We start from the raw sequence: 288,358 nt of genomic DNA, 5'->3' as shown, positions 1-288,358 counted from the left end.
CACGTGCCCAACCGGCCTTGAGTGAGTGAGAGAGAGAGAAAAAATGGATATTATAGCAGCTCTATGATACACAAGAGAGGTGAAATATTTTTTATATGTCCAGTAATCAGTGGACATTGTCCTTACTGACATATATGCCACGCGCGTTACCTAGAGGAGGTTAAAGTTAGACGTTAATGACATGTTGTCATTGTTACGATATATTTCTAGCCACAGCACACAAAACAGCTCTGAGCTCTTCTTTTTTTTCTCAGTACAAACTTTTAATTCGTCATCTCTTGACCGATTCGAAATCTAATTACAGTTTTGGAATTAGGGGGTCAAACCCTTTAGATTGACATATTTGAACCCGCCCAAGGCAAGGTATCATAGATTAACTTACCCTAATTCTACCAAAAATTGGGTACGGAAGAGAAGATATAATATTCTATATTTGTTTCAGGTTTTTGTTTGTCTGTTTTGAATTTTTCTAAAGCTAGACTTGAGCTATCTGGAAGACAGCTAGCTAGTCATCACCTCTCACCGCCAGTTCCTGGGCTACTCTTTTAACAACGAATAGTAGGATTTACAGTCAAATTATAACGCTCCATGATTGAAATGGCGAGCATGTTTCGTGTGATGGAGATTCGAACCCGTGACGCTTAGATTACGAGTTGAGTGCCCTAACCACCTATATTTGAAGCAAAATATAAAGAAATTCAGTTTTGACTTGTCTCACTTGCTTCATAGTATGGCTAAAAAGATATTTTATATTTTTATGCTGAAAGATTGTTAATGCTTCGTTTTTTCGACAGTTACCTAACACATAATTCTGAGAATTTTATTAGTTTCATTTTTTACAAAAGTTTAATTTTAGAATAATTAAAATTTATTATATTTTCTATATAGATACCTGGTGGTTCAGAAGTATCTATAAACGTAGGCCAGGAATGTGTTCTCTTAGAATACACATTTGATACACTTGCCAGACTTAATATTGAATAATACACTTTGAATAGCACAGGACAGTAACCTAGAAACGATGGTCAGGCATAGGTGAGTCAGGATCCAGAGGAAATGTATAATATAGATAAAACGTTCATCAGAAATGTTACGTATAGCTAAGAAAAGGTTCAGAAAATATTTTAATCGTTTACAGACTAAAGACACAGTTTAGACTACATGAAAGAAGAGGAATAATTGTAAACACCACAATACCTTACATTAATGAATATCGTTCATAGTGAACACTTGTAGTACTTTTGTAGTATTATGAACTATACATCTCTATAGTGTTTCTTGTAATTCCTGTGAAAATTCAAAAGTTTTTTTGGTTTTGATTGTATTCAGATATTAAGCTATTGCCCGTCTAGAAACATCATCTTAAGTATGCCTTCCCTCTTCCTAGTTGATGCTCTTATAATATATCTCTTTCTTGTTATTGCCAGTTAAACTGACCTTGTGAGATTGCCAAGCTGACTTTTACATGTTTGGATTTGCTTGCCAAAGTGTAATATTTGCTGAGACGGCAGAAGTGATATATGTTTGTTATATATATAGATATTATCTTACTTGATATTAATTTTTACTGATAATGATGGAGTTGTTTTATATCTGTTTGGACATGTACATTTACTAAAAATGAGTTTTGTGCCAGTTTATTAAGCTTGAAGCATCTTTGAGTCATTTTTCTTCCACAACTTTCACATTGAATGACAAAATCTTGCGAATCATCTTCTATTATTTTGGATTTAATCTTGATCAGGGTTACCACACATTATTCGACGCAGATTGTAAATAGTAAATAGGCAAACGTTTACGAAAATCCGTCATTTACAACATTTCAAATAATGACTAATCCCACTAGTAGCCGGTAAAAAGAATAGGGGTTGACAAACTGCCTTTCCTCTGGTCTCCCACTGCTAAATTAGGAACTGCTAGAGCAAATAGTCCTGTAGTTTTATGCGAAATTCAAAAACAAACTGACCATTAAAAGGTTGCTCAACATATATATATATATATATGGGCGATTTGCAAAAAGCCACCATGCCATCTTTCTATAGAATTGTCAGTTTTTGGTAAGCCTTGCTGTATGTCTTCGTATTAGTTCCATCAGTATCCTTAAAATAAACAACCACGGTTTGAGCTTCGGTAAAAAATACTTTTATCTCAATGCAAAAGCTAAACATCTCTGATATGTGGTCTGTAGGAATGAACTTTAGTGAGCGCATGCAAATCTTTAAAACGGATTCTGCATCTGTGTCGTTCCTTTATCTTTGCATTTTCACTAATTTTTACTATAAATAGATTGACAAAAATGGAGAGAAGCACCCACGATTAACTAGACTAAGAAATTCAATATTAATTACAGTTATCATTTCAAGTTCAAAATCTGTTAGTACAGACATGGGATTTACAGCAGGTACTAACACTTTGATCTCTCTAAAAGGTCTTATATATGTATATTTATTCTCATTCGACAACGATGCTTAAATTGTAGCCCGTGCATCGTATATAATTGTTCAAAAATATTCATAACAGCCATACACACAAATGATCAGAACTTGACAGGAAAGCTGCAGGATCCTTTTTGTACAGAAAAACAATATTCGATCATCTTTTGCTCTACAATCAAACATTTTCAGTTTTAGTACATTCTTTAGTGCATTTGGAATTGACATTGGTTTTAAACACCACGCTATTCTTATGTAAGAAGATATGATGTATAAGTGAAAAATTATTATCTTTATTCAGATCTTAAAATTTCAAATAACAACCTTAAGTTGAGTTGTTTCTCGGGACTAAAGACGTTTTATAATATAAAATATCTTAGAACAAAATAACTTAAGCCATCTTTTTTCCAAACACCTTATTCTCTTTAATGTTCCAATAATTTCATTTTAATGACTTCTGGTAAAGTAATAAAATTATATTACTCATTTCTTTGTACATATGAGTTGGGTTTGTACTATTAAAGCACCCAAGTGGGTCAGCGTTAATTTTAGGACTTACAATATTAAAATCCGGGTCTCGATCACCCATTGCCCATTGTGCAACTTTGCACTAAAACATGGATGAACAAATTCTGCAATGTAAAACAGTAATTACTAGGTTTACATCAAAAATTAATTATTTTTCTTAAGAATACCTTTCGACCTGTTTTTAAAATGAAAATTCTTTTTTTAAAACTTTCGCCTCTTTAGGCCTACTCTCTCGTGTTTTTGCTTTTCTTTAAATGAGCTCAATGTAATGTCTAATGGAATTTCTTACAGAGAGCATTCCATTAATTTCTACATTAGAAAATATCTTTTAAAAGTTTACAGAGTCGTCAAAGAATCTTAGTAAATTACCAAAAATAAAAACGTGAAATGTGTGGATATGCACAATATATTAACCAATTTATAAAAAAAAATAACTTCAAATAGTGGTAACATTACATTTAAATTAAACCATATGCAAAATATTTTTACAAGTATATATTTTCAGTTTAAAAGCCTCTAAGCTAATTTTTAAAAAGAAAAAACAAAAACATCATTATGATTGTTTTATTACCGTTTGTATGTCTCATTTTTCTATTTATTATTTTATTTATTTTCTATTTTTACATATGTGAAAAAGTATGTCAACAAATTAAATAGGGTATGATTAGCTCTGCATGTATATTATATTTTAATATTATTGTTCGATTTAGTCCGCTGTTAAGAAAGTACACCGTGTTCTGTCTGCTGTGCACTATCGAAATCCAATGCTTTATATTATGAGCTCTAAGATTTGTCTTTAAGCCAGTGAATGGAGTTTACAAAACCTATATTCAAGCATGGAAATATAAGTTCACAAATTAATAAGTGATATGTGAGGATTCCATAAAAAGCGAGTCACTCATACTACGTAATCTATGCACACAAGGCTGATCAGCTTATTAATTAGTATAATACTAATATTACATTAGAAATTACAGTGAACGACTAAACATTTTTCCTTCAACTTATAATTCCTCCTATAACACTGGTTCATTGCAGATCGGTCTCTGAAAGTTGTGGGTAGGTTGTAAGAGAATTGTATTTTCAAGATGTGTTCTGATTATTGTTACATTCTAGCACAAAACTATTTTAAACTATTTCCTCTGCAAGTACAACCCATTATTTAAGTTTTTTTAGCATTTAAAGGTACAAATACATTGAAGTCCTGCTTTTCTACAGTTGTATCTGCGGCTTCTTCTTATACAACCACAAGATATTAATTCCAAGCAATCTTAAGATATTTGCAGGAAGTTTCAAACTCTTGAAATCAACTTGTCATCCTCATAATGTACAAACAGCTTCCTTATACACCATTGTTTGAAATTCCGAGGCATCGTTTGTTGATTGAAGTGATGCAGTTGTAACCCCATTCATTTTGTTGCACCAAAAACAATTCTGAATACAGCTTTAAAGATATAAATTACGATGCTAATTTCATAGAAAAATATGAAAACGTGAAATTTGTATTTGTAGATATGTAGGATAAACCAGTATATTCTTTAAGTAACCTCAAAAAGCATTTCTTGATAAGTATTGGTAACATGACATTTTAAACATAATTCAAGTTTGCCAAATCCAAAATATATTTTACTACGAGTTTGTACTTTGAGTTTTAACAAATGGGATAGATTTATTATTATATATCTATTTTAATATCAACGTTTGTTTAATTTAACTTTGTATGTAGCAATGTACATAACTTATACTGTTAAATATGCATTGCAAAATTCCCGTCTATTCGTTAAAGTTGTAGAAGATTCTTGAGTTTAAGAATCAATAATGCACTATGTGTGTGTGTAAATGATAGTGTATCAGCAGTATTGTTGTGGAAGTTGAAATTTCTTGAAACTCTCCTAACATTTATAAAAGGTACCTAGGAGACAGTATATATGACTGGATTACCACAGTTGATATATAATAAATCTCGGAATCTAAAACTGTAATTAACACTTATTAACTAGGAACTTCAGTTATTGACCACGAATGTTTACAGATTTTGGACATTACTAACCATGTAAATTCAGTGGATTAAAATTGGACATTAATATTTTTACTAAGACGTTATATCATTTCAGCGGTGAAACACTCATGTGTGATAAGCGAATAGCTAGCTAGGTACCCGTAAAGTGAATTGTACCGATCGATATCAATTGCAGATGAATTCACTCATCGTGAACTCTCAATAAGATATCAAGGATGTTCCAGATCAGATATGAGACTCAGTATCGTTTGTAAATTTGTAAACCTTTTGTATATAAACTATTATTTGTGATAACAATATTATAAATTGTATTGTTGTTTGCATGTCAAATATATTTGTATTAAGAAATAAAACTGTGTACCTCAATTTTGTTGACAAACATCATAAATGGAATACATATCAACATTTATTTAACTTCTAAATTCAAACTCAGTTTTAAGCTGTTCGAAATCGTAATAGGTAACACAATCTATCAAAGAATAATTTAAGACGTTTTTCTACGTATAATATTACAGTTTATATATTCTCGAAGGGAAATATGTTGTGTTCTACGAATAGTACCACAGAAACTGTTGATGGAATTTTGTTTTTTGGCTTGATACACCAAATTATATTCTTATCTGAGAATGAGCAAGACAATAAAAACTAGAAACAAACTAGACACAAACTGTAAAACAAAGGTGTAGACAAAACTTTATTATTTATAAAAACTGTTAACAGTGGGGGAAGCTAAAGTAAGAACTATACTATTTCCCGATATATCTTTTCTATCCTCGTGTGTACATAAAGAACAAAATAAAAACTGAATCAACTGGATTCATTTGAAGCATACAATTATTTTTGTAATTTGAAAGAATGAAATAAAAATATAAACTTAAAATGTGTATTTCTTGTAGCGAATCCATAGTAATGCAGTGATACCCGGAGTTACAGCTTACTGTGTTATTTTAACATAAACAGTATGTTAAACTACAGCAACTTAAAATTCTCATGTATTTGAAAAAAATTGTACATTTAAACAATGCTAATTTTAAACATACAGCTATTTTTACACTCAAGCTTAGGCTTGTGGTTTTGAAATCAGCAGGTGCAAACTATGCGAGAAAAGCTTTTTATCGCCTTTTAAATGGAAATTCCCCGGGCTACTTCAGAAAGCATCTCAATTTTTATAGATATATGTAGTTAAGGAACTCAATTAACACAGAAAATCTTCACTAAACTTTATGTTAGAAAGCAGTGAAAAACATAGTGTCATTTATGTTATCATGTAGATATTTCACGATCATTGAGTAGAGTAATTTGATTTTTCTTAACACTCTATAGTACAAACAGCAATGAAAATAATTCATTTGGAAGTTCTAATGCTGGTGAATTAAGCGTAAAGAGGTATAAATCGTGATAAGAGGAAATTTCTTTCTGGCCTGATTTATTATAATATGAAATCTAATTATACTGTTAAACAACGAAGCTATTTCTTATAAATAGTACATGTCTGTGGATTTCCTCTCATAATATGAATATTGTTCTCTGGATATTTTTGCATGATTAAAAAAATCGTTTTGTTAAAACTCCTTCTCAAGTTACAGATTTTACACATTTAGGTTATGTTGACATTGAAATTTGAAATCACAGAGGCCTATTGCATAGGATTAATATTTTAAAGACGAGCTACGTGGACAAATATAAGCCTTAAGCATCTTAAAACTAAAACTAACAAAAATAAATAAATAAAAAGATTCCAGAGGTAAAGTTTATATAAAATATGACTTTTCTATTCATAATGTGTTTAGCAGTATCGTGGAAGAAGAGTCAATTAAATATAACTTGATGAATTACATTGTCAAAGTAAAGTAATTTACCATATTCGAGGCCCTCGAAGACGACTTATCTGAGAAATATTCTCATAGAAACAACTTTCTTGAAACGGCTCCACACACTTGGATGCATAATACCATACCTCTATTTTGCATCACTCTCATGACGAATCTAAATGCGTTATGCAATGTTGAAATATAATACATGTTTGTTTGTTATAAACGTATGTAAAAATAATATATCGTCTCTTACGAAAAGCCTCTCACATCTTTAAAAAATGACAGAGACAACTTTCTTATATAATTACTCGAGACATTATGCTTGTTTAAGAAATTTGTAATAAGAAATTACTCTAATTCGTATATATACTCTTCAAAACAAGAAACGCAAAAGGCAAAATATGAGACAAATTGTTAACAAGTCTATTCCGGGTAGTTCTGTATGACATGTGTGAAACTTTGCACATTCACTGCTGAACATCCAAAGTCTGCAAAGGCGAAGTCCACGCTCACTAGATGAAGTTTAACGTCACTCAACGTCAATAACGAGTATGCCCCCGTAAGCATCAATAACTGCTTGGCATCTCCTGCTCATGGAAGCGATGAGATGACGAATCACATCCTGTGGAATGGCTGTCCACTCAGCCTGCAAAGCTGCTGCAAGCTGAGGTAGAGTCTGCGGTTGAGGTTGTCGCCGTGTTGTCGCCGTCGCAGACGTCGGTCCAACTCGTCCCAAAGATGTTCGATGAGGTTTAAATCTCGTGATCTGGAGGGCCAGGGAAGAACGTTGATGTTGTGGTGCCTCAAGAAGACAGTGGTGAGTCGGGCTGTGTGAAGACGGGCATTGTCATGTTGAAAAAACGTCGTTGACGTTCACCATGATGGGTTGCACATGGGGACTAAGAATCTCGTAGACGGTTGCGTACGGTCTGATCGGAAATCTTACGCAGCCCTGGTATGGTTGAGGCAGTAGACGTCGCAGTGGTGGTCCTATCCCGAAGGTGACATAACCGGATGTTACGATCTTGTGCGGGCGTGGTCTGCCAGATCGTGGACGGTCACGAGTTGATCCATGTTGTTGGTGACGATTCCATAGCCTTGTGATGGTGCTTGGGTGGACATTCACAGCTCTGGCAACATCTGATCGAGATTCGCCTGCTTCCAAGCGACCAATGGCGTTGTTGCGTTGTGCTTCAGTCAGTCTTGGCTTAACTGTATTGCGTGTCGGTGGCTTAACACTGAGCTATGGAAACCGAGAACCCGTCACTTTTATAGGGATTTTGCACATGTTGCACTTGCAGAACATGCAGATCTCTTAAACAAATTTGTTGGACACGCATGCGTTTTGGCGAAAAATCCGATGTTTTCCTCCGTTTTCAAAGTGCACAACTTTTATTGTCATTTTGGTCTGACAATCAGTGCCTTAACACGTGTAACATTACATACATATGTAACGTTATTACACATATTTCTCTTTAAAATAACAAAAATATCCCTTTTGCGTTTCTTGTTTTGAAGAGTATATATATATATATTACTTAAAATAAATTGAGATTAATAAATGTATATTACTATACTATTCTCAAACAATTAAACGCTTGATATGTAAGAACATGCACATTATTCTTCGTGTTTGTCAATACTTCAACTAACGAAAGTATATTTGTTCAACAGCACAGTCATTAACTACATCGGTGAAAATGTTATACAGGTAAGTCTCCATGTCTCGTTTTGTACTTTTAAAGTTAAATATGATTTAAGATCGATATTTAACAAATTATCTTTTTATCACATTTTAGATAGCAAAATAAACAATCCTTTTGTTGAATTTAAAATGACTGTTTTTCTCTAGCCCGCTCGACCCTCAACATAAGAGTTACGATTTCGAACCCCCGTCCCATCACTCATGCTCGCCCTTTTAGCCGTGAGTGCGATGCTATGTACGACCAATTCCACTATTCGTAAGTGAAAGGTTAGCCCAAAAATTAGTGGTGGATGGTGATGACTAGTTGCCTTCTTTCTAGTCTTTCAGTGCTAAATTAGGAACGGATAGCGCACATATCTCTCGTATTCTTTGCGCGAAATTCAAATCAAACCAAACCGTCTACAAGATAAAGTCCTAAATGAAAGACAACTAGTAAATACCTCCTACCGCCAACTCTTAGCGTGATTCTTTTTACCAAAAAAGTGAGGTTAATCGTAACATTATAACACAGGGCTGAAAGGGCGAGCATTTTTGGTGAGAGGATTCGAACTCGTGACTCCAATTTGCGTGTGCTAACTGACAGGCCATGCTAGGCTAACATAAACAAGATAAACATATAACAAAACACTCCATTTTACTGAAGTAGTCTTAAGTTTGACTTTTAGAAAGGTAAAGCAAAGTCTCTCTGGAGAAATAAAATGAAATTACGTTTGAACAGATATTGAACATTCATTCTGAAAGATGGAATTTGTTTAATTGTTTAAGCGCAAATGTACATAATCTAAAATCTGCAAGGATAAAACCCCGAATTTTATTACTATACGCTCTGAATCGAGAGTTATTCAGAGGGTTGAAAGAAAAAGTTCAATTATTGTTTTCTTATGCGAACGTATTAAGTTTTTTAAATTTATTGTTGCAACTTATAGTTATGAAGAACAAACACTATTCTGAGATCTGAAAAGGAAACACGTCCTCTTAATGAAATTGTGACTCGAGTAAAGTAGTTAATTTATCTTATTATAAGGTTACCTTTATCAATGACGTCGCTTTTCTCAGGTTACAGAATGATCAATTTCTTAACAGAGAGCTATTTGTCATAGAAATCGAAATGTGTCATCCCCAAACCTGTAGAAACAAGCCTTTTACCTTAGTATTGACGTGCTCATATAATTCATATATGCAGTGTTTTAACATCATATTGCTGGTAATTTGCAAGAAATATTATAAATAAATATACGATAGAAATCACTATAAATTTCTAAAGACAATCTTGTCCTTTGCTTTCTAAAGCCTATATTATATTCTAGTTCTGTCCATGAAGTATCCTGTATGAAATAGTTTTCTTTGTTACACTTTCACAACAGCAGCAGTAGCAAACTATATACTACTGTGTTAGTACCCATAGTATTGGTTTATATGCAGGAATCTTTCAAGCCTGCCCTGACATGACTGGATGATTTGGACCAATGACTAGCAACTTGAAAGATCAAAACCAGTCGTATAATATTATAAAACTTTCAGCGTCGGGAATGATATAAAATGATGGCAAATCTTTTTATTCGTTGTTAAACAGGAGTACAAGTATTAGGATTGGTTGTGTTGACTCTAGTCTATCACTTAAAAATCAGGTACAGCGAGCAAAGGTAGCCTTCGATTAGATTAATGTGAGATTTAACGAAAAAATCTGTATTAATTTTTCCAAGTCTAAAACAAAACTGCTCTATTGTGTCGTGTATCGAATGTTATATTCACATTTAGCCAGATTTAAAAGAAATAGTGTAAAAATGTGCTATGAATAAATTTACTTTAGAATTTCCAAGCAATAATAGAAAGCTAAATTTTGATTACGAAGTGTTTCATTATATTATTGATACTCAATTATTTTTACGTTCATTCCTTTCTACGAAATGTATTAATTGTTTGTTAAGCACAAGGTCACACAATGGATAGTATATGTTTTGCCCACCGAGGAGATCATTCTTATTGTTGTTTTTTTTTCATCATAACAGTTATACAATGGGTTTGTTTTAATTCAATGAGGGGAAACAGACGACGTGTTGTAGCGTTGTAAATAAGTAAGTTTGCTGTTGTCTAACTGGATATCAAATTGGGATTTTTAGTGTTTCAAGCTTTCAAACTCATTGTTGAGCCATTGAGATGCTAGACTGGAATATGTCTGCTGATTTAGTTTAAGAGTGTGAGTTTCTTAGTAGTTTTGATTTGAACTACTTTTTTACGAACATTCCTTTAGGTGGAGCGATTAATAAATTAATTGGTATACCCTGTATGTATGAATGATTAAAGCCTAATATAAATATGTACACTAAGGTATCAACATTGGTTGCAAGTTTTACTTTAAAAAGTGACTTCCAATCTCTTTCATTTGTTTCTCTACCCAATAAGCCCCAAAACAAGGTAACTAAGATATCATTCCTAAAAACGAAACGTGATGAATGATTTATATTAATTGTATGAACCTTTATTTGACAGTAATAGATTGCAAGTCAACATTAGGTTTTTAGCCCATTTGCTTGTAATGGATTTTATATAATTAGGCGCACGATTCATAATCTGAGGGTCAAGGGCTCGAATATCCGTTACACCAAACATGTTCGTCCTTTCAACTGTGGTGGCGTTATATGTACAGTGAATCCCACTATTCGTTGGTAAAAAAGTAGCCCAAGAGTTGGTGGTGGGTGGGTATAACTATCTGTCTTCTCTTTGGTCTTACACTGCTAAATTAGAGACGGCTAGCGCAGATAACCATCGTGTAGCTTTGAGCGAAATTCAAAACAAACAAACAAAGCATCTTGTTTACATATACAGAGGTTCTGTGTTGATGTATCACTAAATACGTTAAATTTACTTTTTTATATTTTTGTTTAATAAAAATTTCAAATCTAATTTATGTATTCGAGTGTTTATTAAATACATAAATAAAGTAAACGTATTTCGTAACTTGAACGTGGCGCCATTTTCGATAATTTCACTTTTATTCCACAACTCTCTAACTTACTAAGAACTTTCTAGTATGAAGGATATGGGTTGTATCTGCTGGTTATCTATCTCCTCAACTGTTTATGGTATAGGTTTGGTGTCTGATGTGACATGAAGCTCTTCCAGAGAAAGAGATGAAGAAAATCCGTGAGCTAAGTTTTGCAGGAACGCTGGACAGGAAATGAAATCCTGAATTTCAACCTAAATAACTTCTTATGAGCATAGACTTTCACGTTATAAACCTGTAGGGTTCAAGCATAGCTACACATTAGAAGGATGCCAGAACCGAGCAGCACTTGCCGCCACAAGGTTTCGTTGGTATCTTTTAACCATGTAATGGAAGTTAACTATCACATTAATCCGAGCTCACAACCAAAAGCGCCTTCCAGTGTTCAATGGTATCACTGTGAACTGGAGACCCATGGATTCGAAGTTCGATATACTAAGCTCTATTCATAAAAGTGAATGAAATCAATTTTTCAACACTGAAAAAAATGAAGTAAATATGTAAATCAGAGAAAGTGTATAAATTAAAGCACTACGAAACTGATAAAAAGTATTTATATATTTTATTTTTTTGTGTATATTGGTCTGAAACAGGCCGGGTTGAGATAATAATTATAAGATAGAATATTATACTGTGTACTAATTTATAATATTGAATTATTTGGAAGAAATAAATACAATTTGTCTTAACACCTAACTTGTAAAAATTTCATTTTCTGTAGATGGATAACCGTCATCATTGAAACAATCACTTCAGAAATATTTGGTTTTATAACTCTGAAGAGGCGTAACCTCAACAAAATAACCGTTAATAATCTAAATATTTTTGAATAGGTGGAGTGAACGAAGGAGGCCTGATTTCGTGGCGAAGAATGTGGACAATAAAATGAACGTTTGCTAACGGCTTTAATCGTAAAATACGCAAATATTTTTTTTATTTGAACCGTCATATGTATTCTCTCTCGTTGTTTTCAACGAACAAAATACTTATTTTTTGTTCTCACCATAAATGGACACTTTGTTCGATGAGACCAGAAGTTTATTTTAACAGATGTAGAAGTTGCACAGTATTTTTCTTCTTTAGAAATTACTCAACAGAAGTCGTATGCTCAAGACTTAATGGGTTTACCACTAGCCCTACTGAAGGAATATAGCTCCGAGTGCTAATTTACCTCTGAACCAACGAAAAACCGCTCGAATAAAAAACGTGATATTTAAAGCTGCAGAGATGGACTGAGAGAAAACGTTGATAAAAATCAGAGATATATTCAAATACTTAGGAAAAGGCGTGAAAGTTAAAACTATAGAGTTGGAATAAAATTCTTTCAGAATGAATAATTAAGTTATAAACGTTATATAGATAAAAACGTAATAAATACCTAAAAAAGAAAGACATTTAAGTTTACCCATTAATGAAACTGACCTACAACAAAAGGAAGATGGTTGTTGGATGGAGAAAAGTATAAACACCCAAATATAAAAAAAAAAACAAAACGAACGAGAAATATAAAGAGATTAATATTGAGAAACTGGAGTTGGTTGATATTGAGAAACTGGAGTTGGTTAATATTGAGAAACTGGAGTTGGTTAATATTGAGAAACTGGAGTTGGTTGGCTCAAACTTTCACTGAAATATCAAGATTTCCCAAGCTTAAACTGGACATTTAAAATAGTACTTTTCTTTCTTAACAGTTAAGGGTTTGTGTTGTTTAAATTTCGCGCAAAGCTACACGAGGTTTTGTTTTATGTTTTGTTTTTAATTTCGCGCAAAGCTACTCAAGGTTTATCTGAGCTAGCCATCCCTAATTTAGCAGTGTAAGATGAGAGAGGGCAGTTAGTGATCACCATCCACCGCCAACTCTTGGGCTACTCTTTTTCCAACGAATAGTGGGATTGACAATCACTTTATAACGCTCTCAACGCTGAAAAGTCGAACATATGTGAAGTGATGGGGCTTCGAACCCGCGACCTTCAGATAACGAATCGAGCACCTAAACCATCTGCTCATGCCAGGTTAAGGACTTATGAAGAACAAGCGTAATATTGTTTTAATTGCAGACTTCTGTCACTTTATCGTAAAGGGATTGGAAAGGTTTATTGCGGTTAGCATACCGAAATGTGAATGTAAGGGTCCAGGATTCGAAAGCAATTGCTACTAAGTCACTCCTCTTACTTTTTGGTCGTGAGTCCGTTACAAAAGCAATTATCAAATTTCACTATTCGACCAGAGTTGGTAGTGTGTACTGTTAAATCTTGCCTTTCTTGTTACGATTAGGGGTGGCTCGCGGAAACGACCATTTTGTAATTTGGCGCGAACATACTAAACAAAGAAAAACAACAACAACATAGCAAACCTTTATCGTAAAAGAACTGTATAATTCATCATACCTATAATAATCACAACTTACTACCGACATTATGAGTAATCGTCTCCTTCGAGGCCTATTTTATCAGTATTAGTCAAACACGTTATTTAACAGTCATTCATATGCAGATTGTGTTTGTTGTTGATATGTTCCTTTCCAAGAGATATGTAAAAAGTCTTAAACATATGGCATCCATGTATGCTGGACTATAATGTATAAGCAGTTGGCTGAGAAGTCAGATAAAATTCCTTGTAAACAAGTTACATCTTGTAAACTATATGTGTGTTACTGCAACGTTGTTTAAATTCCTTGATATAAGATATATAATATAAACTTAAGATATTTATTGCTGGAATGTTTCTTCATGATCATGTGTAAAAACGTAAAATACAGTTTCTTAATGAACTATTGTTTTCGCGCTCAACAAGTAAATTGCGATCGTATACCTTAAGAGTTATGTTTTGTGAATGATTATGTAACCAAGTATCTTTAATACATTGTCATTAATCTGAAGTTTGACTACAGGATTAATGGTGTAAAGTATAGATGTTTTACAGTAAGGTATTTCAGTTACCTGAATAAGTTTGTAAAATTTCGATATTTTCTAGTGAGGTTTACCGATTACAGGATTAATGGTGTAAAATATAGATGTTTTCTAGTGATATAAACCAACTACAAAGTTTGTTTGATTGATTGTAGTTACGTTTGTTTGTTTGTTTGTTTTGAATTTCGCGCAAAGTTACACGAGGGCTATCTGCGCTAGCCGTCCCTAATTTAGCATTGTAAGACTAGAGGGAAGGCAGCTAGTCATCACCACCCACCACCAACTCTTGGGGTTCTCTTTTACCGATGAGTAGTGGGATTGACCAAATATTATAACACCCCCACGGCTGAAAGTACAAGCATGTTTGGTGTGACAGGAATTCGTACCCGCGATCCTCTGATTACGAGTCGTGTGCTTTATCCACCTGGCCATGCCGGGCTTGTAGTTAAGTACAAAGCCAGTTGATAAGAAATTCACCTTGAACGAAGTATATTTATGGCATTCGAAGTAGCGCCTGTTACGTCTTATAAGTTAACTCTGACAAGTTTCTAATTTATTATGTAACATGGTACGATTTCAAATAGGTGGAAATGTTAATTTGAACTTAGACGTTAATTGAGTGTCGATATGTATCAAATTTACAATATTTATCAATACGATTGATACTCACAAGTTTGTTTTTTTAACAAAAATATATTTTAATATACAAATAAGAATACAATTTATAATAATAGTTATTGCAAATAAACGATTTATATAAATATAAGTTTTACAAACAATAATGAGTCTTTTATCTAGTCTGAAATTAAATATTATATCGACGGCTTACGATGAGCGAATTAATTTCAAGTTGATTTCAGTATAGTTCACTTAACGTGTAAGCTATCTCTCGCTGCTTATGTGTGAGTTTTTCACAGACGAATATACGTAATGCCATGGTAGAAATACTGTTTTTTTTTTCGAATTTCTCATAAAGCTACACGAGGGCTGCCTGCGCTCGCCGTCCTTAATTTAGTAGTGAAAGACTAGAGGGAAGGCAACTAGTCATAACCCCGCACTCCCAACTCTTAAGCTACTATTTTACTAATGAATAGTGGGACTAACAATCAAATTATAACAACCTCTTGGATAAATGAATATTGGATGTGAATAGAATTCGAACCCGCAATCCTCAAATTACTAGTTGAGCACCCTAACTACCTGGATACGCTTGGCCTCATAGAAATACTAACATCCAAAGTTAATTCTCTGAAGTTAAATTGTTTATAATGTTCGAAGTATATAATCGTTCCTAGTCCAGTATCTGTAGCTTTCCAATTAATAAGCATTTATCACAGTTACAGCTTCCAAGGTTTATAGTATATTAGCTGTAGCAAACCAACAATGCAAAACTGTCTCTCCGCGTTGCGTTGGTTATTTTTTATAAGCTTTAGAGAACATTTTTTAGAAATTTCAGTAAAGGCAACAATACTAACAATTTCTAGTGCTTTACATACACACATCGTGCATTGTTGATTCTTACACTCGAGAATCTTCTACAAAAAATGCAATAGGTGAGAATTTTGCAGTTTCATTTAAAATAAATTTAACTTTTACAATCATCAACATTATAATAAGTATATAACAGTAAATACGTTACAAAGGATATATTAATAAGAAAATAATTTATAAATTAATTTAAGGAACATCAAGGAGATCATAGCTACTAACCGCCCTCAACATGCAAAAAATTAATCGCTTAGTGCAGTTTTGATCTTCTAAGTATTCATCAAAGCTTTCCTTGAATTATTTTAATGCAGAATGTATCATTTTAGACTGTACTTTCCTCCTGAGATTTGCCACAGTATTGGAGGAATAAAACTGCCTCAATTTGAAAAGTACCTGAAGTTTTCAAATTTTAATTTTATGTGACTTCTGTCGTACTGTCCTCAGAATACAAAATAGAAGATATTCTGTTTCAGTTTATTTAATTACTTTGAATGCTTTTATGCAATACTTACTCAAAAGCTTTCTGAAACTCAACTAAGCCAAATACGTGTATTTACTCTCATCCAGGTAAAATAATTCCTCAAGAAAGTTAGTAGGTTAATAAAGTGTTGGCTGTTTAACAGTTTTGATATCGATCTAAAAATGTCATATTGCCTGTTTAGTGGTTGAACCGTTACAATGACGTTATAGTTAGTGTTAATCCAAGAAAAACAAATAAATAGTAATTAATTATTTGATTTGATAAAATGGATAAATACCCCAAGACTGAATAAAAGTTCTGGAGTTGCTCAACACATATACTTACTTAGTGTAAATCGACTGTTTGGATTTCGTTAGGTCATCATGGGTAATTTATTAAGAAACAGTTGCAAAATATACCCTAATCAATGTAATATGTGCTGACCCTAAGTTCAACATTACGTACAGTGACCAATAACTAGATAATCTATTTTCAGTACACTCTAACCCTTTTTCTTATATCGAAATTGTATCTTCTATAAGTTTAAAACCTCAAAGTTTTGAGAGTATAAGATATTATTGTGGAGATAATACAATAATCCTCCAATAATTAGTCTCCGTTATTCAATGATAACTATATAAATGTATTCTGAACGCATGATTTAACACATCACTGTGGAGCAGATACAATAATTCTTTAATGATTAGTCCCAGTTGTTTAAGTGTATTATTACAATAATAGTTATGTAATTTTTTTCCTGATAATCACTTCATTAACTGTTAGGTTAATAGACATGAGTTTTTCTTAAATATGTTAATTTAACATATTAACATAGTTTAAAAGAATTGGAGAAGTGGTTGGTTTTTCTAAAACTGTACATTATATCCTGCTCACCGACCTCAGATTATAAACAATGTTTTAAGCGTTTAATTTCGTACGTGTCCGAAATATGGAAAATTCAGTGAGATTATCATAAAATTAGTTAAGTAGCATGTAGTGTAATGTTAGCATATATAAATGAGATATGTTTGGTTACGGGACTGCAAATAATTCCCACTGCGATAATAAAATATATTTATTGCACAAATGTTTGTTGAAATAATAGCTTTATCTGCTTTTATACTTTTTACCTTTTATTAAGAACAGAAATAAGTTATAGTCAGGGGCGTAGCCAGAAATGGCCAATGAGGGGGGTAGTTTCGGTGCTTGATGCAAGCGCGCAGGCACGAAGCCATGCTAGGGGGTTCAGGGGACATGCCCTCCGGGAAATTTTTTAATAAAAACATAAAAGAAAAACCTGAATTATGCATTCTGAGACCACCTTTTTGGCAAATTTCAGAATGGTACAATTAGGTGTTTGTCTTATTTTTTTAATCATAAATAAATATATAGGCCTATATATATAATATACAACTTAAAGTTATCAGGCCCAGAAAAGTAGACTTACAGTCCTGTCATCAACATATAAAATATAGACTCACTCAGGAGAGTGCAAAATATATGTATAGTGGCTATAATCTGTATTCAAATATCATGGACAGTGTATGTTCAGATTCCCTGAATTTCAAGAATTAACTTTACAAATAAACAGTGGGTGGCACCATGGCAGGCTGGCAGCACCATGGCACTAACCTAGTACCATTGGCGCCATCTATAGTGAAGTATTCACTATAGATGGCGCCAATGGTACTGTGAATGTGACGTTGACAAACAGAAGTTGCGATAAACAATCATTCACTATGTCAAGCCTGAAAAAGCAAAAGACACTGCATGGGTTCTTTAAACCCATTCATGAGGCTAAACCTAATCAGTCTGCTGCAGCCAATCAAGTTGAATCAGAATTGTCAACTGAATTGTCAGAGTCATCACTGTGGCCTTCTACCAGTGCTGTCATTACCACTTCAGGTACAGTCTGGGACATTGGAAATTACATTTCTGATGATGTCAGCATTGGTAAACAGGTAAGTCGACTCCTCATTGTATTAATTTTGTATTAAAAATCATGCAAACACTCTGATGAGTTTTAAACTGAATATTCATTGCTGCTAGTGATTGTAGGCCTACAGCCACAGGATGTTAGCACCAAAATTAGACACAACTTTGCTTAGCTTTGCGCGAGTGTTCTGAGACTGAAACAAAGAGATCACGTGACTAAATTATTTCACACATTGATTCATTTCTGAATCATCATCAATATTATCATCTTATTATTTAGCTACCAATGATGACGTTTATGTCTGGATGTTTGATTTGCTTTTAAATTTGTAATCGGGATGGTTGTTTTACCTTTTAATTATTAATTAAAAAGTGTACTTATTTTGACAAATATTAATAGAGGTTCAACAAATTTCCAACAGTGTTATATTCAGAATTATAGAATTGTTATATATTTGAAACTGATATGTTGAAATGTATTCATAAACTAGTAATATGAAATTAAAAACCAATTTTAGAATATGCAACTATAATAGTTGTTTGAATACCTAAGGCAATCAACAATGGGAATTTTGGTTCATTAAAAGATTATTGATCCATTTTAAGTTCATGGAAAGGTTGGTTCATTAAGATATTATTGTACAATGCAAGTGTAGTACGTTACAAGAAATAATTAGATTGAACCACTTTTACTTCTTTCTAGCCACAATAACCTATTTGCCTATAAATATCTGCCTTCTTTCTGAAATTAAACATATAATCTCATTTTAATTTAAAACAAAATCAAGATTTATGTATATCTTTCTAATTTCAACTGAAGTTTCACAGAAATACCACGATTGTATTAATATACACAGGTCTGACATTGCCTACTGGTTAGAAAACTCGAATAGAAATTTTCGAAAAAATGCTTGCTCTTTCAGGCGTGAGAGCGTTTTAATGTGACACTTGGTTCTGCTACTCACAAGTAAAAAGAGTAGTTCAAGAGTTGGCTAGCTGCTTTCCTTCTAGTCTTTCTCTGGTAAATTAAGGACGGCTGCCTTGAGAGCAGATAGGCGGCAACAGATGTAACAGATTTACTGTTGCACATTTATTTTAGTGCCTGCGCTTGTTTCTCTATAGTGTCTTTTTTTTTTTTGCATTTTATCAATATTCTTGACTCTGTGTTGCGCAAGTCCCGCGTGTTTTCGAAATTTGTAGAAGGTTCTTGAAAGTAAAAATTAACAATATTTGTTTTACGAAAACGCGCTAGAACATTGTTGAAATGTTTATAAACTCGCGTGATTCCTGCAAAAAGCAGCTAGCAAGAGACAAAAAAGACTATTACTGGTCAGCTGCAGTCATTGTACTATAAGTCTAGGAAGCTATAATTGTGATTAACGTCTATTAATCGGAAAACTACAGAGTTTGACTAGGAACGTTTATAGGTTTCGAACATTGCAAACTGTTCAATTTTATTGAATTAATCTGGATGTTACTTTTTCCACGATGACATTAAATATCTTCCACGGTAAGAAGTCAACTTTTAAGCGGTGTGAGGCCAATCACAAAAACGATAGCTAGCTAGTTTAAGCAAGTTGTGATAATATCAATTCAGAATTAATTTGCTCGTCGTGGACCTGGATCATCGATAAAATATTCAGTTTTAGACCAGATATAAGACTTATTATTGTCTGTAACTTTGTAGAACTCTTGTATATAAACCATCATTTGTAATAAAACTATCAGTAATAGCCGTTTAGCCGTTATTATAAATCATATTTTTTTGTATGTTACAATATATTTGTGTTAACTTCTAAATTCATATTTTTGGTTATTTGAAATTATAATACGTAACGTACGTAACATAAATAGGAGAATCGTCCCAAATAAAGTATAATACTTAACACAGGTAGAATCTGCACGAATATCTTCAACGGCTATAAGCTGTTACGGAACTAAAAAAAATTAACCTGTAATTTAAGATCTTTCTCTTAACTGAATCTTACATTTAACTTAATAGTTAGGAAATGATCTAATAACTAGAAGTAGCGCTTAAAGTTAATCATTTGAGCATTGCAATTATGTCTTGCTTATTATAGTTGAGCTGTGTGTGCCACGATCTTTATTGAATATATAATTTGGATGTAATTATTTTCAAAGTTTGTTGGTCCAAGTTGCTTTAAAGTGCTACAAGTCCAATAAATAAATCATAATTGAACATTATATTCGACAATATATGTAATTATAAATGCTCACTTTTCACAATTATCTATTATAGAAATCTTCATTATTTAACTGGTACTCACTTTATTTTCTCTACTTTTCAGGTTAGTTGACGATTATTAGTAAATCAGCTGAGTTAGCTTTTATACTGTTACGTTTAGAAATATAACAAAATTTATCATACAATAATACATTAGGTCTACATTCAAAGGAAGGTTGGTTTGTTTGAAGTTAAGCACAAAGCAACATAATGGGCTGTCTGTGATTCGACCACCATGGGTTTTGAAAACCGGAAGCTAGCGTTGTGTGGTTTGGTTTGGTGTTTTATGGCGCAGAGCAACTAGGCCATCTGCGTGTATATCTGTTCAAAACATATTTTGTTCACACACAACAAAACTTTTTTTTTTCTTTCTTTCCAGTTTCTTTGTGGAGTTTATCTTGTGCGTATATACATATATGTGAAACCTGATTCATAACCTTTAGACATAATCTGATAGAAATGAACTTGGTAGGACGAGAAAATCTACGCCAGCAACTCGAAACGTAGTTCCAAAACTTCTAAGACAGATAGAGTTTACAAAAGTCTCCAGTCAATTATATTAGTTCGATTGAAACATGCTTTTTGATTACTACTAAAAGCGGGTCTTCCTTAACCCTTTCATAAAGAGCTAGTAGCAACACGTGGTTTTGATTAATTATTATAGATTACGTCTTCTCATTTATTACAATGGCCTTTTTTTTGTTTTAGAAATAATTATCTGAAATATTTCACAGTTAATTGTGTTCTCAAAGTGTAAAAATGTATTTATAATAAAATAACTACTCGTAAATGTACTTCCAATATTTGTGAATTAATATGCAACATTTGTATTTAATGTTTGTTTTTAAACACGTAGCTATACAAAGGGATATCTGCGCTCTCGCTACAACGGGTATTGAAACCCGATTTCTCGCAATATAAGTCCTCAGATATACCACTGTGCCACTGAAGAGCACAGTTATGTTTCTTAACTAATTATATCATTATTTTTATTGATTTTATCCTATACATATTTCTCAAAATATTCACTTAATTTTTATGTGCAACAGTCAAATCAAATTATGCAGGGTGTCAGATATATGTGTCTGGCCTACCAGTAGCACAACAGTATGTCTGTTGACTTAGAATTCTAGCAACCGAGTTTCGATACACGTGGTGACAAAGCAGAGATAGCCCAGTGTGTAGCTTTATGCTTAACTATAAACAAACAAAATGTGTCTGTTGTAGTTAGTGTTCAATAATACTTATACTTATAAAGAATTCACAGTTAGGCTAAATAATTCATGAGATTACTAAAACGTGATGTTCTTGTTTTAGATAATATCAACGTCTAAGAAAACAAACAAACAAACATTTATGTTACCTTCACAAAACTGACGTTATTATTACATATATGCTATGTATCACGCAATTTGTGAGATCCCATTTGTTGACGCCACAAAATGTAGCATGCAACGCTTTAAAAGTAATTGTAAGTATTCGCATGGCTGTCTCCCTTATAAAGGTTGAACATAAATGAAAAATATCAATCGATTCAATTTACAAACATTTTTTCAATATTGAAATATATGTGATATTACATATCAATGTCAAAATAAACGGATTAAACATGATTTATCTTGCCCAATGAAACTAACAATAGCGTGATAACATTTTATTGGCCTAAATAATATTTTGGTAGAATGTTTACGTTCCCGTGGATACACTTAATTTTTTTAAGTTGTCATTTATTTTCTTTTACCCACACGTCATTTATATTTACAATATAAACTATTGTTCAGTAATTCAGCTTTCAAATTGATTCTTCTAAATCGAAAATATTACTATACAATAGAAATTGTAAATTAAGATCGAAATCTACACATTTTATTGAGTCGAATAAATTTGTTTTAGGCAGAGAAGTTAACAAATGGCAAACACAATTTTATTATGTAGAGAAAAACAAAAATAACTATTACTAAAAACACATGAATTTGTAACTTACTGTCTGACAAAATAAACAAACACACAATTAGTTCATACCAGCGTATGAAAAAATCTATTTTATCTTTGCAAAAATAAGCCAAAATCTTAGTCTCCGGCATATTAAATTAAAAACAACCTCTGTCATTGAGATATAAAACAATAGCTTAACTTTTAGAACAATGAGCTATAATTTTAACTTATTAAAAACATAATCAAAACATTTTCCACGATGAAATGATAATTAGAACTTAATTCCTATCGAAATAGACTAAAAACATAATTCACAACTTCGTCTCTGTCAAATTATATTAAAGTAAAAATAATTCAACCCTTAATTATAACTTCTCCGAAACAGAGCTGAAATTATAGTTTTTCAATTTTGGGTGAATTCTGTTCGATTATTTGGTAAAAAGAATAGTAAAAGATCCAGTCAAATTAATGATAATGAAAGCTTTTTAATTTTGCGACCAAGTTATGCAAATTTGGTGGTTTTACTTTTGAGTAAATAGCCTGAATTTCAATGACCGGGATAGGCCTAACATCACCTTTCTATTTCCGTTGAGGCATAAACTCAATGTTCTTTAAGTTGAACTGTATGAGTAACTACGTGACCCTATCAGACAAAGGCACAAGCGCAATAAAATAACATTATAGTTTACTAAGAGATAAAAATCAATTACCATGTTTTCTTGCCTAACTCGTATATTATCATATATTGTTTGTAAAAGTTTTTAAACTCTAGGTAAGGTTATATTTTTAAGGACATGCTTATGATGCTACTGAAGATTATCTTACTAATAACAATACAAACGTTTAAATTGGAAGTTAACTCCTACAACAATATCCTATTTTTCATGAGATTAAAATACCGAAAGAAAACAGCTTACAACTTTTAGATCGCACGCTCTTCGTCAGGTAGTTTCGTATTGTCCTAAATGTGGTATTTGGTCATTTTTGTCATGTAGTTGCACTGTTTCGAAAGATACAACGTTCAAAAAAGACAGATGGTTAACACAGAGGCGTATATCAACAGTACCTAGGCCTCTAAGGTAACAATGAAAGTAAAACTTATGGACATAAATATCGATGGAAAAGTTAAAAAAAGAATGAGCTTAAATGTGAATAGTAGTCAACTATGTAAATTTGCAAAATGTTTACAAAATAACAGTAAATTAAACTATGTAATACGCATATATATATATCTTACGTGTGAATAATACGAAAAAATAAACGTATGATATAAAGAAAAAGTTACTATAGAATAATGAGTTTTTGGCACAGATGTGTAGTAGTATATCATGCAAATTCTAATGAGGTTTAAATTCAGAATACTTGCAATGTCAACGGTGGATATAAGTGTATAAATGTAACAGAAACACAGATCATTGGTTGTAAAAAGGATTGGATTAATAAGGTATACTACAGAAAGCTGAGGATATTACCGTTTGTACTAGGACGTGGTTTTTGGTTTCTAGGGATGTGTCAAATATTGATTGCCAAGAAACTACTTTGTTTTAATAAACTCTTAATGTTAGTGCCATATTTGTACGAAATTAACAGTGTGTGGGAAAGAATATTTGAATGTTCAATCACTTAGACGAATGACGAATGTTATAACTTTAGAATTCTGTTATGACAAGAGGTGTTCTAAAAAGGTTTTCTTTGTATGTTTAGATATTGAGATGTACTGGTAACAAACGAGCTTTTCGACTTTGATATCGAAGGATTGAAAGGGTGTGAGCATGATTAGAGAAATATGTTACAGTTCTAATACAATTAGAATTGTAATTAATTTTCAATCTGGATTAGCCTTGAAACTGCGATTTAGAAATGTTTTGATAGCATTGTATTTGGAAAACAAAATTGTGGTTATTTGTATGCTATTAACTGGAATATTTACGCGAAGGAAATTCAAACCAACCTAAAGATAAGCATTTACAAGTGACAAGGAAGAAAACTGTTTACAAAATGAAGTAAATGAAAGTGTTCCCATGATTGCGTGTGGTAACGCTAATTAAAGTACCGACATAGATTTACGAAAAAATTAGTCACTTTAAGGCCATTTTGTGTTTACAAAGAAACAATCTTTTAACAATAGAACTACGCAAATTCTGTCTTAAAACAAAATCCTAGTTCAGAAATAAAAAACAATGTTTCTCTGGGTGGCTGAAATTCAGCCAGGTTACGTAACAGCTCAAGCTCAGCCAGCATAAGTAGTGTTTCAATGGAAAGATCAAGCTAAGCTGGAGTAAGTAGTGTTTGAGTAGAATGCTCAATCTCATTTAGAGTAGTTAGAGCTCCAGTAGACTGTTCAATCTCACCTAGAGTAATTAGTGTTTCAGTAGATTGTTTAATTTCAGCTAGAGTAATTAGTGTTTAAGTTGAATGTTCAATCTCATGTAGAATAATTAGTGTTTGAGTGTAATGTTCAATCACATCTGAAGTGAGCAGTGTTTCAGGAGAAGGTTCATCTCCATCCAGAGTACACTTTGAGTGGACAGCTCAAGCTAATCGAGAATCAGTTATGTTTCAGTGGAGGGCTGAACCTCAGCTAGAGTAAATAGAATTTTAGTAGACGACTCAAGTGTTCATCGTGAGACAATGAAAGGTTTGTGAGGTATGTTTGATGATTCAGATGCAAGTTGGAAGTGTTTTAAGAGGAGCTTTGATGTCACGATGATGTTTAAGTGTATGACTAAATTTTAGTGCAAGTATAATAGGACAAAATAATACAGTGCCTAATATGTTACTGGGTGTGACGTAACATAACAACATTACTTTAATAATTTAAATCTCGTTATGCTTTATTATCCTGATACAGGTTTCCAATAAGAAGAGTATATAATACATTTTAATTCCATACTTTTGATTTATCGTACTTAGGCTTACCTAGGGTTGGTTGTTTTTTTTTTTCCTTTGATTGGAATATTAGGTAACTGCTTTCCCATAACTGGTTGCAGTAATTGAATGTATAATATGGTTAAAAGGGTTATGGCTTCAAGCAACGGAACCAGGTCCCCAAATAATTTCAAATGCATTCATATTGGATTAAAATGAAAGAGACAGACTATCTTTAATAATACTTGAAAGCTAATGAGCAGTTATACACAATTCATGACTAACATGCTGATTTATGCAAAAAGTGTGTTTTGTACAACAAGTGCTTATCTTTTAGATAGTCTTGTTCTAAGAGATAAATGTACTATTTACTGAGAAACGGTACTAGTTTGAAAAGCTAACGTTAACTTCACACTTGAAAAATTGTTGTAATCCTAAATTAAAGTTTAAAGTCATATACTGAAACCTAACAACAAATTCGACTGAAACAATTCATTCTTGCGGAAGATGAAGTTAAATTATGTATACACTACATTTTTGACTGGTGGTGTACTCTACTAGCTTTGATCTGTTTGATAAACAAGCTGAAATCCTGTATGATAAAAGGAATTGTGCTATAAGTTGGTTCAGCTAAACAGATTAAAGTGGTTGTTCTTGCTTTACCAGTCTTACAGTTAGGCTTGAGTGGAAAGGAATATAAACTCGACGTGTAGTGGAGTACTGCAAGAAACCCGATAACAAAAATAAAACTGTTTGTTCTCTGTCAATAAATCTTCTCTTACTGTGGGTACGTTGATATGTGAGGATCACCTACGATATCAAAATTGTCTAGAGTAAATAATGACAAGACACATTCAGTGCCAGATTGTTTTAAGGCAGTTCACAATATAAATACACCTAAAACTGACTTCTTGTTCAATTCAGAATGGTTGTAAAATATCCAAAAAGAAAAAAAAACATTCTTCGTATCGTTCATCTTGTGTACCTATAGACGAAGAAGGCCATGTTTCGTATCGTTTATTAACCGTATTTTATATAAGTGCAGATGTAATAGACAAACTGAGTGTATTTAATGTGCACAATTCTCAATCACTAATCAATAACATTCTCAGATAACACTGCACAACAAAGTTTTTGCTTCTTGAACACTGTTGGGTGTTCCTTGAAACTCCTCCAGATGTAACCAAGATACATAAAGGCTACAAAACTTTTGAGACTGCTATAGAAACTGAAAAATCCAGCAACACTCAACATAAACCTTTATTAAAAAGCTTAACCCTAAAGCACTCAACAAAATCCTTCGTATAATCATGCAACAGTATTATCCTCGTAATAGCGAATCATTCCAAAGTTCCGGACATCTAATTTATTCTAAAATAATTTATCCACTTTTAATGTATGAACTTGTAAAACAGTTAAACATTAAGTTCTAACTTTTTCGTTTTATTTCATACTCATCTAACTGCCTTTTCTACTTTACACTTTTTACATTCAGTAACATATTTTTAATATTTTTTACATTTCTTATTTTCGACAATTGTTTTATTTCTTTTATACACTTAATTTAACTTTCAATGTAATTTCCATTTGTCCTACATTTTACACTTGTGTCTATTTCGTACAGAGGAAAAATCAATAAGATATTATTAATAATGATTAATAATAAATAATATATTAATAATAATAATTAATATTAAATAATATATTATTATGTTGAACTTAATAGCGTATTAGAAACATAAACGTAATTAAATACGGTATTGCCGGTAAACAGTTAATTGTCTATTTCTCAGAGTTCCTACGTGATGAAACAAAACCGAAACTATATTTGTGCATACCCACCAGGTACCTGTCACAATCAGCAAAAACTTTTCAGGAAGTAAAACTTTTCAAAAAAATTGTTATGCACTGTAATATAAATTGGCATTCTACCTCTGAACGAATAAAACCGTTTGATAACGAACATAAATACCAACTTGCAAATCTCATACTAACGAACACCCAGATTGACTTGCAAATATAATAATATAAAGATAGTAACTGGTCTATTCTGAAACATGAGTGAAAACTATGTTACAATAGTACACTAACTAACATGCGTAACAAAGTGACAGAATCGCGTAAAATCTTTAAGAAAGCTTTAAAATAACATAAAATGTAGTAAAGTAATACAGTGATATAAATACTTTGTAAAGTGTTAGAATAATTCACAGACACTATAAATATTACAGTAATGAAGAAACACTGAAGTATTAGAATAATATAGAAATACGATAAAATATTATAGTAGTATAGAAACACTGTGAAAGGTTAGAAATAAGGAAAATATTGCAGTTATATAGCAACACTACAAAGTGTCAAAACAACATGAAAACATGGGAAAATATTGCAGTAATATATCAATATTACATAACAGCACGGTGAAACTATCAATGTAATACAGAAACACTAGAAACTACTACAGCAAAATAGCATTACAATGTTTACAGTTGATACAACTTTTATAGTGCTTACCACTAATACAGTTTATGTGGTGTATACCATAATGCATCTTATGTGTTTTGTATCATTATACAGCTTCTTTAGTGTGTAGTATGAAGCAGCTTTCGTAGTGTGTGATATGATGTAACTTCTGTGTTATAATTGATACTACTTCTGTGCTGTATGTTATACCATGATACAACTTCTTTATTGTTTATAACTGATACAACCTCTAACCCGTGATGACGATGAAACCCACTTTTAGAGAAAAATATATATGTGTTGAAACGGCTGGTATGGATAGAGAAAGCTCTATGTAGAGGAGCGAGCGTGCATAGACTTTTCTCTACCAATACCAACCGTTTTTACATATATATGATACAGCTTCTGTGTTGTACACCATGATACAGCTTCTTTATCGTTTATAACAGATATAGCTTCTGTGGTATATACCATGACACAGCTTATTTATTGTTTATAATAAATACAACTTCTGTGGTATATACCATGATACAGTTTCTTTACCGTTTATAACAGATACACCCTCTGTGGTATGTACCATGATACAACTTCTGTATTGTTTATAACAGATACAGCTTTTATTGTGTGTGCTACCAATACAGCTTTTGTGGTGTGTACAGTGAGACATCTTTTATAGTATGTGTATGACACAGCTTCTGTGGTGTGTACCATCGATTCAACTAAAATAGAATATTACGTACTCTGAATACTTTATACTAACATAAAGTTTTACAGGTTTGTACACTAAACTGCCTTTTGGTACAGAGTCATCTCTAGGCTATGTATTTTAACAAATTAAAACATTTTGCTAACGTTACAAGTTTGATGTTAGAGAGAGCACACATGACGACGTTTCTAGTTATGAGTTTCCACAAGTCTTTCTGAACACTTGATTTTAAAATCCTTCTATCCACCTGGACGTTGATTTTCTGATTATTAATACGGATTATGTAAGTCATGTGACGTCTTGCAAAATGACTTTGGTAAACGGTTGTTAACGTTTAACTCTCTAGGTTGGTAAACTGACTTAGGAAAATCATTTATCCACTCACCAAATGCAGTTTTTTCTCTTTGGTTTTTGTGAAACTCTACTGTTATTACTAAAGAGAAATGATGTACTGGCTTAGTGGAAACCGTGTTGTTGAAAGCTGTTCGTCTTATGTAAACAACTCTAAAAGTTGTTGAGAGATTTGGGCAGAGAAGAGTATGCTTCATAAGTCAACCAATTTCATCTATATTTAAATACTGGCATACATAATTGCTGAACGTGACATGGAAAGTACTGTTGAAACTGAAAGCATAGAACAAAAGTATTATAATGCTTAAAACACAAAATATTAGCCTGAAAAAAAACCCAACAAAAACTCATTGAAAATTTGGAGACTAAAGTTTACAAGAAAAATGCAAATAATTTACTTGTGCCAATTATATTTACTTCAGTATTTTTATTGACTATTGAAAATATCAAAATTGAAAAGCCATTTCAGAAACATGAAAAATGTGTTCCATGAACAAGAAATGATAGTATGATATTCATGTCAATAAATAAGTTATGTTAATAACAGACTCAGATGGAAATATCTGTAACGTATGATTTTTTAGTTGCGTAGTTTAAGCGAATCAGAAGGGTTTATAGAAAATAAAGTCAAAACACAAAAAGGAATAAATAAACAGACGGTTGAATATAATATCTATCATAACTACATATAGATTTTGTTTGGTATGACGCATTTAGTGTGACACCATTTAAAACTGATTAATTTTGAGAATGGTATATAACGTCTCATTCCGATAAAAGATATTCATGCATTTAGTTTATACTGATGTGTTGAAAATCAGTGCCAGAGAATTTTCAAGACAGGGATATTCATTTATACTTTATGTCATTGTAAAACAAAGAATTAATTTGGGACACCAGGACCAACAAGAAGGTAAGTGTCTTGTGGTCTTGGTATCAGTACCCAACATGATCAAGAATAATCTCTGTTTGAGAAAGTGACACAAGTTGTTTTCAATAGATATCTGGAAAAGGATGATTAATTGTGAAGACACCCGACGACGAAGGTGTGTGAAATTAAGTGTAAAATGTTTCGAACCTTGTTATATCTGTAAAAGGGTGAAAAAGTCTACACGTATTGCACGGCGTATAAAGAAATATTTTCGAAGAAATTCAAAACCGTCACTGGCTACTACCTGAGAGAGCTATTGAGTTGACAGAAGTTTCTAGGTGAACTCTATTTATTAGAAGAATGTTTTAAGACTCTTTCAACAATACATAAATATAGGAATTTTACAGAATCGAGGCCATTATTGTACGGGTTCAGCAAGATAAGCTTTCAGACACATTTTTCGTTCAACTGTTGCACACCTCAAGCAAATTTAAAATGAAATATATATAAATATTATTCCATACAAAGACACACTGAATAGCTCAACGGACGCAGCGAATATGATTTTTGTATTCTTGAATGATTTATCGTGAACTTTGTAGATTATAGAAATTACATGGTGAGGAGAGTGTTACCACAGATTATTTTTGCAATAGAAATTACACTGCAGGGCTATTGTCAAGATGTACGGCTGTCAGGTAGAGCACGCTAGGACGTGTTTTTATGTAGTGTAACAACGCAGTGACGTTTCAAAATAACGTGCTCAGGTTCTGTACACCCAATAATTTATTTCATTTTCTATTAAGCAATAATGTTGAGGTAACTGGAAAACTAGGAAATGTTTAGTTTTGTGTTCATGCGTCATCTATCAAGTATGGAAGTGTATTGGCATTTAGTAACAGTAGATCGATGGAATAGCTGTAAGTCTACGGAATTACAATTCTAAAATTTGGGATTCAATTTCTCCGAGGGGTACCCAGTAGCTAGTCTACTGTGACTGCTCTAGAAACAAACAAGTAATTAGTAATAAAGTTTGTAATGTGCTAAAATAGACAAAAAATAACATAACTGAATAAAAAAAGAGTAATAATAATATTAAATAAAAATAATTACTGTTGACTTTACTATTTTAATTAGGAATTTACTTAACAGCGTTGTTTATTATTAAACACAACGCTAAACAAAAGGCTATCTGTGCTTTACTCACCACGAGTGTCGAAACTCGGTTTCTACCGATACAAGTCTTAGTGAAACTGGTCATTGCGAGCTTTGGGATGAGTAAGATATGATTTCGATACGCTGTGCAAGAGACGTGGTGAAACAAAACTCTTTGCGTGCTCAGAACTGACAGCATATACAGTTGCTACTGACTTTTAGATTAAAAGTTATATCAAGTTTCTTTTCTTTCTTTGGAATTTCGCACAAAGCTACTCGAGGGCTATCTGTGCTAGCCGTCCCTAATTTAGCAGTGTAAGACTAGAGGAAAGGCAGTTAGTCATCACTACCCACCGCAAACTCTTAGGCTACTCTTTTACCAACGAATAGTGGGATTGATCGTCACTTATAACGTCCCCACGGCTGAAAGGGCGAGCATGTTTGGCGCGACGGGGATGCGAACCCGCGACCCTCAGATTACGAAGCGCATGCCTTAACGCGCTAGGCCATGCCAGGCCCATATCAAGTTTCAACACTTTTGTGTTTTTAAGAATATTATAAAGTAATCAAATACGATGCATAGGCACTTCTATTGCTTTTTAAAAAAACTAATAGTAAGTTACTTACAAAGAATTAAAAGACCAATAGAGATGAATAGAACATAAAAATCTTTTTGTCGTTTAAGATCTTAAAGTTGTTTAAGACGAAAACGTATGTGCACTCTACTGTTAAATTAGACTATTTTCCTTCTGTACTTAAGTTGGTTATTGTTCCTTAACGGCCGTTAATTAACCTCGTCTGGTGTTTACCAAGTGCTGAGTGATGAAGCCCTCTTACGTTTGTTTTCGTGTTTAGTTTTCCTAACAAATTTTCTGCATCAGATCGTTTGGTATAAAGCCGAGTTTCATAGAACCACGCAGTTGGCTTAACTATAACATGAGGCTGAGCCAACGTTTGGCATTAAGCAATTCAGGTGTGATCGAACACAAGATTAACCTTATATTTTTACCTGTATAAGAAGCAATTAATAGCCAAAAAGTTAAAAATAACTTATAAAGATAAATCTCAGTGACATTTTGGGAGCATCGTTTGGTTTTCTGTAATTTCAGAACTTGACTCTTTCTGATACTCTTATATATTTAAGGTCTTTTTTTTTTGTCTTTGGGTTTTCCATTATTCAACTTTTGATAAGTTTAGTTTTCTATTTTTCACTCAAGAATTTTTACGTGTATCTTTTCCTTAAATCCATAGCCATCCACGTTTGACTTTTGTTATTCTAGTTGCCTTTTCATAATTCAAGAGATTGCCTCATATAGTTATCCATAACTCAACAGTTTTGCCAAACTCTACAGCTTTAGTTTTTCTAACATTTCCGCAGTCTACATACAGACGTTTTGGTAATTGTGGCAACACTTCCACTGACTACATACATCTTTATCAGGAAAACGTTAAGTTTGGTCGTAGATTATTGCAGAGTTTGTGACTGCGCGTGCACTTGAGAGGTCGATTTGTCTTCTTGTAAGTTTTCTGCCTATTCTTAATAAATGTTTTATTTCTGAATTTAGAAGATTCTTTGTCTGGTGGTAAGATAGAAGGGGAGAATAGAATCAGGTTTGCCTATATATAGGTATCGTATTTACAGCACTTTTAATTATAAATACCACTGTATGAACGCATACACAATGAAACTCGTTGATATTTTGTCTAGTTCCAACGCTTCTGACTACAAATAACGCCTAACTAAGCTCTCATACCAAAAACATTGAAAAGTCACTAAAGTACAATTCTGGTATTATTATGAATATTTTCACACGTTTTTATAGTAAATCATAAGCTACAAACTTTTGCTATGCTTTTCCAGCCCTAGAAATAACTATTCTAAAATCTTAACCGTTCTTCAAATGTTTCTAAATTAAATTTTAGTTCAAGCACTGATTTTGTTACATTCTCCGTGTCTTAACATCATGAGCTTCCTAGGGCTAATTCTATCCAACTATCTATGGGATATCGTTTGAATATCTGGACATATCACTGAGTTTATAATACCTGCTGATCCAAGTGTTTTTACGAGAGTGACATTTTAGTAATATCATTCAATTAGGACAGATAGTTTTCACTACGGGTGGTCTTTTAATTCAAATTGCTGTTGTAACGTCTTGGAGCGGAGGAAAGTGATTTTAGCTCAATGACAAATAATTTTTGATCTTTTAATTAAATTAACATTTAATTTACCCTTTGTAAAACTTTTATATTATGTTCATTTATATTATGTTCAGTATCCGTTTTACTATAACAATTCACATGTGACATGAATCCAACGTTAAAAACGTTCAGTAAATTTATTCTAACATTAACGGCCTACATTGTGTGGTTAATCACATTTTAAAAAAAGATTTGTTTTTGTTTTTGAATTTCGCGCAAAGCTACTCGAGGGCTATCTGCGCTAGCCGTCCCTAATTTAGCAGTGTAAGACTAGAGGAAAGGCAGCTAGTCATCACCACCTACCGCAAACTCTTGGGCTACTCTTTTACCAGCGAATAGTGGGATTGACCGTCATATTATAACACCCCCACGGCTGGGAGGGCTAGCATGTTCATCTTTTATGATAATGTTCGAAATTAAATTAGAAAAGGCTTTCTGTCAAATACATTCATTGATTAAAAAATTAAAAGTTAATCACTCTAGTGAGATTTGAGTCTGAAATTTGAGAAGAAACATGAGTGTAAAAATATCAGTTTTGACATCATTAGCCAGTGTCATGATATCTGGCAAGTAAGTCTGTAAGTGTAAGTTTTATGTATCAACGATCTATAAATTGAATAAATGAGCAGAATCTGGATTCGTTTAATCTTTATTCCATATTATTCATTGTGACTGATGTGCACATACTTGTTGTGGATCTGAAATATGAATACGTCTCTAACACTTACAATATTACAGAGACAAGTCGAATTTCTTATATTCCTTACGCCATGTAATTCATCGTGGCTGATTATGTGCACCTATTTCCTGTAAGTCCAGAATATGACAACATTTATTAGAGTTCAATATTACAGAGAAAGATGGATTTGTCTAATACTTACTTCATCTAAGTAATTGTGGTTGATGATGTATATCTATTTTCCGTAAGTCTAGAATGTGACTGTGTCTATATACAGTTCAATATTACAGAGAATTCTGGATTCGTCTAACCCTTATCCAATGTAAGTTACTGTGGATGGCTATTTGCACCTACTTCCTGTAACTATAGTATATGACTACGTCATTACAGTTATAATATTACAGAAAAATCTGGGTTCATTTTAATCCTTAAACTGTGGCTGATTATTGTGGCTGATTGTGTGAAACTATTTCCTATGAGTATAGAATATGATTATGTGTATTACAACTAGAATACCTGGGATCGACTGGCATCCAGTCCATGAGGATATGTCAAAATCCACATCAACTTGTACTAGTTAAGCAAGAGTTCAAACCCGGATCCTGTGTGCTATTTCGGCATGGGATGAATTTGACCTAACCTACTACTGTGAGAATATTATAGAGAAGTCTGATTTCGTAATCTTTACCCCACGTAAACCATCTCACATAAAACTATGTCTATTACACTTAAGCCATTGTAGGAATTTTTTTTAAAAAATGATGTTAAGATATCCTAAAAATATTTCACGACACCATTAAAACCTTTAAAATCCAAGATTCCTATTGTTCTTCCCTTGATTCAGTTTCAAAGATTCCTATTGTTCTTCCCTTGTTTCAGTTTCAAAAGCTCAAGGTAAAAAATAAATTTGGTACAAGTAGCTTTCCACTTCATTGATATATCAATAGTATATTAAAATATGAATATTTTAATGGAACGTCAGAATACTCATTCCCTTATAAAGACAGTTTATCTATTAGAGCGCCTATCTTATAGAGTGAAGAAGTAGAAACAAACAGACGAAAGTTCGGCTGAAACTTCATACTTGTATTTTAATTTAATGTATGGGCGAAACTTTCATAATGAAAGGAGACTTAATTTCAAATTTTGAGGAAAAATTTAGATAGTTTTGCTTATGGAAAAGCAGAGTTTGTTAATGGATTTTAATGATACGATTATTTTTATCTAGGACATCTAATGACGCCAAAGAGCAGGCGAATAAAAGAAATTGTTACATAATTGTATTATTCGAGCACAGGTTTATACATTTTTCAATCTGCTAATGAAGGTAGGCATAGAGAATTCTACTTAATGAAAAACATTACTCATACAACTTTATGTATAATGCAATTTACGATATACGCACATTTAATTCTAATTTTTAATATTTAAATCAAGCGGTCGAACTGTCATAATCATTTTTTTCTTTCATTTAGATAATTTGATGTAGATAGTTCTAAGTGTGACTGGCTGTTCTTCAAAATGAAGGGAGCATTAAAATTCGCTTAGGAATTCCTTTCTCTTGTTCTATGTTAGAAATTGATTACTGAGAAATTCATCGATCGCTGGAAAAACGTTTACCATATGGACATGGACACGTCGATGACGTTGGTCGATACATTCCATAATGTAGAAAGGACACAAAAGCATGTGTTTATGGAATATTCAAAGTCACTGAAATCGCTACATTTCCAATTATATAGTTAAGAAATGTTTTTTGGTATGTGCATTAGATTCTGATTGACTAAACAGGCGATGTGAAGTTTTGTTAAAAGATTAGGTACAATGGACGTTTAACAATAATAAATAGAACTACATTGAAGGTGTATACAATGTTATCAAACAACAGAATAATCCACTGGCATTTCAGGAAAAGCTCTACGAATAATTCGCTGGAGCATGTTTATACATTAGAAAGTCACCCGCAAGAACAGCGATAAGTCTACGGATTTACAGCTCTAAAATGAGCGGTTCGATTCCCCTCGGTGGAATCAGCAGATAGCCCAATGTGGCTTTGCTATAAGAAAACTCACAAACACACACACATACAAGCATACACACATTAGAATAATTCACTGATATCTCAGGAAATACCCGTATATATATACATATACTTATTGTGAGACCCTAGAAAAATTTACTGATATGTTAGGAAATAGTTATATAAAAACCTTACAAAAGTATTATGAAACGTTAAAATAGTCCACTGATATCTTATGGAACAATAGAATATTTAACCAATGAACTTTGAGACACCAGAATAATTCATCACTGTCTGATAAAAGAACAGAATAGTTTACTGATGATCTTTAAAACACCAGAATAATGCATCACTCACTTATGTGTAATTAATAAACCACTGTAACCTTTAACCAAATATGCAAAGGTAGTTAAGAACAAAATATGTAACAAAAATAACTCACACGTAGTTGAAACGTCGGTGAAAAAATAACGTATGCTCAATGAAGTAAGCAGCTAGCTAACTAGTTGTTGAGTAAACTGCACCGATATCAGCTCGAAATTCATCCACTTATCGTGAATTGTCGATGAAATATTCAGTTCCAGGCCAGAGAGAAGACTCGGTACATTTTGTAAGTTTGTAAAACTTTTATATATAAATCATTATTTCTAATAACTAATTTTAATAACCATTATAATAAATTGTAATATTGTTTGTGTATTAAAATATATTTGTGTTAAGAAAGATAATTGTGTGTTTCAATATTAATGGCAGTTATCATAAATTTAATACATATCGACGTTTAATTAACTTCTAAATCCAAATTATAATTGAACTCGGTTTCAGGCTGTTTGAAATTGTTATACGTAATATAATAAATTGGAGAGTTGTCCGAAATAAATGATAATACATAACACCCATCAAATATGGAAGTCCGTAAACTTAAGAATGAGATGCATGGTTGTGTAGAACGTGATCCAGGGATTATTTTCTTCAAGTTTTCTTTGTTTCCGTGTACTCTTTAAAATGTTACAATTATTTTGTTTTGCAGTTATTTTAGCACTAATTTCTCTTCTTATTATTGTAATATACTTTCACTTTAATCAGAAATAGCCTTCGTATTCTTCTTTTCTCATTTGATCTTGAATCATTCTCTTATTTCTGTTTTTATCTACAATTGAGTACAAGTCGTCGGATACATTCTCCAGTTTACAGCTTTTGTAAGCAAACTTTGGGTGTTTGATAGCGCCCCATCCACTGAAGCTTCCCTAACCTCTCTTACATCTAACTTTATGAGAAGCTGTTGTATTATCACGATCGCATCTATACCTACTACATTCTTAACATTTGACTATCTTGTATGTACAGGTTAGCATTGGATCAGAATTCATGTCCATCTTTGCAAGAATAAACATTCAGAGACTCTCGTTGTTTCAGCAGTTATTTATACTTCAGAAGCGACTATTTAATACGTAATGTTCTATAAAAAAGAAACTGTATGAATTGGGTGTAAAAACAACAACTTTGCAGACAAAAATCATGTTATCCTGTTATGTTTAATGTGGTTCTTAAGTGCCATATTATTTCTGCTGCCGTTAATACATCTTTTGTGATAGCTTGTAATATATTAAAACTTGTATGAGCAGTAAAATATTGACATTGTTGACGTTTTATATTAATCAGGTCGGTGTGACCTTGTAATTATTGTGCTCGGAGTATGAATTCGAGAATTCACAGTTCTGTCTTGAAGATGAAAAAAACAACCGATCTGCTTTTTCACGTCATGAGTATGGTATAAAAGAGACGGTGAACTACCACTGTTCGATTAAAAGAGAGTAAGTAGCCCAATAGTTGGCGGTGTCTACTGTTAATTAATTTCTTATTCTCCAATCTATCAGTTAAAAATTAGGGATAGTTATGCTTTTGTTTAGCTATATCAAATTATTGTAACATACAAACAATTGTACATGTATTAAAGAATAAAAATTTACGGATACAGGAGGATTTCCAATTACTTAGATTAACATCGTACACTATTCATACACCATCGAATTAACAAACAATGATTGTGTTCAGCTTTGACGTAATTTCACAGTATCCAGTGTCGAAAATAATAATGATTTTTTGTCCAATTACATCCAACGAAATGCCATTAAAGTACTCAGATTTCCTATTTTTAAAACTTTAATGTTTTTTTTAGTGATGAATCCCGAATCTTTGTTAGAAGAGGGTAAGAAATTAACAAATGACAGAGAACATGTAATTAAAGAACTGAAGAATATTAATCTTTTGTTGCATATTGTTCATTAAGTAATTTGGTATTGATGGTTTTTTTTCTCTTATTATTTTATTATTATTGCTATCATCTCTTGATCGAAATAATTCTTGTCTGTTTGTGACAAAGCAAAGCTGTACAACAGGCTGGCTGACCGGTGAAAGCCAACTTAAGGGCACCGAATGTGTAGCTTTAGAGGAACCTATTAGATATTGCTACAACACATCTTGTTGTTTCGTTCTAGAGTCGAGTTGCAGGACAGTATAATGTTTAAATCTGAAAAATTATAAATAATTAATAAATGAAATCAGTACCTCAATTGTGAAATGACTGAAATCGCCACGTGTTTGGTTCCTGTGTGAACCATGTGCTTGTCAAAGTGGCAGAATAAAGAGTTTGAGAGATTAGTTTTGCTGAGTAGTTTATTTCATACTTGTTCCTATAAAGTCCAGTGGTGTCCAAAAGTTTGTTATAATCACCAAAATTGTGGATAATGTGTTAACATTTTCATCACATGACAAAAAAGTAATTGTATTTTTATAGATAAACAGGTATAGAAAAATACACAATATTTTCAATTATTTAATGATAGAGTCAATTATATTTAAAAAATAAAGTGGTAAAAATAAAGCATCGATTTGGTCAACAGCCGTACAATTCTTCCCTCTTTTCCTGGGCTGAATTATGTCTTGTTCACATGGACAAACAATGAACTCATTGCAAGCTTTCTAGTTTTCGTCATTATTAGTGTTATATTGATATTCTGAGCTTAATTATAGAATTAAAACGACCCTATAACATCGAATTTAGTTTCTCTATTTAACTGGATCTTCACCCAAATAGGGCTTGGTACTCTTAGTTACGGTCTGTGTTTTGGTGGAAGTCTTCTGAAGAAATTGTAAAGAGAAGCGTTGATTGTTCAATTAAATGAAAAACAGCGACATTTAGTATAATAAGGTCGTTCATTTCTGTGGTATTTTTGTATCTTTTATATTCCAATATGCATTACAAAAATTAAGTTATGAGTATCTATAACTTGTTAGAAACCTGTAACAATAAACTTCTGGGATTAATCTCTGAGGTTGGAATGGCATAATAGTTCTTTTTTTTAACTTTGAGCTTAAAATAAAACATTTTTGTATTATATTCCATGTTGGATATCTAATTCCTCTTTACTGCTACTTCAGGATATTTGTTGTGTTTACTGAGGGGATTGACGTCTGACTTTTACTTGTTTTTTTTAAATTCATAGATTTATTGCTATCTGCCGCGTGACATGCTTGTTACAAAAATAATAATTATTTAGTCTATGCTACCGCTGTTCTGTATATCTTTTAAACTATATTTTACTTGCTAGTGTTACAGAAAATAATGCTTTAATTTTCTGTTTCTCAAAGTTCTGCTAATGACTCTGTAAATTAAAATTAAGTATACAAAGTCAACAATAGAAGCCAAAATTCAGTCATGTTATGGAACATTTATCGTCTATGTCATTTTATACAAGTGAAAAAATATTTAAAAAATCAAAGTGTGGGTATAAGTGTACCAAAACTGAGAAATCGAAGTAAGAACAGGGCCCGGCATGGCCAAGCGTGTTAAGGCGTGCAACTCGTAATCTGAGGGTCGCGGGTTCGCATCTCCGTCGCCCTAAACATGCTCGCCATTTCAGCCGTAGGGGTGTTATAAAGTTACGGTCAATCCCACTATTCGTTGGTAAAAGGGTAGCTCGAGAGTTGGCGGTGGGTGGTGATGACTAGCTGCCTTCCCTCTAGTCTTACACTGCTAAATTAGGGACGGTTAGCACAGATATCCCTCGAGTAGCTTTGTGTAAAATTCAAAACAACCAAACAAACAAACAAACGAGGTAAGAACAGGCATGATGTGATAAAACTTTCTCTGTATAATCGTGAAGGGGGCGTGTCCAACATTCTGTCCATACTTACTTCGCATATTTTATCTATCCTGTATACAATAAGTCAAGTGCACTAAACTTAGTTATGCCCATCAAACAATGACTAGAAGTTTCTGTGAATCGAATTATTGGAGGCAATACATGTACTGTAAAGTCTGTTTATACGACACTAGAAAAATCATATATTCCTCTGAATCCACAATTTTTTTCTTTACAGCTTGTCTCTCCTTTTGCAAATGCGTAAGAGGGCAACATGATTTTATACATTAGCTATAGCAGTTTTATTAATTTGAATTTATGCAACAAAATAATTTACACATTACTTTATCTTATGCTTTCCAAAGGCGAAGTTCTAAAAACAGACATTACATTTTTTATCATTAATTAGTCGTGCGAGAATAATTTGATAGTTAAAACTTATTCAGTCAAGTGAGGAAAGATTTTAGTATTAAATTATTACACTTCCTCTTCTAAATGGACTATATCTTACTTAATCTGACGCGTACAACACGTGACTACATATTTAAATCGCCCCCAAAAAATATAACATAATTATCCATCACGATAAACTTAATATGTTCGTTGTATGTTTAGATTGAATATAATTATTTTGTAGGTACATACGATGGGAACTCCGTTTATCCCAGTATTTGTGTGTTACTTTAAGCTGGCTTGAGATTTCGAGAACTTTATGAAACACCCAGACCCTAACCTTTTCCTTTTCACCAACAGAAATAACACTGTAGCGATAATATGTAAACCAGTCTACTGTAAAAAACCATCAATGATCACAAAACTAATCTAAAATAATCTCCATTCTCTATTAGACACGTTTTATTTTTTTAATATAAAAATGTATTTAAATTGTGTTATTCGTAAATATTAAAGATTATTATGTTGTCAAAGGATTTTCACCCTCAGATAAATAATGCTCATATCCTAAGATACTAATATTTCTAAACATGGCTAAATCATCACACCTTCAAGAAGTTAGACTGTCTATATAACTTTTTGTTATATTTAAACGAAAAATATGAGTTCTAGATACAAACAAGACAAAAGAGAAAGTAGTAGCCTAGAAGTAGAAAATAATTTCCTATTGAACTGTCAAGTAGGATCAATGTACATTTAGTTTTTATAATGTTACATAAAGTGTAAGAATATATAAGTTTGTTTCATACAAAATCATGGTCAGAGTTAATGTATAATGGATATACAGTTTGTTTTGGTTTCAAAGCTTATTCTGTAGTGATAGACAGTTAACTTATATATATGTGTGATACTTTACAAAACTTTACCTTCATCTGTTTTAAGCTGTATGGTAGTGGTATGTGTAAGGTAACACGACGGGGGGACAGACAGTTTGGTTTTCAAATGTTTTGTATAGTTTATAGATTAAAGAAACTTTTGCTGCTTGCCTCTTATGTTTCACTAATGGTAATCTACTTGAACACGTATATATGGCAGGAAATAGTACATTAAGATGTATGTTAGTATTTTATAAAATAAGGAGTTTTCTCAAATAATATATTACAATATCCTTAAGTTCTGGTTTCGTTCGGTTTGCTTTGAATTTCACGCAAAGCTACAGAGAGCTATCTGCGCTAGCCGTCCCTAATTTAGCAGTATAAGACTAGAGGGAAGGCAGCTAGTCATCACCACCCACCGCCAACTCTTGGGCTACTCTTTTACCAACGAATAGTGGGATTGATCGTCACTTTATAACGTCCCCACGGCTGAAAGGGCGAGCATGTTTGGCGAGACGGGGATGCGAACCCGCGACTCTCAGATTACGAGTCACACGCCTTAACACGCTTGGCCATGCCGGGCCAACATTTACGAATAAACCAAGACATTTTTCGAAAATAGCATCATAGTGTATTTTGAGGTTTTGTTAAGAAATGTTTCAATATGTTTAATAATTTAAGTCCGAAATTTTACTTACATATACTAAAGATAGTATATTACTCTGTGATGAGAAGTGAGTTTCATATAAGAGAATCACTAAACTCTGATGATTTTTATATATTTGATAAAGTGTAAGTGAAAGATAATTCATGTAAATGTTGTCGACCTACCCAATTCGGATGTATATTGCGAAATAGACTTTGTCAACTTAGAAGTGATAGTTGTCATGTATTCCAGATATTGTTAAGTTTGCATTCACTTTTTCAAAAACATTATATTTGCTATGACGATTATGTAGGAATAGAGCAATGTCGAAGTTTGATTGAAATGTTGCTGAACTCAAACATAATTTTGAATTTTATCTTTATTTGGTAGTTTTAAATGACATGGAATTATGCAGCAAAGTTTATGTGTTTCATTTGTATGACTTAAAGAATATATAGAATATATATCTATAGAAAATGTAGAACTTTGATTTTATTCTAAGTGGACTTAAACACTAATTGTTTTTCTGGATATGACGTGAGTTTTATATACAGATACAGGATACTGTTTTATAATTTATCTATAAGGTGAAATAATCAAAGAATATTAGTGATGTTAGTGTATTTAAAAAATAGCTAAGTTTAAATGTACATAAAGTTTTGAAAGATGTAAAAAGGAACACTTAATGTTTTTTTTAATGTGACTAATGAACAAAAGTCATTGACTAAAATATATCACAGCCCTGCACTGTATGTGTGACCACCTAACACTCTCCAAAAATCTTATCTTGATGTCAGTGCCCACACTGATCGTGTCTGACTTTTATAATTCTTAAACGTCTGTTTCAAGATTGTATGCATGCAATTTACTGTCAGTGTCTTAATTTTAGACAAACTAAAAGTCCTGGTGTTTAAAATAATAGCCTTAATAATCTGTGTCTGTGTGTCTCTTGATGATGTTAATATTTCCAATAACTCAAGAAGATAGCTATACATTTGTTTATGTGTTGCTAGAAATAACTCTCTATATTGTAAATATCAGATACAGTTTCGTTAGTTTTATAAATTTTGGAATGACCTGTAGAAATTCGTATGTGTGTTCTATGATAGGCAGTCTGAAAGTTGTGGCATTTTAAACATTAGTAATCTGTAACTAATTCATTTATTATATTTAGCTGTAGGATGATTACTGTTTATGTATGATTTATGAAAATGTGTCCCACAGGACATTGTCTGAGACAAGCTATGAACAGTTTCGAAATGTTTTCCATACTTTCACAAGTTTTATGTACGTTTACCAGTAGAAAATGGCTATATAGAAAATGGACGTATACAATAAGTCAATCGTTTATTACTTTTATTAGAGATAATGAATTTTAACATAATGGGATCAAGACGTTAGTGACTTGTACTATCATAGTGTATTTGTTAAAATCCTTCGGTAATAATAGTGATTAACTATATGTGAAAATACATCTTGTAAATCACGTGTACATTACTTTGTCAAAAATTAGTTAAAGTGTTATCCATAATACACGTTTTATTGACAATTTGAATTTTGTTTAATTCACATTAGTGAAAATATAAGTTTTAATTATTATATAATATTGCTTCTTTATGGTGATCTAAACCTATATTTATGTATCATACACGTGGTAAAGTGTCCTATTTAGAACCATTTAATTAAGTAATTAATGATTAATTTTTGACATGGTGAGACATGTATTGTATGAGTCTTAGCCACCCGTCACGGCAGCTTAAAAACACGTTTTCTACTTAGTGATGTAATCATCCATCATGGCCGCCTGTTATGGCGGCTTTGCAATGCGTTCTTAATGACATGATTACTTATAAACAACTTTTGGCATCATGGCCATCTGTCATGGCGGCTTGACAATTTGTTCCTTATGACATTTCATCTGGTGACAACCTTTGGTATCATGGCCGCCTGTCATGGTGGCCTATTTACGCCAACTTGTTGATCCATCCTCTTTTGGCCAAATTTATACTTTGTCCTTGTTATATTTGATGACACGAGCTTCCTTCCATACATCCGTCTTCACGTGTTATGGCGTGATGTCACTTAGACCTGTTAAGTGCCGGACTTGCTAATCGGGTATTTTAATTAAATATTTGAGTAGAAATACTTCGATATTTTTTTTGATAAATTACAACACATTTAAAAGGTAAGTGCATAAGGATTTTTAACAATTTAAACATAATAACTTAATTTAAGATTTCCTTAGTTCAAGGCTACTATTATTAAATATAGGCACTAGCGGAAAACGTTTCTTCACTCAGAAATAAAAGAGAATAGTAATTCAAGTACATTCTTACACAGATAACAACAGTAGTGACATCTACGAGTAGGTTACTAGGCCAGGTGATATATAGTTAACAACGATAGTGTTAACGCGTATGAGTAAGTTACTAGTTTAGAAAAAGCATAGCTAACAACCACCACGCCAACATAAATAAATATATTACTAATCTAGATGTAAGATGTCTAAGGACAGAATTATCACGTATGCATAGGTTACAAGTCTACATGGAGCATAAGTAAGAAAGCCAGTATTAACACATATTATAGGTCACTAGACCAAATGGAACATACCTGTTTATTATGATAATGGGAAACGATAATTATTGTGTGGGAGGAATATTAATTAAACATTTATATAAGCAAATATTAAAAAAAAAATAATCCAGTACTTTAAATTCATTGGTTATATTCTATCAATTAATTACAAATCTGTTTACTGAAATAATAGAATATACATTGTCATTAACTAAGCCTCCCAATAATTACTATAATTTAGATTCTTGGAATCTCCTACAGCCTACATAACAGCGTAATATCTTTAGACCTTATGACTGCACGTGACTAATGTCACGTGACATCTACTTCTATGTAGAATGAAAATGAATAGCCTAATTATGTCGATAATAGCCTGAAGTGTACCACTTTAATAAAGAATGTTAGACACGCTACTTCTTGGAAAGTTGAGATGGATTACCCATATTTCATTCCTAGATCAATATTCAATGAGTTAAAATACGTTAAAGTTCGCTCGACTATGACGCTAGGCTTCTTGTATCAATACATTTAGAGTTGTTTAATAACTTCGACATCGGCTTAAACATGAAAGACTTCGAAGGTCTATAAATGGATAGATGCTTGTAAGCACTTCATAATTAGTTTTGTCAGTTATATGAATTTGACACACTATGAAAACAGCGAGTACAATCAAGGCAAAGCTCGCTAGGGTTAACTTTATTTTTAACCAGGATCTTTGCTAATCTACAGATACTGATATTAATACTCCACTACTGTGTGCTATTACGCTATGGTTAACTTTTATGCAATATACTTTAATATCTTCACGAGCAATTATATTAGTTCAAAATGAACCATTATACGCTAGCAGTATTCGTAGTGCTGCAGTGCTAGAAAACAGAATTAGTTCAAAATTATGGTCACGTGACATTCTGAAATATTCTCCATAAAATATTGCTATTGTGAAAGTATACGTTTCAAAGTTGTCTGACAATAAATATATATTGTCTGTGAACATCACCTTATTCAAAGGAAAGCAACTAATGAAAGTTTTGTGATGTTCGATATTAATGCTACACGATACTGTTATGAAACTGGTTACCTTTCATATTATACTCTTTCAGTTTAAAATTCCGAAATGCTTTTCACATAAACTTTCTGTAACTATGATACACATGTATAATAACTTGTGTAGTTCGAATCTTACCGTCGATATTGTGAAATTAATTTGTCCTTTATTTGAAAATGTTACTTCTGACGTGCGTGCTGCACGAAGAATTAAATTTCTGATAAATGTATATTGTTTTTTACATTTTGTGCATGTAACATTAAACTTGATAAGTTTAGAATTAATACATAATGACATTTTGTCTAAGAAGAAAAAACATATTCTACATTCGTCATAAATTTTATTTTATTATTAAGTATGATGAAGTAAGCTTACATTTTGAGGAAGAGCATCATTATACTTTCTCCATTCATTATACTTCTTCATAACATGAAAGGCATTAAATACAATAAATTGATTGTCATTTTGACAAATGACTATTTAGTTGTAATTAAATGAGTGAAAAGTACAATTAAAAATGAAACATCACATAATAATGAACAAATTCTAACAATCATTTTGATATCCAGCTGTGATCCATTTATCGCGTTTAACTTGGTCAACTAGGACTGCAGATGTTCCATAAAACGACACCCCTCGTGAATCATCGTCAATATTATGGCAGTTAACTGCTAAAGAGGAATTTACTGTCTTTTTTCTCGCGAAAAACCTGATAATTATCAGTATACTTCCTATGTGTCAAACCTGTATCTCCATCCAATATAGCGTCTCATTCCTCTCACTGGAAATGTTTGACATGTATAAATTTTATACCAAACCTAACGATGTCTACAAAGAAGTCACTACACAAATTCCAGGGTTTGCTTTATCCATTCCACAAGTAACTTGTCAGAATAAATCACGAGGGGAGAATATAGACCCTGGAAACAAATAAAACAAATCGATAGAGATAAAACTGTATTATTTTCAATCAAGGAGATATTAGAGATAAATTTCTGATCTTTCAACAATTCCAAATTGTTGCACGAAAGTTTGCTTTTAAATTTCGCGCAAAGCTATACAAGGTCTATCTGCGCTAGCCGTCCCTAATTTAGCACTATAAGACTAAAGAGTAGGCAGCTAGCCGTCACTACCCACCGCCTGCTCTTGGGCTACTCTTTTACCAACGAATAGTGGGATTCACTGCACATTATAACGCCCCCACGGCTGAAAGAGCGAGGAGATTTAGTGTGACGAGTATTCAAATCCGCGACCCTCGGATTACAAGTCAAGTGCCATAACCACCTAGCCATTCTGGGCCTTAATGTATGAAGCGTAATGAACGCTTTTTGGGGGGTTCTGAATTTAACCGTTGAACTAAAGTCCCCCGCTAGTACAGCGGTAAGCATACGGACGTACAACGCTAAAATCAGGGGTTTGATACCCCTCGGTTGACTCAGCAGATAGCCCGATGTGGCTTTGCAATAAGAGAAACACACACCGTTAAACTAAATAAACTTAGTAAGATCAACTATTTTAAAAATGAGATTTATATTTATAAAGTATGTATAGGTAATTGCATGTAGTTTATTACCTGCTCAAGTATATAAAAAAGAAACAAGTATTTTTTCTTACATATAAAGTGCCAACTATTGAATATGAAAAATCGAAAACTTATTATATTGTTGTTAATATACTGATTTTTAAATGTTCGCTTAGCTAAACCTGATTCTGGGAACAATTAATTACACATGTTGGACTTGTTATTATTAATAATACAAAGTTACACCGTTAAGTTGAAATAAGGTCTAGTCAAAGTTATTTCTTGCGGATTTTTCGTGTTCCGAGTTCTCTCATTGCACGCCCCTATTGGTTCTCTCATTGCACCCCCTATTGGTTTTGTATTTATTTACAATACGTATAACTTACTCAGATGATAGACAGTTGGAACCACAGCGTGATTGAGTTTTAAGAAGCTTCCACCGATAAAACACTTTTTCTGAAGGACAAAAGAAAAGTGAAAGGATTTTCACATTAGTAACATAGTCTGGTAACGACATTTGTCTCATCGTTAGGGTTATTCATAGCGGAGAGAAAACAGACCGCACTCATTTTTTTTTTTCTATTATTAACGTAAAAGCTAAAATAACGTAGCTGTAACGAAACACATTTGTCAGTGGACGTGACTTATAAAACTTCTCGAAAGGTTTTGTTTTTATATCTTAAACTGTCGGTTTATTAGTTTTTAAAACAGTTGTGTATGTTGTATCCTGAAACTCTATCTGGGCTTATCATAATATTAGTTTGTGGTTGGTATATTTGTATTAGACGCACATATACAGTAACATTTTGAAATTTTTTAGTTTAGACAAATTATGGAATTGATTAGAATTACTTTACAAATCACTTAAGATCTCTTTTGATTTTTGTGTACTGATTATTGATTTGTTCACGTCCACTCTTGCTATTTCTCTACCAGCTTTCCATAGTAACGTAAACATAATCGCAACATTGTGATTGAATCTCTTAAAATTTACTCTTTAATATCTCTACATTGAATGTATTGTTAAGCAAAAGTATATTGATCCCATTAACCTTTCAAACACAATTTTTTCTGAATTATTTATTATTTATACAATCATATCGGTTAAAAGGTTCTTGATAACATGAATCACTTATATAGATATGTAAGTAAAACTGCTGTTAATATTGCAATTAATATTATTAAATACCACTGATATCCCCGATATATTATTGAGAAAAATAATCGATTTCATCTGTTTGTTTGGTCAGTTATTCACACTGAGTATTTTCACAGCTGTGAAAAGTTTGTGAAGAAACTGATAATATAAGAGTATGTTCAACACATTATTAAATGATTATTATTTAAGATAAACAAACCGAGTTTAATGACAAATCCGCTAACTTTAGTTTAAAGAAAACGTGTTCACAGAGGGCGTTCAAAAATTGTACAGTCTCCCAGATACTGCTGCTACAAGTGTGAAATAACACTCTGAGAAAATACAAGTATATTAAATGGCTGAAACAATAAATAGTAGTTGGTTATTGTAGAGTAAAAGTGAAACCATCAGAGTAGCGTGGGAAATGGAATGCTGATACTAACTAGTTAACGCTATGTTGTCAACACCATACTCATCGACTCGTGAGTTTATAATAATGTGTGTGAAACGTATTTCATTAAATTTTAAAATATATTATATTCCAAAGTTCCATATTTATTCTTAAGGAAGCGGAAGAATTTTATCTTTTTAGACTATCTTCCGAGAAACCCTGGAACCATAAAAAATAGCGCACGAATAACATTTGTAAATATTTCTATCATACACTTGACTTTAGTCTTTGAATCGTATAAATATATAAAAATAGAAAAAAAGAATTAAATCGTTATAAAAAAACATTAACAAGAATCAGCTTCATGATACGGTTTGGACTACCTCAACGTTCAAGTGTTATAGAAACATAGTACTTTCGAAAACCTTTAACCTTAATAAAACATTGTCTAGAATACTTTACCCGAAAAGTTGAATTTTAAACCATTTCACTAAATCAGGGTCTTTAATTTGTCATTTAACAATAATTTTTAAACACATAAAGTATATTGTAAGACGAGTAACAGTGTTAGTGCAAAAAAGAAATAAGAGGAACAACAATAGTCATAAAAGATATTTATTCAAACTTTCAACAGGTGTCGTAATGGTACTAACAATGATAATGATATTTTAATAGAAATAACTATTATAGTTATACAATAGTTATAGGAATAACAGTGATAATTATACAAGGCATAAACAGACATTGTAATAACAAAAACAATTATAATTATACAGGGTATAAAAAAGGTTATTTTAATAGCATTAACCATTGTAATTATACAAGGTACACACATAGAGTGCAACAGTAGTGACTTTGATAGTTATGTAAAATAGCAACAGGTATTTTATCAGAAGCAACAATAACAGTTGTACATGTTGTGAACTGATATAATAACGTGAACATAAAATGTATTGAAACTTTTTGAAAAACTTTTCCTAATTGCATAATCTAAATTCAATACTTTTCTTTTAATTAACAAAGTATTAATTACATCAAGATAAAAATTATCGTCTACTACTATCGAAAATTTGTTACTAATCTAAATTAATTCTGTAGCACATCAAGTAGAAATCTAAGCTTTTGTGTCCTGCTTCTTGTTATTTGGAACATTATGAGGAAACTGAATTACCTGAAATAAGAGGTTTTAGACTAAAAACTCTCCTATAAGCTTTAAAAAGTTCCTTTCTGTACGTTTATACTTTAAAGCTTTGAAAACTGGAACATGTTGAATAATTGGGTTTCAGCACTTTTTTTTTATGAAATAGTTCCCATTTAAGAAATTGTTAATGAATTTAAAGCGTCGAACGAAGACAAAATTCAATATCTAAAGTGTAATTTTTACGTAACGGTTAAACATCAGTTTGTTCAACTGAGACAGAAATATATAATAAATTATATTTGAAACGTCTGAGTACACATAAAATATTTCTATATACGTATGTGTACATTATATACAGCAGAGCAAAGATTGTCTATTCTGTAGCTTTGTGTTTAGCTTCAAACAAGCAAGCAAACAATGTATTACATACACGCTTTCATATTCACTATTTAATATAAGTTAATTATTATTTCAATTAATAAATCAAATACAAAACTCTAAGAGTGCTCAGAGCTGCGAACTGTATGACCTAACAAAGTCTCATATGACGATTTTTTATCAATCAATTTGTATTTTGCTGGTTCTTTTTTTTAAATTTCGTCTCGTATAGGTAAATAGCGTAGACAAGAATGTCTGAACATCATTGTTTTTCTGTTGGTTAATAGTTACTATTTGGAGCTATTTTTTAGAAGTAATAGTTACAAACTATCATCAATTCCAGAAAAGATAAATATAAATCGAAACAAAATCGAATCTTACTGCGTAAGAGATAGTTTAAAATTTTGATGACTTTATTGTATTTTTTGAGCATTAATAGGGGAGTGGAAATAAAAATATATCTGCGGTTAATTTGTTTTTATAACAACTTTTAGGTTTATTGGTTTTCCAATATCTCGCCAGTTTTCGACGTTTAAACCGAAACTGATGCCTATTAGAGCGGTGTTTACGGAGATCAAAATTTCAAGAGATATAACTGCACATAAATTCGTCTTCAATCTCTAAAAGCATTTAATATTATGTTAAATATTTTACTTATACTAAGAATGCTGTTAAAGAAATGTTGTAATTATTCTTTCTTAACACTAATGTTTAGATTTCTACTGCATTTGAATAATAGCAGCTATTCTTATGTTGTAAAACAATTACGGAAAATAATGAATTCCTAAAATATAGGCTTAAAGGATGCATCCAATTAAATGTAATGCTATATTCTAAATCAAAATCGCTTATTTAAACCATCAAAATGTAAATTACCCTTAAGTACTTGTTTAATATCACGATATATGTATATATGTTTGTAATAATTACAAATTTCCGAAATTTGAAATAAAGCATTAGTATAATTAGACAAGGATAATATATCTAAGTCTCAGATGAACATTAAAATTTAAACAAAGTCTACACTGGGAAAACAAGTATTTTACTGGAAAATATTAATGTAGTTTACTTATAGCTGTCATGATAGATATCACTTTTGTTATTTTGTTAGATAGATTTATTATAAATCTTTTTCTAAATAGAGGAGATACTGCATGAATACATTATATGATCAGGTTTAATCTCAGTCTTTTACTAAACACGAGAAATAATGCATGACTGCAGCGTATTATCAGACAAGTTTAATACCCTCTTTTTTCTTAACCGTAGAAATACTGCATGGCGAAAGAGTATTATCAAACAATGTTAATATTAGTCTTTTCTAACCAATAAAAAAACTGAACGACTACAGTGTATTGTCAAATATATTAAGCACCAGTCTTTCTCTGAATAATAGAAATACTGCACGAATACGGACTAGTTTAATATAATTCTTTCCTAATACTAGAAATATTGCATAACTACAGTATATTTTTCTCTAAATGGAATATTATAAATTCAATTTAGACTCGATGTTTACGTTAATCCTCAACACTTTAAACAACTCTATCGTCTTGCAGTGCTACATAAACATATTCGTTTATTTCAAATCTTGTTAAAACATGCTGTTCCTTTTATTTCAAATCTTGTTAAAACATGCTGTTCCTTTTATTTCAAAAAAGTAAATTAGCGACGATTCAAAAGAAATATTCAATACAACATATTTTTTTTTTATTCTAAATTTTATGAATGATATACGTTTCAACCTTAGGAAGTTTAGTAACATTGCTATTATTACTAAATAAACAATTGCTATTATTACTAAATTATTACTCGATGCCATTTGCTATAGTACATGTAGCTAATAGGAAATAATGTAAAAGTGCACAGATAACAATACGAAACACATACTTCCTAAATACATAGAAAATATTGCATTAAACAAACTGATAAACATTAAAATATTTATAAATATCACAGGAATTACGAAACTATTATATAAATATCTTAATAAATATCTAGTTTACAATAGGTCTAAAGTCTGTGATAAAAGTCACGTAAACTGCAGATTTTCTTTTGTTCACATTCCTGTTGATTTGTTTATTTCAGATTTTAAATCAGAAGGCGTGTAAGACAGTCTATTAGATTTAAAAAGTATTGTCTTAGATATATAAATAGCATAAATTAATTCGTAGGAACTTTTGTCTCTCGTCAACTAGCCTAACTGGTGTTGAAAAAGAGCCTATTTGGTAGCGTCTTGTGGGAGAGAAAAATTGAAATGCCAAATACTAATTTAAACGCCTCTGATTTTAAAATTGCAATGGGTAAGTTGAGAGAAAAGACGCAAATTAATCATTTGCACATTACATGATTTTCGTTACAAGATCTAAGTTTATTTGAATTTAGTGTTTCGCCTCCTTTCGTAACTAATAACTAGCATATTATTTAACCCTTCTTCTGCCAGCTCGTCTGCCTGACTATCCTTCTCTCTCACTACGAGATTGTTTGTTTTACCTGCAAGCCTCTTCCTTCTCTATCTTTCTGCTTGCTTATCAGTTTATCCGTCTTTCTCTCATTTCTCACGCTTGGCAAACTAATTTATTCCTTTCTTTATCTGTCTGCATACTTTTGGGTTCCTGGATACCTCTTTACCAGCTTATTGTTTATGCCTATCTATTGTTTAACTGATCATAAGTTTTAATGAAGTGTATTGAAAGTATTATTTGTACTCTGAGTTGAAATACCTGAAAAAAATTCGTTAGCTCAAGAAGGTTTCATCCTAAATGTGCTACTTTTTTTTTACGTGTTACACAACATCACATTGTACAGACCGTGGCTGAGAAATTCAATTACTGAATTCCGGCGGCTGAAAAATCCTTACTGCTTCAGTTGTTTCCTTCTACGTGCAAGGCGTTCAAAGAAAACTCACACAAGTAAAGGAAAACGACTCGATAAACAGGAAAGCCATCTTCATGTCTCTCCTCCCTTTTCAACCACTGTGAAAAGGAACAGCTCGGTGTATAACTGTCTGCCAGAATACCCAGCCTTCATCAATAGCCTCAAAAATATCAGTTAACTTACTTCTCATTTAAACAAGGATAATACATGAGTGTAATAATTTATACAGTAATGCTCTAAAGTAATATCCTGGTAAGAATATACAGGAAAGCAATGAATTACCAAAGCAAAACATTTTAGTTAGTTACGCGTAACAATGAAAAGAATTTTCCATATATATATATATATATACATATTTACTTGAGCATCAAATACATATGAAAACTTTATGATGAGGAACCGAGTTACAAGGCATATAAAACTCGATAACTGTATTTACATTCTGTATATTGTTAATAGTAATAACACTTTCTTCTCTAGTTTGAAAACTTCTAGGTATGATGGATATTACATTTATAATCCCCTAATCTGATGCTTTTTACTTTAATTAAAATTAGTACACATTTCAAGACGACAAAATAAACTCTTAATATTAGTATTCACAAATGTTTCAGAAGAAAACGTAGTTTTTCGTGAACCACATCATTCCACGACTTTTCGATCTTCTAGCAGCAAATCGTAGGGCAACTTAGGAGCTAAAATTACTTATCTTATTAATCTTGGTTGTTCAACTGATGATTCACGAAGCAGTTCCAACTAGATTGCCAACAACCAGGTAAAAGTTAAAGTAAATACAAATAAAGCTAAATATGAGGCTTACTTTTAAACGCTTTAGTTTTATAGCTCAATTTTTTAATGTTTTTTTTCCTATTATAATCAATACTTTGTCACTGTATACCAATAAACTTGCAATCAGCACAAACTTGGCAAAAATAAATGTTTACGTTGATTCAACAAAAAATAACCTTTAAACATATTACTGTAGATAGTTCATTTTACCGATAAACCGAATGTCAAATTTAAACTTGAGCTTATTTTTTAGTCTAAAACTTTCACAAAACTTAGAAGCTAAGTAAAATATTTCATGACAATATGAGATCAAATAGTGTTGAGTACACTATATTAAAACACGGTATTGTATACGAAAGTCAACATGTCACGGTGATATAACGCTGCGGTAGAACGGATGTATCAAAACTATATTTTTATATTGTTGGTATAGCGTAGGTAGCGGGATACCAACGAAACCCAAAATTTATTACTTATAGAAAACTGTATGTAACAGCCTTGAGAGATACAGAATGTCACAAGGAAGTCCTCTTGTGCTTTGGATATTATGTCATTATGGCAGAGTTTTGTCTAATAGAAACTACGCTGCAGGGCTTTTATAAATATCGTCTTGGTTAGATATAACATGAACAGTGGCGAGGATCCAAATTTGTTTTAGTATAACATAGCATAAAGAACGAGTAGTAGCAAAAAAAACACCAAACAAACAAAAGAAGCCAGAAGAAGAAAGCAAATATTGCCTTGAAATACGTTAATAAATTTTATATTCAGTCCTGGGAAATATGAAGCTTATTTCGCATTAATGTGCGTGTTATTATTAAGTTCAAGTAAGCAGTGACTATTTAAATGAAGAAGATATGTATACGTACACACTCTCAGACATACATAGATAAATAGATCTAAACAAGATTTCATGACGAGAAGCAGGTTTTTGTTTCCACATATTCTTTTCTCAAGACCCAACACGAACTTTGGTAAATGAACTGAAATAAGAAACTTTCATCTGGTCGAGCAGTAGAAAATATGAGATCGTTGTTGTACATGAGTTGAAATATGAACTGAGAAACGTGAATTAATTGAATAATAAACAAAAATATTTTATATTTTACTGCGATTTACTGTTACATGATTTTTGATGATATAAACATGATTCAATTATTATTACATATTAAAACTGTATTTTTTGTTCAACAGCCAAAATATATTTGACAAAAAGCAAATTCTTTACATCTGAAATTAAATATAAAGGAATGCCTAACTGCAGTTCAGAAACGTATGCACAACCAAAGTTTATTAAATCATGATCAACCAAATAAAAGCGAATAATGAACAACAATAATCCGTTTATTAAATCATGATCAAATAAACAATAACGAATAATATATAACGGTAATCTGAATACTAAGTTATGATCAAATATACAAAAAACGAATAATTTACAACGGTAATCTGAATATTAAGTTATGATCAAATAAACAAAAACGAATAATATACAACGGTAATCTGAATATTAAGTTATGATTAAATGAACAAAAACGAATAACCTACAACGATAATCCAATTATTAAAATCTGATAGAATAAAAACAATACCTGTTATAATGTGAAGTAATTCTCTTTATAAACGTACTTTTTTTTACCTTATCCCTTGTTAGTCGTGTTTCTGACTCTTTGTTAACGAGATCATTATTAACATTTAAAGTTAAGAGTAAGAGCGAAATAGAAGAAACAGGTCAAGACTGACATTAAGTATCATGGAAAACAATCTGAAATACATGTTAGAAAGGAAGAAAAAGCAAAAAGTATGGAGACAGCATAGTTAAGTCAATAGCTTTGTTTGTTCTATTTTTCATTTTTCTTCTCGAGTGCACTGTTATTAGTGATTGTGTAACTAGAGGATAAACCTGGGTCATTCGTTGTTATGCCAGCACGAAAAAGACAAATCTCTATAATTAAGCACATTAATCATATGAAATTGCTTTACTGAATCAAACCATTTGTCAGCTAAAAACAAAACATTCTTGCTAGGTGTAATAGGCTTAAGAATACTAAAAATAGCGTAGTTATGCTATGCGCTCAGTATCGTTAACAAAACCGACAGCAAGTTATTTGCCTTACTTTCACTCATATATTAGTTATTCTATAGAGACATGATTATCAATGTTATCCACACCAAGATTTGCCCTACTTTCACTCATATATTAGTTATTCTATAGAGACATGATTATCAATGTTATCCACACCAAGATTTGCCTTACTTTTACTTATAGTTTAGTTATTCTATTGGCATATGGTTTATCAACACCAAGTTTCACTTATTGTTTTTAGTATACCAAAGCCTCTTGCTTTTCATTTTATGTTTCCAAGTTTCACTAATAGTTTAAATATGCTACAAATCCAGGATTATCAAGTTGTTTATCAGTGTTTAATTGATCTTTTAGATATACTACAGGCTTAAGTTATTATTACCAATACCAACTTGTTCGTCATAACTTCATAATAAATTACTTATGTTACTATCTCACAGTTATCAACATTATTAAGAGCAAGCACCCTAACCATCTGGAGGTCTGGCATGGCCTGGTGGTTAGGGCGCTCGATTCACAATCTGAAGGTCGCGATCGAATCTCTGTCGCACCAAACATGCTCGCGCTTTCACCCATGGGGGCGTTATAATATTACGGTTAATCCCACTATTCGTTGGTAAAAGAGTAGCTCAAGAGTTGGCGGTGGGTGGTGATGACTAGCTACCTTTCCTCTAGTCTTACACTGCTAAATTAGGGACGACTAACGCAGATAGACTTCGTGTAGTTTTGCGCGAAATTCAAAAACAGTAAAGTTAGTTGTTTTAGTTTCACTGTTATTTTAATTATACTATAGTCTTAAGTGTTATCAGTGGCAAGTTACTTGTTCTAATTACACTGGTAATTATATTTTAGTAAACCCGCAGAGTATCCAACGTTACTGACAACAATCTGTTTGTCCAAGTTTCATTTTACTTCTAAGCAAGACCGACGTCCCTGTTTTATTATTTTTCAGTAGTTTTATAAATGTATAACATAAACCACTTACTGTAGTGTATGATACTTGCGTACTATCAGTAACAAAGTATACTAAGCCTAACATAACGTACTAAAATCAAGCTTTGCTTCAGAATGTTTTCCTTGATATTCCTCTTTATTGTTCTTCTATGGATTTCGAAAGAAAGACCTGAAAAATAATATTTCAGAGTTGAACTAGCTATTATGATCATTTTCTTAAAACAGTTCAGATGGCTTACACCACGGCATTAAAGTTATTGTACTATACACAAACAACATTTCATATATAAAATTAATTGTCATAATCCAGTGCTGCTACCATGTTTTTGGTATTCCGTGAAAAGCCCTTTAATCAGTAACTTCAAGTAGATAAAATTAATATTAACTTTTTATCGAAGGAAGATAACTCTGAAAAGCTTTCTTTTCACATCCCTAACTTTAAGTGTGCAATAATTTATTCAAAGATAATGTGACGAAAAAACATTTGTTGTAAAATATAGTTTGCACCTATATTTATTTAGGACTAAAATTATATTCATCAAATTTTTATGGGAAAAGCATAATCAAGATGGTTAATAGTATTTATTATTGATTAGTTTTATGTTACATGTTTAGTAAAATCTAATTTTTTTTAGTACCACACGGTTATGAAGATAGCAATCATAAAGTTGGATTAATTTATTTAGAGGCTTTGGTATTTTAATAAAATATTCAATACATGTGTTTTGTTCTATGTTAGATGTTTTAAATTAATAACAAATCTACATTTAGATGTGCTGCTTTATATAGTTTTATTCAAGTGCAACGTGTATGTTTTCTTATAGCAAAGCCACATCGGGCTATCTGCTGAGTCTAGTGAGGGGAATAGAACCGCTAACTTTAGCGTTGTAAATGCGTAGACTTACCACTGTACCATCGTGGGACTCGTGTAATATACAAAAATCTTTTTCTAAGTATCTTAGTAGTACCGACACATTTTTGGTATTTTCATTTTTATGTAACTAAAAATAAGTACAATGAATTCAATGTGTGTGTGTATTTTCATTAAAACCATCTCACGTCCGTTATGTAGCAATTGTGATAGGAGTTGATACGTCTAGCTTAACAGTATTCTTAGCCAAACTGAATAGCACATTATGTTATTCACTAGGGGTTATTTTTCTCTATTCTTCGTAGGAAATTGAAACCCGAATTTTAGAAGTGTTAGTTCTGAAAAATACCCCTGACCCACAGAAGGACACTCCACTTTATTGGTCCGTTACTTTATTGCTTCACGTACGATTTCACAATTCTCATTTGGTTAGTATACTTTATTAATAGCAATTTGTTGATAGTTTGCACTAATATTTGGTTTGAACATATTAAATGATGTTAAATTGTTTTGCCAAATATTAAATTTTATTTATAACTGACACTAATATTCGTGTAATATTATAATTTTAATATAAGAAATTGATCCAAAATCTATGGATTTAGTGTTTATAATAACAGAATTGTTTGTTTGTTATCAAACAAAACAGCAACACAATAGGTTATCTGCATTTTGTCTACGCGCAAATAGGAAACCCAATTTTTAGTGTTATAAGCCCTTAGACTTACCGCCGAGCCAACGAAAGACGACAGTTTTAGTAGCTATAAATATATTAATTTTCAAAAATTTGCTTATTTTATTGTATTTACTTATAGCTAAATCAAAAATATTTAAGTTTAAATAGACTTCAGAAATCATGAGAACGATTACTGTTTGAAAGATTATTCTGTTTATCATACTTTGGAAATATTATTTTCCGTATTACAGTACGTAAAAATTATCATCTTTATTACAATTTTGTGATATTACTCTCCTTATTACAATTTGGAAATATTACTTCCGTATTATAGTTTGGAAATGTTACTTATTACAATCAATATTACAGTTTGAAAACACTACTCTGCTTGGTACATTAGTGACATTACTCTTAGTATCACAGTTTCGTGGCATTACTTTCCTTGTTACAGGTGGATGAAACTAGTTTCCATCTTTTAGGTTAGCTGCTATAATAGAAGTTATTGAAATTATTCTAGATTTCTGTTTCGTATCTTGATGTTTTATCACTCTATTATTTAATGATTAAAGTATCAGATTAAATTAATATTTACTGAAAGTTGGAGCACGATTAGATTATCAAAATGTTTCAATTAAAGTACAAATTTATCTACCAAAACCTCTGCATGTAAAATGTTTACTCGACATAGATTTAACCGTAGAGCTTTCGTTTTCTTACCACACTAAACACGAAATAATCAAAGGGTTAGTAAAACCAGTACATTAACGTTACAGATGTGGTCTTGCCACGAACAAACTATTCATTAGGTGAAAAACACCAGACACATATGGCTCATTAGCAGTCTCGGTGGATCATGTGGAAGTGAGATCTGTGAGGCAGAATTTCTCTACATTCTTCCCATGAGACACTCAACGATAGACCAATACAGCAAATATAAACTTGAAGCTTACAAACTGCTCGTCCCTAAAAATAGGCTTGATGAATAATGTACAACATGCTGTGTTATTATCATATAAAGTACAATATACCGAACAACGTATTTATTGTAGAATCTGCTGCATTTATATATGTACACAATAGATAATATAGCATATTTTACATTACACATACATCTATATAGAGAGAAACACCTTTTTACTTTGTACTTTATATATATATCTAATATACAACATATTCTTCTGTCCGTATTTCATACATAAAGACCCAGTGCTACACAGTCTATCAATAAGTAAGTAGATACCTCTAAGAATACACATAAACCATTTCGTTGGCGTGCAATGTTAATAAGTTCAACTTATAAATAAAGGCATAGTTCCGTAATGACAAATAACTTGTTATTATATCTGTAGATGCATCATAAACTCTAGTATTGGATCGATCTATCAATTCCAGTTTTTTTTTTTCTTTTGTAAGGATATGTTCTTATATGCATTACGTCACGAGAGGGAAGAAGGACAATTTCTTTATTTCTGAACTCTCTGGGTCTTCAATCTCGTACTCGTAGTATATCAACAACAAAGACCACAGAATGGAAAAAGCAATGCCAAGGATTCAAGAATCCCGAAAGTTAAGTGTCTTTCACTCACACAGTTGGATAATAGTGGAACAGTCAAAACACTGAATAGATTGACGATGTAATTCATTCACGTTGGAAAACAAGGTTTTCACGCACGCCAAAACCAATAGAATGTACTCATCATGCTATTAGGATGAGAGTGAAAAATAACCTACGTGACGTGCCCCCTACTGTTGCAGATCAGGTGCAAATGTACCCCTATCGTAAGAGAAGCTAGTTTCATAGCAAGAAATAAAAATACACAGTAGTAAAATGGAAGGCATGGATCACTCCAAGCAACATTGCTCGACGACATTAATGTGCATTACTTTTGGGACACTACAAGTTTTTCTACAAGTAATTATATAATTCTGGGACAATGGGTTGGTTGTTATTCTTTCAGGAATTTTGCTTAAATTACCTGCAAGCTTTGATAAAGCGTAGCAGTTTTTTTTTCTTTTACAGTATGTGGAGCTCAACAAATAGAGCTGGTGGTCTAGAAAAGAATGTATAGTCCTGTTCGATACATCATAGTTCTCGAGAAAATACCTTTACGTCTCAACATCAATGATTAGCTTATCGCACAAGGCAATGTTTTCATCCACGATTTGACTCCAGCTCTCTCAACCAGAGAGTCACAAAGCTCTAAACGTCACAAGTCAATATTTTTCAAACTCGTAAAATTTTTTGCTGTTATTAATTTTTGGTAGGTCATAAAATTTAAGAATTTAAAATACTTACGCCAGCACTAGGTAAGGGAGATTAGTTAATTGGAAAAGAAAACCAGCATTAGATAGGCAAAACATATCGATTATTTTGTTTTCAAAACTTTGAAATTATTGGTTTCTGAAGCTTTTCGTTTTCCAGTTATGCTTTTGATGATACATTCAGGACATTACCACTCTCCTACGGAAAGGATAATCACCAGTTATGACCTTATCGAGCATTTGTGGTCATTTCTTGATCATTTCTTGCAAAAGACAAACATTAAACTTCTAGGAAAATCCTCGTCCGAGTTCTTTACCAAGAGTTGATTAGAATTTCACACACCTAGGTTATAGGCCTTTTAAATTCCATTTGTAACCGTGTTCTTACCTTAAATATTGCAAAGGGTAGATCTTGTAAATTTTAACGATAACCTTGTACCTCTTTTACTTACAGTTATTTAATTTTTTAAAAAATGACATCTTTAGTTTTGAAAGATTGTATATGTATCTATTTATTCATAATTGTCTAATTTGTTAAAAGAACATATTCTTTTTGACAATTATAAAAGGTATAAATCGGTTCACTGACACTGTAACAAATACTTCACAGAAAGAAACTACACAGTTAAAAGTAGTTTAAATGACATCAAAGTGTAGATACAAGTATAGAAAAATGTTGAGAAGCGAATAACTTTGTCAGAAAAGTTACATACAAATTGGATTAAATAATATTTAATCAATCATTCTGGATATTTAGTGGTACAAACACGTTAGTTCTACTCTACTACATTGTTTCTTTGTCAAGAAATTTTGTTTCATGCATGATGTCGTGAAGTGTCATGTCTTATTTCCTAAACCTTCATGAAGTTGATAAATTTGGGAACTTAAAACAAAACAAATAAATTATATGCGTATTAAAAAAGACTGGACTACGTCAAATATAAAAAATGTAGAATGCTCTTCGATATCAAAGTCGTGCATTAATAATTCCAGTTTTTTTTTTTTAATTTCGCACAAAGCTACTCGAGGACTATCTGTGCTAGCCGTCCCTAATTTAGCAGTGTAAGACTAGAAGGAAGGAAGCTAGTCATCACCACCCATCGCCAACTTTTGGGCTACTCTTTTACCAACGAATAGTGGGATTGACCGTCACATTATAACGCCCCCACGGCTGAAAGGGCGAGCATGTTTGGCGCGATGGGGATACGAAACCGCGACCCTCAGATTACGAGTCGCACGCCTTAACATGCCGGGCCAATTCTAGTTCTACGTGATAGGATTGGTGAAGTGCTTATAGGACTGTGAACACTGCTTACATTATGTTGTAAGTTTTGTTTAAACACAATATCCCTTAAAATTTGTATAACTATACAGCTTTATAAGACAATCTTTTGAATCCAAGATATTGTGTTTGAAAAAATAACGTTATTTGTCGCTGTCTTTTTGTGCAAGCTTAATAATTATAGTTTTAAAAAGTTTCTAAACGTTTGATTTTATTATTTTACTACTAGAAAGAATTGTCTGTTATTGTTTCAAATTGATTAAAGAAAAAGTTAAACTTTTTGGGAAAAACGTTTGGTTCTATAAGTGTTGGGAATAAGACTACGCTTGCTTACCACAGTAAATTTACCTGTTAGTGAAAGGATCTTAATAAGACACAAGTAAATTCACGTTTTTTAATGACATGTACTAAATTTCTAACTTTATTATACTGTAAGATATCACGTTAATACAAAGTAACACATTCCGAATTATAGTTATTGTGTTTTATCAGTACAACGCAAAAGGCATCAACTCTACTAAAAATAATTAACTGTATCACACTATCATACTTACTACCACTCTCCTTTAGTTTTTATGCTATTACAGTAATTGATATAAAGTAAAATATTATTATTTGTTGAATATGTTATACTCGCAAGACGAATTAAGAATCAATTTTAAAATCAGTTGGAATAGAAACACTTGCTTATTGTTATGTATAAGATTTCTCCATTTAAGCATCGCAATGTGATACATCAACCTTACTTCCCTTATTATAAATGTGGCTATGTTCAACACCTTATAGGATCTGTTAGAATATGACCACGATACAAACTTCTCGTTTTGTAATAACTGGCAGAGCAAGTGATAAACACACATATTACAGGAAAACTTACTATCCACCTGAAACAAGACTTATTCTTCTACTTTGCTGATTGATGAAAGTCTTTGTTGAATTTTATTCATTTAATCTATGAAAGGTATTTTTTAAGTAGTAAATAACTGCCATGACATCGGTTAATTTAAGAAAGACATTTTATAAGTAGTAAATAAGTGTCGTGACATGTGTAAGTGATCAATGTTAAGCCTCTCCCAGCCACATGGGCCCTTGGTCTTAACTCGCCCCAAGAGAATCCTTGAGAAGAGAAGGATTAGGCTTTCTCAACTTGTGAAGTTCTTAATGGATTCAACTTGCCAAACATAAAACGATTTTGTTCGTCATAGAAGAACCCTTGGAAAGAGAAAAGTTATGCTTTTACAGTCATCTGAATGCTAGTGGATTCTAATTGCTAATCTTGAAATGATTCTACTCATCCCATTAGAACGCTTGGAAGGAGGATAGTTAAGCTTTCACGATCATTGGAATCCTTAGTGGATTCTTCTTGTCAATCTTTAGAAAGTTGTTCCTGTTCTGGTCAGAGGAATTTACTGTGAGCAACAGATTTGAGTCTTTGTTGATGTTGTTCGATGCCATCAAACAATTTTATTCATCAAAAGGAAGACTTTCTTAACAAGGGTGTACCTTCTAATCAGGGACCGGATCCCTACTTAATTTCTTCTTATCCATCAGATTTTACATTTACGTAAAATGTTCCATGTGCTAACATAGTTTTGAAGCTAAAACCAACAATCATGGTGATCTAGATTTTAAAATGCAAGTTTTGAAGTAACGAAAAAAAGCAAAAAAGAGAGGAAATTACTATATTTTGTTACAAAACTCCTTGTTGCTAAGTAAGTATTTGAGGGCGACTTTTCGAAAACGTTTTGTTGGACCTCACAAATGTCACATTTTTGAAACGTTGTTTGGATTTATTTTATTTGTGTACTTGTGTAATTTGTTTTGTTTGTGTTTGGTATTTCATAGCATTTACGATTTTAAGTGTTTTACAAAACATTTAAGAATTTTCTTACACCATAATTGGTCGATATCCGATAAAGGATTTGTTCGTTTGTTTGTTTTGAAATTTCGCATAAAGCAACTCGAGGGCTATCTGTGCTAGCCGTCCCTAATTTAGCAGTGTAAGACTAGAGGGAAGGCAGCTAGTCATCACCACCCACCGCCAACTCTTGGGCTACTCTTTTACCAACGAATAATGGGATTGACCGTCACATTATAACGCCCCCACGGCTGGGAGGGCAAGCATGTTTTGGCGCGACTCGGGCGCGAACCCGCGACCCTCAGATTACAAAGCGCACGCCTTAACGCGCTAGGCCATGCCAGGCCCCCGATAAAGGAACAATGTGAAAGATAGCAATCTAAATAAAATCAAAATGAATTCAGTTAAAACAAAATAATTTATTTTTTCAGTAAATCAATATTTTACGATTAAAATGAATGGTTAGGATCTCACACTCAGGTTTGATATCTGAATTTGAATTTTTTTCAAGCTCACAATTATGAAATCCTTTCAAACCTTCCAAACTAATTTATTTACTCAAGCCTTTTCCAATTCGTTTCAAGAAGAGTGATTATCGAATTATAAAAATATTTTGCAGAACAATTGCTAAAAATAATATGTAATTTCCATTTCTTAGTTCACGCTTTTTAACTATTGCATATGAATTCCAATCATTAGGTATCATTTACCGACAAATGTTCCTGTTATAAGTAAACTTTAATAGGGTTAAATTTTCAATCAATATGATCAAATTGTAGTTTCATGTTATACTTACAGAATGATTACATAAACCTCAATAACGTTTTGATAAGCACTTGAATGTAAATATCATTTTATTTCCAATTATATAACTTGTCATTATAAAGTTTATAAATTCTTCTATCTCATCAAATCTAAAGTAACCTAGAATATATCTAATGTTGGTAAGCTAAGAGTCCTTTGGCTCTGTAAAACGAGACAAAATTGTTGAAGATTGGTTATAATTAAGATAATTTGTTTTGATTTTGTAAACAAGTAGGAAATGCCACACAAAAACACGCATGTATATTGCAGCTTATAATGAAAATACGTGTTACAAGTGAAATAAACAAAAATAATACAGTTAGAGTACGGACACCCACTGAAATTGAACCTGCTTAATAAACACAAAGTTAGAGACGTAGTGAAATTGCTTTCTCCATCATCAATCGATTTCGTATTGCAGGCCAACATTATGCACTGTTGTACCAGTCAATTCAGTTTACGTTGTATGGAGCTTCTTTAAAGGAGATGGAGATCAGTTTTACACCACACCTGTTGAGTGGTTTACGTCAGTCCTTCTACTGCACTTGAAAGTGAAATTCTGAAATTACGTTTAAGGAAGACAAAAAGCAACAGCGATGAATTAGGGATTTATAAGAATATTAGCCAGGAATGTGGTTGAATGGGATATCCGTGATTCTAGTTTATTCAACGTTTTCTTTAAATGAACAATAAACAACAAAAACCCTAATTCAGATTATGAGCTTTTGTGTTGTGGAACGTCGTTATTCTAAAATCCTTATTTAATAAGTTTCTTAACATCACCGAGAGTAGTCTCAGCTTCATTACAACGGCTTATTAGGTTGGATAATTCTTATTTCTAAATAAGCAACGGTTTAATTTTGGGTGTAACTTAAAGCAAATTGATATTTTAAACGTTCTAATATGCGAAATGTTTTTGTTTAGACGGAAAATATTTAATATTTGTCCTTTACCACACAGTTCATTTATCACACTATACGGAAGTCCCTTTGAAAGAGCAGTCACATACTATTCAATCCGAGTCTAGGCTTAATGGTGTAAAGTATAGATGTTTCATAGAGAGGTTTCACCAATTACCTGAATAAATTTGTAAAATGTCGATATTTTCTACTGAGGTTTACCGACAACAAAGTTTGTTTGGTTGATCATAGTTAAGAATAAAACCTGGTTGTTTTGTCCTATCTGATACAAAATTCACCTTGAATGAGTTATGTTGATGCTATCCATAGCGTTTGGGGTATTTTACAATTTATCTCTGACGAGTTTCCAATTTATCACGTTACTATTACGATTTCAAATAGTTGGAAAAGGTAATTTGCATGTAGGCTTTATCTAAATGCGGATATATATCAAATTTATGATATTTGCTAAAAATATTGATACACACAATTGTCTTTCTTAACACAAATATATTTTAATACACAAATAACAATACAATTTATAATAATATTTATTACAAATAAACAATTTATATATATGGGGTTTATAAAATTACAAACAATACTGAGTCTTCTTTTTGGTCTAAAACTGAATATTTTATCGACGGTTTACAATGAGAGAATTAATTTCAAATTGATTTCGGTACAGCTCACCTAACGTGTAAGCTATCTCTCGCTGCTTACATGTGAATCTTTCACGGACGAAAATACGTAATATCATTTCAGAAATACTGTTTTTTTTTCCTAATTTCGCGCAAAGCTACACGAGGGCTATCTGCCCTAGCTGTTCCGAATTTAGCAGTGAAAGACTAGAGGGAAGGTATCTAGTTACAACCATCCACTGTCAACCCTTGGGCTACTATTTTACTAACGAATAATGGGACTGACTGTAACATTATAACGACCCCACGGATAGAAGGGTATTTGATATCACTGGAATTCGAACCCACGATCCTCAAATTACTAGTCCAGCACCCAAACCACTTGGATAATCTGGGTCTTATTGAGATATTAACGTCCCCAAGTTAATTCATTGAAGTTAAACAGTTTTATAATGTTGGTTAGGCATGGCCAGGTGGTTAAGGCACTTGACTCATAATCCGAGGGTCGCATGTTCGAATCCGCATTAAACTAAACATTCTCGCCCTTTCAGCCGTGAGGGCTTTATGATGTGATGGTCAATCTCACTATTCGTTGGTAAAAGAGTAGCCCAAGAGTTGTCGGTTAGTGGTGACGACTAGCTGCCTTCCCTCTAATCTTACACTGCAAAATTAGAGACGGCTAGCGCAGATAGTCCTCATGTAGCTTTGCGCGAAATTCAAAAACAAACAAACAAAAAGTTTTATAATGTTCGAAATCAATAAAAGTTCCTGGTGAAGTGCCCTTACTTTCCCGATTAATAAGCATTAATTACAATCATAGCTTTTGAGGTTTATAGTATAATAACTGTAGCAAATCAAGCTGTACGCACGTTGGTGTATTAACGTTAAAGCGAGGTTCTAGAAATTTCAGTTGGCAACAATGTGAAACATATTGTTGATTCTTCAGCTCGTGAATCTTCTATAAATTTAAAGAATAGTCAGAAATTTCGCAACACATATTCAACACATTATGCTACTTGCATTTCTTAATATATATTAACCTGAAACAAACATAAATATCAAAATAGATATATAATATTAAGTCTGTTACACGCCCCATTATTTTCATAAATTGGAAAATCCTTCTGTAATTTATGTTAAAAGGACTATCAAAAACATTACTGACTTACTAAGCAAGGATATCAACAGTGCTGAATAGACTATGCAATAATAAAAACACATTTTATAATAACCGGCAACAAATGCAGAACAAAAGTGAAAATATATTTGATAATTACCTTGTTTAAGAACTCTTGCAGTTGACGAAAACTAATTATGATTTATCAAGTTTTACCTTTATCACAAAACATCTTAATATTCTTATTATGATTACGTACAAGTATTTTACAGTGAGGTTTGCTGACTCTAGAAGTGACGGTGTAAATTCAAAATGTTTTCCAGTGAAGTATACTAACAACCGAAATAATGGTGTAAAAACTAAAATTTTTCCAGAGAGGTTTACAGATTACAACAATAATGATGTAAATCTAAATGTTTTTAATGAGTTTTACTGACTACAGGATTAATAATGTAAAGTACTGATGTTTTCAAGTATGGTTAACCAAGTACCGGAATAATGTCGTAAAGTATAAACGTTTTCCGTTGATATTTACCGATTACAGGAATAACCGTGTAAAATATAAACGTTTTCCATTGAGACTTACCGACTACACGAATGACGGTGTAAAGTGTAAATTTTGAATACTAACCTATAAATGCCTAATTTATTCGAGTTTCAGATTATCTGATTTAGATTGTAGCAATTGGTCGACCACACATCGTGTAACTTTGCACTTTACAATAAACACACAAGCTAGGAAAATACAATTGCTTATTCAGTTAGCTAAACAGACTAACTGAAAACACATAACACAATAAATTTATCCCACAGATCTCTTAGCTCATTTAGAAATTTTTATTAGATTCTTTGAAAAGAAATAATGAATAGTATTCAAAAGTTTAAAATCTATAGCTGCAGCATGTATTATTAAGTTTATTTTTATTTCCCTGCTTGAATATACGTGTACGAATTACTATTTCACAAACTTAAACAGTACTTTGAATGCAGTTTTGAAATTATGATCGAAAATACACTTAATTTGCTTTATGTTACGGATCTGTAAAATACGTATGATAATATATTAGGATAATAATACAATTGATGTTTATTTTGTTTCTTATTCCCCGCCTCGTTCTGTTTTGCTGTGTTACAAACATATTAAAAGCACTACATTAAACATACTTAATATTAAGAAACCTACAGATCACTACAAAAAAACTGATACGGTCGTAAAACTGGTTTCTTCGTTTTTGCATGCTAGCAATTGAATAAAGTTGCAAACAGTAACTTTATTTTCCTTCAAGTGCTCTACCTTAATCAAGTGAACACACATCAGTCTTCATTGTCACGTCCATAGTCATAATATTCAAGGAATTTCTTAGGGTGTGGTTCTGAAAGGACTTTCACTAATCAAAAAACAATAGCATACACGTATTAATATGTGCATACAATGAAAATCACTTTATTTGATATTTAAAAAAGAACGCGTCACCTGCTCTTCGTCAAAATTATTGGAAGATAAACACTAAGAGTTTGGCTGGTAGGTTCACGACACCTTGAAAAAACTAAAGATAATAGTCACGTGAGTCATCTGTTCCAAAATATATATCACTGTTTTATTAATGCGACTGCGGCTAAATGATGCAGAAGGCCGATAGAAATGTGTGAAAGTTTTACGCTTCATTTAGCGACATCGAAGTGTTTCCTTTGAAAATGCAGGCCGAGTGTATAACTTTAGGTTCTATCTTCATCTTTCTCTCATAAGAGCCATACTGATCAGCTTTTGACACAGGGCTAGGGAGTTCACAACAAAGCCAAGATCGCTGCATTAATGAACAAAACCGACTCTTTCCAGTCGTGAGATACACGTCGAATGATGCAGCCTCAAAAAAGTATATGTCCTTCAAATTTACTTTGCTGTTTTATCTTGCTACAAAGATTCGGAGTATTTTAACGTCTACGGAATCCAAACAAACTGGGGATCCAAAAGGAAAGGGAGGGGTTACAGTGTAGGGCACCCTGCTGCAGGATTTTCCGGATTACGAAATGCCATGATTACTTTGGGGACTCAGGGCCTTGAAGATGTGAAGCGTTTGTTCTCCTGTGGACCAGATCTCCTGGCACTCTTAGCACAGAACGCCTACTGCTTGCACTTAGCTTGTTAGGAGCAAGTGAATTGAATAACGACTCGGAACTATGTCAAACAAATAGAAATAAAAACAGCATACCTGCGATAAACAGAGATTGAGATAATCGTGTTGACGATAAACCCACTAAAAGTAAAAATGTATTTTTAAGACGAATGATATGGCTATTAAAACTTTAAATTAAAGAAACAGAACAACGTTTCGACCTTCTTTGGTCATCATCTTCAGGTTAACAAAGAGAGTTTGCAACTGCCCGTTACCGGGCACATGTCTTAGCGACGAGAGTGTAATCGGGTATGGAATTGTAGGGAGCGTTGCAGTTAGATGTCAAGTTATTAATTAATATAGGTATAAACACTTTATATTGGCTTAATTTTTATTTGAGTTGTATAAATATGGCTTCTTTGATTTTAGGTTTATTTGTATATTTTTCCCTACTTAGTATGTTGGCATTTTCCATAGTTATGTTTTGCTTATTTGATTTGCAGTTTTCAAAAATACGTGAAGGTGTTTTTGTGTTCGTTGAATCTAGTTTCTATTTTTTTTTTGTTTCTTTAATATAGAAGTCGTGGCAGCTGTTGTATTGTGTTTTGTAAATAATATTGTGTTGTTTTTACATAGTATGCTAAAAATAATAATTGGAGTTTATTTGCACTATGTTAAAAATTAAAACAATTTTTATGTAATAGACACGATCTACAGAATGGATCTCGAAAATTGTATTTTTATTTCATTACGGTGTTTATAACATAAAACAAACACATTTCAAGGAAACGAAGTATATATATTTGTAAGAAAATACCGTATCTATCGGAGTTTACCTTACTGTATCACATACACACTCACAAATTAGTAGAAAACATGGAACTAGATATAGATCAAATCCGCGTGTATGTGTTTGGCAGAGTTGCCTCTACTGTAATTGACCCGTGATGACTGGTTTCTCACGAAGGAAACTAACAGAAGTGTGAAAGTTCTATGGACCGTAATGGGAAGCTTTCCACTGCTGCCATGTTATTGATGATATATAGGTTTTCATTGAGAAAGTTAGAGTTGGTCTATCCCATCATGCCTTAGATCACTCGACTGTTTCGTAGAAGTCCAGCAGTTTCGTACTTGTGGAGGGTAACATTAAGGCAGTAGATTCTATGAGTGATTATTTGCTGTCATAAAATAATTTCAGCCTTGCCTGTCCACTTCTCGCTTGGTGTACTCATGAATCACCTGACCAACATTCCATCATACAAGGTCATGGAACACAAGTAGTCAACGAAAACATATTAATTATTTTCTGTTTAACTGATATAAATTATTATTTCGTCAGATGCACAGTAGTGTATCGTGCTGCCAAAACAACCTACTCTAGGACACACTGTTTACTGTTAACAGGAGTGACAGTTTAGTGATTTTTATCTTCACTATCTCGGACTATGTTACTTCTAACTATCGCATGTTCTCAGTGAATATGCTCTGCTGGACTCTTATCTCACATATCAAATTTCAAAGAAATCCATGGGATATAGAAAAATGGATATAAAATATCCAGATTCAATTGAGTTTTTTCCACTTTTTTCCTTCTTCTCACCAAATGTTCAAAAACTTTATGCGATAAAAAACATACTTAATTTTAGAATTTTTTTGTTCAATTGATACACCGATATATCATTTTAACCTACAATAGAAATTTATTCGATCTAAATATAAGGCACCCGTAAAGTGTTATTCAATAAAAAAACCTTACATTTGACAAAAATGTCTTGTGAACGCCTGCGCTAAAAGTCACGTGAATATCAAACCCATAGAATGAAAAAACTAGCAGATATATAACTAAGTATTAGTTAGGCCAAACAAATTATATTAGCATCTTTTTGCTTAATTTTTGAAAATAATCATATATGGGTGAACGGTTTTTATATATTGCGATTTTCGGCACAAATTTGTTAAATTTTATGAAATTCTTCTAATTAAAGAGCGTTTAGATTCGCTCAACATTAGTTTAAGCAATTAGCATAAAATAATAATGCTTGATGCAGTTGTCCGGATTTGATGTGGGGGCAGGAGTGATGATAAAAACTGTTGATCTAAATTCCACAGTGTTACTATAAAGAAAGCTTTTAATACCTTTTTAGAAAACCAAACTACCACAATATATTTTAAAGAATTTGATAAAGTATAGTTCTGTTCCGAATAATAGGGCTGTGATTATTGTGGGTATTACTGAGTGCCACTTACTTACTTGCTATGGTTTATTGGTAGGTATCGACAAAAAAATCATGATATCTAATCAAAGAGACCTTAAGTGCGAAAAAAAAGCTTCAGTTAGAATATGATCGAGTGTGCGAATTACAGGAATTAAATTAAAATCGACTGTCAAACTGGTAGTTTTACTTTTAGCGTGGATAATAATTGTATATGAAATATCCATTTGTTATTTAGCCAGGCCTCACATTTTGTTTTACCCTCCGTCATGTCCTATGTTGAACAATAAAAAGTGACCTGGTTAAATATTTGCAGTAAAATTCTTATCAATACGATAATTGTAACTAATAGTTTAGCTTCACCTTTTTCCCCATATTTAAGGTGTTTTTGATCAAATATTAAATTGCATAAACACTCATTGTTTTATTCCAGCAAACTTTTAGCTAACATTCACATTATCAATGAATCAAATCCCACACACTGATGGTTTAAAGATAATAATTGATGACCATGTATAATAACAACACATGCGGTAAATACAGTAATAAAGTGTAATAAAATACAGTAATTACAAGGAAGAAAAGCTTTGCTGTTATGATAATCAAGTTGTACATACATATATTTTGGCACATCTGATCTTACAAAGAAACGCATTGTTAAGGTACACGTTTAAACTTCCGTATTGTACGGCATGCACAGTTATATAAATCAAGACTCCTAAAATAGTGCACTTCTTATCATCTTCTAAAGGCATTGAAACAAAAGCAAACAGAAAATTACTGAAAACACATTTGGTATAGATCGATAAACTTAAATTATTCCAACATTGAAATCTTTCTGCTTTCAGAAAAACAAAACAGATGTTTTATCTCTTTCGTTACAAAGAGGTGTGTAAACGAGGTTGAAGCGTTTCATTTTTCCAGAATGAAAATTTTTTATTGAGACAGTATAATATATGTGAAAGAAATAGGCAACGTTCACATCTGTTCTACAAATACTTTATTCTTCCTCGTTACGCCTTCATTCAAACAGGACAGTACAAGTGAAGTGGACAACGTTCACATCTGTTTTACAAGTACTTTATTCTTTCTCGTTGCGTCTTCATTCAAACAGGACAGTACATGTGATGTGGACAACGTTCACATCTGTTTCACGAGCAATTTTTATTCTTTCATGTTACGTATTCACCCAGACAAGACTGCAATTGAAATATGCAATTCCGTATCTGTTCTACATGTTACGTTTTAATTGAAATAGATCTTCTTATGTGAAGTAAGCAATGTGCACACACACACCTGTTTTACAAGTAATTTATTCTTCTGCCTTATATCTCGCTCTAACATCATCCATGGTGGCGTTATAATATGACATTAAATCTCACTATTTGTTGGTAAAAGATAGCTCAAAAGAAGTAGTGAGTTGTATTTTCTAGTCTGTCGCTGCTAAATTATGGACAGATAGTGCAGGTGGCCATAAAGGAGATTTACACGAACTTCAAGACAAGATGATGGCCATTTTATATTTCGATACAGATCCTACCAATGTTTTTATGGCAAAAAACATGATAAATTACCTTAAGACACTTACACATGAACTGCCATACAAATATTGTTAGGTGCTTGTGATATATCACTTCCTTCTGGAGTAAGCTGACTTTTTTCTTGAAGTTTATAACACCTTTTCTGAACTTTAATTACGGATTTCCTTATGTGAAAATAGATGATTTCGTTATACTAAAATACAACATTATCTTGGGATATTCAAGTCATATTTGTATCTGTAATGTGTTCTTTGATTACAGACGTATGATAAATTGTTCGACTTTGTTGCTACTGACAATACTTTCAGATATGAACGTGTCATGAAAGTGACAGTCAGTTCCATTTTTCGTTATTCAATTCAAATACAAAGACGAAATTTTTGTGATGGCGGGCTATTCTGGGTGATCCAAGTCCTCTGCTATACCTGATTTACAGGATGTAGTTGAGGTTAAATATAATTGTTCTTCTCTCCCTACAGTCTTCAACAGTAATTTTGAGCTCTGTCATAATTCAAGTACTTGGTTACACATTTATCAACTGACTCGTTGTGACACCTTCTAAAAATTATAAAGTTAATAACACAATATATGAATTATAAACTATATATAACTGTAAAGTAGTGCATTATTTACCTGTTAGCTAACCAAATAATTTGTCTTTTCTGTCAATAAGACTAAAGAAAGTGAAATATTTTCAAACAAGTAGCTTTTTCATGAAGTTAATATTATACTGTTAACAATGAGACTAGCAAATGAACTTACGCATAGCTTATAAACGGTTTACATAGTCGATTCTTTTGTTGTAAACAGGGTAAAACATATATCAACCATGAAACAAGCTCCAGTGAAGTCTATCGCATGTAAACTGGGTTCGAACCTCCGTCGCACCAAACATGCCCCCCCTTCAGCCGTTTGGGCGTTAAAAATGACGGTCAATCGCGTTATTCATTAATAAAAGAGTAGCCCAAAAGTTGGTGGTGGGTGGTGATGACTAGCTGCTTTCCTTTTAGTCTTACACTTCTAACTTAGAGACGGTTAGTGCAGATAGCCCTCGTGTAGCTTTGCGCGAAATTCAAAAACAAACAAACAGACGTAAATATAGTAGTGAAGAGTATAGAAGAGTAAGTAAAATTTATGTCCAGTCGTCAAGATTACTTGGAAATCTTATTGTGAAAAAGACATTTAGCCAATGTGCATCAGTGCTGTCATCTGTTGGACATACATCATTGGAAAAACTTTGAGACGCACAGGCGACACATGTATAACACTCACAAACAGATATTGAAATTAAACAGTCATTTGATTGTTGATACAGAAGATTACTACAGAAAATTTTAGACTTATGTTGCACAATGCACTAACATTTTGTACTTACTGTACATGGAGCAGTATCATTGTTTTTATGTTATCATATGCTTAGAATATATATATATATAAATCTCCTAAACTGCTCCACATAAAGTAGCTATTAACCACACTGCTTCATGCTTTGATTGCTGACGTGCATTATTGCTCAAAATATGTTTATGAAGAAATAACAAGATAGATAATAATAATCTGAGCGTACTGTTAACTGTTAGGATGCTATCAGTTTTGTGTAATTGTCCAACACCATAGTCCACACTGACTGGTCTATCAACAAACTTTATTATAGATATTACATTGTTTGGAATACCGATTTTTCAGACATCGAAAAGTCTATCCTTGATTACTGCCCAACATTTCTTATGTGGATTCGTCTGTAAAAAGCACCTTCCTTCAGGTTTGTTTATTACATAAATATTAACATCTATCTAGAATGTAATTTTAATAGTGGACTGGCGTAGCTAAATAATTAGCTAACCAGACCATGAATCCTAGAATTCGTGTTTCGCATCCTGTTCCCCTCAGTACGCGCTTTAGAAACCGTGAGTTCATTATGAGAGTAACGGTCAAATCCCAATACTTAATTAGAGTATCCCAAGAGGTATGGATGGTATTCACTAGCTAGTTTCGCTTCCTCTATTCTATCAGGTCAAAATTAGAGACAGCTAGTGTGAATTGTGTTTTTCTAGCCTTGCGTGAAGCTTTTAAACAAACAAATAATCAAGCAAAGCTATTTCATGGTATCGGCGCTGTGCTCACCGCAGAGATAGAACTCCCAAGTTTCATCCTATAGATGTTAAACTAACAGAATGATAAAAATAATAACATAAGCACGTGCTATTATTCCATCATAAATAATACGGGATTATCGACCAAACAATCTTCTAATATCATGTGGGTTAATTTGTTTATAGTTTATAATTACAACGTTCTAAATAAATTTCTCTTTCCGGTTTACACTTGTGATAGTTGCTATGTCTTAAGAAATGTATTTTTTACACCGCATCTAAATACTGTTGGTAGAATACTGTATTTTTTTCTGAAAAATTAAATTTACCATAAAAGGTGTGTCAAATGTTTGTGTGTGTGTCTAAAGTTGAGTTTGAAAACTAGAAAGAAACAGTACATCACATGGACTGTTTTGAATACTTTCATACAAAAGTTGCTTGAATCGAAACAGTGGAGAATTTAGTCAAACTCGTTGCAAGGAAAACTAAGTGGATTTACCAAACGTATAAGGACTGGTGTCAAGCTCTGAGTAAAAAAAGATTTTAAGAATATGATGCAAGGAATTAAAGATATAAAAGTAATAATAGCAAACACAGACACAAAGGTTTGTGAATTTGAAACTCATTATAGGTATTTTTTGGACTAACTGATGATTTAGACCAGTTGAAAATATCAAATGTGAACTTATAGCGAAAAGTATGGAAAATAGAAGCAGAAAATAGTGTATAAAAGAAAAAGATATTGAGTTGAGACGAGAAAATGCAACCAAAGAGTTGGAATTAAAAATGGTAAAATTGTATGTGTGGCCCCTGGCATGGCCAGGTGGGTTAACGCATGCGACTTATAACCTAAGGGTCGCGGATTCGCATCCCCGTTGCACCAAACATGCTCGCCTTTTCAGCCATGGGGGCGTTATAATGTTACGATAAATCCCACTATTCGTTGGTAAAAGAGTAGCTTAAGAGTTGGCGGTGAGTGGTGATGACTAGCTGCCTTCCCTCTAGTCTTATACTGCTAAATTAGGGACAACTAGCGCAGATAGCCCTTGAGTAGCTTTGCGCGAAATTCAAAATAAAACAAAACAAAACAAACAAAATTGTATGTAATCCTGTCACTGCGAAAGTACGCTTTGTAAAGATCGTCAGGCAAGCTGTGCTATAGCATCATTTCAGAAACGATACTTAAGATATACATGAGTTACCATACTGTCTGTGTGTTTGTGATATATCAGTTCCTGTAATATAAGTCTATGCCTCAGCAAAATGAAAAAAATAATGCTATTACTGTAAAGAGGGGATAATTCCAAGATTTTTAAAACACAACAGTAAGTCCTCATTACTACTGACTGGTAGATTTTTTTTAAGCAGAAAGTAATCCATATAAGAGCACAAAATAACCCACATGAACACCAAAGATAATCCATATAAACCACGCAAATAACTCTTACAAACACTACAGTGTTCACTGTCTCACACAACATCTACCTTCTATTCACTATATCAGAAGTCCGCTGTCATTTTATCCCTTATGACCGAGAAATCCCATTTACTATTTGTGTTTCTAAACCTTTCAGTATTTCGAGTTTGCGTTTTTCTTTTCCCAGGAGAGTTACATTTTCTTTTATATATTATAAAATGAAACATTTTAATAACTATATTTTCAGAATATTCTATTATTTTAACTGTATTTTTTAAAAAAATTGTCAGAGTTGAAGGTCACAGATGTAAATACAAGAACACCAGTTACACGAATCTAATCTATGAGATTGAATTACATTTACTTCTGATTCTTGTTCTGATGAATTTATTGTTCTTTATTTTTCATTCAACATAGATACATGAACATATAAAAGTATTCTGCTGTGAGAGTTTTGAAAAAGGTTAAGCTTATTCAAAAAGTGTAAAAATTACAAGATATTTCTACCTGAAAGCAACTGCTGCTGTTCCTAGTATAACATTCATCTCTTTGAAAGTGTAAAGTGCATTCCTTGGTACCAGGAGGACAGACACATTTTAAAAGAAACTTGATGCTTTAAAGGAGCGGGTTTTTTCCATGTTTTTTTTGTGGTACATTTGGAAGTGAACACAACATTGCATTCTCTGTTTTTTTCCCCGATTTGAATGAAATTGTGCTCGTAGGTATTCTGTGAATTACGGGTAAGAGGTTTTATGGTTAAAAAAACCCTACATTATATCAACTAGCACAAATTAAACATGTCATCAGTTAAGCTTATTTTTTATGTTATTATATGCTAAATAGACTAGAAAGTAGGCATATCATATGTTAAGTTACTTTTTATTCGTTATAAAAACAGTACACTACATCATGAAGCAAAAGGTAGGGATATAGACAGTTACGTTAATTGAAATTTTGTTTTGTTGAAGAAATGAACCAATAAATACATAAATAACCATTTAGCTCAATGATAATAATGAAAAATTAATTGTGACGTTTATCAAAACATAAAATTTTTGAGATAAATGGTGAGTAGTGGACTATATATGCAAACCAACTAAGTGGTATATAATAAATTGATAAAATGATATAAATGTATTTAAGTAAAAAATACGCGAAGATGATTTAAAAATAAGGGAAAGAAAATACAACATACATTTTTTTTTACAGGTACTAAACTATTGGTTAAAGATGAAAAAAAAGCGTAGGCGGGTAAAATTTAGGTTGGGGTAAAAGTGTATATGTTTTCTAATAGCAAAATCACATCGGGATATCTGCTTAGTCCACCGAGAGGAATCGAACTCCTGATTTTAACGTTGTAAGTCCGTAGAATTACCGCTGTACCAGCGGTGGACCGGAGCAAACAACTGAAAATAACATTTTCAGAAGAAAATATAAACTGAAAGAAATTTTTTGTATAAATCCGAAGTGAAATAAGGATAGAAATAAGACGCTCTTCACGTGCGGAACGTTCAACTGGAACAGAACTTAAGATAACTATTTTGAGGTATGATAGGTCGTATTTGTTATCACTAAAATTTCGGTGGACTGGCTCATTGATTTCATTATAAATAAAATGCCCTGCGTGTTTACGAAATTTCCCACTAGTTTTGCGACTATCTCACTAACATATAAAAGGTTGCTAATGTTAAACATTATGCAAACTCAGTTATATACGTGAAATACTTTTCCACCCGAAAGGGGCGTTTATCGAGTTATAGACCGTGATCATTGGAAAATAAACATTACTGAAGATGCTACTGTTGTAGTCGAAACTGAAGCGAACCAATAAATCACACAAACCATGACGTATCTTTGAGTAAAAAAATGTTTTTAATGGGTGAATTCGTTTTCGTAATACGAAAGTTGGCCACTATTATTTTTTCCACGGTGGCTTAATATAGAAGTATTAGGGAAGTTTAAATTTTACATTTCATTTCGATCGAGTAAACGTTTCGTTTCAGAGTAAACTGCTAACTTTGTGAACAGCTTTATTTATTGGATAAAAGCTTAAAGAGAAGAAAATGGCCCTTTCTTCAGATTTGGAATTAAAATTATTTATTTTACTACAGAAACGCCGTAAATGTAAACACTGAATAGGGTTTGAATAGATTTTTTTTTCGTTTTTTGAATTTTGCGCAAAGCTGCACGAGGGTTATCTGCTCTAGCCCTCCCAAATTTAGCAGTGTAAGACAAGAGGGAAGGCAGTTAGTCATCAATACCAATCATCTACTCTTAGGCTACTCTTTTATCAACGAATAGCAGAATTAACCGTCACATTATAACGCCCCCACAGCATGTTTGGTGTGACGGAGATTCGAACTCGCGTCCCTCAGATTGCAACGGATTGAATGTAATGTATGATGAAGAGACATTGATAAGAATTAAAAATGAAATAAGAACGAGAATCTGTAGTTTCCTAATTTACCGAAGTTTTGGGTCTGTTACTGTCAAATAATGAAGATGTACGCTAGAAATCTGCTAGCTGAAAGTCAAAGAGGTTTGAAATTGAGAAAGAAAGTTAGTAAACATGTCAAGTTCAGTTCGATCGTCACAAAACAATACCGTTGATGTTTCTATCATAAAAAGTAGAGATATTTTAAAGAAAATGTAAAGCGGTATGAAAAAAACCTTTAATATAAAATGGATGGGTTTTCATTAAATGATGATGAAAATTATCAATAAAATTTGTTCAATACAAAGGTTACCACCGGATGATATACAGTAGGTCTTCCATATCTGTTTGGTTTATGAATTTTAGGACGAACATAAAAAACCAAACCAGCATAAGTAATATTAGGTACGCCAGGAGGTATTTCTTCTCATCGATAATATTAAAAACGAGTTTGTAAAAGGATGAGTGAATACTCATTCTAAACCAGTTTTTCAGCATCGAACAGGTATACACCAGAGTGTCATATCACAGTGGCATTGTATTTGTTCGAAGGTTTGATAACAACATCAAATGTTGATTTGAAACGACAGAAGACTTTTTTGTTATTAATAGCAAAGTTGTTAGAAATAGTGAGAGCTGATAAGTTAATATTATATTATTACTTACACCATGTCGTAGTAAACCAATGAGTTTAAAGATACGTTCCGTATTTTGTAGTCCATATGCTAGTCTCTCTTTTATAATTTTATTTAATGGCGAAACTGAATCAGGTGTGATATATGTCAAAGAAGGTGTCGGAGAACATGGTTGGGTATTGTCGTCAATGACGGAAGGGGATTGATTGGATGAGCCGATATCATGGTCATGCGAGTTGAAGTGAACATTTACTATGAATGTGAACTCATCAACCGTCTCTTTTGTGGGAACTAAATCTCGACCTATCGAAAGTATCGATCTTTCATAAAAAAAAGTTAAAAGGAAGATCAAAAGAGATGCAAATTACTTTAATACAAGTTCTGAGTAGAACATTAAAAGCAGGGCAGGAACTTGGTTGAGGCGAAAACTGGTTGTAGCTAACTCAGGCACAGTTTATTTTCTTCTTTGCGTCAAAGTTCTGAAAGTGTGAAAAAATATCCTGTTTTGAAAATATGAACATTTTGATGAATTTCGTTGGCTACTTCATATAAACAAAATTCATACAGTTTATGCCTATTGTAAGTTAGTTCTGGAGTAATAGCATTGGAGAATTACGATGAACTCTCACTGAATGTTTTATTTTAACATTATGTTTTTCGGTTATATAGATTTATATCAATGTTTAAACTCTCTCTTTCTTTAACTAATAGTTTAATAACTGTAAAAACGAAATTATGTTATATTTTCTATTCCTTCTGTTTGAATTAGTTTCATGTACTTTTGTAAGCCGGTCGTATTAGTTTTGTTATTCTGTTAGTTTATTAGGTGTCGATTTTAATGTATTTTTCACATTAAAATAGTTTTACTATGGAGTAATGTACAATCGAAACATCATTAATTATATTTGTCGTAAGACATTTTTATGCCTACTGTATTTTAAACACTACGTTCTCTATTCAGTTCATTAGGGTTTTTAGACTTAGAAGAGGCATAGAATATTTTAATCACACTATGATAGCGATATCTGTTGCTATCTATACGTTTCGCTGTAAACAAGAGCTCATAAGACTGATGGGACACAAAACATACACTAGTGATCGGAATACTATTTACACAATTGCTACTGTTTGAAAGCGTTTCCTACGTTCCTACAGCATGATTGTGATTCATTATATTTGTAGCGGAGCATCAGTTTTAGGTCAATTATGATATTTTTAATAATACATTTTTCAGACAGTCCCTTGGGGTGTATAAGAATTTGAAGCATGTAACTTGACATTATTTTCCATCAATATGGGGTGCACACTAGTCCTGTGGTATGGCAAAACTTTGGATTTTGAAGTTGGAAACTTGGGTTTGGATTCGCCCGATATTACAAAATACTCCCCACCACTTTAAGGTATGAAAGCCTTAAGAGTTACAGTCAATCTGTCGTAGTGAATGGTGTATTTTTGGGGGCTTTCAACTGGCTGCCTTCCTTCTTATCAGTAGTTCAAAATTAGAGACAGCGTCAAATAGCTTCATTAGATTTTTTACATAAATACACAATAAAAATACAAGCCATCACTAATTTATCATTTAAATTATTTATTAGTTCCTGTTAATATTGCTCCAGTTTATAAACTGAAATGTTTTACTTATTAAACTAATTCCACTTCGTGCTCTGTAATGTGCAGCTAAATTTTATCTTCTATCATGCAGAAGTACATTATTAGTGTTATGTAGATAAAATTGATATCAATGTTAATTTTTCATTTCATGTGATAAAACAACTTATAACATCAGAAAAAAAATATTATTCTCTGGCTTATTTATTCACTCATAGACATGTGTATAAACATCAATAAAATGTTTTTTCTTGTCTTTGAAACTTTACTACCGCTTAGAGATTCACAGTAATCCGAAATACATGTGCATTTTAGAATGTCCCATTTTTTGTACATTCCCCCCAGTGGTACAATAGTATGTCTATAGACTCCCAACAATAGAAATCGGGTTTTGATTCCAGTGGTGAAAAGAGCATAGATACTCCTTTGTGTAGCTTTGTGCTTAACTACACACAAACAAGTATTCACGTATATATTCACAAAGCAACAGTTTAATAAGTGCTGACACTTTTTAAGTTAACACAGAAAACTACTTCCGCCTAGCAGTGATTCAAATTTAGCCTCCTGTGTTAGGTATGTATATTCACTAAGGGTATGTGAATTATCATGGTTCACATTATAAAATATTTATTGAAATATAACCTAGTTTAAAACGTTAAGCTTTTTATTTCCAGGAGTACAGAATTAACATGAACCAGCTTTTAACAGTTTCTAATAACTAGATTTGTAGTTAAAACATTCACACACACCTAGTTCAAAATCGTTAATGAAGAGAATTAACTAGTTTTTGTTTATTCAATTAAAGTTAATAAAGATAAGTTAAATTTAAATTAGATTAAGTGAACTAGCATGATCACTGGTAAGGAAAAGAAAGATACACGATAAACGAGTCATAGAAGTTTAGCATTACCTATAAGATAGGTAACTGACTGCAATTACAGAAACGTGTATTATGGTTATAACTATGCCTGAAAATTTCCATGCTAAATTAGGATATCCTAATCGAACGATAACATTACCTAACGGATTTAAAAATTGAGATGGTTTGAATATTTGTGCCCAAACTAAATATTTTGATTAGTTAAATCGAGAGAGAAATTTATTGATTAATCAAAGCACTTTATCTCTTAAAGGGAACAAGTCGGTTGTGTTTCATCTTCTGACATGTGACTTCCATGTGGGAGGTAACAACTGACAGATGCTCTGTTGTTGCTGTAGATAAAGAGCTTAAGATTATCTGAAGTATCACCATTAACTACTTAGGAATGCTCCAAATGTTATTTCGACAACTATAAATAATTCAGAAATTCCAATTATCCTTAGCTCTCACAAAGTTTTATTGAATTCTAAACCTTACTTAGTCATAGAACTAAACTTAGTCATTATATTTTATCGGCTAGCCAATATTTATCATGATGATGTATTCATTTCATGCCACAAGGGAGGCAGACTAGATAAATACATTTAGTTTGTCATATCACCAAGGATGTATTTGAAATGGTAGTAGATCAGTCCAACGCAATAAGTTAGAATAGCTACTAGAATTGATTATCGTAAGGCTGAAGTATTAATACAAAAACACTACGTGGCAATGTAATATAATTAAATCGGAAGCATGGCAGAAAACCATTGTTAATTTAAATGTCTTATTTATCATAACATCGAGTGTCGAAGAATTTTGATTTTTTACGGTTTAGATAAGCTACACAATAAACGATTGATCTTAATGATTCTTCAAGCATTTCAATAAAACAATTAGAAACGAAAATAAGTTTCATGAAAAACAACTTATGCTGTTATAAAAGAGTAAAGTTACACATAAATAAGCTCCACTTTTATCATCAGTATCAACCATTGTGCATGCATGACTAACTCTTCAATCATCTTCGTGAATAAACGAATACCAAAAAAGAAATTAATGACGTCTCGAGTGACGCTCATTTAAAAAAAAAAGCTCTTGCAATTTATTCACATACCGATATTCCTGTAAAAAGTAAAGTAACAAAATAAACATGGCCTGTTTAATTCGCATCACAAGGTAAATTTTTAGTACTGCTCTAAGTAGCTCGCTTGATCTGATTTGAAACTGATACCAATTGAACGAATAAAATATGATTATAAAAATCACAGAAAGTATCTTGAAAATTACTGTGATAAAATGACATCTTGTGTCATTTCCTAGGGATCACAGAAGAGCATGTACTAATTACATAAAATGAAATAATTATCTAACTGGACAATTGTTTTAAGGAAAAATGTAAGGTTATAGAAGTAAAGAACATGGAATTACGGGAATTTTTTAAATAAACTATTTACTAAAAGACTTAGCTTCTCTAGCAGCAGGTAGTCATGGAAAATATATACAAACTTCATTAGTATACCGGTTCTGGTTGTGTCATCTGTAGCAGGTAGTTACAAATAGTAGGTAGTTCATTGGTATACCAATTCTGGTTGTGGCATATGTAGCAGGTACTTATCAACAGAAGGTACTTCATTAGTATACCAGTTCGGAGTTCTGATCACTTTGTTGTATTATGTAACTCTTTATGATTTAGTTATGTCTATTATTTAATGACACAATCTTACTTTCGGAAAGTAATTAACATCTATTTTTCATCCAAAACAAAACTCTTTTGAAGGAAAAACTGTATTTTTGAGTATATATATATATTTATTTTTCATTTTTGTAAAGTTTTCTTGGAAACGTTTTTTTCTGCGAGATAAACCTCTTATGATATAATATGGTAGTAATGGTACCATTTTAAACGAACTCATTGTTTGAAGCTACAACCTATGTAGCAGAAGTGAATTATGTGATCTATTAAAAACGTTTTTCCGGCTTAGCTTATTTTAATAAAATAATTTTATGTAAACTAAACGCCGAAAGTTTTTGTTGCTTATCTTTTTCTCGGTAAAATTTCATGTGGACTAACTGTTTAAAGCTAGAATCTTTCTTTGTTTTAACTTCTTATCGAAAGTATTTCGCATGAACTAACTTTTTAAAGCTAAAACCTTTTTCTGGTTTAATTTTGTATTTGATGTGAATTATTTATTTGTTTTTTCAATTTCGCGCAAAGTTGCACAAGAACTATCTGCACTAGCTGTTCCAAATTTAGTAGTGAAGATTACTGTGTGTGTGTTTTTCTTACAGCAAAGCCAGATTGGGCTATCTGCTGAGTTCACCGAGGGAAATCGAGCCCCTGATTTTAACGTTACAAATCCCTAGACTTGCCGCTGTACCAGCGGAGAACTTGTGTAAGACTAAAGAGAAGGCAGTTTGACATCAGCAGCTGTTGACAACTCTTGGGATACTCTTTTACCTACAAAAGAATAATGAGATTCAATGTCACATTATAACTTCCTCACAGTTGAAACAGCAAACATGTATAGTGTAACAGGGACTCGAACCTTTTAAATACCGAACATTTGTTGGACATTGCTTTGGAATGGTACTTAACATTTAATATCTTTCGCGTAAATATGTTATGGTGGATATTTTATTAGGTTTGGTGTGTTAGCGGAGTTTATGATCAGGACTTAAAAAGTGTTTTTGAAATTTGGTGAAAAAACATAAAAATTCAGCTAACGACAAGACTTAACAAACTAAGTTCGAATTTGTTTTTATCCAGCCTGTTGTCAAATGAAACTCCTTTTATTGTCCCCTTGGGATTATCGAATAAAATGGTGTGGATGTTTGGATGTCTGAAGAAAGCCATTTAAGTCTAGGTACATGGTCGCAATTGGTACAATCAATTTTTTTCCCATCTTTACTGACTTAGTTGTGTAAACATAAGGTTTGGCTGCCTTCTTTTTTCTCAAATAAGTAAAAGCCGTAAAAGTAGTGTTTTTATGTTTATTTAGAAATACAGTTTTTACTTTTACCAATCCGTTCACGGACAAACGTTATAAAACTTACGACACAATTTATAATGTCGGTGATATTACGATTCTTAGCTTTAAACACGTATCATAAATGGATTGGCTCAGAGGTATATTACGGACTATTTTGAAATGTACATATATCCAAACATTGTTATAAATCAGACTGATGCGTAAGTTATAAATTCGTACAAAGGAAATGATCATCAAGAGATTTTTACTTTTGTTTGAGGAAATACTTATGCTTTGTCAAACTCATTTAGATATACAATGTTCTATGGAAGTTTTTACTTCACATTATTATTTCTTTTACGACTGTAATATTCTTCGGAAAATCTCGCAACACTCACCTCGTAATTTTAGGTATAGATTTGGAATACAAACGTGTTTATTTTAGACGACAAATAGCTCCCAAAAGGAACTCTTGCTAGTTTTTGTGGCATTGTTCCAAGTATGTATTTCAGTTTTTCACTTGCCCCATTTACCTTTCTGTAATTTGAAGTAATATGTATTCATTTATGTTTGTTCTGGAGTATTTTATAAAAGAAAACTTTGTTCAAGATGCACAGCGTTTAGTTAACCTTTCTGTATATGTAGTAATATATTTGGTTTAACCATTGCTTTGGTTTGTGCTAGTGTTATTTACCACAGTGGCCATTTCACAGGAACTTATACTCGTTTTTCTCTATTGATGGACTTTGATTACACCTAGATGAAAGGATAGTGCAGAATTTTGTACAATTTACTATGAACATGAAGTTAATCTCTCTTTGAATATGCACAATGTCGAAGGTCACTAACGTAAGACATCTGATATAATGTTATATATGTGGGCTGAGGGAAAGACATACTCCGGCAATTCCCTATATGATTAAATCACAAGCTAGAAGCTGGCCATTTAAAGTGTAACCAATCCCAGTACGTATCGGTGGTTCAAGCACGTATGAAATAAAAATGGATTTCCTTTGTTTTACTTCTGTGTCTGATCCCTTCCTTTCTACATTTCCGTTTTCAGTTATTTCTCTCGCAAATAAGTATTTCTGAACATTCCGCACTAAGACTTTAATACTTAACTTTTGGCTTCAGTTTTTCTAGCGATACCACACATAAAGTACTCTTGAATATTGAAGTAAAGATCTTATTGGAGGTTTGCAGGTTAATATGATTAGTTACTATATTTGTTTGTACCTAACACGTATATCATAAATATTAATGAAAAACATTATTGATAAAAAAATATGAGAAATAACTTTAGTAAACTTATCGAAGTGAGTGAAACAAACAAGTTAGTTTAGAGTTAAAATCAAAAAGAAGGATAAAATTAGAGATACAATTATATCTAGGTTAAGAAGAAAGAGTAAATTAATGTTGCATTTGTAAAAGGGTTAGTTTAGTTTGTTTTGAATTCCGCGCAAAGCTACACGAGGGCTATCTGCACTAGCCGTCCCTAATTTAGCAGTAAAACTAGCAATGGCTCTGCAAGAGTTCAAGGGATACTACCCTAACTACAGTTTTCTGTGTTAAGGAAAAGCTAGAAATGACCACTGTCATGTGGAATTAAAGGAAAAAGGAAAAAAATAAGGTTATATTAAAATTAAAGAGGAAGGTAAGTGATTAAGATTACAATAGAAGAAAAGAAAATCTGGTTATATTCTTGTTAGAGGTAAAGAACAAGTGAAATTCGTTGCTATTGTACCAGAATTAAAGTAAACTGAAATTGGCTATATAGATATGAAAATTGGAAAACTGAGTAAGTTTGTGCTAAAGTTAAAGGTAATGTTTCAATACAGGTAAAGGGAGGGAACTGATCAGTATTAGCCAAGAGTTAAAGGAAGAGAGAGGGAAAGACTTAATTACGCTTGTGTAGAATGTAAGAGAAAAAATGAGAACTGGCTATTATTGTGCTAGTGTTACAGCGAAAGGTAAATTACTATTTTTCTTCTAGAGTTAAACAGGAATTGGAGTTGACTAAAGTTATGCTGAAGTTAAGGAAATTTAAAATTGACAGTTTTTGTCCTAGTGTTCAAGAAAAGGGGACATGACTATAGCTATCTATGATTTAGAAGTAAAGAATAATTAACTAGTGTTGTTCTAGAGTTATAGGGTAATGGTAAGGTTGTGTTAGATTTAGAGAGGAGAAGAAACTACAGCTGTGCTAGGGTTAAAAAGAAAGAGAACTGACAATGTTGATACAACAGTTAAAGGGAAAGAGAAACTTAAAAATGAGGAAACTGTCGATGGTTATGATAAAGCTAAAGACAAATGGTAACTAGAGACGGTTAGGGTTAAAACAAGGGAGAAAGAACTAATTACGGTTGTGCTATAGTTAAAGAGAAAGGGAACTGGCTGTGTTTGTGCTGAAGGTAAAGAAAAATTGATTAATTTTGTGCTAGAGTTAATTGGATATATTGTAAAATCAGTTTTGATTGGAATTAGATGAAAGGAAGAAAGAGCTAACCACTGTTTTGCTACAGTTAACAGAAGAGTAAACTGTCCACTTTTGTGCTAGCGTTATAGTGAAGGAGAACTGATTAGAGTTAAAGGTGATTATGCTACGATTCCATGGAAAGATAGAAACATAAGTTTATTCCTTTAATTTTGTCAAAATCCTTAAAACAAAACTTGCAAGGATTTATCTTAACTGAAACCACGCTATCAACTTTATTTTGTGCTGGTTTGCTTCAATGTTATAGTATGCACACATTTTATATCCCGCTAGTTGAATATAACATGAGGAAGATAGAATAGACAGAATAGATAAGATATAATTAAAAACGTCACAGACAAACTCAGTATTCTATTAAATATTAGTTCTGTTACTCGGAGATTTGTGATATGTTTGTATGTATATTTATATTCTGTAATGGATCATTTAAACAAATAATACATTACGTTTTGCCTTTCATTGGTGCAAAACCTACACATCTGTATCATAAAGTTTGGATACCTTTCTCAGTTGTTAAATAGTCTGGTGATGATGCTATTAAGGAACAAGCGTACACAAGTCGAACATCACCACCAATCTGGCTGTCGAGTTCTCTAAAATTCACGAGCAAAACAGCCTATCAGCAGTCTCTATGCTGCTACTATTGATCAGAAGAAGCTGGAATAGAGCGGCGTGCAGCGCTACGGCTGTGGCAGATGTTGGGGTAATTTCTGATGAGAAAGTGTGTCTATTCGGTTAATGTATGTGAAATGTTTCAAATTTGTCCGTCGTGAACTTTCTCAGATCAACAGCAGAAAAAGAGATTTTGTTTTTTGCGCTTAAATAGCAGGTTAAAATCCGAGTAACTATTACACTCGTCACACCTGGAGATTAGGAACATTCAACTTCTTCAATGATGTACGAGGTTCTGGTTTTGTTAATGCACTTGTTTCCTTTTACAACAGGTAAGTTCCCTCTTTTCTAAGTTTGATATTCATTCGCTCAGTTATGTGCATACTAATAAATAAGACTTTTGTGACATAGCCGTGTTGTCTTCGCCGTTTTGATAACCAATCACCAATCTATCAAGGTCATATTCATAATTGTCTCTGTTTACATTAAGATGTGCAACTGTTATACTAATTACGGTTGTGCTACAGTTTAAGGGAAGGGGAACTGACTATGTCTTAAACACTTGAAGTATGTTGCTATAACTCTTTGAAAATTAAATTATACTTGTGTCATTAATAAACTATCTCATTCACGTGAAGTTGAGAGTGTAGCTTAACTTACACAACAGTGGAATGTAAGTGATAGAACATGTTTGTTTAGTATATATAAAGATTCCACTTATCCTTCATTAAGTTGGCTCAAAATCTATTAGTTATGTCCACCTGACACAGTGTTAAATTTGAGCACATTAAGTTGGAAACTTTAAAAGTGTGTATAAGTGTATCACTAACACTGTCGAAACCACCAAATGAGTTCTGTAAAAAGAACCTATTGTACTAATTCTTCTTAAATTTGTCGTTGGTCAACATAAAATTGTCTTCATCGAAATTTTGCAGAATAGCCTTACATAACAATTTTGCTTGATTAAAATATCTTATATTATTAAAACATAATTTTTAACTTGAGCTGATGTAAAAAACTGAAGTGATATGTTGTGATTTTAGAATCTGAGTTTCTTTTGGAAGGAAAAAATTATAGTCAGAACAGAAGCTGAAAAAGTCAAACCTATACTTACAGATGTGTTGCTGTTACACCATACAAAGTATACTACATTATAATATGGTAATCACAGTCAGGAATATATTGTTATTTAGATTTATGACTTTTATTTATTATAAACACTGTGCTGAAATTATTTGTATTTGTTATCACACAGTCTAAAGTGTATTGTCATAGGCTTATGAATTTCATGTATTATTACAATCGCTCTACTAACATAACTGTATCTGATAATCACATTATTTAAAGTGTATTATTGTTATAGGTTTAGACTTTAATGTATTATTATAAATGCTGTACTGACTTTAATTGCATCTGATTATCACATTGTTTGATGTATTGTTGTTATAGGTTTGGCCCGGCATGGCCAGGCGGGTTAAGGCATTCGACTCGTAATCTAAGGGTCGCGGGTTCGAATCCCCGTCGCACCAAACATGCTCGCCCTTTCAGCCGTGGGTGCGTTATAATGTGACGGTCAATTCTACTATTCGTTGGTAAAAGAGTAGCCCAAGAGTTGGCGGTGGGTGGTGTTGACTAGCTGCCTTCCCTCTTGTCTTACACTGCTAAATTAGAGACGGCTAGCGCAGATAGTCCTTGAGTAGCTTTGCGCAAAATTCAAACATAATTTGTTATAGAAATATGACTTTCATGTATTATTATAATCACTGTACTAACATAATTGTATCTGATTATCACATATATAAAGTGTATTGTTGTTACGGGCCTGGCATGGCCAAGCGCGTAAGGCGTGCGACTCGTAATCCGAGGGTCGCGGGTTCGAGCCCACGTCGCGCCAAACATGCTCGCCCTCCCAGCCGTGGTGGCGTTATAATGTGACGGTCAATCCCACTATTCGTTGGTAAAAGAGTAGCCCAAGAGTTGGTGGTGGATGGTGATGACTAGCTGCCTTCCCTCTAGTCTTACACTGCTAAATTAGGGACGGCTCGGTGCAGTGGGCTAACAACCTACTCACTCAAATACCTGTTGAAGAATCCGCAAGCGATTGCGGCCCTGTGTTCCTAGATGGAATCTAATGGTGATAACTAACTAACTAATTGTTGTTATAGGTATAAGACGTTTATTTATTATTATAAATACTATACTAACTGTAATTGTATCTAGTTGAAAATATATTGCTGTTATAGGTTTATAATTTTCGTGTGTTATTATAATCACTGTACTAACATAATTGTATCTGATTATCACATAGTTTAAAATGATTTGCTGTTTTAGATGTGTGGTATTTATATTTTCTGAATTTCTGTCAAAGTTTCGTTCACTAAAATGTAAGAAAAAATTACTAGTGCTCTCGTAATGCATAAAAAAATGTTTTGTTTTGTTTTTAGAAAATCAATAAAATCATGGCTATAAAGCCTGACTTTCTCTCATAATTATTATGTTTCATTTAATGAGATTTATCATAATCGCTCGGGTTACAAATTTTTACTTATACAGTCTTTAACCTTTCCTTGTTGCACAAAATGCTATTTTAAAAATTCGGTTAAATTTAACTCTTACAAAACCTAGAAGTAGAAGAATCGTAGTTTAATTACTGAACATTAAAAGCTTTTTAAATCAAGATACAGCATATTACTTTTGTTTCAAATAAACAAGCATTTGTCTGATTAAACGTTTTTAACAGACAGTTCTGTGTTTTGTTTTTTAGTATAAACACAACCTCATTAGCTTTAAGTATTACACAAATTGTATACATGCAGACGGTCTCAGTAAATATTAGAACTGGGGTGACTCTGTGGGTAAAATTCTGTGGCAGCGTTATTAGATTGATAGTCAATCGGTTTTTCTTTATAAGCCATACAAAGCTATTGCCTTCCCTCTGATTACTAGTTCAAATTATGGACGATTATATCTGTGTTCTGGAGGTCTCAAGTCTAGTCGTTGCGCATGAACTACAGGATTACTTGAAAACACAAATATCAGATAAATTATTATATTAGACGTTTGGACAAGCAAAGTAGCATCTCCGTTTATTTTTCAATTATTTATTAAATATAATTGTTAAGATATATTTGTACATTTACTTAGTGATCTATCTAACTATCTCGCCATTTCAGCCGTGGGAGCGTTATAATGTGACGATCAATCCCACTAGTCGTTGGTAAAAGAGTAGCTCAAGATTTGGCGTTGGTTGGTGATGACTAGCTGTCTTCCCTATAGTCTTACACTGATAAATTAAAGACGGATAGCGCAGATAGCTTTCGAGTAGCTTTGCGCGAAATTCAAAAACAGAAAACAAACTATCTATCTTTATATTTACGAGAGTACATAAGGCTAGCAACTGATGTTTAGGTGCTTCCTAATTAAGGTATACTGTTTTCGTTCACATTGTTAGCTTAGTATATAGATTAAAACTAACCTATACGCCCTAAACTTGTCGAACCTAGTCATCGGATAGTACTATAGAGTTCATTGCCGAAATTTTTGCTAATAGCGAGAGTTAGCAATTAATGAAGTGCTAAGTTTGGATGTTTATAAGTAACAATGTAAGAACAGTATATGTAATTAACACTGCTGTTGGTTTTTAGTTTGGATCAAAGTATACATCTTGCTGTTATCGGAGGCTAATATAAATAACTATTATCTTCTTGTCATTTGTTTGTAAAATATATATATTGTTTGTTTAATAGTGGCATTTGTACGTAAAACAATGCTTGTAAGTAATAAAATTTACAAAGGTGGAATCGTCAAGGCTAACTCTAACAGTGTTTCTGTTAAACAACTCTTCCAATGAATGCAGTGTTTGGAACCACTTTCCAGGGCAGTCTCATTTCTGTCAAAGAAGACGGTTAAACTATTATAGTTGTCGTGGTTGATCGATGCGTTGCTTCCTTGGCTAAAGTAAGTGAAGAAGGATTGAGAACGTGTACCCAACTGTGAATCATGTTCATTACACTTGCTTTAACTCCTCTACTATTTACTTGAAGAACGGAATTATCGTTATTAAAAGACCAATAATATTATTAGTGTATGTTAGTCTACAGAAATGGTAATAATAATAACAATAAATACTAGTAAAAAAGCAGTAAAATTAATAAGCAACTTTTTGACTTGTCATCGAAATGTATTAATGGTTTTCAGGATGTAAGTGTTGTATCAAAAAACATTCAATAACTTTGTTGCATAGATTAAAATTCTGAACACAAACAAACAAACAGTTTTACATTTTCTAAGCTCCTTATTCTAGTAGAGTGTTTGCTTCAACGGGTGGAGATTTGTATGTACGTATGTTTCTAGGAATCACTATTTTCATGTGAAGTGAAATTCTTATTTATAGTTAGAGTATCTTAAGAAATAAATAAGAAAAGAATATTATTGTGCATTCCATAATTTGATTGTCTTCAAGAAAGTCTCTAGATGTACTATAAGTGGTAACAGAAACCAGAATTAGATCATTGGTCTTCTCATTAAAAACAAGTTTGTAATCCTGTCATCCTGGTTCTCATACCTTTGGCACTTTAATGAAGGTAGTGGAAAACTGTCATATGTCTGGAATTTCTTCCTTCTTGTTCTTATTGCTCATATTCTTTATTATATCCTTTAGAGAACTTCAGGGTATCCGTTAGAAGGATAGGTTGTCGTGATCTGTTTTCTTCATTCTTCTTTGCATCTTCGGTATTACAATTATTGTTGTTTCTTGATATTGGACAGCTCTATGAAGCATATCGTTGAACTGTATGGGTGGTTTGATTTATAGTCGAGTTACTTGTATCTATGAGTTTCGTGTAAATTCCTGTGGTATATGAGTTATTTGCTTTGATGGTCATAAGTTTTGAAAATGGAAGCTTGTTATCTTTTTTCTTTTCCATTTCTCTCTGGATACTATCCGCTAGATAGTGTCTGTTTAAGTATTTTATGAATTTTATAATCTTGTGAACAGAATGTGCTATATTACGCATGTGTATCAGAGCCAAATCCCGGATCATGGAGTGGCTGTTTGGAGAGCTTTATCTCTGAAGTGTGCCATATATAGGTTACTTACGATAATGATAAGCCCATGGCTAGGCCTACTTATGCTGGTAGTATTTTTATTCATGCTGTAAGGAAGTAAGCTGTGTTGAGACAGAACGTTGTGAGTTCTGTTATCGTGGTGATTCTCAGTTAGCTACGTTATAATTTTCAAGCTGGGTACTTGTAATGTTTCAAGAATTAATACGTTAATAAAAAGGCTGGATAAACTAAAACTGATTGTTGTGTTCTGTAAGATTGTCACAGTTGTTTCTATAATCTCTTTGTAAACTGAGTCCATAACGGAAGAAGAGGTTTTATCTGTTTCTATTGGTAAAGTATCTAGCTGAAAGATGGCAAGGTAAACTTTTGCAGTTATCTATGGATAGCTTGTTTGTGAATTATAAGTAAACTACAGATGTGAGTGATAGTACTGCGGTATTTTGTTAGTTTATTGTCTATTTCTGTTCCAAATAATTTTAATGCTTTAAGAAATCGATCAATCGTTTGTTTGTGAAATCAGTTGCAGGGTTAGACTTAATCTTCAAGTAGTGTCCATCTTAAAGTTTAAAGTTTAATGTCTGTTCCTATTTGTGTAATTACCTGTGTCTGCTGGTAGAGATGTTGCGTTATTGGGTTTTCTTTAAACTCTCGAGAAGAAATTCGTAATGAAGAATTACTTGAATTAAATTAAATTACTTGAAGTAAAAATGTATCTCAAGACGGCTGGTACGGGTGTTAAAACTTTTATTAAAATCAAGTAGAGAACAACGTTTTGACCTACTTAGTTTATTTTCAGGTTAACAAACGTTGTTCTTTACTTTATTCTTATAAAAAATTTAATACCCGTACCAGCCGTCTTGAGATACATTTTCAACTTCCTGAGAGTTCTTTTTTACCTTCTAGGTTGGTTTTACAGTGGGGTTTACACTTATTGAAGTTCTGGATTAATATATTTTTAATTTTGATTCTGAATTATTATTTTTCTTCTTCTTGCACACTGTAAATTGGACTTTTTGTAGTTGTACATGTATCTAAGATAGGTATTTTAATAAACGTTAGGATGGAATTTAGTTCTATACTTACGTTGTTTTGTTAATAATGTTTTAATTAAACGCTTCTCTCTACGTTTGTGTGTCTCTAGTGTTAGTAGGTTTCTTGTTTCGAAAATCAATAAGTGAATTTAATTTAATTGTAGATTTATTTAGTAGGTGCGTTTGTGTATTAATATGAAGTGTAAATAGCAGAACTTGTCTTGGTATAGCCTATGTTAGTTTTGTTGTGTTATACATCGTTGATATAAACTGTTAACGATATTATATATCTTGTTCTTATTCAATATTTGATTCTAACTTCGAGCATGTCTTCATTAAGCCCCTTAGTTAGATTTTGGTATCATGAGGTATAGACATGCACTTTGATCTTAAGACTTGTAGGAATTAACTTATGGTATTTGTGTATATAGAGGAAGATGATATGGTCGTCTGTTTCAGCTAATTTCCAGTTAAATATTTCTGAATCGCTAAACTTCCTAGATAGATTGTACCGTGTCATTCAGTACTTGACGATACAACTGTAACGATCAGCTGTAGCAGTCGTTATCACAGTGAATAAGCTATGAGAATTAGACTTAAGTTACTGTGTAAGGTACTAGCCATGATAAATACGAACATTCGACAGCCAGTAAGGAGGGTGACACCTCGAACGAGTAGATAATTCACTTTTTTTTGTTTTTAGTGAAAAAGCTCCATTTGTTGTTCAGGTTAGTAACCTATATGATCACTTAAGTATAATTTTTAAATATACACTAATTACAAGCTAGTTTCATCTTGGGAAGATCTACTTCTGTGTTTGTACTCGCCAGGATTCGATTCAAGGCCTGCTTGACAGAAAGGCTGATGTGTTATCCATCCTTCATTCTAAGGATTTTCATATAAACCATAGAAGATGAGAAGTTGGGACACATGATATAAAGTAATTTATAATTAGAGTTAGATGATATTTTAAGCGTTTAACCATGATAAAAGATATAAAGGCTAATTAATTCAACAAAATGAATTGTTTAATATCATTGATGGTATAGAATAGGCGATTCAGTATTCCTGATTTTATAAATTTGTTATTAATACTATGGAACGGACAGTTCAATATCCTGTAGATTAACCTGAAGCTGTATTATGTTACAACTTCTAGCTTTTTTATAACTAATCAGCTGTTAAAGGGTAAAGTGTGGCTCATGTTAGTGTTACTACAAGCCTTTAGATTTGAATGTTAACTAGTAGTTAAAAGGTAAAGTGTTATCATCCCAATATTATTATAGTGGGCGCTAGCTTCAGATTTGGAGGTTAACTAACTAGCTGTTTGTCCCTCTTAGCATTATCATAGTGAATGTTAGTCACAAGTTTGAACCTGAACTCTCTGTCAAGAGAATAGTTTTTATATGGTATGATATTGAAGATAATTTCTTCTTCCAATGCAAGACATCTTTCTTTTTTACACAACTGGATGTAGGTAGGGTTCAGCATTGTCAACCTGAAGAGATACCAATGTTACTAGTATTCAACCACCTAGCATTTAATTCAGTATAACTTTGATGCAAGCCTGGCATAGCCAGGTGGTTAAGGTTTTTGATTTGTAATCTGATGGTCGAGGGCTCGAATCCCCGTCACACCAAACATGATCGCCCTTTCGGCCGTGGGGGCATTATAATGTGACGATCAATCCCACAATTCGTTTGTAAAAGAGAAGTCCAAGAGTTGACGGTGAGTGGTGATGACTACGTGCCTTCCTTCTAGTCTTACACTGCTAAATTAGGGACGGCTAGCGCAGATAGCCCTCGTGTAACTTTGCGCGAAATTCAAAACAAACAAATATCCGCAAAAATCATACTTTTGCTCTCAAAATACAATACATTAAATATATATATATTTTTTAACAGATGTCTGATGCGTAATTTAATTATAAGCTCGCATGTTTGCTGTGCCCATTAAAATGCACTCTTCCATGTATATGGGTTTCTGCTCCTGTAATCATGTACGCTTACATATCTACGGGTTGTCTACACACGTGACACGTCCACTTCTTTGTCCGAGGGGTTTTCTGCGCCTGTGATCAATCACGTTTCTATATTTGCGTGTTTTCTGTTTGTTATTACATCAGATTATTGACATCGCTATAAAAATCAACTAAGCAGTAATTAATCAACGAATATAATGTTTATCTTTTATTTGGAATAAATCATCATAGTATATAAGTGTGGTATAAGGAAAATAGGACAACATGAAGGTCAGAAAATAAGAGAAGCAAAGTGTAGATAACTAAAATATCATAAGAAATAGCGAAGTGGTTTGTACCGTATGATCATAGATTTTAAATACTATAACAAGTACTTTTGAAATATGAACCAGAAATGACAGATTTTAGAAAAAAATTGAAGGTAATTAAACCAAATGTTGTCGCTACTGATTAGCATATATACTGAAAACTTCATATCAAACTTTCTACCAGTTTCAAAACGTGCTCTTATTTAATGAAAGTATGTATCCAGTCTTAAATGCACTGTAAAAATACCAATGTTTCGTATTGTTTTCAGAATAAATACCACGTCTATACCATAATATAGCACAGTCACTACCAGTCAGTCATAATATAGCACAGTCATTATCATTCAGTCATAATATAACAGTCTGTCATGATATGGCACAGCCACTGTCAGTCAATCATTCATACTTATCAACAAGCAGAAACAATATATATTGTTGTTAATATTATTGTTGTTAGTTGTCCTTTTACCATGAAAATGAAATAATTCGTACCGTCAACTCTTGTTAATAATTCACTTAAAATTACAGGGGGAACGACTCTTACCGGTTATTGTTATTAATTGTTCACGACGACAGTAGTTTAATAGAAATAAAACACAAATGGTGACTTCACACTTCATTTTAATTTTAATAAATAAACACATATAATAAGTGCTGAATATAGCTTACCACAATTAACACTTATAAATGAACAAAAATAAAACGTATAAGGTATTGATGTCAATCATTTGTACTAGCAAATAAACTGAAACAATACCAGTTCGATATTGTTGCCCAACATATCTATATTTAGCTATCAACAAACAGAATAAGTATAAGGTAAGCACTTTTATCATCATTAAAACCTCCAAATAAATATAATAAAACTACCGGAAATTGTTGGCACTCAGGCATGCAAACAGGAACTATTTGTTTTGGAATTTCGCACAAAGCTACTCGAGGGCTATCTGTGCTAGCCGTCCCTAATTTAGCAGTGTAAGACTAGAGGGAAGGCAGCTAGTCATCACCACCCACCGCCAACTCTTGGGCTACATTAATAACGTGTTTAATGTTTGATTAACAACGAATAGTGGGATTGACCGTCACATTATACGCCCCCACGGCTGGGAGGGCGAGCATGTTTAGCGCGACGCGGGCACGAACCCGCGACCCTCGGATTACGAGTCGCACGCCTTACGCGCTTGGCCATGCCAGGCCAAACAGGAACTATCACCACAGTTGTTACTGTTAGTTAAAGACAGATTTTATATGAGGTTAATGTCATGCTTGGAATATATTGAAAGTTTTCTTTTTTTTCTTTAGCAGTCACCCAAACAATCTAGTCAGTCTCTCGCATAGACAGTATAATAGTTGAGTAATTTTTATTTCTTGTGAATCATGCCAAGTTAAGTCAATATATGGCTTGCTAAAAAAACAAACACGATGTCTGTGTAATGGACCTTAATAATAGCTATTACTGTCTTTTTCTCTGTGTATTGGACGAAGTTAAATGAAACGTTATTTTTGTGAACATTTATTTCTAGCTTTTGCTTTGGTATGGATTATTTAAGTTTGTTTCGTTTTTACGGTTCGAGTCGTTCAAAATCATCAATCCTTGTAAGTAATATGGTTGTTATTAATGTTTTTGGAGTTCTTAGTGAAGTTATTGTTGTAAGTAATATGGTTATTATTAATGTTTTTGAAGTTCTTAGTGAAGTTATTGTTGACTTATAGGTTGGATTGTCCAAAAATTCAGAGGAGTAAACGAAACGTCTTTAAATATATGAAACCGTTTCTTGAGTGGGCAAAACCTATGAACCCACTTTTTTACTTACAGTTAGATAGACCGATAATGAAAAAATTGGCAAATAAATTAAAAGATAGAGCCATATGGTTATTAACAAAAATTACATAGTATAAATGCAAATTTAAAAAAGTATATTGAAACGTCTTACATTTGAAGTTTGAATCCACTTTATTTAGAGATTATTTTCCGTTTACCTGAGATCACATCAATCTGGAAGATATAACTCATTATTTCACAGAACAGATATTTTTGTAACTCTGTAACGAATCACTAGACCTTGAAGCTAGTTTGGTTTTTTAAAGACATTTCTTTTTACCACAAAATACAAACCAAATTAAAGTCAAAAGAAAGCAAACTTCTCCATTGACTCCAGTGAGCACCAACTTCTGTCCTGATCGTGCTATTTCGTTTTATTGGTATCTTCTCTGTCCGTTAGGCTTAGGTCGATAAGACAAACGACAGTTGATGAAGTCACACTGAAAGCAGATAAGATCTAGACGACCAATAAATCTTTTCCAACCTAGATTGTAAACGACTGTGAGAGTTGTCTGTCGGGAAAAGAGCAACCTTATTATACCAACCGTTGGTCAACCAGAATATTAGTAGATAGAATGTCCGGGAAACTTAACGACCTACAGAGGGTCCTGAAACTACGATCACATAGCTATTTTCACACACAGGAAGAGGGATTGAAGTTAGAAACAGTTTTAAAAAAAGAAATCTCTCGAATAATGTTAAGAATACAGAATGTTCTGTACGGAATATTAGTATATCCATATATCATTTTGTCCTGTTATTCGAAATTTCAAAACTGCTATTCTGTCCATAGATGAGGGTTATTTAGTTAGTGACAAGACAATGGAAATGAACAGTAAGAGGAATAATTAAAAGCACATTATGAGCTAGGTGACTCTCTTTGGTTCAACAATTATTGAGTCACACGGATTGAACAGCATATTCCTAAAGGTCTTACATTAAATACCCGTAACAAAATAATTCAGTTACGCCCGCTTGCCAAAGCATTATAAAAAAACACAAGGAAAGTGGTATAATAGACCATTATTTCTACAGAACCTCAAGATAAGTAGTATAATAGATCCTAGTTTCAAAAGAACCACGAGGAAAGTAATACGGTAAACTCTCGTTTCTACAGATTTACAAGGAAAGTATTGTCACAGAATATTCCTTGTACATAACCACTATTTGGTTTTCGGCACAATGTATGGAAAGTACCTTTCTTATTTATATTTGTTCAGTACCCTCCAGACTTTATCTATATTGTTAACATCGATCAGTTATGTTCTGGTTTAATTATAACGTGTAGAAAGTAACTTTTTTATTGATATTTGTTCAGTACCCTCCAGACTTTATGTATATTGTTAATATCAATCGATTATATGCTTTGTACAGCTAACCATGACCAAATTGGCAAAATAAAAATGACTCTTTGAAGGGTTTCTCCAATAAGTTATTTATTTAAATTCTTCATGTAGGCTTAAATTACATCTATAAAGCGGTGATAGTACTGAAGTGCATTAGCAACTGATATAGTAATTAAATGAAAATATAAACAATACTCGCGATAAGCCTAATTTCTATGTTAATTCAATGTGGTCCTCATCTCGTTTATAATACATAGAGATTCGAAATGATGAAAAACAATAGAAGAATTTTTCAAATCTGTGTTTACTTTATTCTTAAATCACACCGGAACATATTTTGATAGAACGTATTTCGAACATTAAATACTGTTTATTTTATACTTACTACAAATATTTTAGTAATGGACTTACTGGGATTTTTATCTCTTTTTATTGAAAATATTCAAATATGTATTTGTTTGTTTTGAATTACGCGCAACGCTAGTCGAGGGCTATCTGGACTAATTTAACAGTGTTAGACTATTTAAAGGTCTTCGTATGTCGCCAGGTTTGAAGACATACATCATCGTCAAATTTGACGTATAAAAGTTGATCGATTAATAACTAATGCCTTTTGTAAGCAAACGTAAAAAAACAAAAAGTGTAGATGGATAGATGAATGAATATATGGCTAGATAGAAAGGTGGATATTCAACCAGTTCTTTTGTTTTTAGTATACACAAAATGTCTTTATACTGTTTAAACCTAGGAATTGAATACTTACCTATAAATTGTATAAAATGTAAGTAGAAGTGCACAGTTACCATTACAATACTTGTTTTTATTTTTCATGACTACTATCTGTACCGTTCTTCCTCGATAGAGTAATACAGCTTGCGATCGAAAACAAATGGAAATAATTATTACACTCGCCTTGCGATGAAGTTGTGTTATTACAGAGGTAGAAATGTTATTGGATTAAAAGTGGATGTGATAAAAACAAAAAACATTGTGTGCATCTTTGACAGTTTTTAGTTGTCTTTGAGTTTTTAAACTGTTTTTTTCTCTTTATCTATTAGTGCTTGGGGTGAGATGAGACGGTTTGATGACTCGAATTATTTAGATTTGTTTGTTTGTTTTGAATTTTTGCGCAAAGCTACACGAGGGCTATCAGAGCTAGCCGTTCCTTATTTAACAGTGTAAAACTAGAGGACTGGCAGCTTGTTATCACCACCCACCGCCAACTCTCGGGCTACTCTTTTACCAGCGAATGGTGGGATTGACCGCGACATTATAATGCCCTCAGGGCTTAAAGGGCGAGCATGTTTGGTGTGATGGGAATTCGAACCTACGACCCTGTGAGTACGAATCGAGCACCCTAATCACCTGGCCATGCCGGGCTCGAATTATTTAGAGAAAGTTTAACAAGATTTGTAGTCACTCCATTCTATGCATTTTAGCTGGTGAGTTTGTCGTTTAGAAAAACTACAGCGCAGTACATGGAAGTAAAAGGAAAAGAAATAAAAAACGATTTTTACCACAATATTGTTCAGTGCTTTAAAACATATAATTTTATTTAATCAAAGTTTGTTAAATTAAAAAGTTGATATCTAAACATTATCTGGTCATTGTTCAGTTGTATAAAATTTATAAAAAATGTAGTTAACATTCAGAAATTATGTTCAAAGGGATAACTGTTCGCGTCCCATTGCCGCAAAATCACCCTCGACGCTTTGAAGGCACAGATGCGTTGTAAGAGTAACAGTGAAATGCCATTATTTCATTGCGGCGGGATGTGTTTACTAACTTTCGTTTCTCTAGTTCAACAGTTCACAAATATTAATGGCTTACACAGAACGGCAGCACAAACACAGAAATCTAACTGTAAATTTTTCATTGGTCATTTCATTTGAATTTTTTTTTAAATGAGACTACGTTTCTGAGCTCAAAATATCATATATACACGATAAAACACGTTCATTAAGTGTATGATTTGGAATTAGTGGCGAATGCACGTTAAATTTTATATGAAGAGTGCTCACATTGATTGGTTTCTGACGGTCAAAGAATAAAACAGTATTCACTACTGTATTTTACTAAAACATTTCGTGGAAAACGAGTACTGTAAACTGTTGCTTTGTCGTTTCGGAAGAGCTCTTGCCACATTAAACATCATTACACCAATTTTAACTTGTGGAAAAAATAAACAAAATGAAATGTCTTGTGTGAGTGTTTTTTTGCCATATTTTAACTTTTCTCTCGTTACTATCATTATATAGGTTTAGACTATTAATGTGATAATTTGTGTCCTTTGCTTCGCTGGAGATGTGTTTTCCTGTTTTTTATTTAGTTGTCATTCAACATTTTTGAAATATTTTTTACATTTTAAAATAGTACTTGTTTTGATCAGTTGAAACTTCTCCTTCTCTTACATTAAGTTATCATATTTCTTCAGATTCATTAAAGTACACAACATAATCAAAAATATTACACTGATACAAACTAGACATCTAAATGCACAAAGAAACTAGTTTGTAATAAAACTTATAAAAATGAGATACACAAATGTACAGTAAAGCTAGCTCTTTCCTTAGTGCAGGCACAAATAAACAAGTGTATAATTAAGATAAACACATGCAAGTATAGCGGCCAAAGAATTTCGTTATGATAGACATAGTATCTTTACTTGTCACTGATCATATATTGTTAAGATAGATGTCTCTGAAAAGTCGGTCAAAGACATGGTATAGGTTAACGACACATCTGCAAAACACATAAGTGTTATCATGCATGCTCCTATGAAAGTCACAGAGATCCTTTTTATTCTGCAGTTATTTGCGGGCTCACCATAATACAACTACATTTATACATGTACAGATATTAAGCACTTAGCTAAGTTGTCATATCATCAGTCTATTTTACATACATAAATAAATGGAGGATCTTAGAAAAATGTTTGTAGCGGATCATAGTTTCCATTCGTAACATACAAAATACATTACAAGCACTGTCATATAGTGAATGATAGTTGAAAAGTGCTTATTTCAGATGCACTTAGAAAAGCCCGACTTCACTGGTTCTTAGAGCTCAGACTATGAATGTTGATGATTGTGGTTATGTGGTTAGAAACGATGGTTCTTATTTCATTCGATTTTGTACTGCTTGTATCATTCTTACATGTGAAACTGATGGACGTGGTGTAATGATGTGGGGATCTTACTCGTGTTAAAGCTTGAGTCGTTTGAGACCTTTAGAAGAAGAAATGTTATCCATAGTGTATTTGAAAGTTGTTGCGTATTATGTTCATTTCAAAATACTGTAGTTGTGTCCTGATTAATAAGAACCCTTGCAAAACGATATATAGTTGAATATTTCATTGATTTTACTTATTCGCTGGTGTTAGTTATCTTTTTTGTATAACATTATTACCGGAACTTAATCTTATTGAGCTTTTGGAAATACATTTGAAATATCATTTGTCACCTTAATCCTCTGTCAAGATTTTTGAATCATTATAGTTATCTTTAAGGTGAGGGCTAAACGCTAATAAGACTTTTTCCTGTATCTTGTAATGTTAAAGTGAGCCCATTTTAAAATTTGGATTTATTGAAATTTTTATTATTTTTGGTTGTGAACATACTAGATGATTTCACTGAAATAATTATATTTTTTATTCAGTCATAACATTTAGTTCATTGTTTTGTGATGGTAACTAACCCGTGATTCTCTCATAATAAAACTTCGTTAGTGTGTTTAATCACATATTTATTAAAGTACCTAAGCAGTGGCTAAGCCATAAGTGAACTTCACTATTGTATTTAGTCTCATGTTTATGATAGTAACTAGCTAAAGTCTAAGACATGATTAAAATTTACGAATGGTTTGTTTAGTGTTGTTTTATTGTATTAATTAATTATTAACTCAGCCACACACGATAGTAACATACGTGATTAGTTACTTTATGGATCTTATATAGAAATAAAACTTTGAAAGATAACGAATTTTGAGTATATAAGAAATCATTGGACTGTAATATATAAAGGATAGCCAATAGATCTGTAAAATGTACTGCGATTTTAATGTTATAGCTGAACAGACTAATTTAGGAAATATTTCCTATATTATTCAAAATCTAAGTTACTTTTATACTTTACATTTCATGTAAACACAATGAATTTTTGTTCTTGTTCTAGTACTCTTGTGTGCGGTTAGTGATTTGGTTCAAAGTTCAAAACAAGAACATATAGCAGTTTGGAATTTAACTCTTTACATTTTGTTAATCGTATGAACTTTAATCTTTAAAAGAATATCATAATATTTTATTGAAATTTGTTATTTATATTTTTTATAATTATGAAGATAAACCGTATATTCACCTGTTTTATAGGAAAATACATAATCTATACTTTACCAATGTTTACAAAAACACCGCTACATAATTTCTTTTCGGTATTTTTGATGACGTTTTCTGTAGTATTTTTACTCTTGTGTTTGAAAGTCATGTTGTTATCTCGTGTTCATTGTAGTTGGCTCAGTGGCAATGCCAAGTGATAAGATTTCGATACCTGGCACGACACAAATAGTTCTTTGTGTGGCTTTTTACTTAACATAAAAACAAAAAAGTAATCGTAAATGAACATATATATTGTGCTTCATGTTAATTAAGTACGTTACGCCCTCTATGTGTTCTTCTAACAATAAGATATGAATCATCTTAAAGCTATGTAAGTGTCTCAGGTGAAATATAAATTTATCTACATTCTTTAAAAGTGATTTTGCACTGTGTCTGTAATTGATTAATACGAAAAACGTACACTATTATTTTTAATAAACTAACAGATATAACTGTCATAAATATAACACTCGTCACAGCTGAAAATGCAAAGCAGGTTGAGAAGCATATCGAAGCTCAAACCTTGTACTCTCAGTATACATGCTTGTCACTAAGCCATGTCTCCGGCAGTATAAGTAATATAAAAACAAGATTATTCCATATTTAACATGCAGACATCTTGTCATTTAAACGATTGTTTGACAAACGTTTGTTTGTGTGGGGGTCTACTTATAAAAGCAAACCACTGGATCACTTGTCACCAAATCTGGTGTATACCTTTAGTGCTCCCGAGGAGTAGTGACATGTAAAGGGGTCTAATCCAAACGCTTACTCTCATATATCACTTTTTAGGGGCCTGTATGTTTTTGCCGTGAGCTGTATATGTTTATAACTGGTAAGCTGCTTGACCGAGTGATACCTGCAGTTAATTCTGGTTAATATCGTTTTGCAGGAAGCCCTTCTCGCAAAATAACCTTCTTTAGTTAGTCTCCTATTCACTGTTCTGGATATCTTGAAGTGAATCAGTTGTAACGCTATTGATCTATAATTATTACTAGACAATAACTGTTTTCTTTTACTAATTGAATGTTACCGAAACTTCAATAGTAACTTATGAATAATATATTTTTTTCAGAAATGTTTTATTCGGACCACATTTTACTTGATACCAAACCTTTCTTTATTTGCGATTTATTCATATTAAAAGTTTTCTCGCTGCTTCCATAAAATCATTATAACACTGTACTGCTCTTTTGAGCTTTACATTGACATAATAAATTTTTTTCACTAAATTATGAAATTTTATTCAGTTAGTTAAAGAGTACGCTATATTGTGCATTAAGCAGCAAGCTTCAGAGGATGTTAAGTCCAGTACTAGTAGAAGTCTCTCAAGAGACCACTATCTTCACTGCACTGTCAAGGTACTGAAGATAAGAATATGGATATTAGCTCTAATAAAATATACATGTTTCGGTGTTCTTACGAGCTACTCCCTGTTTTTAATAAATTATTTATTATGTAATTATTTTAGCATTCTACTCCTTTTAATTTTATAAAACAAACGATAGTTTTTTACCTTAAAAACACTTCTACCCTTCGGGAAACATATACTAAAGGATACTTTCTGACCTAATGAAGACCAGAACCTTTCTGGTAACATATACTAAGGGATACTTTCTGACCTAATGAAGACTAGAACCTTTCTGGTAACATACACTAAGGGATATTTTCTGATTTGATCTTTTATATGCGAAAAGCTTACTATTAATCTGCTGATTTATTATATATTTCAGAATTTGATATGATTTGTAATGATTTTTGTTGAAAATGCTTTTTTCTGTATCCTCCAACTAAATAATTTTATATGTGGTTTCGACGTGTTTGATTAACGTTTCAAGGTACACTTTGCACAGTTCAGTACCGTTTAAGATTTTCCTATAAATGAGTTTGTTTGTGTGTGCGAATAGTGTTTTCTTCTTACAGAGTAAAGCGTAATATTCATGATGCACCTTTTTCCAGACCAAACAAACTTTTCTTTATTTCTAACAGTTAAAAGTGCGATATATGGTGCTATATGCATATCTGCCATCAATGATTTTTATCCAATGTATATCATTCGTATTCATATTACGCAGCTCCTCAGCTTAAAAATAATATACTTTGTTCTGTGCTATCTGTATTTTTACATATTATTTAATAGATCTTAAACATGGATGTAACAGTGTATTGCTGCAAACATATATACTGCTTAAATATTTGAAACTAAAACTAACCCCAGTTTATAGTGAACATACACACAGATGTTGATCGTTGCAGTCTGTAAAAACTAACCTAGTATCATTTTCCTGTGACGTTAAGCCTTATTTATGAACTCAATGGTGAAAAGTGTGGAAGTAATATACATAAACGATGAGAGTTTATGAATGCCGACCAACAAGCTTAGACACAAGCAGTGCTACACTGAGGCCTTGTCAATATTACCTGACTGCTTTACAGGAACGATTAAAATACACTATAGTAAACTAGGTTTAAGAGAGTTTAATGCATCAAAAATATTAAACTGTTAACACCAGTCACTGTATGCAAATGAACTACAGATGGATTATTAGGATTTTAATATCGTCTGTTTGATAAGAAATATGTTTTTGGATCTTACGTTTCCTTGGAGAGTACACAGGAACTCATAGTCTCCTTGTCAAAATAACACCACATTAATTAATAAGTCTCTATTGAAGAAACAGGTTTAAGCTAAATTTTCTGAATTAATTAAATGCATATAGTGTGTAAAACTTAATTGTGTTTTTTTTTTTAGGGGCTTCAGGAATAAAACTAAGAACAGCTGTAAATTTTGATGAATCACAAGGTACGTAACTTTGTTCATTTAATGTTTTTTTTTTATATTTCATATACTAAAGCTTTTATCCATTGAAACACATCCTTAACTCCAATTCTGTTTCTACTATCAGAGTTACAATAGGAACTAAAGTCTGTTTCTTATATCTAAGTCCCACTGTTAACCCGTAACCTATTTCTTATCTCAAAAACATGCTATTAACTCAAGCATATTCCTTTTATTAATGTAATTTTAACAATTCGAAATCCATTTCTTTTCTGAAAATCTCGCTAGTAACCCAAAGTCCTTTGAAGGACAGTAAATAACTCTTTCAAATTTGCCTTATAACTCAAACTCGCTTTATTCTGAAAGCCCCACTATTAATCAAAAGTACGTGTCTTTTCTTAAGGACACACATTTAACCTAAAGTCACACTAAAACTTCGAACTTCGTGATTTTATTATAATGTCATATTAATCCACTGTTCTTTTTTCTCTCCGCTCAGATTATTAACACGGCCCTGCATGGCCAGGTGGTTAAGGCGCTCGACTCGTAATCTGAGGGTCGCGGTTTCGAATCCTCGTTACATGAAACATGCTTGCTCTTTCAGCCGTAGGGGCGTTATAATGTGACGGTCAATTCCATGTTCGTTAGTAAAAGAGTAGCCCAAGAGCTGGCTGGGGGATGATGACTAGCTGCCTTCCATCTAGTCTCACTGATAGCCTTTGCGTAGCTTTGCTCGAAGTTTAAAAAACAAACAAACAAAAAACTATTATCAACACAGAGCTCTTTTTTCTTTCTAATTTTTATACTATTAACCAAAAATTTATTTATTTTTTCAAAATCCCACTATTATCACGAATTTCATTTCATTTCTCAAACTTACACTTATAACCTAAAGCCTCTTTCTTCTCTTAAAGTCATACCATCAACCCGAAGTCAATTTTTTTCTCTGAAAGCTGTAATATTAACCTGGAATCCGTTTCATTTTTAAAAATTACAAATTAAACCAAATTCTGCTTTTTCTCACAATATTCCACTATTATACGGAAGTCGTTTCTTCTCTCAAAATCACACTATTATCCGAAGACCATTTCTTCTCTCAAACTATTATGACAAATTCAGTTTCTTCTCATAAAGTTATATAACTAACCCGAATTCCCTATTTTTCTCTAAAATCGAAATAGTAACTCAAATCTTTTTCTTCTCTCAATTTTGTATTATTAACAGTCTTGTTCTTCATTGAAAACCACACTACAATGTAAAGCCTGTTTCTTTTCTCAATATCCTACTATCAACCCAAAATCCGTGTTTTCTCTCAGTCATACTATTAACCTAAATCCTGCCTTCCCTCAACCATTAACTCGACGACCGTTTACTCTCTCAGAATCACACTACTACCATAATTTAATTTTTCAAAGTCATATTCTTAACTAGAAGTCCAATTTTTCCTACCGTGTCATTTATTATTTTTTTTTCATTTTTCAAATTCTCAGTATTAACACAAAATTAATTTGTTTTCTTAAAGTCACAGTGCTAATACTCTGTTTCTAATACGAAAATCAAGTTATTAACTCCAAATCCTAATTATTTCTAAAGGCCACACTAGTAACTCAGAGACCATTCCATTTTCCGAACTCATATTAACAGTAATTCTACTTCTTCTCTTAATGGCATATTATATTATTAATCTGAATCTCTTTATTTTTCCTCTAATTAACCGGCTGCTATTTCGAAGTCTATTTTCTCTCAAATTCCCATACTTAACTCAAAGTTTGTTTCTTTTATCAAAGTTACGTTATTAACTTGAAGTCAGTTTTCTCTAAAAGTCACTCTATTATTCAGAGGTCCGTTTCATCGTTCAAGATCCCCATTGTTACGGTGGTATGTCTGCAAACTCACGCTGCTAGAAACCAGGTTTCGATATCTGTGGTGGGCAGAGCACAGATAGCCTGTTGCGTAGCTTTGTGCTTAATTCCAAATAATGAATAAATTCATATCTCAAATTCATTTTATTAATATGAAGCATTTCTTTTTCTTCTCGGTGTCATACTACTAGCTCAAAGTCTGTTTCTTCTTCGAAAATGAATCCATTAACCTCTTTTGCCAAAAGTTACATTATTTACCCAAAACGCTTTATTTTCTTAGTGTCGTCCTATAACCCAAAAAATTGATTTTCCTGTCAAAATCACACTGTTAACCCGAAGAGCATTTCTTTTCTCAAATGCGCATTATTAACTAAATATGTGTTTGCATTTTCAAAGTTCGACTATTAACCTAAAGCTCGTTTCTTTTTTCTGAATCACACCATTAACTGTAAGTCTATTTTTCTTTCAAAGTCATACTATTTACTCCAAGCCCTCTTGTACACCAATGTATAAAGACTTGTTTTTCATATTTCTTGCATGATAAGATATACATTGATTATTCAGTGAATGGGTTATCCTGATGGTGTTGCAGTTTTAATGTCATTTTTTGGACAAATTTCCGTATTATTATCAGCTTTCCAATCTGAAACTGAATCGAACAGTAGTGGTCACAGGTTGGAAACTGTGACTAGGTTTTGCTAGGATGAACTGTTCAAAAATTAACTTCCCCAGTAGCACAGCGATATGTCTGCAGACTCACATCGATAGAAACCGCGCTTCAGAAGATTATAAAAAAAAATGCTACTTCGCAAAAATCGTAAATGTATCTGTTCATAAGTAATATTAAAATATATTACTGAGTAAAAGAGTGGAATCTCTTTAACAAATACTTATATTGGTGATGAGGATGTTTAAAAACCAGAGCAGTTTGATTAAATGTTATGAAGGAACTTAAAGTTCTGTAATTCTTATAAAAAATTGAACGAACTAAGTTAGCGAGAAGCTAAAGAGACGAGAACAGTGAAGAAAATCTAGCATCGTACAAGTTCTTAGACGGAGAAAGTTAATTAACAGTAAAATGTGGTATCCTGATTGCTCAGTAAAACATGTCTTACCAGAATGTCTGTGCTAAGTACTGTAATTTGATTCTGTGACAGTCGATTTTAGTAGCTATTTGATCTAGTGCTGAAATTTACTGACGTGTAGAACTTGTATTTTCTTTCCAATTTGTTTTTGTTTTCTTCGTGTTACTATCCGCCACATTTAGTACGCACGAGTTTTCCATAGCGTAGGTTAAAGAGTACTTCGAATGCTAGTCAAATCCTTACATAATTAAGGAAAGAAAGTTTGGAATCACAATTTGTTACCTTCAGATTTCATGTTGCAATATATATATATATATATATATATATATATAGTGATGTTTCCATATATACCTTTACGTTCTTAAAAGTCTAAAATACCACGTGCTTTACTTTCTCAATATATATTTAAAAAAAAAAACAGCAACGAGGGTTAATATATTTTACAGGAGTAATGTTACTACATTCAAGTATAAAAGCTTCCATTGTCAACATTTCTACTGGTTTAAAATAAATAATTAAAATGAATTTCAACTAAGGTTCGATTACCATTATCGTTTAGGACTCCGTTGTTTGTAGTTATCAAATCAGATAAAAACATAGCGATGTTCATTCCGCTAGGAGGTCTATTACATTTTCTACTCAATTTGATCAAATTGTAATAAGACAGAGCATCATGGAACTTTCTATTACCCAATGATTCACCATGGACAAATGTCTGTTGTAAACAGTCAATATATTTTCCTTGTTAAACAGACTGTGGGTTTTCTATGGTATTAAATGTCAAGAGAAACTTATCTTTGTTAGGGGCAATCAACCAGTAAATGTAATACATAGAGCAAGGTTGTGGAGATTAGACATCAATCGGTTTCATGGCTAATAGTCTACAAAATCACTTAACTATAAGTGTTAAATGATAGTTATATACACGCACACATAGATATTAACTACTTTTATCCAACGTTTCACCTGTTATTCTATTGCCATCACCAAGGAAGTCCTAAAAAGGAGTATTTTTGTGTTGATAATATCCAGAATTCGATACTGAATCTTTTTGGTGAAAGTCTTGTTCGTTAATAATTTGATTAAAAATATTTGGGGGTTAACTTCTGTGGCAAGTAAACATTGTGTTCACAATTTAGTATCACATTATCAATAAACTACGTTTCAGTGACGTAGCAGCACTTGGGGTTTAAATTCTTTGTTAAACAAATATTTGTGCCCAAAATTTTCGATTATATATCTAATACACTATTTTTCAGTAAGTTAAGAATATTTAAGTACAAATTCCTGTGTTTAAATAATACTTGAAAGAATTTCTCATCATGCGAACCATAAAATTAATCACAGTGACATCACCGTTGAGGAAGTATTTGCAATGCTACTTCTTGGTTATATTCTTACATTATAGGTTAATTAGAACCCTTGAACAAGCAGTAGTTAGCATTCACTTAGTAGTTTCCTAACTTTAATTAATATCGCAACATTTAATGAATATCTTCTTGCTTAGAAAAAATATATAGGTGGTGTTGCACGGCTGTATATAATGCTATATCAAGTAACAGTGATTTCTCCAAGCCCGTTCCCTTGGCTGTGGTTTCGCTAGATAGTAGATAGGGACAGTGAGAATCTATTGGTTAGTTAACTGAACTCTGGGTGAAATTTCTAAAATTAATTTTCCTCTGCAGTTTTTTTCATCACCACGATTATGGAAGCTTAATTAACAATAGGGTGTTGTCTTTGCCACACAAATACCTAGAGAAAATATAGACAAGGTAGTCCCTTGCACGGTTTCTACAACACTAATTGCGTTACTGGAGAAAAAATACAATTACATAATTGTACGGAAGGAAGTATTATTGGTAATCTGTTTATATGTAACCATTTGAATACGTAAAATAGGCAATGTGTGGCCAGAAAAAAATACTGACGTGAGAAAAAAGCTAAAACGTTTTTCGATAAAATAAAGGATATATATTTTGGTTATGTACTTTAACTATAAATATTTTTCTTTGACTTTTTGTTTGTTTTTTGAATTTCGCACAAAGCTACTCGAGAGCTATCTATGCTAGCCGTCCGTAATTTAGCAATGTAAGACTAGAGGGAAGGCAGTTAGTCATCATCACCCACCGCCAACTCTTGGGCTACTCTTTTACCAACGAATAGTGGGATTGACCATCACATTATAACGTCTCAACGGCTGAAAGGGTGAGCATGTTTTGTGTGATCGGGATTCGTATTTTTTGTAAAGTAGAAATAATGTAAGAAATTATTCCTACCCATTTGCCAGCTCACTCACATTTGCGGTAAAAAATCCATTCTGATTAAATGTTTAAATAATTAGAGTAAAAATATAAAAACACCACAATATTTTATTTATTACATTTCATCACTTCTTATGGTAAGATTGGATTCATTAATCTAAAATAGTAACTAACAGTAACAGCTTTTATTTTGTATATCACTACTATTGTATGACTGCGAACAGAAGACAGTTTCTTGAATATATCTATAGAAAAGAAGCAGTTCCTAAGAGAGAACTCAGAAAATATCTGTTTCCTGAGATTTACGAAAGGTTTCAAACTGAAGAACCTTCTTTTAATTTATTTCCTAACTTTGGGACAAGAAAATAAGTGTTTAAAAATAGAATTAAATATGGTCAGTGTCTAAAATTCCACATAATTATTTTCGGTTAGCATAAATTACATTGACACATGAAAACTATTTTAATTAATAAATAAGAAACTTTTATGACAGGAAAAAAAAGAAAGGGGAAAAAAGACCACTATTAGATAAGACTCTTGTAGCTTTAAAAATATTCTATGACTTGTGTAAGGAAGATGTTACATTTTACAAGTTTTTTTTTTAAAAGTAACTATCTCATATTTAAATGATACATATACTTCTAATACACTGTGCTTTTAAGATACTTCTCAATCTGTCCTTTTCAAGACAATCCTTAGTAGGATTTACGAAATAACTTAGGAAATGCCTTACGAAATACTTAAGTTTTATTTTTGTACTGACGTAAGAAAGGCTTCCAAACGTTTTTGTGAAACTGTGTCAACATCAATACGTTGCTCTCTTTCGTATTAATAGCTTGCTTTCTCAGTTACAAAACTAAAGATAATTCCGTTTTCTGGAATATCGTAACCGTATAGCAATTCAAAACCACTTTAAACTTTCTCTCTGTATAGAATTATTTTGATCTCAGAACTAACGTGTATCTATAGCATGCAAAATTAATTTTACGGCAAAATTGTTATTCTGGTTTAACAATTTAATTAGTTGTTTCTTTAAATACAAAACTGTTTAATGGACTTCCTGTGTTGTGCACTTCTTAGGGAAACAGCTTAGAATTTTAGCGCTGTAAGCCCTCAAGTTCACTGTTGCGTCGCCGAAGAGTGATCAAAAATGAGAGAAGATTTAGATATATATATGTGTGTGTGTTATATGAATTATTAATTTAACTGTAAGTCAACTTTCTGGAGGTTGATTTGAAGTTTAAGACCGGAATCAGCTTTCTTTAAGTTTGGATATATTACCCAAATTAGTATCATTCCGATTATGTTTCATTTCTTATTTCTTTTACAAACAGGCTCGTTAAAATGTATATATAACGTTAATTAATGCTACTAAACTAACATTGACTAGTATGGCTGAACGGTTATGTTACGTGAAATAATGCTAGTTTGTTAACACTTCTTCGCCTCCCAGTGGCTCAGTGGTATGTCTGCGGACTTAAAACGCTAAAAATCCGGGTTTAGATACCCGTGGTGGGCAGAGCACAGATAGCCCATTGTGTAGCTTTATGCTTAATTCAAAACAACAACAACACTTCTTCAATATTTAATTTCTAAATAATAATATTACAAACTTTTCATAATGTAAGTTTATAAGTGTTTTATCCAACACTTATATGGTTGAATTATACAATTTTAAAACAGAGGATAATTCAATTACAGGTATTAATCACCAAATAAGTAAGTCTTCAGTGATATTCTTCATTCAATATTTATCATTTTGAAATATTTTATCTTGTTTTTTTACGCTTCAATAACTTAAAGAAGTTCTTTTGTAATGACATATTTTGAAGGATTGGTTGCGTACAGTTTAAAAATCACCTGAATGTAGGTTTATCATATTTTATAATATTTTACTAAATATAATAATAAAAATTAAAAAATAAACGGAAAGAAAGTAACTGCATAAACAATATTACAGTAAAGATATTCCAAAATTTATATCCGAGATCTTAAAATGGTTGTGATTTGTAAACACCAGAATGGTTGATATACAACAAATAATATATTTTTCCAGACAAATTGATATCATCACAGACAAGAAACAAGAATATTGGCAATAAGAGGGATATAAATTGTTTTATTATTTTATGAAACTTTACGATTCGATATGTTTTAAGACTCAACTTAAACAAAAATTATTTCTTCCACTTGAAATCACAATACATGGTGAGTGCGTATCCACTTTCAACAGAAATATACCCAATCTGTTCGTAACATTATTTTCCTCCGTTAAAGCTAGATTACATCGATAGCAATATCTGTCTGTATATTAAGGATTAATTTATCATAATAGCTTAATTATATGACTATATTTTTTTATAAATAAAGAATTGTTTTTATGTAACTAAATATGTTTGTACAAGTTAAAAGGTTATCAATATCAATCGACAGATAGGTAAACTCAATACTCAGACGGAATTAATAGCTTAGGTAAAAGAAAAGACTGAAATGAAAGCAACATTCATATAGACTGATTATATATACATATAATAGGTGGAATTAATAAGCAGGTAATTAGACAAATGGACTGAAAGATAAATATATTCCTGTTTATTTGCAAATAGCTGTTGAAGATCGTTACTGTTTTTTCCTTTCCTAGAAACAATCTATAATTCAGTAAAAATCCTTTCATCAATATCTTCTACGGTGTTATTCTTTCGTGTTAAAATTATATTTGTCTTCACAATACCAAAGTCATCTCGCATCACAAGTAAATAAGAAGAAGGACTAATGTAATCATGTGTACGTTAATTGTAATTTATGACTGATATTAAAGCAAAAACAAAATGAGATAAAGTTTGAAATTTTCATAATTAAAAGCAGTATTTCGCACCACCCGTTTATTTAACACAAACTAAGTTAGTATATTTACGATGCATCCTACTGCACTAGCACATGTGTTGCCAAGTCTTCTCGGATGTATGTTTTCTAACCGACCTAATATATCTCGACTTCTCAGAAAATTTGCATCTCATAAAAGGCAGTAAAATTAAAATATCCAAAGATAACACTTGTAAACAATTTCTGTGAATTACACAAAAAAAAAATCAATTAAAGCACTTTCCATTGTAAATGTAATTCAGATTATTAGCATATAAACCTTTAAAACCATTCTGACAATTTTTAGTATAATTATTAAAAGCAGACTTACTAATAAGTTCTTACATTACGCTGGTAAAATGTAACAAGAAATTATTTTTAGCTATTGTATAATAATCACTTTTAACAATACATTTGGAATAAGACTGTGCTGTGGGAGTAGGTAAGCCAGGGATAAGAAAATTAAATTTCATTTTTTTATCAAAAAGGATGAACTGAACTATGCCTTCTAGAAAATAAATGTCTATATTTTGATAATTAACGCAATAATAATTGCTGTTACTTTTTGTCCTTAAGATATATTGTATTTGTTGCGAAGTTTAAGTTACTTACAGAATTAACTCATCAATATATCGACGTCTATATTGTTAAATGAATTAGGATTTAAACTTTAAAAATATTGAAAGAAGAACAGATAAAAATTGGCCATATTTGAAGAGAAATTAACACCCATTGCAATCCCTACCGTGTCTTTATATATCTGTTGATTAACGTTTATATGAATATTATAAATTCAAAAGTATAGCATATTTTTTTATTGGATCTTAATGAAGTCATATTTTGTAATACCAAATTCTGCATCCATAAAGTTATCAAACAGGTTATTATATATCCTAAAATGGTCTTTCTTTTAAATATATTGTTCTATATAATGTATTAAAATTATAGGTGGCGACATAATTGGTTTTTTAAAGAATATAGATTATTTAGACATTTTATAATTAAAGTATTATTTTTATACTTCATTTTTTTCAACATTTTGATCACATTATTTTTATATTTTTAAAAAATATCTAATATGTTATTAAGTACAATGGAAACAGGCTTAGCAACAGCAAGTAAAGAATTTATAATAATTCTAAATTTCACAGGATTCTTAATCAGCCTAGAGACAATATATAAAAATGGTAAATTATAAGAGTTTGTATATATATATATTCCATTTGTTTTAACGGCTTTCTTTACGTTAGTAATAATAGTATCTTTCTTTAAAGCAGTTTTTGTAAAAGTACATGACGTCTTGAGCTCATTAATTAAAATATGGGTACATAATTTTTTACACATAAAGCCAAACTTATGTCTATCTTTATGAATAAGTGTAATAATAAATTTATTTTCAGCTTTTTAATTTGTTTTTAAAGACATTAAAGGATGAGTCTATCTTGTACCTAGGTAAAGTTAAGGTTCTTTATTGAGTTTTAATGAATTTAATAATATATAGTTTCCATTCAAAAAGAAACACTGTGGGAAGTATGCTGTTTTGCTTATTTTAATAATATATTTATTTGTTTTAAAGTTTAGATTTTTTTAAAATCTCAGAATTATTTGTCGTTTTAGAATTGGAAATTTAGTACCATTTTTGAAAATTAATTTTAATTCATTATTTTCTATTATTTCCAAATTACTTTACTATATGATTATAAAAGCGTTCTTAAGTTCATTATTCCTACAAATACAATGTGAATTATCGATTTCTAAAGGTTTAAATATTTCAAAGAATAATGTATAATTAAAAAGAAGAGGTCAAAACAAAACACTTCTTGAATAGGAGAGACAAGCTCAAAAACCGATAAAAAGGTAGAAAGGCTATTAGTCGGTATACAGCAAAGAAGAAATCATAATTAGAAAAAGAAAAAAAATGCTATAAAATCAGTACCTACAAATCATTTCTATTATTGCTATCAGGCGATTTAGATCAGAACTATTAAACAATAAAGAATTTATAACCATTTATTGCATTTACCTCCGATCCTGGTTAGTCATTTATAGCCATGACGGATTAAATATTGTGATAGTAGCTCCCAAAAAGCGTTGGAGATATCCCATTTATCAAGCAAATTCCAAAACAGCCAAGTTAAACAAGCTGACCGTCATGGAAGATCAAAACAGCGGTCAGAGGTGAGTGCTTAAACTTACAACGTCTCACCTCCTACTGCCTTTCACTGCTTGCAGCCAAATTGATCATTTGTTTGGAATTTCACGCAAAACTACATGAGGGCTATCTGCGTAGCCGTCCCTAATTTAGCAGTGAAAGACTAGAAGGAAGGCAGCTAGTCATGAACACCCGCCTCCAACTCTTCGACTACTCTTTTACCAATAAATAGTGGGATTGACCGTCACTTTATAATGTCCCCACAGATGAAAGGGTGAAATTATTTGATGTGACAAGGATTGTCACCCGCGACCCTCAGATTACGAGTCAAGCACCCTGAACACCTGACGGTACCATGCCCCTGCAGCAGATGCGGGAATACACAAATGTGGGATTAAAAATGATTCACGAATTTGTCACTAAATATCATTACTACTTGTTTTGTGAGAAAAATGATTTAAAATTTATGAAACTGTAATAAAACATTAAAAACACAGTTTACTTGTGTGTACTTGAAATTTAATTTCAGAGAAAATTGAAATACAGAACGTTTTTTGTTATATTTTGCTTATAAAATTTATTAGTATACATTTTTATTAGTGGATTTATTAGATATTTTTATTAGTAATTAGATGGTCACAGAGATATTTTCATACACGTATACATATATATTAGCTGAAAATATATAAAATTAATTTACTTACTTTAAGTTAAAATGTGTAAAAACCAAAAAACTATTTTATCATTAAATGCCGTGATAAAAACTATTATGATATAAATAGTTACAAGTGTCAATTAACTTAAGAGTCAAGTAGTTATGAGTATTTATAACTTTATACTGATAAAAACTTAACCTCATAATTAAAATTAAAAGAATGAAATTGAAAATTAAGATATATGTAATATTGATTTATATCATTAAAAATGGGATGATTTGAGAATTATGTATTTTACTTTGGGTTCGTTCAGTGTTGCAATAAGGATTACTAACTTGGAAGACATTTTATATATAATATTATGCATTCCGCAATTGTTATGCCAAATGTTCTAGAATTTAATTACAGAAATTAAAAATACTTTTATAAACTATATTGGTAAGTATAGATTATCGAATATTATGTAAATAAGACGTCTATATATGTTTAAAATTTTAAATCTTGTAGTAAAAAAAAACAGATTTTATATCGAAATTATGGATTGGATTGCATTTTTTTCTGTAAACTTCCCTGGTGGGACAATGATAAATCCACGGAATTACAACGCAAGAATAAGGTGGTTGATTCTCGTTGGTGGATACGCCAGATAGTGTGATGTGTTTTTGCTCTACAACTCATGCACAGGCACACATATTTCTATAACATGAAAAAGTGTATATAAACATGTATGTGACTACAAAGTAATTAACATGTTACAGTACAAGTAAGAGATGGAGCAACTTGAAATAAATTTAAAAATATTTTATAACTAGTTATTTCATACAAAGAATATATGGAAACTATATGTTTTGAAATAACACTTTTTATAAGGATCTATAATAATTAATATCTTAACATACTAGTTAAGAGCACTTTTAAGATATGAAAAGAAAATATGCAAATTTTTGTGTGTATTAATAATAATAAATAAATAAATGAAAGAAATGACTAATTTTCTTTCCAACTGAGAAAAAAAATACAGAAGGTGCTTAAAACCTTAAGCCTAAACGTAATGGTCATGCAAGTGACAAATATACATGTAAAAGACCTGGATGCGAATTTTACAGTTATTGGTAACTGATCTTAGGATTAAGTATAACAAACTTTCAATAATGTACAAGTACCCAAAGTTAATCATTTTGATAGGCTCAATAAGTTAAATGTAAAAACAAATATTTGCATAAAATCTATATCCTATGTTGAATAATGTTATATGTTATTTTATTTTAGTAATCAAAATGTTAAAAAGACAAAAGTAAAACGCACTTAAGTTTATGTAAAATCAGACACTGTTGCTCTAATTTCAAGACCTAGTCCGACAAGGTGTAAAGGTTCTTCCACTAGAAACCAAAGTATGTGTTTTAAATGTATTTATGTATTATAAATAAATAATGGGAATAGTTGATTCGGTACAAATTTGTTTATAAATCTATTTTACTACTCTTATTCTAATTGGATGTCATTTCTAATTGTACAGTTTAAATAAGTCCTTCAGTGGTTAGCAGTAAACAAACAGTGTAATTCTAAAAAGCTGCAGAAACCCAGTCGAGCTCTTTTAAAGCATGATAAACAGTTCTCAACTTATTGATAGTAATCTCGATCCATTATGTTCTCGGCAGGTTTGGATAGTTCTCCTCTTCATATGTTACGTTTACATTATCCACTAATAAAATTACTTTTGTGTTTTATATTGTTTTAAAATATGGTTGGGCAAATATACTAGGCATGAAAACATCGAATAACATAATTACAATACTGGTCTTATTGAGTATAAATACAAGTACATATGTTTGTTTGTGTGTGTTTTCTTATAGCAAAGCCACATAGGATTATTTGCTCTGTCCGCCGCGTGAATCAAACACCTGATTCTAGAATTGTAAATCCTATGATTACCGCTGTCCCACCAGAGATTTGTTTTTTAGTGTCATTAATAAAGATTTGATGTGATAGAATAATACACATTTTCCATTTTAAAAATCATAATGAGAATAATAAACTACTTAAAAATGGAAACCTTTGTATACTGATAACATGGAAATGAGAATAAAATAATAAACTACCTAGCAATAGGTTCAGCAAAGCAAGTATTGAATTGTAATTTGAACTTTTAACGACACTAACTCTGACAAAAAGAGACTGAACACAATGTGAATATTGTGTCAGGCGGACACTGCATTTATTTGTAGAAAAAAACAAATAAACAACTGTGTATAAAGTTAAGACAAATAAACAGAACAAAATCACAGCACTGCTCTCAAGCTTGCAAGAGTTCTATGACTGAGTAAGATATATATAAAACTAAGAGAAGTAATAATAATATTCGAATTAAAATGACGTTATTTATTCCAATGTGTATTTTTCTCCAACAATTAGGGTCTTCAAACCTTTATACGAACAATATTATTAGAAAACACAATGGTGCAACATCAAAGCACCCTACAGCGACATCTTTGTGGAATATTTTAATAACAATATCTAAATAACCCAAGAATAATATCGCTACATTTCATAACTTGTAACACGTTGAAAAACTTGTACCGAACGCATATACCTTCATATATATATATATAATAGTTTTGTTTGTTTTGAATTTCGCACAAAGCTACTCGAGGGCTATCTGTGCTAGCCGTCCCTAATTTAACAGTGTAAGACTAGAGGGAAGGCAACTAGTCATCACCACCCACCGCCAACTCTTGGGCTACTGTTTTACCAACGAATAGTGGGATTGACCGTCACATTATAATGCCCCCACGGCTGAAAGGGCGAGCATGTTTGGCGCGATGGGGATGTGAACCCGCAACCCTCAGATTACTAGTCGCACGCCTTAACACGCTTGGCCATGCCGGGCCGATATAATATTTAGGTAACCCGAAGTAAACTCTTTAAGCAATTCACAAGAATCTAATTGGGGCAATACGAGTATGAACTGCCTCAGTTTGTTTGTTTGTTTGCTTTTTTGAATTTCGCACAAAGCTACTCGAGGGCTATCCGCGTTAGCCGTCCCTAATTTAGCAGTGTAAGACTAGAGAAAAAGCAACTAGTCATCACCACCCACCGCCAACTCTTGGGCTACTCTTTTACTAACGAAAAGTGGGATTAACCGTCACATTATAACACCCCCACGGCTGGGAGGGCGAGCATATTTGGCGCGACGCGGGCACGAACCCGCGACCCTCGGATTACGAGTCGCGTGCCTTACGCGCTTGGCCATGCCGGGCCGATATAATAGTTAGGTAACCCGAAGTAAACTTTTTTAAGCAATGCACAACAATCTAATTGGAGCAATACGAGTATGAACTGCCTCAAAGCCAGTTGTGTTAGAGATTTTCTCAAAAGTGATAACGCTCTGACTGCTATAAGGTATACTTAAATGGTTCTTATCCATTGTAATATTTCTTCAGAAATAGGACCTGCTAGTCAAGAATTTTTCATTCAATACCTAAGTGATCCAAATCATGTAATAATTGTAGTGAAACAACATCTGGAAGAGGCTGATGGACCTCTAGCAATATGGTATTAGCCTGCACTAAATTCCATTATAAGTAGTATTAAGAGTGTGTGGAGTTATATCAAAACTGAGAAGATTGAACGTCAGTCAACTAAATTGGGTGAAATGCGAGGAGTAACACAAGTTATTTAGAACAATGTCTTACAAGCATACATAACAAACCCACGATAGCGTCAAAATTAGGTGAACTTCTCTGTTTACTGTAATTGCAAATTCTAAATCGCTACTTCTTATGATTTCAGTTGATGCTGAAAAACTGTCATCAATGAATTAAAGGTATAAGTTAAATTCCGATAATAAACAAGATAATACACTATTGGAAAAGTTGAAAGAAATTCTTATAAAGAAAGATATTTCTCAAATTCACTGATTTGAATTAGTTATTAATATTAGTTGCTTATAATAATCATATGATATAATATTTACAATATTTCTTATAGTTTATGAAAAAGCTAAAAATTAAAAGAATAGATCGAGAATGAATTGCTGTGGAAATAAAATTTTTTATTCCAAATATTGTAGCAGTTTGTGAATAATTATGAGAAATGTAAAAAGAAGTAAAAAAGTGTGATTCATTATGACATAACAATATGCAGGCCAAATTACAATATTACAGTTGCAAAACGGTATAGTAAAAAATGTTTTACTATTAAGAAAAAAAGAAAGCTTTGTTTGTTTGTTTTGAGTTTCGCGCAAAGCTACTCGCTGGCTATCTGCGCTAGCCGTCCCTAATTTAGTAGTGTAAGACAAGAGGGAAGGCAGATAGTCATCACCACCCACCGCCAACTTTTGGGCTACTCTTTTACCAACGAATAGTGGGATTGACCGTCACATTATAACGCCCTCATGGGTGAAAGGGTGAGCATGATTGAAGCGACGGGGATGCGAACCCACGACCTTCAGATTATGAGTTGAACACCTTATCCTGTCGGGCCGAAAAAAAAATATATAATGTGGTTCATTACGAAAGATACATAATTTTTAATATAATGAATGTGTTTAAATTACACCAATACGATTTTTATCGTAAAAATATACGACAAGAAAAGTTAGTTTTTTTTATAATTTATCTGAACTAAAATAATACAATGAGCAATCAAGTACCAAGTGTATGTAATATAATTTCAAGAATATTAAAAAAAAGAAAAATAAATTGCTAATAACACAACAATAGTGTTACGAACTAAATGTTTGTTTAAAGTTAAGCACAAACCTACAGAATGGGTTACTCTGAGCTTTTCACACCATGGGTGTCGAAACCCAATTTCTAGCATTGTAAGTCCGCAGGCATACTGCTGTGGAATTGAGGAGACAACTACTATATGTACAATTAAAGATATATATATATATATTCAAACTGTCTGTGTAATATATCATAATATTATTGTATTGAGTGATCAATATTGATTTAATTTAATAATAAACAGTAAATTTCCTGCGGATTAACTTGTTACTTGATATTATGTTGTATTAAGAAAACCATCACCATTATCATTAAACATCATTATTAAATAATAAATAGTTCATTGTATTACTTCTTTGATTTTGTTTTATATTTTTGTGAGTAATAACGTATAGTGCTAATGATAAATTGAACTATTCAGTTGCAATTACCCATAGTTTGCAACTCGTGTTTGTGATCACGTGTGTGTTTTCGTAATTATTTACATTACCACAAAAAGATATTTATTCACAAATTTGTGACTCATAAGATTAGCCTACAAAGTATTAAACAAGGCTTGTCTTGACAAAAAATCAATACTGAACTGGCAAGGTCATAAATAATTTAAAACACATGTATCATATAGACATACAACATTGTTTCATAGCTTCTTTTTGTCCCGCTGTTGTCTGCGTCATTACAATGCTAAAGTCAGGGTTCGAATTCATTCAATTAACACAGCTGATAGTTCCTTGTCTTTGATATGAGAAAACATACACACACATCTCTTATTCAATAATTCAGGTTAGGTAATTCCATTTTTATGTTTACTACGTTTAGTCAAACATAAAGACATCGTTATCAGCTGAAGAAGCTGTTACAGCAATGTTATCTAACCTTTTTCGTGAGTTAAAACCCTCTACTATTTTTTTTCACCAAATACCAGTAACGTCGTGTGTTGAGGTGACATCTGCCTGAAACTAAAATAGAAAAAAAATATTAAAAATAAAGGATTTTCCGTTATAATCCTTCCTCACCTGACATATTAGGTTCAAAGTTTGATTAAAAATTAATACCTTAATACCAGGTAGGTAAAAAAATCTTTGAAGTGTGTTAAAAATAAATTACACATCTTTATAAAAGCAAATACCAGTAATAAACAAGGAAAACAATGGGTATTAAGTATTTTCCCTGGTGAATTTAAAATAAATTAAAATGTGACAGAGAAGTTTCGATCTAATGAAAATGAACTTTATTTTCTTTCTTATAATCTCTATGAAACAAACAAAAAGAATACTAATACTTCATGAAGTTTGTGCCAAAAATCAAATGTTAAGTACCAATCAAATACTTTTCTATGTGTCCTTTTTTTCTAATGAGACAAAAGTCCAGAAATATTCACAAAGGTTCATTTCTTGGGATCGAATATATTTTAAAGATATATAGACCTAGTTGTAATGACACTTGCATTTCCTTAACAATATTCATAATAACATAAATGTGTCATTTTAGCGCAAAGCTACATAACAGGCTATCTGCTCTTTGCTCAACACGAAAATCAAGCCCTGAATTGTAGTGTTGTAAAACTGAGCTTACTGTTAACCCCCTTGAAAGTCTATTTTACTGTCTTAAAAAACGACAATAACAGTAACGAATACCAAATTTAAATTTTAGGTAATGGTGTAACTTAAATGTTCCCTTTAAATTTCTTGGACTCTAAAATGTTTGGGCATCAATATGATTAAGGTAGTAACACTGGATCACCCCTCATGGAAAGCTTGATGGTGTTAAGCATGTCAAATAACGGTAATTTGTTTAGAAATAGTATTTGTGTTATCACAAAATGCTTGTGCTTCATGTTTTATATTACCATATCTTAAAAATTTTAACATACTTTGTCATCTTTGCTTCATGTTAATGTTACAAGGTGTAAATTTGAGCTCTCGTCACCAACTGTGTAATTCTTGTTACTATTATGTATTCTATATGAGTAAGCGTAAAAGAAGGCCTTATGACTTTCTATTTGACTAGGTACAAAGTTCAGCTATCATGCTGTTTGACAAACTGTAAATTTTAGCTCTTTTATTCTTCTGCCTAACTAAGGATAAGGCTGAGATATTAGCCTAAAGTTGAGTACGTGTAAAATATTTTCTGGTAATCTGTCTGTCTAAATATAATGTTCAGATCTGACTCAGTGCAAAGTTGAGCTCTTGTGCCTTCTCTCTAACTAAGTGTAAAGCTCAGGTCTTGTACACTTCCGTGTTTTCTTCAAAACTGTTAGAGTTTCAGGTAATATGTTTGTCGTTATGTAATTTAAATACTTGATGCACAACTGTATTACAGAAACAATTTATTTTTATAGATACTCGACACGATTGTAGTAATCCGGCGAACGTAAATAAAAATTTGAATAATGTTGTATATAACATTGATTTTTACACAGATAAATTCGCGATACTGTTGTAAATGTACAAAATCTGTTTCTGTTCTTTATAATAATTCCAGTTTATATGCAAACAAAAAACGTAAACAGCCAATGAAAGCTTTTCAGCAATGTTTATGTTGCAATGACTGAACAGCTTGAGTTATTTTTTAGATCCAGAGGTTTTACTGAAGAAAGAAATTGATCTTTGGCATTTAATAAAGAAGCGTTGGAGGAGTATGCAACTGAATTAAAGTGGTTCTTATATCTTACATATACAACAGAGGCAAACTGGTTCTTTTAATTATAGATATCTCATACTATGTTACTACCATCAGAATATTGCATTCGTCCTATAGAAGAAATTGCAAACGACTACAAAATCAATTACTGTCATCGTCATGTGAATCAATCAGTTTATGTTGTTGTGCATGGAACGAACGAATATTTGATAAGCTTCCACTTTCATTTGTTTACCTAAACTATACTAAAAGCTTGACTAGCTTTATGTCAACCCTGTTTTTATCCAGTCAATAAAACTTGTTATTCCCTTTTACATCAGCTTTATCCTTTTATTTATCGTCAGTACTATAAGAACATTTACATTCCAAAATTTAACTCTTGTGACAATGTCACATCGATCATGTTTTTGCTATTCACTATAACATAATGAAGTTATTCAGCCTGTGACTGGAACCTTCAATGATGCTCGTCTACACAACCATGAGAAGTTCTAAGGGACTAATCTCTCCCAGAATTTACTTCATATGCATTTGATAACAAGTTATACTCGCATGATGTAACTGAAGGAGTATCAGAGTACGAATATCCTGCTGTAAAATTCGTGAAAAATTTCACTAATTTGCTTCCTATATGACATATACAGACCTAATAAGTCCATTGAATGATTATCACATGTCTATCAAATATAAACTGTTTTAATACTAGTGGATCGTGAAAACTATAATTTGGATTGTTTAGATGTTCCATGAAACACATCTTAATACATTGTGTAAAAAAATCGGTTTCATAAAATATCTTACACTAGACTGCCAAAACACACTACGAGTCATATTTTCCACGAAACACCATACAGAAGAGTGTGTAAAAAAAGTCGACTGGTTTCGTGTTTCACGAAATACCATATAGTTGGCTGTATAAAGAACCAGATTGGTAGCATGTTTCAAGAATGGTTTGGTTTAGTTTAAATTTCGCGCAAAGCTGTACGAGGGCTATATGCGCTAGCCGTCCTTACTTTAACAGTGTAAGACTAGAGGGAAATCAGCTAGTCATCAACACCCACCGCCAACTCTTGGGCTACTCTTTTACTAACGAATAGCGGGATTGACCGTCACATTATAACGCTCTCACGGGTGAAAGGGTGAACATGTTTGATGCAACGGGGAATCGAATTCGGGACCCTCAGATTACGAGTCGCATGCCTTAACACGGTTGGCCATGCCAGCCATGTTCCAAGAAACAGGTCACAGCAGACTGTCAAAAAGAGCCCTTTTGGTTATATGTTTGGAGGTTTTACTAAGCTTACCTTACTAAGCTTAATTGTGGGAAAACGTCATTGATGTTACATACAACACTTCAGAGTAGTTATACTTTTTGCATATTTTAGATCATTGTTGTCTATCGTAGTTTATATAATATAATTATTAATTACAATTAAATGGTTTTGAATTAGAAACTTTTTCAAATATACATAAGTCCGTTTCGTTGTCCAATCGTCTAGGATTTACTACATTACAACTTTAATCAACTAACTAGTTAAAATATTTTCAAGATGGCTATCCAAGTTTTGATTATTTCTATTCCAGACTGACTGAATTTTTTATCAGCCCACCGAAGAATGTGTAAAAGAGCCTGATAGTTATTAGTTATGTGAATGTAAAAAGTTTCTGTTGTCTTCGTCTGGTCAGTTGATTCAAGTTCTGAATGAAGGAACCCCAATCGACTTCCATCAAGAAGATCCGTCCACTACCAACATACTGAAACAAATTTGTTCAGGGCTTTAAAGAATGCGTTAGCAGACTGCCAACTGAAACACAAAATAAAACTGATTATTAATTAGTAACTAATTACGTATACATATTAATTGCTTATTAAAAATTAAGACTTACATCATATAGTCCACCAACCATTACAACGATTCATATCGAAACGTCACAATTGTAATACAAGTACTTCTTTTTGGGTAATTGTCGTATTAAATGTTAGTTACAAGTTCCTATCCACATGCATGTGTAGCGAACAGATCGTGTGGTCTTGAGTTACTGAAGAAGAATATTAATGATTATGTGTTACACACTCTCAAATCTCACCTTGTAAATTAACTTATCTGCCTGGATGCCTTGCTCTGTAACATTCTATACTGCTATCGATAAAACTTCTGCCTGAAGCATAAATGAATAAAGTAATAAGGACATTATATTTGAATTAAAACTGTTACATAGTAGATTTTCTAATTAAACGTATCCGAAATTAAAACATTTCAGTATGTAAACGGTAACTAATTCATTCTTACTGAGAGAATTTGATCAGAAATACAAAGTAACATAATTAATCAGCGCATTAATCGTCTTGGTTCTATTAAATGGTTTCTAATTGTTCTCAGAATTATAAGTATATTCAAAGAACATTGGTGACGAAGTGCGTGAGGTTAATGATAATGGTATTTTGTAATAACGCCAGACAATAACCACATAAATGGGTATTCGAAATTTATAGTGTAATTAACATTATTAGTGCAGTAAAACTTCCTACTGCTGTAAAACAGTTGTATTGTTTGCTGGTATTTTGTTATTCTTATTTCTTTTTAGTCGATGAGTATGACTTTTGTTGAACACTTTGTTTTGAAGTTAATAGAATTATCTGCTGTAAACGAGCGATGTTACCCTACCCTCAAAGTGGTAATTTTTCACTACTACTTCGACAAGTTGGGAGTGTGTTGTAAACAGCAAAGATCAGTCACAAGAGGATGTTTTATGTGAGCAATACGTGTATATTCTTCTGTTCTCTATGTATTTTTTTGTTGTTTTTTTATTTCGCGCAAAGCTACTCGAGGGCAAGCTACCTTTCCTCTAGTGTCACACTGCTAAATTAGGGACGGCTAGCGCAGATAGCCCTCGAGTAGCATGGCCAGGAGATTATATCGCTCGACTCGTAATCCGAGAGTCAAAGGCTCGATTTCTTGTCACAATAAAGATACTCGCCCTTTCAGCCGTGGGGACTTTATAATGTGATAGTCAATCTCACATTTCACTCTCGGATTACGAGTCGAACGCCATAATCACCTGGCCTTGCTGCCCACAAGTAACTTTCCACAATTTTATAAAGGAGCAAGTGTTTTACTAAGGTTCTACTTGCAAAACGAAACGGTGAATGTTTCAGTGCATGTTTTTTGTATGAGACTAAAATGTTTTTCATGTTGTGTTAGATTGTATTGTATTAGTTGATGTCGATATAATGTGATATAATGATATAATGTGGGATGTAGAGTGTTAAGATAATGCTATGTAAAGCATTAAGATAATGAATAGCTTGCATGTATTGCAGTAGGATAGCAAATTATGTTGCATTTAAAATACAGAGGAGTAGAAGAATGACTCATTGTGATGTCAAGTATTAAGATAGTGAACCATGTTGTATGTATCAGATATAGAGCAGTAAGATAACGAAACATGTTCGTATAGAATGAGCAGCATAATATAAAAAAATCATATTAGATACATGGTAGAAATATGACCAATAGTCTGTCGTGCATCATGTAAATCATAAAGATAATGAGACATGTTCCATGTAGAGCAGTAAGATAATGAGACATGTTACATTTAGAACAATAAGACAAGATATGTTACATGTATAACAGTAAGATAGCGAGATATTTTACATATGGAAGAATAAGATAACAAAACATGTTCATACAAGGCAGTAAGATAACGAGACATGTTACATGTAAAAACAAAAAAATATGATATTGTGTTGCATGTAGACGAAGAGCATAAAGATAACTGACTGTTACACCTAAAGTATTTAATAAAACGAATGATGTTGCTTCCAGTGGAGTAAGGTAACGAGTCATCTAGTGTGTCTCTGTAGAGCATTAAGACAGCGAGATATATTACACGCAAAACAATAAAATAATGAGCAATGTTACATGTAGAATAGTAAGATGAGAACCACCTTGCATGTTGCATGGATTAAAGTAAAATAATGAATCATTTTATTTATAGTATTTAGATCAGTAGAATAACGAGCCACAACAGTAACTTGAATCCTGCTATAGGTAGAGCGATAAAATAATTAATTGTGTTGTATATTGTATATAGAACTCCAAGATAACGTGTTATTTTGCATGTAGTATGCACGTTTCATGAAAGTAGTTTGATAATGAACCGTGTTGCATGTAGAGCAGCAAGATAATGAATCATGTTGCATTATATGTAGAGCAGTATGATAACGAATCATATTTCTTGTTACATGCAAAGTAGTTAAATAACGAATAATGTTGCGTGTTACTTATAGAGCAACAAAATTATGAATTATGTTGTATATATGTAACAGGTAGAACAATGTTGCAAAAATAGCAGTAATGACTGAAATTGGATGTTTGTGGAGAAGTGAATAAATCAGTTATTGTGATTGGTGACCTATGAAAAAATTATAAGAATGAACGAATTTTTAGTTAAACTCTCCGAAACGCCTCTATTGGTTTATAAAACAGCCAATGCTAAAAAGTGTGTGAAACCCTCTAGAATATTCCTTAACTTTTACGTGGTTGTTTTGATCTTTGAATTTTGCTATTTATCTCATATTTTCAAACTGTTATCTTAACTTATTATTTACTTAGATAAATCCACCCGATGAATAAAAAACACATACGAGCTGGTACACTGAACTCCAGTTTCAACAGACGGGTGAGAACAGGGATACATTCCCTCTAGACTGTACACCACTTACTTCATCGTAGGTTAATGGATTCATTGAACCTGTTTTATATAATGCATTAACAAACATGTTTGACACGTAGCCTATTTTTATCATTTCCTATTCACTTCCGGCAGTTACGCATCTTGATAGGGCAGAAGAAAAGAATGCTGTTCTATTCTAGCAATCTTAAGATAAAAGATAAAAAAACGAGCAGCTTCGTGTTGAGTGTATACCATAATCAACGATAACAGAGAAGTTACAGAATGTTCGTTTTTCTCTAAAAACAAATCAAAGAATTATGTAGTTATTTATTCAGTGAATGTTCCACTGTTTAGATAGGAAATGAACATAGTTTAATGCGTGGAAAAACATTACAAATGGGTTAGTTTTTCGTTCACGTTATCAAGTTTAGGGTCCTCTTTCGAAACGGTTTGCTGAATACTATACGAATACCATAAAAGAGAATTGTAACACAGGAGCAGCGCTATCTACATTTGGTTTTTAAATAGAACATTTCGAAGACAATTTTTAGTCAACAAGACTATATTAAAAGTTGTTACGTCTTGATTTTAACATTTTTATGTAATCAAACGAACGTTTTTGAGAATACATATTTGAGTTTATAATCGTGTTTAACTGGCATAGTGAACACTTGAGCTTGAGGTTTCTGCATATTTTGTAACATTTATTTTAGTTTTGTTAGCACTGTTCTTAACAAAAACTATTCTGTTTGTTCCTGTGATTGGTCGCTGTTAAATCTATAGCTGCAGAATGGGCTATTTAAACGATTGAACTTGAATTGTAGAGTTTCAAGTTCTTACTTTTACCGTTACGCCAAGTTGAATACGAACCAAACTGTTAGTTATGCTACTACACGGAATATGCTTTATATAGCGAGATTTTGCAAGTAAATACGCAGCAACTTATTGTCTTCTGCAACATTCTACACGCGTTTATCAGTTGTTTTTCTTGCCAAAAACAATCAAATTTAGTACAACGAGTCGAATATATAGCACTAGTTAAGAAAATAAAGACACTTCCGTAATTTAATTTGATAATGACAGTTTCATTTTCTTAATAATAAGGGGTAATAGTCACCTAACTAATCGTAAGTCGCAATAAGAGCTCAATAAATGAAGGGAACGAGGTCTGTAGGATATTTTACTTAAAATCTATACAGAATCTTGTTCTGAAATATCACGCCTCGTAAATTGAACATCTTTGATACTTCTCTATAGACATCTCGTTGAAAGATAAAAGGGAAGTTCCCATTTACATACATTTGTGCGTGTTTTCTTGACTGAACAGTTAGCAGGGAAATTACGAAGACTTTATATCATTACTATAAGTTTACTTGGCAAATATTTTAAAGAAAAGATGGCCAAAATGTAGAAAAGTTCCAAACCAACCTTGACAATCTTTTCGGTTGTTTTGAATTTCGTGCAAAGCTACACGAAGGCTATCTACGCTAGCCGTCCCTAAATTAGCAGTGAAAGACAAGAGAGAAGGTAGCTGGTCATCACCATCCACCGACAACTCTTGGGCTATTATTTTACCAACGAATAGTGAGATTACCACCACATATTAATGACCCCACGACTGAAAGAACGAGCATGTTTGGTGTGACGGATATTCGAATCCGCGACCCTCAGATTACGAGTCGAGCGCCATAACTGTTAAGGTAACCCTATTAGTTTATTATAAAGCTTGCTATTTTAGTTAAATGTTTGCAATAGTTTTCAAAAATCGAATCTTTTAATAATATCATGAACCACGGTAGTGGTTCGTACTAGAGATCACCCATTTGTTCTTTATTACTATTTAATATTTTACGCCAGAGTATAGCACAAATGACTGTGAGTATTGTAATAAAACCTGGGCAATATTACTAGTGTATTGCACATAGCACAGGGTAGTTTTGAAGTTTATTTGACTATCTAGCTAATAACAACGGCTGATTAATTGTTGACATTAAATAGTTTTATTGTAGTCTGTGGTTTATAGGAGCCTCATACTCTACACACACGTAACTGTGTGCAGGCCGTTGATGTAATTTAGTGTTTATGTGACTGGTATGACACATGTACCACAGCGATTATTTACTTGTTGTTGCAACTATAATGAAACCACGTATTATTTTTTTATATATAGGGTTCCTAACTTTTCGGACATGACGCACCTGACAGGATCGCAGTTTTTTGTTTTTTTTACCACAGTATGATTCGGTTTTGGCAATGTTACTCAACCTTCTAAAACGTTGTAGAACCGTCTCGGTTGTCTCTCGCAATATAAATCTTTAAGTCGTATTTTGAAAGATATCACCAAGCTCAGTTTCGAGCATCGGATCGGCAGACTGATGGTAAGTGTCGAATTACATGTATAGCCAGCGTTGTTTGACTGCGAACTTTATAGATACTGCAGCTAGAGTATTTACCCTTGAAGACAACCATGAGGAGCAGCCAAACCGTGCAAGCAAAGAAGGGTAAAAGTGAAGCAAAAACTTTGTAGCTACGTATTTGTATTTAGAAAATATTTAGTTTCATATAAAGTATGCAGCAATGAAAGCCAACCAAAATTTGGGTCGTCACAGTGTAAGAGGATCGTAAAAATGTCGCGACCCAAACTCCAAAAATGGAGTGAAACAATATGTTAATATAATAAGTTAACCCGTTTTAGACCTTGTACACTGAGCATAATGTCACTTTTAAAGGAAATGTGGAAAGTTGGAGCAAAATTGTGAAGGAGTGAATATAACAACTATACAAACTATTAAAAAATTCTTATTTGTATACATTTCCTATTGTAGCATGATACATTGTCTTATCTTTACACTGAATATATAGGCATTCATCTATACAACTTGAAAAATTTATATAGATGTATATATATTTATATATATATACGGCTTAACAACTTAAACTATAAAGCCTTCATGCATATGTGTATCAACATACATTACATTTAGATGCCTTTATAAAACTCATTCAGTTTCGAAATCCAGTTCATGCATAATTTCTCCAGTCCAATGTTTACAGACTACCCCTATAGCTACAATGTATAAATATAGTAGCTATATATATTTTTGCAAACATACACATAACATCTGGTATGTTGATCATTACGTATCATAGCTATCATACCTACAGTACCACTATCAATGATATCAGGAGCAATAGCCATCCAATCTGCATGAAGCCAATCCAAAGGTTGACATTGTTTCCTGAGGGAACATTATGCATCAACTACATATTTCATTAAACTAAAATGTTTCATATAGAACAGTATTGCTTTTATACAGATTTATGTCCACGATGGACATAAAATATTAAAGAAACAAAAATATTAAAAAATTGTTAATTTGAAAAGGTGGAAATTCAGAAACAAGACATTTGGCTTAAAGTGAACATGTAATCACCAAAAACAGTAAACAAACAAGTTTAAGGTTTGAGATATATTGTTGACATTATTTCCTCAAGCCATAAATCCCTGTTTTGATTCAATGTCTAAAAGCTACAATATTTAGGAGAGTTAAAACAGGAATACGTAATTTGATGAAATATGGTGTCATAGCTCACCGAAACATATGTAGAATCTTTTAAAAAACAAACTCTTGTTTTTAATAACTGTTTATTATGTGAATATTTTAATGTTGTAATATTTTTAATTGTAAGTATACTTTCTACACTGGTGTCGTTTTAAATCATTTAATCTTTTCAATTTTGTTACAAGTTCGAAATACTTCTGATGTTTAATATTTCAAAATTTAAAATGCAACCTTTTAGCATCAACATCATACAGATATATGTATCATCAAGTGATTACAGTGATGAGAAACATTCTATGATGAACTGAATCAAACTATAGAATATTTAAAGTATGGAAAAACTGTGATTGTTATAGGAGACTTCATTGTAAACGTTTGGAGTGAAGAACAGCTAGACATTGCGAGAAAACATGCCTTGGCAGCAGAACTAACAGAGAAATGCGATTATTGCAGTTTTGTTATGCTATTCACAAACCATGTGTTAGCAATCATCATGTTATGCTAACAAATGGTTTCAACACCCAAAATACTGGCTGTTCACTTGGAAGAGCTCTCGAGATATACACAGAATTCAAACAGATTTCTTCCTGGTAAATCAGAGATTTACAAATGGTATGAAACAAGCTCGTACCTATCCAATAGCTGATGTGAGCTCTGACCCTAATCTAGTCATGGTCAAGATTAAGATCAAATTGAAGAAGCAAATAAAACGATGTGTCAATGATCAACTAGACATGGACCTATTGAAACAATAATACAAAACAGATATGCAGTAGAAATACGCATCCAGTTGGATGTGCTCAAAAATAAAAAGTCACACAAAGTACTGATAACAAAATAAGTGAACAGAAAAATGATATCTCTTCAGAAAGTTATGATTAAATCTGCGAATAAAGTTCTCCTTAAAGAATTAAAGTGTGAAATAATGTGAAAATTACGTATAACAGATAAAATACTGCACACGATGGAATTGAAAAAAATGACATAAAAGAAAGAAACGAAACGATATAAATAAATAAATAAATCAGAAACAAGTGTAAAGAGGCTAATGGATTCTGGTAAAATAAGAAATGTAAAGGATATAGAAGTTCAAAACAGAGAATATAAAATAAAAGAAATACATAAAAAGGTGATCGAGGCGATCAACAAAGAAATATCTAAAAGTGAAAACAACTCTATGTAATGGAAATGGAAATATACTGTTTGATTAAGAAAAAATTACTAACCGGTGGGTCGAGTATGTGAATGAACCCTATTACGATGAGAGAGAGAGGAGATCTACCTAATATTGGCAACCAAGAAGGAAGGGCCATTGTGAAGCTAGAAGTACAATAGGTTGTTGAGGATATGAAAAGTTGCAAAGCAAGTGAAAATAAAGACATCACTACAGAAATGTCGAAAACATTTGACGATGCAGGACTGACAAAAAATACAGAGTTGTGTAACCTTGTTTATGATTCTGAATGATTCTGATATAAATGATTCAATATTTGCCAGAATACCAAAGAAAGTAGAAGTCACACGCTATTCAGATTACAGGACACTTAAGTCTTTATCACGTATTGAAGGTAACATTAAAGATCTCACAACAGAGAAATCAACGAACAATGGAAGAAGAAAAAAATGAAGCGCAAAGTGGGTTTATGACATGAAAAGGTACAAGGGGATAATCTTTAATAACAGAAGGATACGTGTATAGTAAGAGAGAAGTATATATAAGTATATCATTCATTATGAAAAAGCTTCCAACAGGGTAACCATGAAAAGTTGACAATGTTTTAAAAGTGCCGATACAGACGGCAAATATCTGAAGTTGATACAAAATCTGTAATGGAACCAAAAAGCATTAATAAAGATCGAAGAGGGATTATCATCGGAAATACATATTAAACAAGCAGTACGACAGGAATGTTCTCTCTCCACGTCTGTTTAATATGTGCACCAGAATTCATATAGGTCACAGCATTGGGAGTAATGAAGACATCAAGATTGTTGGCATGGTGATAAATAATTTAAGATGTCCTGATGACATTGTACTAATGTCTTAAACAGAACAAGATTTACAAGATTTTTGAATGATCTAAATGACATAAGAAAGAGGTATGGAATGAAAATGAATGTGAAGAAGACAAAGAGTATGCTGATAAGTAGACATAATAATAAGCCTGAAATTCGGATGAAAATAGAACAAAAATTGTTTGTTTGTTTTTGAATTTCGGGCAAAGTTACACGACGGCTATTTGTGCTAGCCGTCCCTAATTTAGCAGTGTAAGACTAGACGGAAGGCAGCTAGTCATCACCATCCACCGCCAACTCTTGGGCTACTCTTTTACCAACGAATAGTTGGATTGACTGTCACATTATAACGCCCCTACGGCTGAAAAGGCGAGCATGTTTGGTGCGACGAGGATGCGAACCCGTGACCCTCAGATTACGAGTCGCACGTCTTAACCCACCTGGCCATGCCGGGCCGCAGAGTTACGTTTAACAATATACGGTTGATGGTATTTAATGTATGCATTTCAATCCTTAACCAATATAATTTGAAAAAAAATCTCTATATACTCACTCAAATCTATATGAGATTTACACATAGAATATAATTATTATACGTATAGTTCGATAACTTTCAGGTACAAACATCAAAATGGAAACAACCACTTGAATAAAACCTTATCCAACTTATATCAAGTTTCAAACACTAACGTCAACATATACTTTATTATGAATTTAATTATTCTATTATTAAAGCTGTTTAATTTTTCGTATATTTTTAGTCGCAAAATAGTTTTTTTTTCTTCAAGTATGGGTATTAAACCTCTAATGGAAATAAAGTAGAAAAGAACGTTTCAACTTTCGTAGATCATCTTCGGGTTAACAAAAATATATCTTTAACTCCGTAGTTCTTTTAGTTGGTTTCTGGACAAAGAAAACTTTGTTAAATTTGTTTTAAACTTATCCCAAGTTATGTTATGTAATATATCCGTATGTTGGTAAGACTCTTATTATCTTGTTTAAACTCTTAGACTTTTTCTTTATTAATTAAAATTTTATGAATATTTTGGTGGCTATTACTTTGAAATTTCCTTTTATGTACGTGTTTCCAATTTGCCGTTTTAAAAAGTGGCAAGTTTCATTTCAAGACTTTCAGAAGTAAGCTTTATTTTTTAATGTATAATTATAAGCCTATATTATAGATACACGCAAAGTTCTAAATATTCTGGTTCACTTTGTGGGTGATTCCTATTTCATGTAGTTGTCGTGTTGATTGCATTAACAATATACGTTAGGATCTAAGAAATCATCCCCACTTTATATCAATGTTTAAAAAATGAATAATTTATTTTCACGTGCAAATTTTAAGTTTTGATAAATCCGGTTTATATTATTTGTTTAATGTTTATATCAGAAAGCGTTTCGTGCATGGTTGAAACGTTTTGCTCTCCAGTGGCACAGCAATAAGTCTGAAAACTAATAACACAACAAAATGAATTTCAATACCCACAGTGGGTATAGTACAGATAACCTATTTACTAGCTTTGCTCTTAACAACAAATAAAGAAACAAACACAAAATCGAAACATTTTACTTTTTTGGTAAAAATATTTCCAACTTCAAGATGTTTAGGAAGTGCGAGAAGAAAATTCTTGCACTGAATGGAGAAAATCATTGTTTTCTTACTTTCACTTACGTGCAAAGAATACATTCTGATGTGTTAGTGTTTTGCTTCAACGAATTCTTGTTTTCTTACATTTGATTTAGTCTCCTTGTAATCCGTTACATTAAAACCCAAGGTAAAAATTTGCAATCGGTTATTGGTCAATTAATGTTATTAAGATGTTAAGTTTATTACGTATTGTTTATTTGTTTTAAGCGCAAAGTTGCAAAACGCACTATCTGAGATGTGTCCACTAAAGAGATTGGACACCGAAGTTTAAAGATATAAACTTTCAAGCTTATGGTTAAACCGCCTGGACTATATCTCATTAATATTGAAGGGATATTATTGGAATAATTTTCTCATTAAATTAGCTTTATTTGTACAAATCTCTCACTTTACCGCCATGGTTAATACCGATACATAAAAGCAATCAATGTACTAAGATGAATGTGTTGTATATATAGATATGTGTATATATATCAATGCCTTCTGATATACCCGTATTTCAAGTAATGTATAGAGGTCAGTAACGTTGATGTCGAGTATATATTTGTACACACCAGAATATTTCTGTGGTGTGAACGCCTTTCCCAAGCTTGCGAAACATGATTTTAATTTATTATATTTGCAATAATACGTTAGTATTATGGCTACAATATTTTAACATTGCATTCTTTATCTACTCCTTTAAGGATTTTCAATAATTATAAGAGTTTGTTTGTTTCTTTTGAATTTCGCACAAAGCTATTCGAGGGCTATCTGTGCTAGCCGTCCCTAATTTAGTAGTATAAGACTAGAGGGAAGGCAGCTAGTCATCACCACCCACCACCAACTCTTGAGCTACTCTTTTACCAACGAATAGTGTGATTGACCGTCACATTATAGCGCCCCCACGGCTGAAAGGTGAGCATGTTTGGTGCGACTGGGAGTCGAACGCCTCAACACACTTGGCCATGCCGGGCCAATTATAAGAGTGTAATACTATTACTATAATTTTTTTTTTCAATTATTAAAATCCTCTAAAGGACTAGATAAAAATACAGTCTTAAAGATGTAATACATTTAATGTTAATGTCTTATTATAAGTATTATTAATTAGTTGAAGGATCCACTTTATTTAATGGGAGATGTTTTAAAGAAGTTTCTTCATTACGAGATAAATATTTTCAGAATTTTACTTCATTAGAAATATAGATGATTTCGGAATGTTACTTTATTACAAAAAAAATGTTTTGATATTTGTACTTCATTAAAAGATAGATGTTTTCAGAATTTCATTTCCTTAAAGATTCATGTCTTCAGAAGTTTATTTCATTATGTATCCTTTGAATATTTTAATGATTTATCGGAACTGTCTTACCGTAGTTTTTATTTCATTGCTAGATAAACATTATTAGTTACGTATATTTTTATTTTTGAGAAGATCTTGTTCGTCCAAAATAAATGCACGGTAAAAAAGCACTTAACATGGGTATATTCATTAAGATCACCGAGAGCGGTGTCTCTTAGTTATTGACTGTTTGTTAAAATGGCACAACAATATAGTGGTGTTTCAGAGTTATTGAGTGTTTGTCGACATGACAGGACAAGAAAGCGCTGTTTCTAGTTATTGGCTGTTTGTCGACATGCCCTGAAAAAAAAAGTTATTGACCTTTTATCTAAATGCTATGACAAAAAGCGATGATTTCTAGTTACTGATTGACCATTTGTCAACATGACACAACAAGAAGACAGTGTTTCCTGGTTACTGACCGTTTATCGCAATGATAAAATAATAATGTAGTATTTTTATTTGTCAATTTACTGTTTGTCGACCTTGCAACATGACAATAAAGTAGTTTTTCTACAAACTGACTGCTTGTTGACAAACGACATAAAGTAGTGTTTCCTAGATACTAACTGTTGTTGACACGACAGTAACGTAGTGTTTCTTAGAAATTGACTGTTTGTTGACACGACAGTAAAGTAGTGTTTCCTAGAAATTGACCGTTTGTTGACACGACAGTGCACCAAGCCAATGAATGTTTCATATAATTACTGGACATGAAATAGCATGAGAGCAGTGTTTCCCAGTTATTGAGTTATTATTGACATCAAGGACAAGAATAAACGTTTTCGAAAATGCTATGGGTACTTGTGGTGATACCTAAGAAATAACTGTTATGCGATGCTTCAAATCTTGGAGTAAGAACCACATTGGTAAGGATGAAGTTGATGTTATTTTAAAATACGTAAAATTAATATAACATAAAATACATACACATTTTCCACTCGTTAGACGCTATCAATTAAAAATTCAATTGCTTCGTTTCTTAGAAGTTTTAATCTTAAATCTATAATTATACTTAATACCAAATAATACAATCCACTGAAATATCTATAAATTGGTAGAATATAATTTCAATTCATAGCGGAATTTTCAAACTGAAATATACGTCTTTTACTCACGAGCACACCTGGCAGATGAGACCTGTAAACTTTAGGCGAAGCGGTTTCAAATTTTAAACTGTTGACCACAGAGAAGACAGCCACTATACAGCACTCACATACTGAAGTGATGCATCTGCTCTTTGAAGAGATTAATCTGATTGGCTGTTACTTTTGCAATGTGTTCAAAGGTGAAAGTTGGAAGTTTGTTCAATGGCTCACAACTCTTGCCTTGGACTGTGAGTCAACAGCCCTACACGCTAACTGTTAAATAAAATGTATCTTGTTATTTTAATGCTTTTATAAATGAACGCGAAAATAATTTTAGTGAAAGTAGAACTTGACGAACTCTAACAAGAACGTCTGTGAGAGTTGCTATAAACTTGTATATTGCCTTTCACAGTCATTGAAATAAGTATAAATTTTGTGCTTCTGTTACACGGGGTAAGAAACATAAAATAACAAATGTTTCAAAACCATGAACCTTCACTAACAGTTCGCCTGCTTAAACTACAGGTTTTAAACTGTAATCCGTGTGTTTTGTTACTATTTGGTGCATATAAGTTATTTGCGAACTATCTAACATCATAGTTATTATGAACTCCTTTACTTCATGGTATATGCAGGGTACATGTTCGCATAAGTGTTAATTGACTTTCACAAACATAGCACCTTAACTTTGCTTTTGGGAAGACAATGATAGAAGGAGTTTCAAAACGTTTGAGAAATCTTGCTCTTTTAAAAAAATTGATGCGTTAAGAGTATTTGTTGGTTGTTGCTGTTTTTTAAACACGCTACCTTAATTTTCCTTTTGGAAAGAAGAGTTAAGTTTGGAACTTTGACAAAATGTTATCGTATTAAGAGTGCTTATTGATCTTCTGAAAGCGTAACAATTTATTTTTTATAGAACACGATGGTTTTAATCAACATATTCATAACCCAATGATATTGTTTTCACGCTCCAAAGATATTTTATGTCTGTGGTACCATAGCAACAACAGAAGTTCAACAAGTCAAGGAGACTACAAGCCACTGAATAGCATCGATCAAATTCAGACCGACAGAAACAACGTCCACAATTAAATCTTTAGGATGATCATTATTAACACTTATATAATCTTATCCATGTTTTAAATGCACTAGATGATAAGACTGAGTTTCACTAGTCTTTTGATCAGGGGTTTGATTTTCTATTGGTTGATACCGGTCTGTTCTTCTTATATACATATATATATTTTGGTGGTGACAGTAAGATAAAAATAAACTTCGTGAACTTCAACTTAACGTAATCTAGCCACCAATGAATAACCTATGTAGTTTTATAGCTTCATTAAGAACACGAGCTTAATAGTCTATTCGCCAGAACGATCAAATAGTAATATTCAAGATCTAGAATTGTTTTCCGTAACGAAAGGTCACCTATTCTTATGCACGTTTGGGCTGACTCTCAGAAAGCTGCACAATTAACGGAAATTTGTCGTAAAGGAAACTTGATCTAAACTTGTTCATAAGGAAACCATATGAATTTATGTCGTGAAATCATCAGATAATTCAGAGCATATTCTTCTTTAAATAATACAAACATTCGTTTCCTGTTGATTGGCTAATTTATGGGACTCGGCATGGTGAAGTGGTTAAAGCGCTCGACTCGCAATAGAAGGATTACAGGTTCGAATCCCTTTCAACAAAAAATATCCTTATTCTTTCAGCCGTTATAACGCGACAGTCAATCCCACTTATTCCTTGGTAAAAGGGTAGTCCAAGAGTGGCAGTGCGTGGTGATGACTAATTGCCTTTCCTCTAGTCGTACGCTGCTAACTTAAGAAAGGCAAGCGCAGACAGCCCTCGCGTAGCTTAGCGCAAAATTCGATAAACAAAAACAAACTAATTTAGTAGACATTTCTCTTTTCATAGTACAAGCATTCATCCTACCTTTCAAGTTTTCTGTTGATAAAATATGATATTCGTTGATAATTTAATAGCCTCATCCAATTTCAAAGTAAGAAAAGTTGGAAAATCTGAAATGAGTTAAAATTGGAATGAAAAACGTGCAAGAGTTTCATTCAAATGATCTTCAGCCTAGAGAAATAAAGAAAAAAGTTTGTGTTTGGACTGCTGAAGCTAGTCTGGGTGAAGTTTGTTTCTGTATATATTAAATACAGTGAACAATGTTGGTTATTGTAGAAACATTTAAATACGCCTATTGTCTTAAGAGCTTCTTTGATGCCTGTTGCAAGAGGATATATGATATAAAAGACCTTTTTTGAGGCTTTATTATGATTTTCGTGAATATAATATTGCATTTTATGGAGGTAAATGTAGGATATTGTTTTGTTTCTTGTAATAAGAGGTCATATGGTATTAAACTGAAGTGATACCTTTACTTGACTCACAATTTTAGGGTTACGGGTTCGAATCCTCCTCCCACCAAACAGCTATTGCAGCATTATACTGTGACGGTCAATCCCACTTTATGTTGGCAAAAGAGTAGCCCAACAGTCGGAGATAGGTGGTGATAACTAAGTTGCTTTCCCTCTAGTCTTACACCGCTAAATTAGCGACGGATAGCTCAAATAGCCCTCGTGAAGCTTTGCGCGAAATTCAAACCAAACCAAACTAGTCACGCTAGTCGTATTTTTGGAACACTTTTCTTCCCTTCTCATGAGTCTGCTGAATCATAGATAATCTATTTAGAAACATAAAAGAATAAGATAATTTCTAGCATATCTGTTTATTTACTATTGTTGTTTATAAAGACAGGTAGATGGTCTAGTATTTTATGAATGACGGGCGAAGTGAAACTATTGGCTCGGCACATCTCTATATTACTAAAGACTTGGATGAAAATCATTTTTCTCTGTTTCATCCATCACGATTTTTGTGGACCATGTTGTCTTCACTGTCATAACCATTGACTCTCTAACATGATTTATTACCATTTTTATTTCTTCTTTTTCCTCTGAATTTGAAGTAGAGGCGATATAATACAAGAATATTCAAGAACGAATTCTTCAAATGAAATAACTGTACGAAGTACATGAACTTCATCAGAAATTGGTGAAAATATAATATTATAAAAGTAATTACGGGAACGGAATTTTCAAATAAGTTTTTATCACGAGAGTAACAACATAAACAGGCTTGTGCCTCGAAGGTTATTATATTTCAATACGTCTGAAAACGTACCAGTTAAAGTTGGTTTTAAAGCAAATTTTTTTTTATTTTTTGGGCATGTTTAGACTTTTAGAGACGGTCCATTTCTTGAAACAATACAATTTTATCATATACAAATAATGCAAATGGGCCATTAAAACCTGTCAGTTCTAATTTAGCTTTAATTTAGAACCAGTATGAATAAGGGACATGGTTCCTTGTAACTAAGCAATGAGAAAAACACTTATCCATCGAAACATTAGAACAAGACAGACCAATTCGCTTCTACTACTTATAACTGAGTTACGTTCAAAGAAACAGTGGAAACGAAACTTTATATATTTTTAATTATTTGATAAAGAAATTTTATATAAAGGAAAGCAATTATAAAAAAAGGACAAAACGTAAGGACATAAACACTAATGAAGTCAGTTTGGTATAGCAAACGTACTTGAAATACTTGTAAATAAACAAACCAGAAAATCAAAACAGATAATAACGAACTCGCATTGAATCGTTGTCTATGTAACCTTGCTGCAATCCAATAACATTGTCGAGCTTCTATCACCTTAGGAGGTTTAAAATAGTATTAAATCACCACAATAATACCAATAAGACAATAGTGGAAAATAATTTTCATAACTATAATTATTATTCAAAAGGTTATTGAAATTTTATTATAAATACTAAAGGAAATAAACATCAGTGATAGTCATATCAAAATATGTAATATGTTATTAACTAATTAGAACGTTTTTATTTCCACAAATGCCATCTCTTTTATTTCTCAGAAATGAAAATGTTGTATTCAATCCAGATGTGATATTATTCTCAGAGATTTGTTGTTTTATTTCCACAGATACCTCTACATTAATTTAGTTCATTTGATACTTTATACTTTCTAACGCCTAATATTATGAATATTTCATTAGTTGTGTAATCTTTACAGTAGCCATAGTCCTTGCGTTTTCTTACTTATTAAATCCTAAAGTTTTTCGTACCTGCTCCATTCTGATTGCATAAGTAACACTTTGGTGAAACTATACAAAACCTGTGACTGCTGACTATATAATACAATAGAAAGAGGTACTTAATGTTTAGCAGCAGTGATAGTCAGGTTTTCCAAACTTTAAAGTAAGACAGATCAGTTTTTAAACTTGAAAGAGTAAAACTTGATTGACAAGTCTATAAAACTTATTAGGTATTATGACGATGTTGTTCCTTCAAAGCTAAACGTGATTACTAGATTATGGCTTAGAAACATGTTTATTCTTCACGGTTTGCCTGTGTAATATTGACAAGAATTTGTTTAGATCTCCGAATGCCTTTGTGCTTCAAGGCATCTGGTTCATTCAAGATTCCGAAATTTTAGGTTTTGCTTCATTTCACCACTTAAGCCTTTCTGACGTTTATCAAAACGTCTGCAGTGTCAGAACGTACTCTAATGGGAATTTTGATATTCCATTTGAAAATGTACGCAACTTTAAGGTAGCTCTCTTTTCTTTAAATAATTACGTAGAAATATCATTTTGTTCGAAAGATGTACATCCATTTTTCATAAACGTACCCGCCTCCTTTTAATGTATGTTCTTTAATAACACATTGCGGCAAATCACGAGAGAGATAAAGAAGCACAACGTAGAAAATATAGGAGAAGAAAGCGAAACTACACACACATATATAAACCAAGATATAATGTCTTGTTAACAACTAGCGCCTAGTTATGACTTTCTGTTCAGTTGCAAGAGCCTACTGACATTGGCTGACAAAGTTTAAGTCTCATAATTAGCCTTAAAATAAAGATAATGCTAGTTTTATCCATTAAGAAGGCAGTTCAGTCTATCGAAAGAGCTAGAAAATCTGATTTACTAAACTGATTCGACTCTATGTAATTATTTTACCATCGTATGTGTTAGATTGCACCTTCGTGAGATATGTTATTTCTACTCATTCTTTTTTGTCTAGATGCTAACTGTCATTCTGTAGCACTTTAAGAGGAACCAGCCTTGTATTAAACCTCTTAACTCTTGGTCGAACCCTTTATTCATCGTTGGAAGTTGAACGTTTTCTGTACTTACCTGGAAATTTCAAATAAAATTAGTTACATTTGCATCACATCTTTATAGAAATCACCTCTAAGATCATATGTAAACAGTTCACTGGTTTCTGCATATTTTCTAAATTTAAAACTGCGTGAGTTTTAATTAGAAAGTTTTAACAGTGCTTATCCTTTTATCTTTTTATTGTTATACATTGACTTTTTTGAAAATATAATAGCAGGAAAATAAACAATTTGTATAGAGTCAAGAAATGTAAATTAATTCTGATATGATTTTTAAAAAAGCAATACTTTATAAATCATGACTACTGTGTAATACTCAAATATTTTCTTATTTGTTTGTTTTTTTTCGTTATACAGAATTTCCAGAATTTGTAGCTATAGTTGGAAGCAGTGCTGAACTTCTGTGTAATGTAAGTCGGCCAGGACCTGATGATGCCGTGTCCCTTGTTCTTTGGTACAGGACAGATGTGAATGCACCGATATACAGTGTTGACGCCAGAAACGGAAATCTCATGGATGCCAAACATTTTTCGTCAGACATTCTTGGCAGTCGAGCTTTCTTTGATCTCCGGAGCCAACCTGCTGTCATGAGAATTGAACCAGTTAAGGAGAAAGATGGAGGAAAGTACAGGTGTCGTGTAGACTATCGCTGGGCAAGAACCCTGAACAGTGCAGGCACTTTATCAGTCATAGGTGAGAAATAGAAGATATCACTTTATTAAAGTGTGATGTAAAAATCGTCTATTTTATGCTAAAGTTTTATCTCAGAATTTTATCTTTGATGCTTATAAACAATTTTTGGGTCTGCATTGAAACTTCCACTATTTCAAAATTCCAATATTCTTTAAACTTCCAAGTCTACTCGTATTACTGGAAGAAACGGAAAACAAGCGCTAACCGAAAAGTTTATGTTAAATACGAAGAAACCCAGATCATACATAAGATAAAATTTTTGCTACTTCTTTTGTAATTTTTCTTACTACATCGAGGCTTTAGAAAACGGTAAGACGATTCCCCTTATCATGGCATGTACATGTTTGTTTGTTGTTTATTTGTTTTGGAATTTCGCACAAAACTACTCGAGGGCTATCTGTGCTGCATGTACATGTATAAATATAACTTTTTTTTAAACTTATTTAAAAAAAGATAATATATTATGTTGTGGGTATGATGTATTTGTAGTTGAAATGGATCACGATTCAAACTCATAGCATTAACTTTTCAAATATTTTCTAGAGGGGGTGCATGCCCTCCAGACATCCCTAGATATGGCAATGGCCTAACTACTCAAAACATGTTTCTTATGGCAATATACATGGTAAAGTAACGATTAATGAGTTGATTGCTTAGTAATTTAACTAATTTAATTTTGATTTTTTAAAAACTAATTTTAATTTTGTAGATTTGTTTTTGCAGATATTGCTTTCTGATTAAATGAAAATGAAATGTTTTGGTAAAAACAAAACTAATCAAAGCTTGTCGTGGCTAGAGTTTATGATTATTTACAGAATTCACTAATTAAGCTAAGTGTTTGATTACTTTAAAATTTTATTCTGTTTATAAAATATGGCAAATAATGAAGTATTTCATGAATTAAGGTTACAGTGGAGGCATTTCTTGCTTGAGGATTTAAAATAAAACAACTGATCATCTTGTAAACTAATTTAACAAACTCTGACAAGTTATACATCTTGTAGTGAGGATACGAACGAAAACAAAGGAATAATATCGACTGTCTCTGAGGGTTCTCATCAGAAATTGTTCATCCTAGCATGATAATGATGAACCATTCCGGGAGGAATGCTAATTCTTTTTAGGCTAAATTAATCAATAAAATGTTTAGGTTAACTATAAGTGGGAATCCCTTATTATAACTCCACATAAATCTGTTAATATTTGATCAGTGTTTTCATGGAAGTATTTTAAATTTTCTTCATCAGAATTTGGAATTTTTTGTCTTCAAATCTAATAAAGACATAAAAACTGCCCATGGTGAGACAACTCAATATAAATTTGTTATTAACTCTATATTTTGAAAGCGTCCCAGATTAGATTTAAAATCTCTATTTGTGTTTTCTTATAGCAAAGTCAGATCGGGCTTTGATTTCAGTATAGTAAATTTGAAGACTTATCGCTGTCCTATTGGTAGATTTTAAAATCTGATAATTTCCTGTAGTTAATTCAGGCTTAGATTTCAGTTACTAAAGTATTTTAGTCTAAGTTATTTTGTTTTTCATAGTATTCGAAACGTTCTGAATAGCAAAAATACATTTACAGTTTTGTTGTACGACGTACTTGGTGTGTAGAGATCAGTTATTAATTTCAACAAAATATCGATAACTTCTAAACCACTAAGAATGTTTTAGCCATAAATTATTCGATTTTTGTTTGATTCTTGTGAAGTACAAAGGTCTAGAAAGGGCTGTTTATGTTCTGCCCACTACAGGAATAGAAATCCGAATGTTATCGTTACAAACCTATTAATTTACGGCTAAGCTACCAGGCTGTGAACGAATCTTATTTGAGGTCGTATAGTTTAAGATTACAATAGCATTTTACGTTAATTGCATTTAAGAATTCATGGGCCACCAAGTATTTCAGTGGTAAGTTTAGGACCTTATAACGTTAAAATTTGGTGGACTCATTATAAATCTTTTTGCTCGAAACAAACAGAGAAACTGGATTCATAAGCATATTTATTTGGAACGAAATATCAACTATGAAAAATAGCAGTGGGTATAGATACAGGCCAAATCATGTCAATAATGACAGTAATCATGTCATTAGCGTAAACTGTTCTTTGTGTTTATTTATTTTGTCTTCCTGGTAATGCTACATGTTTCAAGTGGAAAGTAAGTAGTACTGTACTGTTTGATGAAATTGACTAAACACATCATATAATATTTCCCTCTTTTGTTTTGCAATGAAAATACTATTCAATTCTCTGCTAAGATTTAAATTACATTTTTCTCCCTGCTAAAACCTACTGGGAAGCCAACCAAGAAATAAAAGTCACACGAAATTCGTCTTCATAAATATTTCATAAATGAGCTGCTTGTCTATCTTGTCAGGAATAATATAATGTTTTTTTTTTTTTTTATTAAGAAAACTCGCCATAAATCCTTCAGTCGTATTTTTAAAGGATGTCTGAATACCAAGAGAGTTGGTTTGAAAGGCGCAATGCCTCGTCAAATTAAAGATCTCGAAATGATCCGATAAAACTGATAAAAACAAATTAAAAGGTCTTATGATTCGAAGCTCGAAACAGATCAAAAACGTAGAACTGATTGATCAATCATTAAAAAATTGGATTAATTCGAAAGCCGTTCAAAATGTATTTTAAAAATTGGATGGTTAGAAAAACGTTTGAGAAATAAACTCAAGAAGTCTGATTTATTCAAGAACCGATCAAAGTAACTTAAAAAGTGTCAGAGTAACTCTCAAAATTAATCAAAACTAATTTATTAACTCAGTCTCATTTATAACTCTGCTAAAGAAAAAATTATGAAGTTAGTCTGATCCTTAAAGTGGGGTGAGTGTGGCTATATATTTGCTGTGTAAGGCTGTTGAGTGAAGATCCCAGATTACGAAACATGTTATAGCCGAACAGTGCGGTAAGGTATTTTTTAAATAAAAATCAAAATCAGTATTAATATTCAATAAAAGAGTGGGTCTTGTGGTAGTGATGATTCTAGGTTGACCCTTCTTATCAGTAGTTCAAAGTTTAGGACAGTTACAACACTAGAGATCTCTGATTTGGCCGCTTAGCTCACATATACATAAAGTACTTTTCGGGCTTAAATACTATTTCTATTCCAAATTAGCTTAATAAGCAGGTCGAAAATTTAAAGTCAGTTTCATTGAAGATCTGGTAAAAAGACCGAGAAAGTTAGTTTGATCCGAAAAACTTAACCAATAAAATTTAAGTAATCCAATTGATTCAAAACTTGTTCAATCTACGTAAAGATAGACTGATTCGAGAAACTTATCTGACTTGTAAGCTTTAAGTTCTAGAGCATGGATAATGTTTTTTATTACAAAATATACATCTACACATTACAAAGTAATGCAATAGATTTAAATAAGAAATCTGACATATATAAGCCTTGATGTATTTTAATACGTTATATAAACTTTAATGTATTTCAATACAGTGGATCGTTGTTCACATAAATGTGGATAATACGGAGGAGTATTGTACATGCTGTTAGATAAGTAGTATGCGCTAAAACAATAATTACAATAAATTATTATTTTGTTGCACAAACAGCTTATCGACTTGACACTGTGTGATTGCTAACTTTCCCATAAGTTGTTTAAGTAGAAACCTACATAATTAAGTCCACTGTGATTTACACTTGACCTTACAGTTCAAGGTTCCGTCTATTTTCAAGAAAACGGATCGATACTTTATTACTTCTGATTATTGAATCTCAACTTATTTTAATCACACAAAAATTTAAATAAGGAAATAATATGGTTTTGGCGAAATGATGACGCACATGTACACTTTTGTTGTTGTTATTTTCGGGAACGTTTGTTAATATGAGGTTAGTTTTTGAAAAGTTTCACATGATTCTAGTCAAAACAAGGAAATAAAATTCTTGAAACTACTTCGTCTCCTGCAGTTCTCTAACATATGACAAAGATTGATATTCGGAAAGAAAAACAATCTGCAACAATATAGTGTTACACATACCAAAAAATCTCTGGACAATGAAACGAATAGAAATATTGTATTTTTTATGCACAAAATCTAGTAAAGAACCAAAACTAAATATGAAAAATAATTGTATGTAATCAACGAGAAGGGAAGCGTAATTAACAGCTATTTTAAACTTACGATATTTAAGACCAAATATTAAGCCATCACGAAAACTTTTGAAATTTGGAATAAACAGTAAAAACTATGCGAGGAAAGGAAGCCAAGAAAAATATAAATATTACTTAATAAAAAAAAATAACATTTCCCAGGAGACAAGTTATAGTGTAGCAATCTATCACATGCATCTCGAAATCAGCCGTACCTAAAAAGTAGTTTCTAATTATACGTAAGGATACATGTTCGCCAAATTTAGCTTCGAAATAAAAATATATACTTCACTTTGCCGCTACAAAAATATCACAGAAACATGATATTACGCTCAGAAAGATAAATAAAATATTATGAAGCAGTTGTGAATGATCAATTACAGTAAATCCTACGCCTATTTCGCTATTCACTATTTGCAGCCAAGAACAGTTTTCTTGCGAACAGCTAAGATTTGTTTGTTTTGAATTTTCGCGGAAAGCTTACACTAGTGCTATGTGCGCTAGTAGTCCCTAATTTAGCAGTGTAAGACCAGAGGGAAGGCAGCTAGTCTTCACCACCCACCGCGAAATCTTGTGCTACTCTTTTGCGAAGGAATAGTGGAATTGATAGTCACCTTATAACATCTCCATGGCTGGCAGTGTTAGCATGTTTAGTTTGACGGAGATTCGAATCCGCGATCCACAGATTACGAGTCGAGCGATCTAACCACCTGACTATGCCAGTCCGAACAGCTAAGAACGGACCACAGAGAATGATATGAAAAATATATATCTTCAAGTTTATTTTATAAAGCTCATTTTTGTCAATTAATAATATACCTCCAGTCAGTAAATTGGTAGACTTATAACTAAACATACCTTTCTAAATTCTTAAATGTGTTAAAATTACTGCAACCCTTTCTAATGGAATCCGATGTAGTCTTCTTCAAATATTATTTTAAATAAAATATTGCGTGAGGTATCGAATAATATCTTCTAATTTTACTACTTAATAATCCAATAACTACTGATTGTTTTTTTTTTTAGTTGGTCTCAACAGGTTTGCTTAATAAACATATTAAAGTGTTAATCTTAAAACACTACTGTTAATATCGATTAACACTACTCTTATTCCAATACAATGTTAATGCGTTAATTTTAAAACATGTAACATATTGAATATTATGCATAAGATAATTTACACATTTACATGTTCATTTGAGGAAGGTATTAATAATATTGTGGGGTAATTAAAATGTTGGTAGGTATATTGATTTACAAGAGGAAAACCAATAAATAAATTTGATGTTACAATTTTATTTGTTTAAATTTCATGTACATGTATAATCACATCCATAACTCCTCGATAATACATAATAGAAGGAATTAGCTGTTTAAGTGACAGATATGCATAATAAAGAAAAGTATATTATGTAGATATGGAATTTTATTTGGGTAATATACAAATAGGCCCGGCTTGGCCAAGCGCGTAAGGCGTGCGACTCGTAATTTTCGGGTTCGCGCCCGCGTCGCGCCAAACATACTCGCCCTCCCAGCCGTGGGGGCGTTAATTAGTGACGGTCAATTCCACTATTCATTGGTAAAAGATTAACCCAAGAGTTGGCGGTGGGTGGTGATGACTAGCTGCCTTCCCTCTAGTCTTACACTGCTAAATTAGGGACGGCTCGGTGCAGCGGGCTAACAACTTACTCACTTAAATGCCTATTGAAGAATCCGCAAGCAATTGCGGCCCTATGTTCCTTGATGGAATCTAATGGTGAATGAATGAATGAATATACAAATATAAACACAAATTAAACAACCTCTTTAAACTACTAATTTGGTGTTTCAGATGTTGATCAAATGTTTGCAAAGTGTTTTAAGTTAGAACTTTTATTACAGTGTTCACGTCACCAACTACCCAATGTTATGTAGTCCCCAAAATTGTGAATAAATGGTTGAAAATTCTACCAAAAACACATAGATGTCACAATTAATAACATCACTGCATAAAAATATTGCTGGTCTGTACGTATGTTGTTATCAGCAACATTTTTTTTTTAAATATTTGTACCAAACTGTTTGTAAATACCAGAAGATGGGGTCCAGCATGACCAAGTGTGTTAAGGCATGCGACTCGTAATCTGAGGGTCGCGGGTTCGCATCCGCGTCGCGCCAAACATGCTTGCCCTCCGAGCCGTGGGGGCGTTATAATGTTACGATCCATCCCACTATTGGTTGGTAAAAGAGCAGCCCAAAAGTTGGCGGTGGATGGTGATAACTAGCTGCCTTCCCTCTAGTCTTCCACTGCTAAATTAGGGACGGCTAGCAGAGATAGCCCTCGAGTAACTTTGTGCGATATTCAAAACAAACAAACAAATAAACCAGAAGATGGGGGTGCCTCCTTATCTTCAGAATCCAAATGTGTTTATGGGATTGCATCAACAATGAAACAAAAAGAAGGGGGAAATATGATGTAATAATGAACATCACAAAATATAATTGATGTTTATTCTTATTATTGTTTACGTGCTTTCAACATAAAATCTCAGCGACAATAATTTAGCCATCTTGGATTTTTCAAGAGTAAAATTAGTTTGCGTCTGTCCTTTGTCTCCTCACCACTTTAAAATAAGAAAGGGTTAACGCAGCTAGCCCTCGAGCTGTTTTACTAAGTGTCTTTAAAATTCTTTATTTATAGCCCTTTTATTTAGAAACTTTTAAATAGATATTTATCTTTAAAATGTCTAAACCTTCTTTATTAAGCCCCATCCCCAGTGGGTGAAAGATAAGTTCATGGAGCTAAAGCGCTAAACCTTTGGGAGCTATTTCGCGTGTTGGACATAATACGGATAGCTTATTATGTATCTTTGAAGCAACAAATTTTAATATAATCAAGATTTATATCGTTTGGTAATATATTTAATTTATTGGGCTCACACAAACAGTGAAAGTTTTTGTAACTGTTATAAAAAACTCATATAGAAGTTTCAAAATGTATAACACTTTAGCTTGCAAAAATTACTGATAAAATGTTTGTGATGTTATTGGAAAAATATTGCCGTTTATATACATATATGTTTTTGTAAACAGAGAAAATTCACTGTGTACTTTAAATAACAGTCCATAGACACAGTTTTCATTTTTTAACTGTATAACAACGATTTCATCATTCGAAACGTTGTTATAAAGATAAAAAATAAATAATCTATTCAACTGCTTCTCTGGAGTCTAGCTTGACTAGGTGAAAGTCATAGGTTCGAAACCCCATCTCATCAAACATGCTTGCTCTTTCGCCTGGGTGGGCGTTATATTGTTAGATCAATTTCACTATTCGTTGGTAAATACCCTTTACCAACAGTGAAATTGGCAGTGAAAAATGATGACTAACTGCCTTCTCCTGGATTTTCATTGCTGAATTTGGAACGGTCAGCACAGATAGCTCTCGAGTAGCTTTGCGCAATATTCAAACCAAGCCAAACTGTTTCCCTGGACTTTTATTCATATACATTTGTAGTTTAGAGAAAACACGTTAATTTAAGTATATATCAAGTAACGAACATAAGCTTGACTCAATCAAGTAAACTAAAGCCCGCAAGAATAAGAACTGCTGTTGATAAATCATTAGTTTATAATAATGGCCGGACGAGATCTAATGGTTAGCATGTTTCGGCTGGAAATCGCAAAGTTCGTAAGTCGATTTGTTACGTGTTATAATGTATCTCAAACTAATCTCCGGTTTATTATGTTACATATGTTAACGTATTACGATTTCAAATAACCAGAAATTTTAATTTTAATTTAGAAATTATTTGAATATTAATATGTATCAAATTTATGATATTTGATAACAAGATTAATACACACAATTTTCTTCCTTGACATAAATATATTTTAATATGCAGACAACAATAAAATTTGTAATAACAGTTATTATAAATAATTATTAGAAATAATAACTAATATACAACAGTTTTTACAAACTTATAAACTATAGTGAATCTTCTGTCTGGTCTAGGACTGAATATTGTGTCGACGGTCCAACTCCTCGACAAGCTAATTAATATGGACTTGATACTGTTACATTTTATTTAAGCTAGCCAGCTGTATATTCTTGATTGGACTCATACCGCTTAAATTAAAAGCTCACTTTTCACCGACGAAGATATTTAATGTCCTCATAAAAATACTAATGTTTAAAGTTAATTCGTTGAAGTTGAATGGTTTATAATGTTCAAGATCTCTAAACATGCTTGGTTAAATTTTCTAATTTTCGTATTAATAAGCGTTAATCACAATTATAGCTCCCGAGGCCTATAGTATACTGACTGTAGCTGACCAACAATATCTATTACTGCCTCTCGGCACATTCACTGTCTAGTTTTTAATACTCATTAGACGATATTCTCGAAAAATTACTTGATAACAATATTTGAATATACGCTAGTGCTTTCGTAAAACATTTATTCTTGATTCTTACACTCGAGAATTTTTTGAAAATTTAAAGAAACAGGTAGAAATTGTTCAATACACATTTAATAGTATAAGTTACATACATTAAACTGAAACAAACGTATATATTAAACTAAATGTATAACAATAAATCCATTTGAACTCCAATTGACGCAAAAACACGTTTGACACTTTGAAGTCGTGGGTGCGTTATAAGAATGACAATCAAATTCTACTACTGGGCCAGGCAAGAATAACCCAAGAGTTGACGATGGGTTTCGTTGACTAGCTTTTACCTTTTAGTTTATTATCATTTCAATACATGTATACACTTTCTGTAAGTTTGTCCAAATATTCTGAAATAAATAAAAATGTCTGTGTTATGTCAAGTTATTATATAGTAATTACAGTAAAAGCATTAGCCCCGTCGTATATACTTAACTAGCAATATTCAGCCGAGACAGCGATTGAGTGAGTTTAAATAATTGGTGCACATGTTCAGGTTTAGATGTTACAATTATTTATTTTATGCCTCTATATAAACATCAAAACTCTTGAACCAATTGAGTTATTTGCAGTGCTATCAAACTGTCAATATTATTCACAGTGCAAGTTTAGACAAGGCTTAAAGCTAAAAACAATAAGCAAGAAAGTAGTAAAAACGTTCACATATTATTGATTTACATTCCGAAAACTCAAGGATATATGTTTTGCTCAAGAACTTGTACTTCAAAGGGTGTGTTTCTAAAGCGTTTTGCTGCAACTCAGTGTTCAAGTCTAATAAAAAGAAGGAATGTTTAATAAAAAAACATCCAGTCAGGAGGTTAGGTCAGTCGAAGGACTTTAACATGAAATCGATTAAACTTTTTCCCAAAATTGAATGCATAAACATGTAAAGAAACATGTTAAATTTAGCAAACAACTGTGCAAGCGCAGTTATAAGAAAAAGCGATCTACACGAAGAAAGTAAAACTAAAAAAACTAATATTTCAGACATGAACAAATCATTAAATTTAAAAAAGAGCATGAAAACTGAACGGACAAATGAAAACCATAGAACAAAGAATAAGCTGTTTGAAAAGTCCAGAAAAAGTTTGAGTTTAGTAACAAAGCTGTGAGTTTGTTATGAGTTAGTAAACAAAACAGAAAAGCGTGATGGTGCGTCTCTAATTGTGTGTCTACATGCCAGTCGAAGGAGTGAGATATATATTCAGACTTAAACGTATGATACTGAAGACGTTATATCACGACATCCTGATCCCTCACGCAATATCTAGCGTCTCAAAAAGGCTAAATTAACTCCAAAACATATTGTTCTGCTGAGTAAGAGGAATTTGAATATTGTTCCTTTTACAATGCCTTGTCTCTAGTCTTACACTGCTAAATTAGGGAGGGCTAGAGCAGATAGCCCTCTTGTAGCTTTGCGCAAAATTAAAAAACAAACAAATAAAACAGGTATTGTTGACTACTTAATATCTAAATGTTTACGAAACAATACATAAGTTATTTAAAATAGGTGAGTTACTCATTTAGATTTATATATATATGATAAATATGTTTATACATAATTTACAGAACATTTTAAGTGTCTTCCTTATTTAATTTTTCACTCCTTATATTTATTATAAACATAACTGTTTTCTGTTGAAAAGGAATGGGGCATTATCATTATAACAGGTATACAACTGGCTTGTGAACTATGGTGCTCAGGTTTGAATCCATCATAACAAATCTTTGGAAATTGTATGTTAATAAATTTCCTTGAGAACCGATTTAATTTCATATAAATGTCGTTCGATAAAATATCGTTTTAAATATTGTATTTCAAAATACAGTTTTCAAAACTGGCTCCTGTTTTTCTGTTTTAAAGCCAAACGATGCTGCATAAAAATTAACTCTTTTCCTTGTCAAAATTGCTTCACAAAATCTACAGCTTCATTGCTCTAGTTCCAACGAGTTTGTGAACCAAAACGAAAGAATTCCAACAAATCAATACTACTGGAAATAATTTTGTCTTTCGGTTAATTTGTATTCTTTAACACAAGTATGATGCATAAAAAAGAAGTTTTTGGTTGAAGAATATTTTTGTACATCAAAAACTCAACTAAACGTTATCCATAAGGAAATCTATAACAGATTAAATTTTGTTTGTTATATTCATAACATAGAATATTTGTCAGCAAAGAACAACAACGAAAAACGTGTCTGGGTCCACTTTTAAAGTAACAGTTTGACATCTCAGTCGCATTCTGTAATTGAAAGACTGTTTTCTCATATGTGATTCTTGTCCTATGATATAGTTTCCCACTCACAGTGGCACAGCGGTATGTCTGCTGACTTACAATGCAAGAAACCGGGTTTCGACATCCTGATGGGCATAGCACAGTTAGTTCTGTGTTCAACTACAAACAACTTATGTGAAACAGCTGGAGAACATACAATAATATCGATTCTTATTCAAAAAGTTGTGAAATACCATCTTTTGATCTTTACGGCTCATAGTGTCAAGAGCACGTACCCAGAGTCTCATTAAATCAAGCTGTAACAAAACGATCTTAGTTTTTACATCTGAGACACGCTGAAACATCACGTCAAATGTCAATTAGCTTCTGAGAACTATACAAGCGTTTACATGTAACGTTTGTTTGCTTCTATAATGGTAATGCACGTGTAGTTGTTCCCAAACGTTGCTATTTATAGTGCAGATAATCTTGCATAAATCATGGGTTTCTCTCAATGTATAATAATAATATTACACAAGTTCACATATTGCAAACCGACTTCTACAGGTGCTATACAAATGTGTTTATTCAAAACAACAAAAACCTTTCATTCGAAGACTTAAAAAGATTTTGCATGTCCATTCTGGGAGTTACAAGTTTCGAATTTTGTTTCAGTACGAAGTTGAATACCAGATTTATTAACATACATTTCCTTCATCACAAAACACAATATAGCATTTTATGTGGAAACTATGGAGGGACTTTTACTATTTTATATATATAATTTTTAACTTTGCATTATTTAAGATTAATTTATTATCATCCTCCAAAAGAAACAAACAAATAAAAGAGAGAGGATAAATAAAATACGTGGTACTTATATGCTAATGTATTCCATGTCCATAAAACTACTTATACCTATTACATTACGCTGCCTACTTAAGTTTGTATAAACAATTTTTATTTCATTATAATTTACTTAATTGTAAATATGTTATTTTCAGAAAGTATGTGTAATTAAAATACACGCAAAATACTTTCTCTTTTCACTGTGAAAAGAAAAACTGCTTAGACAATTTCGTACAAATTTAATTTACTGATAATAGTTCTGATTTTTATGAAATACTTCAGTTAGTTGTAAAGAAAGTACAATTTCTGTGTAGAACAAAACAAGTGTTTACATTGTATTCGATTTCACCTCTAATTGTGCCAAAGCTAGTGGTTGTATTTTTTATGCTGTATTATAAGATATATATTGTTCTTTTTGTACATCCTTTCACACCAAACATACTCGCTGTTTCAACAGTAAGAGCGTTATAATGTGATATTCAATCCCACTATTCGTTGATAAAAGAATAGCCCAAAAGTTGGCAAGGAGTTGTTATGACTAGCTAGCTGACTTCCTTCTACTCTTACACTGCTAAATTAGGGGTGGCTAGTGCAGGTAGTCCTTGTGTAGCTTTTCGCGAAATTCAAAACAAACAAAATTTGTATATTACTCAAATAAATGCGTTATGTGGCTGACTTAGTGAATATAAAATATTTGTAAATCCTGTGATTTTCATCTAGAAGTCACAGCAATATGCAATGCATGAATTAAATAATCACTCACGTCAGAGATCTCAAGGTTTAAACGTTCTGTCTTTGCTTTAACCTGCCGATTAGATGAGGAACTATAGCAGCACCTGCTATCAGCATAGCTATACTGGACGAAATAACGAGTTTATTGTCACTTTCATAACTCATTTACAAGAGAATGTGCAAGGAGGTTGAGCAACTAATCATAGGTTCGAACCATGAACCAACCAATCTGCTGTCATGCACATTAATCAGTACTTTATTCTTATCTGTCAGATTGCTAAAATAATATTTGGTTGAGCTCGTTCTTATATTAAGTAAAACTTATGCACATATACATAATTACTCCCAAATCATTATAAATAGTCTTTCTCTTTTACTACTGTTGAAACTCATTGATAAGTGTTTTGGAGCAGTTTCTACACTTCTGTGGTCTTATGTTTGAATCTTTGAACATCATTGTTTAACTCCTCAAGTACCTCCATCAGTTAAAAGTCATCAACGAAATCTATAATATAAACATACATTGGATAACAACAACACCTGTTTTATAATAACCCCAACTGATAACAGTATTATCATCTAGCTATAGAAGTAAATAAAACTGATCTCGTTAGAAATTTGAACATCATAAAAACCGTTTTTTTTTCAAATATATATATCCATAAGTATGGATATTAAATTTAAAATAGACAAACAAAACTATGTAATACGTACTTCTTCAGCAAAACAAATAAGGTTCCATTAAAAAATGTTTTCAACTGCATTCCTTGTAGACTTTCTTATCCAGAGGTGGCTAAGTTGTTTTAAGTTAGAAGGAAAATATTTATCTTACAATCTGAGTTATTTGAGATAAATACTAAAGACTACGTGACATTAAATATGAACCATTGGATCCGCTTAAATATAGGGTATTTAAAGGTAAAAATTTGAAAACTAGAAAAAACTACCAACATTGTAACTCTAAAATCTATTAGAACCTAAGGTGTTAAACTTAAGTCATTTTATTGTGAATGATGTGTGGAAACTCGAACCGTGAAAGCTTGGAACTGTAAAAGGTCTAGCACAGACTAACGTTTCAAAAAAATCTGATGTAAAACTACAATATATGATGTTTCAAACAAGAAAATGCTCTAATGCTATATGTATCTCAGTAATAATAAACATCCATATTTATTGTAACTACCTACGCTAGGCGTCATGGCTTGTGTGGAAAATGAACAGCTTTTCTTTATTAAACTAAATTATTATTTAAGCTACTTTTTAAAACTAATCTAACTTTCTGTCTATCTGTCTACCTCTGTGTTCGAACTTAAAATACTTTAATTTTTAATGGAGTAGGACCTGCATATTTCAGACATTCGCCTTAAACTAAACAAATGCTATCTTAATCAAAGACAACTCTTTGGCTACTCACGGCCTAAAAGTGCAAAGCGCGAGTTTACGGCAACAATAAAGAGTCTATCTTTCTAGAAGATTCTCAATGGTGCTGTTCAAAGTTTCGTCAAAAACAATGTTACAGTTAACTTCCACGTTTTAATAAAATTTAACGTTTTACACATGGGCACCAACTTCCTTATAAAGTGTATTGTTTATAAGTGATGCTTTACGTAAGAAAAACAAAATTACTGTGAATAAGAACTCTGCTGTTAGTTTCGCAGTAATCATGAACACAGCGTCCACTGATATTTGCAGTCACTGTAAACAAGGTCTCTGCTGGTCTGTAGAATTGTTGTAATCAAGCACTTTAGTAGCTTCCACAGATACTGTAAACAAGGCGACGTGTCATAGTGACTATGAACATAGGCTCTACTGGTTTCCATAGTTATACTAAACAGATCTTTCTGGTCTCTATAGCTACTACAATAACAAAAATCTAACAGTGTCTATAGTTACTGAGAACAAAACAATACTGTTCTCCACCAATACTGTGAACATAGACTTTAAACACCAAATTTCTTGGATCTAATATTATATACTGTACTGTTATAAAGAACTGTCAAACATGTGAATGTTCTGTTATATATATATCGTCTACTATAATTGAGCCATATAATTACTAGTATAATTTTTTAAAGTTTTATAATAATGGGCTAAACACATCCACAGTATGGCTTGTATCAGTAGGAAGGTAAAAAGTGGATTTTGACCATTTCGATATTAATAGAGAAGTGCATGTTAATCACTTCAGCGTTGCTGAGAAACAGAAGTTAATAATTCTGGTGTTTCTAAAGAAGTGAAAGCTGATTATTACACTAACGTTGGGAAAGTGGAAACTAACCACTCCGGTGTTGATAGATAAGTGAATATTAACCATACCAGTATTTGTAGGGAACTGGAATTTAACAACTTCGTCGTTAATAGAGAAGTGACAACTAACTAATCCATATTGTTAGAAAGGTGTAATTTAACAACTCTGATATTTACAAAGAACTGGATTTTGATCTCTCCAGTGTTGATATAGAAGTGGAAGTTAGCATTCACAGAGAAGTGGAAATTGACAATTTCGGCGTTGGTAGATAAATGGAAATTAACTTTTCCAACATGGGTAAATAAATGGATTTTAACCACCTTCTTTATCGGTAATTAAAGAAATATTTACGAATATCACAGTTTTACACTTCAGTTAAGGTCTGATAACATAACCTCCACAAACTGAGAAGTCAGATTTTAAATTCTTCAACAGTTAAGGATAATATAACATAACGTTCTAGTTGTTAAGCTAGTAATAGAAATATGTTTGTGTTCAACATAACCATGTAATAAAATACCACCCTTCTTTGTCTGAAACTCGATTCAAGTGTTTTCTCCTATGAATAAGAGAGATAAAATATTTATTTAAAAATATACTGTTTACTTACCATTCTGATTAACTTTACGCCATTCTTCCAAAATATTACATTAAGGTTTATGGTTACGATTATCAATTCTATACTACAAATAAATATTTTAATGAAGAAAGAAACACTGAACAACACTGTCCGCTATTTGATCAATACTTGAAATAACTAAAAGTATAAAAAATTGGACGATTATTTTATCGGAAAAGTATAAATTTTACGTTACATAAAGAACGAACTTCGACCACTCCAATATGTTTTCGATACTACTACAATAGTGGACATCTGGTGAATAGTATTCCAAATAAAGTGATACATGAACCTAAACCCAAGTTAGGAGGAACCTAGACCAGACAAATGCACATCAATGCATATTTTTCAATTAATCAAGCACGAGAATCCGAGTACTTATAGATCCTCTATCATTTAAAAATGATTCGTTAGTCAAACAGATAAACACATTTCGTCTCACCTAGCTTTGGAGCTAGATAAATAAATAAAGTTTCCCGTAAAAGATTCCCTAAAAATCAGAATAATTCACATTTACAACCTCAGTTATTTCATTTATTGTTCCTTTATCTAGGATATGTAATTGAGCCAATCTATCTGGACAATAGTCATTTATTATAAGTAACAATAAAAACTCATAAAACATGTTTTCAGGAGATTGAGAATTTACTCTTCCAATTCTTCTTTTTCCGTGATTGAAGTTTTTTATTTTTCTGTATTTTCTATTGACAGGAGTACCACGCGATCTCAATCAATAGGAATTCATCGCATCGTCGGTTTTTAAATAATTTTTCCTTCTTCTAAATCGATAGTTTATAAACGCTTTTGATGTGCATCACATTTTTGTTTGAAGATTGTTTGTGGTTTCTTTCCCCAATGAATTGAAAACAACAACAAACAAACAGACAGTTAGAACAAGGATTACAGAGTCAGACAGAAATATGTAAAATCAGAAACATTTTCAATTTGTATTTAAAATTATATTAGCGTGAATGTAACTTTCTGTTTAATAAGATATATGATAGTGAGCTTAACGTTTCGTACAAAGGGTGAAGGGTACTACGACAATGAATTATAATTTGAGGTAAATCGAATACTGTCTCGATGATTTTAAGTCTAATATACTTGAAACAATTGTTCGATTCAATAACAACCGTTTACTGTTCAAAACAATGTTGCCTTGATAAAGCAATATAACAATAAATAGTACTGCTTTATTGAATTATATAGAAGAATGACAACGAATGTAAAATTATATACTGACTTTTCTCTACATTAAAATACTTTTATTTACGAGCCTTCATCAAGTAAGAACTTTAGTTAAAAGTCTGTGTATAATTATAAATATTAAATTACCAACATTATGGGTATTAAACAACAATGACAGCCAATAATGGAGTACATGCACAAGTTGATAAATAAATTTCTAGTTGTATATAAAATAATGAATAATGCAATGTTCACATTACCTGCAATAATATTTACATCTTTTAATTTTAGGATTGTTTCGCAAGATATTGTTTTAATAACTTAGTAGTGTTTTTAAAACTGCGATGTATTACAAAATTAGTTCTATTCCAAATTGGAATTTCTAGCCCCCTCTAGTGGCACAATAGTATGTCTGCGGACTTAAACTGCCAGAAAACGGATTTCGATACCCGTGGTTGGCAGAGCACATATGACCCTTTGTGTAGTTTTGTTATTAATTACAAACAAGAACATTAGAATTTTTAACCTAAACGCCACCTCATGCACACTGAGCTTAGCAGTTAGTTTAAAGATTCCTAATATATGTATAGATGTAGAAATTCATAATTTTAAACAACTGTCCAGGAGTAATAAAGTTGAATTTTTATTTATTTTCAGGTAACTGTAACGCATATTTTTCACTGAATTTTGGCATAACGTCACGATCAAACACAATTCTGACTGATAATTATGTTAAACTGCTGCTAATAGCCTTTTTCTATAGCATAATTCAACACTTTCCATCTTCATTATTATTTATGCTAGTATTGGTTTTAGTATTTTTTCTTTTATCCAATTCTTATTAAAGACACATTAGGAAATTGGTGTGACTCTAATTGTCATGTTAATGTTTCTTTCTGATTTTCCTTTAAATGTTTTGTATGCCATCATAGTTCCTCCCAAGGAAATATCGATTTTCAATGAAAAAGGAGACATTCTGAGGAAGACCATAGGACCATTTGATGAAGGGTCCGAGCTTAAACTGACCTGTGAAGTAAAAGGAGGTAAGTGTCTTTACGGTAATCTCTCTTTATATATACATACTCTTCCTAGTTGTACAGTGGTATGTTTACGGACTTACAAGCTAGAAACCAGGTTTTGATACCCGTGATGGGAGGTGCACAGATAGCCCATTGCGTAGCATTGTGATTAATTTCTCTATATATACATATAATTATTTTACGTTGTTTCCTACGTCTCATTAAAATAGTAAAATAAGAATTTCATAAACTAATAACGCTGTGAAAAACAACAACTATGTATGACATTATCCACCATTAAGATCTGTGTGACAAGAGTGAACGCGATTTACTTATAAACTAATGCACATTGATTTTGCGTGGTATAATCTTAAGGTATCATATTTAACTACAATTAAGCTTTCAGATGGCCGAATAGTCGTAGCTCGGTTTATTTAGGAACTTGTAATTTTTAGGTATTGATCTATTTTTAATTTCAAGTATTATTAACTGCCTATTATCATTTCAATCGCCTGAAATGTATTAATTTTCATATTTTATTGTAATCTGAATTTCTGATTCAATTAATTAAACGTGTCTTGCTTATGTTCCATTTTTTTGTACTCGTCAAATACAGGTTTGTCAGTTTTTCTTTCTTAAGTTTGTTTAAAAGTTGGAATATCATTTGAAGTAAAATATTTTAATATTAATTTTTCTTCACATTCAAATTTTTAAAGTTTTGAAAGTGTCGTTTTTGTGAAATAAAAGAAGGCGATACAACAACAAAACACTAAAAGTCATATCTTTGTCTTCCTAGGCATAGCCTAAGAATACTTCTGTTTGTTTTGCTTTCTTCATTTTCGCGAAAGGCTATTTGGGGCCCTGTGTTAGCCGACCATAATTTTGAAGTGAAAAGTATAAGAAAGACAGTAGTGAACACCAGCCACAGTCAGTTCATCTCATTTGGTTGAGTCTAAACGAAAGAAAACATTTATACATAAATAAATAACGCTTGTGAATATCTGTTAAATTAACACGGTAGGTCAAAGATAAGTTTATATTCGATCCCCATGGTAGACAAAGCTCTAACACTAAAACAGCAAAACAAACATTTCTCCTTCTCGCTATTTAAATTTTCTCGTTCGTTTCATGTCTCTTTTATTAACAGTTTCGCTTGATTTATCTCTATAAATGTTTCGGCAGATATAATAAATGTGTTTAATGTGAATTCTCATTTACTGTCACAACCTAAGCCGACCCGCATGGCCAAGCGCGTAAGGCGTCCGACTCGTAATCCAAGGGTCGCGGGTTCGCACCCGCGTCGCGCTAAACATGCTCGCCCTCCCAGCCGTGGGAGCGTTATAATGTGACAGTCAATCCACTATTCGTTGTTAAAATAGTAGCCAAGAGTTGGCGGTGGGTGGTGATGACTAGCTGCCTTCCATCTAGTCTTACCCTCCTAAATTAGGGACGGCTAGCACAGATAGTCCTCGAGTAGCTTTGTGCAAAATTCTAAAACAAACATAACCTAAGCATCCATTATATTAGAACCCGTAAAAGGTCGTTTTCTGTTAGGCATATTCTGAAGTGTTACACAAATATGTACTTATTACATATCGGTACAGAATTACAATTGTCACTTTAGACAACAGTGTAGCTGGTCGTATTATCAGACCCTAAATAACTATGACTTTAGACGACAATGTAGATTAGGGTATTCCGAAAAAAACATTCAATATGGCTGATTAGCATATCCTGAAGACAATTGTTATTCACTAAATAACTGTAAGTGTAGATGACAATCTAGAGGAGGTTTATTCTTGAGAAGTTTATATCACTGATTAGAAGACTCTAAATAACAATTTAGCTGATGGTGGCTTTGAAGAACGTGTAATTTGGAGGAGAATGTAGCTGAAAGTAGTTATTGAGAACGTGCAGTTCAGAAGACAATGTTGGTGGTTTTGAAGTATGTGAATATGGCTGATATTTCAGACTGTTCATTCACGAAACTTCTGTTTAGAACAACGTATTTATCAAATTAATCTATGCCTCTGTGAAATGTTACAATTTTGTAAGGTTCTCAGCAGTTTGATTTACTCCTATACACCTTGAAGCTGAGAGGAAAAAAAGAGCGGGTTTTTGAAAGACCAAAAATGGCTTAATGTGTAGCATGTAAATCATCCGTTTGTACTCCTCTGAACAATAGTGGCAACCAACAATACACTCGTGTTAGAAGAGTTATTGTTTTTGTTTTCTGAATTTCGTGCAAAGCTACACGATAATAATCTGCGCTAGCCGTCCCTAATTGAGCAGTGTAAGACAAGAGGAAAGCCAGTTAGTCATCACCAACGAATAGCGGGATTGACCGCACAATATAACGCCCCCATGGTTGAGCATATTTGGTGTGACGCGGATTCGAGTCTTCGACGTTCAGATTAGGAGACGAGCTCCTTAACCATCTGGCCATGCCAGGCCCTATGTTAAAAGAGAGTAGAAGCTGTGGTTGCTAGTGAAGTCCGTTAAACAGCAGTCAGGATTGATTTTATTAAACACATCATTTAATAAACTATGTACGAGTCTCAGAAGAGTATGTTCGCTAGAAGCGTTCCTATACTTACGCTTACTTACGTAAGCTTAAGTGAGTCTCAGTGTAGAGAGATGATTGAAAGTGTCGTACTTATATCTAACCAGTATCAGTTAATAATGAATGCATTTCCCCAGTTATACAAGATGAAATGTTTCGTGCAAAATCAGATATGTTATTAAAATTATCATTGTTTTAAAATTAAGGCGTGATGTTTAGAAACTTAGGAAGTTAATTTGTAAAGTTTGTTAGACTTGAAAGTAAAACAAGAGAGTTTTGTTTTCAGCTTTAGTTTTTAGGATTACCTTCCGGTTTCATAAACAACCTGCGGGATTTGTTAATTGAAGTTTAATCTCAAGTTGGTTTTCACTTGTTTTTCTTCAATACGCGATGAAGTACCTGAAAAAAGTAACTTTTAATATGGTTCTAACAAAGAAATAACTCTCTATCCACAATGTTAACATCAGTATAAATCGTTCTCTACTTATATCATGAATACTAGCTGTTGTTCTATTAAGAATTATTGCGGAAATCTATGCGAGAAATAACGAGGTATGTCTGTCCTTAATTTTGAATTAATACTCTAGAGGGAAGAAGAACAGTCAAAAATATTTAGTACCAACTCTAGGACTACAATTGTCTGACCGAATAGCTGAATTCGGGAGTCATGTTATAGCAAAACCACTGACTCAAAGTGTGTAGCGCATTTTTTGTGACAAGGGGACACGAACTTTGAACCTTCTGTTGACAATCCAGTAAGAACCAGACCACGGCTAGTCTACTAGAAACTCCAACTTTTACATTATGCTGTAGTTAACTAAATTATTGAGGAACAGAAGAAGAATTTAATATTACGGTTAGATTTACAGTGAAAATGTTTTTTTAATCATTTAAATTGTGATGTTTCAGCCCATAGAAGAAGGATATTTTCAAGCAATGAATGATTAACAACAACTACAAATTCAAAGTGTTATAAGCAATTAAAACTCTGACTCCAGCCCAAAAGAGCGTTCCGTCTATAGGTTACTTCGGTAGTTATCTAGTTGAGCTTTAAGGACAATGACAAAATATTTGACTCCTGAAAAATCTTCCAAGTCAATTATTATAATACGACACAAGATCTGATAGAAAATATTATTCAAAAATTAATTAATACAGACACTTTTTGGGTCCTTCAGTTGTTTTATGATTAAATACTACAGATTTAGCAGTATCAGAAGTTATCAAACTGTTTATCACGAAACGATGTATTGTGGTTATTTAAAGACGATAATTGTTTGAGACACATAAGAATGTATCGTTATTATGCAAAGGAGATAGGTGTTTATCAAAAATGATGTATCGTTAAGTATTGGAAGACATATCTGTTTGTCACAAAATGATGTATTCTTAGTATTTAAGTGAGGTAACTGTAATTAAAGGGTGTATGGTAAATATCTGAAGGAAATAACTGTTTATCATGGAAGTGTGTGTTGTGAATATTTAAAGGTGAAAAGGTTTTTGTAAATAGTTATTCACGAAAGTTTCATAATTATGCTCTATCATTTTACAAAATATCAGGAAAGCCAAAGCCTTTGGTGACCTGGTGGAAGAATGGCAAACTAGTCGATAAGGATGATATAGAAACGTCGCCAGGTGTCGTTCGTAACGTCTTGACTTTATTCAGTCTTAAACGAGACGATCTTTTGAGCAAGTTCAGCTGTGTTGCGAATAACACAAACATTACCACACCTCTTAACACCAGCGTTACTATCGACTTATATTGTGAGTACCATAAAAGTTGTTTAGTTTTTAGTGTATTTGAAATATTCGCATTGTTTAGATCTTCTTTTCTAGTTTTCATAATCCGTAGCTTTTATTCTTACTAAAGTTACCAAAAAATTCCCAGGTCTAAATAACGACACGAGTATTTGAATCCCAATTAAAACATAAGTTAAAAATGCCTTTACGTTATTTATCATACATTATAGAATTAAGTCAACCTTAAACGTAATTATAGTGATACATGAAAGAGGTCAAATGATAAAATTAATGTGAATGGCTCGTTTTATTCTCCACTTTAGAGAAACATCAGTATCTTGAGAACGCAGCTACTCTCTGATTTAACATTCTCAGAACAATATTTGGTGACATCAAGCTAACTATGCCTTTAAATTATAGTTTTTCAGTAGTTTTGTGAATTAAAATTATATAGAGTTATAAATATGGTGTTTATGATGAAGTAGAGTACCTTTTTCTTCCTCTGTTTCGGTATAAAAATATTAAGGTAATATTTTAAACATATATGGGATAAAACACATAAGCCTGAAATTAGTAAAGCACAGATATAATAACCTAACTAATAATTTGAATTTATTTTGAAAAGATTATTTTACAGTTACGTACTACATCCGAAATTTTTAGAAACGTATAAGCGTTTTTAGAGTGAATTAGAAAGAGTGTTATTAAATATCACCTTCTAAAATGAAATACATCCTTAGGCGATCCGCGTCTGTCGGCTGTTTATTATTGTAAGATCTACCAGATGCTTTAGCCTAATTCCGAGAACGAGTCAATCCTTTTCTAAAACGAGCATAATTTTAAAACATCTGAGTTCCAAATTATCACAATTGGTTTACAAGAATTTACTAGATAAGGATCTATTTTAACGATTCATTCGAAATCTGGAACGGATATAGATTTTTTCTCATTTTATAAACACATTTTATAGTGGATCCAGCACTAAAGACAACACACCTGGAACATATACTTATACATTAAAAATAATATTCCTCTGGAAATACTTATAAAATCTTTGAATAAAAATTCTAAAAAAAAGTTGTGAGCTCGAAAATGTCCAGGTGATGCCGACAGTTTATTTATATGTGGAAAACATACAGGTCTAGTGGTTAGCGTGTCGAGGGCTCATGGTTGTTCAGAATGCTGTTATACACGGTACGCACTTTCAGGTGTATTATAAAATTGACAGTTAATTTCGTTCCACCGCTCAAAGAACTGGACAACACCCTTATATTACTGACAGATTGCCTTCCATCTGGCCAGTAGTTAAAAGTGATTGAAGTCTATACCTGAATTCCATTGGTATCTAACTTGATTCTTTAGTGTACGAACACATGAGTTTGTATTAAGTTGAAATTAAAGAAATACATATATTATGTATTTTGTTTGTTTTTCAATTTCGCCCAAAGCTACACGATGGCTATCTGTGCTAACTGTCCCTAATTCAGTATTGTAAGACCAGAGAGAAGGCAGCTAGATAGTCATCACCACCCATCGTTAACTCTTGGGCTACTCTTTTACCAACGAATAGTGGGATTGACCGTAACATCATATACCTTAATTCAATTGCAAGAAGATCTCATAGTATTTTGGAAAAATCATGAAAGTGTAGATACTTGTACGATTTCAGAATTATTAAAGGAAATAAATGTACAGTTAAGTGTGTTATCTTAAAATAGGAAAGGTGGGTATTAAAAATTTACATTTCTTCTATAATTTAAACAGTTTGAGTTTATTGGTAAAGTAGAAAATTGAAAAATATCAGGCAGAAGCTAGTATACAACTACGGCTATTGCAAAAGCAATGCAAAGAAAAGGATAAAATGATATCTTCCTTGAAAACTCAGGTGAATAGTTTAAATCCGTATACTAGAAATCAGAATATTGGAATACATGATATTCTTGTAATTCAATCAGAAAACACCGAAAAGTTAAAAGAAGTTGTGAGTAAACTTATTGATATTTGAAGTAGCAGATTCCAAACTTGAAAATATTGAAACCATGCTCAAATTACCTAAGAAAAATAGTAAGATGCCTAACCTATTTATGGAAGGTACCATGGAAAATGTTTAATAAGAAGAAAACAACGAATACACTATTCAAAAATTTCAGAAAAACAAAATAAATCACTCACTTACATTAATGAAAATGCAACTTAAATGAACAAAAATCGTCTGTGAAGGGCAAAAATTACAGCAAAAGAAAAGAAACAGATTTGTTTGGTATAAAAATGAAACATTTTTAGAAAGAAGGAAGGAAATAATATTCTCAATATTGCAAAGAAAGAGTGCTTGCAGAAAGTTAATTAATAAATGTAGTTTTATTGAATAATGACTTTGAACTTTTCAAATTTACTTAATCTAACAACAGAAAATAATTTCAAAGAACCATACGTTTAAGAAATTGGATGGAAGAAAAGAAAAGAAAAACGAAATATTTTCATAAACTGAAAATATTTCAGTATTGCACGTAAACATAAGAAGCTTAAAGAAAACTAGGATAAATTGAAAATATTTTAGCAGATGTATTGATAAATTTAGATAGTATAGTGTTAATAGAAACTAATACAACTTTGGAAGAAAATACAAATTTTAAGTTAACTTTTTTGGAAAAGTATACTGAAGATGTCTACAATTATGAAGGTAGAGAGGTTTTGTTTTATAAGAATGAACTTTCGTATCATTAAACTACAAATAATGTAGAACCTGATAAAGTATCAGGTTTAAATGTATCTAAGGAATCTTTAAAATGTGAGTTAAATGATATATATATATATAGTTACCATAACCCAAACATAAATTTGTTTGGATAATTTACAGTTATACTTAAAACTTTTTAAGTGAATATTAAATTATTTTAATTATAGGAGATAATTATAGGCAGAGATGTTTTGTTTTATAAAAGTGAACTTTCATTTCATTAAATTACAAATAATATTGAACTTGATAAAGTACTAGGTTTAAATGTATCTAAAGGGTCTTTAAAATGTGATTTAACTGACATATATATATGTATAGTTCTCATAGCCCAAATAAATATTGTTTGGGTAATTTACAGTTATAGTTAAAACTATTTAAGTAAATATAAAAATATTTTAATTACAGGATATATTAACAAAGGTATTATGGATGAGAATAAATGCGGTTTTCAAGGATGTAAAAAATCTAGCAAGAAATGATTTAGATCAATTTTTAAACATTTATGAAAGAGAAAAGTTATAAATAAAAGATTGACGCAACCATGTTTATATCGTATTATTACAAGTTTTTCAAATAAATTTGTTGTTTTTGTTGTTAATAAAATTAAAATATCAGATCATTACTTTAATTGATACTGATAAGTTATTATCAATAAATTACAAGTATAAACTAAATTATAATAATGAAGAAACTGAAACAGCATATGAAAAAATGAAAGATGTCATAAACAAAGAAATTTCTAAAACTGAGTGGTGAGAATTAACAAGTAATATTAGTAATTGAAAATCGTTATACTAAATACTATTTAAAACATTTCACGCTATTCATAAAAACTACAAGCATTGAAAATAAAATAATAGATCGAGAGTATATTACTGTTAAAATAAAAGTGTGTATTAATGAGCGTGATAGATTGTTGATAATTTACAAATCAATCCATAAAACGTAATTTTAGGTGGAATGATATGAAAAGTAGGAGCAAAGTACCAAGTAAAATAATATCAAAGAAAAACGAAACTATTTGAAAATTTAATAATAACAAAAACCATATCAAGAAAACCTGACAAACTGTTTGTTAATGAATTATAAGAAAAAATCATAAACCTCAAGTGATAATGTTGCTATTAAAATATGTTACTTATAGTTATTATTGAAAGTATAACAAAGAGTTTTAATGATTATTGTTCAGATTTCATACATTTATTAGATAATAGAGAAAAATTATTGATAGCAGTAATTATTTTCAAACAATTTTTTTAATTCATTATATTTCTTAAATATTAATATTGATAATATAATAAAATTATTTGGTAAAAATGGGTATTTAAAAGCCACCTGCTATAGATAAAATATTTTAAAGAATTATAAAGTATTGCGATAATTTTTTGATGTATTGATTAAAATTCTAAATATAATTAATGTATCATGAAATATTCACTATTAATTGAAAATATCTCTGATAAGACATATTTATAGAAAAGGTGAAAGTATGTTTTCAAATTATCGACCAATTACTATTTTATCAGTGATAAAGAGAATTATGGAAGTATATCTTCCTATTATTGCACAAGATTATTTATATAAATACAAAATTATATCACCAAGACAGTATGGTTATCCAAAAGGTAAAAAGTACAATTACGCTTTTGTAATATTTTCACAAGAAGTCAATAAACCTTTGAATAAAGGCAAGATTGTTAGTGTATTTCTCTAAAGTTTTTGATACAGTAGACCATAGCTTGCTAACCTATAAATTACAAATTATAGGAATAAGATATAAGATGGCTTATTGGTTTAAAATTATATAAAAGATAGAGTAATATGTATTACAATTAGAAATATTTATAGTAATTATAGAATAGTCATGTATGGTGTACCATAAGATTCTTCTTTTTGTAACATATATATATATAAACATAAATGACATAGCAATAATTCCTTTAAATTGATCTATTTGTAGGTTTGTAGATAATCTTACTTTAGTAATAAGTGATTATAATCCTTCTTTAGCAATGTATAATATGAAAATTATTTAAATAACATTTGAAAAGACTGTACCTATACCTATATATATTTCAATAGAGATAAAACTAAACGAATTTGTATTTATCCTTCTTATAGAATACTTCAGACTATCCTTTTTGAGTACTTAATACAGTTAAATTTAGTACTTGTATAATAATTGAAAATGTAATAAAATTAAAATATTTAGGAATTATAATAAATTCTAATTTACGATGCATGTAAAATATATAAGCTTCAGCTTAATATTAACCATTCTGCATGCCAGTTGATTCACATATCTTTATTTGGATTCGTGATTCATTATGGTATAACAATATACAGGTCTACTTACAATTATTATATAAATAAAACATTTTAGTTGCAAAGTAATATGGTAGAAACTGTTTAATCAAAAAGAAAAAATATGATTGCTTATAAAAGATATGTAACTTTTAATACGATGAATATCTTAAAATTATACCAATAAGCCGTTATAATAAAATAATATTTTTATTCTTTTTAAAATTTAGATAGATCACCACAAGAATACAAGACACGAAAATTAAGGTTATTATATATCACCTGAAATAAAACAATAATTACAGAAAAGTAAATTAAGTCACCAAGTACCAGGTTGCTGTAAACTGTTCCAAATAATTTAATGTTCATTAAAACGTATGCTAATGTTAAAAAATGATAACAAAAAATAATATTACGAACTAATATATACAATTAAAAACATTTAAACTGAGTGTGTATTTCATAATAATATTGTATTTTATGAGTATTCTGTGATAAATTTTAACTTTATTTAATTTTAGATAGTACATTTCCTACGGATAACCTTTAAGACTTACGTGATGTTATTTGAATGTATTATATTGTATTAATAAAAATATCCTCATTGTTATTATTAATAATTTTCACCTAATTATGATGCAGAGGCTCCAGTTCTTATTCGACACCTCACCCCGCGACGAATCAGTTGTAAGTTTACAAAATAACAACGTTAAAATCCGGGATTCGATTCCTCACGGTAATCAGTGTATATACCCCATATATCATATATAGTGTATCATCTCTAGAAACAGTTACGTTCTTTATCTTAATCTCTCATATTTGGGTTAATTTTAAACCTTTTGTAACTATTTTAGAAATATAGGCATTTATTTCTGTACACAAGCTTAGTGGTTATCGACAGTAACAAGTGTAATTATTTCTCTTTTGCCTAGTGAAGCCGGTAGACGTACAAATAACATCTTTTAAACGCCCCCTCTCGGCTGGTAAAAAGGTAAAGATCAGTTGTACATCTCGTGGTTCTCAGCCCCCTGCACAAATCACCTGGTGGAGAGATAACATGCCAATGTCCAACAGCATTCAGGAGGTGTCTGTGAACCAGAGTATCACAGTCAGTGATTTGATATTAGTGCCATCTAGAGAAGATAACGGGATGACATTAAGATGCATGTCTAACAATCCAAAGATTCCTCAAAGTATCATAGAGGACAAGTGGAAAACTATAGTATTTTGTGAGTATTCATTTAGGTTAAGCATGCCTCGTCTTTCCATTGGTGAAAACGCTAATCAGTCAACTAATTTTTAGAAATGTGATGTGTGTTTGAAATTTAGTGTAATTTTTATGAATAGTAGGTCACTATGTGATGTTTTAGATCTTTCAACCAAGCTGTCAACAGGACATAACGTCTTGAATGACTTTTGAGAGCTAGGAAGCCCTTCAAACCCCTTCTGGACAAAAAATAAAATACATTTGCCTTAAATATATGTCAGACAGAGAATGCAAGATCAAAAACGAGGTGTAGGAACATTCTGGGATGGTGAGCGCAGAACAGAGTATAATGTTTTTTTACAAGTTTTTCTTTATCTGGATTTGGGTTATCCATAAAAAAAGGAAAGTATTCAGTGCCCACTTACCCCACCGATCATGAAAGAACAAACTAAAATGCCAAACAAGGACAATGCAGCTACACAAGGGTTTCGTGGGCATTATATCCAAACATCAGCCTCAGAGACAATGTCCATAAAACCCGTTGAGAACATCTAAAACTGGAACTCAGTTGACCCAAGACCAGCCGTCTACAGAAATTCAAGGCCAGAGTAATGTGTTGTAGTGCCCATTATATGACACAAACATCAAACACCAAAATTCTCTCCTCCCATTCACGAGACATCACCCAATGCAGATGTGTGGGTAGATATTTGCATCTTAGAGAAAGTAAAATAAAAATACAATACTTTCTCTGGAATCCACCTCGAAGGGTTTTAAATTGTCAAAAAATGAAAGAATAAACAAAATATTTAGGCGCAATATATAAAATGAATATATTGCATTTCTATTCAAACTCGATAAATTGTTAGGTATTTATAAAAGACTGCTATCAAGATAAAAATAGGCTAACTGTCATTAGATTTATTTATAAATTACTGTTACTGTAACTAGTATACGTCATATTTTTCTACCCCCATGCGTTACTATGGCAACCTATTTAACAATAAACTGTAGCCACTGATTGAACTAACACAATTTCGTTTTCAGTTACAGAAATAACCATTACCGAATTGAGTTTTAAGAGGAAGAAGAGATGATTAACTAATGTTTCAGAAATTATTCTGATATGTCCATATATGTACACATCTGTTGTATTTTGGAGCTTGTACATTAGTGATGGAATATTTCTTACAGAGCATTTTAACTGTAAACCACTTGCTCTCTTTACCATAATTATACAGTGGAAGATATTGAGTCACAGAATAAATAAAATTCAGACTTTATATAACCTTCTGTAAAAACGAGACAAAACCGGTCACAAGACTACAGAAGTTTATTTCTTGTTTTGGGAGTAAGTTATTATCTTGTTATTTTCGAATTTAACGCAGAGCTACTCAAGGGCTCTCTGCGCTAACCGTCCCTAATTTAGCAGTGTAAGACTAGAGGGAAGGCAGCTAGTCACCACCACCCACCGCCAACTCTTGGGCTACTCTTTTACCAACAAAAAGTGGGATTGACCGACACATTATAACGACCCCACGGCTGAAAGAGTGAGCATGTTCTCGTGTGACGGGGATTCGAACCTGCGACACTCGGATTACGAGTCGAACGCCTTAACCCACCTGGCCATGCCGGACCTTGGGAGTAAGAACTTTTCTTGTTCAATTAAAGTGTTACAAAAGCACAGTTATTTAAAAAATTATAAAGTTTTAGAACCACATATACGTTTTATAAAATGTCTGCAAAAAATATTTACCATTTTGCAAAAATTTGTATTTTGTATTTATGGTAAAGCCACAACATCTATCTTCCCCTGTGCCTTATCTTTAGCGACTGCCAATTGGCAGAAAGCAGCAGCACCCTACCATCAATCATACATGTTAAGGGATTACTTTTTGAGGGAAACTCTTTGTAATATCCCACGAATTCGAAACAAGCTCGCCAGCTCAGAAATCCAGAGCTACTGAAATTTGTGCTTGGGGAATAAGTCACATGAAGAGGAGTATTGATTGCCTTATAAAGACCCAAATTATTTCTAATCTTCTAGTATTTCCATGTAAAGCTGATTGATTGCTTTAAAATTAATTATTTAGGTCATTCATGAGCTAAGGGTTACCATGTCTGTACTGTGTATCATAAGATTCGTGGTTCGCGGTCAGCTGCCGCAAAATTACGTTCCTCACTTTTAGACCATCGGTGGCCTATAAGACTGAATGGTTAAATTCCACTTTTTAATAATACGTAACTAGCCCACAAATTGTCAGTGAGTACTGTTGACTTGTTGATTTTTCTCCAGTCTATCAGTTCAAAATTAGAAATGGTAATACACAGATAACTATCGTGTAATTTTGCACGAAATTGTAAGGAAAATTGTTAAATTATACTGATATACCTATTTGGCCCAATTATAGGGCGATATCAAATATAAGGAAACTTTAATGTTCAGAAACAATGGAAAGTAAAAAACAATTGAAGGTCGTAATCTCCTTTTCTTAGGGCCGCAAAGTCAATGTTATAATTGAACAGCCATTGATAGATTAGTTGCAAAAATTAGAGATGTTTTTGGACAAACATCCGGTGCACATTTATAGACGGATTTTATCTAAAGATTCAGGAATGAGATAGGCCAGAGTAGGAAGAAGGTGATTGGGAATTTTACAGCATAATTATTAATAAAAAAACATCGCTTTATAATCGGGTAAATAGGGCATTTTATTAATGTTCATTTCCACAAACCGTACGCTCGGTTTCTAATATTAACCAATAAGGTTTTATTGTTCACCCTGAAGTACTGTGAATAAGGACTTGTGATTATGATAAAATTGTAAAACGTGAAACTTTGTTGTCGCTTTTATGCCATCTAATACATAACGGGACTGGCATGGCTTCATGGTTAGGGCGCTCGACTTGAAATCTACAAGTCAAGGATTCAAATTCTCACTACCGGATATGCTGGCTTTTCTAGTTTTGCGAACGTAATAATGGCACGTCGAATCACACTTTTTGTTCGCAAAAAATAGCCAAAACGTCGGCTGTGGGTGGTGTTCACTAGTTACCTACGTTCTACCTAGTCTTCCCTGGAGAGGAGGCGAGAGCCACCAGGTATCTACCAGAAAGTCACCGATGATGTGTCATCTAAGGTATCCCAACGGTGGTGGTTTCTTTCGTAGCAAAGTTACCATAAAACAAGTTACAGCACCGCAAGTGAAAATAATCAGAGTTACAAAATTGTAATAAAATTACCTGGTCTATTCTAACTTATTAGTTGTGTGTGGGCAGATGATTTTCTTGCCGAATGGGGATTGAAACATTCGAGGTTTGAGAACAGTATTTTGCTGAATCACTTCGAATTTTGAATTGTAGGTCTGTTGTGAAAGTCACAGTCAATCTTATTATTTGGTTAAAAGAAGTAACGTAAGCAAAGCATAGGTACAACTTATGGTCGGTAGTTAAAAATTGTGGCTAGCTTATCTTGAGGCCTTTTACTTTTGCGTTACATTAGGTGTCGTGAAAGTGCTAAATATCAAACACTTCTTATAATATCAATAGCTCAGAATATAATCATCACATAATGTAACTTGGTAGATGAGTTGATGCATATGTAGTAAAAATTATTCCAATAGAAAAACAAACTTTTGTTACCAGTAGGCGCAAATATTAAATTAACATATCGTTGATTGTATAATACAATATCAAAATGGCCTGGATTCATTCTTTTTTTGATAGTGGCTTCTAAGAAATTATCTTTTAACACTATAATTACTCTCCTAACCCGGTGTGACTCGTAATCTGAGGTTCGCGGGTTCGAATCTCCACCACACCAAACATGCTCGCCCTTTCAACCGTGGGGGCGTTATAATGTGTAGGTCAATCCAACTATTCGTTGGTAAAAGAGTAGCCTAAGATTTGGCGGTGGGTGGTGATGACTAGCTACCTTCCCTCTAGTCTTACACTGCTAAATTAGGGACGGCTAGCGTAGATAGCCCTCGAGTAGCTTTGCGCGAAATTCAAAAAACACAAAAACATACTCTTCTAAGGCATTAGTATAGCAATAACAGTAAAATTTATAGAGCATTAATATTATTTTAACGTAACTAGTTGGAACATATTATTCCAACATCTCAAGAAAGGGGATTTGAATGAAACAGTCTTCATGTAGGACGATGTTCAACCCAACATTTACGAACTACTAATACGTTGTTGGGATACGTTCGATAGGACTTCAATCCATATTCTACGGGCTTTTAATAAGTTACTGGGATTTGCTGGCGATCGTTTAATCTGCAACCATTTTTACATACAAAAAGAATCAACACGGGGTAAGGTATCTGCTTATATTTTGGCTTTAGAATCGCTGATTCGTGACAAGACCGCTTTCTTAAAAGAAACAAACATGAAAGATAATGTAGCATACAAGATAAGTGATTTTGTGTTGAAATCAGACAAATACTTGTTGTACCTGAATTACAGAAAGAACATGAGGTGTATAAGAAGCGTATCAAGTTATTATAAAAACAGAAAATACCTGTTGTACCTGAACTACAGAAAGAACATGAGGTGTATAAGAAGCGTATCAAGTTATTATAAAAACAGAAAATACCTGTTGTACCTGAATTACAGAAAGAACATGAGGTGTATAAGAAGTATACAAAGTGGATATTATTGTTCTCTTATCGCAACATTGAGGACCAGCGATTATTTTAAGAATTTCAAATATTCTTCTACAATACAAAATTAAAGACAACCTAGAAAATGTGAAACCTTTGCATTCTAACGATTCCTATTTCTAGCGTTTCTTATTACTTTGAGCAGCTTTGTGCGAAATTCCAAAACAAACAAACAAATCTTATTACTTTATTGTTAAATCAGCTCGTTGAATACAAAGAGACGTCTCTTGGAGCACACGTTCCAGTTTTATCTTCACTAGCACCGAGATGCGCTTCGTTTACATTCTCGAAATCACCGAAGAACGTGTGTGTTCAAGCAAGATATAGTTTCGTGAAGCTACGTTAACTTTTAATTAGTTTTACCTGAGAAAATCAAAATGATGCAACAGAAAGTTCAGGATGGACACCTAGAAAAGTCATAATATTATTACCGGTAAGACCGAAAAGAACTGGTAAGGCTATGTATGAAGAACGTGTGTACTAGGCCAGTACTTACTTTGAGTTATTCGTCATATCTGAGGCTCGTTGTACGAATGAAAACAAATACATCATATGAACCGTCTTAATGACGTTTTGCATTCCAACTCTAATCATGTTGAGTATGAAAATGAAATATGTTATTTGTTTAACAATTACAGGTTATTATACAAGTTCCTATTCTCTTAGGTAGTACTGAAATAATTATACATAAACATTTAGGAAAAGGCAATAGTTCGAGGAATCTTCAAGGATTGTCGCGTAAGATGGTTGTAAGATTTGTGCCTATGTCATTGGTGAAAAAGGAATAAAGCCAAACTCAGTATATCAATATTCCCTTTCTATTCCCGAAGATAATTGGATAGTTTGGGATAAAATTTCCAACTATCAATTTTTTTATCAATATTTATTGAGTCTAACAAAATATAGGATACGCTAATGTGTGTAAAATGTGATTAATATCTAGAATAAACAAACGTTTACTTGTGTTTGTAAAATGTAGAGAGTTAAAACCTTCGAAGTACATGGAACTTGCTGAAAGGCTACTATATAATTAACTAAGGTATTTTTGTAAAAACGAGAGATTGTTCTTTGGAGATTACAGCCATATTTCAAATGTGATAGTTTGAAATATCACCGAAATACTTTTCTCATATATTAACTCAAAATGTAAACATCAAAATCACTATGTATGCGTGATTTTTGTTCATCTCCAAACTATATTAAAGACTATTTAGGTTTGCATAACACATACCTAACTGAAACAAAAGTTATTGTTCCAGAAAATATTATCAGCTTTCACTGCGGTTAGTTTAAACTACAGATGGGTCCGCCATGGCCAAGCGTGTTAAGGCGAGCGACTCGTAATCTGACGGTCGCGGGTTCGCATCCCCGTCGCGCCAAACGTGCTCGCCCTTTCAGCCGTGGGGGCGTTGTAATGTGACGGTCAATCCCACTATTCGTTGGTAGAAGAGTAGCCCAAGAGTTGGCGGTAGGTGGTGATGACTAGCTGCCTTCCCTCTAGTCTTACACTGCTAAATTAGGGACGGCTAGCGTAGATAGCCCTCGAGTAGCTTTGTGCGAAATTCAAAAACAACAACAACAACTACAGATGAACTAGTGAACGATCTGAATACACATTTCTTAATTGCTTATGACACGAAGATGGAATAGATTTGGGCCCTTTTTATACAACAAATAACAGAACGATAAATATCAAAAACTCAGTCATCTACAAGCTGTTTGCTGATGTTATTGGTTGCGATTCTCTCGGGTGACCGGGAGCTTTGCATGGAAAGATCCACTTTTGCTTGTTGGAAATGTTTACTTGGTTTAGAAAAGAGGAATTTCATCAACCAAAGCTGGCTTCCGAACAAGTTTCACTTATAGTAAGTAAAGGTAATTATGACAAGTTTCATCAGCTTCAGTTTATTATAGCCAGTAAAAATGTTTTGAAATACTTATACAACACGAGTAATATAATTTTCTTAAATTTTCTGCGGTTATGAAAGATGAAGGAAACACGAATATACGATTAATGTGCTGGATCAATATTCCTTTCGATGACTTTGTTTATATTGAAAATTATTTGTAAGTACTCTGAAGAATATTTTTCAAGGTACGTTTAGGAACTTTGGTCTGGTAACTGATCAGTTTTCTTCATAGACAATATTATTCTTCCTTTTGCGCTAGCTTTTCACATAGTATTTATAGAATACTTCTAGAACACTATTCCACCTTTAGTGTTGTCTCGACATAAAGCATTGTTCGGATTCCTGACTAGCAATTCTGCCTTTAGCGTCAGCGTTTCACAAAACATTGTTAGGATGCCTGTATAATTGATTTTAATTTCCGATCAAAGCAAGATATGTACTTAGAGAAAAAAAGTGAAAACCAACCTAGCAATAGCTAATTAAATACACATTTGTTAGATTTATATTTATAATGATTGAATGCATTGTTGCATCATTTAAGTACCCTCGCTGTTTAACGATATATTTGCAGTCGTAATCCCAGTAATTTCTCACGAGATTCGGGAAGTTTAGGAGGTGTAGGTTGATCTTAGATATGTATTTTAATTTGTTTGAATTTCGCACAAAGCTACTCGAGTGCTATCTGTGCATTTATTTTAAAATAAATAGTAAAAACAACCTTTCTAATGAAAGTATACTGATAAACAATGTAATCTTTATAGCATAACGTTTGTTTCACGATCAAAATCAAACTAATAGTTTTGCTTTTTTCACTTAGCCTAACATAAGGTTATGGTCTGTATTTAAAAAATGGTCTGTTACTTCTTGTATCAGTCATGTTTAGCTGTTGCAAAGAGTGCAGAATTCCATTATGGCCTTAAATTTATACTTGGCAGAATGTTTTACAAATAAAATCCGTTTTAAAAAAGAAGAACTTTCTTGTCATTGACAGGAAATACTTTATATTACATAGACTTTTCGACCTTCCTACTGTAAGCATCGTCAGGCTTAAAATGACTGTAAAAAATAAATACAATAGTGTGTTGTTCTGAAATATTTTATCTCTGCTACGATGTTTACAAGACAGACTACGCCTACCTAAAATTTATTGACTGTTCTTATTCCAATAGTATCTTTATAGTATTATGTTTCGACTGAACATTTATAGGTTTAACGGGCGTGAAACAGCTGTTACATTCACGCAACAAACCGTTTGTGAATTTATTTACTTTTCTGTTGGGAGATATAAAGTTTTTCTTCAAAGAAAGTAAGGGTATTACTGAAACTGTTTACTTTATAAATCTCAATTACATTTAAAGTATGATAGGCATTTTTACTTTTAGGAAGTTATGAAAGTTAAAGATTAATTACTATGTCAATAATATGGACATTTTGTGAAAGTGAGTTCCAAATATTTTACTATAAACAAGAACCACCATTTTTGAAACAATCATTCTAGTCCTTACTGACAGGATACGATACGTAAAACAGTGCAAACTCTTATAGTCCTTCCAGTGGCTCAGCAGTAAGTATGAAGGCATACGAAGCTGAAAACAGAGCTTCGATATTCGAGGTAGGCAGAGCACGCATGTCCTATTGTGTAGCGTTGTGCTTAACCAAAAGTAAACAAATAAACTTACTAATTCTTTATAGGAAATCACTGAACGTGCTAGCCATGAAGGTGTTATAAAGTAACTGTGAATTCTACTATACTTTGATAAAAGAGTAACCCAATAATTGACGGTGGATGATGTCGACTAGTTAGTTGCCTTCCTTCTAGTCATTATCGCTAAATTAGAGATAAACTTCATATAGGTTGGTGCAAAATTTAAACCAAAACAAACTTATACAGAAATTTAAGGGTATATTGATTATTCTAAGCGATAAAAATGTTGAACTGAATGTTAAACATAAAAAAGATGCATACTTTAAAGTAAGCAATGGCAGAAGTGGGTGAATTCTGTTTCGAATGGCACACGTTAATTTGCATACGGAAAATGATGTTGATAAATATTCAATTATTCTAACCGTTCTCATTAACGGAAGTTAAAATAATTTGAATACAATAAATTGCCGAAATGTTATAAAACACAGAGACAATGTTAAAAAACTCACGAAACATACAGTTAGTTCAAATTAAAATATGACAGTGTTCTACAGTAAAATCTAAAAATATTGCGTGACATACATTTAACTAGAACCAACTGGAACTGTTGAAGGTTGAGAAAATTGTGAAGTTTAGAATAAAAAAATCGGGATTAATAAGCAGAAGCAGCAAAAAACTACAAGAAAGCAGAAGCAATTTTGAAGTAAAACTTTTCTGTCTCTTTTAACTCAAGGAGTAAAGTAAAGAAAAGGAGTAAATTAAAGTTTGGGAAGAATGAATGATGTATTCTCAGCTCGTTTAGAAAGAAATAATCGCTTGATTATTATGTTCATGATTAAATGTCACCTTTAGTTGGCCAGTTACCCAAATTTATAAGCGAGTTTGAACAAGACGTGGTCACAATATTATAGCTGTAATACGAAATCATTTCCTGTGTGTTGAGATAACGTGCTTCTCGTATTCTATGAGTTTTACTTTGTAGATATATGCACTTAGGAATTATATATTGCGTATGTAATGAGTTCTAATTTATACAAAGTTCTAATTAACTTTATTTAAGTGAGGTGCTCTAGCACCGCACAACATTTGGTTTGATGGTGAAGCAAAGGTATGTATTAAAGACATTAATATAAACACGTGAGAAACTAACTTGCAAGGTTTCTGGGTTTCCACGCCTGCGTATTGACACCGAAAATGTAACACTGCATCTTATACCACCTTAAGAAGTTTGAAAAGTGACGTCTTGAAATTTATTGCGTATAGCTCTATGAATTTAAGTATATCTCACCAAATATGGACGCTCTTTCATCCGAGGTGGCGTGACACTGTGGTAAAAGAGTAGTCCAAGAGTTGACGGTGGGTAGTAATGACTAGCTGCCTTCTCTCTGGTTTTTCACTGATAAATTAGTGATGGTGAGTACACACAGTCCTCGTATGGTTTTGCGCGAAATTCGAAACAAACCAAACCAAGTTCAAGCATAACGTAGTCTAAACCCTAAAGCACTACAACTACAACATAGTAGTAGCTGAAATTAAAGTTAGGTATGAAGGAAGAGGTCTTTGGCACCTGATCCTCCTTGGTATCTAAATTTCCAACGTACTCAAATATCCACAGAGAATAAACGAAAGGAAGCATAACGTCAAACTTTAATTATGTAGTATTCAGTTAAAATCCTATTTGCTGAATTCCCAATCCACCAAACTCGCCATAAAAGAGTTAGTAAAATTCAGAGAGGAAAACAACTGGAATTTATAATTAAGCTTTTCATCACATGAACTATTAAATTAGAGAGTGACACTTCCCAGATAATAATTTTAAAACAAACAAACGAAGAGTAAAACATATTTCAGCGCTTACAGTGACTCTAAATCTTAGGTATATAGTAATTTTGAAACAAAGGATCACTGTTTTCAGTATTTTAATTAGAACAAAAAATTGTGAACATTTATATTTTGAATTACAATTGAAAACGTGTTGTTTTTCTTTTTTTTCGTTAATTTTTAAACTTCCTTTCAGTCACTATTTTAGAATATATATGAGTTTAGGCAGAACTAATCTGTCACATTAAAGGAGGCTCACTAGGAATACTCCTATTTATCAGAGTATACCCCAGCAGACACGAAAAATCCTAGTGTTAATTTCTTACTAGATCTTAGCGTAGCTACTGATGTAATAGAATATTTAGTTCATCAGAATAAGCTCCAGAACACACGAAAAATCCTGGTGTTAATTAATAACAAGATCTTAATGTAGTTACTGAAATAATAGTATATTTCATTTTTAACCCAACAGCCATTTGTTTGATGTTGGTGTCCTAAATCTCTTTATGTAAGTAAGCCGATCAGCGTTGTCTTTTCCTTTATTATACAAAATGTATCACTCTTAGGGTTAGGTTTAGCAAATTTACTTTACCTTATTTGTAACATGCAGCAATAATATTTATTACAGTGCTGGTCATTATTTTAATTTTAATTCTTACCATATTTATTTTAAGGTGTAATCATAAAAAGATCCACACAAGGAATACTTGGAATTTTAAGTATATCAGAAAAGACAAAGATGTATCATTTAAACTTGATTCCAAGTTTATGATTAAGGGTGTCGCTTTTGTTCCAAAACGTTTTCATTCTGTACTGAGCAAATAATGCTGAAAGCTGTATCGCAAGCTGACATGTTATATATATTGTTGACCTACAGGTAAATATTGGAGTGACCTTTTTAGTTCCGTTTGAGATGTGTTTTTTTTCATTCGAACTGGTAGGTGGAGCACCGTTGAATTAATACAAACCTATTTAGTACAAATATGTGTAGATTTGAACAACAGCATACGGTTACCAAAGTATTAGAATCAAATCTTTCACCTTGAAAAAATTAAAAAGGGTAATTGAGGTTTATGATAATTTTCAGTAAAATTTATGAATATAAAGACTTGATTGGTTACAAATTTGGCATAATGCATAAAATATATATCCGTCTTTTCCGATATGCTTAAACTGGACAATTTCACTAATGTTGAAGAAGTAATAGAAACGTTGAAGTGTTTTCCTTCTCCCCATCCAGTATCACTTGTTGATTATTGACATATGACCGCAATAGGACATCTTTAAAAAAATCCAACATTAATCATTTTATTGAGTCAGTTCCTTAGGCGTTATCATAACCCATTGTGTGGTTTTGCGCTTAACAACAAACATACTTATCATAAGAACACACGCTGGATTATCAGCTGCAACACGGCTTTTATGTTTACAAACAACCAAGAGAAATTTGTGACTGAATATAATGGTTCAATATCTGTCACGAAACCTTTAATTAAGGAATATTCCTGTTGCTAGATGATTACGTGGAATGCACGAGTATATGACTTACGACAACAATTTGATAAAATATACAATATATAAAATAAAATGAGCAGATTTAATTAATTTAATTTTTCTAAGTGGAATGCCTATTCATTACACTGCGCAACAAAGTTTTTGCTTCTTGAACACTGTTTGCTGTTCCTTATAGATTTTTGGCTGCTGATCACGAAAATCACATCCAAATTTGCCAATCACGTACCGTTTCATCGAAATTTTAAGTTTCACCAGGAGATTGCTACAATGGAGAAACGATATCAGGACAACTGGAATCCGTCAATGCTTGCTGACTACTGTTGGACACTGCAACGTGATGCACCGGACATTGAATACAAATGAAAATCAGGAGCAATATACTTGTAATTATGTTGAACTTAATAGCGTATTAGAAAGATAAACGCAATTAAATACGTTATTGCCGGTAAACAGTTAACTGTCTATTTTCCAGAGTTCCTACGTGATGAAGCAAAACCAAAACTATATTTGTGCATACCCATCAGGTACCTCACACAATTAATAAAAACTTTTCAAAAAAATTGTTGTGCAGTGTTATCAGTAGAACAGTAAACTTTGACTTCCACTTCCTTTCATAATTATGTTCCATTCACGTGTACGGATAGGTTGTACTTGCTCACTTTGTTGGTTTAGTGTTGGTCAATTTTCACTGCTATAGAAAAAACTCCATAAGTACTAGTGTAGATTAACTGGTTCCATATCATTGTTGATAACATTATTGTTTGATTTTAGAATTTCAATATTTTCTTGGATATCTGGTTACTTGTAAAGTTTCGTTTCAGCAAGATTTTGGAGTTTTCTTCCTTGTATGTTAGGGCTTATAATTATATGATTGGCTATAACTGACTCTTGTTTCTCTCACTTTTACTCTATGTTGTGTTACTTTACTCTATGTAGAAGATAACTTTGTTTGTCCAATATATACTTTTCTACATAAAGACGAGATATTATAAGTGCCTTGTTTTAAAATCTAAAGAAATTTGTCTCTTCCTCCATTGAACTTTCTACATATTTGAGTGAAAGGTGATTTTAATAGACCCTTTTTTTAATTGCAGCTGTGTCTTCTTCTGAAACCTATGACGTATATGGTAGTACGATAACATGTTTGTTTCAGATTATTTCTTTTGAATCTTTGTTTAATGTAAAATTGAGGTTGCTATGGTGTTTTTATTTGATCTTATTGTCTAGTACTGTCATTAGCTTCTCTTGGTAATCGCATGCGACTATTACATTTTTTTTAGGTTGATTTTGATTTTTGTGTTGATGCCATTAATATCTGAACATATTTTTAGGACACATCAAATCATAGTTTTGAATATACAATATTTGTTTGTGAATAATGACGATTTGGTTTAGCACGTGGAAAACGATTAATATTCCGAAGTTTCTGATACATCCTTATTTTAAAACTACAATTTAATTGCACACAACGTTTCTAAAGCGAAAAGTTGAGTGTCTAATTAAATAAAAATGTAATTTTGTTGTTGTAATGTTGTTTATTTCTAGTAGATAGCCCTTGTGGCTTTGCTATACGAAAAACACACAAACACACATTTCAGTCAACGCCCACCAATGGCTCAGCGAAATGTCAGCAATTTTATCATGTTAAAAATCGGTTTCACTATCCGTGGTTGGCAGAGCACGAATGTAGAGCTTTGTGCTTAACAAAAATAATCAAATTTACTGTTCCATCAGAAACAGGTTTTGGACTACTAACCCTGACAAAGCTGCAATAGTGAAACTCTGGCTCAAGTAAAAGCTATTATTACTAACTGGAGATACTCTAACTTTATTCTATTTTATTTATCACAGAACTGTGTAAATATTTCCAGCTATGCACTAAGAATTCTGAAAACCAGCAAAATATTATAATATAAAGTGTTGCAACTTCTTTCGCAACACCCTGGTTGTCTCGAAGTTCTGTCTGTTTGCTATTATTCCACTTTTACATTAGTGTGAACTTTCACCTTTTAGTGGTCACTTCTGTTATTTGTTAAGTTAACTATATATTTGTGTTTGCCAGAATCAACTTTCCTTCCATATTCGTGTCCCAATGTTCACATTCTCTTACCAAAGTGGAAAAAGTAATCTTCTAGTTTTGCTCATTCATTCAATCTACAGAGCAGTGATAAACAGTTATATTTCATTTTTTTCAACTTGTTTACCTGATTTACTATCTCATACATTGAAGAATCTATAAGGGAAATTGAATAATCTAAGAAATTTTATTCTCTACTCTTTAAGTTGTTTTCTTTTTAGTTTTCTTTGTAAAGACATATTACCTCTGATCAGATACCTGTTTTATCTCTTTATAACACAGACAAACCCAAGCTTGACATAAGCTTGGGATTAAATCAGAATTCTTGGGCTGTGGCTGAAGACAGAGAAATTCATCTTCAGTGTCAAGTGGACGCCAATCCTCCCGTAGTTCGCAGCGGCTGGTATTTCAATGATCAAATTCTTCACAACAATGCTGCAGAGGGAATCATCATTCGCAACCTAACACTAATGATCCAGCGGGTGAAGCGCCATCACAGTGGTAGTTATCGATGTTTTGCTAATAATGTTGAAGGAAGAGGCGAGAGTGAAAATAGAGCAATCAAAGTAGAATGTGAGTCTGTCATGCATTATTTCTTTGTTCCTTTGAATATACGAACTTCAGAAAATAGTCAGAGAGAAAAGGAAAACAAGTCATAAATATTTGTTTCAATTTAGTAAAAATGCAAACGTTTTAATTTAATATAAATAATCAAAGATATTTAAAGTTGTTAAAAGAACACTTGTATTATAGATGATCTTAAATAGTTAACTGCGTCTACAAGTATTATAATCATTTTCAATTTAATGGATATTGGTATTATAAATGACCTTCGGTGGTTTACTCTGTGTAAAGATATGAGACTATTTTAATAGAATGTTTGTAGTTTGATTATATCACCATAAAACTATTTAATCATATATGTTCAAACGTAAAAAAGAACGATTAAATTAATTTCGATTTTCCAACGGTTATTTTTATTTTGAAGCACAGTTAATTAGTTTAATACAGAAGGAAAGATTGAAGTATAAATAACTATAACACAACATTTTTGAAAGATTTTACAAACTAAATGTATAAAAGTAAAGTAACGAGTGTTACATACATACACACACACATATATATATGTATAGCATCAAACATAACGTTTTTTACTGAATAAATATTTCACACAAAACCATAGTACAGTGTTAATAAATATTAACTTAACATTTTCGTATCTAGGCATTGTGTATTTTCAAGAACTCAGAGAAATGGTGAAATCTGACGAAACATCAAATATTTATATTTCTTTCATTAATTGCATATTTTATAGGAAAAAATACCATACAAACTATATTTTTCTCAACTGAGTGTCATTAGCCCTTATCCAAATACGCTCATATGACTTCTGACAATAGAAATAGTAAACATGCTAAGTTCGTTGGTCAGTAAGGGGTAATGATGAATAAAAATAATCTATGTAAGTTCAATGGCCCTTAACAGCTCATAAATTCACATTAATTAACAATGAATTACTGTTAACTAAAATTCATTAAGCATAAGTCACGTACGAAAACAATTAAACCAAAAATGAGCTAAGTTGGGTGTGGCCAAATTGTTACCTTGCTCAGGTAATAAATACGATAGTTCATTAATTCTGACTGAATGTTGCAAAAAGATGTTACGGAATGTTTAAGACTGTAAGTGCTCTTATGTTAGTGATGATTAAATTCCATTGTTCTTTGGGATAAGAGTAGATCACGAATTGGCGTTAGATGCTGTTGACCAGCTGCCTTACCTCTAGTGTCTTATTTCAATTTTTTAAAGTTTTGCGAGAAAATTCTGAAACAAAGAAACCAAAAATAACATTGTGAAAATATTGACCAATTTCATAATAATATTCTCTGTAGAATCATGCTAATAATAATTTATAAAGGCTAGCTTGGCTTACTTTTAAAAATTACATTTACCTTCGCTGTTCTAGAAATCTTGAATATGTAAATATAATAGGAGAGTTATGCCATGCTCTCTTATTGTGAATATATTATAATAAAATACATCTCTAGAGATCTCGTAAACCGCTAAACAGATAAAATAAAATTTAACTTTATATATTTAAAGACAGTAGAAGAAAGGAATTTTAATGTTTCAATGGCTATAAAGAAATCATATTTGCATTCGATTTTCACTTTAAGATTAGATAACTGCCAAGTTTCATTCGAGTTGTTACATTCTCTTAAAGAAAAAGAAATTTAATTTTACGCGTTAGAGTATCTAGAGTTATTAAACAACATAATGACACGAAACTGTGTGAAACTTGTTTCAACTATAAAGCTCCGAGAGTAACAAATAATAAAAAGGTTATTAAATCTTTTAATATTACTTAACATCCCTCCCTTCAAAAACAAACAAACAAACGAAAACAGTATTAGCTGGCACTAGGGAGTTTCAAAGTTTTGAATGGTTTGAAAATATTTTTCTGTTTGGTAAAGGCAGAGATTCAACAAACATAGCTTAAAAGTTATATATTTATAATATGAAAAATTTAACATCATGAGGGGAGTGTTCTTATTTTATAGATTTAACTTTGCAAACTATTATGGAGCATAAGAGGCTAAACTTATAGTTATTTTCGTTAAAGAATAGAATAGACATATAAATAAAAAACTTCATTTGTTTACATATATATGGCAAGATTTCTGGTCCATGACGTATTGAGTCAACGTGTCATGGCACTTTACAAATAGTTAGTCAACAGAATATGTGTGAATAGCAAATAAGATTGTGGTATTTTTTCTAGGTCTCATATATTTATGAATATTTTAAAACGCTTAAGATATTTGGCTTAGCATAAATTACAGTGGTTTTATTGGCGAAACGGACAACGCGTTGAACCAATAAGTTATGAACCTGCTGGCTATCGATTTACACGGTTATAACGTGTTGATCCAATGCGTTGAGTCAATACGTTATGGTTATTATGTAAGTAATAGCTAACAGAATCATAGCCGAACAGCGACAACGTTTATAGTCAATATCATATGGTTCTATTGGCTACCAGTTACAGAGCTATAAAACACGTAGTTGAGAATTCGGCAACGCGTTCAACAAACCGTTGTGGCTCCCGTGGCTTGCCATATGTGCAAAGAATACAACATTACACGAATTACTATGAGAAAATTCGTAGGTAAATTGATGTTGTGAATTTATTTGTTTTTGAATTTCACGCAAAGCTACCCGAGGGCTATCTGCGCTAGCCGTTCCTAATTTAGCAGTGTAAGACTAGAGGGAAGGCAGCTAGTCATCACCACCCACCGCCAACTCTTTGGCTACTCTTTTACTAACAAATAGTAGGATTGACCGTCACTTTATAACGCCCCTACGGCTGAAAGGGCGAGCATGTTTTTGTGTGATGTGGATTCAAACTTTCAACCCTCGGATTGCGAGTCGAGTGCCTTAACCACCTGGCCACGCCGGGTCTGATGTTGTGGGCAAACGACGAATAAATAGTTTTAAACACCTCTCCATCATTTCCTACTACTAAGGCGGATAATTTATTCACTCTAAAGACCCTCTAACAATAGAAAGATAGAGAGATTGACAGAGACTGAAATAAATAAGCCTAAACACAACTATTCAGGGCCACTGTTAAAGGATTAAAATAATTTAGTGTAGACTGATTGTTAAACACACTTTTGTATATAGACTATATCTAGTGTTATTTTATAATTAATACTACCTTTTCTTCAAGCAATTTCCAAGTGGGAAAATTATATTTTCCAGAAATTATGATCTTTTTGAAAATTGTAAATGTAGTTTAAGTGGTTATGTTATAGCAATGCTTGTGATATGTTGCTGATACATCATGGCCATTTTTGTGATCTGTTGCTGATACATCATGGCTATATTTGTGATCTGTTGCTGATATGTCATAACCAACTTTTTATTCCTTACTGATATATCATAGCCATGTTTATGATATGCTGCTGAAGAAAATGAAAATGTCATCCTTTAATAATAAATAATTTAATGACTTAATTTGTAAATAATTACATACCTTTTTTATTAATACTACTTCGTGGTTTATGATAAAAATTTGACTATCATACTCCTTTTAGGATTAACACATATGTGAAAAAGGAAATTCAATGTCATTTTCGTAAACGCAGCAACTCTTTCCTTTATAAGTGAGCGTGACTTTAAAGATAAAAGAAGTTACGGAATCGCACATTGAATACTGTATATAAATAAATCGAATAAAACATTACATTGTTTAATTATTTAATACTGTAACTATTGCAGAATCACACATCGTACACAGAATGAAATATTAAACAAAAAAATTGGTTTATTGGTTACTACTATAAGTATTGCAGAACTGCACACTACAGATAGAATACAATACAATTGCATACAAATGAAGCTGTGCAGATTAATAGAAGCGCCATCTGTGGAAATTCGTTGTTCCCTTGTCGTACATTGTTATTTTCAACGTTATTGCGGTGACTGGTTTATTTTTAAAAGCTTAAAACCTTCGTTTTCTCGTCAACTTAGTAACACATAATTTTGTGTTTTTAAGTGCTAATCTTGTGTTTCAAGACATATAGGAGATAAAACACTGAAAACAAATATATGTTCTAAGTACTTGTGATGATAAATTTAACAGTTAGATTATGCATGTATAACGACGGAATGACAACTAGCTTTTGTTTCTTTCTGATACGAGATGATGTTGGCAGGAATTCTTCCGATCATTGACTCATGAAAAATGTTTCCATCGTCAGCGACATTTTCAAGGAAGAAAATACTTCCGCCTGTCTTGCATAAAAAGTGTTTATTAATCGGCGATAATACACTCTATCCTTGAGCTAGAAATATTGCATTTTGTCAAATACCGTTTGTTTAGGTTGCCTCAGCTGTCAGAGATAACACTTTATTAACATCATGAAGAATAAACCGACTTTTAAGTTGCTAGATCGTCGCTTTTGTAAACATTAATCTTTACACAGCTGTGTCACACTTCTAAAGCAGCCACAATGTCCTAAAATAATGATAACTTCTGAAACGAATGGACACATTCACTTCGCTTTTAATTATTAAAGTTTTAATATATCACGTTTAAAATAATCATATAAGACAAGTTATGCAAATTAATTCTATTGTTAATGAAAAAAGAAGAAAATATTTCAGTTTTATAATGGGTGAAAAACGTATTAAAATAATTCTTGTTTGATCAGTTTGTCATGCAGTATTAATAGTGTGGATGTATGAGTTGTCATATCATACAGACTTCACATATCCATCTCCGTTACGGGAATCTGATGATATGCTGAGATATCATTTTCCTCGTGCTTTCACGAAGTGTCGACCTAGTATTCACAATGAGTCACTCACATCATGTAACCTATGACTCTAGTTGCACAAGGAAACCACACATCTTGCATTAATTTCAAATCGCAATGCTCTGAAAACATTTCAGAACTGTAGGCCACATATATTTTGTTCACAGGAAATTCCACGCTGTTTAATTAATGGGCTACAACCAATAAGCCAACCCCTTAAGCTCGGATCATGTATTAGCGACAGGAGCTAAATAGTATTGGAATCTTACTGGGCAAACTCAGGGCACTCTAACACATGTTAAATACTGCCCGAAATTTCAATACAATTAGAGCTAGTTTTCTTCTTATTTCTTGTTGTGTAATGTATTAACAGTCGGTGATAAATTTTTGTAACGTTTTCTAGGCAGCTACTATTGCCAGTACACACCACCACCTACTGAAAGTATCTTTTCCCAATACATTTGATGTGATATTGTGTATAGAAGCTTACAGTTTTACCAGTTCATACGATAACTGACACTCGAATGAGCTTTCCAATAAATTTTCAAAACAATTTAGTTCTTTTAATGTTGTTTTTTTCAATAAAGATTATATTTATTATTATTGTCTAGCACGGCCTGGTGAGTAGGGTACTCGATTCGCAACCTCTGAATCCTAACACCTAGCATGCTCACCCACTCAGCTGTTGGGGCGTTTTGATGTAATAATGAATCCCACTCTTTTTTCTTAATAACGCAAGAATTGGTATTGTGTGGTGTTTAATATGTGCTTCTCTCTAGTGTATTATTTATATATCATGGCTGTCACAGATAGTCATCGAGTTGGTTTGCAAAGACATTCAACAAACAAACATTTTATTATGTTTTCATATTTTCTGTGGCTGTTCTTGTCAAAATACAAAAATTCTATCAAATTTTAATTAACCATTATATATTTTGCTCTCCAGTTTCTCCTATCTGTCGTCAAGGCCAGAAGATAGCATACGGCGTTGCAATTAACGAGACTGCTTACGTCACATGTGAAGTTGAGGCTGATCCTCCTGACGTCACTTTTCGTTGGAGTTTTAACTCTTCACAAATAGGCCAGGAATTACTTACCCATTCTACAGAAGGCCTCAAAAGTATGGCTTCCTTCACTGCGAAAACAAAACACGAATATTCAGCGTTATACTGTTGGGGAAGAAATCGTGTTGGGATCCAGAGGGAACCGTGCGTGTTTTCAGTGATTTTTATTGGTAAATATAGAATTTGTTGTTACGACCCATTGTCTATTAACCAACTTTATATACTTGCGTATGACCTAAAAAGGTGATGATTTTTCTCATACGTTAATTTGTTAGAATTTTGGAGAATAAGTAGTTCTGTGTTTTGTGTAAGCTATCACCTTTATGTATAGATCTCACAAAAATTTGCTTTATGTTCTAAATATTTTGTTAATTTTTTTCAGCTTCAAAAATAATAAAACATGTTTTTCGTAAAATAAGGCTGCATTGCTTAAATCAAATATGAAGAATAGGCACTTACAATAAAATGGAAATCTAAAAGGAAAAAACAGATTTATGAAGCAACATTATCAATCAACAAAAGAAAAAACTAAAAATCTAGAATCTTGCATTATTATTCGAGAACTAGTCTCTTTCTCAACTGATAAAAATATATTTTCCATTTGCATTGGTTTTGTTCATTTTAAGTAGGAAAACAGCACCGATATTTTTAGATACATTTTTTTTTAAATCTCACTAAGTTCATTGTGCTTTACTTGCTTATCCACAATGCATACAAAAAGAAACATTATTCTAAATATTGACCCCGTATTTCTGAGTGTACATTATTGGATTGGAAGGAACGAATCTCAAATAAAATAAATGAACGGTACATAAGTTATTGTAATTTTTTTCTATAGAAATACCATAGAAAGCATTAACCAACTCCTCACAGAGATACAATCACAGTAGTTAGTCTTTCTAATGTGACTCTAGAGACACCGCACTCTCTACTTTCTACTATCATGAGCTCGTGACCATGTATGTTTGTTTGTGTCATGAAGAACTCGTTGCTGTTAACTTCACAAACACTACCAACATTACATAAAGAAAACAAAACATGAACGAAAGCAATAATAGGTCACACAAAGTGTGATATTTGAACAGCATATAATGAATGAAAGTAACAGTCGACCATACAGAGTGTGATATTATTATTATTTCAACATCACATAAGACATATTTTATGATATTTGATACTGTTTGTCAAACATTAAGAAATACGATACAATTTTCCTTTTTTTGTAATTATCAGAATGCCTGATAAGAAAGCAGTTTTCACCTCATACTACATTAAGTTCAATGCTAAAAAAAATAATTACAATAGATAAATGAGGTACTAAATTTAATTTCCATATTTGGGCATGAGATCTTCTTTTTCATGTTCCAGACGCGTCAGTTTCTTTTCTATGTTTTGCCTAGTGAGCCCCTGTCCAATGTGCTCTGGGCTTATGAGTTTTTCCCCATGATCTGACCATGTGTGATTCTGTTCTATGTTCTTGGCACGCGATCCTATGTTTGTTTTCTAGGCGCATGAGCTATTATCCCCATACTCTGCACATATCTTCTATTTTGTGTTCTCAGCACACGAGTTTCTGTTTCGTGGTTTCAATATGTGAGTTTTACTCCCATAGTAATCATAGGATATGTCCTCTTGTTCAGTCCTATACGACTCATAGGATATGTACTCTCGTTCACTTCTATATTAATCAAAGGATATATATTCTTGTAAAGCGATTCACCTTCTTGTTTTGGTGTTGTCTAATTATCCTGAAGGAATTTCCAATAAAGTGGAAAATAAATGCTATATATCACTAGAATCCTGTGATCTACAAGAGGAAAATTATATCTTTAAGGTTATATGTTAGTTAATAATAGAACTGGACGTGTTTACTCTTGTTTCATTTTATTACTGGTAAATAGCACCTTCTGTTTAATGGGGTGGTGGAAAGGCGTGCGTTTGTATCCTTTGCCACGTACGTCTACTGAATTCGTGCGATCAGCGAAGGGATCGTTGCTACGCGCAACATTAAACGTCTCTTTCGTTTGGTGTTAGCTTCACGTAAAAATAATAAAATGATTGTGAAAGTGGAAGAGTTCGACGATTGCTTACTCATTTCGATCTTTGCAGGAGCCCGCCTATATTAATTTACCAAACGATCTTGAAATTACTTCTGCTATTTTTTCACAACAACTTCTAGCGTCAAGATACTAAGCCGACGGACCATTCTATTTCCTTTGAATGAACTGTGATGTATTCAGATAAGCCACTTAATACCGAGTTGGAGCATCTTACGCCTGAACTCAGTGTAGTGTAGACTTCAAAATATTCCAGGAAGTGCTTTGTCTTATTTCAGTCCATTCATTAATAATTATAGTCTCTACATCGGTTTAACTTTCTTTCGCCAGAAGGTCATGGTGATCATTTAGATATTTACTTAATTCAAAAAGATATTGATAACTAAATAATACCAATGATACTAACAGGTACTAATCACTAAAGAGTAATAGTAATACCAAATACTAAAAGATAAATTGTAATACTAAATAATACTCAATAGTAATACTAAGTACTTACGAATAATGAATTGTAATACTAAATGATACTTAATAGTAATACTAAATGATACATAATTGTAATGGTAAATTACATTTAATTGTAATGCTAAATGATACTCAATTGCAATACTAAATACAAACTATCTATTTAAATAAATATACTGTCTGTTATGTACCCATGTAATTACTTCGTAGACTGTTGGCAGATCTTCACTAAAACTGGTATGGAAAATCATTAGGTCCATGCAGGGGTATATATAAATTTTCTGGTTTGTGTGTTCTTATGGGAGTTTTTTGCATTTTTTACTACTAATTCGCCCCTCTTGGTGGATCATCGCCAAACTTGGTGTGGAGGTTCATTGGGTCCATAAAGAGATGGTTGCAAGATTGAGTTTTCATATTTTGTAGTTTACAGTTGTTATGGGCGTTTTTGCGTGATTGTTTTTTTTTTTAACAATTACGTATAAAGAAAGGAACTTTTCATGTCCTAAGATAATCTTTCTTTAATTATGAATTTAAATGATTTTTTGTCCAGGTAGTTTAATAATAATATAAAAGTTTTTTGTATCTTAAGTTCTGGCTGCAATTCTGTTACATTGTTTCAGAGAAGTCCTGTCTTGGTGGTGAGTAATATTAGGGTTTGGATCTACTTCAGAGAACGGCTTGTGCTGTATACACTTGATTGGTTCTATCGTCTTAGAACTTCATTTAAAACTATTTGAATATTTTCAAGAGGGGTATTAGAGTTTGTTGTCCTGTTCTAATTGAGTGAGTTATCAGTCAGATGGATGCAAAGACTTCTTTTATATATTTATATTGTGTGGTTCATATCTTATTATTTATGTATTATTTAGGATTATTGCATGGCATTCTTTCTTTGACATGATGGGCCATAACAGACAGATCGATCTTCCCGAGTTTTGTATACCTGTTATGCTCCAACACATAGGATTATACAATCTCATGGGATATTACAAGTGGTTTGGTATGTAATAACTTTGATCGTATTGTGCTGTGGTTTCTAGATGTTGTTTGCGTAAATTATTTATATGATTTAAACAAACCTGTGGCTTGAGTAACGTGAATTTATGTCTATAATGTTCTTCCAGTTTCTTCTCTTCTTTATTAATTCTAACGGATGCCCGTTATTAAGGAAAAATGTTGCGATTTCTTTTCCCAAACACTTCTCAGTTTTTTCGATAGTCAAAATATAGTTCATTCTGGAGACTAGGCAGTCTCTGACTGTTTTGGTGGTTCGATGTATACTCCACTATTTGTGGGTTTCATCTACATTTCTGTGGTTTATGAGTTTTATGCCTTCGTAACCATGTCTGTTCAATGTATTATCAACATATCTGAGCCCAAACTTTGAATTCTAGCAACTATTTTGAGTTCATTGACTTTGAAGTGATCGGTGTAGAGGTTTAGAGGTGCTGGGTACAGGTGATATTGATAAACTCATGGCTAGACCTTAGTTTTATCAACGGTGTTTATCTCCCGCATTGTAAATTAAGTTCTGTTAATACAGAAGATTATGAGTTCTGTCATTTTGTTATTGGTAGTGTAATGTTCATGTTTATATAGAACGTTGTGAGTTCCGTTATCTTACTACTGATGGTATTTATCTTCATTTTGAAATTAAGTTGTGTTGATGTAGAAGGGTGTGGCTTGTACCATCTTGTTGCTGATGGTATTTATGCCCATCTTGGAAGGTGTGTTCGTACAGAAGGTTGTGAGCTTTATTGTACTATTTTTAATAATATTTGCCTTCATATTAGAAGTAGATTGTCTTGATGCATAAGGTCTGTGGTTCCATTATATATATATATATATATATATGTATACAGGCAGTTTTGAGTTCTATTATCTTGTTGATGATAGTATTCATGTATGTGTTGTCTTGACACAGAAGGTTGTAGGTTCTATTATTGTGAAGATTACCAGTTGAAAGCGTTCTTTAACTCTTTTTATACATTATTCGTTTAATTAAACAACGTTTGACATTTCGCTCAAAATCTTGTTTCGACTTAACTTATAAGATTAGAAGAAGTATTGAAAATCATGTTCCATATTATTACTCGTATTTTTAAGCAATTAGTTTCTGGTTGGCTCTGTACTGTTGTATTGTTGATAACCAGTTTCGAATGATTTCTAGCCTTATTTATTCCAAGTTATAACAAAAAGGTAGGGTATTCTCATGTACTCCTTTCTCGAAAGAAATATTCGTATATTCTTTCTTTATTCTTAGATGTTAGATTATTTTTGTTCTAATTGGTTTTACCCCCTTAACCGTGTCACTAGAATGTTTAAATGGTGAAATGGTATGATTAAACCAGTTAGGAATGCCTCTCTGAAATACTGCACAGAACTATTGCAGTCATTACTATTTATGAATAGAACAAAAAAACGAATTTATGGGAATACAAAATAAAAGACATGTGTGTTTTCTTTAGAAATAATGTACGTTATGCTGTTGTCTTGTTACTTTCTTGTACGCAGTAATGTACTTTCATTTTTTCTTCTTTTTTGGGAGTTCTGTTTTACAACATTTCTTCGTAAAAGGAGACAGCATAAAATATATATCAACCATTTAGAACGTCAGCTGAGATTTAATAATACTGCGCAATATATCAAAGTATGTTTGCAAATTATTTTAAATTAATTTATTTGTTGACTCTTCAAACGTATTGTTTTGATTTATTTTCCTACTTTAAGCTTCTTCCATATACACTGACACCATTTTGAAGGACAGTATGTAAAAATATTATTCAACAACCAAGGAGAAAAAATGCACTTCTGTTCTAAGAGTGTGCTTGAACATTCATGATTGTGGGAGAAAACAAAGAAAAACTGCTAAATTTTGTTTTTCGAGATTTACCTGAATAGACAGCTAAAGCTTTTAACAGTATATTTCATTATATATTATTTCCCCATTAATACAAATTACAGAACTAACGCAAGTTTTAAATATTTTGTAGGCCCGCCAGAACCACTGAAAAACTGCACCATCACTAACACGACGATTGATTCTATCCATTTGGAATGTGTGGCAGGCAACGATGGTGGATTGCAGCAATTTTTCTTTCTCGAAGTATATAACTCTCAACTGGAACGCTTATCTGCCAATGTTACGAGTTATTCCAAGCCCGAGTTTCATGTTTCTGAATTATCAGAAGCATCTCGTTTCACCCTCCTTGTTTATTCAGCCAATGATAAAGGGAAAAGCTCCCCTGTTGCTCTTACAGCAAAAACAAAACCTAAACCTCAAAAACTAGCTGGTAAGTTACAAGATGTTATTAAGACTCTGAATTGTACCGGATAAACATTAAAAGTTTCTTTAGAATATTAACTTTTCCCCATCTAGTATTTTCGATGTAATTTTAAGAAACCATTCCTATCACACTTTAAGGTACTGTCAAACATATTGCTACGGAAAAATTTTCATTGGGTGTAACGTAAGATGACACATTAAAATGACGAGTAACTGTCTTCTAATATTAACTGTTAAAATGAACATTTCGGCCAATCACAAATTATGGTTTCTTACCTTAAACATTTAACAAAGTTTAACGGTAATTATATAAAACGGTTAAATGTCCGTAAAGACTAAAATATTAAGAAATTGTTAAAATAGCTAATGTTAGCTATTGCTGTTAACTTGAACAGACTGTATTCCGTTAGTGCTGTAATTATTGTAAAAAAATACCAAAATGTTTAATAAGTAACCAGCTTTTATTATATGGCTCTGAATATATTCGATTGTTAAAATTTATAAACTGCATTATAATTTATGCTTTAGCATTTAACCAGTAGCAATGGAAAAATACACATACAGTAACTTACAAGATATTGCAATAACTTACAAAGCATTTGTATTGAGAAATGGAGGTATTGAAGTGTAACAAAATAGTATTGGAAGATAATTAGTACTACAATGAAAAATCAACATATTAGGTATAACAATTTGTTTTTTGTTTGTTTAGAATTTTGCGCAAAGCTACTCGAGGGCTATCTGTGCTAGCCGTCCCTAATTTAGCAGTGTAAGACTAGAGGGAAGGCAGCTAGTCATCACCACCCACCGCCAACTCTTTTACCAACGAATAGTGGGATTGACCGTCACATTATAACGCCCCCACGGCTGGGAGGGCGAGCATGTTTAGCGCGACTCGGGCGCGAACCCGCGACCCTCAGATTACGAAGCGCACGCCTTAACGCGCTCGGCCATGCCGGGCCCAAGGTATAACAAAGAAGTGAAGAAAGTGTATTTGTATTGTATTGGAGAATCAGCATGTTAACTATAACTAAAAATATGATAACGTAAGCGATAAGTTTGGCTTTTTGCTTTTACAAAGATAATGAATTTTATAAATCACACTTTCCTGACCATAGGAATGGAAATTCCTATATTTATTAGAAGTAGCATGGCCTGATGGTTAGATCATTTGACTTGCAAGCTACAGGTCTAGAAATAGAAAATCGAACCCTATCACTTAACAAGCTTATCTTTTCAGCCGTAGGGTTGTTATAACGTTATGGTTAATCGTATTATTCGTTGGTAAATAGTAACCATAAGGTAGGCAGTGGATGGTGTTAACTAGCTTTCTTCCTTCTAGACTATTACTTCAAAATTATAGACGGATAGCCCTCTATTGTCTTTGCGCGACATTCAACAAGACAAATAATTAAATTTCATTCTGTTTATTAGCAGGTGTTTGATGAATCCCAAGTTTAAGACCTTGCTGCTCCCGTTTTATAGAAAATATACTGATATTCCAATAGACATAAATGACCTGATATATTGACAAAATATTTTGAATTATAAATTAGCTGAGACATCTTACTATATGATATACCCTTGCTTTTCATGTCCAAATTATCAATACACTTAATGTTTACTCAGTTAATAATTCACTGGTATCAGTAGTATCATATTACGTTTATTGTTTATGTAACGTAAAAACAAACGAAAAGTTTATTCTTACTATCTTTATTTTATATTTCGGGCAAAGCTACACGAGGACTATCTGCGGTAGCCGTCCCTAATTTAGCAGTGTAAGACTAAAGGAAAAGCAGCTAACTCTTGGGCTACTTTCTTACCAACGAATAGTGGGATTGACAGTCACATTATAACGCCCCCACGACTGAAAAATCGAGCATGTTTGGTGTGAGGGAGATGCGAATCCATGATCCTCGGATTACGAGGCGAGTTCCTTGACCACCTGGTCACGCCTGGCCCTTTAGTTTGGTCTCAGTTGTTTGTATTCGTTTATCTGCTAATTTGTTTCTCAGTCATTTTTATCTCATTATTGTCTTTTGTTTCTCATAGGCAGTTTTTATGTTACTACTACTGTGTGTTTCACATATTCTCACTGTTAAATATGAAAAAAAAAAGATGATGTATAAACAGTATTTACAATTGTAAACACCTCAATTGGATCTCTGCTAACTCCCCTTTTGTCATGAAGGAAAGACCGAGCATACGTATGATGAAGAAAGAGGGAGCCATAATAAAAGTAATACACCGTTTACAACACACTCTGTATAATTACAAGTGTGAGTCAGGGTGGATAGCATTCTGAACTTCACTGAGCTGTGCAGAAATGATATTAGGAGAAGGTAAGTATGGACAATGTCACCATCGGGGGTGAATAGATAATATGACGCACTGCAAGCGAAAAATATTGAGAAAATTGATCTATCATTCTTCAGTACCTCAAATCAGATAGCTGTGATTATGCGTTAAGGTTTTGTGTGTGAATTTTCTCATTTGTATATAGATACGTAGAGTTATAGTAGTTTCATCATTTTGAGCTTTAATACTTGAAAATACCCGATTCTGAAAATACCACAAGATATAGTGTTGCTTCCTCGATGGTTTGGTGTGGTTTGAATTTCGCACAAAGCTACCCGAGGATTATATGTGCTAGCCGTCCCTAATTTAGCAATGATAGACTAGAGGGAAGGCAATTAGTCAACTCCATTCATCGCTAACTCGTGGGCTACTCTTTTACCAATGAATAGTGGATGAGTCGATTGATGTGTCATTTTTTATCAGAGGTTTGGGCTTGAAATGCCTCCTGGACTAGGAGCATTTGGTGGGTATCACGTCTTGGAATAGGTTTAACCTCACAGTCTTTGAGACACCTGCGTGGCCATCAGTTTTGATCATAACTCTATAATCCTGATCTAAGAAGATCATTTTACTGTTTTAATTACTTTAAATACATAACGCTATTTTTACGTTTTATAAGCGTTATGCACTCAAACACAAAACACTACAACTAGTTTCGTACGCAAAACATTTGTTTATTCCTCCAAAACAAAGATGTTTTGTTATATGTTTGAATCATATTTCTTCGAGGCATTATCCCGCAGAACAAGAATAGACGAACTCAGAACTTCTAACTATGGTCACATGTTCAAGATGACTGAAACAAATGAAGTGATCAACATCGTTGGACGAGATACGATATGTTTTACAAGTTAGAGAATTAAAGACACCAACCTTTTTAAATAAAGTGTGACATTAATCGATAGTGGATGTACGGTGACTCCAGAAAAAACATGACAAAAAAAAAATTAAAAACTGAATTTTTAGGGGAAATAAGAATTCATGGTTACCACAATATCAAAAATAGAGCTTTTTATTTTATTAATTTTCATTTGTAAATTTCATGCTATCGTGCAGATTATTTAATGGTGTGAAAATTTTATCTTAATGTTACCATGCTACCAACGTTTCGTTCACACTTCTCAATCGTATTTTTTTTATTTTAGTGACAATTCAGAAAGAACAATGGTTTCAAAATACTCCCAGAATATATCAAAACATAGTGGGGAAAGAGATGAGTTTCCATAGATAATCCTTGAATTTGAATATATCAGTTGCTGTTTACATGAAAAAAAGAAAGGATATAATACATGTTTTCGTCAACTTTATGATATTGTTAATTTTAATTGGAAAATGTTGTTTTGAATTATCCTGTGCTGAAGACAGTTACTGGCTGCATTTTCGGGACTGAAGTGAACAAAGGTGTAATATTATCTAAAGAAACTGTAGCATTATTAACGGATATATTTAAATATTAAATTTGATTAACAAAGTGTGCTGGATGTTTAATATGGTGTTTGTTTTGTGAGAATAAGGAAGAAAATTTATCAGCTATGAATTTGGTAACAAGATGTGATGAAGAATTACGTGTAATTCTTTATGTAATTTAGGTAGTGCATAAAACCGTGAAGGAACATAATTAGATGGTAATAATTTAGAAGCCTGGTTGGGAATTAAAGTAATATCATATTTCAAAGTGTTTCTAACTTATTCATGGGAAAAATTGTTAATTCCTTCATTACAACGGTTCTTGTTTGCAATGATAATTTGGTTACCTCTGTCACTTTATATCTGAAAGCCATAAGGTCAAGTATCTCGTCTTTTGTGAGATTTACATTATAAAGTAAATATTCATCGACGACTATGGTTTAAGTCAGCCTTTGTTTTATGTAATGTTTGTACTGTGTAAGATATGATATTTTGTTTATTTATTGTTCCCTTTATTAATAATATTGTTTATACTAGTTCCTCTATCGAAAATAACTGTTTTTATTTTACTATTAATTTTCGTTCTTTTATTATGCTTTCATTATAAAGAGGCCTGGCATAACCATACGCGTTAAGGCGTGCAACTCGTAATCTGAGGGTCGCGGGTTCGCATCCCCGTCGCGCCAAACTTGCTCGCCCTCCCAGCCGTGGGGGCGTTATAATGTAACGGTCAATCCTACTATTCGTTGGCAAAAGAGTAGCCCAAGAGTTGGCGGTGGGTGGTGATGACTAGCTGCCTTCCCTCTAGTCTTACACTGCTAAAGTAGGGACGGCTAGCACAGATAGCCCTCGAGTAGCTTTGTGCGAAATTCCAAAAACAAACAAACAATCATTATAAAGATTGATTTGTGCTGTTAGCCCAGAATTGTATTTAAGACTGAAACATTATTGGGATTGTGACCGAAAATACCGTTAATAACGATGGTGTCCAGTTGATGAAACAATGCATTCTAATCACTGTATGTAGGCTCCTGGCATGGACAGGTGGTTAAGGCGCTCGACTCGTAATCCGAGGCCCGCGGGTTCGAATCCTTGTCTCACCAAACATGATCGCCCTTTCAGCCGTGGGGACGTTATAATGTTACGGTCAATCCCACTATTTGGTGGTAAAAGAGTAACCCAAGAGTTGGCGGTGGGTGGTGATGACATTTTAAAAACATGTTCCCATTAATAAGTGTTGCCTCAGTTTTAAATTAACGTTCCATTCAAATGAAACAGCATCATTAAATACTGTCGCTTATCTAAAATACATTACTTCGGAGAATACAGACAATAATAAAAATAATTATCACATATCTCTACCTCCAAAAGTTATAGATTTCTCTAATTATCTAATAACTGAAGACTAATTAAAATATTAAGCAAATAATTAAATTTTTCTATACATACACTTGTCCCTAGTATCGCAGAGAATTTAATCCCGGTTATTAATCTAAGTTAAATAAGCTTTTCCTTTCATGAAAGACAAAAAATGTGATCCTTCTGTATTCAAGCTCTGCTATCAACGATTATACTTAAGGTAATTGTAATATTTGATATTAAGACTTTTAGACATTATAAGGACATTGTCATAACGAAATAATCATTATAAATAAGAGTAACTGTAATGAAAGGGTTAAAATTTTTTTAACAGATGGTTCATATTAATTGTTAAATAAACATCCCACAAACATTTCTTATGAAAATGTTAGAAATATTTTGAAATATTCTATCACTTTAACCCCCTAATCAAACTTCTAAATTATTATTGGTTAATTATATTCCTTCACGGTTTTATGCATCACCTAAAATACATTAAGAAGACATCCATTATCACTCGATTGTTTCTGGCATTTATTCTTTATCACATAACTTTTCTAAATTCATAACTGATAAAATGTTTTTCTTATTCTCACAACATAATCACTGCATTAAAAATCCAACACACTTTGTTAACCAAATCCAGTCTTTTGAACTATCCCATAATAATGTTATGTAAATATTCTTTTCAGTCCTAGTAAATAAAGCCATTAACTATATTGAATACAATTTAGTTCACAATCACATATTTCACTTGAAATCAGCAATATCATAAACATGACGAAAAATTATATTATGCTCATCTTCTTCCAAGTAAATAATAAACTGTATTTTCGAATTCAAGGATTATCAATGGGATCTCCTCTCTTCTCATTACTTTTTGACATTTTTATGGATTATTTTAAATCCACTGTTCTTTCCCAGTTGTCATTCAAATAAAAAATATGGTTCAGATGTTTCGACTAGAGTTTGGTAACATAAAGTTTGTTTGTTTGCTTGAATATTGTGCAAAGCTACACGAGGGCTATCTGAGCTAGCCATTTATAATTTAACAGTAAGAGACTAGAAGAAAGGTAGTTAGTCATCACCAAACGACGCCAAGTTGATGTATTCCATGCTCCTACTTACAGGGCATTTAGTATTTCATTCAACGATACTGATGCTTTCAATGAAATCATCTATCTTAAGAATGTGGCCATAGATATAGGGTACGACTCTATAACCATTAATAAAGCTGTTAGACTAAATTATCCAATCTGACGACACTTTCAATCCTTTATGCAAGAAAGATAAAATTCTTTTTTTCGTTGAAAGAGAATTTAATAAGTTTGAAAAATAAAAACGGAATTTGTAAAATAAAGGGTGAGTGTAACAACATCAGTATTGGTTAGGTAATTAGTAAACTAAAATGTCGTTTAATGAAGACAAACTTCCAGTGAAAATAAAAACATCACGCTTCATCAGGTAAAGCAGAACATGCTATTAACTGTAACAACTGTATCCTATGTGATGAGGCCGAATTAATTTGTTCCTGGAGTAATTAAACTTAACTGAACGTAAAGAGTTGTTGGGAATAATTTTTGTTTAATCAAGATAAAGATTCAGGAATTTTAGTTATCCGATTATGTAAGGACTAACATTGTATAAACATGCGTGTATTTAATGAGAATTTATCTTGTATATTGTTTTATAGTTATGTTAGATATTTTTCGTTACGTATAGTGCATAACTATATATGAGTGTGTGGGTTGTATGTATTTATATTTAATTATATTTCAGTTAAGTTTAACGTTAATTTCAAATTAACATACATCATCTATTAGACAACCATTTTTTAAAATATAAATATATATATATAATTAATAAAATATTGTTTGTTTTGGAATTTCTCGCAAAGCTACACGAGGGGTACCTGCGCTAGCCGTCCCTAATTTAGCAGTGTAAGACTAGAAGGAAGGCAGTTAGTCATCACCGCCCACCGCCAACTCTTGGGCTACTCTTTTACCAACGAATAGTGGGATTGACCGTCACATTATAACGCCCCCACGACTGAAAGGGCAAGCATGTTTGGTGCGACGGAGATTCGAACCCACAACCCTCAGATTACGAGTCGAACGTCTTAACCCATCTGGCCATGCTGGGCCTATAAAAAATACATCATAAGGAAGAACAGTACCTAACAATTTAACACAGCATATCCAAACGTTAGATGATAAATAATTAATCGTAATTTTATTTAGACCATGAAAAAGAGAAACATCACAGTTACAAAATAATCATATACTATTTAGTTAAATACCATAAAGTGGGTAGTTATGCAGTGTGCTATGGTTTCAGAGGTATTGGGGGATGTAGTACCCACATTGCCTTGGAGGTATACCGTCTATCCACTTTAACCTCAGTTTTACAGGTCTCAGAGAATAAAAAAGAATGAGATGTGGATGCATTAGCCAACAATATCCTGCATCTTTACCAGTTTTCGCTGTTTACACTCTGATCTTGAAAGATGGCTGCTCAATAAATAAATAAGCAATAATAAAAATATGAATAAATAATTAGAATACATAAATGGGGAGACAGTAATATTGTCCTTGAAGTTCGAATTTCAGCCCCATAATGATGTTTGAACATACAGTCCACGATATTATGCAAGTCCAAATAGTGTAAAAATATTTAATTACAGTTATTACAGTAATAATTATAAAAATATGTATGCAAATTTAAAATTAATAGTATAAACTAAATCATAGGAAAGACAATAAGCTATAACTTCTTAGCTTTGTAGGGAAAAGTATTGGAATTACTTATTAGAACTGTATCTTGTATAGGTTGTAGACGTATCTATTACAATGAACTTAGACGTATCATTTTCCCCAAAAAAGACCTTTGCTACTATATAAGTCTTGTAGAACCTTAATATCTTGAAAGTACCATGTATGGGTGGAGTGAAGGATGGGAGCCAATTTCGATTGGGCTTTTTGTGATAATACTTTAATTTTACGCTGTCTAAAATTCACGCTTTTTCTTCCTTATGATGCAATTTTCATCTTTTATTAGTTAATTATACACTACTTGTATATCTACACATTAAGCACTGTATACAGTTTCTTCAAAAGAGGTGTAATAAATTATTCTCACAAAACGATCATTTTAAAATTCCTAAAGACATTGCCTGAAAAATCATGATAGTGAAGTATGCTCGAACTTATTGACACTAAGCTGTTTGATTTTAAATACTTAACTGTTCCACTGCATCTACCGTCAATTGTGTGAGAAAGAATCTATCAGATGTTTTTCTTTGATTTTCGAAACAGAAACAAGTTTATCTATCTTAGTTAATCCCTGTTTGATTTATTTTTAAGATCTTAAGTTTTAAGGAAAGCAGGTCTAGAAGAATAATTCGTCTTACTGGCATGCCTTCATCTCAGCTAAACTACAATCAGTCAGAGATGACAGAAAAACGGATAAAAAACACAATTCTGATAATGGTAGTGCAATTACAGAAAGATCCCAAGAGACTTGCCATGCTACAAACGCTATATATTTATCACAAGTTCCAGTTATTAAAGCTTGTTTCTTTTTCTCGAAAATTATTTTGCTAAAAAACTGATTTCTGTTGCTTACGTTCTTATTGTTTTGTAAAGAAACAAATATTTATGTATCATTATTTATGCGATTGTGTTTTAATTTCTTATTGTCATATGTCAGGAACGACGCCTAGCTTGCTATTCAGCCCTCTACTTGGAATTGTAATAGGAACTGTAGGATCCCTTGTTCTTGTCACTATCATCGTCATAGTGATAATTCGGATGAGAAGTTATGAAGATGGCAAAGGTAAGCTATAGACATCTTCATATAGACACGTATATATAAATATATGTTGTGTGAGTGTGAGTGTGTAAGTCAAGTAATGGATGTGAAACCATTGGAAATGTATTTGTTTACGGTTTATTGGATTTAATCTTTGTGTATTGCATTCCCACTGACCTAATGAGCTCTGGTTTTGAGTGAAAGACTTCGTCGGCTGTGGTGTACGAAGCACAAAATAAGCCGTAATGGTGATGTTACGTTTCTTCTTATTGGAAACCCGTAACACGGAGCTAGAAAATAAGGGTTTTTGGAAACTTGTTATCTATCTTATTCTCATGACAGATTTATTATTATAAACAAAATCTTCAAACCAGTTGTAGTTGGAAAACTTTTCTGATTAAGCATATCTGAGTCACCAGTATTCTTTTGTTATCACGGTTAATAGGTTGTGCTATCAAGTATAATTATTTATTACTAAGTAGCTACTGCCTTTAGTTTCGGCTATTCATCTGCTGCCGTCATCAAAGAAGTATGTATGGTGGTAGTATACAGAGTTCTATCCTAGTTCTCTTTCTAAGGAAAGCAAGTATTCTATTCACCATCCGAGATATTCCGCATTAAGACTTGGATCAATCATTTGGCCGCTTTGAAGAGCGTTTTGCTGACTTCTATGCCAAGTTTACCGACGGTGTTAGCAGTTAGAAGGATGTAGAAATTCAATACTATCTCTATGGTTCTCATGCGTGGTTTATACTCTACTGTGTTTGTGTTATTCCAGTTTAGTGTATGGTCTAATTCTCTAGCATAGTAGTCTATTGAATATAGATGAGTATTACATAGTCTTACATATTTATAATGTTTCTGAATCCTGGTTTCTGATGTTCGTTGTAATATCCTACTGTTTCTGCAATTTATCAGAATCTACTTTCACTGTGCCTGTTGCAAATAATATTGTTGTATTGTTTTTTTGTTTTCATTGGGTCATTAGGTGGTTTAGTGTGTATTAATCGCGAACGAATTGGGTTATGGCTTTTGATGTTATGTTTTCCGTATCTTCTACATTATAGTCTGAGAGCTTGTGTTTTTCTTATAGCAAAGCCACATCAGGTTATCTGCTGAGTCCGCCGAAGGAAACCGAACCCCTAATTTTAGCGTTGTAAATCCGTAGACTTACAACTGTACTAGCGGAAGGCTAGTCTGAAAGACCTGCACTTGTATTCATATTAATTTATTTATAATTACCTGAAACTTAGAATAATTTTGACTGTTATTTAGTAAAATAAAGAAATAACTGATCAATAGATTTGGGTGTTGGATAATCACCATGACAAGTATTATGATTCGATTCCCGCAACCTTACTGTAGCTACATAACAGTAAATCTTCAGAAGAAACCAATTTTCGAACAAAATATGAGTTTGAGAAATAAGTACACTAGTTAACCGGAAATAAGATACCAATTAATAATTACAATATTGAACTGAAAATAAGATATTTGATAAATAATCAAAGTAGTGGACCAGAAATAAGATATTTAATCAGTTTTCACTAGAGTGAATCGGAAATAAGATATTTAATTAATATTCACAAGAGTAAAACGAAAATAAAATATTTAATTAGTAATCACAAGAGTGAATCGGAAATAAGACATTTAATTAATTGATAATCACAATATTGAAACAAGGTATTTAATCCGTTTTAATATAGAGTATTATACTAAAATCCTCACTTTGAAACTTTTAAGTTTTTTGATACAAAAAAAATTGATTTTTTTTCATTTAGGGATGCTTGATAAGAACAAAATAATGTTAATCTTTATGGAAATAAAGAGTTACAAAACAGAAGGAAGTGTAATATACAAATAATGAATTCGATGACAATTATCCATTAGAAATTATTAGTGCCAACTGGAGCTTGTAGCGCTAAAACGTTGGGACCAAAAACTTTAAATGAATATTCAGTAAAGTTGCTTAAACGATGATGCCACAAAGTTAATACAAATAATTAGTAGAGCGTGGTGGAACGTTGGAGCCAGAACGTTAACTTTCAGAAGAGCTTACTCGATAGTTGGGTCTATTTAGTTAATATAGTTAGCAAAGCTTGGTTGAAAGGTGATATAAATATTTACAAATTAGGAACTCCTAGTTTACATTCAAGAAATGTCGTTAGAAATTTGAGAGCGAAATCCAAGATTATATAAAAAAGGGTGTACTTGGATTGAGGTCTGATTACTAGGTGTAATATTTTTTTTCAATAATTCTAGAAAATGAATTTAAGTATAATGTAAACCAAAGGCTCTCCATAATCTACTTGATGAAATTTCAGTGTTTACTATTAACATTTTCGAATTTAAATACTAGAAGGTCCGATTTTCTTTACTTGAAGTGACTTTGTTACATCATTAAGAAGTCTTCATGTATGTGAATTTGGTTGCATAGCAACTCCCTGTGTGTTTCGTTTAGTTTCTCTTTAAGGTATAATAAGTCCAATAATTTCATACGCATCTTCAATCTAATTAATTAATCTAATTAATTGGTTGTAAATTTCACAAAATTTCTTATTTTTCATTAACTTGAGATCAGATTAATTTCCTTTAAAAATACTTTTTTCCTGACGATTCTTCTACACAAGGAAAAGTTCTTTTGTTCATTTGATTTGAAGTTAAGTACAAAGGTATACATAGGCTAACTATGCTCTGTTCACCACGGGTATTAAAACCAAGTTTCTAGCGTTATAAGTTCGCAGACATACCGCTGTGCCACTGAGAGACAGGATAAAGAGTTACTAGATATTATTTGATAAAGGTTGTTCGACACCAGGGAAGATGTCACGCTGCAAAAGTTATTAATTTAGACTAGACATATTTCCTGGTTTTCACATCATTATGTATATTTACTACAACTTCCTCACTATTACTGAAACGTACTACAAGATTGAAAGACGAGCTCTAAAAGAATCTGTCTATAAATTAGTTGTGGCATTTAATCTAGAATGTTGTTTCTTGTTATAGTGGAATAATGTCAGATTAATAGGTGTTAGAGTTTTCTGTTTTTCAAATAGACTCGGAAAATCAGAGACGTCATAACGTAATCGTACGTCGTACCAGTCTAATGTATTATGGTTTTTCTGCTTGAAATACGTTATGTGTTTAATTTGCCCATCATAGTAATGGAAAAGCCCAATTTATTCTGTCATTTTAAAACTTTAAAGGCTTGCCAGTTCTCTTTTAGTGCTTAGTGGAAAAATATTTTTCTCTTTTATTTGTTTATTTCAAAAACTGACATTAAAAGTAAAACAAAATCACCATTGCTCATATTATTTTTAAAATACGATATATTAAAAAGTTTTCATAAAGCAAATAGTAATTATTTTTCTAAAATCTAAAAAAGTGAAAGTTTATGATTTTTTTCATCCAAAAACCTTTGGCAAGATTACTATTTTTTGAGACAGCTAAACTGTTCACCACAGATGATCTGCTATTTTTGTCAACTTCTTAGTAAAAATGTACAATTCTTCTAAGCAATCAACCCGCTCATCATGGGTAGTTTGTTGACTTAGAGCGAGAAATGTTTCAGATATTGATTTAGTCGTTGGACCTAATCAGCCCAAACATGTCAGATTTTAAGGTTTTGATTTTATTAAGGTGTAGCTTTAACATATTATTAGAATGAAAACCGTTTTAAAATATGTATGTTGTCATGTGTTTTACACACCTCGAAAATGCCTGTATACTAAAATACGCAACGTTAAAAATGCTAATAAACAAACTCTTCTTTTAGAAAAGGACAAAGTGTCGTTTTTCTTTTTGGTTGATAAAACATTAATGTATTATGTTGGTAGTCCTACTAATGGAAAATGTTACATTTAATTGTTACAGCACTTTGCATGTTATTAGCTGTGCATGTTGTTTAAAATAATTTCTTCTGAAATGTGCATTTTGTTATTTTTATTGAGTTTAGACTCTACTTGGTTTTAATTATATATGTAATACTTAATAATGCTTAAATTATAATATATTTCGTGTAACAAAACAAAGAACGACGTTTCTATATAGTTAGAAGCTTATAAGACTTAAAAAAGACACAGTTGTCTTTAGTTTTCAATATTGCCCAGAATTACTGCTCTACATTGCTACCTTCCCATACTATCAGTTTATCAAACAATCTATAAGATGTAAGGGGTGAATTTCCTTTGGTTTCATAAACTTGTATTGTATTGTTTATATGAGATATGACTTTTTGCTTATTTGTCAGTTTGCAAAATATAAGACAAAAAAAAACTGTAGCAAATATTGTGAACTTTGCTGAGAGTTTGTAGATTCATTTCAAAAACCGTTTCAAATATTTAAAATGATATCATACAGCACACTGGATAACTGAATTATACCAAAATGTTGATTTTATGGGTACTATATTCTAAAATTTATTGGTATTACCCGGAGGGCCAATGGTAGTTTATGTACCTAAGTTGTTAATATCTCGATTTCCCGAGGTGGAAAGACTGCAGATAGCCCACTGTGTTGCTTCGCGCTAAAAAAACAACAATAACAACAAATTACATTTTATCAACTGAGGGAGCTTCGCTGTAGTAACGAAACGTCGTATTGTAGGATTTCTTCTCAGGTACTGGAGAGGTTCTGATGCTTTTGAAAAAAAAAAAATTGGAGAAATATTTCCAAGTCCCTAACGTTTCTGTTTTGCAACTGATAGTAAATACATTAATATAAATGGAGCACGTGTACAGATTAGAACAGTAAATACACTCAAATCTTTTTATCTTCGCAATATATTAAAACTGTTTCTTTCTTATTACTACTTTCTCAAAGAATTAAAATTTAGTTTTACTTTCTAAATAAACAATATACCATATACTAACATTCCTTCGTCGTAATAACTCGTTATAAGAATCGATACACACTTAAAATATAAGTAAACATAACATTTGAAACTTCTGTGTATATAGAATATTACAAATGTTATTGAAATGTTGTGTACATGTGTAGTTAAAAAGATACCATAAATACATGTATTTATGCATATATTTTTTTTTTCTAGGTGATACTCCTGATCAAAAGCCAGCTGGGTAAGAAGTCTAGCTTTAATGTACAGAATAATTATAATATTCTAAAGATAAAGCATGTATAAATATATATGTGTGTGTAGCTAAGAGGGTTTTCATAATAACACAAACCATTTCACTAAAAGGCTCGTTATTTAAATCCAGAAATTTTGTAATTTATTTAATTAGTCTTATTACAACGTTATTAGGAAACTGTAAAGAAAAAATACAGTATATTCAAAGTAATATGCTTATAGTTCTTGGTTCATGCTTGTTCTAATGCTTAGTAGCCACTGGAAAATAACTAAATAGTTAGAGCTAATGAAAATACATAATGACACTTAACATATCTAATTAGGGGTATAAACAGAGCTTAAAGCTCAGAAACCTAATAGCTCCAAGGCTTGCTTATAAGCTCAGGTGCATTAATCGTCCGTAAACTACTTCTAATCACAAGAATTTGTTACTTCAGAACATTTGATAAATATAATTACGCCTAGTCTTCTCAACATTTAGTCAAAAATCCATAAATGTTTTACAATCGGTATGTTTGAATATATTGTATCCAATATAGAGATTCAGTTCGTTATATCAAAATGGTTTTAGAACCTCAACGCGCTATTACCGTCCATATTGTTACGTCCGGTCATGCTCTCTCTGACGGCCGTGCAACTTAACAATAGCCCTGTAACGTAATTTTTGTCGTAAAGCTGTCAAGTCCAAAGAATAGTTCTTCTCTCTACAGGCTGCTCATAATCCATCTAGTGTGTGAGGATGACAGTTTCCAAGATCTCATTTCGTAGTCCAATGATGCAAAATTTCGTAGGCACTGTGTTCAACGACGTGACCAGTACGTCTTTGTATGGAACATCATTAATGCTCATTTCATTTTATAGTATCTTGAATGGCTGTCGTGGAAACACCTTGTGTACATGTGACTTGTATCGCTTTTTCAGACGAAGACCTTCATTTATTATGTTGTATAGTGTTGTCTGAGACACGTGGATGGCTTCTATCACTGACTTTTGCGTTTGAGTAAGACTTATTACAGTTCTTTCTCTGTGTGTTCCTGATTACTCCTAGTTGCTCGTTATTCCTTTGTTTTTCATCCTATTAATCCAAATTTTTTCATCCTATTAAGTACAAAGGATGTCTCCATCTTGAACATTTTAAGTCTCATATCTAAACACATCTTTATGATTTTAGCATTTGCATTGGAAATAAGTGCAACATACCCATCCCAAAAGTGATCTGTAATACGTGGCATTATACTACGTCAAAATTTAATTCTGATATATTCCATTCCAACGTATCTTCATGCGTAATCTGGTTTGTCACGTGATTTGTTGATTTCAGTATTAAAAATCAATCAAACATAAGTTAATCAACCGTATGTATAATTATGCTCTGGAGTTTCTTTTGTAATTAGTAAGCTGTATACTGTTTCGTTTGTTTCTTTTAAATGAAAAGAAAAATTACTTCGTAATATTTCATGTGAACGTATTTTTACCCTCCTCCCATTTGCACTAAAGTCACTTAATTTTAAGCACAATTCATATGAGAATGTTTCTTTTCCAAGAAAGTAATTCTGAATCTTAATTTTTATATTTAAAAAATTAACTCTAAAAATCAAGTTTAGATACCTCTGTGTGGCTTTAATGTTTAAAATAAATAATAAATAAATAACCAATACACTTACGGTTAAACCGTAATCTTTACCGTTTGTGCTTGATATTGTTATTTTATGTTGTTCTGTTTTTAAAATATTAAACTTCATAGAAAGACTAATATGGCACCCTTTGCATTAATGAGTTTTTTTGTTCAGTTGTCAACTGCTATATTACCAAATTATTATTAACAAACTTAATTTCCAAAGTGTTCAGTTTGATTGCACATTTATGATTCCAAAGAGAATGTAATTACTTGACTTGCTTTATCGTTTCTTTTTGCACACAAAAAAATTATCTTACAGATCTGTTAGTACTTTTCTTTCTTCTTCATCTTATTTTGGAAAGTTAAACGCGAGCTTGGTAAGTTTTCTAGGTTAGCGAAATAGTCCCTTAGACTCTACCATAACTATAACTATCTACCATAAGAAAGAACAGAATTTTGTTTCTGTAGATAATTAATTATATCTAGTATTTTATGAAATGTTTTCAATCCATCTAAATAACCATGATTCTCAGAACGAACTAAAATTCTGTAAATTACTTCTTATCTTCATGAGTCTGATTAAGGATTTAATTTGATAGTTACACTGATTGTTTAATATTTCTTGGGGATTCTACTGGCCAAATGTCAGCTAGAGTGGTGTAAAGCACACCACCATTGGACTATGGAGCAGTGGAAACGCGTTCTCTGGAGTAATGGATCACGCTTCACTATCTGGCAGTCTCACAGATGAATCTGGGTTTGGCAAATGCCAGGAGAACGTTACTTGTCTGAATGCATAGTGACAACTGTAAAGTTTTGTGGAGGAGGAATAATGGTCCGGGGCTGTTTTTCATGATTTAGGCTAGGCTCGTTAGTTACAATCAAGGGAACTCTTAATGCTACAGCATACAATAATATTCTATAGAATTGTGTGCTTCCAACTTTGTGGCAACAGTTTGGGGAAGGCCCTTTTATGTTTCAGCATGACCCCGTGCACAAAGCGAAGTTCATAAAGACATGGTTTGCCGAAGTTGATGTGGAAGAACTTGACTGGCCTGCGTAGATCCCTGACCTCAATCCCATTGAACACGTTTGGGATGAATTGGAACGCCGATTGCGAGCCAGGCTTTCTCGCCTGACATCAATGCTCTTGTGACTAAATAGGAGCGAATCCCTGCAACCATGTTCGAAAATCTAGTGTAAAGCCTTCCCAGAAGAGTGGAGGCTTCTATAGCAGTAAAGGGGTACCAACTTTATATTAATGCCCGTGGTTTTGGAATGAGATTTCAACAAGCACATATGGTTGTGATGGTAGGGTGTCCACATACTTTTGGCCATGTAGTGTATTTATTAAGCTACTATTATCTGAGATCGTACAGTAAGATTTTTTTGTGTGTATATGTAATAGTATAATTGTTGTTTTAAGACATACCATACCTATCAAGTACTGCTAGAAATGTACACAAGCTTCTTCTGTAGGACTGATTTCAAACTGTTATCAGATAAACACGTATAACGTATTGGTACTGTATGATTTTGTAAACGGATAACTATTTATGTATACAGAATCTTGACTCGTTCTACAGAGGAAGTGTGGGTCATTGTACTTCATAAGGTCATGTTGATAAAGAGCCGGGACATTACGTCACGGTAATATGGTTAACGCATATATGTTTGGTCCATATTGATTTTTGAACTATTTAACAGTACAATGTCTCCAGGATAGATTTACGGCTGTGAGATGGCACCATAACACTTTCAGTGACAGAGTATTCGTATAGCGAGATTATTGAACAATGTAAAGCTAAAAGATACAAAATATCGAAGAAATGAACCTTGAATAAATTTCAAGCAACATATAAGCGGAAATCCTCACACAACAAAGCTTTTAGGATAGCAACGGACTCTGAACCATATCACAAGTCAATCCGGAGCAACACCCTCATCATCGATGCTAAAACTTTTAATTACAAAAGAGATTTTTTCTACACATTTCTACTGGAATGAAACTGTACATATCTCGTGATACTACCAACAACTGTTTGAAGTTGATGAAAGCTTGAAAATTCCCTAAAATTCCTTAAAATCATCTTTGTTTTGACGATAAAAAGGTTGGAGCTGTTAGAATCACAACAATCCTATCCTTCCACATGCTTATACGATTTTTATTTCGCCTGTTTAAATGTGATCGTGGAACTAGACTAATACGTACAGTAGAGAAATTGTGGAAAATGTTCAACTTGTGATTAATCTCGTCATTTTCAGAAACTCGTTAAACGTAAACTGCAATATTATGTCGCAGTTTGTAACCAAGCAACGAAAGTTAACAAGATTACCGACTGACTGAAGACGTTTCGATGGCATTGTGGGACCTAAATTGCAATTTAGAGCCATCATCAATACTATACAACAAGAGCAGAAGCAAATACGGTGTGTTTTAAAATTGTTCGTTTTGTATAGCCCTCGAGTAGCTATGTACGAAATTCCAAAACAAACAAACAAACATTGTATAATTATCACACGTAAAATAGTGTTTTATACCAATATTGTACTAACAGTACATATAACATTAACAAAAACAAATAGTGTTTCATGGCAGTATTGTACTAATACTACATATAATGTTAACGTTAAAAATTTATAGCAGTATCGTTCTAATAGTGCAGATAATATTACCCTAACGTGATAGGCAACATGATTTGAGGTATAATAAATACTTCATCAGTGATACTATTTCTGGAGTTTTGCACTACATGCTCACGTATCCAAAGAGAAAGGTCATCCTACGTCAATAGATGATGGATATTGTACCTCAAACACGATTAATCTTGTTCGTGATACATCTTATAAAACATTCTAATTTTTAGTTATTTAAATGTAAATTGAAAGACTCTTTACAATATTTAATAGTTTTATGTAATACTCTCCTCTTTCGTTATCTTATAACTTTCCAGTTTGTTTAGTGTCGGTCTTGAGACCGAAAAGAAATAACTTAATTGAAAGTAGAAAGAAAGAAGTGAGCAAAAATATTGTATTGGAGAAGAAATACTATATTGTTTCACGAAGAAATTAACTCATAAGCCACTAGGGGAGTTGTTTACATATAAGTGGCACAAAAATATTAATTTGAAAAACGAATCCGAAATAACTTATGCTTCATATACTCTTTTTTACTAACTTTTTTAGTTATCATAATAACGCAGTACATATTTCCGACTTAAGTTAAAACTAACTGAACTACTAACTGGTCGAAAGGAAATTTAAATGTGCAGTGATTAATTTGTCTTAAGCTTCTTTAATCTAAGGTGATCGGAATAGTCTAAAACATTATTTGCGGACTTCGATATAAATCTACGAATCCCAATAAATAAAAGTCAATAAATACAATATGTTTAATACATATCTAAAGCAACGTCGTATATGGCTTAATAATGCATCGTAACTTAACAAGCTTAATACAAGTCTAAAGAAACATCGCATGCAGCTTTTGATAATGCCTTTATAATCTTATATGCTAAGAACATATTTAAATTTAAGCCCCGATAACGTGTAATATTTACGATAACAATAACGGTTATAAATAAACCTTAGCTTACAAACATACAAACGTAGGTCCCAAATAAAGCACCAGATGCACGTCTATTACTTTTTGGCGATGAAGCTCGTTTTAATCAGCAGTAGATTAGTTATTATAAATCATTCTTTTTAACTGTTATCAGGAAAACTTTCGTTATTATCAGTGACATATTCAGACGATAAGCGTGGTACGTCTTTTAACATGTTTTCAAATTAATTCTGGTAGCAGTTCGAATGAGCTACTGAGAGACGATATTCCAGATTCTCGAGAACAGGATTCAAAGATCCAGATATCATTCCTTCCCAAGATGACTGGAATTGTTAGTATCAACATCTTATAATCTATTTGTTTGTCTGTTTATATTTATGTCTATCTCTTTGCTATTTATTTGCCTAACAAACAATATATTTATTTAATGGTTGTTTAAAACGACAAAAGGTTGTAGATTGTTTTCATGTCGTTGTCTAAAGGAAAAGAGGTTCCTCTTCATTATAACGTTCTTAATAAGTCTTTTTATTGTATAAAATCTTCATACTTTCTTTAGTAAGAACTGTCACTTGAATTATATTCGATTATATAGCATATTTTTACAGGTAAATCTTATTTCAGGTACTTCGTTATTTTTATTTTTGGCAAAATATATTGAATACATACGCGGCTTGCAAAATACAATTTAAGGATAAATTTGTTAACATTAATAGTTTATAACGTAATTACGTGATTAACGATTATTAAAAAGCATGTTTTGCAATACTTTCTTTATCTTTTTATACCATACACTTGCCGTGTAGTGAATAACAAAATGGTCGAATAAACGTCTTCTAGTTCGTAGTTTTGTTGATACCTAACATAAATAAAAAGTGAGTTCAGAAAGAAGTTAACATATTTGGATTCTTACCATACCAGTTACAAGTCTTTACTAAAATTTCTCTGCAAAAGGTACTTCAATAATTAGCGTTTAAATCTTAGGTAATAAAAACTATATTATTCGAAGCATACAATAATTCTAAAACACCACTTTTTAAAATAATTTATCATTTGTTTTTGCTTTAAAATACTTCATAATGATGTTTTTTTTACGTTCTGAGATTGTTTTCATCCTTTTTATTCTAACATTTTACTACCCGTGACGTGAAACTGAAGCACTTGGGAGATGTTGGCGAAACACAGTTTCTTCTACTTGCAATGAAAACGAAAAATTTTACAAATAGTGAAATGCACTATATAAGACAATCTATTTGCATTAGAAACGACCAATTTCAAGTAATTATTTTAAAAGCACAACAACTTATTCTAACACAGGCTTAATGATTATGAACCCGAGGGTTCATAGCTCACGTTCTATTGTCGTAAAATCATGTTTAACACTGGAGTTGTGCGTACAGTATATGAGCTACGGTTAAATCACACTATTCAATCAGATAAGAGTAGCCCAAAAGTTAGCAGTGGTTGCTGCTGGTAATCAACTTTCTCTCTTTATAGACGAGGCCTAGCATGGCTAAGTGGTTAAGGCACTCGACTCGTAATCTGAGAATCGCAGGTTCGAATCCCGTCACACCAAACATACTCGCCCCTTTCAGCCATGGGGGCGTTATAATGTTACGGCCAATCCCCTATTTATTGGCAAAAAAAGAGTAGCCCAAGAATTGGTTGTGAATGGTATTGACTAGCTGCCGTGCCTCTAGTCTTACACTCTTAAATTAGGGACGGCTAACGCAAATAGCTCTACTGTGGCTTTGTACGAAATTCAAAACAAACTTTATGGATGGCTAGTGCAGATGGCTCTTTGTACACAATGTCACACAATGTTTTTTTTTAAAAAAAAACTTTATTCTTTTTATAGGATTCAACACTGACGTATTTTACTCACACTCTGATGAAGTTGTGAAAAACACACACACAACTTTGAACATTAAAAACTATATAATTACTAATAAATAGCTGTTACCAATATAAGTTTGACGTTGGTACAGACTAGAGTAAACTATGCTAACTTCATTTACTTTAGAAGGTCTGCCAATATTCTGTAAACTTAACACAAATCAAGAAATATCAAACTGCAATACACTGAACAGGCTATTAGTGTTTATAAACTTGATACATGATATATCCAACTGAAATAAAGTGGAGAAGTGAGTAAGATTTGTAAACTTGTCAAAAAGCATTAAACACCTGACCGGTAAATTGAGCAAGTGATTACTTTACACACAACATGGGACATTCAACAATAACAAACTGAATAAGTGGTTACGGTTTGTAATCTTGACCCAGACATGAAACTCGCATTGTTGTAATAAACTAAAGTCAATATATGAAACTTCAGGTGTTTCAGTTATCTTGATAAGTGGTAGTTTCAGATAAGCGATAAGACTTATAAAAATGTTTTACTGTAAGCTTGTAAAATACACGACTACTGCTGTAATATACCTACAGCTCTACTTTGTTTTGAACTTTTTTTAGGTTTACCAATAAGAGAAGTTGATCAGAAATTCTGCGAGAATCCAGTTACGTCAGACCAATGTATGACAAGCCATATCAAACAACATAGCTATATCAGTGGCCCTGAACAATCTACAAGTAATTCTTCACCAACGTTGCAGGTATAATGGTGCTTTTAAACTTCAATTACCACATTATATTTTTCTGTATTGGAAGGGAAAATGTCATGGTAAATACACTACACGGCCAAACGTATGTGGATACCTCCTTCTAATTAGTGGGTTCGGCTATTTCAGCGACTCCCATTGCTAATAGGTGCAGAAAGTCAAGCATACAGCCATGCAATCTACAAAGACAAACTTTGGCAGTAGAATGGGTCGTACTGAGAAGCTCAGTGACTTTCAACATAACATAGGATGCAACCTTTCCAACAAGTCAGTTCTTCAAATTTCTGCCCTGCTAGAGCTATTCCGGTCAACTGTAAGTGCTGTTATTGTAAAGAGGAAACGTCTAGGCCACACAAGCTCATAGAACGAGACAGCCAAGTGCTGAAGAATGTAGCGCTTAAAAATTGTCTGTTCACAGTTTCAACACTCAGTACCGACTTCCAGTTTCTTGAAGCAACGTCAGCACAAGAACTGTTCTTCGGGAGCTTCATGAAATGGGTTTTCATGGCCAAGTATCAGCTAGAGCGGTGTAAAGCACACCGTCATTGGACTATGGAGCAGTGGAAACGCGTTCTCTGGAGTGAAGAACCACGTTTCACTATCTGGCAGTCTCACGGACCAATCTGGGTTTGGCGGATGCCAGGAGAACGTTACTTGTCTGAATGCATAGTGACAACTGTAAAGTTGTGTGGAGAAGGAATAATGGTCTGGGGCTATTTTTCATAGTTTAGGCTAGGCTCGTTAGTTCCAATCAAGGGAAATCTTAATACTACAGCATACAATGACATTCTAGAGAATTTTGTGCTTCCTACTTTGTGGCAACGGTTTGGGGAAGGCCCTTTTTCGTTTCAGCATGACAATGCCCCTGTGTACAAAACGAGATCCATAAAGACATGGTTTGCCGAGATTGGTGTGGAAGAACTCGACTGGCCTGCACAAGGCCCTGACCTCAACCCATCGAACACGTTTGGGATGAATTGGAACGCCGACTGCGAACCAGGCCTTCTCGCCTGACATCAGTGCCCGATCTCACTAATGCTCTTGTGGTTGAATAGGAGTGAATCCCCGCAGCTATGTTAAAAAAGTCTAATGAAAAGCCTTCCAAGAAAAGTGGGGGCCTTTATAGCAGCAAAGGATAACCAACTCCATATTAAGGCCCGTGGTTTTGGAATGAGATTTCAACGAGCACATATGGTTGTGATGGTCGGGTGTCCATACTTTGGGCCATGTAGTGTATTTGATCCTATATTAATTTCTTCTTCAATGTTTAGCTTATTTTTATTATATATATCTGAATAGATAGCTTGTTTAAAGGTATAACATTGCATCAAGGTGCTCTAACATACATGTTATTTCTCTCTATACTACTCATGAGTGTTAAAGGATAACTGGAATATATAATGTTTTAGCTACGACATGGCAAGCTTATTTTTTTCATGATTATAATATTGGAATTTATTATTACTTTTTACTTGTTTGGATAGTGCAATGTCTTATAATTATGATCAGTGATTTTTATGGTAAATATAATTTCTATCAATTGTAAACTGATGATGCCTTTACTGGCGAAAGCAGGATCGTTAATAAACGAAGTGTTTGTGAAACATGCAATTGTCTTTGCTTTTTTTCTGGATTCTGTAAACGTGTATTAATTTGTTTCTAGTTGTGTCTTCTCAATATAAGATAGAAGGTTAAAACTTCCATGGTGATATTTATCAAGCAAAGAAAGAAATGAAGATTTCTCTTCACCACAAATTAAATTCATTAAATTTTGCCCAAGGTTCAGGTATGCTTAAGTACATTCAAATCTTTTAAACGACCTTTCTCTCCAGTCAAGCGTTTCAAGTGAGCAAAATTAAACTAATCTTATTATATTAAACTTTTCAATTTGCCTTTAGGGATTGGAAACTTATTAGCTTTCCTTCAATTTGTACAGAAAAATTGCGGCTGTTATTCAGACTACGAGAACTGCTGTATTGCCGAATTTTCGCCGGGGAAAAGAGAATCATCTACACACGGAATTCCTGCTGGCTTAAACACTACACTGTCAACCTTCCAAAGACCAAGTGGGGAAGAGACAGTCGCTCCTGATCCAAACTCTCAATGTAACTCACGTGGCCTTAATAGTACGGTAACTAATTTCACCTTCAATCATTTTTTGTGACAAGGATTAAGTGTGCTACAGATATATCATAGAAAATACTTCATTCTAAATATACAGTTGTTTAAAATATAAAGATGTTGGCCTGGCATGACGAGGTGGTTAAGGAGCTCAACTCGTAGTCCGAGAATCGCGGGTTCGAATCTCCACCACACCAAACATGCTCACTCTTTCAGCCGTAGGGGTGTTATAATTGGACGGTCAATCCCACTATTCGTTGGTAAGAGAGTAGCCCAAGAGTTGGTGGTGCGTGGTGGTGACTAGTTGTCCTCATTCTTATATTACACTGCTAAATTAGGGACGGCTAGGGCATATAGCCCTCATGTAGCTTTGTGCGAAATTCAAAAACAAACAACCTAAATATGTTATAATTTTTTTTACGTTAATTATTTACCAGAGTGTATTTATTGATTTAAGTATATGTTTTCATATTTCATACACTTTTTAATATTTATTGTTTAAAATTTCATCATTATTATTTGTGGAGACTAACGTTTTTGATAAGTTCTTGTCTAAGAAAATCTTCAACCCTTTAGTTAATCACAGCACTTTTTTTATGTGAATGATGATTCTACTACGTAACCTTCGTCTTTGCCCGTCATTGTATGTTTTCAAACTGGAGCCGAATAGATCGTCAGCAAATAGTTCCAAATCCCTCTTATTGTGGCTGGAAATTTGCAACTCTTGGGCATGTCATCACATAATAATCAGCATATCCAAGTTTCTGAGGTGTTTGGCTTGCAACTTGTGCAGCTGTTGCAGGTGCGACCATGATTTTTGGTAGCCCCTGTCAAAGCAACTTTTTCTACCAAGCCCATAATGTCTGAGGTGGTATTTAAAAATAGGAATGGTGCAGACAAGGACGGTAATGAATGTAGTAGTAAGTAGCCTTCTACTAGATCAAAAGCAAAGTCTCCAACCTCGCACTGACAACAAATAAATGCCATATAATTTAATCTGAGAATCAAATTAAAGTGTGCGAATGTTGCTGGTAAGGCAGTGTGGCCATTCCAAAATTTTTGTCTTTGACAGTTCATAGCTCGCGATAGAGATATGTTAGTATTATGTGTATTACATAGTTGGATTACATATCAGGTTTCAGGTTTAGAGGTATTATTTAATAGTAAAATTACTCTATCCGTTTCATTTCAATAATAATAATAGTATTGCTAGTTACAACCTGTTGAAAACGAGTATTTTCGAATTAAAAGCTCTCTGATGTTGCATGATGGTTACAATGTTGACGTATATGACGTCTGAGGAAGTCCAATACCTAAAATTTATAGTCGCATTCTAAACTGTATGGCATATACCATTATCCTGCATCGAGACAATGATTCGTCCAATTTTACCTGTAAAGGCTCGTATGCAGTATGCCGTCTGTTAGTAAATATACATTTCAAGATCACAGTAATATTTACATTTTAATTCACTCTGATGCTTTCCTAACCACACCTGAACCACCACTGATACTGTCATATTCGGTGATTTTTCATCTTTGGCTTAACTACCACGAACGCGTTGATTCTCGATTGGGACGTAAAATGGTGATATATACGCAAAGACTTCAAATGTTTTTTTGTTGTTGTTGTTGTTGTTTTAAAACTCTGATGATCCTGACAAACACCCAAACAACTGTGCAGTAAACTGTGGAGTTGAAATAGGTCAACTAGACATAAAACTAGGCTCGTGGAGTCCGTGCCCAACCAATTATATAATTACTCCACTTACTATTTCAAAACTCTCAATGAGATCTTAGCACTGATGATTTTTACACGGCTTTGATGTAGAGTGTACAGATAATAATCATTATGCGTCATAGTTTATCTTCTACTACTTTGTTCAAGCTGGCTAATAAAGTGACAAGGTATCTCATAAATTGTTCACAAACCTTTTCACTAAAAACGTACATACAGAAAATGAGCTGCCAGTTGTCTCTGTGTACGTCTTTCGTCCAACATGTTTATTTATGTTTGTATGCATTTCAACATTTATGCTTGTATTTATCAGGATTCTAACATTTGTATTTATTTGAGTTCCACATTTGTTCCTATATTTGTTTCGGTTACAACATTTGGCTCTATATTTTTGTGTTCCAAAATTTATACCTATGTTTATTTGGGTTTCAGTTCTTTTTTGTGTTTGTACAGATTACAGCGTGTGTCTCTGTGTTACTTTGGATTACAGTAACTGTTCGTTTATTTGCTTGGGTTCCAACACTGATGTTTGTTTGGATTCCAATATTTATTCCCACGTTTATTTGTTTCTAACTTTTGTCTTTGTGTTTATATACACCCAACATTTTTATCTGTGTTTGTAGGGATTACAACATTTGTCCCTATATTTATTTGGGTTTCAACATCTATCTCTATATTTTTTTGGGTTCCAACATTTTTCTATCTTATCTCTATGTTTGTCTGGATTCTAACGTTTGAGTAGCTCTGACAGTCTATACTTTTGTCACAAATCTCGGCTCGCCACCAAGAGGTAATGCTGCCACATTTACCCTTAAACAATAAAAAAAGCCCGTAGTTACAACCGTAACAATAATTAAACAAAAGACCAAAACACAATTATCCGTAAGTAATAATAAAGAAGCATGTAGTGACAACCGTAATACCACTTCAACAAATAACCAAATTTACAAACTAAATAATCATAATGCCTTTTTATCTTTAAAAGCACTTGTAAAATGCGCCGAAACAGCAAAGTATTTTCACAATAACACAACAGAAACGCGCACGTGACTAAAAGCATAATGTTTTAAAAATTACGGTTAGGTGTGATTTACCATGCTTTATCAAACATTTGTTTATTGAAGTTTTTAGTTAAATCAGTGACCACATATGTAACCCATAAAATTTAAATGATTCTTAAAGGTCACCAGATGTCTCTTGATTTCTTGAGATGATTTAGTTACAAAATACATCTGAACTCAGTTTAACATAACTTTGGGTGATTCAACAAAGTGAAAGGCTCTAATCATTTGAATCTATAAAATACTCGCATAAAGCCATACACAACAAACCTCCCTCTTACGCCACATTTTATAATGGCAGTTTAATTGCTTAACTATCCCTTTACTTTCTAATAGCCAAACTGGTCTACTTACCAATAAAGTATTGATTATCATTCAAAATAATTTTATTATTATTAACGTAAATGAAAGTGTTGAACTACATTTTCCTCTCTTTTGAAATCTTGTGTGCTTCGAACGACACGTCCATGTTTACACTAAGTAAATACAACACATAAAACGGAAATGGTAACAAAAATTTCCGGTTATGTTTAAAAAACAAATATTGGTTATATTATAAATAAGTTGCATCATAAAACAACCGTTGAATTATCAAAAGCGGCATTAATAATAACATCTGTTGTTTAACTGGCCTTTTTTTTACAGTGTCGAAATAAACTAAACAAAGAAAAAAAGTTCATATCTACAGCAGTATGAAGGCGTTAGAGAACCACAGAGAAGATCTATTACACGCTAGAAACAGCAAGTGATAACACACAGCGCTCAACCCGTGTTTTTCACAGATAGTCAAAGAAACAGATCCTGCACAACGAAAGGATAGGAGCTGATCTTTGTCCATTGTCAACCGCATCGGATAACTAGAGTACATGAAGAATGACAACTCACGATGGTCTACTTGTTTCGGTGTAATCCTCTGTTGTTCTAAAAAATTCCTGGGGCTGTAATTGGGACCTAGTATGAGAATTTTAGTTACTCTGAAATACTCTTCCAAGTCCATCAGTCTCGGATAACAAAGATTCTTTTGTACTCACTGATAAGTTCAAGTATTCCTCTATGTTCCTCATCTGTCAAGTAAGGTGCTTTAAGAGTTTATTTTGAACGTTTTGAAAATCAAAATAGTGTTTAAATTATCCAAAAAAGAGTTATTGAATTCAACCCATTATTGTAGGTTAAGCTAATAACAGAACAATTCTTCACATACGTGTATCAGGCAATTCAAATTTTAATTTGTTGACTCTGTGCAGCTTCCTGTATTTTACCTATTATAACTATGGTAACTACGTGTAAAGTATATTGTTTGTAACGTCATATCTTAAAATTATCTTACACATTCTGAAAAAATAAAATGTTTTTGGTATATTTCTATGGTGGCTGTCTTTTAACTTTATGAAGAATAAAATGTTTTTTTATGTGGAAATGTAATTGTTCAATAACTTAAGTTGCGAATTATGAAAAACATTAGGCAATAATAGATTATACTTTTTGATGCTTTAAATGTAGAATACTATATTTTCTTTATGTTTAACATGTTGGCTGCTTCGTGGTCCATCTCATGGCATTGTTAGTAATATGCTCCGTGAATCTCGGGTGGTTCATAGACCATAATACTGCAAATATAGTTTTGTTTGTGGCATTTGACTCTAAGATATTGTTAATGGTTCTTTGCACTTTATGAATGTAGCACTAGAATGTGGATTAATATATAAGAAGATAGCATCCAACGTGTTTAAACGGTAAAAACAAATATTTGAGATAGGTGCTACACTATCTTGCTATAAAAAATTCTTAAGAGCTATTTATTTTTCACTTGAAAACACATTTTTTTACACGTGAATCAACAACTCTCTCACCAAATGCGAAGACTATCCACCTGTTTGAGGTAGCTTTGTCCACACGTTGCAGAATTATATTTATTGAGATTGAATTCTTAATTTATGGTACAACATGATAAAAAAGTGGTATACCAAAGCTTTATATATTGATCACGCTTGTAGATGTACTGATAACCCTTTATCTAATGATCACAGTTTTTGACAGTCAAACACATTTATCCACTATAAGATATTTCACTCTACAAACAAACTACACTACCAACGTCAAAATACAAATGTCGTTGATCTAAATCTTAATAGAACAAACACTTTTAATTTTGAAATTATAAATATTTAGTTTTTTAAAACTATAAATAATTTGTTTATGCTTATTAAGAACAAAGTTATACAATTAACAATCTGTGATATACCTACTAAGGGTATAGTAACACGGTTTTCAGCGTTATAAGTCTTCGGACTTATCGATGATTACTGAGAGCGAGAGTGCAAAAACTAGCACTTCACTCAATGTTTTATTCGCCTTTACTAAAACTTGAAGCACAAGAAATAAGAAAATAACAGACATTACGGGCTCATCCAAAGCGAGAAAATAACACACGGTACGGGCTCCTCCAAAGCAACAAAATAACACAGTATGGGCTTCTCCAAGGCAAGAGCCTTACCAGAACTAGTAAAATGTCTTCCTTTAATATAACTCTTAAACAAAACACATGAATGCTTTAAAATAAACTTTTAAGAAACAATTTTTTTTCGATACCTTATATCTCTTTCTTCTTTATTAGGTGTGGTATGAATAGTTAAATTTATAAAGAGCGGTATATAATCATCTAAGTGAACTTTTCTAAAGCGACCGAAAATAGATTACATTCACTCTCCACTGGGTTGGAACACTTTTCATCATGATAATAGCTTTGATGTAACTTTATATAGTCTCTTAGAGCCAAGTTTTCTCACTACAAAAGCGAGGTGGATTAATGTATTAAGTACAAACATCAATAAACTGAAAATCGAATATAATTAAATTCAAGGTTAACAGAAAATGAGTTTATTATACAGAGGTTGAATGCTTTTTGTTGAAACGATTGTGAATATTCAAATCATGAAGTTGTATAACAACCACAGCCGATATAAACGTCATCGTATGGAAACAGATTGTTTCAAAATTATATTTTGACGTTGATTGGCGTTGCCAAGGTAGTGTGATGCCATTGAAAATTGTTTGCTTTTAGGAAGAGCATGTAACAATCATTTCTGATATTCATACATCCAAGTCACAAAGCTCTTTTCAAATCTAAGATTTAGAATTTAAGACAGGGATATATCTTGTGCTTAATGACATTCGGAAACAAAGGAATGTGGATCAATATCCAGAAAAAGGCGTACAACAAATTGTACTCCAGCCGTGGTAAACAATGTGCAGCGTCTTGTAACAGATGAGAATCCACGAACACCAAGGTAATTGGTAAAAGCTGTTCATGTGCTACAGGCAACCGTATGCAATATAACCAAGAATTTTCTTTGTGTGAAATCCCTTCTGGTGGGATAGTGATAAGTTTACAGACTTATAACACTAAAATCTGTGTTTTGATTCCCCGTGCTGGGCACAGAAGATAGCCCAGTGTGCTTTGTTCGAAAGTGAACTATCGAATAAACCGTCTACAAAAGTGAACAAGTTATATGTAGACAATCTACTCCCACGACATCTGTTAAAGCAGCTGAAGAATGAACTAAGTATTTAGATTATTCACACAAAAAATATACTGGTCAATTGCTTGATATAGCATTTATGTATTTCTCTTTACTGGAGCAACTGAAATAGGCTCGCTGGGAAAATGTAGTTTTCGTACACTAGACGAATTATGGAAAATGCAGAGAGGGTGAGTATTTTGGATATTACAGCCTTTCAATGAAACCTTCTACAATGAAACTACGTACAAGGTAAATATGTACGGTCGTCAGATGATACGTGGCACGTTGGACGAAATAACGCTGTGAGGCTCCAGAATCATTTGAATATAACATATCAAACCTCTGTATGTTTCACTGAGTTCATCAGGCAAATAATGTGTGGTTTGATGGTTTTAAAACTTATGAAAAAGAAACATTTGTTTCAAAATTTTATTTTACTAAGTTTCAATATCGAAATAGAAACCTTGACCGAAGTGAAATAGTTAGTATGACCATAGCTTTATGAAGCAAAGGACTTTATCAACTATTTACACGTTCTTCTATTCTGGTTATCCTGTATTAATGATATAGTTAGTATGACCATAGCGTTATGAAGCAAAGGACTTTATCAACTATTTACACGTTCTTCTATTCTGGTTATCCTGTATTAATGATATAGTTAGTATGACCATAGCTTTATGAAGCAAAGGACTTTATCAACTATTTACACGCTCTTCTATTCTGCTATCCTGTATTAATGATATAGTTAGTATGACCATAGCTTTATGAAGCAAAGGACTTTATCAACTATTTACACGCTCTTCTGTTTGTTTGTTTGTTTTGGAATTTTGTACAAAGCTACTCGAGGGCTATCTGTGCTAGCCGTCCCTAATTTAGCAGTGTAAGACTAGAGGGAAGGCAGCTAGTCATCACCACCCACCGCCAACTCTTGGGCTACTCTTTTACCAACGAAAAGTGGGATTGACCGTGACTTATAACGCCCCCACGGCTGGGAGGGTGAGCATGTTTTGGCGCGACTCGGGCGCGAACCCGCGACCCTCAGATTACGAAGTGCACGCCTTAACGCGCTAGGCCATGCCAGGCCCTCACGCTCTTCTATTCTGGTTATCCTGTATTAATGATACACTTGTAGATTTCTTTGACCCAAAATTTGTATAATATTTTCATGACCACATACTTTAGTTGTTTCATACAATTCGTTTTGTTAAGATTATAAACAAAATACTTGTCTCCAATTTTTAAATGTGTTAGATAAGTGAACATTCGTTTCTTATATCAGTGTTTAGGAAAAACACATTTGTATACGGATTTGTAAATTATTTGATCATCAGTTCACAATAGGAACACAAAATTCAGTATCATTAAAACACTTTATTCCAGAGCAGAGCTCTTCTTTATCACAAAGAGAAGTCTGAAATGGATTGCAAAAGACATTTATTTTTAATTTTGAATAATTTAAATGTTAATAATTTAAAATATTCACCAGCCTGAAGAAAATGAAGTTGATATTAAAACATTTTTCCAACCATTTTGATCAGTTTAAAATTACCATGGAACTGATATACGGAAAACATGACTTTGAAATAAAAACAAAATTGTATTCATCCCATGTTGAAATCTTAACAGACTTTTAAGAAAACAAAAGCGATCACAAACATTCCAATAACAAAACTTATCAAGTTAAATGTACACACCGTAATGTTGCTTAAAGCTTTCAATAACACAGACGCAGTCCATAATAGGTTTCTAAGCTTTAATTTAAATGTTAAAGTTTTAACATTATCACAGTGTTGGAAATACTTCGCTATGAAGAAACGAGAAAAGTACATTTAGTAAACCAGCTACAAACATTCTATCAACATTTTGGATAAACCTTGTATATTTTTAAGAATGGGTCTAGTCTGACATTATGTAATCGCTTTTTGTAATACCAGGCCTGTCATGATCTGATGGTCGTGTCGCTCTACTCGTCCTCTGAGAGTGACAAGTTCGAATCCTTATCACAGCGAATATAGTAGATACGTTTATTTTCTCTTAACTAACTTTCAGTGGATTTATGCGCTGTTATATTTCAAGAACACTTGTCAATAAGAGCAGGAATGCAGCATTGTGTTATTCGTCCTACCAAAGGAAACAAAGTACCAAACAATTGCCACAAGAACGTTTTCCACCACAATACTATTTCGAGTACCTTTTATAGTCAGAAAAGCCACGTCACTCGTGTGTTTTATTTTTAGAGCGGTGTAGTTCACGCTGTTTTCCATAATTTTTTCTTCACTAAAGTACAAAAAGGATGAAATTCGACTCATCAAACAACATTACATATTTTAAATAATAAATTTCCACAGTTTTATTTATGCCACTGGCACCACGTTGTCTGCTTCTATCTCAAATAAGTGTTTTTCAGACTTCTTTCTTGTAGAGAAATGACATTTTTATATAATATTTATTTTATTTGTTTTGAATTTTGTGCAAAGCTACACGAGGGCTATTTGCGCTAGCCATCCGTAATTTAGCAGTGTAAGACTAAAGGAAAAGTAGCTAGTCTTTACTACCTACCGCCAGCCCTTGGGCTACACTTTTACCAACGAATAGTGGAATTGACCGTAACGTAATAACGCCCTTACGGCTGAAAGGGCGAACATGTTTGTTGTGGTTCGGATTTGAACCCGTGACCTTCAGATTATGAGTCGAGTGCCCTTAACACCTGGCCATGCCGGGCCTTTACATAATGTTCTTCTCATAGTAGTGTTAAAGGAAAAAATGGAATGGGATATAATCTTAAGCTTGCTACACTTCATTAGCTTCATCTACATTCTTTCTATGCTGGATGTTATCTGGTGTTTAATATGTCACACTGTGGATGTGATGATACATTCTTAATGTATGTTAAAGCAAAATTGCTTCTTGCACATTGTAGCCGTTAGTGCGTTTTAAAAGTGACAGTTGAAACTAATGTATAAGTAGAGTGGCTGAATATTTGGCGATTAATGTTAACTAGTTGTGAAAATATTCGAAGCGAACAAACAAAACTCTTTCTGGTCGCAGATGTGTTTTTGTATCAGTTTTATAGCCTTCGAAAAGTCATTGTTAACACACTCTGTTTACGCAGTATCTATGAATCACTATTTGAGTCCAAGTGCGGCCAAATATTTACCTCTAATCATGATCATCAATAGTCCAGGATGAATCAGACTATACTTTGGTAGAGCAAAAGCAAGTAACATTCTTCATTTCTGTTTTCTGCTGGAGCTCTCGATGCATTTAGGCCTTTCATAGCATTAATTATGATTGTGTTAAAGTGATTGGTGAAGATGAGTTGTCATATAAATGGTTATTTTTACCTTCGTTAACGTTTCTTTCAGAGAGAAAGTAGTATCCGCAAAAAATGGTAATGGTTTGTTTTTATCAGCAAGTCAGTGATTCAGTGTGTAGAAATATAATTTGGACAAGACTTATGACTACTTATATGTCATTTCACCAACTACTCACCTCGTTATGGGATGGTTGAATCTTGCTAATGAGTACAGTTTTGCTAAAGCCTCTGCTATGCACCAAATTGCCATCTGTTAAAGTTAACACATAGCATCTGTTTGAACATTTTAGTTGGACTAGATCCATGACCTAAAACTTGGAGAGGATTGAGGAATGCTAATAACTTCAAGGCCGACCAGTGTTGATGGTTATACAGTCTCATTACAAGATTTTATGTTTCTTATTGCGTCTTCTGGTAGCCATTTCAGCTACTACCCCCTTACACATGTTACACTAATGCCAATTCTAATAACTGTCAGCCTTCTGAACTCTAATGGAGACATCTTCTAGATCTAAAGCTACTACCAAGGAGTTTTCACTGGCTTCAAAGCCTTCCCATATATCAGTTGCAAATACAGCAGCTTTATCCAGATTTCCCCACCATTACAATAACCACTTAATGATTATGCTAGTAGTGGATCCACCTGATAGGAAAGTCTTCTAGCTGCAGACTTCTCTGTGATGTTTAAAACAATGTTTGATAGGACTATAATTCAGTGATATTTAAGAAGAGAACGATTCTTTATGGTTTGGGTAACGATTCTATAAAGTTATCAGTCCATACTTTAAGGATGCTACAAGCTGTCTATCTGCAATGATACTCTGATACTAAGGTGCAATAGGGATTACTGTAGGTTTAATCTCTCCAGTATTTCACCATGCTTACATAGGTTAATGAATTTGTGCATAGAGTCCTTAGGTATAAGGTGTGGTACTGTAGTTATCTCAACTGATTTATAAATCAGCTCATGAAATTGACCTTGTTGTATAATTCCTTCCATTTCATGTCTCATGCCTTAGAAACTGATCATCTGTAGAGAGTTCATGCTTTATTTTATACAATATTTGCCTCCTCAGCTCAAAATCAACTTTAAAGAAAGTTTCTATTAATCACAACTTATATCTAGCTTCTAGACACAGTAGAAGCCACTTCGGAGACGACGTAGGTTTTAATTAATTGTGCATTTAAAACCTATAGCTAGTATACATAGATTCTGTTATCAATATACCGAAAACAAACTTCAAGGCTGAATGGATATCTATTCGATAGTTGTTCAAAACTCAACTTTTAAACTAATTGAAGATGTAAAATTTAACTAATCAACACTGAATTATATATTGAGTAGAACTTCGATAATTACCAATTAAAAATTATTCGTAGCTTGAGAAGATCAATATTGATTGCTTACTCAAATTCATTTTCTAGAACGAATAGGTATCTATTACTTATACCTATTTAATTGCAACACCTATGGTAAGAAAGCCTCTGTTAATTACTTACTCAACCTAAGTTATATACCTAGCAGTTTTTTTATAAATTACACGTTAAAATACACCTTCTAAGTTGAAAAGTCTTTGTTAATTATCTACTCAAGCCCAGCTATTAGACCAAGAAGCTTTATATTAGTTCAGTGCCCAAACCAAAACTTCTAGACTAAGTAAATCTCACTCAATTCCCTATTCAAAACAAACTTCCAGACTGACTATGTTTATATTAATTTAATAAATTTAATTTAAGCTCTGAATGTATCGAGCATGTTATTGACAAAATGTTCGTGTTTAGGGTCCTTGCTGTTTCCTACAAATTTGTCACATTTTTAAAAACAATCCACGCTTCTTTTTCAACTTTTCTCGTTTTCCTTTCAAACTGTTTATTTGAAAATAATTTTCTAGTTTGAAGCCCAACAAAAACCTTTCTTTATATTTCATTTCTGAAACAGCTGGGAATTGCCCACAAAGATACTTGAAACAGTTGCCATTTTTGTCTTAGGCTTTTATAAACTGCTTCATCAAGCCTAGTTTTGTGTAAAGTAGAGGTAACAGGACTTCCTCTATATTAACCAAATATTCACGCTCAATCTTGGTAAGTCAGGTTGTCACAACCTGGCTCAGAGCAGCCATTGCTTACTATCTAGTGTTTATTTTGTATTCTGCTGTCCCATTCACACAAAAAGCATATAAACTATGTATAACGGATTGTTGGCCAACAACATGCAAAGAAATTTAATGTCCACAAGCTAGCCAGCCATATTCCATGTAATTTAACCTAATTCCAAAATACGCGTAATGCGTTTTTTTGACGAATTCTATAATGTTTTGTAATTGTTTCTTTACAACACATTTACTACAAATATAACAGAATATGTTTGGATCATTTAAACAACATGTAGTTGCCATTGCGACGAATAAACAACATTAAGATAAAATATAATAATGTCAAAGTGTAAGCAAAAACAAATACCATCTATAAATGACACGTTATGTAGCCTGTTAACTGTTTATATACTAGCGGTTTGTTTCACGTTGGTTCTAGAACGATTGAATAGTCTCTCATGTCGCAGTTAATCTATAGAAATCTATAACTAGTGGTTATCAACAGTTTAAGCATAATAAAATGTGACCCAATTTGAGTAAAATGATTCACTTATGTAAAAGTACATATAAAATATCTGAACGTAATGGAGAAAAATGGATATCATTTTCGAATTCAGCGTAGAGGAATTACTGTTGACATGTAAACATGTTAAGACAATAAAACCATTGCATACCTGTGTTATCTGTTTAAAATTAACTTTTAGAATGAGTATGTATTTTTCATTTGTTTAGAATTAAGCACAAAACTACAAAATGGGCTATTTGTGCTCCGCCCACCACAGGTATCGAAATCCAACTTTTAGATCGAGTAGGTTCCTATTAATTACCTAATTAAACCTATCTTAAAGAGTGTTGGTTTGTTTAAAACAAAGCCACATTGGGCTATTTATTACGTCAATTTCGAGGAATCGAACACTAAATTCTAAATTTTAGTATTTTAAGTCTGTCTCACAGGAAAACATTCGTTCAAGGCAGAACTTTGCTGTTATTTATTTATACAAGTCCAACTTTCAGATAGGTTAAAATATTTATAGCTTATAAGGTGGGTAATGCTTTATTATTCAACTATTTAAAAACAAATTATACACTAAATAGGTCTCTATTTATCATCTATTAAAACCTAACATATATAATAAATAGTGCTTTATAAATTACCTATTTTAATATATAGACAATAATACAGTTTATGATAATGGTTACTGTAAATAATGGTTTATATACAAACGCTTTACAAACTTACAAAGAGTACTCAATCTTCTAACTGGTGTGGAACTGAATCTTTTATCGATGGTTCAAGGAGAGGGAATAAATTTTGTGTTGACACTCAGGTACACTTATCTTGATATAGAAGTTAGCGATCTCTACTCTTGGCTGGCCTTGCGTGGTTCGCAAGCTCACTTTTCAACAAGGGAGATACCTACTGTCCTCGTAGAAATACTAACGTCCGAAGTTAATTCTCTCAAATTGAACGGCTTATAGTGTTCAAATTCTATAAACTTTCCTGGTCAAATATCTGTAGTTTTCCGATTAATAAGCGTTAATCACAATTAAACCTTCTGAGGTTTATAGTATACTGGCTGTAGTGATGGTTACCTTTTATACTCATTAGGCAAGATTCTCGAAAATTCAGCTGGCAATACTACTGACAGTCACTGTTATTCTACTTACACTAATTATACACTGTTAATTCTTACGCTCAAGAATCTTCTACAAATTTAAAAAACAATCAGGATTTTCAGAATACACATTTAACATTATACGTTATATGCATTTTGAAATATGTATTAAACTGAAACAAGCCTAGATATTAAACTAAATGTATAACAGTAAATTCGTTACAACAGGGAAAATTATAAATATATATTATAATATTACTTTGTTCTGTTAACCCTTAAACGTCGGTCATCATCAGTTAATGTTGCTATTTACAGCATTCCGTTATTTAAGGGTTAAGTTAAAATTTTCTAATTTCTAAAGATAAAATATTATCCTTTATCCGCTTTCATAATTTTACTAAATTAAGTAGGATTAGCAAAGTACAGTAAACAGTTGTATTTTATTAACTTAATTAACCTTAAAAAAACTACAAAAATCATTGTATTATTTTTTCTCAAATCCTAAAAAACAATCATTCCATGCGATTTGCATTTAAAAAAATATATATATACATATCGAATCTACGAGTTTTATCAGGATGAAAATATTTCACAACTATTTATGGAAACGTCATAATCAAGACTGTTCCGAATCAAATTAACGTAAACTAGACTGATAAGATGAGCTTATATAACTGCAATCAAACATCTCACAATAATGAACACGAAGCAACGAGATTTGTTCCTAAGGGACTATGTGAAGCCTCAAATGGTTTGGATATTAGGAGAAAAAAAGAAGATCAAAGAAAGCAGAAATCTTACGCCGGCGTTAACGTAGTTTTATCATTCGTAGAGTTAGAAAAGAACTTCCAGTATGGAACTCATCTGCCAACTTGAGTCTTAGAGGATAAGAGTTAAGTTACCGGATTAACCTAACTCTAGTGACAACAGCACACTTGAAGAAATTTGAACTCGTAACTAGTAGTTTGAGGATTGTAAATATGATTTCAATCTGTTATATGCAATTCTATCTACACATCAAAATACTTTCAAATTAATTGTTTTCTTATACAACTGTGTGCACGTTTTTTACAGTTACTTTGTAATTTGTTCGTAGACCAGAATAATATTACTTCAAAATCTACTTGAAGCTCTATTGTGCGATATAATCAACATTTTTTGAAGATCTACTGTGAAATATAATAAACATTTATCAACGACTTATAGTGAGGTATGTTAAACATTATTTAAGGATCTATATAGTATATAACAACCATTACCATCACTTGAAGATTTATATTAAGATATAATAACTGTTACTTAAATATTTATAGTCATACACAATAACCACCAATTGAAGTAAAGATCTATTCATCTGCCTATCTCATTACCAATAGAGTAATATTTTAAATCCCTGACTAATTTTTATTTCCTTGAGATGTATTGGTATTTTGAGCTACCATTTTGTTCTGTATGTAACTGTCAGTTGTTAAGGATTTTGCATGCAACTTTTTCAAAGAAATTTGATCTTCATCGCAACAGCAAAACAACTTTTGATACAGTAATGAGGTTAAAATTCAAACTCATATTATAAATTTCAAATACCAGAAATGGGCTTAACTTACGGCTTCAGGTCTTTGTTTCAAACGAATTAAGATTTCCTTGGTTAACACTGATGAAAAGAAAGTTCGAAACATAACGCTATAATATGCCTGAAGATAAGCCAGGTTAAAAGTATCACTTGTTTTCAGTCGTCATCAAATATTTCAACAACATTCCAGTCAATATGTTCAGAATATCTTTAGGGTGTTCGAAGATTAATTAGTGCTTTGTGTACTGTAATTATTGTATCTTTTTTTAACAGTAAAAACTGAGTAATATACTACTATTGGAAGTGGTGATAGAACAGTAAGGTAAACATGGCGACTTTAAAAAAAAACAGTTCTTTTCTTAACGTAATATGTCATAAGCTAAATAGGATTGGTTAGCTCGAAAGTTTTTTCCTGTTCTATTATTTAATATGCTACAACACTAAGCGCCAGCACAAAATGTTTGTAAGTAATGGTGTTAAACCAAAAAGACAAATTAGATCTTATGGTTGTTTGTTTGAAATTATGCAGAAAACTACACAATGGGATATCTGTGCTCTGCTCACCACAAGTATCAAAACCCGGTTTATAGTAGTCTGAGTCCTTAGACATGCCACTGCGCCACTGGGGAACATTTATGATTGATCAACAGTTTAACGTCGGTTAGTTATTTTATTTATTTACTTTTATCTCATCAAATATATTTATTTTACCTCGTCAATTAACTGTTTTATAATTACTGGTATTTAGTTCATTTGTATTTCAATGTACTGCTGATCTAATCTTTCTTTGCCTAGTGCTGCTATTTATAGGATTGTTTGTTTGTTGTGAAGCGCAAAGCTGTACATTCTGTGCTCTACAATCGGGACTATGGACACTAGAAGTTTAAAATTATAAGTCCTCAGATTTACGACTGATTCATTACGTGGCTTATAGCCTTGATCAAACCAATATATTAATAAAACTAAAGAGACCAATCATTTTAAATAAAAAAAACTGAGGCTAACAACCACCAGCAAGTTTTTCGAAAGCTGATGCAAACGTTAGCTTAGTTTAACGAACTCCCTCTCTAGACAAACAAAAAACTTTATAATCTTATGAAAATGAACTTTTAAGATTATTTAGTTGCTAAAGAAACCGATCATCTATAAAGTATGCAACTTAGCCACGTTATATTAAATAAAATTCCGGAGTTGAAGTGTTAAGAGTGTGTGTGTTTTTTTATATCATAGCCACATCGGGCTATCTGCTTTGTACACCTATGAGAATCGAATCCCTATTTTAGCGTTGTAAATTGGTAGACGTACCGCTGTCCCAGTGGGGACGAAGCATTAGGAAATAACATATTTCATGTTATAAGCGAATAATTACAACTTTTCAGGATAAGCTATAAAATTTAACTATTTTAATGAAACACTGAGAACACCTCTGATAAAACTTCACTGTACAGAGGGTTAATAAATATTGTCAAAATTGATTACATATGTTAGATTCTTAAAACCATTCCTTTACATCCTAGCTATTCAAGATTGTTATACGTCCCTCAAGAAGCATTATCTAGTCAAGAGTATACAATAACAATAAACTTAGTTAATCCTTATAAACCAAGAGCATAAAGGTTATCGAAACCACTTCACGTATAGCTCAGCACTTTAGCAGGTTCCAAACGCGATATCTCTAATTTGTAGTTCTCCGTTAAGTCTCACCAGAAGGATGACTGGCGCTATTTGATAGGATTTTAGAAGTTAGTCTACTTATCATCTCCATCAAATATGTCCACTGTAAATCTAGGTTGACAAGTTTACCTTTAGCAGGAAATAATATGTGACCAAACACTTGGGTTTCTCGTTTACATTAACCTTCTGAATTATGCTAGTTACTTGTTTGTTTGTTTGTTTCGCACAAAGCTACTCGAGGGCTATCTGTGCTAGCCGTCCCTAATTTAGCAGTGTAAGACTAGAGGGAAGGCAGCTAGTCATCACCACCCACCGCCAACTCTTGGGCTACTCTTTACCAACGAATAGTGGGATTGACCGTCACATTATACACCCCCACGGCTGGGAGGGTGAGCATGTTTAGCGCGACGCGGGCATGCTAGTTACATCGAACCTAACGGCACGTTTGCGTATGGAGTATATTGTTTATAATAGTGTCTGCTATGTAATCGAATGTATTGATGTGTGTATGCGTGTACGATGGTTGTTATTGTTTTTTACAGCATGGCTGCAATGGAACTGAACTTAGTTTAAAATTGAGTTAAATGTGTTTTAATATAGGATATTCTTTTGTTTTATAAAGAATGTATAATATCAGAAGTGCTCATGTAATAGTGTTATATTTGTTATTCTGCCTTATCTACTTTAATGATTCCACGTGGCTTTACTTTTTAGCTAATATACAAATTCGTTATTCTAATAAAAAATATAAAAATCAGTTTCAGAAAGTTTCTGCGTCAAACAACACTGATCACAACGTTTTGTGATTTGATTTTTAAATGCTCTAGTACCAGCACACTTTTTCTTCAGTTTACGAATTTTAGGAGCGACAGAAAAATTTCAAACTGTATTTAATTCGTATGCTGAAAGCTCATTTCTTTATGCAGAGCTACACTTATAATTACGGCCGGCATAGCCAGGTGGTTAAGACACTCGACTCGTAATATAAATGTCGCGGGTTTGAATACCTGTCACACCAACCATGCTCGCCTTTTTAGCCATTATAATGTGACGGTCAACCCCAATATTTGAGTTGACGGTGGGTGATAATGACTAGCTGCCTTCCCTCTAGTCTTACAGTACTAAATTAGGGAGTTTAGTACTGAATAAACCAAACACTTATAATTTGAAACACCTCCCAGTGATACAACGGAATGTCTGCGGACTTAAAATTTTAGAAACCAGGTTTCAATACCCATCGCAGGCAGATAGCAGATTGTGTGGTTTTGTGCTTAATTACAAGTAAACCAATAATAACAAGTTTATAGAAAGGTTTACTCCAGTTACATCCTCTAGAAAGTGATAAATAATGTAGGTAAGCCTAAACATGATAAAATTGAAATTTGAAATTGTACTTCTGTTATCATTTCATGTTATGATCCTTAAGTCATAACAGATAATGCGTTGAGGATATTACATCTTTGAAGCAAAATCCAAACACCAACGTAAATTTCACCAGGAGAATTAGTTAAACCTAAGGGTTAGGAGATCAGTGCTTGAAATCAGTGCCTCAACTCCATCTGCCTGTCGCTTTCTGCAATTAGCTTTAGCGCAGAATTAAACCAACTGAAAATAAAATCTACAAAATTTTCCAGCCTCCACGTTTTATTTGATATTATCAACAATTACAGTAATATTTTTATAGCAGAAATGACCCATCTTACGTTTTTTAAGAACTCCAAATATACACCCTTTTATTTGAATATTAGTGTAGTTAAACAGAAGGAAGGACCCATGCCATTCAAACATAAACCAGGTGAGCTAAGCCAAACTACCTGAAGTTACCTATTTAACCCCTGCCTCCCGATTACACATCGGTAATCTGGGGACTTACAACACTATAAACCGGGTTTTGATATCCGTGGTGGGCAGAGCACAGATAGCCCATTGTGTAGCTTTGTGCTCCGGTTTAAACAACCCTAAATATTCCAATCTGGTATGCTATTCTAATCCAATCTTGGAATGTATTTAGGTTTGATGAGTCAGGGGTGGCCAGAAATTTGTTGAATTTCTCTTCCACCCTTTCTTGGCTTACATGATAATTAATCTGAACCTTGTACATCAGTATTAGACTACAGAGACCGTGTCAAAATGTCTTTACAAAAACTTATAATGCACACAATAAAAGCTATATGTTTAGCCTACTGCCTCCCAATTTACCCTACCCCCCCCCCGGGCTCATAGCTTCACAAAATAAGTAAGTGAACGATAATTTAAACATGCTACACAACTTTGGGACTGTGGCGAATCTTCGGATTTACGATGCTAAACTTACGGATCGATTTCCCTCGGTGGACACAGCAGATAGCCCGATGGGGCTTTGCTACAAAATACACACATACACCCTTTGCTGCATCATACCATGAAAAATCAAAGGATCGAAATAACATATTTATAAAGTTTACTAAACTTGCAGATAGGTATACCAGATATCTGAAAAAAAAATCTCCCCATATAATTACATTGCATTACTATATAAACAGAACACACCTCAACAATTCCCTAGAGGGTTTCGTCTTTATTACCTCCATTTTTTTTTCTTTTCAAGATACCGACAGGAACTAACAACCGACTACATGTTTGATTTCATTATGTAACTTATAAAAATGCCAACCTGTTGTACTGCCCCCCAGTGGCTCAGCGGTATGTCTGCGGACTTCCAACGCTAAAATCCGGGTTACGATACCCGTGGTGGGCAGAGCACAGATAGCCCATCGTGTAGCTTTGTGCTTAATTCAAAACAACAACTGTTGTACCTAGTATTTCAAAATTGTAATCTCTAATGTATTGTTCATTCTCGTTCCTTTTATTGTCCCTTGCAATTATTATTGCAACAACAAGTGTTATTTTGTAAACATAAATTTGTCAATAAACTATAGTTCTGGTCTTGTGTTCTTTTTGGGACGGGATGTGACGCCGTGAAAGGGCGAGCGTTTGCCGTTTGGTTTCTCCGCTCGTGAGTCTCTCGTCTTGCGTGCCAGACCAGAGACTGAAACTTTCTCATCACTAGAACTTTAATTTCCGGTCTTCCCCGCTCATTCGATCCCGACAATTTACTTAAACAAATTAAAAACACGAAAATTTGAGCTATTCTATATGTAATGTTCAGCTACTTAAACGACGTAACTAACATCCTTTACATTTTTCATAATGTAGACTTCGTTCACCAATATTAATGAATAAATATACTTAGTTTTTGTACGTATAATTATTACATTACTTTTAATAAAGAATTAAAGAAACAAACAGTAGGTGTTCCAACGAGTGCTAATTTCTCTTCAACATGGCCGACCTGTATTTATTATACGAATAATACTTTTCAAAACAGGTATAAAATCCTAACTTACATCTGTATACATTTTGTTACATAGGCGATTTAGTTTCACTCAATAACCAGAAGTTTTACAGCAGCCTAATACACTGAACATAGCTTATAATAGTAGTGATATTCATATTCATCATTTAGATATAGGCTTTAATTTAGTAGAAGGCAAAATACATTAGAGTATATCCTTGATATACCTATCATTGTGGCCCGGCGTGGCCAGGCGGTTAAGGCACTTGAGTCGTAATCCGAGGGTCGCGGGTTTGAATCTCCGTCACACTAAACATGTTCGCCCTTTCAGACTTTTGGGCGTTATAATGTGACGGTCAATTCCACTATTCATTGGTGAAAGAGTAGCCCAAGATGTGGCGGTGGGTGGTGATGACTAGCTGCCTTCTCTCTAGTCTTACACTGCTATATTAGGGACGGCTAGCGCAGATAGCCCTCGAATAGCTTTGCGCGAAATTCAAAACAAATCAAACAAACCCCTCAGCGGAGACAGCAGATAGCCCGTCGTGGTTTTGCTATAATAAAAGCATATCTATCGATGTGATTAAAAGAAATTATTATCACCCATCCTATTTAAAAATATTTTAATGGCAGTAATACTTTTATGGATAATGTTCAGTTTTTTATAAATAAACTGATAAACAATTGTTATCAGGACTGATTTCTTAAAGTTTTGTTAATAATAAATATGAAACTATATTAAACGTTAAACTTATGTTCACAAAAACTACATTATGGAAAATTTAGTTACTTGGTTTAAGTAACTAACTGTCACATTTATAATATTTAGTATACCGGGAAGGAATGGCTGATCTCAATTCACACGGTTTATGTTTGAACGGTCAGGGTGTTTTGTTTTGTTTGACATTATTAATCATTAAATAAAAAGGTGAATGTTCGAAGTTTCACTTTCTCTATTTTTGGGGTTGATTTAATTCTGCGTCAATCTTAAAGCTGTTATTTCTAAATATTAAGAGTAACTGTTTTCCCACAACGAGCTGTAGACAGTTAAAGACAGGTCGAGTTGAGACATCGTGAATTCAAGCACTCTAATCCTAACTCTTAGGCTTAAGTGATTTTCCTTAGTTGCTGGCGAGTTTTACACCGGCTTTTCAATTTTTGCCTGATAGATGAAATATTTTCAACACATTTGGGTGCTCTAAGTATGATCAAAGACACTATCTATTATGACTTAAGGATGACAATAAGGAGAGATAATGGAAATATAATTTTGAAATTAAATTTATTATATTTGTTCTGGTTTACATTAAATTCATTATGGCTTTATATTGCTGATTTTAATCCCCTATGAACAATTATTGTATAATATTTTATACATTGATTTATATGTCTGTGAGTGTGTGTATATAATTATATATATACTTTAACTATTATTTGTGTTTCTTCTCTATAAAAATGCTAGATTTTATCGAATGATTTGAATACACAACAAAGTACTCAATCGTCCTTCGTTATTAATAACTCATAATCAACTATAAAGATCAACATAAAACTTAGCTTAGAAAATAATGAAGCTAAGCCTGTATAAAACTAACAAAAGTATTTTACGTCAGAAATTAATATACCAAGATAAGAAGCCTGAAATGATTAGAATGCATTTCATCATCCTTCAAGTAGCTTCAATTTTAACGATATGCCAGCGAGTTCTTAGGACATTCTGTCACTATCAGAGAACTACGTAAGTACTAGATACTCACGTTTAATCAATGATTAAAAGTAATTCTCATAAGACTCCTTATTGTTCGTAAGTTTAATTAAATGTTTTGAATGGTTTCTTATTTTTTTTGATCAACTCAAAACAGAAATTACGATTATTAACAATTATGAAAATTAAAATCTTAAACCTAATATTCGAGTTGCCCCTTCCACTTATAATCTTCGGATAATGAAATGAAAGTTTTTGGCCAATCAATTAGTCTTCGCTTTCAAATTAAATTTTAACTCTGCAGTTTCAATGGCAACCTTTTTCAACGAAGTAAAATTTTGGAAAACAAAGTTTTAATGGTTTAACCACAAAAATACGCGGTAGGACAACCTTATTTATATTTTAATGTGTAAATAAGGAAACTTTCTTTTTTCTCGGAACAATAACCATTATATTTACTTGCCTCCTGTAGCACAGCGGTATGTCTTCGGATTCATACCGCTAAAAATCGATGTTCAATACTTGTGATAGGCAGATCACACAGTGTGTAGCTTTGTTATTAATTCTAAACTATAAAACAAGTACATTTAGTTAAATTTATTAATTTTAAAATTCATTATCTGATATTTGTACTAGTTCATGTTTTCATTACACAACTAAATCGGACGTAGCTTAGTGGATAATGTAATCAAACTACGAATGAAATAGCTTTACATCATAATAGAAAAGATTAATCCTTATTATTTCCAATAAGTTTTGAGCTAATGTTATACCATTTCGAAATAGATTTACTTACATTATTTCGACATTGCGAAATAGGTTTCAATCTTGCTATGCTAACTTTAGCATCTGGCTTAAAAGCAAAAGTCTGATATATTTACTATGTTTTTATTTACGATAAATAGTTTAAATATTATACATATTCCATTACAGATTTAGAGTTTGTTCAACTTGGGAATATTTGGATTTATAATGCTAATTCTTTGTAATAACAGTATACCAAGATTTCCATTCTCAGATATCTTCTTTTTTGTTTTAGCCTTGGCATAGCAGCTGATAGAATGGCTTCCTTTGTTGTTGTTGTTTTTCAAATATTAACTTTTAACTTATAGCTCCGTCATCTCTTGAATGATTTAAGGTTTAACTGCAGTTGTGGACTCAGCACGTCTAACTCTTTTGACTGATGTGTGTGACCACATCAAAGGTACTACAGATTAATCTATTCTAATCCTGTCAAATATAATTTTAAATTTTGAGAGTAAAATGGAGAGAAAATGTCTCGTAGATAAATTTACTCTAATTTTGCCTTAAAAAAATTCAAGTTCCACAGCTACTGAGGATTTCCTCTAGTTTTAACGTGATAACACCAAATCTTCATTTGGTCTGCCTCGAGAATTTGTCGTAAGATGATAATCGACACAAAAGAATTATCCAAGAAACTCTGTGTGTTCAGTCTCGCGCGAGTCTCATCCATGAAATTGGATTCAGTATGAATACATCTATTAGGACGGACATAATCTTATTTATCTACATTTGAAAATTTTTTTACCCAGAAGTAAAACTTCCAAAGAAATCTCTCTCAAAGGATTTTATTATTTCTTTGTTTAAAACCACTCTGATACAAGCGCAAAGCAAATAATAACTTAAGGATGTTAAAACACATTATTTCTGTCAGTGTGTTTATATTTTTATTAAGAGAATTTCTGAGGGAATACGTTACATGGTTAACTATATTTCAAGGGAATTTTTGGGGAGGGATGTTTTAAAAAAATTACAGCATTTATACATGTAACTTTATCCAAAGTTTTAAAAGTAAAAATTTGTGAGATGAGTTTTAAGGATTTTTTACTCTACAGGTAAATAAAATCACCTTCTATGAAACACTTTGCTGCAAAGAATCACTAGAACAAAGCCACTGAAACAAAGAAGAGTGAATCAGAAACAAAACTGAAAATCAAATGATAGGCTTTACTAATTAATACTACCACTACTCTCCTAGTGGGCTATAACAACAGTTAGAGTGCTAATAGAAACTACCAATACACTCGTTGTGGTTGGATTAGGTCAACGATAACTGTTAGATAAGTTATAGGCTCTAATACATATACACAATAAAAAAAAAGAAAAGAACAAGCTTCAGTTATACAGTAACACCTGTAGAATGTTGGGAAAAAAGAAACTCAATAAGTATTAACACTATGTAGATAGATGTTTACTTTTTTATATTGAATTTCGCAAAAAGCTACAAGAGATCTATCTGCGCTATCAAGATAGAAAGTGCAAAGCTTTACGTCAACAGTAACACTTGCAGAGTTACTTGGAAATTTTGAATGTAAACAAGGTAAATGCTCCAAAAATGAAAAAAAAAAAAACACAAAGATTTGGTTCTATAATAACAACAGCAGGATGGTAGAGAAATGGAGTAAATAATTGTAACCCTTTATAAAATGGAAAGAGCAAAGATTTGTTGTGGTAACGCTAAGAGAATAGCAGTGAAACAGAACGTAATAGTGGCTCTAACAAAGTGAAAGAACAAAACTTTAGTTACATAGAATTACAGCGAAAGTAGCGGAGAAATAGAACGTAAATAATATTAAAACATATATGAAATAAATAGAACAAAGTTCAATTTATGGTAATGTCAGCAAAAAGACAGAGAATGGAACGTAAGCGATTATAACACCATGAAAACGAAATAACACGGTTTTAATTATATATGTATACAGTAGCAGCAGGGAAAGCGCAGATAGTCCTCGTGTAGCTTTGCGCGAAATTCAAAACAAACCAAACCAAGCACCAGGGAAATAATAGGAATGCTAGAAAAATGGAAAGAACAAATTCACCTATATCGTAAAAAACTATTGTGGTGACAAAAACGGATCATAAACAATAATTATACTATTAAAACGAAATAACATAGCTTTAGCTATTATAACGCCAACGGACCTATGGATAGAAAGAATGTAAACAGTTGCAACATTATGAAACAATAAAGCTTTTGTTATATAGTAATACCAGCATGATAGCAGAGAAACGGAACATAAACAGCACTAACAGTATAAAAATAAAAGAGCGGAGATTTACTTACACTGGAAGAAATAGAAAATATATAATAGTAACGGTAGAAAAACAGAAAATAAAAAGCTTTAGAATGGAAGAGAAACAGAACGTAAACAGTAATAACTCTATAAAAATATAATAAACAAATGTTTAACTCTACATTAATACTAACAGTAGACGATAAAAAGATTGTAAACAACAGTAGCACTATTAAATAACACGGATAAATCTTGTTTAATAATACCAGCAGGGTAGTACATAAACTGAACTTAAAAAAACTGTAAACTTATGAATATGTAATGAACAAAGCTTTAGTTATGTAGTAACACCAGCACTGTGCCAGAAAAATAAAACGCGAACAAAAGCAAATATCAAAATGGAAGAACAAAGCTTTAATTACAGGAACGTCAGCGGAAAAGAAGAAAACTGAAAGGTAAGCAACCGTAACACTATCGAAATTGAAAGAACAAAGCTTTAGTTATATAGTATAATTCCGACAGAGTTATAGAGAAATTAAACAACAATAAATACTAACTAAATAGAAACAACAGAGTTTTGGTTACAGCAACCCGAATAGAATGGCCTAGAAATGGAACACAGAGGTTTCTAATGCTATGAACATTGAGTTAACACAGCATTTGTTATACTAGCAGAAACACCCACAATCTTGACAGTTCCTGCGGAAGGCTACTGAGACTACAACTTTTTTTGATAATTCTCTGACAATGTAGTCATACTCGACATTCAATAATGTTCACCATGCATGATAAAAAGGATTTCATTGAAATTTTAGTTTAAAAATGATCTATTATCTCGGCATTACATCACATAATAGATTTTATTGAATTACTTCTTTGTAGATGCAGTTATCAATAAAAGTACCTCGTTTCTCTGTCAATACACTCACGAGATTTTCAGGAAAGAAAGACAAATATTTTAAGTTTGTTTTAGATTGTTTTAAATATGAAAATTATTCTTTTTATGTGATTTTATTGGTTAAATCTGAGACATACTGGTTTTTGTTTTATGTTTGATACTTACTTCTTTTTGTACTTTTTATTAGTTAAATCTGAAAGCTGCTTCTTTTTGTTTGTAATTTTTATTAGTTAAATCTCAAACATAGCAATTTTGTGTAAATTTCAATCATTTTGTTTATTTCTCAATTATAAAAACACTGCCTAGTTGTAAACATAATACCCAGTTATGATTGGTAATGATCGATGTGGTAGTTTCCAAGAAATGAGTTTTGGACGCAAGCTCAATTATAATAAGACAGGAGCATGAACAGACTGGCAGAGAAAAGGAAAGTAGACTGTAACAGCATTTATACGTGTGTGTGTGTGTCTGTTTTTGTTTTATAACAAAGCTACATCGGGCTATCTGTTAAGTCCACTGAGAGGAATCAAGCTCCTGATTTTGCACTGTAAATCTGTAGACTTGACGCTGCTTTATTTATGTAGTAATACTAGCAGAATATCAAAGAAACAGGACATAAGCTATAGTGACGCTATGAAAATTAAAAGCTAAAACCTTAGTTATAATGATACCAGTAGAGTGGAAACAAGAAATGGTACAAATGCTCCTAGAGGTTAGTTATCCCGGCCCAGTATGGCCAGATGGGTTAACGCGCTCGACTCATCATCTGAGGGTCGCTTGTTCGAATCCCCGTCACACCAAACATGCTCACCCTTTCAGCCGTGGGGGCGTTATAATGTGACGCTCAATCCCACTATTCGTTAGTAAAAAAGTTGCCCAAGAGTTGGCTGTGGGTGGTGATAACTAGCTGCCTTTCCTCTAGTTTTAAAGTGAAAACTTAGGAACAGCTAGCGCAGATAGTTCCCCTATGGCTTTGCGCGAAATTCAAAAACAATTAGTTATCATATAGGTAACTATGAAAATACTTTAAAATTAGATAACAGTAGACATAACACAACTTTCTCCCCGCTAGTACAGTGGCAAGTCTACGGCTTTACAACACTAAAATCAGGGATTCGATTCCTTTGAGTGGGTTCAGCAGATAGTCCAATGTGGCTTTGCTGAAAGAAAACATACACACACATAACGCAAGTTAATCTTGAACACGTGTAATTTTTAAAACCAAATTAGGATGTGGTTAGTTAAAAAAAACCCTAAAAAACAGCGTTACTGATCCACAGTTATCATGTAATGATAATTTGTGCATTTTTAGTTCACAAACGTTTCAACAAAAGTAATTTTTAATTGTTACTTTAAGCAAGCGTACACGAGCCAAGCTGTGTATGAAGTGTACCTCAGAACATAAATAATAATATTTTTGTTTGTTTTAAAAAAGATATTTTGCCAAAGTAACAGGAATAAATCTTTCATTTTCTGCATTCTTAATATTTCATAGTTAACTACTTCCTACACTATTGTTGATTTTGATCGTAATAATAAATTGTTTCACGTTTAAGTAATTGTATTTAATTTGAAATTTTTCAAAAAATAATGATTTACGCTATTTATAACTAGCGTCATCTAGTGATATTAAAATGGTTGACACTATATGAATAACTTTATAAAATCCTCAAATGTTTACAATTTCCAGGTTATCGCTTTTCTTGTTTTACGATTCATGTACTTTTCTTCTTTTAATTCAAAAGTTCCATCCTATCCATTTCTATTTCATTAATATTCAGCTTTCCTGGGTGATACTGATACAGACTTTATAGGAGAAACAAATGCGAAATTTAACAAAAAATAATCCCATTATAAAACAATTGTTTCGTTAAAAGTTACAGCACAATGGTAGAACATTTAATCATGTAGTGATTAGGGTGAAAATAAAGGCTTATGTATTATAGAGTGAAGATATTTGACAAAATTAAACTGGTAAAACAAGAACGTGTCACTTTCAATTTAATAGTTCATTGTTCTATGATGTTATATTAATACGTTAAAAATGGTGTAGGAAAGATTTTGTAAAGATTTAAAATGTCTGTATATATGTTTTCATTCCAATTTATGTTCATAGACGGCAGGGTATACAAATAACAATTACAATTCGTAAAGTCATTACTGTATGTATATTGTATGAAATCTAATTGTTCCTATCATTATTACAGATACGATATTTCATTTATCTATTTCGATTTTTTTAGAAATTGTTTTTGAATTAAAATGTTGAGGAATCACGATATAAGGCAAATGTTTTTGCTAAGAAAAGTTATTTATTGAGTGAGGAAAATAAAATTGAAATACATAGTTGCTCAAATACTCAGTGTGTAAATTAGAGAACCCTTATGTTTTAACTTTAATTTTGTAGTTTGAAGTTTTCACTTTGCATTGCTTATTGAAGCCAGCATGTTACACTAAAGGTAGATCATTATTTTATGCTATTTATTGGCACATTTAACTTGTTGACTGCCAAGTATTTCAGGTGCTACAATACAACTCTATTGCTTCTTCATTTTGTAACTTTTTCGTGACGCTATTTTTGGAACAAAAGTGAAACAATTTGTAAGTAGGTCAATTGCATGTATGGTGCTGACATCTAGCGTTGAACTTAGGTATTATTGATAATGAATTAACTCGTCCGTGTCACTGTGTTACCGATCGGCTTGGACGAGTTATCTTGTCTACGGCACTGAACAGGTTAAGTTACATAAGATAATTGTTTTCGTCTATCCAATGTAGTTAACGAGAATAATAAGCGAAGTTTATTTTTTCTTTTCATTTTCAACTTCTGTTTCGTCGTGTTTTAAATTAATTATAAAGTAGTAAACATTGCACTTTGCAGTTCATTTTCGCACAAAGTCATTTTTAATTGGTCTATAAAGGTTAAAATTAGAAGCAGAATGACCGATGATCTTCAGTATGGAAAATTTTTCAGTTATGTGAGTGAGGTCTGGATGAAGGAATGCGCATAGAAATGTTTAGTATTTGTTAGGAAAATGTACCTGAAACTTGCATCTTAATTAGTAGTAATAAGGATATGGTAATAAGTGTAAAAATGCGTTTTTTGTTAAACGCAAAGCTGTTCAGTAGGCTATATGAGTTTTATTCACGGTGTGAATCTAGCTCTGAATTTATGCGTTATAAACTCTTAAGCTTAATGCTGAGCTGTCTTGATGCTAAGACAAATAACTCCAACCACATCAACCTCTGTGTTCTAAGATGTTGCTTGAAGTCACGTTAGTTTAGAATATACGATATTTTTTCACTTAGATTATGAAATAAATTATTATTTTACTTACAACACAGTTTAAAATCATAATAGGACATATAGGATTACTACAGTACTACACAATTCTGAAAAACTTTTAGAAAGTCTAGAGTTGGCGTGAAACAAAGTAAGTATTAACAGGAGTTGTAGGGGCCTGACTCCTGAAATGTCGTAGCCTGTTTTCCCCAGTCTAATTTTAGATTGGACTGTATGATACATCTCACTGCCCCCTTCTCTCCCCTAGTGAAATAAAGATTTTTACTCGGAACTTAAAAAGCGGTCTAGTGAACATAAGTTTCAGATTTGTCTTTGTTATTTATATCAGTTGTATGGTTCCATAACAAAGTGTGTCGAAAAGAAATCTGTAAGCTAAATAAATAACATAAAAGAAAATTATTTTAAATATTTATTGTTGACAACTTTTATTAAAACATTTTTTATTTCTACCAAGCAAAAGAGAATATATAGATCACGTGCAACATACTACCAAAAAAAATTAACAAGAAAAAATCATTTTAGTAAAATTAATTTCAAAACCAGTAATCCACAAGACATTGAATAGATTGTAAAAAAACACGTCTCATAACATTTAAGCGTTGGTTGTGTTATACAAAGAACGACAGTCGCTGACTGTGATACATTTATCCATGTATTTCACCTTTTCTGAAAGGCAGTAGCAACCGGAAACGCAGTCTTCAGAGCACGTACCCATTACGTCTTGACAGGTTGCTGGGCATGGAGCACATTCTTTCCATTCCATTTCAGGAAGACATTCTTCCTGTCCTGCATATTTGTATTTTATCGGTTTTAGTTATCGGATCAAACAAACGACAATTAACGTGCTAATTAATCATGCAATAAAAATTTATATTACACAATAATTTTGTGTATATGTATGTGTGTGTGCCTGAGGTATGTTGTTTAATTGAATAGCAATGTACTCATTTTTACGTTACATTTCTATAATAAACAGTATTTAACCTATGCATTATTAGCATATTACATTAAAATAAATAATATGTCACGCTGTTTAACATAGAGATAATTAAATCATAAGCAGAAAATCTATTTATCTATCACTTGGTTTCATATATATTTTCGTCTACGTATATTATTCAGAAGCTTTCTAGTTACTGCTTTGATTATTTAAAACATTAACATACCTGAAGCTTCCTCTGTAACATTCCCAACAAAAAGAATAAAAACAATGATGCAAATGGTCTTCATTTTATAGCTGAAAACAATTACAGTCAGAAAGTCAAAGAAATCCTCAAAGATAATTCTATAATTTCTTTCTTTTACTCAAGAAGTAAACATGAATATTACGGAAACGTTAAAAAACATATTTCTTTTGGTTATAAGAAACGCTTATTACGTAATACCTTATGAAAGAATAACAAATATATTTAGAAACAGGGAGAGAAAAAATATCGTATTGATCAAATATTACGTGGAACAACGATAACATCAACAGACATTTGTTCAGTCATTTTTTGAGAGAATAACTCAATAGCAGCAAAGAAACTGATGTCAAATATCTGAATCTTTTATGATTTTTACATTGAAATGATAGTGTAAAAATACAGATAAATAATAACTATATTTCCTATAGAGGATTTTTTACGTTTACAGAAGTGATATTCCTAACTACATCACTGTCTATATCTCACATAATGTAAAAGTGCTCTAAACAAGGGAAAATATATAACAAAGAACAGAGTAATAGTGTTTATGTATACTTTGTACAGAAATATCTTGATATAAAAAGAAAATACTGCAAAGTTTAAGAATGATATGTATAGTATTATTAAAAATACACATTTTTCAGCAAAGAAAAACAAGTTTATGGAGGTTGTTCGTCTACAAATAAACGCCTAAATCAAACAGGTATGAAACATTGAACAATACTTACCTTCGGCAGGGAGAAACAAGCTAATGAATAAAGACACTCTACAAGTAAATGCCCAAATCAAACAGGTATGAAACATTGAACAATGCTTACCTTCAGCAGGGAAGAACAAGCTAATGACAACTATTAGTTTACTAGCGAATACCCAACTCAAACAGTCTTTATATATATGGCTGAATATCTCGTAAAGAAAAAAGAATCACAAAATATGAAAGTAATATGAAAACATTTCTGGTATTTTGGGATCACTCCATGTGGGAGATTACTCTGCTCTTCCCGGATATCTTTACATATAGTTGTTTTCTATAAGTTGTATTTATCGTTGTTGTTACATCAACACTTCGTGACCCGTGTAACCGCTGGAAAAAGAACAACATAGATAACGTGATTGAGGGAAACGCAAAGTTTAGACATATCCTGGGTAGCTTTATTTACTGCTATACATGCTATTTTGTTTCAGTTAAAAAAAATAACAACAAGCTGAATATTGACTTCGTAAATGACGTTCGAGAATTTGTTAAAATGTAGACAAATGTTAGAATTTATTACAATATTGCGTGTTTATACTATAAATAATTCAACAAGGGGTTACAGTACAAACATATGTGACGAAACAAATCACTTCACAAAGAGCGGAATATCACGAAGAAAAGATACATGACCTGTTTGGTATTTTCGGTCCTTAGCCTTCATATATGGTCAGGTCAGAGACCTCAGATCTCAGGATCTAGTATAACAATTGATTTGAAGACAACAGTTATAAATATATTACATAAAAGTTGAAAACAAGCCTGTTGTTACATTATCTTTATAAAACTCTTTTGTTTATTATTTTGTTCTGGTAATTTTTTATACTTAATCAATAAAAAGTATATTTAAAATGTTAAAATGCTTAACTTTTTTTACTTCAAAACCGTGAGCTTTTACTAACCCTAAATTACTCAAAGCGTATCCAATGCTTGTTCATACCAAAAGATCAAGTATTTTCGCCATTTCAAATAGAAAACGATACTACCCACTGTTTTCTCACAATCTATCATCACATGCAATTTAATATTTTCCCATTAAATATTATCCTAATAATAAAAATACGTTCTTTTCCTTTTATTTCTAACAACGTTATACCCTTATTTCTGTCTTTGTTACGTGATGCGTTTAATATTATATATCTATTTTAATATCGATGTTTGTTTTATTTTTTTATTTAAAATATACATAATTTTTTGTTAAATCTGTATTGCTAAATTCCTGCCTATTCATTAAAGTTGTAGAAGATTCTTCAGTGTAAGAATTAACAATGTACAATGTGTGTAAATACTAGTGATCGTCGTACGGTTGTGCAAGCTGAAATTTTTTAGAAATTTGCCCTACGCTTATAAAATCAATCAAAACAATGCACCAAGGGACAGTATATATTATTGGTTTGCTACAGTTGGTATACTAAAACCTCGGAAGCTATAACTGTGATTAACACTTATTAATCGCGAACTTCAAATATTTAATAAAAACGTTTATAGAATTAGGTGTAAAAACCTTGTGTGTGATCAGTGAAGATCTACCTAGCTCTCTCTTAAGTGAATTGTACTTATATCAACTCGAAATTAATTCGTTCATCGTGAGACCTCGATAAGATATCAAGGAATTTCTGGAGAAGATAGAAAACTACTTGTTTGTAAAATTATAAATTTATAAGCTGTTATTATAAATTATATTATTGTATGAATATTAAAATATATTTATATTAAGAAAGAAAACTACGTGTATCAATCTTCTTGGCAAATATCTTAAACTTGATACATATCGACATTTAATTAACTTCTAAAACTAAATTACAATTTAACTCAGTTTGGGGCTATTTGAAATCGTATTAATACATAACAGTTAACAGCTGTGAATTTTCAAACATATATGATATTTACGAGGTCTGTTCAAAAAATACGCGGACTGTTTGAATTGCGCGGCTCCAGTTGGTTCCAGGGGAATCCGCTTGGTGTCACTAGGTTTGCACAAATGAGCTGATTACGACGCCATTTCCCGATTGCAGATATCTTCATTTGTGTATTAGCTACGCGGTTTTAAGTGAAGTGCGATTTTTTTGTTTGGCGGATTTCAGAATGAATGACCTGAAGGAGCAACGACTTGCTGTGAAATTTTGTGTTAAACTTGGAAAATCTGCGACTAAAACTTTTGCTATGCTTAACACAGCTTACGGTGATGTTCCTATGAAGCGTACGACATGTTTCAAGTGGCATGAACGTTTTAAAGATGATCGACAGTCCATTGAAGATGATGAGCGTCCTGGACGTCCTTCCACGTCAACTGACAACCCACACGTCGACAAAATCAACACCCTGGTGCGAGCAAATCGACGTCTGACTGTCAAGGAGCTTGCTAAAGAGTGTGGGATATCAGTTGGATCTTGTTACGAGATTTTGACCGAAAAATTGAAGATGCACCGCGTTGCTGCGAAATTTGTGCCTCAGAACTCGTGAGTTTTTGGCCAAACACTCGATCACTGTTCTTCCCCACCCCTACTCACCTGACCTTGCTCCTTGCGATTTTTTCTTGTTCCCCAAACTCAAAAGACCCTTGAAAGGAAGAAGATTTGAGACGATTCCCGAGATTAAGGCAAATGCGACGAAGGAGCTGGAGGACATTACAAAAGAAGCGTACCAGGACTGTTTCAACAAGTGGAAACACCGTTGGGATAAGTGTGTGCGTTGGGGAGGAGAGTACTTTGAAGGGGTTCCAGACATGTAACTTCTAAATAAAGTACATTTTGTTTTATGACGTCAGTCCGCGTATTTTTTGAACAACCCTCGTGAAAGTCTCTGTTTACGAAAAAACGTTTAGACGCAAAATAATTTGAGATGAATTCGGTTGTTTATCGTTGTTATACATACATACATTATTTTTTTTGTGTTACATATAAGATCCTATTGAACAACTTAGTGATATAAGAAGCAACGTCTCTAGCAGGAACAATTGGCTTTACTGACATAAAAACAATGTTTCGACCCAAAATAAAGAGTCGTCACGGCAAAATCAAATAACAAAAATTTGTAGATAAATGTGGAATAAAAAACGTAATTTACAGATGGCGATGAACTAGAAAATAAGCACGTGAAGTTATAAGCGGAGAAAAGATGTAGAAATGTGTAAAAATATTTAATAAAAATAGAGAACAGATTGTGGATTTTTATCTAATGCTAATTTTATTTTTTTTATAAATATACGACTTCAGTTATTATTTGAAAGTTGAGATTTGTTTTGATCTCAAGAATTTTTGTATTATTTACAGTAACTATGCTTATGTTCTTTTTAAAGTGTTAAGAAACATATAATGATACTTTAAGATGATATTTTAATATGACGTTTCTCTTTTAGTCTTATCTGTATGAAAGTGGTTCCATCAAAAGTTGTTTTAATAAGCTAATTAGATCCTTGGCCTGGCATGGTCAAGCGCGTAAGGCGTGCGACTCGTAATCCGGGGTTCGCGCCCGCGTCGCGCCAAACATGCTCACCCTCCCAGCTGTGGGGGCGTTATAATGTGACGGTCAATCCCACTATTCGTTGGTATAAGAGTAGCCCAAGAGTTGGCGGTGGGTGGTGATGACTAGCTGCCTTCCCTATAGTCTTACACTGCTAAATTAGGGATGGCTCGGTGCAGTGGGCTAACAACCTACTCACTTAAAATACGTGTTGAAGACTCCACAAGCGATTGCGGCCCTATGTTCCTAGATGGAATCTAATGGTGATAACTAACATATTAGATCCTTACTAACGTGTTTGTTCTAAAGATATGTGGTAATAATGAGCTAAAGTTTCAATGTGTTGTACGTCTGATGCTTTCTTTGTTTTAGTTGCGTTGATTATCCTTTTATTAGTTTACTTCCTGTTTTGTTTTTGCATAAAGATGCCCGAGACCATTCGTAGTTAATCGTTTATTTTAATGCATATATTAAATGTTATTTTTATGAGATACGCACGTTGTACAGTCACTATTTTATGCTGAATTAACTTGCAGAATTCTAGATGAAGTATTTTTTGGAGTTTGTTGCTTTCCTGTGGACAAATGTCAGAAACAAATAGCAGTATATGAAAGGATACATAACTATACAAAACAGATTATTAAATTACACTAAGAAGAAATGGTTAAAAACTAGTTAAACAACACATTCACTTTCAATAAAGTACAGTCACGCTTACAAGTAAGACAGATTTTACATATTTAACACAATGTGACGGAAATAACAGCATAAAGAGTTTGTTATTGTTAGATTTAAACAGTTAAAGATAATCAATAATGTGAAAACAGATATGTTATTTAAAACTTTTATACAAGATTGGACTAATAATTTATTACTACTTTACAAAACGAAACGAAATCTGAGCTTAAAGTTGAAAAATGTTCAATTTCGTTTCGTAATAACAAAAATCCTATTATTAGACATTTGCAGAAATAAAATCAGATATAATTATAATGAGCCATACAGTGCTAAATATATATGAAATCAAGTTGTAACAGTTTTAAGTGGTGTTATTATTATATTTTGTTGAAAGAGGGAGAATTTTCTGGGTCGATTACTATAATTTTTGTATGGTAACTGTACATGAAATATTTTAATTTAGAATTTTTGTTTGGGAAAGAGAATAAAACACCTTAAAGTTGTGCACATTTCCATTTTTTACATACTTTTTATGGACCTGGATATAAAGATGCTGTTCTTTGTAATTAAGCACAAAGCCACCCAAAGGTCTATCTGTGCTCTGTCCACCACGTATATCGAAATCCGGTTTCTACCAGTATAAGCTTGCAAACATACCATTGTTCAACTAGGAGACTTGAATATCAACACACAAACACATAATAAGTTAAATCAGTCAGTCGTTACCTTTCAAAAAGCAAAGTATCCAATTAATATCTAATGAGGTCATTAGGGATCCCATAACAAGAAAATAAGAAAGGTTAGTATTACATAATATTGCCAGTTACCCTATTTTTGTTTCTTAAACGAGAACCTTCATCTAATATGAACAACTTTCCGAGAGGTTTTATAATAGAAAATTGTTGAAGAGAACACCGTACAGAGATAACTCTTACAATTAAATTTCAGGCTGATAGTAAATTATATTTTTTATGTGTGCTAGTAGAAAATAATAGTGGTATTATTTCAACTTGTGTTTATCGTAAAATTACATTATGAAGAATGTATCTTATTCTTACAATACATTTATAATACTTTGTTTTTATTTAATATATATGAAAAATATCAACTGTAGTGAAAAACATAATAAAGTAAGACATTAAACAGATAACAGATTGTTCAATTGAAAGTTTTTTCCAATTAATTATGTATATGAAATAAAAAAATAGACATTTACTTTAATAACCAGTTTACTCGTAAGAAGAAAAGTCCAATTTTTGAAAGCGTTGGAGTTATAGAGTTTTTATCATTTTATATTAAGACTTCTTGAACCTAAGTGTTTTTTTACATCATTAGTATTTCAATAGCTATACATCTTCGACTACTCAATCGCACCTTACAATATGATTCTGAAAAAGCAACAAAATGATATTACTTCACGTTGCCATATTAAGAAAATATTTCACTTCGAATTACAATTGTATAACCTTAAGTTAATTTTATTGTTGAAATTGTGTTTTTGTGTGTGTATATATATCTAACCCTCACTGAGGGTTACATATAATGAGTCATATTATTTTGAGCTATTTGTTTACTTTTTTTCCGGTTATGCCTTAGCCTTACTTAAATTTCTACTCATAATGCGCTCTAAAATTTTAGTTTATAAAATCTTGTGACGGAATATTAGTCTTATTTTTATAAAAAAAGTTTTTTTCCCAAAGTTTCATTTTTTCATTGTGGGATATAACTGTATTATTTCTGTATTGTCAGCGCACTTTATTTTTACTCATATTTGTCACCAGGAGACAACGTTTTGTACTTCTATCACACTCTTTGATATTCTTGAGAAAGAATGTGATTCTAACTGAGCATTCGTTTAATGAGAGTGCTAGCTTCCTGAAAACTCTGGAGAATACAAAAAAATAATGATAATACCAATCAGGCTCATTCTGCTTGGGATAAGTCTTATTTTTCCGTTATTTTAGTATTCCATCCCTGTTCTAAAATCGTTGAAAAAGAATCTTACCATTGAAAAAAAAAAAATACGTCAGAAGGGAAGTAAATAAGCACAGTCAGAGAAAGGAAAAACAAATATTTTTTTTTTATTGTTTTCAAGGAAAGTAAAATAAGAGGGAAGCAAAAATAGAATAGGAAAAAAAAAGACTAATAGAAAGTTTAGGAAAAGTTGTCCCTCTGAATAAAATACACTAATGCCTAATTTAACAAGAAGGAAGATTATTCTAACATACATAAAACAGCATTCGTGATCATTTTACTGCTTCAAATATGGATCGACTCTCTGGTGGCTTAAACTTGTTAAATCAGGATTAAATTATTTTAATGTAATGTTTTTGTTCTGAAAAAAAAGTATTTTATTTTGGCGCGAGAATTGGAAACAAAAGTTAAATCTTAAGCTAATAAGATTTAAGAAAATAAAATTAACTTAAACTTTGAAAGCATTCGTAAACAAACATCTTACATGAAAATAAACTGAAAATTGGGTATATATATACATATATATATATTGCATATATATTTTACAAATATTCAACGACAGGTGCTCATATTCCTTAATTTTATCGTAAATCGAAATCCAGAAAAATAAAGTTCAATTGCATTTGTGAAAAGAGAAAAATAAATAGTTAATTTAACGTCAAACAATACATAATTAAGAAAATAACATAGCTATATCGGATGTGAAATGTGTATTTATACAAATGCTTTAACGATATAACTTTCATCTGTTCAATGAGTTACTTGCCATCGTGTAGCGACCCAAATTAAGGGTTAAAACAATGTAAAAATTTCCAACACAATGACTTGGATTGACGTTAAGAAGAAATTAATGGAACTATGTATAAGCTGGTACACATTATTACAATACGTATTATTGTCCATACTATACTTCCAACACTCTATACTGATACGCGCTTCTAACAAGTAAATCAATTTGTTGAAAGTTACTTTTTCAGTTAAAGCGGTCTGTAAAAACATTTTGTTATGTTTACTAAATATGCTGAAGATTAAATAAAAATTCAAAGTTTATTAAATACACAAAACAAGCTAATTTTCTACTTCAGAATCATTTTATTAGATGACTTGATAAGTAGCTCTTTGACATCTTCAAATAAAATTCTCAATTTATCTTATAGAGAAGTAAGCAGATAAACACAATTTTAGAAGTTAACCAACTCGTCAATCTGTTCTTAAAGGGTTTGTTTGTTTGTTTTGTTAATTTCGCACAAAGCTACTCGAGGGCTATCTGTGCTAGCCGTCCCTAATTTAGCAGTGTAAGACTAGGGTGAAGGCAGCTTGTCATCACCACCCACCGCCAACTCTTGGTCTACTCTTTTACCAACGAATAGTGGGATTTACCTTCACATTATAACGCCCCCACGGCTGAAAGGGCGAGCATGTTTGGCTCGACGGGGATGCAAACCCGCGACCCTCAGATTACGAGTCGCACGCCTTAACACGCTTGGCCATGCCGGTTCTTAAAGGGAACTGAGCCACCAAAGTCACTTTTAGCTGTGACTGCATATAATTAACACTCGGTTAGTTTTCTTTCGTGTATGCTAGAATACTTAATGGAAATCATTTCTTTAAGATATGTTTTAGTAGTTTTTTATCTTCTTTTTGTGGAAAATTTTCCCTTGAACACTAAACAATTATTAACGTTTGTGTCAATAAAGTGCAAAACAACAAAATATTAGATATTAAAAAAAAACAGTTGAAATTCATTGATATTTATTTTATATCTTGTTTTCTGCTGTTTTATACTTTATTTACTATCAAAAGTTATAGGACAAAGAAGAGTTTTCTTTAGTTACTACTGTTAATATCAAACAGTCTCAATATTCACACTCAAACAACACACTTTTCCCCTAAATTCTAAAAGGAGTCAGTTGGATAAAAGTCGATATTTTTTCTCGTCATTGACAAGCTAAGTCTAAATGTCTTCAACTACATTTTGGAACGGCTCTTAAAAAAGAAAACAAAGTAAGAGATTCTTATTATTCAACTCTGAGTTGGTTTTTCTTCTGAATTTTTTTGTTATCAGTATATTTATGTTTGACTAAATATTATCAACATTCGAGCATTTCAGATTGTTTTTGCCACCATTACAAAACAAACAGCATCTGTTTCACAATAATGCTTGTCTTTAGAGAGTGAACTAAGTCAAGAACTACTTACATGTTTTATTGGTTGTTGCTGGTTTATGACTAATGGCAATAATAAATAATTTTGGGGAGTTTGTTTTATGATCTCTGAAAGTCAGAACCTTCATTTTGAATTGATCGACAGGAGAGTGTTTCTTTGTTTTATTTTGCTTTAATTTCACGCAAAGCTACACGAGAGCTATCTGCGCTAGCCATTCATAATTTAGCAGAGTGAGAATAGAGGGAAGGCAACTAGTCATCATTACCCATCACCAACTCCATGGATACTCTTTTACCAACGAATAATGGAATCGGCTGTGACCTTATAATGCCCCCGCGGCATGTTTGGTGAGACGGGGATTTGAACCCGCGACTTCAGATTGCGAGTCGAGCGCCTTAACCACCTGGTCCTGCAGGGATTTGTCGAATAACTAAATATTTACCACTACACTCTTGAAAATTTTATTTAAGAAATTATTTATCTTTCTGAAGGAATTTTCCTAAGTGTTTGTTTATTATATTAAGAATAAAGTTTAAAACTGTTTTGACATATCAACGTATAGCTATTCAGTAGCGACTTTCGATTGAATCAGGATTTGTAAAGAAAGAAAAAAGCAAGCTATATCAAGCTATAAATGCTGTACGATTAACTAAAAATAAAACAAAAATTGATAGACGCAAGAAAAGAACGTTTATGCCATCAGTTTTCTTTTATTAGAACAGGATATAAATAATAATAATGTTAACGTTTACGACTCTAAAAAACGTTTTAATTTTGTGAATTAAGTTGACTTTTACTGCACACGTGCATGAAAGTGTATGAAATTGATATAGGTACCTATATTCATACCTGTATCAAAATATATTGATTATTAGCTCGATTCGATATTAAAAATCAGTATAATGACTGAAGTCTTGCCTTAGAAAAGAATATAGTCATTATGTCTTTCGTTAGAATGCAAAATATTTATTTTGGTTTGCGCACAAAAAACAAAATAGTTAGCGCGTCTTGCTTCAGTAATAACAATAACTACTTTCTTGACTAAGAAAATGAAATAATTACTTATTTTGTGCTACAAAATAAAAGAAGTCACTGTGCTTTTATTAGAAAATAAAATAATGATGGTTTAATTTATAACTGATTGGTATCATCTGTCTTGCTGACACTATGGTTGTACTGTTCTGGTGGCTTGTCGTATACATGGTCAATAATTACTGCATTGGTAATACTCTAGTAGAGATTATCAGGTGGTTTAATATATAATTGATAAAATTAACTCAGTACTGCTGAGGCTGTGGTTGTACTGATACAGTGGTTTAATGTACACCTGATTAGTGCCTCCTATATTACTAAGACTGTAGTGGTGCGGATCTCTTGGTTTAATTGTATGGGTCAATCAATTCTGTATTTTCTAAGACTGAGGTTGTGTTAATCAGGGTGCTTAATTTATATCTAGTTAATAGATCCTGTGTTACTGAGACAGTATTTTTATTGACGTGTTAGTTTAATGTACGTTTAATGTATCAATACATTCTCTGTTGTTGAGACTGTGGCTGTGCTGATCTGATGGTTTAAAGTATACCTGGTCGGTAAGTTCCCTATTGCTGAGACTATGGTTGTTCTGATCTGCTGGTTTAATTTTTACCTCGTCGTTACGTCCACTATTACTGAATTTGTGGTTGTGTTAATGTACTAGCTTAATATTTACTTTGTTTGTTCCACCTGTATTATCGAGACTGTGGTTGGTCTGATCTGCTGGTTTAATTTTTACTTGGTCGGTATATCTTGTATTGCAGTGTCTCTGGTTGAACTGATTTGCTGGTTTAATATTTACCTGGTTGGTACTTCCCATGTTGCAGTGATTGTTGTTTCATGAAAACAGTAGCTTATTATTTTGAAAGTGTAAATTATGTTTCGTTTATCTTTTTTGTAACTCAATGTATTATTGTATTTATAGTAAAAAGATCTTGTAAATAACAAGTTATTTTACTTACTGGTAAACCAGCTTTTGTATTTACGAATTTCTGATGCCAAACGAAAACAATAACCTTACTTCTGTGATGTCAAACGATGTGAAAACAAAGATAACACGGCTTCCGATCTTACAGAATTTGAATATAACAAAGAAGCCATCGCTTGAACGTATCGGCAGCGTTCGATTTTGTTGACACGTGATATGAACCACAGTCACTAGCTTATGTTACTCTCTTGTAGCGTACAGATGATACGCGGAGATTCACTGAGAAGTTGTTTATAAAGCATAGTAATTAATTATGCTATAAAGAGAGAGCGATTTTATTGTCTCAAACAAAGGAAGCCAGGGAGATTATCTCAAGCAGTAAAAAGTATGGTTAAAACATGTTGGACTGAAGAGAAGGTAAAAAGAATTTTCATTCTTAGAAACGTCAAGTAGAGCATTTATATCTTAAAAATACAATCAGACGTAAGTTAATCATCGTGAGTAGTAAGACTAGCTGGTTGTGGAAACAAGAGCTGTCTCCAGTCACTTTAACATCATGTTTTAAGAGTGAAACACTTTGGCAAAACTGGTAAGATACGTAATTTGAGTAAACTTGTATCTCATGCCACTGTGCACATATAACGTAGCCGGTTCCATGTCTTCATATTATTTGTGTTTCATATTAAAATCTTAACATAGAAGAATCTAACGATTGTCAATTTATTTTGTTTGTTTTTGTGTTATCTGATGTTTAGGCTTTATTACAGTAAAACAATTTTAAGAAAATAAGAGAAAAAAGAGTAATAAAATTAGGGTAAATTATGACAAGGTAGAAATTATCAAGGTATAAATTATCCAGGTAAAATCTATCAGGATAAAACTAGCAAGATGAAAATATAAAGTTAAAAATATATCATAGGATGAAATCATCAAAGTAAAAATATCACGCAATAAACAGATACCATGACATGCATTCATGGAAACAATTTAGTTTAAAAGTACCAGCGAGACAATCTTCAAAGTTACCTACGACAAAACTTGTCGTAAGGTGAATATTTTCTATTTTTGTATTTGTTCTCACATAAAAGAATTATAAGTTGAATTAAACTTGTGCGTTAATTTGAAAAAAAAGAAAGAGATAAAAGTAGAATGAAAATATGTTGAAAAATAAAGCAAACACCATGTTTCAACTGTTTTACTTGTTATATGTTTAACGGCCCCCCGCTAGTACAGCGGTATGTCTCCGGATTTACAACGCTAAAATCAGGGGTTCGATTCCCCTCGGTGGGCTGAGCAGATAGCCCTTTGTGGCTTTGCTATAAGAAAAACACTCTATATGTTTAATGATTATCTAATAGGCTTATCACGTTCATTTAGTTAATATTTTAATAAAGATAGAAAGCATAACATACGAACAACATGGGAACGTGTGGTACTTCAATATCGTCACTGTTAACTCATGCTTGAGAAAAGTTTAAAACTTCAACCCACAATTTATATTTATAACATTATTGATCTCACATTCAAGCTCTTGTAAAGTATCAGCCTCTAATATTGTCAACAGCAAATCGTTTTATTAGTTGTTTTCTCTACTAGGAAAATAGAACTATAACATCATCCTTCCGATGGTTGAATCTCAGACCATTCAGTTTGTTTTGAATTTTGCGCAAAGTTACACGAGTGCTGTCTGTGATAACCGTCCCTAATTTAGCAAAGAAGAACCAGAAAGAAGGCAGCTAGTCATCGCCACCCATTGCCAACTCTTGGGCTAGCCTTTTACCTACGAAGAGTGAGATTGACCGTCATATATAACACCCCTGTAGCTTAAAGAACGAGCATGTTTGATGGGACGGGGATTTGAACCCGCAGTCTTCTGATTACGAGGCAAGTGTCCTAACTACTTGACAATACCGGGCCCGAACTATTTGGAGTATCAGAAGTAAGTAAGACGCAACATAAAAATAAAGTGAAAGTTTGTTTGTTCCCATGTTTTAAACGTGAAACCAAACCTACATAATCTTACATAAGATTTATTTGCAGAGCTTGAAAGATGAAATATTAAAATGTCTGTTAGTAATGTTCTACGTGCTACTGCTCGTGCTTCTCGTAAACCTTAGAATTTTATAATGGAAAGTGATAATAATAAGTGTATAGTCACGAATCTTGTAACAGCTGTAAAATATAGTTTTAAGTTTACTTATAAGCTCAGTTGATGCATTTGTCACACAATACATTATTTTTGGGAAGTTCTGCTTAATGTTACGTCCCTGATATACGTAGTTCGAAAACTTTCATGAAAAGTTAATATTTTTTTATCTACATCCAACTAAGTAAAGAAAATAATCTTTATTTAAATATACATATCTATCTTCTGCGTGACTAATTTTTGCACTAATAACTGGTGACATTTCAAATGTCGGATCTGAGGTGTCACTAATATGACATTTAACCTGTAACAAATATTGGTTGACAGCATTGCCTGCATATCTTGATAAAGACATTCATTGTAACAAGAGCTGAACACTCATAAAGCTCAGTTCTGATTTCAAGAGATCTAACTTTGTTTTCTAATGGGTTTTATATTTTTCTCAACTGTACAGCTTTTGTTACAGAATAAGGTTTTCATTCACAACGAATACATTAAAGTGACATCTACTTGATTGTCATATCGAAGTAAAATATGTAATCTCACAGTAAGTAAAACGGTGTTATATGTGGTATTTTGAGCACCAAATAAACGAGCAACGGAAATATTGAATATGAAAACGCTACAACATCCTATACAAACGACAGGAAAGTTTAGCTGAGTACAGGACACTGTTCTTGAAAGCTAGTTACGTGTTTCTGATTTCTATCTAACTAGTAGCTGTCACTGACTAGAGTGAAACTATATGAATGATATAAGGCATGTGATTTGGGTATAATACATCTAAACAATATATACATCATCATAAATAAGTCAAAGTGTAATAATATACGACACACACGTAATTAGGAACACGTCGAAATGTAATTATATACACCATAAACGTCTTCCGATACACGTCAAAGTGTAGTAATGTACTTCAGAGAAGAGTCGTAGACTAAAGATATATATCGGACGTCTACATCGATATGTTGAAGTGTAATATATAACATATACTTAAAAATGTATAATGTAGATGTCCTGAGAGTTACGTTGAAGTCTAATACAAGTTTAGTGTCGTATAATACAGTATACTTGGGAGATACTGTTAGGTATATTTCCCAATTTACACAAACAACTCTTATAAATTCTCTCCACCATTTCTGAACCTCTGTATCGATTTCTATAGCGATGATAAGTTCCTTAAAAAGTGTAGACATTTCTAGTAAACTCCTGGATTTTCACTAAAACCTTACGTCTATACGTCCTAACGAAATTTGAGTGAGTTGACATTTAATAAAAACTTTACAGATATTTAAAGAAAAACTTTAGTCAGCATATCCACAGAGAGCTTCTGTTCATATCTCCGTAACAAAACCTAAAATATTTTAATCAAACACAAATTAAGGTAAACTGTGTATTCGAGCAGAGCTTTGTTTAAAATAACGACACCTTTCTCTTTGCAAAAAATTATATCGAACATATTTAAGTTGTCCATTAAATTTTGTTTTCAAAAATAAACGTATAATTTCAGATGAATAAGTGAATGGTATAGGTTATTTTTCATTCCATCTGTTTAACTCCTCATTCTCGTTAGTCGAAAGAACTAAAGAGATGTGTTTAAATGACAAGAAGTTTTTAACTGTGCTTAACATGATGTGGTGATAGCAAGTGTTTAAATATGTTTAACGTGACGTGGTGATAGCATGTTTTAACAGCATTTAACACGACGTGGTGATAGCATGTTTTAACAGCATTTAACATGACGTGGTGATAGTATGTTTTTAACAGTGTTGATGTGATGTAGTAAACTTTTAAACACATTTAACATGGTTTTGTAATGGCAAATTTTGAGCAGTGTTTGACATAATGTGATGAATGGAAAGTTTAACTGCATTTATTTAACTCTTTACGGTAACAAGTTTTAACTGTGAACTTCTATACAGAAAGTCACTCTAAATCGTTCATGTAATGTAAGTTATAATATCTTGTTTTTTAACAAATCATTGTTAAACCTAGTGATTAAACTTCAGAAACGCTACTGCCTAGATTATAAGGCGATTACTCTTACACGGAACATGGTTTGTTTTGAACTATCGCGGAAATTTTCAAGAGGGCTATTTGCGCTAGTCGTCCCTAATTTAGCAGTGTAAGACTACAGTGAGGCCAACTAGTCATCACCGCCCGCCGCCGACTCTTGGGCTACTCTTTTTTAATATCGACCGTAATATTATAACGCCCCACGGCTGAAAGGGCGAGCATGTTTAGTGTGATTAGGGATCGAACCAGTAACCTTTAGATCACGAGTCGATCGTCATAACCATTTGACCATGCTGGACCTTGGAAGATGGTAAACGACGTGTTGAACACTTAAAAAAACCTTAACATTTAACAAAGAAAAATATTAAGATTTTAAGTTTTAATTTATCAAAAGTGATATGTCTATCTAGCTTAATGACAAATTGTTACTCTGACAACATTGTTCATCAGTCTAACTGAAACTGTAGCAAAGGAAATACTCAAGTACCGATACGTAACTTTGTGAACGACACAATAAAGAATAAATAAGCTGGAAATAAAACCACTTGATTTAAAACCAATTTTTATTAGTGAATTTTGCAAAATCACTTTGTCCAGTCTTATTTAAGCTAATCTGTATAAGAAATATTTCTTAAACTGTTCTGAATACAAAAAAAGTTACACACCATAACTATAAGAAATAAGAGGAGTTACAAGTTACAAGTGTTGGCAGTTACAAGTAGCAACTGGCGATAATTTAATATTAATTAAAGAAAACAAAATGTAGAAAAGAGTAACAATAAAGTGAATATTATTATACTTATTTATTTGTATTCATATACTGCTCAATTAAGAAACAATAGATTTTCTATATTCTAGCTATGACAAGGTATAACTGCTATTATTCTAAAAGTAGTATCTGAGTTAATTCTTATGCAAAAGAAGTATTATAATTTAGCTTGTTATCTGACATTCACATTTTATTTGTGTATAAAAATGAAGAAAATGTTTTCCATCAGGTCCATCATCTTCACTTAATAATTTAAATTTACTTTCTTTTTGCATTTAATTATTTCAATATCACACTACATTTATATAGATACAAACTGATATGGAAACATCTCATATTTTAAAGACATTTGAATGCTTCCATGATGTTAAGAGCAATAAGTTGACTAGAAGTTGGGCAAAGGTAAATCGTTGTATTAGGTTGTTCAGAAATAAATGACAGAATTCTCGCTATCACATTAAGAACCAGAACATTGAGTAACTTGTCGTTGGTTGGTTGGTTGGTTTAATCCAACGTTTGTGTCATAATTGTCTACTGTTTCAACTCTACTCAGAGTAAATTCCGCAACCCCAAGGCAGTATGGACAAAACGGACTTTCGTCTGATTTTCTTCTATGACTTCAAACTCAGATAAAAAGCTACCGAAACTTCACGGAACATCAACCAGGCATTTGGCTATGGATCTGTTACTGAACTTACAGTTCAGTGTCGATTCCGAAGGTTTCGACATAGATATGAAAGTCTTGAAGACCACGAATGTCGTGGAAGGAAGCCATCCTTACTTAGATGAAAACACGTTAAGAGAAACAATTGAGACAGACCCTCGCACAACAGTAGGTGGGCTTGTATAAAAGTTATACACAAGCAAATCAAACCTTGCCAACCATCTGAGTGCGATTGGAAAGACGAAACCTTTGATAAGTGGGTTCCACATGAGCCGACTTATAATCAACAAAGTGAGCGTTATGAGACTTGTCGAAGATGACGTTCCAAAAATTGAACTAACTGGAACTCAAGGCTCTGCCTCTTCCATCTTATTTTCCAGGCCTTTCCCCCAATATATTTTCATTTTTTAAGCACTTTGACAACTTTTTGAGTAATAAGCACTTTCAAAACCAGACAGCTGCAAAAGAAACTTTCAGGGAGTTCACTGATCATAGAAACTCTAATTTATACAGCAGGAGCAAAAACAGCATCGTTACACGTTGGCAAAAGTGTGTTAAAGCAAATGGTACTTACTTTGATTAAAGTATGTTTTACAACACTGGTTTATAAATTTCCAAACTTCGCAGCTCAAAAACAACATCCATTTCTAGATAACCTAACACAATGGCCATAAGTCTCACGAAGTGTGGTTAGTAAGATGTGAACTTGCTCTCAGACCACCAAAACAATTAGCTAGTGACAAGAGTAGAGTATAATATTCTTGATAATTTCGAAAGATAACCACTACTTTATAACACTAGCTCCAAGTAGCCTACAAATCTTAGTTTATCAATTGAATCAGCAGCTAAGAAATAAAACTAGGATCAGCATTATAGCAGTCAGAAGCATGTTTCATAAGAACTGATTTTGTGTCAAACGATCAGAGGCGTAGCTGATATCTCTCATCATCACAAAACAACCTGTCCTCGGTCGTGTCCAGAACATGTGGGATGGTTAAATGTCATGTGGACGAATATTTCGTTGACGAACGGCTAGAATGCAGTCAAACATTTGTAAAGGAGACAGAATTAGATCAAATTGCAATTTCACGGAGGAAAGATACACATATATTTGTGGTAGTATATGGTTTGAACGAATACAAGTACTAGTGGTTAAAGTCACCTTTTTGCTATAGCCTTACACTATGAGTATCACACAATATAAGGATGGAGCTTTACAGACACCACTGCTGCCTTTCGCAAGTAAAATTGGTCAAACCATTATGTACATCTATTTACCAACTTTCTGGAAGAAACGAGTGAATTTACTCAATAAACTCGAGTTTGATAAAATTCGTGCCTATTGCACTTTTAAGCATTGTTGAAAATCCAGAAGCAGCTCTGAAAGAAGATAGAGCCACATTACTTCAGCAGCTCATTGATTTATTCCTTTTGAGATTGTTGAATGCTCATAAACCTTATTAAGTAACAAGTATTTTCTGATCATTTCTTGGGCTACAAAAAATGAAGAATTTGTGGCCAAGGGCTGAAATAACAGAAACAGACGTATAAGATAGCTTGACTGGTCATATGACACTTGTCTGGCATTAGAACTAAACATAGGAAAAACAGCAACATTTTTCATCAATGGTAGTTGAGTATTGTATTAGCAGGAATATGGAAAGTTGTAATCATTTCTTAATCGTTTTGAACAATGATATATGCATATGTTTAAACTGTTTTTTATATGTAAAATCGCACTGGCTTCACAAGGTATAATAACGTTATTATAATAAATTATTTCATGTGGTATTGATCAACAATGACATCACTTTGGTCACCTTCACTTGCTACACATTATATTTTTTTTCAATTTGTATTTTGAAATTAAAGGTAACGCTGCCTGTAATCATCACCCCTCAGTGTCACAACAGTTATGTGGGCGGAATTACAATGCTAGAAAGCGGATTTTTATACCTTTAGTAGGCAGAGCACAAATAGCCCATTATGCAGCTTTGTGCTTAACTACAAACAAACTAACCGTTACCATGAAAAGGGTGGCCAGACACTCATTTCATCGTGAACCTCACGTTGTTCGTTTCTCTATTAGTGCTTTCTCTACCCATACCAGCCGTTTAAGGGCCCAGCATGGCCAGGTGGGTTAAGGCGTGCGACTCGTAATCTGAGAGTCGTGGGTTCGCATCCTCGTCGCACCAAACACGCTTGCCTTTTCAGCAATGGGAGCGTTATAATGTGACGGTCAATCCCACTATTCGTTGGTAAAAAAGTAGCCCAAGAGTTGGCGGTGGGTGGTGATGACTAGCGGCCTTCCCTTTAGTCTTACACTGCTAAATTAGAGACGGCTAGCGCAGATAGCCCTCGAGTAGCTTTGCGCGAAATTCAAAAACAAACAAACAAAGACACAGATTTATTCATTTATTGATTTATTTCCAAAACTCCACTTATTTTAAGGAGCCTATAGTAACTATCAAAATAACTACAAAGATATAAGACGAAACTCATGAATTAGTTTTTTAAATATAAAAACGTAGGTACATATAAGTATACGCAGTTAACCTGTATGACATTACTACAACGAATTTTGATTGTCTAACACAATTATATATGTATTTATTTATTAAAGAAAAGTAAAATCCTAAAAGAAGTAAAAAGTAAAATGTTAGAGTATGCAATTAATACTTTGTGACACAGGAAACGGAAAAAATAGGTAGAAGTGAAAAATATCTTGTTATTAGGACAAAGATAAACAGATTATATTAGCAGGTAAGGTTCCTTACCTTAGTAATATTCATTCTTATTGAAAACAACTTAACAGTAACATAGGTATTAGCTGAGTCATAGGAATTTGAAAAAGGTTTATGTCAGACAACTCCTTCCCAAATGCTGTGAGCAACAAATTTGAAGTAGAAGTTCTCTTCAAAAATCATCACCACCATATGAAAAGCAGAATTATCACCTCAAGGCAGAAATTATTCACACAAAACTTTTCATAAATTATTCAGATGAACATTTTTAGAATTTATATTTTACTTAGAGATTGACTCAGAACACAAAGTGACTTTGATCATAATGTTCCAGTTTCACAACTACATAATGGATAGCTTTCCCCAGGGCTGATTTAAAGATTCCGAGATACTGATATTTTATTCTCTGTAGTTTAAATCTAAATTTCTAGATAAACTTTAGATAATTTCACTTTGCTTTTTTATTCTTCTTACTTCCTTTTATCCCATTCTTGGTTTTTACTTGTCCGACTTTAGTTTATTGTTGTTTCATATTTCAGCTGACTTACCTTGACCACAAACTGATGAAAACTTAAAGAATTAAGTGTATTTATCATATACGTAATTTTTATACTAGACTTCTTGACACTTAAAATACATTCGAAACTTGAGTTGAACATTGCAATAAAATACGTCTGAACGATTCTTCGTAATTTATTATACCTATTTCTTCACTTAAAAAATAATTGTTCATAATTATATTTTTATATTCATACCTCTAGAGAAATTTGCAAAAATAATTTATATGCAGCCTATTTTAACAAGATATTGCTATACTGCCAAGTACAACAAGTTGCTCCTGTACTGCACATAATGTCATGAAGAAAATACACTGAAAAACAATTTTGAATTCTTTTGGTCATTCTTTATTATTGAAAATCATGTTCACAACAGAAAAGTTTACAAGTGAATTAGGCCATACTTCAATATGCTTTGTTTACTTCGAAACTACTCGTGTATTAAAAAAAAATTATCTGTCAGTTCATACTTTTCAGTTTGTTTTTTTGCAAATGATCTGAATGAGCACCAACTGCTGTTCAGTTTTTTAAAAATAATGATATTTTAAATGAAATGGGAAACCTCAATGTTTGTTTGTTTTTTTGGAATTTCGCACAAAGCTACTCGAGGGCTATCTGTGCTAGCCGTCCCTAATTTAGCAGTGTAAGACTAGAGGGAAGGCAGCTAGTCATCACCACCCACCGCCAACTCTTGGGCTACTCTTTTACCAACGAGTAGTGGGATTGACCGTCACATTATACACCCCCACGGCTGGGAGGGCGAGCATGTTTAGCGCGACGCGGGCACGAACCCGCGACCCTCAGATTACGAGTCGCACGCCTTATGCGCTTGGCCATGCCAGGCCCCTAAACCTCACTGTCAAAAAGTAACAACTTTTCAGTTGTGATAGTTTTATCTATAAAAATATACATTTAGAAATACATCTCAGAAAGTATAATTGTAAAAAAGAAACCTCAACAGAAAAATGAGCTTTCAAACAATTTCATATTTATTGTAACTTTTTGACAAGTATACGAGTTGGGCATTTCAGATGATTTATCTTTCGTTCATGATGAAAGTTTTTTTAAATTAAAGTTAAAAATATATTCATTTAAGGTTTTTATAGTGTTTTAATACAAACTAGCTTTCGTAATTTATAAAAATAATGCAACTGAATGTGTTTGTCCGAAATTTTTCTCGTAAATTTTTCAATCAAATACTACAACTCATATGTTGTTAGAAAGGTCATTGTCCAAGAAGTTCGAATTGTATTTTGGCATTTCCATTCAGAATATACTTACATATTGTTTTGCTTAGTCGAACTTCTTAATATAACGAATATGCAACACGGTGGCACAATGTCGTTGTCACGACGTGACGACTGACTTCGATTTCAACTTTAGTTTTTTTCATTTACAAAGCATTTAACAAAGAAAACCACTTAATCCTCCTGTAATTTCTTTAAAAATGAACATTACATAAAGTACATTTTCTATAGCCTTTCTTGACTTTAGCTCTAAAATACGCATGCATAATTCTTTAAAACCATATTCTTATCACTCAGTGAACACGCATTCAAACATTTCTGCATAACAGCAACCTTTACCTTCATTACAACTTTACATTTACTTTACTTTTAAAAATTACAAAACTTTTCGTTATGATACAAGGTGGTAAAATTACTAAAGTTTCATATTATGTTTTAATTAAATAAATTTGAAGCACATGACACGGTATCAATTTAGTAAAGCTAGAAAAGTCTATTCGCAAATTTTCAGATGTTGCTCAAGTTACCAACATTACAGGCTTATCTTTATGCGATTAATATTACAAAACTTTCTATGGGTAATTTTAGTTACTATAATAACAACTTTTTATATTGCACTTAAGTTACCAAAATAAATAAAAATATAGATATATATTATTTAAGTAACCAGAATTGAAGATTTTCATGTCGTGTTTACGTTACCATAGATTCCGTGTGGTGTTTAAGCTACTAAACTTAAAAAGGTTTCCTTATTGTGTTGAATTTCTTTACCATAATTTTAAAAAAATCAATGTTATGTATAAATCACTTAGAATAAAAATATTTCAAAAGTATAGAAATTACAGATATTGCAAACTTTTCCATGTGCTATCTAAGCTATCAGCAATTTGTTCACAGACTACAATGTCGCTTACTAGAAAACATACATACTTCCCTGATATATGCATACTTTAATACTACTTACTAGATTACACACTTCCTATAATATTTCCTGTCAAATAACACAGTCGTTATTTAGTATTAAAAGCATTCCGAAACTTGGAACATAGCGAATCACACTATCTGATTTAGTTTTGTAAACATTCTTACCTTTAGAGTACCTTTAGCAATTTTTGTTTATTAAAAACCTTAATCGATTGATTTTACACGTTAACGCTTATTGTGTACGAATGTTGCTTTTATAAACAAATACAATCTTTTAATAACATCAAACTCCACGTTTTTATCATCTGTAAAATGAGAATCAGCTTCTTTAACAATGATTTCAGGCTTCGACCCATGAACGAGTGAACTTTATTTTATATGGAGACTTTGTTCATCACTGGCTTTTGCAGACATCTTAAACGAATTAGATTGGAAAACAACGTCAAATTTTCTAAGGGCATGTTCGAATATACTAGACTTAATAGGGAGCTCAAATTACCATCTTCTTTCAGTGATATAGCGTTGCTGATGGCATTCAGGTGAATTTATAAACTACATATAATAATTGCAAAGCAGAAATCGTATCCTTAAATATGTGAAAAAATGTAGCGAATTTTGGGTTTGAACAATTATCTTAATAGCACCTGTGGATACACCTTTTGATAATATTCTTCAACTAATTTATAGCAACTAAAATACATTTACGATATATCCTATCAACGACAGAAACTCTTTTTATAAAATAAATATGAACTCGATATTTTATAACCACGATAAACCAATATTTTAACCAAATTGCCTTTAACAAAATTAAAAATGAACCTTGGAAAATGAAAACAAATCTATAAATATTTTTTTCGTTGTATACTTCACATTTGAAGTGATTATTCGTATTATTAATTGTTAGTATTATTAATTAAAGTGTTCCATAAAAAGAATGTTCATGATTTTCTTGATGCTCTTTTGCAAACGTTATACGTTTCTGTCAACTGTCCAAAAATTGAAAAAAGATGTTCCTTTAAAATCCTCTATGTATAAAGCGTCCTTTGATGTTTTTATCATTTTTTTATTTATTAAAAACTCCAATCAATAACTTTTATCTATTACTTTTCTTGTCTACAGATGTTACCTTTATAAATAAATACAGTCATGTAATACAACCAAGTTTAACTTTTTTGTTCTCTACAAAATTAGAATCCATTTAGTAACAGTATTTTAACGTTGGTTTCAGGTCTCAGCACGCAAATGAACAAACTTTCTTTTTACACCGAGATTTTGTTCATCATTGGCTGCTGTTATACTCTTAAATAAACCATTGTCGTTTAGAATACAAATATGTCATTTTCCTTGTGGTTTGATTTTTCACAAAGAAGTACCTCCCTCAGGACAGCGGCAAGTCTTCGGATTTACAACACTAAAATTAAAAGTTTGATTTCCCTCGGTGGACACAGCAGATAACTCGATATGTCTTTGCTATAATAAAAAAGTAGACACCCTCATCACTCACCTACTTCCACCACCTCTTACGAAGAGAGTATTAAGCTGAAAGGGGATATGATGTCTGTGAAGTTAATGGACACTTCCGGCCTAGAGAAATAAAAACTTTTAGTTAAACTAAACTGGTCATTGTTATTAAAATAAAAAAGACTTATTCTAATGACAAAATCTGAAACAGTAAGAAGTGAGTATTTACTGTATAAAACTAATAATTAAAAATTACTCGTACAATAAGGTATAAGGTAAAGAACACTTATTATGACAAAATAATTAACGGAAAAGGACTTTTTGGGAGGTGAAATATATTAGTCGTTTTTGCCGTATCAATCATTACTTCCGATCTGCCTTATTTACTTATACTTCTTGACTTGTCCGGTGCTTCTGATCTATCGTTTTCACTTCTACTTTTGATCTTTTAGTTGCTTCCGACCTGTCTTGTTCATCTGCACTTCTTATGTAGCAGGTACTTCCGACCTACCTCGTTCATTTATACTTACCTGTCACATATTTCCGACCTACCTTGTTCATCTATATTGCTTACTTATTAGGTACTCCCGACTTACCTTATTCATCTATATTACTTACATATTAGGTACTCCCGACTTACCTTATTCATCTATACTTCTTACTTGTCGGGTACCTCCGACCTACCTTGGCTGCCTATAATTCTTACCTATCAGGTACTTCCGACCTACTTTGTTCATCTATAATTCTTACCTGTCAGGTACTTCCGACCTACCTTGTTCATCTATACTTCTTACCTGTCAGGTACTTCCGACCTATCTTTCTCATCTATTCTTTTGATGCTACTTGTTTATCTTTATTTCCAATTTAAACTGACCACTTTTAATTCGATTCGTTTTTCGTATCGCTGCTTCAGATCTGACTTGTTAATCTTCATCTTTGAACTGGGTTGATCATCTTTACTTTCGAAAAGTATTTTTCAATGTTTTTTACTCATAATGGTCGTTCATCGTTTTCTTCCATTATTAAAAACGCATTCTTTTTGTCAAACATCATTAATTATCATTTCTTCAGATGTTGAGAATTCTTCCTTTAATTTTCATGTGTTTGTATTTTATGTTTGTCCGAGTTTTTCTGTCATTCAACCAAGACTGTTATTTCACAAGTGTTTATAGTTGTGAAAAAAAGAAAAAACAAACGATATATTCCCAAACAAATTCATGCAAACACATGAAACATTAAGCAGAATGAAAAAGAAGAAGCGAGATCCATAACGCAGAGACATAAAGAAAGATGGACCTGTAAAGTAAATAGACGGAAGATGAGAAACTTGATATATAAGCAGAAGAAGAGAGATTTGTGATTTAGATGGCAGAAGGAATGAAATCTGTGAGTTAGATAGATAGAAGAAGGTATATCTCTTTGTTAGATAAATGACAAAAAAGCTCTGTAAGATAGGTTTTTAGGAGAATGAAGATAAGTGATGTAGGGAGGAAGAAAAAGAAAAATATTGTAGAAAAATATGGAAGAAAATATATCTGTAATTGGAAGAAAAGAGATATGTAAGCTAGAAAGACGAAAAAAATATCTGAGCTAAATGAATGGAATCTGTGGTATTTGTGAGTTGTGTGATCTGCTGGTTCATAATTTGATAAATACAGGAGTGTTTGATTCTGTGAACATTAATAAGTATGTATGTATGTTTTTTATTTCTGAACTGTATAAGTAGCTTGTTTTGATCAGAAGTTAATATTAATTCATTTAACTATTATTATAACGTCTTATATCAAAAATTATATTGAAAAATGGGTAATGAAAATATTTAGTTGAGACGATTGCATTAGAAATGAGGAACAATCATCGTTAGTTTAAAAGTTTCCAGTTTTTTTAATGTGAATCAACTTGACACAAGCTTGGAAATATTGTAATATAAGACCATCGGTCGTAAAAAATCGACCAAAGTGTAGGAAAAATATCGTTATGTTTTATAATAATAAACTCTTGTTTAGTTTCTCTGTTATGAAGGAAATGCTCTAATGAACCCCACTTTAATTCCTCTACAATTAAAAAAGACATTTTAATTAATAAGCCCTCATTGACTTCCTCTGCTATGAAAGAAATATTTTAATATCCTAAAACGTAGATTAGTTACTCTGCTATGAAAGTGACGTTTTCATCTAGTATCACCCAGTTCTTAGGTTGTCACATACTACTCTCAAGTTTTTATCTTTTTACTCGTGTCTTCTCAGGCGTTCTATACTTTCCTAAAATCCAAAGGCTATGTTCTTGTTTATTCTACTACGTACAAAGTTTTTCTTTTTTTCCAAAGCGAGTGATGTTCTAAAACTTCTGAATGAATATTTTGGTAATAACAAACGTACTCCGATGGCAATAATCGGAAATAAAAATGACTTGGAGCGTCTAAGGTAAGAAATATTTAACAGATCACAGCATATTCTATTTTTGTAATACATCAGTAACAGAAAAATCTAACGTATTTACATTTCTATTTAATGCAAAAACGTTGATATTAAAATTCAGTTACTGTGTCTCCTGTACTTGTTTATTTCACAATGGCCAGCCTATGATAGGCTTATCATTTTCAGTTGTAACAAATAATTCGTCATAAGTTTCATTTTTATGTTGTTAAGTCTTCTTTGGTATGTTAGGTTAGAAGAAAATGAACATTTGTAACAGAACATGGAAAACTAAAATTTTTTTCTTGGCGATTTTCGAATATAACGCGAGAAACTTCAATGTTGTTTATTCGTTTAGGTTACATATTAAGAAAAACTTCACTACATCTAACTGAACACTAGTAATCTTATACAATATTCTAAAACAAAGTAAGTAATATTACTTAGTATTTAATGTCCACAAAAAGTCATCGATAATCACATGTAATATTCACTGTCTCTAAAACAACATCATTAACTTCATGTAATATTTACTATCTATAAAACAACATCATTAACTTCATGTAATATTTACTATCTATAAATCAACATCATTAACTTCATGTAATATTTACTATCTATAAATCAACATCATTAACTTCATGTAATATTCACTATCTATAAATCAACATCATTAACTTCATGTAATATTCACTATCTATAAATCAACATCATTAACTTCATGTAATATTCACTATCTATAAATCAACATCATTAACTTCATGTAATATTTACTATCTATAAATCAACATCATTAACGTAATGTATTATTCACTATCTCTTAAACAACATAATTAACCTCATGTGATATTTACTATCTATAAATCAACATTATTAACTTCATGTAATATTCACCATCTCTGAAACAACATCAGTAAATTCACGTAATATTCAGACCTTATAAGAACAGTCACTGTTCAATTCTCCTTGAACAATATCAAAGGAACAAATAACTGTTTATAAATAAACATACCCCTTCATTTCGTTTCCAGTTTTAGTTCCATACTTAAGTTCCAGTACAACTACTTAGCATCAAGTACAGAATCACTGTTATACATACAACTGTACTCACTGTTCATTTGTGAATAGTAGTTTATTGGAAGCATGGATAAATATTTGAAAGTGTTTTTCAGACACCTTCAGCAATTGTGTTTGTGAAATAGGACAGTTTTGATAAAATTCATGAATTCATAGTCCAGTTTAAAGTGATATTAACAAAATAGTTATTCCCGTTGACAAACCGAAAAAATGCTTTATATAAATTTCGTTTCAAAGAGAGGAGTTAAAGAAAATGAGTATTGGTAATCGAGCTAATATTCTGTTGAAAGTAAATTAATCTTGTATGTAATGGTAAGGATCATTATTGTTTGATATTTTACAAATATCAGAAACGTTCAGTGTATTATCATGTTATCAAAAAAAGTGTATTACTGACGTTATGCTCGATATTTTATACGTCAGTTAGCACCAAAAATGTTCAATGTATCATATTCAAGGCAAACGACAAGCAATTTCAGATAAATGTTTTTTATTCTAACCATCTTTCGATTTACGAGTTTTTTGCATGTCTGAGTGTCTCTCACCAAAGTCCCTCGTAAAAGAAGTCGAAACGTCGGATATAATAAAAAAACATTTATCTGAAGTTGTTTGTCGTTACCCTGAATATGGTTTCTATCCTTCAGTTACTACTAAACACTTGAAAAATAATAAAAAGCTCAATGTACCTTTGTTATACGTGTGTGTCTGTGTGAGGTCTATTATTAACGTTTTCATACTTGATACTTTATAAGCCAGTCAGTACCAAAAAACGTCATTATATCGTATTTAGTAATGATTAGTTAGTGCTCAACGTATCTCTTTGATATATTCAAGCTGTATATTCCAAGAATGTTCCACAGGTAAGGAAACTGACAACGTTGAAAGGACATTCCATAAATTCTTTTGACAGGTAGCGTGAGAAAAAAGTATATCTTTAATATATTTAAACAAGTCTCTTGTGAAGACAACATATAGTCTTAGTGAACGTGATTTATAAATATCACTCCCTGATTGTTCGTTTCAATAGTAACATTAACTTACATATATAAGTATTCTGAAAATACGTTTTACATAAACTTAGCTTGTTTAGAATAAAAAAACAATCTAGTATATAGTGTATACATAAAACTTAGACTAAAGGTTCCTCGTTAGCTGAGTTATAAGTCTGAAATTTAAACGCTAAATATTTAGATTTGACACCTGTGTCATTTTGTGCATAACAGCAAATAAAAGAAAACGTAGATTTAGGAAAAATGGCCGGCTGCCTATGAATTAAAGATTTTATGTCAAAAGTTTCATTTATTACACTCGATAATATTATTAATATTTCAGAAAATGTCAAAATTAAACGAATCACTTCAGTAACGTTCCTGTAATAACCTCATTTTAAAGCATCGTATTTATAGGACTAGTGTTAAAATATGTTATTGGTTTCAACCATAATACAAATATAAACAACAACATTGTTTAAGATGGTAATGTACTTGCAAAAATTTAATATTTTTAATAGATTATATAAAGTTCGGCAAAATTATGTAACATGTAGCATAATGCTTAAGGACAAAAAGGGACCAGTTGGTCTATATTGGCTGTCCCATCCTCTAAGCCAAACTAAAAAAAACTTAAAGCCATCACTACCATTCATGTATCTATCAAGCTTTATTTAAACTCACTCAATTTTAGTGTTCCGCAGCATCTGAAGGCAACCTATTCCATAAGTGAAACACCATATTTGAAAAATAATACTGTCTTAGCTGAAGACAGCTTCTACCTTGGCTAAATCTATATTTCTGTCCCATAGTTCTACAATTCTCGCTGCTAAGTATAAAAATGTTGATGCATCAACATTTTCAATTCCTTTTACAATCTTAAATACCTCAGTAAAATACTTTCTAACTCTTCTTTTTTCAAGAGAAAACAGTTTTATAATTTTAATCGCTCCTCCTATGATAACTCTTCCATCTCAGGTACCAATTTTGTATTCATCCCTCCGAAACCTTTTCAACAATGCAATGTATTTCCTAAGGTAAGGAGCCTGAGACACACAATACTTCAAATGTGGTCTAACCAGTGACTTGTACAATGAAATTATAACCTCTTTAGACTTGTATGCAGTATTTTTGTAGATACAATATAAAATCATATTTGCTTTCCCACTAACAACAGCACACTGCTGGTATGGCTTAAGAGACTGATCAACCATTACATCAAGATCCTTTTCTTTCTTAACACTTTTAAGGCTATTTCCATCGAAATTAAACTTATAATTCAAATTATAATAATCCACATGCAGTATCTTACCTTTATCATAATTAAAACCCATTTGTTATTTATTTGCCCAACCCACTAAATGATTTAAATCCTTTTATATAGCAGAAGCATCCTTTTCACTTTCAGCTGAACTCAAGGCTTTAATATAATCAGCAAGTTTAAGTAATTTATTGACAATTCTCTCATCTATGTCATTTATGTAAATCAAAAAAAGAGTAGTGGTCCGAATACTAAGCTCTGAGGTGCACCACTTCCAACATTAATCTAGTTTGACTGAACCCTATTTGTAACAACACTATCCATTCCTCTCACCAAGCCACTCTTCTATCCAGTTAGTTAACTTATCCTCCCACCTACAGAGATAAGTTTGTTTACAAGCCTTTAATGTGTCACTTTAATAAATGTATTCTGAAAATCCAAGTTTACCAAATCTACACTCTTATCTTCATCTACTTACGCAGTAATATTTTCAAAGCATGTCAAAAGATTTTTATAACACAAAATTTTCCCTTAGTGAAATCATATTGGCCATCCGATAAAATTCTAAACTTTGTTAAATGACTTTGCAAACTATCTATTATCAGACTTTTCAAATATTTTCCTATAACTGATGGAAGACTAATAGGCCTATAAATACTGGGACAAATTCTATTACCTTCCTTGAAGATAGGAGTGACTTTAGCTAATTTCCTATGTATTAATACATGTCCACGATTGTGTAAAGTGGCTCACATGTCCAGTCCATGATTCTCTTTAAAATCGTCTGGGAAATATTATCTGACCTGTCTTATCATTCTGTAACCTTCCCAATTTTATTTTAACAAGCTCAAAATTAAAAGAATTCTTTTCTTCAACTTTATGTTCCATTAAATGCTCAAGATGAGAAATACTGCTTTAATCTTCATCACAAAAACTGAAGAAAAAATAGAATTTAATAATTTAGCCATTTCATAATAATCAGATATTAGCCTTGGTTTAGCATCCCTCAAGGGTCTTATTTTCATCCTAACATTTTGTCTACACTTAATGTATTTAAAAAAAGTCTTACTACTAATTTTTTTATTCTCAGTCAACCTCTTCTCGTACATACGTTTTGATACTCTAATTTTCTGTTTGACCATTTTCTTTCACCCTCTATAATTTTGTAAATCTACCACCATACTGGTTAATTTAAATTTCTTAAATTTATGATATTATATTTTTATTTTCTATGCCCTTTCTGAACCAACCTGGGTTTTTATTTGCAGCTACACTTTTTTCTCTGCAACAAATATATTTGTTTTGAATCTTGAAAAAACTTTTAGTTAAAAATTTTTTACATTTGCCGTTTTTATCATAATTAATCAAAAACTAATTGTTTTAGAGACGAAATTACTGTCGTTTCTGAATTTAAGATTATATGATATTAATCATCCAAAGGTTCACATAAAAAGCATGAATTTTTGTAATACACATAAAAAACAAATTTTTTATTCGTTCTTATGATTAAGTTGTGCAACCTATGTGCCATCTATCGCCACTGACAGTGTTCACATTCAAGCCTCAAAAGTCCACATGAAACATTGCCAGAAATTCAACCCTAAACAGATCTACTTTTGAAAGTGATATCAGACAAAACGTACGCTTACAATGTAAAATAAATCCAGCAGTTTTACATGTGTTATCTTAAAAAGATATGCTTGTTTGTGCTTTGTATAAAACACGTTTGGTTTTCTCTGCTGCCTGTCACAACAGAGTATGCCTGAGGTGAAAAAGAAACTTCTTAGTAAACTCTACTAAAGCAATCAACGTGTATACCAAAAGCAATAACTCCGTATATATGAGTAGTTTTTGATAATTAAAGTGTACAGACACCTATTTCTTTTGTTTGTTTTTGAATTTCGCGCCAAGCTACACGAGGTCTATCTGCGCTAGCCGTCCCTAATTTAACAATGTAAGACTAGAGGAAAGGCAACCAGTCATCACCACCCACCGCCAACTCTTGGGGTACCTTTTTACCAATGAATAGTGGGATTGACCGTCACATTATAACTCCCCCACGGCTGAAAAATAGAGTATGTCTCGTGTGAGGGGGATGCGAACCCACGACCCTCAGATTACGAGTCGAACGCCTCAACCCACCTAGCCATGCCGGGCCTCACAGACACCTGTATTAGTTATATGTACCTAAAAGTGTGTCGAAATATTTTATACGTGCAACAATTGTGTCTTTGAACGAAACAGTAATGGAAAAAATAAACCTTCGTCATTAAATGTTGTTTAGATGTTCTGTTCGTTTAGCAACTGACTCTTGTATATTTTCACGCTGTGTGTGTGAAGTATTTTTCTGGGTTTATAAGTGAGAAACTACTCGTTTTCCAGAAAAAAAGGAAAAGTTTTAAAGCCTTGAAATATGTAACTGCACAACAGTTTAAAAATATCACACATATATATATATATATATCGTAATTAAAAATTATGCAGCAGTGTATTAAATACGGAGCTAAGTCTCTTCGTTAATACATTTCCGCCGCAGCTTAAGTAGACTATGTTGATTCACACATTACATTATAGTAGAGATAAGCAATTCGGTCTTTGACTCCTCACAAAACCCAAGTACACGTATTCATACATCGTTCTTAGAATTTAAATATGTTTATAAATACTTCTCCTTAAAAGTACCTACATTCACACAATAGACATAAATTTGTCTGTTTTGGTAAATTACATATAGAATTTAACGAATGTACCTTTATTTACACATTATATATAAAGTTCAGCATAGGTTTCAGTTCCTTACGTCTTGTTCGTTGCTGGAAAAATATACTGTCATAAAATTATTTCTGTCATCTTGTAAGTGAGAAAATAGTCCTATGACAACAAACTTCATACTGTTCTTACATTCTTATAATTCAAATGTTACTTAGGTACATTTCCGTTAAATTCTTCAACATACATAAACGATATATTAAAATATTAATCCAGTAGTGTATTTACTGATCATTTCCACAAAGATCGAAGTTGTAGGTATCTGTACCAAGCACCAGCAAGCTTATTATCTCTGTCACAATCTAACATTTTTATTTCGATAGCCCTTTTCGTCAAAATTTGACAAGGAAATGCCTATAAGTTTCGTAGCCGGTAATAAAACTGGAGAACCATGCAACCTTTTTAAGTTAAATAGAATGATGAAGGGCAATGAAAGGTAAAGAAAGAGGCGACCATAAATTATATATTTCAGATATATATATGTTTACTATTGTGGTGACGTCTCCAATAATTTACAAACAAAATTGATATTTGTAGTTAACGCGCCACTTACTAAGCGTGTTATTTTCTTTATTGTAGTTTATGATATTTATAATACGTTTTAAAACCTGTTGAATAAGGATATACCTGTTCACTTTAGGCGAACTATATGTGGTCTGTTGGTATACGAATATAATAACTTTAGACAAAACAAATTCGAGATCTGAATGAACTAATTCGGAACTTATTTCCAAGAACATGAGAACTGAGGTGATGAAGCATATCTTTTATCGAATGTCGCTTTCATACTGAATGAACTGAGAATATATTTAAGCCAGTCTTTGGTTACAAAAAGCTTACGTGCAGATAAACGTGAACAACTTTGATAACGAATTATTTGATACTCTAACGTATGAGGTACAAAATGACGCAAAAGTGTACTCTGTTTGAGGTCCTATGCGACGGTTTTTGGTGTGTTTTTTTTAATTTCGCGCAAAGCCACTCGAGGGCTATCTGCGCTAGCCGTCCCTAATTTAGTAGTGTAAGACTAGAGGGAAAGCAGCTAGTCATCACCACCCATCGCCAACTCTTGGGCTACTCTTGTACCAACGAATAGTGGGATTGACCGTAACATTATAACGTCCCCACGGCTGAAAGGGCGAGCATGTTTGGCGCGACGGAAATACGAACTCGCGACCCTCAGATTACGAGTCGCATGCCTTAACACGCTTGGCCACGCCGAGCCCCTATGGGACGGACAAACCCTTATAGTGGAATGTACTGCTGTCTGGCAGCACTCTGTCTCTCTTTTCAAAAACTCGAAACTGTGAACTGCTGCACTTGAACTTTGACCTCGCTGCTAACTCACGAGTGCAGAAAGTACAGTGCAAATCAATAATTTCCGTTTTTATTATCAGGCAGAGCTTCATCAGCTATAAAAAAACTTAAAGCTTGATACCATAAGAAATAGAAAAGAAAATGAAAATTTTCAGAACAACAATATAAACAGAAGTTCAAACGATAGTCAAAAGTGAATAATAAAAAAGTAAATGAGAAGCTTTCCGTTTCAACTTGTGTAATAACATATAATTTTAAAACCAGTCTCAGAAAAGTCCATAATACTAATTAAAATGTGTTATTACAACTAATATTACAAAACCATTAGGATATGAAATCCAAATATATATATATATATATATGTATATAAGTTGATATCAAAAATATAAATTGTTTGTTTTGAATTTTCGCGCAAAGATACACGACGGCTATCTGCGCTAGCCATCTATAATTTAGCAGTGTAAGACTAGAGGGAAGGCAGTTAGTCATCACCATGCACCGCCAACTCTTAGGATACTCTTTTACCAACGAATAGTGGAATTGACCGTTACCTTATAATGCCCCCACGGCTGAAAGGACGAGCATGTTTGGTATGACAGGGACTCGAACCCACGACCCTCAAATTACGAGTCGAGTACCTTAACCACCTCGCCATACCGAGCCCACAAAATAAAGATATAAAAAGATGCGATATTTCGAACCTAGTGGTACTTTGAATATTTGCTTATAATTATTATGCTTGAAAATATCATATCTTATATAAATCTATATTGAATTGAACATCTGTGCGTATGTCATTGTAGGTGAGGAAAAGTAAATATTCTAATTACAGCAATTCATGAAAATCAATTACACTTGGTAGATATCGAATTAATTTAGAATTCAAATACAAACTTAGACATTCATTTGCATAAAATATTAAATACAGAGATATTTCGAGGAATAACATCAAAAACATCAAAATAAGGTCGTGTTTATGAAGTTTAAAAAGTAACTATATCCCTTCATTTAACAAACAACAACAATTAACGAACTGAAGAAAAAAAAAGACAATCGTACGTTTCACAAATACATCATTTATTCACGACCATACGGCATCAAATTTAAATGAACGACCGTTTCCAAACGCTTGTCTCCGATGCCTTTATGAATATGTCCTTGTAGAATAGTATAGCTATTTGTTTTAATGGACAGTTATTTGAGGTATGACACAGATATTTCTGCCAGTAGAACACCGTAATTCTGATAGCTTATAACGCTAAAACACCAGGTTTTGATAGATGTGGTCGGCACTGCACACATAATCCATTATATAGCTTTGTAATGAACTACAAACAATCAAAGTGAGACTTGTCTCGATTTCATAGACAAATATCTTGATTATATACTGCACACTGTTGAATGTGGAGAATGTATGGCTTTTCCCACTGAATTTGTTCATGAAATCTTGTCTGTTACAAAATGCTATAGTTTACTTACCATGGCTGGAATATAAGTTTTTGGAAATCTCTTTCTTCATGGTTTTCGTTCCACAAGTTCATCCATATCCTTTATTTTCCATTAAGTTCAAAAGATATCGTCGTCTTAAAAACTCTACATTCACGACCTCAAAAATCTTTATCTGAAACCATAAACAAAAGTTTAAAATATAATCTATATTGATTTTAAAATGTAAAACAACAAGAACACGAAAATTTAAATACAGATAAAGATGTAAAATCAATATGAAAGCACTGTTCTTCAGTAGGTTCGCTTATTACGGTAATTGTCTTTGACAAATGAGTCATAAACACATAGATGCAAACCATACTAATATCATCAACCAAACACCAATCCTTGTTGTT

The 288,358-nt window shown here is 32.4% G+C and overlaps 2 protein-coding genes across 6 annotated transcripts; one reads left to right on the top strand and one right to left on the bottom strand.

The window, feature by feature from the left end:
- The first annotated feature begins 88,171 nt into the window (after nucleotides 1–88,171).
- LOC143225827 (synaptogenesis protein syg-2-like) lies at nucleotides 88,172–227,320 on the top strand. 5 transcript variants are annotated; one of them, XR_013014098.1, is made up of 15 exons: nucleotides 88,172–88,484; nucleotides 106,832–106,882; nucleotides 145,010–145,345; nucleotides 162,686–162,796; nucleotides 166,896–167,099; nucleotides 173,049–173,345; nucleotides 187,241–187,531; nucleotides 193,229–193,516; nucleotides 198,862–199,161; nucleotides 207,990–208,115; nucleotides 213,145–213,172; nucleotides 218,607–218,697; nucleotides 220,839–220,978; nucleotides 222,921–223,115; nucleotides 226,549–227,320. XR_013014098.1 is itself a non-coding variant. In XM_076455897.1 (13 exons), exons 1-13 carry the CDS (start codon nucleotides 88,433–88,435, stop codon nucleotides 220,848–220,850), a joined length of 2,190 nt encoding a protein of 729 aa, XP_076312012.1. In that variant the 5' UTR covers nucleotides 88,172–88,432; the 3' UTR covers nucleotides 220,851–222,593. The 5 variants fall into 5 exon arrangements, 1 of the variants encoding a protein (XP_076312012.1); XR_013014097.1 differs by having other exon boundaries at nucleotides 218,604–218,697; nucleotides 222,921–223,110; XR_013014096.1 differs by having other exon boundaries at nucleotides 218,604–218,697.
- Nucleotides 227,321–252,392: 25,072 nt separating this feature from the next.
- LOC143227202 (SCO-spondin-like) lies at nucleotides 252,393–254,219 on the bottom strand. The gene is made up of 3 exons (XM_076458693.1): nucleotides 253,978–254,219; nucleotides 253,139–253,209; nucleotides 252,393–252,758 (listed from the first exon to the last, which is right to left on the bottom strand). Exons 2-3 carry the CDS (start codon nucleotides 253,200–253,202, stop codon nucleotides 252,565–252,567), a joined length of 258 nt encoding a protein of 85 aa, XP_076314808.1. The 5' UTR covers nucleotides 253,203–253,209; nucleotides 253,978–254,219; the 3' UTR covers nucleotides 252,393–252,564.
- Nucleotides 254,220–288,358: the final 34,139 nt, after the last annotated feature.

The sequence above is a fragment of the Tachypleus tridentatus genome, chromosome 9 (assembly GCF_004210375.1).
Source record: "Tachypleus tridentatus isolate NWPU-2018 chromosome 9, ASM421037v1, whole genome shotgun sequence".
Taxonomy (NCBI): domain Eukaryota; kingdom Metazoa; phylum Arthropoda; class Merostomata; order Xiphosura; family Limulidae; genus Tachypleus; species Tachypleus tridentatus.
The sequence above is the reverse complement of the archived record's forward strand: the minus strand, read 5'-3'. Positions and strand labels throughout refer to the sequence as shown.

Coding starts and splice junctions, on each gene's coding strand:
- LOC143225827 (XM_076455897.1), top strand. CDS start 88,433: ATGATGTACGAGGTTCTGGTTTTGTTAATGCACTTGTTTCCTTTTACA. Junction 167,100..173,048: donor CGTTACTATCGACTTATATT/GTGAGTACCATA, acceptor TCTTTTGCCTAG/TGAAGCCGGTAGACGTACAA. Junction 193,517..198,861: donor GTTTTCAGTGATTTTTATTG/GTAAATATAGAA, acceptor AATATTTTGTAG/GCCCGCCAGAACCACTGAAA.
- LOC143227202 (XM_076458693.1), bottom strand. CDS start 253,202: ATGAAGACCATTTGCATCATTGTTTTTATTCTTTTTGTTGGGAATGTT. Junction 252,759..253,138: donor TGTTACAGAGGAAGCTTCAG/GTATGTTAATGT, acceptor ACAAATATGCAG/GACAGGAAGAATGTCTTCCT.